Here is a 265,321-nt window from a genome sequence, read left to right as displayed (position 1 = left end):
AGCACATGCCAAGTATTTGCCTTCTCTGGTTTATTTAAAAACTTTTAGCATCCAAGCCAAGGCTCTACTTTTGAACCTTTTTAAGAGAGACTGCAACTGTGGAAACACTCCCATCGACTTAGTAAGATAAGTGTTTGACTCAAGATGAGATTCACGCTGGAGCCTCAGATTTCTCTGAAATCATTATGTGCGGGGTTGGTTCAGGACTTAATTTGTCTATGGAGCAACCAGCTCATTTTGCAACATGGTTTTCACCCTTCCACAATATATAGAAGCTCTTGAAATTGATCAGGAAGAGTTCTCCAATTCCTATTGCAGTGAAAGAATGTTTAGATTGAAACTAATTTATAGAGGCTACAGGCTGGTGCCCGAGACAGCTGTGTTTTCTCTAGGAGACCACTACATCATTCACAAATGTCACACAGCACATTTGGAACACACCAGGCTCCTTCTGTCCATAGGGAGTGGCTGCTGTTACTTAATCTGCCATCCAAGGGGATAAAACATAGATGCTTCTAATGCATAAAACATAGATGCTTCCCACTCCAGTAGGGGTGGAAAGAAGAGAGTTGATCACTTTTCATTGAACCCAGTTTTGTTTTTCTTATTTAATTTGCACATCTGAGTAAAACTACAAAGACTTTTTTATTTGGGCAAAAACATGAATTAGGAGATCTGAAACTTGAATTCTCCATGCTTTGGATTCACAAAGCCTCTTTTAAAAATTTTGAGCTTGACAAGAAAACTGAAATGTACACATGATAAAGGTAAATTTTCTTTGAATAGGTTCTTTGAAGCTTACAAACAGATCTCATTTAATACATGCACATATACATGATTTTAATTTCCAAAATTTGATAAGAAAAATGGTAACACTGTAATTATTAATTTTTTATTTATTTGATGACGAATGAATCTGGAGTTTTTTCATGTGCTTCTTGATAATTTGTATTTCTTTTTTAAAATAACAGCTTTATTGAGATATAATTTGCATACAGTACAGTTTAAAGTATATAATTCAATGATTTTCACTATCTTCACATGGTTGTGCAATCATCACCACAATCAATTTTAAAACATTTTCATCACTCCAAAAAGAAACCTCATACACATTAGCAGTCACTCTCCATCCCTACCACCTCATATCCAGTCCTTGGCAATCACTAATCTATTTTCTGACTCCATAAATTTGCCTGTTGTGGATACTTCATATGAATGGAATCATACCATATGTGCACTTCTGTGATTGGCTTCTTTCCCTTAGCGTAAGATTTTCAATGTCCATCTGCATTATAGCATGTATCAGTACTCCATTTCTTTTTATTGATGAATAATACTCCATTGTATAGATATAACACAATTTGTTCATCCATTCATCAGTTGATAGACATTTAGGTTGTTTCCACCTTTTGATTATAATAAATGATGCTGCTATAAATGTTTGTGTATAAGTTTTTTGGGGTAATTTTTCTTTTATCTTGGGTATATACCTAGCATTAGAACTGCTGGGTCGTATGGGAACTCTGTGTTTAATTACTTGAGGAACTGTCATACTGTTTTCCAAATCAACTGGCCCATTTAAAAATCTCATCAGCAGTTTATGAGGACTTCAACTTCTCCACATCCTTGCCGATACTTGTTATTATCTGTCTTTTCATTACAGCCATCCTAGAGGGTGTGAAGTAGAATCACATTGTGATTTTGATTTGCATTTCCCTGATAGCTAATGGTGTTCAGCATCTTTTTCATGTGCTTATTGGCCATTTGTATATCTTCTTTGGAGAAATGTCTATTCAGATCCTATGCCCATTTTTAAACTGGGTTATTTTTCTTTTAATATTGAGTTGTAAAATTTCTTTAAATATTCTGGATACAAGTCCTTTATCACATATATGATTTGCAAATATTTTTCTTTCATTCTGTGGATTGTCTTTTTACTTTCTTGATGGTGTCCATTGCAGGACAAAATTGTTTAATTTTTATGAAGTTCAATTCATCTATTTTATCTTTTGTCACTTGTGATTTTGGTGTCATATCTAAGAAACAATTGCCTAATCCAAGGTCAAAAGATTTACAGCTATGTTTTTTTCTAAGAGTTTTATAGTTCCAGGTCTTAAAATTTGGTGTTTGATCCATTTTGAGTTAATTTTTACATATCTTGTGGGCAATTTGTCTTTCTTATTTTGTAAATTGCCTTTTGTGTCCCATGTTTACTTTTCCAAGTTTTTTCCTCGTATATTTTTAAATGCTCTTTGTATTATATTTTTGTCATTTATGTTACAGATATTTTTCACATTTTATTTTCAAGGATGATGAGAAAACCAAGGTTCTGAAAAATCTTCAGAGACTTCTTCAAAATCACATGGCTAATGCAGCTGTTATTAAAGTCTAAGTCTTTTGATTCTATACCTCATGCTCTCCAACTGAAAAGTCCTGACACAGTATAATCAATTTTACAGTTTGTACACAGTATGTCATTAACAATAGCCTAGCTCAATAGAGCTCAAGGTAAACTACAGAGGTAGTCAAGATTAGTGATCACAAACTACATCCAAAGTACTCAGAATTTAAAGCAAAATCACCAGCATCAAGCCCAAGGATTGGAATGTCCCATGCCAAAGTCAGAACCCTGGACAGCTCAGTATGAGCATTAGCCAAAAACCAGTTTTCTTCTAACTTTAGACTGTAATCACTGCAACCCCAGATTAGTGGTTGACTCATACATTATGGGGTTAGTTCCAATTTAAGGGGTTCTGGCCTTATTAATATGATCCCAACCTCTCTTGGTGAAGAGGGTCATACCATCTTCCAAGAGTCTGTAGTCTTGTCAGATGACATACCTTCATCTTTGGGCCTGAAAAATATGTTAGAAAATCCTAGGTCCCAGGGGTTTCTTTGGGGCTAGCCTGGTCTGAGGAGAAAATGTTTTCTTTCTTGCAGCTCTTTATCCATCAGGATGCCTTTTCATCAAATTTAGGGACTAAGCAGGAAATCCGCTATAAGTGGGGACCTAAAAGAGAACTTGGCAGAAGCTTAAGTTTATATGAGAATGCCAAGGGAATTAAGGGGAATACTGAGGTAAAAGGGCTCTGAGCCAGGCTGTATTTTTAATTCCATGTACACCATAATATATGTTTGACCACTGGTGTCACAGAGCAGATAGGACTACACAAACTCTGTGGCTTGTATGCCTTATGAACTGTCCCGTCGTTGGTCATTTATCTCACTGATCTCTATTTGGTTACAGGTGTAAAGCAGTGATAAATCAAGATAAACCTATCATAACCGGAAAAATAACCTACGTGAAGGTCCTGATGATAGTAGAAGGTTCCAAACAGAAGTCCTTAACATGAAGATGGTGCAGGATATCTACACATAGTCAGTAAAGAGAAATACTTGTTTCACTTGATTAAATAAGCAAAATAGAGAACATAAACAATTGTTCTGCAGAAACATCTAGATGATACTCTGGAATAATGTTATTCTTCAACAGAATCATGGCTTCCTGTACAACTTTACTTTGGAGACTTTAGAAAGATCTTACTACCAAATGTTGCTCCTACTCTAGCTTGTCAATGGTGTTGGAAATTCAACATTTTGACTTTTTAATATTGGAAGGTCAGTACTGCTGTAAATGGTAGCATCCCCCCATAAGGTAACTCAGTATTAATATCTTATAGTGGATTATCAGATAACTTTACTAAGCTGAGCTTAGATTTTGGTAAGAAAAAGAGAAGAGCCAGCACTTCACACTGCCCAAGCAGGACAGCATGCGGGATTGCAACTGCAGGTCTTAGGAGTCAGAGGAAGATGCTAAACTTCCCCAGGGATAAATATATTTCAGCAAATTATGGACATGTTCAACAATCCTTGCAGATTGTAATAGTGTAGCAGAAATTATCTCTACAATTGTGAAAATGTTTATAATGGTCCATCAACTTGCCATTAGACCATTTGGGACACACAGCCTTGTAGATCATCATAGAAGGGGAAAAGGGAAGAAAGAGTGTAGAATTCTCATCTGTTCCAAAATACCTCATACTGAAAGTTTCACTTATCACTTCTTATAGAATATTGGTCAAAACGGGTCATAAGTCCCAAGTCTAATGCAAAGGATACTGGGAAATGTAAGGAAGTACATCGAATATTTGGTGAGTCTTACAAACTTTGTTCAAACATTTGTACCAGACACTTTGGGAATACAAAGATGAATCAGCTTTTCAAGATGTTTATAATCAAACCATGGAGATAATAAAATGTGCCTGTGAATAATCAAAATCCAAAGTAGAAGTTGATAAGCACTAGGAAACAGGCTCAGATAAAGTGTTATGGTAAATTACTGCCATCTGGAGATATCAAGAAAAGCTTTATGGAAAGAGAGCTATTTGAGCGAGGCTTTGGAAGTTGTAGGATCTGTATATGAGGAGCTGATGAATAGAGATCATTCTGATCTAAGGAACAGCAAGGGCATGGAAGAGAGCAATTATAGGGCACTTACAGAGAAGAGTGACTAAGTACATTTTTCTAGAGCAAAAGGTAGGTAAAGTGGGAAATAAAAATAGAAAAATTGGTTGGGATCAGATTGTGAAGGACCTAGAAAGCCAGGTTAGGGTGTTTGGATTTGTTTTTAAAATAAGAGTTTTAAAGAGACATAAATAGATGTCATTCAGGAAAAGACAGCAGTAATTAAAATGGATTTTAGGGGAAGAAAACTAATGATAAGGAGGCCGGGTAGCAGGCTATTAAAGTTGTTTTGATGAAGAGCACTAAGAAAGAGGAAATAATAATATAAATGGGGGGACAAATATTAGAAATATTTCAATCAACTGAATTTGGTACCTGACTGAATGTAGGAAGAGTAAAAGTTGATCCAAAAAATTTGGGGGACAGATAATTTATAAATGTCATTAATGGAAACTTAAAAACACAGGAAGAGAAGCTGGTTGTAGAATAACTCTTTAATGTTTGGCCATGCAGAATTTAATGTGCAGATAAAACGCTTAGGTGAAGGTATCTAGCTGGCTCCTAGAATATGAAAAGGAGGTCAAGGTCAAAGCTGGTGATTGAGATTAGGAGTCACCTAGGTAGAGAGAATAATCCAAGTCATAATGTTGGATGAGTCTGCCAGGGGAGACAGTATATTGAGATCTGAGAAGCCAGCCAAGAGCACATCCTTAAGAAATATATATTTATTTGAATTCAAAGAAGAAGAAAGAATATCCACAGAGATGGGGGAGCACACCCAAGGGAGGAGTTTCAAGTGTGAACACCTTCAACAATGTTTAATCCCACAGAGAGCCTGATGATGATGATGACTGAATTGGCCATTGAATTTGGCCACTGAATTTGGCCACTAGGAGGGACAGGGAAGAAAGGTGATACTTGCTTAAAGAAGTAAAGGGATTAAAGGAAAATGTGGGCTTTTAGAAAAGGACAGGAAAACATATAAGCTAAGGGGGAGAATACAGTGGAGAGGGGAAAACTGTAGATTCAAGGACAGGAAATAATTGATGAAGTCAATGGATTAAGATGGAATCAGCACCTGCTTCTCCTCGCCTGCCATACCTATCGCCCCAAAAGAAGCAAGTACCCATCCCTTCTTTTTGTCTTTGCCTATGTATTAAACCATTTCATACGGAGCTACCACAACGTCACTTTCTGGTCTGCTCCTGCTTTCCTTGGATCCTGACCACTTCCCTGGAGCCTTGAAGGCTCTCCTTGCAGCAGATGCTTGATACTTACCTCTGATACATTGACCTCCCTCTCGGTCCACAACTCACAATCACTTCTAGATTTTTGTTAGCTCCCATCTAGCCTAGGAAAAAACCCTACCCAATCTAGTCTCTCCATAGGACCCCACACCTGGTACAAGCCCTTGAGGGCAAGGATTAAATTTAGAATGTAGGAAACTTAATTCTTTTTCAGAGATAGAAGAAAGAGAACACAAGGCAGGTGAACACTGAGAAAAAGTTCAAGCTGGTGATGAGGGAGATTCACATCAGATGGTTACATGTAAGGCAGAGTCATCTGCAAAGCATGAAGGTGGCAACAGCAGGGTTTCAGCAGAAGAAAAATTGCATGTAAGCCTAGTATTTGTAATTTGTATTGCTTTTTCCAATTGACTTTCATTATAATTTTACAATACATTTTTTCTCAGATCTGCTAGACTCTAATTCTTCAAATGGAGAATACTAAAATTATCAAAGGGATTTCTGACTACTCTTTATCAAAGGCTTTCTAATATGATCTTTCTCTGGAAGGTAATATTGTCAAATGAATAATAGACTTGAACTTTCATCAAAGCATTTTAAGGTATGCTTAAGGTATTTTATTTCTAAAATTTCTTCAGTAACTCCAATAGTTATCCCACTTAGTACAAATCATTATCCAAAACAAACAGAAAAACAAACAAAGAAAACCATCTGAGACTGACTTTCCAGATGGACAGTATTGGACTGATTAGGGATTCTGAAGTCAGGTAGGATTTGAATATCTATTGCATCACTTACTAGCAGTATAGTATAGCAAGAAAGAACAAAAGGGCATTGTGGTATCAGACTTCCTGGGTCCAAATTGTGACTATCCAACCTACTCAACTCAGGGAAATAACTTAACTCCCCCAAAGCCTCGGCTTCTGATATCTGTAATAATAATAAAAGTACAGTCATAATGTAGACCTCATAAGACTACTGTGAAGTTTGCATAAGGTGGGTCATACATTTAGGGTTAAGAGCATGAGCTCTGTGTCATGTGGCTTGAATTTGGATACCAGCTCTGCCATGGTCTAGCTGTGAGACCTTAGGTAAGCTACTCTCTGTGCTTCAGCTTCCTCATCTGGAAAATCAGAATAATAGTATGTCCTCCACAGGACTGTTGTGAAGATTAAATGACATGATAATATAAAAGACTTAGCATAGTGTCTGATGTATAGTGAGTTCTTTTTTTTTTAATTTATTTATTTTTTGGCTGCATTGGGTCTTTGTGGCTGCGCGCGGGCTTTCTCTAGTTGCAGCGAATTGAAGCTACTCTTCGTTGTGGTGCGCAGGCTTCTCACTGTGGTGGCTTCTCTTGTTGCAGAGGACGGGCTCTAGGCATGCAGGCTTTAGTAGTTGTGGCACACGGGCTCAGTAATTGTGGCTTGCAGGCTCCAGAGCACAGGCTCAGTAGTTGTGGCGCACAGCCTTAGTTGCTCCGCAGCAATGTGGGATCTTCTGGGACCAGGGCTCGAACCCGTGTCCCCTGCATTGGCAGGCAGATTCTTAACCACTGTGCTACCAGGGAAGCCCCTATAGTGAGTTCTTAATAAACACTATCTATTATTTTGTATTTAGCGCAATGCCTGACATATAGTCAGCACTCAATAAATGGTTCTAAATTATTCTAAAGGGAAAGCTCTTAATGCCTCTTCAAGACACTTTGATCCCATAATAAATACTGGTTTACCTAAAGCCTAATTGACAATGCTAGCATTCCAACTACCATTAATGGGATGCATTTTCACAAAATGTAGAAAGCTGGGCTTCTGAAAACTAAATTACCCTAGAAATAAGGGTACATTAAACACTGCACCTGAGCAGGACACATGTAAAGCACAAACAGCTGCAAGATATTAGGTAGGTGCTCCGACGTGAACAAAAAAGCAAAATAATTGCAAGCTGAAGAAACATCATAAAAATCAATGGATGCAGAGCCACAGGCAATGATGCCCCTGCTTTGTTACAAAATGCTAAGATACAGCAGTGCTGAGCTGACCAGCTGGATCCACTGCCAGGAGTGCTGCTGTGAAACTACATTGAAAAGACTGCAGCTCAATATCAAAAAAACAAACAACACAATCAAAAATGGGCAGAAGACCTAAATAGACATTTCTCCAAAGAAGATATACAGATTGCCAACAAACACATGAAAGAATGCTCAACATCATTAATCATTAGAGAAATGCAAATCAAAACTACATTATGATATCATCTCACACCAGTCAGAATGGCCCTCATCAAAAAATCTACAAACCATAAATGCTGGAGAGGGTGTGGAGAAAAGGGAACCCTCTTGCACTGTTGGTAGGAATGTAAATTGGTGCAGCTACTATGGAGAACAGTATGGAGGTCCCTTAAAAAGCTAAAAATAGAACTACCATATGACCCAGCAATGCCACTACTGGGCATATACCCTGAGAAAACCATAATTCAAAAAGATACGTGTACCACAACGTTCATTGCGTCACTATTTACAATAGTCAGGACACAGAAGCAACCTAAGTGTCCATCGACAGATGAATGGATAAAGAAGATGTGGCACATATATACAATGGAATATTACTCAGCCATAAAAAGAAATGAAATTGAGTTATTTGTAGTGAGGTGGATGGACCTAGAGTCTGTTATACAGAGTGAAGTAAGTCAGAAAGAGAAAAACAAATACCGTGTGCTAACGCATATATATGGAATCTAAAAAACAAAAAAGAAAATGGTCATGAAGAACCTAGGGGCAAGACGGGAATAAAGACGCAGACCTACTAGAGAATGGACTTGAGGACATGGGGAGGGGGAAGGGTAAGGTGGGAAAAAGTGAGAGAGTGGCATGGACATACATACACTACCAAATATAAAATGGATAGCTAGTGGGAAGCAGCCGCATAGCACAGGGAGATCAGCTGGGTGCTTTGTGACCACCGAGAGGGGTGGGATACGGAGGGTGGGAGGGAGGGAGATGCAAGAGGGAAGAGATATGGGGATAAATGTATATGTATAGCTGATTCACTTTGTTATAAAGCAGAATCTAACACACCATTGTAAAGCAATTATACTCCAATAAAGATGTTTAAAAATAAATAAATAAAATCAGTAGTAAAAAAAAAAAAACTGATATATGTTGACCAAAAGTTATTTCAGTCCTGTAAAAATGAACTTCTTCCTATATGTTGTGTTAAACAGGGAATCACTGAGTTCTTGGGATGTCTTTTTGCTCACTGATTTATATGCACATTTTATAGAAGTGACTAGCATAAAGTAGATAATACATTTGGGCTAAATAAATGAATGAAGTGTGAAGAGTCCCACTAGAAGAAGAGACATTGGGGATCCTTTAGACTAAGCAGGGCCATCACCTGCAAGGGACACTACTCTATATGATTCCTGAGATATCTACCCAGGGTCTCCACCAGATACCTCCAGATGCTATGATTTCCTGGGTTCTGGCTTTGATGCACATTTTCCTTCTGGAGGTGAAGTAGCTGAGACTTCAGCTTTCCATCTCTGCTTGTCCTGGTCTTTCCCTCACATATGGCTTCCCTTCTGAGAACTCAGCCTTCCCTAGTTTCACTTCAGCCTCTTTTCACCTTGCAAGTCTCCACTCACTTCCCAGATGAAGCAGAGTCCCTAGCTTCCCACTCCTTGGCTTTCTGTTCTCTATGTCTGTCACCCATGGGATAGAGGCCTTTGTGCAGCTGTGGCCCCTGCAGGCTCTAAAATTAACCTCTTGCGTTCTGTCAGTCCTTGCCTATTCTGCCCATTAACCCCTAAGACACATAGAGGAATACTACCCCCACCCCACAGCCATGTAAAAGGTCACAACATTCCTAAATATTTCAAAGACTGAAGTCCATTGCACTTTTCCCTTGTTTCTCCTATAATTTTCTCCCTCAGCCTTCCAAATAAATTTGAAAGAAACAGAAGACTCTGTCCAAACTCTTGGCATGGCTCTAGCTTTAGCTAAAATCTTTGACCTGTAGACTTCAGCACAGATACCTTGAAATTTGGGCTTCCTCATAAATCACCAGGAGGGATAGAGATTCAAATCTCCAGTGATAATAAATACAGTCTCCTTCTCTGCTGCTATGGAGAATACACAGCTTAACTGGGGTGGATTTTGAAGGATGCCTAAAGATGATGGCTGAGTCTGGAAGCTTCAGTGGCAGTAGCAGAGCCATAGCTTAGTTTTTCCTAAATTACTCATTTAAATTAGCTCGCTCAGTTTGGATTGGAATAAAGCCACTCTAGATAATGAGTTTAAGGAAGGTCTGAATAGTCAGTCCATTTGGGCTACCTAAGAGGATATAGTTGTGATTCTGTCCAGATTACTGTGCCTACTGATTGAAGCTGATTCAATGCCCCTTAAATACCAGCTCAGATGTGTCTGTAATTTTTTTCAAACTTGGTGGCCTTCTCAGGCACCATCTTAAACTGATACACTTAGGCTACACTCACTCCAGCTTTCTCTTCCTCTTTGAATTTGGGCAGGCAAGCCACTATGCCATTTACAAGCCCCCACTGGAGAGAGGGAGTGGAAGAATCCAGCTCTGGGCAATGAGGCCCCTACCAAAGGATGAATTTCATCAGGGAGCAACCCCAGCACCTTTATCGATCATTCTACAGTTCCTCAACAAGTTCTACCAACCTAAGAAGTTCTGGGAACTATACACTTTGACTGATAACTAAGGACCACATTTACTTCTACCCAATATTTCCCCAAATGTTACCATACTTCAAAAATTCCACAGAGCTCCATGCCCATCGCATTTTATGTGAATGGCATTCCCAGGAGCCAAACACTTCAGCAGACTTCATTGCCTCACTGGAATTGAAATGGTGAGAGACCAACCTTGAGAACTATCTCTTCATGATAACTACTCTGTTTCTCTAACAGACTGTAATCCTGAGTGTAATATGTATCCCACTTTTTCCTAGGTTTCAAAATTTGTGGTCTGCCTCAAAGCTGGCATTTTGCTCCCCTAACAAGGTCTATGGTTTTCCTGGACTCTGTCCAAAAACCAGCAGCCAAGCAAAGTGTTCCTGAGATATGCAGAGAATATCAAAACTTCCAGTACACTTATAGTACCATGGAAGCTACCACCCTGGTGCTGGGAGTCCCACTTCTGATGGGGAATGTTCATCCCTCTGAGAATACAGACTCAAGGATTCTGAGACTTCCTTCCAACCAGTCTGACAGTGCCCCAGCTGAGGAACACCATTCTTTACATGTTGGATTGGGGTGCAGTCATATTCTGGATGATTGTTTTCACAATTCGAGGGAGTTCTGGCCCATTCTCTCATATGACCCTGAATTGCTGCTGGCAACTCTGGCTCTTTGATGAAATGAATCAACCCAAATATGAGACTGTAAAGGTCAATTCTCTAGAATCATCTTCCCTCAAGACATTCCCTGACATGCATGATTGGGGCAGGCCACCAAGCTCCAACAGTTGGTAGTACTTTTGGGGTTTGTGGGATATGACAGGAGAGATGTGGGAGAGATATACAAACATATCTTCTTCCATATTTCTTCATCCTGACTTCCAAGCTTACCAAACTGCTTAAGGAAAATAAGCCAAGCATCATTAAAGGCCCAAAAGACATTTAAAAAACACAAAGATGGTCCATCCTGCATCTATTCTAGTACACCCAGACTATCAGGGTCTTTCCTCTCCCCAAGCATATTGTTCTGAACATACCATGGAGGAATATTTCTCAAAGTATGTTCTAGAGACCAACTACATCAGAATCACTTGATATTCTTGCTTAAGATGCTTATTCCTGGGCCCTATCCCAGACCTACTGAATTAGATTCACTGGAAATAAGCACCTGAAATTATTCTTATATCCACTAAAACTTGAAAATTACAGCTGTGGAAGCATCTTTCCTAACTCAGCCCTGACTCAGCATTTTCACAAATTTATTACGCAAATTTCCCACTCCCTATCCCTTGCCCATCTAACCACCCAAAATTATATGATATGGGAGAAGAAGCCCTTAAGAACCAAAGCACAGAAAGCCTGAGAGTATTATTTGGAAGAGGGCCATGTTTCCAATAAGGACAAAAACAGGTTGTTACAACCGAGAACAGCATCCAATTGTCCAAAGATTAAGCAAAAGGTCCATTCATTTGTTCTAAATCTCTCCTGGTGCAGAAGACAGAATTTATAAGTTCAGGCTCAGCTGGACTGAGATGATCATCAGGGATGAGGATTCATCTTTATCTCTCGGACAGAAATTCTCCCTGTAATGGGTGAAATGACCATTGGCAGATCATAACATCCATCCCACTAACTTAGTCCAGCCAGGAGCAATAAAACCATCTTTGCTGATAGCTCTGAGGAAAGTGCCCTGGGGAGGACTTCCATCACCTTGATTTGGGGTGATATGTGAGGTCCTTTAGAAAGAGGGCTAGTTATAATGTAGGGCAGGATGACCAACTTGTCCCAGTTTGCCTGGAATTCTTCCAGTTTTAAAGCTGAGAGTCTATATACTAGGGAATCCCCTCAGTTCCAGGCAAACCTGGAAGATTGATCACCCTAGGTGGGTCAGCCATTTTTCTATTTGGAATGAGTTCTCCACAGGAAAAAGCAGTTCTGTTACAAAAGAAAGGGGGAAGAGGGGCTGAAGCAGGTGAAAATATTCACTTCACCCAGGCCAGGTCCATCTTGTGCCTGGGTGGAAGCATGGTAAAAGCCCCGAATTCGCCCCCCTTCTCTACGGCAACACTGGGGCAGGTTGTCTTTCAGATCAGGCTGGGGCTGTGTGACTGGCCCAGGCCATCACCTCAAAGGGTGTCATCCCTCACTAAGCTCAACCAGGACCTGACTTCTATCTCCCAAGATTCTCTGCACCCTCTCTAGGTCCTTGGTCCTAGTTCCTGGCCTTGATCTGACTCTCCACTCTAGTAGCATGGCACCTTGCTCTTCGGCTTTCATCCCTGGGTTAACCCTGGTTTCTGGCTTCTGTGTCTCTGTATTTGTTGTAACTAATCTGCACACTCCTCTGATGCCATCGCTGCATCTTGCTTGCATTTGGCTTGACGTTCTTTCAGTAGGGTCTTAGCAGTCCATCTGCAGCTAAGGTTTGCCAAAGCCTCCCAACTCATGCAGTTCACCACTGCCCCCACCTGTTTTCAGGTGGAATTCAACGTGGCTGCCCATCAAAATCTGTCCCAAACTGTAAATTTAATCCTTATAGTCACAGCTATTAGTTCTCTGACTTCACACACACACACACACACACACACACACACACACACACACACCCTCTGATCCTTACAATTCTGCAGTGCAGGCACTTTTTCCCATTTCACAGATGAGTACACTAAGGCTTAGAGGCTTAGAGGAGTGAAGTAACTGGCCCACATTCACAAAGCCAGTCAGTTCTGAAGTTAGAATTCAAAACCTTGAGCTGACTCTATTAGGCAATATGACAGTGGTAACTAGTTGAAACAAAGATCACAAATGACAACTTCTGAAGACTATTTTTTAAAGTTCTGCTCCATGTGTATATCTATCCTTATATTACTGGCACTCAGCAGTGTCAAACACGTGGAATTTTTCAGAATTTAAAAACTAATCTCTACCTCTACAACTTATATAGTAAAGAGGTTATTTTAAAATGTATCTTAAGATTGTCTGAAGAGAACAAAAACACTAGCTTGAAAAGATATATGGACCCCCAGATTCATTGCAGCATTATTTACAAGAGCCAAGATATGGAAACAACCGAAGTGCCCACTGATAGATGAATGGATAAAGAAAAATGTGAGATATATATATATATATATATATATATATATATATACACACATATGTAAAACTCAGCCATGAAAAAGAATAAAATCTTACCATTTGTGACAACATGGATTGACCTTGAGGCATTATGCAGAGTGAAATAAGTCAGACAGAGAGAGACAAATACTGTATGATCTCAGTTACATATGGAATCAAAAACAAACAACAACAAAAGAAAACCAAGCTCACAGATACAGAGAACAGATTGGTGGTTGCCAGAGGTGGAGGTTGGGGGTAGGTTTGATGAAAGGGTAAATGGAGTCAAAAGATACACACTTCCAGTTATAAAATAAATAAGTCATGAGGAATTAATGTGCAGCATGACAACTATAGTTAATAGTGCTGTATTGCATATTTGAAAGTTGCTAAAAGAGTAAATTTTAAAAGTTCTCATCAAAAGAAAAAAAATCTGTAACTAAGTATGGTGATGGATATCAACTAGACTTACTGTGGTGATCATTTCACAATACATACAAATATCAAATCATTACATTGTACACCTGAGACTAATATAATGTTGTATGTCAATTATACTTCAAATAAAAAAAAAGACTTTTCTGATGATAATATATGTGATATTTTAAATATTGTAAAAACATTAATTTTACACGTTTGTTTCACTTTTTTACTATGGCTAATAGAACATTTAAAATTACATATATGCATATGAGATTAAGAGATACAAAGTACTATGTATGAAATAGATAAGCAAAAAGGATATATTGCACAGCACAGGGAAATATAGCCATTATTTTGTAATAACTTTAAATGGAGTATAATCTACAAAAATATTGAATCACTATGTTGTGCAAAAACTAATATAATATTGTAAATCAACTATACTTCAATAATAAATAAATAAGTAAATCATTAAATCAATCAATCAATCAATATTTTTAAAATAAAATTACATATATGGCCCACATTTTGTTTCTACTGAACAGGGTTGATCTAGAATACAAACTTTTTAATATGGGGGTCAGTAGCTGTCTTCACTGAAGATGAAAACAGACAAAAAAAGGTAGAGTCTATAGAATTTCAGGTTTAGGTCAGGCTTGGAGATAAACATTCTGTCAATAGGGATTTTTTAAAATTAAACTGAAAGATTGCTAACATATCTTTTAAATAAAGAGTATCTGGGGCGATTTTTTTTTTTTTTTTTTTTTTTTTTTGCGGTACGCGGGCCTCTCACTGCTGTGGCCTGTCCCGTTGTGGAGCTCAGGCTCCGAACGCGCAAGCTCAGCGGCCATGGCTCACGGGCCCAGCCGCTTCGTGGCATGTGGGATCTTCCTGGACTGGGGCATGAACCCGTATCCCCTGCATCGGCAGGCGGACTCTCAACCACTGTGCCACCAGGGAAGCCCTGGGACGATTTTTTAATGTGACTCTGTTTTAAGACAAAAGGTGAATTAAATGGCCAAGGTCTCATAAGCACACAAATTTTAAAACTCTGATAACTCTGATACAAAATGCACTATCTTAGGTAAATTTCTTCAGTATATGTATAAATACATATACACAAATGAAAATACATATGAGACATTAACATTATATATGTATTAGCTTTTACCATATGTTACTAATGTTTTCAAGGGCATGAATGGCTTATTTTTGAGGTCCTGGATTTGATTTAAGAGGGTCATTTAAAGTTAATTATAATCTAATGTTCAGCTTGGTATTCATCTTGTATATGCACAATTAAAATTCTGCTTCTATTCAGGTGTTGTGTTTGCAGGTTGGATCATATAATGATCATTCTGGCATAGCTAGCAAAATGGTGCTGGCTACCACTAGGAATTGTCTCAGAGTTCTCTGTATTTAATAACAGTGTTACATCTTTTTCCAAGATCTCTTGTCAAGTGAACAGATGTGTACTTTAGCCATGGTTTGTAAAGCAAATCAAGTGTTTCTATGTAGGCTGGCTCTAATTTCCACAGATACTGTCATCTTTGTGTACATGTGGCTAAGAAGTAAGCCTGTAGTAACAGTATAGCAAACTTTCACTTTCCCGAAATTGAAAAAGAGTTCCTTATTCTGAATAATGGAATACTCTGTTTTTTTCAGTGTCAATATTCATTTTAAATCACAAACATTTGGATTACACAAAAGTACACTTAACCCAAACTATAGAATTAGGCTTTAGAAAGCAAATAAATAATACCTCTTTCTTTCCTTCCCAAGCTTGGAACCAACTGGGAAATAGACATGAGACAGATAACTGGTGATTAAAATATCAGCTTTAATACTGGAAAAGTCATTGGGAGAATCGTTGTGTATCTGTATAGAAAGGCTCACTAGCATCCCCTATTCCCACTAGATTTTGCTAGAGTGCACTCGAGGGAAAATTTGGGTCTATTCAGGCGATTCACTTAGGCAAAATTGCTGCCTCCCACTAATCTGGGGGCACCAACAGATGAAATCAGGAGCAAATCTCCTGTAGTAGATTGGGAGTGGGGAAGGGGGGTGGGGTCTCACATTTGCTCTCTTAACTTCTCAAATATTTTACTGTAAAATACTACAGATGGAAAAGAAATGAGGATAAATCTATACAAAGTCAAAGCAGCCCTAGTTTGGTGTATGTGGGTGTAATGCTTACCTACACATTGTGATATAAAGGTTGTGGGGACAGCCACTCTCTCTACAGTGCACATCTGCTGGTTTTGCCTTCCCAGCATTCAACATTCTAGTAAGAACACCTCAATTTTTCCTCAAGTATCAACTCTCTTCTTACAGTATACCTGATATTCTGGTGGACATGACCCCACCCCTCAGCCCAGGCCAATCAGAGCATTCCAGTTGAGCATATGACCCAAGTTAGGCCAATCAGGCTTGAATACCAGAACTTGTGTTGAAACTAGTAGGAAAAAGACCCCCTCTTTCCATTAGGGTCCTTAAGCTGGCAGATGGCACTATGTGGAGATGCTCCTCTCTGAAAATGAAGCTGATTAAAATAGATCAGAGTCATGGAGAAACTGAGTCCAGATATTTTCATTTGAATGAATCCTGGATGTGTAGCTTTCCCTAAACCTATTCCTACCCCTGGACATTTGACCTGTTGCTTGTGAAGGTCAATTTTTTTCAATTTTCTTAAACATTTGAATTGGATTTTCTTCACTTAACATCAAAAAGATTCCAGGTTAATAAACTCCCTTGCCAAAAAAATTTTTTTTCCAGAAACCTAAAATTGTGCCACAAGAGGAATCTTTTCCTGGGAGAAGTATTATACTATCAATTCTTAGTGTTAACTATCATCTTAGTGTTAATTTTTTTACCAGTTTTTTTGAGAAAGGACACTGGGATAATGGACATTTTTATCAAGGATGCTTGTATTTTTTCTAAGGAAAATAAAGAGATAAAGAAGCTAATTTCTTCATCATCGAATCAGCTTCTAGTTAGAGCTTGATAATTAGCTAGGGTATCTCAACATGACTGATTACTAACAGCATCTGGAAAAGTTTTTAAAACACAAATTTGTGAACCTTACTCTAAACCTACTGAATGGTATTCTCTGGGATATGTCCTTAGAATCTTAAAAACATTCTACAAGTGATTCTAATTATCAGATAGGTTTGCAAACAATAGGTTTGCAGTCTATTTTGTTTTAGACTAAGGTGGTGGTTCTTTAGCCTAGTGGTATTCATTCATTCATTTATTCATTCAGGCATTATTTTTAGGTTTCTACTTTGTTATTATCTACAGAAATGCAAGGATGAATGAGATGTAGTCCTGACTCATAAAGATCACAGTCTGGTTGAAGAGACTCACCATAGATAAATGTGCTATATCTATAATGGAAGCATGAACCAAAACCTGGGTGCAAGTTGGGAAGAGAGAACAGCTTACTCTGCTGGGGCATTGAGTTAAGGTGTTGAAAGGGATTTGTAGGATAAGATAGGCAGGAAGGGGAAAAAAGCATTTGAGGCCTAGGAACTAGTAGGTACAAAAGGGTAATGTGGTACAAGGCCTTGCAATACTCTGGAAATAAGTTTGGTGTGGATGGAGGAATTGCTGCCAAGTGGGGTGTGGGGTTGAGGAAGCAAGAGGTAATTTGAGCTTGTATTTTATGAAGTGCTAAAAATTTGGGATTTTCTTGTGTGGCCCCACTGGTATTCATAATCCATAGATCCTACCACTCTTAACCCCTTACCTTCTTCATGAAGTCACTTCCTTCCACATCCAGCTTAAATTCCAAGGTCAATCACTATTAACCTTCCTGTGAATACACTCTCAAGCTATCCGCGCTCTTTCACTTTGCTGCATATATCTGGCCAAATTCAACTCTTCTTATCTTCCATGCTAGCAGCCACACAGCTGACTGTGGATGGAGGAAAATCACAACCATACTGACAAGTATCACTTACACTCCTGATCACTAAACTCATAAGAAAGTAATGCTGTTAGGCAATCATACGCTGTTGCCCTAGTCCACTCATTCACCTGGATCATTACATCGTACTTTTTCATCTCTCATCAAACCTCAGCATCTTTCCAAATTCTTACTCTCAGATGACCTTCTTTCTACTTCACTGAGAAAACTGAAACCATGAAAAGAAGGCTGGCTTCTACACACCTCTACCACCATATATACCTACCCACCTGCTTCTGTACGAATCCACTGTACCTGATCTCCTGTCCAAGCTCTTAGCTAGGGCTAACCCTGTGACCTGTGTGCACCCACCTTCTCTCAACTCCTCAAGGATGTTGCTGCAACAATTCTCCCTCTATCTCCTGGATACATTTTGGTCCCCACTGGATCATTCTAATTAGCATAAAAGCATGCTGTTATTCTCCCAACTTGAAAAATATCTTCATTGACCCTACTTCTCCTCTAGCTTATGCCCCCATTTCTCTTCTTCCTTTTATAGCAAAACTCTTTGAAAGAGTTTTCTGTAATACTCATGTTCTCCAATTTCTCTCCTTCCATTCTTCTTGAACCCACTCCTTAGAAACTGTCCATCTTCCTTGACCTATCATTACTCAATTTTCTTCATTTGGCTCTAGAACACCATACTTTCCTGGTTTTCCTCCCACTTTTTTGGCTAAGATTCTTAGTCTTTGGTGGTTCTTTCTCATCTCTCTTAACTTAAGTATCCAAGTGTCCCACAGCTTAATCTTTCAACCTCTTCTCTTTTCTACCCACACCTACTCTTTTGGACATTTAATCCAGTCTAATGACTTTAAATATCATCTTTAGGCTGATGAAATTTGTATTTCCAGCCTGGATCTCTCTCCTGGACTCCAGACTCATAAGTCCAACTTCTTACTTAGCTTCTCTACTTACATTTCTAATAGGAATCTTCAACCTAAAATATCCAAGTCTATGCTTTAATATCCTCCCACCCCTAAATCCTGTTTCATTTGCAGCTTTCCCTTTTCAGAAAATGCCATGTCTTTTCTACAACTGCTCAGGTCAAAGCCTTGGAATCATCCTCTCATTTTTTTCACACCCCACATCCAATCCTGTATAGTCTTCCCCAGACATCATGATTCATGCCTTGCCTCCTTCCAGTCATTACTCAGATATCATCTACTGACAGTGGCCTTCCCTGGACATCCAATTTGAAATTGCATAAACACAAACACACACACTTCTTATCTCCTTTCTCTTCTTTACTTTTCTTCTTAGCACTTATCTCTAGCTAACCTGCTATACATTTTATTTATTTGTCTTTTCTCCATTAGAATGCAAGCTACATAAAGATAGATATTTTAACCTATTTTGTTCACTAACTGTATCTCTAGTGTCTAGAAGAGTGCTTGGCTCACAGTGGAAGTTCAATAAATATTTGCTGAGTTAATGAATGCACAAATGAACACACATGTAAAGGATGATGCATGGGAGGTCTATTAAAGCATGACTTTATCAGATCTGTTTTTTAAGACCATAACCGTGGAGGTAATGAGGAAGATAGGCTAGTGGGCAAAGATTAGTGGCTGGAAAATAATTTAGGGGCTATTGATAAAAAAAAATTTTGTACCCTGAACTAAGGCAGTAGTGTTAGAAATAGAGAGAAGGAGATGAGCTGGACCAACTGGGGCAGGAATTAGGAAAGAAAATGGGATGGTCAAAGTGTATATAGGGATGTTAGTATGAGTTAACTTGCCTCATACCTGAGGTGGGGCAGAAAAGTCTGGCTACACTCTTCTTGCCTCTGCCTGTCTCAAACTCGGTTCTGCTCTCAACTCTAATCTTATTTCTGGCTCTTTTATTAAGTTCTGCTTTGGATCCCTTCCTGTATGTATAACTTTGGGCAAGATACTTTCCCCTTCCTAAAAGTACCTGTAATTATTTCCTAGAGCTGCTATAACAAATTACCACAAACTGGGTGGTTTAAAGCGGAAACTTATTCTCTCACAGCTCTGAAGGCTAGAAGTCTGCAATCAAGGTGTGGGCAAGGTCATGCTCTCTCTGAAGGTTCTCAGGAAGAGTCCTTCTTTGCCTCTTCCTGGGTTCTGGTGTGTGCTAGCTATCCTTGGCATTCCTTGGCTTGCAGGTGCATGACCGTAATCTCTGCTTCTGTCTTCACATGATTTTCTCTCTGTGTCTGTGTCTTCACATGGCATCCTTATAAGGACACAGTCACTGGATTTAGGGGCTACTCTAATCCAGTATGACTGCATCTTAATTAATTACATCTGTGAAGAACCTAAATCTAAATAATGTCATATTGTGAGGTTCCACATGGACTTGAATTTTGGAGAGACACCACTATCTTCCAGAGAAAGGAGGTGGACATTTAGGGTAAACTATCATTATCAATTTGTGTTTTATAAATCACAATCTTCATCTTGGAATTTCCTGTAAGTTTGCAGATGAAAAAAATTATTTGCTAACTCTTGCTTTCCCAAAGAAAGTGAAGGAGGGATAGGATTCTATGGGTGTGTTCTAGAGGCCTAATACACCAAAGTGATCAAAATAAGAGACTGTTCATATAAAGCCCTTGGCATATTACTTGGTATTCATACATTCCACAAATCTTTCTTGAGCACTTGCTATGTGACAGCCACTAAAGTAGATGCTGGGAACACAACGGGAAATGAGAGAGATGCGATTCCTGCCCTCACAGAGCTCAAAGCGTAGTGGTGGAGGCAGACATTAAACATTCAGCAAAGATATAGGTGTAAGAGTAAATACAAATCCAAAAAGAAAAAGAAATTAATTTTCCCTGGTATAAAAATGGTAAAGAGACTCTTCTCTCCTCCTTTTCTTTCAGAGCATTTCTTTAGAGTACTTGTAATTGCGAATTCTTTCTTTGTCCCTTTTAAAAACCTAAGCCTCTTGCCAACTTTATAACCCAGAAATGTCTTTCTCAAGGACCTTGGAGCCATCTTTTTGAAATGGAATCATCAAGGAAGATAGTGTCAGAGAAAACCAGAGCCAGACAGAAATTAAAGTGGTGAAGGTAAATTTCATGCAGGAACTATTGTAATAGGGGAAGAGAGACATGAGTATGAAGCTCCATTCTGAATACAACAAGGACAAGTGGGGACTTACAGCCAAGGAGCAAGGTAAAGAGGGGTCAGTGGATAAAAAAAAATTGCCAAGAGGAAACATCAAGGATAAGGGGGTTTCTGGCCAAAAGAACTTAATAGAATTATTAAGGAAGGCAGGATGGTAAGGTATTGGGGGGAGGGGAAGTGTGGAGGGAGGAATTTGATCAGATAATCATGGTTGGGAGATTTTTCCCCTATTACAAATGAGAACTCGGGTTAGTGAATGTGCTGGCTGTCCCCTGACCTTCTATTTAATACGACCTGTGTTTTTGGTCCTCCCCGACCTTTGCCTTTGCAGTATATTATTTTTTTTAACATCTTTATTGAAGTATAATTGCTTTACAATGCTGTGTTCGTTTCTGCTGCGTAACAAAGTGAATCAGCTATATGTATACATATATTCCCATATCCCCTCCCTGTTGCATCTCCCTCCCATCCTCCCTATCTCACCCCTCTAGGTGGTCATAAAGCACAGAGCTGTGTTATGTAGCTGCTTCCCACTAGCTATCTATTTTACAGTTGGTAGTGTATATATGTCCATGCTACTCTCTCACTTCGTCCCAGCTTACCCTTCCCCGTCCCCGTGTCCTCAAGTCCATTCTCTATGTCACGTCCTCTTGTTTAAGGCCTAGTTATCATTTGAGAACATGTATGGGATGGGTTGTATCTGCTTGGCTATATAAAAGGGTTAGGTTTCTTTCTGTCTTCCATCTTTTCAGGGGATTGCCTGTGATATGAATCATATTCTGGTTTAACGTTTATTCAGTAATAAAATTGCTTTCTTTTCCTTCTACCTTTGTGGAGAGGTTTTCTGGGTAGCCAGGAGATTTTGGTCTTAATTATATTTCCCCAAAAAGGGGAATGAGAATTGTCAAGCACTACTGGTGGGAGGGAAATCTGGAACAGCCATTCTGGAAAGTTATCAGATGATATCTAGTGAAGTATATGTTTGCCTTTTGCCCAATAATTCTATTCCTGGCATATACCCCAGAGAAAATGTCCTTAAGAAAACAATTTCAAGGCTGTTCAATACCCTATTGTTTATTGTAGTCAAAATAGGTGCCCATCACTAGGGGAACAAATGAAAGATAAAACATGGTAGATATATATTATGGAATAATGTGCATAATACAGAAACAATGAACTACATGAACATACAGAAACAAGGATAGATCCTAAAATAGCACTGAATGAAAGAGAATCAAAATACAATTTATAGCACAATAACTTATTTTTTTCAAAGAAATTAACTTTTATTTGAAAGGAGACTACCCTTCCCCTCACTATTTCTAAGGACTCTATACAATAGCCTACTTAAACCATTTCCCCAATACCAAAATTTCTAACAGCAAAGCATACAACTGCTCTAAATAATAAGGCTTGTCCTTCACTGATTAAACTTCAAAAATTTCAACACAAAAATCAAACTTTACGTTTTTAAGTTTTAACAAATGTATTTTAAATACAACATGTTTTGTAGGAGTCCACAAGCTTTTCATCTCTAAAAAAACGACATAATTTTTAGGGTTCAAAAATTCCATTCTTCCAAAGAAATGACCAAGTGTTTTCTTCTATAGCTTCAAACTTTCTACACTCAATTATTTGATTGCTCCATGCCACCCCAGACAAACCTGACATGACTGAACTACTTTATGTTACTAACTTCCCCAAAAGAAAGTTAAAAAAGGAGTTTGTAGTAAATGCAGCTCTCTAATACCATGTCTAATACAATATCTAACACAAAAGAAGCTTTAGAAAGATCATTTCTTTCTTCATTCGATTAGGCAGGAGTTAATTTTCTGTAAAAGCAACAAACAAACAAAAAACCATTTACAAAAGCATAACACTAGGGGTTCCTGTTTTACTCAAGATGTTTAACTACTCAAAATGACAACAATTACATCTTTAAGAATATAATAAAAGGGGTGAAAACAGCAATACAATCGACAAAGTGTAGATGCTAAATAAACCAAAGATGTTTTTAAGGGTTCTTTTTAAGGAGTAGGAAGGATTAGAAGCTTGGAGAAATCCAGAATTAAACAAAAAAAGAGAAAGGGGAAAAAAAAAAAAGAAAAAGATGTCCTCAACAGCAGCCACTCTGTTTATCAATAGCGTTTTGGGCTGTAGGAACAAGATCTTTATTGTGATCTGTATCGACTATAGTAAGGAGAAGGTGATCTTCTTCTGTACCAGTAATCATCATCTTCATATCTGTCGTACCCACGATCATATCCTCTATCATAGTAAGAATCTCGACGTCTGCCACCTCCTCCACCTCCACCTCCATCTCCACCGCCTCCACCACCACTGTGAGTTGGTCTGCCCATGTATATGCCTGGTGTGGGTGTGTGCACTCTCTTGGTGATAGAATAATCTACACGAATTCTTCTACCATCCAGCTCCATTCCATTTTCCCTTTCCATAGCCTCCTTTGAGTCATCTATTCTCTCAAAATAAACAAAAGCAAATCCTTGTGATCGTCCAGTTCACTGGTCATAAACCACATTGACACCACTCAATGGTCCATATCAAGAAAATACTTCGCGAAGATCTTTCTCTGTCGTGTACAAACTGAGGCCAAACACTCCTAGACAAGTGTTGGGATCTGGATTTGCCCTGCTGCCTGTATGTCTTCTCTGGTTAGACATTGGAGAATGACTTCGGCTCCTGCGACGCCGGTATTCTAGTGTATAGGACCTACTTTGAGATTGTCTTCTATGAGAGTGAGAATGGGATCTGGATCAAGTGTAACGTCTATGAGAATGCCTCCTTGACCTCGACCTGGATTTTAATCTTGATCGAGAATGGGATTGAGAGTGTTTGGAAACTCTTGATGGACTATGAGATCCTGACCTGCTCTCTGATTTTACATGAGCAGGAGTTCCCGTTGGAGATTTTGACTGAGAGCGAGGCTCTCTGCCCTCGAAGTTGTTCTCTCTACATCACTCATGTTGGCCAGGCACTCCCCAGAACTAAATAAGAGACAGGTCTCGGCTTGAGGGCCGATGGCCTAATCAACCAGCTGACTGGACCGTGGGGAGGAGGAAAGAGTTGGCAACAACAGCCGCTCCACTCCACTCCCACTCGGTCGCAGGCTCTGGCAAAAATCCACAGTAACTTTTTATAAATAAAAAATACAGACACACAAAACAGTACTGCCTGTTTTTCAAAGATAGATGCACAACTCAAGGTTTATAAGAAACATCAAATGTATGCCTATTATTGGGATGGGGGTGGGACTGGATATAAAATAAAACAAGGGCCTTATATAGACAAATGTCGATAATGTGCTGTGATCTGAGGAATACAATCAACTTTCTGAGCCTCAGGTATAATAAATAAATAAAAGACACAAAAGAAAGGAGGTAGAGGAAAGAATTCTCCCACACAAAGAACTGGTCAGCTCTCTAGCGAATTAAGACTACCATCCCTTCTTAAATTCACTATCCTTCAATTTGCTACCATAAAGCTAAATACAAATAGAATTAGGAAGGTAAAATAAGGAGGTTATGTTGTCTGAAGTGGAGTATCTTTTTACAATTCCGTTCTGGCTGCCTTTTAAGAAAAGCTTGTGCATTAATTATATGTCAACAAATCATGGACAAAGATTATTTAACATTTTTAGATAGACTCATTAGAAATAGCATTCTGTTGGTCTAATTAAAGTTTTATTTCAGGATAATTCCTACCTTTTAATTGAATAATATATATTTATTGCCAGACATGAGTAATAAGAGGACCCCTGCTGATGACTTTATATGCACCACAAAATTATCTCTTCCGCTGCCAAAGTAAACCCTAAGTTGTGCTGCCTTCGTGTTTTCACGATATATCAAATTTAAACATGTGACAGCAAATTTTCACAGATAATCTAATAAAATCATTAACTGGAAAGTACTCATTTGCATAAGGATCAAATGTCAACAAGAATATAAAAATTAAATTAGCATTTGAAATCTCCAGACTTTTGGTTCTCTGGAATTAAACTTGAAGACATTACAAACCCAAATTGTAATTAGATGTCTCCACTGTTGTCTACCAATAAGAATAGGGCTTTGGGGGAAATCAATTTAACCATCTATTCAAAAGATTTTAATAAAGAAAGATTTTCTTATTTAGGTCTATAGTCATCTCTATTTTGTTTAAGTAATTCCTCTTTAATTCAGGTGGTGACACGGTAAGTGTGCCATAATCAGTGGTAAGATAGCTTCCCAATTGTTTTCAGGTTCAAGATACCTTTATCCATAAATAAAGTAGATTTAAATTTATATGTTTTGGCCTTTGTCTAGGAGTATGAACAGACTGATGAATGAAATGAAGTCTTATTTCACTTAGAATGTTTTACTTTGCTTGACTTTTAGTGGCTTCTACTTCTGTTGTTTCTGGTACAGACACATAAAACCATATCATAAAGAAGCTTTAAAATAAGAAAAGGAGATTAACAAGAATGGTCACTGATTCTGTATGCTTTCTCTGGTTTTAACTGTAATCACCTTTTGCTCCAAATACCATCTAGAACACGCTAACAGGCAATTCTTCCTTTAAGAATTACTAGGACAAGGGCTTTAGTTTGGCAACTCACCAATGGTTATCAGTCTACAGCTATACAGGAACTCTGACTCAGTTGCTGACCAAATCCTTGAGCTTTACCTAAAAATAACATTCTTAAAATTACTCATTTATATAATATAACGAAAACTGTGTTAGCTTTCTCCTAGTCCTTTACTGGTTAGGAAAGTCACAATAAAAATTTCTAACAATATCAAAGTAGATAATCTCTATACTTTTATGCAAGAGTTGCATCTCCCAAAATGAGAAGCTTGATGTAGATAATTCACCTAATTGATTTCTGATCCAATTTCTTAATTTAATTTAAAAGTTTAAATTTCTAAACTATTGTTATCTAGCTTTTACACTCTAAGATGAAAATTTACCCAGACAGGTCATCTTGTTCAACTAGATTTTCAGAAAAGTTAATAGTAAAAGTACAAATATGAATCAGATTTTTCTGGTCCTTTTTTTAAACCCTTAAACCATAAATATTTTAATTAATTTTTAACTAATTAATGACAGAAACTGAAATTTCTGTGAAATAAAAAAATGTACAGGTAAAATTATTTTTTCTTTTTCTATGTTTATGTATGTTTATAAACAGTCAATATTACAGATAAAATATTTGAAATGAAAATATATTTAAAAATCTGCACTCATATTTTTCATGAGAAAGCAGTTTTAAACTATAGTCTATTGAATGAGGCAGCCATCTGGTGACGGAAAAGAGCACTACAGACACTATCTTGCATGAACTGAACGTCATAAATATTCTACACAAATCAACTTAACCTCAAAAAATATAGTAGTGCTCTCCAACAGAAATATAATAGAAATCACATATGTAATTTAAAATTTCCTAATCGCCGCTTTTAAAAAGTAAAAAGAAACAGTAATTTTAATAAGGCATTTTTATTTAAACCAATATATCAAAACACATTATCATTTCAACATGTAATCAATACATATTTTTTTATGCTAGGTCTTCAAAATACCATGTGTGTTTCACAGCACAACTCAATTCGGACTAGCCACATTTCACGTGGCTGTGGCTAGTGGCTGCCATGTGGGACAGCGCAGATCTAGAAAATGAAACGAGACCTGCAGTTACTTTGATTTGCCTAAGTTCATTCATTTCTCAGCCCCTCTGCCCACTCTTTTAAAAGTTCTTTCCTTTCCCTCTTTAAATTTTATCTTGTAAAATTTTTTGGCCTCCTGTACACTTTGGAATACATAAACGGCCCTCAAAAGTCTGTCGACGAACGACAAGAAGACCCTTGGAGGTCCTATGTCTTCTCTGAAGGGCACCAGGGCGTTACGTAGGCCTGCGCTGTCCTTCCATTCGGCTCGCTCTGCGCTCAGCGGCTTCGGGCTGCAGTCAGCTACACTCCTGGAGGGCGGTGGTGGCGGGCCGCAGGACCAAGAGCGCGCGGGGGGCATCAGGGCCTGTTCCGACCATCTGGCCGCCTTGACATCACAGCATCGTGTCTTCGGGGTTCAAGTCCAGCGAGGCTCCGGGCTTCCAATGAAGGTCAAAGATTTTCAGTAGGAAAGAGCCGGGACTGGAAGAGGCAACGACTAAGTCCCCGCCATAAGTCGTCGCTTCCCGTCCGGGCCTCTGATCCGGCGAAGGTGAGTGAAAAGCTACCTGCAGGGATCAAATGATCCGCAGCTCGGGAAGCTCCCCACCCTTTCCCAGGAGCACCAGCAGGGTCTTCCGGGTGGACCCCGACCTCTGCTGATTGGTTGGAGCTTGCCACCACGTGATCCAGAAACGAGTCGGCCACCGCTTTCCCCGCCCCTTTCTCCCCCTCCCCACCCAGAGGTAGCGGGAGGCGGAGGGCGGGTTTCCTAGGCAACCGCAGCGGGGTAGTGTGTACACACCAGGCCCCACGGTAGAGAGGGTGTCGTGCCTGCTGCTGCAAGACAGGGATTAAGAAGTGGGAGTGGACTCTGTTCTGTCTCGGATTGCCCCGGAATCCATCCTCTCTCTGGGATAAGGTGAGTGACTATCCCCTGGTGGCCTTTGGGAGTACCTCACCTGTAGGCAGGTCCCAGGAGTCTCTGCTCCCCTCTCCTCTCTCTGGCTACGCTGGGAGGAAGACAAGAGAGAAGCAACGTTGAGGTCAAAAGACCCCTGTAACGGTGCAGTGGCGATCATGATAATGAGAGACAGTGACATGACTTTATCTGAGGCCGTCACGGTTGCCAGAGCAAAGCTGAAGAGGAGGAGGAGGAGGAGGAGAGGGAGGGTGGCCCACAGCCGCCTGTGCAGCCTTTACTGAGGGAACGAACTGCTCCTTGGACACACTTGATACTGCTCACCTAGAGCTGGAAGGGCGTTTTTTTGCCCATCAGTAATAATGGATGGATTCTGATCCATTTGTACCCAATTAATTTTTAACTAATTAATGACAGAAACTGAAATTTCTGTGAAACAAAAAAATGTACAGGTAAAATTATTTTTTCTTTTTCTATGTTTATGTATGTTTATAAACAGTCAATATTACAGATAAAATATTTGAAATGAAAATATATTTTAAAATCTGCACTCATATTTTTCATGAGAAAGCAGTTTTACTTGACCATACAGGGCTTCTAGTTTGTAGAAAAGAAATTTGATTTTCTCACAATGACACCCTCCCCAGCTCTCATGGCAGACAAAAACATTACTCTTTGTACTCTATTGTTCTACTCTGATTGGTCATGTACAGAAAGTATTTAAGTTATATCATATAGGACCCTGTGGCATGACAATTAATTCAAACCATTCAACAAATTTTTATCAAACACCAAGCATGTGTCAGGCACTGTGGTAGGTTCTTTGTCCCTGCCTTCAGTGAACATGTAACCTGTCAAGGAGGAAAGACCTGGAAGCATCACAATACAGTGGAACAGGTGTTGTATATAGGGCATATGCTGGCTTTAATTGGAGTCATGAGGAAAAGAATGATTATAATACTATCAGAGAGAATTAAAGTCTTCACAGAGAAGACCCTTGATTTAAATCTTTAAGGGTGGAGTATGCCGTAAAGTCAAGGGACAGTTAGGGAGGGGGAACAGCATGTGCCAAGAACAGAAATACCCCATGCCATTCAGAGAACTATAGTTGTGGCCAGAGCCTGGGTTGTTCGTGGGAGTTTGTGGTTGATGAGCTTGAGAGGTAGACAGGAGTTAGAGTTTGGAGACTATGAATACCTTCCAAGAGGAGCAGCGTGAGTGGATTTCCCTTTCAGGAGGTTGCTGTCACAGTAGAGTAGAGGATCGATTGGCAGGAAGTGGGACTATAGGGAAAGCATTGGTTAAGTTGAAGTGATGAGAGCCTGAATCAAAGCAGAGGCAATTGGATAGAGGGGAGGAAAAAAAAACAACAACAACGTGATAGACATTTAAGAGGTATATGCAGAAAGATTTAATGAGTGAGCAAAAGTGGGGGAAAGAATAAAAGAGTGGTTGAGCATAAGTTCCAGGCTTCTGACTTGGATGATTAAAAGAATGGTGTCACTTACCAAGAGAAAACATGCATTAGGAGAAGCAGGCTGGCTGGAAAATATAGAGTTCAGTTTTGAACATACTGAGTTTGAGACACATTCAGGTGGAGCTTTCCATGTGTGTAGTTGGGTGTTGCACAGAAAAGAGGAAGATAAAAATTAGTAATTCTTCAGCAAGAAGGAAACTATTAATCAGAAAATTAAGTTTTACATAACAAATAGAGAGACGCCAAGGAGAAAAAGTCACACCAAAGCAGAAAAAGAGCCATCAGCATCATCAGATTCGATGACAGGGTCAAATTGAGAGCTGAAACATGTCTAGTGTCTTTGGCAATTAGATTATTGTTGACCTGGAAAAAGAAACTGCAGTGGCCTGAGGTGTCCTCACTGAGACTGCAGTAAACTGAGAACTGAATAGAGGTACTGAAGTATTGCTAATGACTACATATCTTTTGTAATGTTTCCTAATGCTATAATATGGTACTAATGACTTATATCTAAAAGTTTTCCTGTAAAGGGGTCTAAAATCAGCTGTTCATTGAACACAGGATAGGAGAGCTTTTTTTTAAAGATAGTAATGACCTAACATTCATATATGGAGAGAAAAGAGACCCTAGAGAAAGGAAGAGGGGAATAAATGAAAAGAAGGAAAATTTGACAGACCAAAGTTCTGAAAGAGACTGAAGAGGATGGGATGAGTACACAGGAAAAGGGATTCATTTTGGGGAAGAGAAAGAATACTTTTACTAAGACAGGAATCAGAAAGTGAAAGAAATACAGTTGACCCTTGAACTGATTAACTGGGGGTTAATCCATGTATAACTTAGAGTCGGCCCTCTTATCCTTCGTTTCTCCTTATCCTCGGATTCAAAAGGCATGGACCTTGTAGTTTGCAGTATTTACTGTGGAAAAATATCTGCATATAAGTGGGTCTGTGCAGTTCAAACCTGCATTGTTCAAGAGTCAATTGTATATTTTAAGAGGTGTGGGAATTTAAGGAGTGTATATCTGATGGTGTCACTGTTCTCTGTGAAAATGGGGACAAGATCATCTGCTGAGAGAGAGAACTTGAGAAGAGTGGTGAAAGTTTAGAATAGTCCAGACGTTGTGAATCCCAGATCTGTATCTCTAGTCCTACTCCCTAGGAGAGGAAGTTGAAGAGGAAAATATAAAATGTCTGTTGTTGGATTCAACTCAAGTTAGAGACCATACATTTGCAGTGATTTCAACTCACATGACCAACTGGCCATGTGAAATCTTCCAGCAGCACTCCAAAGCAGAGAGCACAGGTGACTAGATCAACCCAAGGTTTGAGATTGGAAGCGTGAAAGCTATAGAAACTCCTGGTAGCTCCTGGCTCCCTGGAGAAACTAGAGAAGATCTGTAGTTTCTTAGATGGGCAGGCCCTGAAAAGAGCTTTCCCAAGGCGCAGAAGAGTGGGTACAAGCTGGGCATCAGGACACTCACCTCTTGATGGAATCAGAAACTGGAAGCCTTGGGACCACTTGTGACTGGAGAAAACATACAAGACTTGTAAATACCAGGAAGGCCCATAATTATGCATAATTAATTACGCACAATCACATAATTCAGATGTAGTTATGCAAATTATAGAATTTGGGGGTTTTAAGTTAAATTTTGTTTTGCTAATTAACTATTGAATTACAACAAGGTTTTTCCTAAATGAGGGCATTGGTGAAGGGAGGATAAGGTGAAGTGAAAGAAAAGGTTGGTACCCCAAATATGCATAGTAGTCTTCTTGAATAAATGGAGAGTTATATCTTGTTCTAGAGGAAGACTCAATACTGTAAAGATGGAAGTTCTCCCTAAATTAATTTTTACAATCGCATCTCAGTCAAAATCCCAAGTGAATTTTTAAAAACTAAATGCAAAATAATCATAAGTCTTATTTGGAAAAATAAATATGAAAGAATAACTGGAAATTTCCAAAAAAGAAAATGAGATAGAAATTTACAACATGAATCACAGTAATCAATACAGGATAATACTGTAGGAATACATAGAGCTAAGGGAAAGCAGATTAGAAAGTCCAAAATTAGGCTCAAGTATATGTGATAATTTAGTGAATAATGAAGGGAGCAGTTAATTTCTTCTGTAATAGGTATCTTGGACATGGACTAGAAAACTTGGATGGCTGTTTGTTGACTTTGAGGGTGTTAAAGGCAGGTTTTATCCCTTGTGTGGTGGTGGGCAGACAGACTTTTCCTTTGGTGCTCACAGACATTAAACCAGAATGTAGGGGCTTCTCTTCTGATAAGAAGAGGTACTACAAAGCCCTCCTTTACTTGGGGTGCCATCCAAGTAAACCTAAGGAGGGAAGACTGTGGCCTGCATCTCTGTATGGGCCTCTGATGGATTATCTAAATTCCTTCAGGTTGTTCCTTGCTACATGCTCCCTTGCCTGGCCACTCCTATGCTGTAATATCTGGGGGTTGTCCAAGAATGGGGTAAAGAGACAGTTGCCAATTGGAAGCAGGGAAGGAATGATCAATATTACTTTTAATATAGATCCATCATCTAATCACTGCTCACCATCCTCACTACTACCACCCTATTCCAGCTGCCATCCTCTCTCACGTTATTATAACTGCCCCTTGACTGATCTCCTTGCTTCTCCCTTCAACCCCTACAGTCCATTTTCAACAGAATAGCTAGGGCGATCCTTTCTGAAACCTAAGACAGCTTGTGTTATTCTTTCTTTCAAAATCTTCATACAGCTTTCCATCTTACTCATAATGAAATCCAAAATCCTCATAAAAGCCTACAGGATAGCACATGATCTGACCCCACAGAACCTCTCTGACCCCACATCCTACTGGTCTCCATCTCCCTCACTGTGCTCCAGCTACATCATCTCACTTGCTATTCTACAAACATGTCAAGTATACTTTCACCCATTTTTTTTTTGCATTTTCTTTTCCCCATGCTTTGATGCTTTTCCCCAAGATTCCTCATAGCCCGTACTGCCTCATTTTCCACAGTTCTTTGCCCAGATTCCACATTATCAAAGAGGTCTTCTCTTTTCTCCCATATCTATTATTCTCTAACTGGTAGATATTAGTCCTCAATGCATAAATGAATGAATGAGTGAATGAACAGAGATTCCATTGTATGAGGATAACTTTCTGGGTGTACTTTTCTTTGTGGTGCTAGCTGGGATCCCTTCCTCAGCATAGTGGAGCAATGTCCCCAGTTTACAAAGCCTGAGTACAAATATAGGTTGTAAATATTACCCTGATACAGATCTCAAAATCCTTTGATTTGGACTCTTTGGATGGCCCACAGCCACTTTCTTCCCAATCACTGCTGCTCTGAGTTTGGGGAATTTTTTTTTTTCTTTTTTTTGTGGTACGCGGGCCTCTCACTGTTGTGGCCTCTCCCATTGCGGAGCACAGGCTCCGGACGCGCAGGCTCAGCGGCCATAGCTCATGAGCCCAGCCACTCCGCGGCATGTGGGATCCTCCCGGACCGGGGCATGAACCTGTGTCCCCTGCATCAGCAGGTGGATTCTCAACCACTGCGCCACCAGGGAAGCCCTGGGGAATTTTAAAGGATAGTTTTGTAAAATTTCTTCCTCTGGTACCTTGAATTTTGGGCTGGTCTGTACTGATGGGCTTTTTCTCTCAGTCTGATGCCATCTGCTTTATCTTCATTCAAAAGACCTTTCTCAACATCTCTGGCCATCAGTGCTCTTTTGCTAGCACTGCTACACATTCCTTTCTTATTTTCCTAGTTCCCTAGTCATTCCAGCGAGATTTGAGCAGAGAAGGTAGGTAAATACATGGCCTCAAGTCACCATCTTTTTTTTCTTAAAATTTTAATTTACATGTACACCTGCACATGTATAAAGTTTTGCATAAATGATTAAAAGTGAGCATATAAATACTTTAAAAATAAACATTTATGTAAAATTTCATAACATGTATGTAGAAACCACACAAATCTTAGGTATCTAATTTTATTCTCTCGAAGTAAATGCATTCCATTAGCACCTAGATCAAAAAATTTATCTTCATCAGCACTCCAGAACCTATCTTTTGCCTCCTCCTAGTCAATCAGCCCTGAAAGGTAATGACTATCTTGACTTCTAATACCATAGATTAGTTTCCAGATTTTATATGAATGGAGTCATGCAGTATGAACTCATTGTGTTTGTGTCTTCGTTTGTTCAATATTGTGTTTGTGAGAATCATCCATGTTATGTACACCAATAGTTTCTTTCTCATTCTACTCCTAGGTATAAACCCCAAAGAAAACTGTACCTATGTCCTGCATAATAAAAATGTCCAGGGAAACACTATTCAGCTCCAAACTGGAGACAGTCCAAATGTCTACTAACAGTAGAATGAATAAGTAAATGGTTATATATTCATATTATACAATACTAAACATGCTTTTTTAAAGTGTAGGGTTTTTTTTTCCTTTTTACCTAGATCCATCTCCATGCAACCTCTCATGCTTATTATAACCACACCAGCTTTCACCTATATCCAAGGTAACTCATGTTAACAACTTAGTATGTATCTTTACATATTTTCTCCTTACATATGCATAATCATAAACACACATACATATCTCTATTCTACATCTATACACACATGTATGTACACACATATCTGTGGAGGAGTTATTATCGTAAAAGGTAGAATCACAATAAACAAATAAATACAATTTCTACATATTGCTTTGTCATGTCCTCATATTAAAACCAGGATTCCTATATTTTTAAAATAGTATATGTCTGGAATAATATAATGAATATATTAAAAATTATGAAAAATTAGGTTAAATTTTATTGAAGCTACTTAGGTATTTAGTAGTTCATACCATCTAAAATGAGGAAGTTGACTAATTCATTTTAATAAACATTTATTACCATGCCTATGGTATGTCATTAAGCCCTGAAAATTCTTTTCTTTGCTAACTATACTTAGAGAACTGTATTCAGTTTGGAACACCATAGTATAATAGGATGAATGAACTGGAACTGGTTCAAGGGAGAAAACAGGGCTCTTTCTAGTGAGAGAACTAAAAGACATGAACTGAGGGCAAGGTGAACATATAGATGAGAGATGACTATGTTCTTCAAGTATTAAAGGGTCATAGTGTGAAAGAAAAATTATGCTTGTTTTATTTGAACCCAGGAGGTAAAATGACAGTGAATGGGGAGGAGTTATGGAGAGAGAGAATTAAATTCAGAATAAAAAATAACTGTCTAAGAGAAAACTTCATAGATGGAATGGACTGTCTTGGGGTCCAGACATCCTTGGTAATGTACTGTTGGGAAATGTCAAGCCACAGGTGAGTAATTCCACCTAAGTAACTTTAAGGCTCCTTTAAATGATATGGCATGACTCTAGTACTTATTTCAACTTTTCCTTTTCCTTAACAGTTATATTATTATAACCTTCATTTTTAATGGAAGATGATTGAATGTGAAAACCTAAACCAAGAAGACATAATTAAAGAACTGGTGAGTCAAAGCCAGGTTTCTTTTCAACTACATTTGTAAGAATATTAAATGGAACATTTCTACACTCCTTTCTGGAGCTTATCTAGAGATTTCTTCTACACCATGATCTTTGGAAATAGAGAAATATCATATATATGACACAACTTTTCTTCTTGTGAGTGAAAAATGACATCAGTGAAACTGGCCGTTTATAATTTCTAATGGCAAAAATAAGTTTTTATCTTTTTTTTTTCATTTTAACATCTTTATTGGAGTATAATTGCTTTACAGTGGTATGTTAGTTTCAGCTTCACAACAAAATGAATCAGTTATATATATACATATGTTCCCATATCTCTTCCCGCTTGCATCTCCCTCCCTCCCACCCTCCCTATCCCACCCCTCCAGGTGGTCACAAAGCACCAAGCTGATCTCCCTGTGCTATGCGGCTGCTTCCCACTAGCTATCTACCTTACGTTTGGTAGTGTATATATGTCCATGCCTCTCTCTCGCTTTGTCACAGTTTACCCTTACCCCTCCCCATATCCTCAAGTCCATTCTCTAGTAAGTCTGTGTCTTTATTCCTGTTTCACCCCTAGGTTTTTCATGACATTTTTTTTTCTTAAATTCCATATATATGTGTTAGCATACGGTATTTGTCTCTCTCTTTCTGATTTACTTCACTCTGTATGACAGACTCTAGGTCTATCCATCTCATTACAAATAGCTCAATTTCGTTTTGTTTTATGGCTGAGTAATATTCCATTGTATATATGTGCCACATCTTCTTTATCCATTCCTACGATGATGGACACTTAGGTTGTTTCCATCTCTGGGCTATTGTAAATAGAGCTGCAATGAACATTTTGGTACATGACCCTTTTTGAATTATGGTTTTCTCAGGGTATATGGCCAGTAGTGGGATTGCTGGGTCATATGGTAGTTCTATTTGTAGTTTTTTAAGGAACCTCCATACTGTTCTCCACAGTGGCTGTATCAATTTACATTCCCACCAACAGTGTAAGAGGGTTCCCTTTTCTCCACATCCTCTCCAGCATTTATTGTTTCTAGATTTTTTGATGATGGCCATTCTGACTGGTGTGAGATGATATCTCATTGTAGTTTTGATTTGCATTTCTCTAATGATTAGTGATGTTGAGCATTCTTTCATGTGTTTGTTGGCAGTCCGTATATCTTCTTTGGAGAAATGTCTATTTAGGTCTTCTGCCCATTTTTGGATTGGGTTTTTTTTTTTGTTATTAAGCTGCATGAGCTGCTTGTAAATTTTGGAGATTAATCCTTTGTCGGTTGCTTCATTTGCAAATATTTTCTCCCATTCAGAGGGTTGTCTTTTGGTCTTGTTTATGGTTTCCTTTGCTGTGCAAAAGCTTTTAAGTTTCATTAGGTCCCATTTGTTTATGTTTGTTTTTATTTCCATTTCTCTAGGAGGTGGGTCAAAAAGGACCTTGCTGTGATTTATGTCATAGAGTGTCCTGCCTATGTTTTCCTCTAAGAGTTTGATAGTTTCTGGCCTTACATTTAGGTCTTTAATCCATTTTGAGCTTATTTTTGTGTATGGTGTTTGGGAGTGATCTAATCTCATACTTTTACGTGTACCTGTCCAGTTTTCCCAGCACCACTTATTGAAGAGGCTGTCCTTTCTCCACTGTACATTCCTGCCTACTTTATCAAAGATAAGGTGACCATATGTGCGTGGGTTTATCTCTGGGCTTTCTATCCTGTTCCATTGATCTATATTTCTGTTTTAGTGCCAGTACCATACTGTCTTCATTACTGTAGCTTTGTAGTATAGTCTGAAGTCAGGAAGCCTGATACCTCCAGCTGCATTTTTCGTTCTCAAGATTGCTTTGGCTATTCGGGGTCTTTTGTGTTTCCATACAAATTGTGAAATTTTTTGTTCTAGTTCTGTGAAAAATGCCAGTGGTAGTTTGATAGGGATTGTATTGAATCTGTAGATTGCTTTGGGTAGTAGAGTCATTTTCACAATGTTGATTCTTCCAATCCAAGAACATGGTATGTCTCTCCATCTATTTGTATCATCTTTAATTTCTTTCATCAGTGTCTTATAATTTTCTGCATACAGGTCTTTTGTCTCCTTAGGTAGGTTTATTTCTAGATATTTTATTCTTTTTGTTGCAATGGTAAATAGGAGTGTTTTCTTGATTTCACTTTCAGATTTTTCATCCTTAGTGTATAGGAATGCCAGAGATTTCTGTGCATTAATTTTGTATCCTGCTACTTTACCAAATTCATTGATTAGCTCTAGTAGTTTTCTGGTAGCATATTTAGGATTCTCTATGTATAGTATCATGTCATCTGCAAACAGTGACAGCTTTACTTCTTCTTTTCCGATTTGGATTCCTTTTATTTCCTTTTCTTCTCTGATTGCTGTGGCTAAAACTTCCAAAACTGTGTTTAATAAGAGTGGTGAGAGTGGGCAACCTTGTCTTGTTCCTGATCTTAGTGGAAATGCTTTCAGTTTTTCACCATTGAGGACGATGTTGGCTGTGGGTTTGTCATATATGGCCTTTATTATGTTGAGGAAATTTCCCTCTATGCCTACTTTCTGCAGGGTTTTTATCATAAATCGGTGTTGAATTTGGTCAAAAGCTTTCTCTGCATCTATTGAGATGATCATATAGTTTTTCTCCTTCAATTTGTTAATATGGTGTATCACGTTGATTGATTTGCATATATTGAAGAATGCTTGCATTCCTGGAATAAACCCCACTTGATCATGGTGTATGATCCTTTTAATGTGCTGTTGGATTCTGTTTGCTAGTATTTTGTTGAGGATTTTTGCATCTATGTTCATCAGTGATATTGGCCTGTAGTTTTCTTTCTTTGTGACATCCTTGTCTGGTTTTGGTATCAGGATGATGGTGGCCTCGTAGAATGAGTTGGGGAGTGTTCCTCCCTCTGCTATATTTTGAAAGAGTTTGAGAAGGATAGGTGATACCTCTTCTCTAAATGTTTGATAGAATTCGCCTGTGAAGCCATCTGGTCTGGGCTTTTGCTTGTTGGAAGATTTTTAATCACAGTTTCAATTTCAGTGCTTGTGATTGGTCTGTTCATATTTTCTATTTCTTCCTGATTCAGTCTTGGCAGGTTGTGCCTTTCTAAGAATTTGTCCATTTCTTCCACGTTGTCCATTTTATTGGCATAGAGTTGCTTGTAGTAATCTCTCATGATCTTTTGCATTTCTGCAGTGTCAGTTGTTACTTCTCCTTTTTCATTTCTAATTCTATTGATTTGAGTCTTCTCCCTTTTTTTCTTGATGAGTCTCGCTAATGGTTTATCAATTTTGTTTATCCTTTCAAAGAACCAGCTTTTAGTTTTATTGATCTTTGCTATCGTTTCCTTCATTTCTTTTTCATTTATTTCTGATCTGATTTTTATGATTTCTTTCCTTCTGCTAACTTTGGGGGTTTTTTGTTCTTCTTTCTCTAATTGCTTTAGGTGCAAGGTTAAGTTGTTTATTCGAGATGTTTCCTGTTTCTTAAGGTAGGATTGTATTGCTATAAACTTCCCTCTTAGAACTGCTTTTGCTGCATCCCATAGATTTTGAGTTGTCGTGTCTCCATTGTCATTTGTATCTAGGTATTTTTTGATTTCCTCTTTGATTTCTTCAGTGATCACTTCGTTATTAAGTAGTGTATTGTTTAGCCTCCATGTGTTTGTATTTTTTACAGATCTTTTCCTGTAATTGATATCTAGTCTCATAGCGTTGTGTTCGGAGAAGATACTTGATACAATTTCAATTTTCTTAAATTTACCAAGGCTTGATTTGTGACCCAAGATATGATCTATCCTGGAGAATGTTCCATGAGCACTTGAGAAAAATGTGTATTCTGTTGTTTTTGGATGGAATGTCCTATAAATATCAATTAAGTCCATCTTGTTTAATGTATCATTTAAAGCTTGTGTTTCCTTATTTATTTTCATTTTGGATGATCTGTCCATTGGTGAAAGTGGGGTGTTAAAGTCCCCTACTATGAATGTGTTACTGTCGATTTCCCCTTTTATGGCTGTTAGTATTTGCCTTATGTATTGAGGTGCTCCTATGTTGGGTGCATAAATATTTACAATTGTTATATCTTCTTCTTGGATCGATCCCTTGATCAGTATGTAGTGTTCTTCTCTGCCTCTTCTAATAGTCTTTATTTTAAAGTCTATTTTGTCTGATATGAGAATTGCTACTCCAGCTTTCTTTTGGTTTCCATTTGCATGAAATACCTTTTTCCATCCCCTTACTTTCAGTCTGTATGTGTCTCTAGGTCTGAAGTGGGTCTCTTGTAGACAGCAAATATATGCGTCTTGTTTTTGTATCCATTCAGCCAAGCTGTGTCTTTTGGTGGGAGCATTTAGTCCATTTACATTTAAGGTAATTATCGATGTGTATGTTCCCATTCCCATTTGCTTAATTGTTTTGGGTTCGTTATTGTAGGTCTTTTCCTTCTCTTGTGTTTCTTGCCTAGAGAAGTTCCTTTAGCAGTTGTTGTAGAGCTGGTTTGGTGGTGCTGAACTGTCTCAGCTTTTGCTTGTCTGTAAAGGTTTTAATTTCTCCATTGAATCTGAATGAGATCCTTGCTGGGTAGAGTAATCTTGGTTGCAGGTTTTTCTCCTTCAACACTTTCAATATGTCCTGCCACTCCCTTCTGGCTTGCAGAGTTTCTGCTGAAAGATCAGCTGTTAACCTTATGGGGATTCCCTTGTGTGTTATTTTTCCCTTGCTGCTTTTAATATGTTTTCTTTGTATTTAATTTTTGACAGTTTGATTAATATGTGTCTTGGCGTATTTCTCCTTGGATTTATCCTGTATGGGACTCTCTGTGCTTCCTGGACTTGATTAACTATTTCCTTTCCCATATTAGGGAAGTTTTCAACTATAATCTCTTCAAATATTTTCTCAGTCCCTTTCTTTTTCTCTTCTTCTTCTGGAACCCCTATAATTCGAATGTTGGTGCGTTTAATGTTGTCCCAGAGGTCTCTGAGACTGTCTTCAGTTCTTTTCATTCTTTTTTCTTTATTCTGCTCTGCAGTAGTTATTTCCACTATTTTATCTTCCAGGTCACTTATCCGTTCTTCTGCCTCAGTTATTTTGCTATTGATCCCATCTAGAGTATTTTTCATTTCATTTATTGTGTTGTTCATCATTGTTTGTTTCATCTTTAGTTCTTCTAGGTCCTTGTTAAATGTTTCTTGCATTTTGTCTATTCTGTTTCCAAGATTTTGGATCATCTTTACTATCATTATTCTGAATTCTTTTTCAGGTAGACTGCCTATTTCCTCTTCATTTGTTAGGTCTGGTGGGTTTTTATCTTGCTCCTTCATCTGCTGTGTGTTTTTCTGTCTTTTCATTTTGCTTATCTTACTGTGTTTGGGGTTTCCTTTTTGCAGGCTGAAGGTTCGTAGTTCCTGTTGTTTTTAGTGTCTGTCCCCAGTGGCTAAGGTTGGTTCAGTGGGTTGTGTAGGCTTCCTGGTGGAGGGTACTAGTGCCTGTGTTTTGGTGGATGAGGCTGGATCTTGTCTTTCTGGTAGGCAGGTCCACGTCTGGTGGTGTGTTTTGGGGTGTCCTAGACTTATTATGATTTGGGGCAGCCTCTTTGCTAATGGGTGGGGTTGTGTTCCTGTCTTGCTAGTTGTTTGGCATAGGATGTCCAGCACTGTAGCTTGCTGGTCGTTGAGTGAAGCTGGGTGCTGGCGTTGAGATGGAGATCTCTGGGAGATTTTCGCCATTTGATATTATGTGGAGCTGGGAGGTCTCTTGTGGACCAGTGTCCTGAAGTTGGCTCTCCCACCTCAGAGGCACAGCACTAACTCCTGGCTGCAGCACCAAGAGCCTTTCATCCACACGGCTCCTTAATTTGGGATGATTCGTTGTCTATTCATGTATTCCACAGATGCAGGGTACATCAAGTTGATTGTGGAGCTTTAATCCGCTGCTTCTGAGGCTGCTGGGAGAGATTTCCCTTTCTCTTCTTTGTTCTCACAGCTTCCAGGGGCTCAGCTTTGGATTTGGCCCTGCCTGTGCGTGTAGGTCGCCGGAGGGCGTCTGTTCTTTGCTCAGACAGGACCGGGTTAAAGGAGCCGCTGATTCGGAGGCTCTGGCTCACTCAGGCCGGGGGCAGGCGGTAGGGAGGGTCACGGAGTGCGGGGCGGGCCTGCGGCGGCAGAGGCCGGCATGATGTCGCTAGCCTGAGGCGCACCGTGCGGTCTCCCGGGGGAGTTGTCCCTGGATCCCGGGACCCTGGCAGTGGCGCGCTGCACAGGCTCCCCAAAAGGGGACCTGTGTTCGTCCACAGGCTTCTTGGTGGCGGCAGCAGTGGCCTTAGCGTCTCATGTCTGTCTCTGGGGTCCGCACTTTTAGCCGCGGCTCGCGCCCGTCTCTGGAGCATCTTTAAGCAGCGCTCTTAATCCCCTCTCCTCGCGCACCAGGAAATAAAGAGGGAAGAAAAAGTCTTTTGCCTCTTCGGCAGGTCCAGACTTTTCCCCGGACTCCTTCCCGGCTAGCCGCGGTGCACTAAGGCCCTGCAGGCTGTGTTCACGTCGCCAACCCCAGTCCTCTCCCGGCGCTCCGACTGAAGCCGGAGCCTCAGCTCCCAGCCCCGCCCGCCCCGGCGGGTGAGCAGACAAGCCTCTCGGCTGGTGAGTGCCGGTCAGGTCGGCCCTGATCCTCTGTGCTGGAATCTCACCGCTTTGCCCTCCGCACCCCTGTTGCTGTGCTCTCCTCCGCAGCTCCGAAGCTCCCCCAATCCGCCACCCGCAGTCTCCGCCCGCGAAGGGGCTTCCCAGTGTGTGGACACTTTTCCTCCTTCACAGCTCCTTCCCGCTGGTGCAGGACCCGTCCCTATCTTTTTGTCTCTGTTTATTTTTTTCTTTTGCCCTAACCAGGTACGTGGGGGGTTTCTTGCCTTTTGGGAGGTCTGAGGTCTTCTGCCAGCATTCAGTAGGTGCTCTGTAGGAGTTGTTCCACGTGTAGATGTATTTCTGGTGTATCTGTGGGGAGGAAGGTGATCTCCGCGTCTTACTCTTCCGCCATCTTCCTTTATTATCTTAAACAGGTAATAATCCAATTTCTTTTTTGAAAACAGTGTTTATGCAATGGTTTATCTTATGAGATGATTGGAGAAGAAGGATCAGATACTTCAAAACTGGAAATGTTTTTCTCAGGGTACCCTCGTATACTCGGATTATCATTATTTCCTAATTTAACAAGTCTCACAATTGTTGCTCAAGATATAAAAGAAATTTCAGGACTAGAAACTTGTTTACGGCTTAAAGAACTTTGGATTGCCGAATGCTACATAGAGGTAAGTCTAAACATAACCTTACATGAAGATTATGCTAAGTCCTTTGGCTTTGGAAAAATAATTCATTGAAGTATATGCTTGAGGCATGGATCAAAACAGATAGATTCATACATGATGAATTGCAATTAAACCCTTTGCCCAGTAAAACAAAACAGAACAAAAACAGATAAATGGACAAAATATAAAAATAGATTTATACAAAGGAGAAAATAGAAATAAATAGCTAAAACATAGACACATTCTACTTTTTAATAATCAAATCAGATCAAATAATACCCAGTACTGCTAGTGAAATTGGTTTACTTTGACCCTATTGGTTGTGTGAAAATTATAACATCTATATTGAAAAGCAATATTGCAAAATGTATATGGTTATGATTATAACCATATAAAAATAGGTATCAAGTTGATTTAAAAAGAATATGAAAATTGAAAATAGTATTTAGGCAGAGGGATTGTATGATTTTTTATATTTTAGTACATTTCGCTGGGTGTTGATTTTGCAATCTATTCTGAAAATGTGATTTTTAAGGAAAATGTACTTAAAATCTACTTTATTGAAGGATTAATAGAAAAACACAAGTTAACACTATTCAGGCTCCTCTTTTTTTTTTAACAGAAAATTGAAGGTATTCAAGAATGTAGAAATTTAGAAAAACTGTACTTATATTTTAATAAAATTTCTAAAATAGAAAATTTAGAGAAATTATCCAGATTGGAGGTTCTTTGGCTGAACCACAATGCAATTAAAAATATTGAGGTAAGATAATTTCAGTGATTTATATTTAAAGTCAACTCCTGTAGAGTTTAACCACAATGTCCAAGAAATATTCATGGCTAGTTTAATTAGTTAAGAGGAACTAATGTGTATGTAGCATATTGTAACATATAGAGAACTTCGTATGCATCATTTTCTTTACTCCTCCCACCGTGTCTGGGAGGTAAGGTGTTATTTCTTCTCTGAAGGTTAAAAAAAAAAAAAAGGAGGTTTAGAGAAGTTTTGAATATAACTTGCCTAAGATTTTAAACACACTCTGTGTGATGTGTTCTTTTTGCTACTCCTCCTCCTCTTTTCCTCTCTGCTTCCCTCCCTGTTCCCTTCTCCTTCAAAAATTCTTTCCAGGTTCCAGAGAACAAAGTAGAATTCACTGAGGCACCCACTTACTTCTAAGCTTGTAAAGTAAACAGCACCTGGTGCTTGGAACACCTGGAGAACTAACCAGATTGCTCAGATGATTTATAAACATAGATTTTAATGATTTCTTCTAAATTATATATTGTCTAAAATTTTAGGGTTTGCAAACTTTGAAGAATTTAAGTGATCTCAACCTTGCTGGAAATCTAATAAGCAGCATTGGTATGTACAGTTTCATTTGGAATATGAGAGAATGTTACAATAATTTTTTGTCAATATGAAAAGTACAGTCTTGAAAAGCATTTCTAAATCTATAATTACAGGATGTGAAAATACTACCCATTGATCAGTGGTTACTAATTATACAACGTTACTGTTAGTCTCATTTATATGCAAGAAAAGATGGTCATATACAACTCAGAAATATAACAAGATATGAACAGGAGGTAAAATGAGAAATTTAACTTTTTTCTCATCTTGTTTTTTTTTAATTAAAGGTCGATGTCTTGATCCCAATGAACAACTAGAAAGATTAAACCTTTCTGGTAACCAAATATGTTCTTTCAAGGTATGTTTAAGTGGAATAATTTATTTTATTCATCAACCTGGATCATGAACCATCTTTTTGCAGAAAATGGACTAAAGAGTCCCCACTTAAAGAGTAATTTATTTTGGACTACCCAATACTCCCAGAAATTTGAGAGTTACCTGATTAAATTGGCCCTAACGATCTGACACTATTAAAACCAAACAAATAACTATTTACTTGGTCTTAGGATACCACTTTCTCTTAGTTTTTCTCCCATCTTTCTGGCTACACCTCTTTGGTTTTCTGGTTTTTCATCCTCTCCTAGCATCTAAAAAATGGATTGCCCCAAGTTAGTCCAAGATCTTTTCTCATTTCTATCTGCATTCATTATCTAATCTAATCATCTTATAACTTTAAATACCTTTATCCACTTATTACTCCTAAATTGGTATCTCTACTTTCCCTAACTCAAACTGATTTCCCCTCTACCGAACCTTTGTCTCCTGCAGCCTTCTCCATTTCTCTAAATGTCATCTCAATTCTTCTAATAACTTAAGCCAAAATCCTTGAGTCATTTTTGACTCCTCTTATTCATTCATACCCCATAACCAGTCCATCAGCAAATTCTGTTGGCTCTACCTTCAGAATATATCCAAAGTCTGACCATTTTTTACCACCTGCATCACTATTAACCTGGTTGAAGACACCATCATCTCTTTCCTGCATTATTGGAAAAAAAAAAAAAGCCTCCTAACAGTTCTCCCTGTGTTTACCCTTTCACTGCACTCAGTCTGTTCTCCACATAGAAGCCCACTCCTTTAAAAATATGTCAGATCAAATCATTTCTGCTCAAAACCCTCCCTTGGCTTCTCATCTCTTTCAAAGTAAAAGTCAGTTCTTACAATGGCCCACCAGACTCTATATAATCTAGTCTCCCCACTGTCTCTCTGACCACAGCTTCTACCACTCTCCCCTTTGTTTTCATCATTCTAGCCACCCTGGTCTCCTCACTGTTCCTTACATATATCGAGGACACATTCACCTTAGGGCCTTTGCACTTGCTGGAGTGTTCTTACCCCGTATATCTTCGTGACTCATCTCATTTCTTTCTGGATGTTATTCAAATGTTATGTTCTTGGTGACACCTTTCCTGCCTAATTAAGTAAAATAGCAATGACCCCTACTACCCTCCTCAAGTGGAAGCATTCCATTACTTTTCCCCTGTTTTATTTTTCCTATTGGCACTTACCCACAACCCTTACTTGAATACAAGCTCCATGAGTACAGGAATCTGGCTTGTTTTGTTCACTGCTATATCTACAATACTTAAAGCAGTACTTGACTTGTAATGAATCTCAATAACCATTTGTCAAGCACATAAATGAGAGAGAAAAAACAAATAAGAAGACAACGTTTATGGTATATAATGTGGGTGAAAGCATATGGCATTCATAATTCTGACAGTGTCAGACTGAAGGTACATTTTCAAACACTTCCTCTAGACAATAGGTGAGCAAATTAGCTATAGAAATAATTTTGAATTGATCAATATTAAAGTAGGCATTCTTTTACTCAGAGAAGAATATAAGACACCAAAAATCTATAGAATGAGGCAGAATGTTATAAACACCTTAAAAAGAAATTTCAATAAAATTTAATTTTATTAGTCAAATTCAAGAGGAAATATCTGATGTGAACATGGAAGGGTTGACAGAATTTCAACAGGCATTGTAGGGAGGATTTTCTACAACGCAGTGGGAAGTAGGCATTCCAAGATGAGAAGAACAATATGCAAAAAGGTGTGGAGGTAAGAAATCAGTGTTATTTGAGTAACATCAGCAGCAGAGATCAGAGGGAGCTGTGAAAGGTAAATTCAGAATGCTGTAGCAGGTAATGTTTAAGGTAACAAATGAGACATAAGCAGGAGTTACCTAGGGAAATAGCATTCCAAGCAAAGGTGTGAAGGACCTAAGTGGTGGAAAGAGTGTGGCAAATATAGAAAACTAGAAATCCTCTGTGCCTGGAACGGAATGAGGGAGAGAATCATGAGTTGAGGCTGAAGAAGATAAGTGCAGAAGGCTGGGAGGATAAGGTATCACCCTGCCAAGAAGCCATATGGAAGTTTATCTCACCCTGGCCAGCCACGGCAGCCTTGTGGTAAAGAGCAGAGGCTGCACAGGCAGAAAGATCTGTCACTTCTAGCCCTGCCACAGACTAAGGGCAGCATAATACAATGGTAACATGAAGTTGAAGTGAAATAATAAAATAAAGCTCCTAGAACAATGACTAAACACAGTAAGCACTCAATAGATATGCCATTTTATTATTATTACTATCACTTTAATGACGTTAACCTATTTCAATCTCCTCATCAAAAGGATGGGGATAAAAATAGGATTATTGTGAAGGTTCATTGTATGGCATAAAATTAAAAAGGCTCTCTATAATAATTATGGCTTCTCATAAAAACATTAACATGACTCACAGCAACCTTTATTATTCAAATATTAGGAATATTCCTGAAATATTATTATTCTGAATTTTTATGTCTACCCTTTCCAGTCACCCTAAAAAGATACTATCCTGGTGAAAGTGAGATGTGCTTTCATAGACTCCAGCGTCATCTAACTTCTGAGTGTATGTGGAGGATTCCTGCGTAAGACTTCAAAGTTCACACCCGCCATAGCCTAGACTGATGGTCAAATGCAACACAGCCACCCAGAAATCAAACAGTATCTTTACTCTTCAGCATAGTCAATGGTTTACCTTCCTTGCCCTGCAGAATTTGACCAAATAATTCTCTGCACAGCTCTATTCAGAAATCTCCTTTTTAGAGTCACCCTGATTAGTTAGTCCCACTCATGCTATGGGCCTAGCCATAGCCTTAGGTCCAGCCAGTAAGCCAAGTTATCACTTGTCCAGAGAGAGTTTGGACACACATTATCCACCTCACCCTGTCTTACTCTTAATTCTAGCAGCCTGATTTCACTACTTGCTTCCCGATTCCATTTGTATTGATACTTTATCTTCTAAATTAGTGCCTCCTGGTCCTTGCTTTGGATTTCCTTTAATTCTGATTCTGAGTCTCTTAACTAGCAGTGCATTCATTTAAGTCCAACTCTACCATAGTACCTTCCTACCCCAGGCACCACCCTAGTAATGCTATTATTGAGAAAGATGTGAGCGTGTCTTAGAGGTTGGTAGAAAGTAATAAGCATTCAATTCAATTCACATTATTTATTTAGTGCCTGCTGTGTTCTAAATGCTGAATGCTGGGAATGCAGTGTTAACAGGACACAAACCCTGTTCTCAAAGAGTTTATCTCAGGAATTGGCAAACTTTTTCTATAAAAGGCCAGAAAGAAAATATTTCAGGTTTTGTGGGCCATATATGGCCTCTGTCACACATTCTTCTTTATTTTTTCCCAACACTTTAAAAATGCAATCACCATTCTTAGCTTGTGGATTGAGGGCCAAAGCACATACAGACCCTTGGCTTATAGACTTGTGGATAATTGACAATAGGGTGTGATAAATTTTATAACAAGGGTAAGCCCCGTGGCTAAGAGAGTTCATAGGAGGAGCATCTACCCCAAGCCTGGGGGATGAAACAAGGCTCTCAAAGAAGAAGATACCTAGGTTGAGTCTTGACAAATTAAAAGGTAAAATTGGGGTGAAGTTCAGTCCATTCAAAGGCAGAAGCGTGAGTGAATGTCTAAATGGTCTGGGACATTCTGAAACTTCAAGTTGTTCAGTATGGCTAAAACATAAAATGTCAGGGTTTAAATAGAAGGGACAAGACTGAAGAGTTAAGCAAGGGCCAGATGCCAAATAAAGGAAGGTGTAAACAGTGCCTTAAACTTCAAGATAAAAGATGTTAAGGAATCACATTGGTCTGGAAGTGCATCATCAACCCCTACCCCTCCAGAGGCTGTGAGGAAAATGAGGCCCTCAGGAGAAAGCTAGCTTTCAGTTGCCCTTAATAGGCAGAAAGGGCATTTATAGAAACAAACAACAACAACAACAACAAAAACCTCAAACCAAAAAACCCTAAAAATCAGGAGTTCAGTGTTAATTATATTAAAACATAGGTGCCATAGCCTTTGGTGAGAAGAGCAGACCTGGAGGCTGAGGAAAATAGCGAGCTGTGTTCCTGGGTGGTCAGTGTGGGGAGTATGGTGAAGGAGGTAGGAGACCTACATCCTTGTTATTCCTGGGGCACGTGTTAGCAAAGGGGCTGTGCAGAGAGGGAATGGTGTCTTAAGGAATAAATGGGCTTCAGGGTTTCATGTGGAATACATCATTTAGTAAATACTCTTTGTCATTTTACATTTAAAATGTATAGTTATATAGAGTCTGCTGTTTAATTATTGTTGATCCATTTTTCATGTATTTAGCATCTTTTTCAATAGAGAATAACACTTTATGCATCTAAATACCTTTAACATATTAAAGCACATAATTAGAATGCATTACATTAAGTTATGGGTGATCTTAAGAGCTAAAATGCCTCCTTTAGAAATGGAGAGTTGCAATTAATCAATTGACCATTATTGTTGCTGTTGTTTTAGGACCTCACTAACTTAACCAGGCTGCGTCGCTTAAAGGATTTATGTCTCAATGATCCTCAGTATAAAACCAATCCAGTTTGTCTGCTGTGTAATTATTCCACACATGTGTTATATCATTTGCCTTGCCTTCAAAGACTTGACACATTTGATGTGTCAGCAAAGCAAATCAAGGAACTGGCAGATGTAAGTGCATACCTAATCAGGTGTCTGTGTCTTAAGTTTAATTAACTCCTTCTTTCTGGCTGTGTCAACATGTGGTAGGTAGTATGATCTTGTCAGTGTTGTCACCAATTCTACTTTTGCCCAGTGAACTGGATATTTCACATAGATGCATACAGATAATAACATTAGTACTAGAATCTCAATTTTGATGACAGTATTGGAAGGTAAAATAATAGAAAAACGTTTAAACTTATATAAAACTTGAAGGAAATCTGAAAAATTATCAGTGTTAAGAATAATTAAACTAATGCTATATATATGAAAATTAAGCCTAAATAAAGTAGAAATGAAACAAGTAACCTCCTCTCATTTGGAGTATTATATATCAAAATTAGAAGATACCCATGGTTGATGGTAGTATGCCAGGATTAGGTAGATTTTAATCTAATTAAAGATGGTTTGGGGTTCTCTGTAAGTATAAGTGAATCTACCCACACTGCCAAAATCTTGAAGATCTCCAAAATCTTGAAAAGGGCTTTTCCTGGGCTGTCACTGATGGTGAATCTCCCAGTAAAGGGACTACTATGCCATGGTATGAAAGGCTTTATAATTTGAGAGTAGAGTTCATAGGAATTTACCATGTTTTTTAATATTCTTCCCACATTATATTTCTACCTCTCCTTCTAGTCCATTGAGTCCCATTTGTTTATTCAGTTAACCATTCAATAAATAGTTTATGAGTGTCCAGAATGTGCCCACATGAAGCCCTCCCATCCTTTCCTTGTGGCTCATCCATCATCTCAACATAGATAAAGAATGTCTTTATCCATTTCTCTTGTATCTCTTCTCTTGGTAGCTTGAGGATTTATTCTCAAGTTCCACTGTCTCCTCTCATCTTTTCAAAACTGAGATTATCCTCTCTCCCATCCCAATCTAAGAAGTGAGCTGTCTTGTAATATTGAGCAAAAGGCTAGAGTTATTGTCTACTAGCAGATGTCCAGAGTCATTGGAGGGTCAGGGAGGAATGTCTTCTCTAACAATGTTAAATCAAAAATAATGACAAAACTTTGCAGTGACAACCATATTTTTGAAATTTCCATTATCATCTCTGTAGTTTTTCATCACACACTTTCTGAAAAGGTGAGCAGGATGAATGTGCTTCACTAAATTACTTGGCTGATTAATTTATCTAACAAATATTTAATGCCTATTACATTCGAGGCACAGTTCAAGGCACTAGAAATAGAGTGACCAAAACAGAAAAAAAAAACCCTGCTTCCTTGGAGTTTACATTTAGTGAGAGAAGACAGATAGTAAGCAGCTAAATGAGTGAAAAACTAGTATGTCAGATGGTGATAAATGCTATGGAGGAAAATGAAATAAGGGTGAAGGAAACAAGATTCTTGGTAGGGGCAGAGAAAGGGCTGTAGGCTCTTTTCTATAGAACTGTTGGGAAAGGATTTACTAAGGCAACATTTGAGCAGAGACCTGAAGGAAATAAGGGAGCAAGTTTTTCAGGGATCAGCAAGTACAAAGACCTTGAGCAGGAGCATGCCTCATATTTTAAGCACAACAAGGAGGCTAGTATGGCTGGAGCTGAGTAAGCAAAGAGGAAAGAAAGAAGAGATGAATACAGGAGTGGTGGGGGGCAGATCACGTGAGACTGAAGAATGTTGTAAGGACTTTGGCTTTTACTTTGAGTGATATGAGGCCACTGGAAAATTTTGAGAGGAGGAGGAAACAAGATGACTTATGTTTTAAAGGGATCCTTTTGGTTAATGAATTAAGAATAGAGGATTAAAGGAAAAGGTGAAAGCAGAGAGACCAGTTAGATTCCAGAAACTTGGATGAGAGATGCTGATGGTTTGATACAGGACACTGTAGAGGGGGTAGTAAAAAGTAATCAAAAGTAATTGTAGCAGTAGTTAGAAGGTAGAATGCATCTGGATTTGCTGATAGATTGAATTTGAAGTGTAGATGAAAAGGTAGAGAATAATTCCAAGCCACTAACCCAAGCAACTGAAGGAGGGAAGGAGTTGCTATTTGATGAGATGAGGAAGAGTATGGGAGGAGTAAATTTAGAAGGAAGAATCACAGCATAATGTTAAGCATATAAAGTTTGAACAATCTTTTGAATATCCAAGATGGATATATGAGACTGTTATTTAAGAGAGTTGCCTGGATTGGAGATAAAGATATGGGAATTGAAAGCAGAAGGATGATACCAAGCCGAGGACTGGATGAATCACCAAGGGAATGTTGTGGGTGGGGAAGTGTGTCACTTGGGTAGGTAAGTTCTGACTTTACTTGCCACTTGTAGGCAAAAAAAAAAAAAAAAAAAAAATCAAGAAACACCATCTGCCATTTCCTTAGTTACAGTTTTTTCTACTCAATTGCACCTGAGAAACAAGCTCTTCTTGATCAGGAATTTTTATCTGCTAATCATCACCCTAAAACAGCCTTTTTCCCCTTAACTCTTCTATGTTATGAATGCCTGATTTTTTGCAGAAGAATTTAGTAATTTCAGTTTCAGAATTTCATATTATGTGTGGAGAAGGAATTCTTTTGTCTGTTCATCAAGCCATATATTTGTTTCCATTCTATCTGTTATGCCAAATAATTCTGTTGGGATCTTGACTATCCACTTTCTACTAAATAAATCACACAACAGTGTACAAGCCTTCCAACTTAATTGAGGTACAGATTTGCCGATAGTGCCTTCATTATTTCAGGTAAGCAGTTAAAACTAGGTCACATTATAACATGCACCTGATTTGTTTATTTTCTTAGCTAGTTCTTTTGACTAATATAACTCTTGAGCACCATTTACCTGGTATATTTCTTAATGGTGGATTTAATCAATTTATCATGATAAACATTAGTAACTGCATGATCCATTGATATTAAGGAATTCAAGATAACTGGATTAGATTGACAATTTAGTAATTTGCTCAATCTAAAACAAGTTCATTTAGAGCATTCTTTTATAGATTTGGGGGAAAAAACCCATGAAATCCTATTTCTTAGCCATGCATTTAAAAAATGAATAATGTTACATTTGATTTTATTCTTTTAAATTTATTTTTTCTCTAAATTAATCAAATAGGAATAATATGTTAGCTTCAGTAGTACTGCCACATTAGCTAAATGACACTATTTTGTAAATTGAGTTCTTTCTATAGTCTCTTTATGTTGTCACTGAAAGTAAATATGCCTCACATTTAAAATATTATACACAAAGAACATCTTTGAAATTTTATGTTTTGCTTATTAAATTTAAATAGAGGATTCTGTGTAGCCATTATCATTTCAACTAATATCATTATTAGTAACTGAGCATGTAAAACTTAAAAATAATTATATAGAACATACCACACTCATATAATACCACTAATAATTACCCATAATGTTTTTTGTTTCAGCTAACCTTTTTTCTCACTTTTAGACCACAGCAATGAAAAAAATAATGTATTACAATATGCGTATAAAAACTGTTCAGAGGCATCTTAATGAAGACCTTGAAAAACTGAATGATCGAAAATGTAAATTACAGAAGTTGCCAGAAGAACGAATAAAATTATTCAGCCTTTTGAAAAAAAATGTGAGATTTAATATTGTAAAATTTCAATAGCCTTGTCTTAAGAAAACTGGCAGATAAGATACTATTATCTTTTAAATTTTATATGTATGTATACATTTATAAATATGCATACCTTTTAAAATTAATACTAAGTTTCAAGTAAGTTTGCCCTGAAAATGTTTTGATTCTAGGTACTTAACTAAGCTTCATTCTGTGCTTAGAAATCTGCAATTTAAAAAAGGTATAGGCAGGGCTTCCCTGGTGGCGCAGTGGTTGAGAGTACGCCTGCCGATTCAGGGGACGCGGGTCGTGCCCCGGTCCGGGAAGATCCCACATGCCGCAGAGCGGCTGGGCCCTTGAGCCATGGCTGCTGAGCCTGCGCGTCAGGAGCCTGTGCTCTGCAACGCGAGAGGCCACAGCAGTGAGAGGCCCGCATACCGCAAAAAAAAAAAAAAAAAGTATAGACATATTAATTTATAAAGTTTTAAAAATGCTGTGTAATTCAATATGATTCAGTGAGTTATAGAGATCTGTTAGACTTATTTCACTACATTTTTATTAGATACCAGCAGGCTGTGCTCAAAATTCATTTTCTTGTCTAAAATGCTAAAGTACTCTTTACTATTGTATGTTGTATACTATTAAAGTATAGCTTGTTATAAAGTTCCCATAATGTTGTATACTTCAATAGTTTGTGCTTTAGTAGTTATATGTGCTTTTTTAATTTAGAATAAATTGGATTTCCTTTACTAAAAGTAGACTCTGAGAAATGAAGGCTTACGTCAAAACAGAACTTTGTATGTATAAGAACTTATTGTATTAAAAAAAAGGTATAAGAAAATAATGGTTTATTCAAAAAATGGTGTTACAAAAATAGTCAAACTACTTGGGAATAGGGGACTTGGATCCTTAGTTTATACTTTACTAAAAGTAAATACAGTGGGGAAAATAGAATTAAATGTAAAAATGAAAACATAAAAAAGCAGAAGAGTATATGGATTAATATATTTAACTGATCTCAGCCTGCCAAGTAAGAAAAATACTAGAAATCACAGGGAACAGAATTTAGCTTTGATTGAAAAAAAAAAAAGTAAAACGCTTTTGTACTGAAAAGCATCATTAATGAAAATAAACAATAAATGACAGTCTGAAAAATTGTTTTCAACAAACATGAAGGACAAACATAATATCCTTAGTATAAAAGTACTCATAAGTAAAACAAGACAAAAAGGGACTTCCCTGGTGGCACAGTGGTTAACAATCCGCCTGCCAATGCAGGGGACACGGGTTCAATCCCTGGTCTGGGAAAATCCCACATGCCACGGAGCAACTAAGCCCATGAAGTCCACGTGCTTAGAGCCTGTGCTCTGCAACAAGAGAAGCCACTGTAATGAGAAGCCTGTGCACCACAATGAAGAGTAGCCCCCACTCACTGCAACTAGAGAAAGCCCACACGCACCAACGAAGACCCAATGCCGCCAAAAATAAATAAATTAATTAAAAAATTTTAAAGAAGACAAGAAAGTATATATCCAAATAGAAAAATTAAGCAAATTCCATAAACTATCTTTTTACAAAAGAAGAAATAAAAACTAATAAACATGTGAAAGAGGACCTCAATCTGATTATTAATTTCCTAATATGAAATAAGACAACAAGCAACCATTTTCACCTATAAATTTGTCATAGCCTGCCTGGTGAAGATGGGTGTGACACTATTACACCACTGATGAGAGTGTAATTGGGTCATATATATTACTAACAGCCTAAAAATGCTCATAGCCTTTGACCCAGTAAATCTACTTCTAGCACTCCATTTAAAGATTTGGATAAATATTTATATGAGAATATTCATCACTGTACTATTAATAACAACAAAAAATTGGAAACTACCTAAATGTTTAAAAAGAGAGGCAGAATTACTCATTCTTAAGATTGAATGGTATGTAGCGATTAAAAATCAATTTTTAAAAATATATTTAGTACTCTTTATGAAATGAACATGTTTAAATTCATATTATAATCAGAAAGGTATTCTTAAAACATTAACGTAATTTATTTACTTGAATGAAAAACGACAGGAAAACCAGTATATGGAAATCATTTTATATCTGCCATTTTCATGTGCAAATGGATGTATTAATATGTGAAAAATAATAGTTATAGATTATATAAACTATAGGTATTTTTATAAAATATGCTTACTTCATTTTTTTAACAGCTGTATGTAGCCATTATAGAGAAAGGAGTACAGATACTTAGCAAATTTCTATTTGTATGCACTTCTCTGTGTACAGTACAATTTATCTTGAAATCCATTCTACGATGCTGGGGTTAGGGTAAGGCAAATGAGGCACTCACCCTGGGCCCAAAGTTTAAGGGAAGGTCTAAAACCTCCATAATTAAGATAAATCATGTATTTTATTATAATATATATTTTAAAAATATTTATTTAAATTTATTTGGTTGCGCTGGTCTTAGTTGCGGCATGTGGGCTCCTTAGTTGTGGCATGTGAACTCTTAGTTGTGGCATGCATGTGGGATCTAGTTCCCTGACCAGAGATTAAACCCAGGCCCCCTGCATTGGGAGCATGGAGTCTTAACCAATACACCACCAGGGAAGTCCCTATTATAATATTTCTTAAAAATACAAATGAATGCAAAAAAAGTCCATTATGAACAACAAGAAAAAATCACAAATATCAAAATTTTAAATAACGACATTGCTGTGCTGAGCCGTATAGGAGACTGAGGCAAAGAGAAAAATGTGCACCCCTATATCCATGCTTGTGTATATTTTTTATGTTGTTTCCCAGAATACCAAAGTAGTTGAAAAATTGAAAAGTAGGAGTGATAAAAGTCACATTATTTCAAGCTTATTCTCTTTGTTCCAAAACCAGCATTTCTTATCATTTTACTTTGGCTTTATTAGAAGCTAACTCATCAATAATATTTTGAAATTTATTTCTTTGCGTTTCTTATTTTCAGTTGAGAGAACTGCCATGTCTGAAGTATTTAATTTCACTTGGTCAAGAGAAATTCGTTGACCAAACTTGTACTAAAGTTATAATCACATGCTTGCCATGTTTTTATGAAGTTTGGCTTATTTATTATCTAGATTGCTACTTTGTTAATTTAAGTTAACTAAATATTTAATAGATTCCACTGAACAATTTTGCTCTCTGGCACATTGATTTCAACAGTTGGAACGGGAACTGACTGAACTCAGAGGATCTGGCAAAGGGCACAATGATAGATCCAGTAACAATAAAGTAACTGAGCTTGAAAAATCAAAAAACTGTGAAACTGTCACAGAAGAACCAAGTCTTCAGCAGAAGATAGTGACCAAACTAAATGCCTTGAATGAAAGGCTAACATTCTGGAACAAAAAACTAGATGAGTATGTTTAATGAATTATCTCGTTGTTCAAATTTGAAACATGAGGGAAAAGAATGTTCTGGGCCACTGGTCGAGCTCAATTCTCTTCTTCAGGAATGGAAAGAATTACAGTATGAAGTAAAACACAACATGTTTTTTCAGTCCAGTTCTTAGTAGAGGTAGGCATCATTGGTTCGAAGTTAGCATATAGTTTTTTAAAGAAGCAATACTTTACTAGGAACACTGGACTTCCCCTGAGTGGCTTCTTGTCACATGACTCTAGTGTCTGCAAATTAAAAACATTAGTTTTTTTAACGTTAGTTGCTACTGGTGCAGAAAGCACATACAAAAGTTGTCTGGAATCATGTAGAAAGAAACTCAGGTTGAGTATCAACTAGAAACATAAAGCAAGAAGACTTATTAAGTACTGTGAATTTTTTTTTTAATTTACTAAGGCACTAAGTGGATAAGTTAGTTTGCCCTGTAATAATAAATAGTAACAAAATAATAACTAATATTTATTGAGTTCTTACTCTGTGCCAAGCTCTTGGCTAAGAGCTTTTCATATATTTTGCCTATAATCTTCAAAAAGCCTATTCAGGTGTAGGTACTATCAATCTTGTCATTTTTTAAGAAGTTGCAGCAGAAAAATGTTGTGACTTGTCTAAGATCTGAGAATCATAAATGGTGGAGCCAGGAGAGTCTTCTAACCTTCACTTACTCTGAGGTTAACAAAATTTGAGGTGATTTTAATTGCCAAAAACAGAATGTCTTTTACTTGGTTTAACTGTTAGCACCAAGCTTTCTTTGTTCATTGATGAAAGCCTTATATTTTAACATCAGCTTAGAAGAAACTATCATGAATTTTAATGTTGTGAATTTTAGATCATTTTAATAGCTTTATTTTTTTCTTAAATAGAATTGAAGGAATTTATCGTATTGAAGTAAAACAAAAGAAGAAAAGTCATAGTTTATTAATCCCATTTTTGTTAATTGAGTTGGAGACTGTGGGAAACATCTACTTTGAAGAAGGCACTCGATCTGATGACTGGTAAATCTTTTGATATTTAGTTATAGCTTTAAAACTAATTTTAAGTGCTTAGGATCATCAACCAAAATATCAACTTATAAAAATCTTAAAATGTCCCATTTCAAAACACTTACCATATAGAGTATTCATCCACTGAAAATTGGCAGTTACCTACTTTACCATATATACATTTCTCTGTTTATACTATTGCCATGAGCTAACTTGAAAACATCCTAATAGTATTTCTTTGCTCTTTACTTAATTTTCCTTAGCCCAAGAGCAGAATATAATTTAGAAAAGCTTATGGTCACGAATTAATTTTATGTATGTTTATACGGTTTATTTCTGGACTGAATATAGCCCTGGATTCTGAATACTGGGTGAGAGGCTAGAATAGGGAAGGAGTGGCAAAGCAGGATTGGCAACAGCAAGTTGCAAATACTGGAGGAGGCTGCCTAGTAAATTTCCTGGGGGTCCATGATCAAAGTGAAACCAGTTGTCTAGAGCTAGATAGAGTCAGGGTGCACATAGACTTATGAGTTAAAATAAGGCAGACGCTTAAAAACCAGGAATTCGGGTGAAAAGCCCATTTGGACAAAAATGGCAAAGCCACCCAAAATGGAAACAGGAAAAAGGGATCCACACTTCAGAATCAAGTCCTACTGGTAGACACAAGGAAGTGGTTGTGTTGCTTCAACTAGAGGGTACAACCCAAAAAATGATCCTAAAAAAAGAGAGCCTTGGCACAAAAATATCATAACTTTCATATTTCTGCAGTCACTTTCTCAAAATTGAGAAGCCCGTGAACAAGGAAACATGTAAAGCTATAGCATGGACTTGATATATCACCCCAGAGGATGGTTTTACTCACTGTCACTGTTGAAACAAACACGATTTTTGTGAAGTAAACTACAAAACTTACAATAACCTTTTAGAAAGAAAAATGTGTGACTGTTATCCATTACTTTAAGCCAAGCCCCCTGATTCTATTAGATGTGGCTCTAACTCACCTCTGTGAGTAAAAGCTTCTGAAGGGCCTTAGGGGTACTTTGGTGGAAAAGTCTAAGACGCTCTGCCCAAGGGACAAAGGGATCTTCTAAAATACTTTCTTTTGTATCAGTAGATCCATTTGCCCAACAGTTATCACTGTTGCTTAACCACAATATTTGATTTTTATGTACAAAGATATAAAAGGTATTCATCCCAGTCCCCATGTAAACAAGTAGAGGCCTTGATTTTTCAAGTGTTAAGAATTGAATGGTGTCTCTCTGCAGGATGTATGCATAATTCTTCAGTCTTTTATTTGTATTCACTTAACCTAAACAGAATTGCTTTTTATTATTTGTTTCTTTTTAACTTATCACAAAGTAAGCTCTTTATAAAACAAGTACATTAGTGAAAAAAACTATGTAAAAGCAAAATAACTAAAAAGCCATTTAGGTAACCGTGTCAGCCTGATAGTAATTTAGATAGCTTTGGTGGATTTTAATAAGCATTAATAATTGTTTACTTGGTTTTAATAAAAATAACCTTGATCCATTTTAAGGAGAAAATCAAATACATGTTGGCAGAATTTCAAGGACTGTTTGTTACTTTTAGCATACTACAAGCTTGGCTACCTTAGCTCTGATCGTTTATGTATATTAGGAAATAACTATTAAAGTGCTTTAAATTGCTCTGTGTGGTACATATCTAGTCATTTTATAATTTAAACACTGACTTTTCTTTAATATTTTTAAGGCCAATATTTAGCATTTAAATAAAAAGTACTGGAATAGAGCTAGAACTAAAACATAAAGGTTTTCTCTCAGAAAAGCCTATGTTTATAGTAAAAGAGCATTGCAGATTTCTAATTGTATATTGTTAAAAATTTCTTAGTGGGCTTCCCTGGTGGTGCAGTGGTTGAGAGTCCGCCTGCCGATGCAGGGGACGCGGGTTCGTGCCCCGGTCCAGGAAGATCCCACATGCCGCGGAGCAGCTAGGCCCGTGAGCCATGGCCGCTGAGCCTGCGCGTCCGGAGCCTGTGCTCCGCAACGGGAGAGGCCACAACAGTGAGAGGCCCACGTACCGCAAAAAAAAAAAAAAAAAAAAAATTTCTTAGCTTCATTTCTTTTTTGAAATTGAAGAGCTTTATTTTTCAGTTTAAAAAAGTCCTGATTTTACAGAGACTTGTCTGTTGAGTAGATTGTTGCCACTACAGCATTTTCATTATAGATCATATTATTTACCTCTGTATTGCCAACTGAGTTATATCTATTGACAACAGACAACATTTATCAACATTTATCAGATGGGGACTCCAATGCATCAAAGATGCTGTCCTTGTGCTTGAGAAGCTTTTTTAACCTGGTTATAGATACATGCATGGCATTTACAATTTAAAGAAATAACTTCAAAGTACCACAAAACAATATATAAGTGACTCTGTGAGATCCTTGGGGACAGATAGGATGTGCCTTATAAGTCATTACATCTAGCATAGGGCTGGCTGGATTCATAACTCAATAGATAACTAATTGAAGTCTCTATATCAATATATAGATATTCACTTAGTAGGTTCACTTTTGTCTATAAAATAACTTTCAGTAATTAATCTAACTTTTTATATATAAACATTTCAGGCTGTACTGTTTTAGGGAGCTACAGAAACTCAGACTTTTTGTTTTATACTGTTTTATATTTGTTTTTGATATGGTTTAAGTCAGCAAGTCAGTTAACAGTATTTATTAAATGCTTGTTTAGGATTTTGAAGTGATTTTAATAGATTATATTATGCTTCAGCCATTTAAAACCATGTGCATTCTACATTTGCTAAATGGGTGCATCATTTGTATATTAAGAACGTTTGTAGGCATCTCTCTGTGTAACTGAATATCTTAGTCAATGTGTATATCACCACTGTGGATGCTCACACATTCAGGTCTTACTGAATGAGTAGGGGCACCCAGTGACATGAGGGGCCCTCACTCTCCTAACCTCTGCAGATCTTGTTGCTTTTAGCCATTCCTTCCGTGTAACTTCACCTCTCTCTCTCTTTTTTTTTTCTTGTAGTTAGACATTTCCTATTTTCTTTTTACACTCTCCCTTGACAGTCTCTTCTACTCCTGCACTTTCAAAAATTACTTAAAGTTACAATCTCTCTCCTTTACCCCAGTCCTGAATTTCTACCTATTAGACATTTCTAGCCGAATGTCCAACTGGCAAGGCAAACTCAACACATTTAAAAGGGAACTCGGCTGTAAACTAAAAAATAGACAGTGGGGTTAGAGTCAGAAAGCCTAGGTTCAAACTCTATCTGCATAGTCTTAAAACAGTTATTTAACTCATCTGAATGTCATCTGTAAAATGAGAAAATAAAAAACTATCACAAAAGGTTACTGTTAGGATTAGACAAGGTGATGTAAAACTATTTAGTTCTTAATCTTTTTGCTTTTGTTTTCCTCTTCCTGCCCACAAACCACCCCTTCCTTCTGACTCCTCCATTCCTGTTTGTAGCACTACCACCCTCTTAGTCATAGAGGCACAACAAACACTGAAGCCATTCTTGACTCCATTCTCTTCCTCCATCTCCATATCCAATCAGCCTAAGACCCACAGGTTCTCTCCATAATGTCTCTTGCATTCGTTCTCTCCCTCTTTGTAACCAAAATCTCCTGCACATGGGCCATCATAACCTTCCTCTTAGACTATTGCTACATATAGCTGGTCCCTGCCTATGCCAAGAGCACTCTGTTAAAAACAAAACAAAAGCCTCCTGTAGCAACCTGTTATCTTCCAAATTACATTCTAACTCTTCACACTGACATTCAGTGTCCTTCACTGTATAGTCTCCAAACTACCCTAACCCCTTTTCAAACCCTTTCAGAGTCAGCTGAACTGTTCATGCCTCACTGCTCTTGGAATATATCTGGTACACCATCACATAAGTGGTTTTCTTTGTTCTACTTCCTTCACCCAGAATGCCTCGCATCCCAGGCCCTGGCTCTATCATTGCCTGTCAAAACTTACTTTATCTTCAAGGATGACATCAAAAGCCATTCCTTTGTGAGGAATTTTCTTGTCATCTCCATCAGCTATAGTCATTTCTTCTTCTTTTTGAATCTTCATAGCACTGAGTTTTATCTCTCCTATCTTATACTCTATTATAATTTTGCTTGTACTTATCCATTACTTCTTCACTTTATTGGTTTATAAACTCAGTGAAGATAGAGACTGCATCTTTTTAATCTTTGAGTCTTTTCTACTTTGTTCACTTGCTCAGCATTCATCCACTGAGCTTCTACCATAAGTCACATTCTATGCTAGGTGCTAGTGATAAAAGTCAAATAAGATATAGTTCCCTCTCTAATCAAGCCTACAATCTGCTGTAGAAGACTATGTTAATGAAATAGGGATTCATTGTACACATGGAGGATGTAGGAGAGGGCAGCTATGTGAAGATCAAAGCAGAGTGGCAAGTTACAGAAAGTATTGTGGAAGTGGGGACACTTGAGGGAGATGCTTTGATCTGAGTTTTGAAGGACTGATAGAAGTTAACTATACGAAGAATTAGAGGAAGGACTTTGCAGGCAGAGGAAACAGCATGTGAAAGGGTGTGGAAATAGTATAATATGTTTGGAGAACTCAGTAGTTCCACATGACAAGGGCCTGATCATTAAGGGTCTTGCAGGCTGGGCTGGGTAGTTTCAATTTTGCCCTTAAATCTATCAGACTGAAAGAAAGGTGTAGCAGATTTCAATATTATTTTATACAAAGTCCTACAGAGTCATTATTTCAGGTTCAGACTAAAATGTGTATACATCAGACCAGTAATGACATGCTCCCCAGTTGCATGTAGCACATATTCAACAATGCTGTGAGAAGTTATCATCCTCCATGACGTACTGATAATATTGTAAGTCTCAGTACTTCTCTATCAGCATAGGTCTGTTCTCCCTCCTCCAGCAGTATTGCAGCCTCTGAATGATGTTTTCTCATCCACGGTGTGGCCAGGTGATTGAATGAATTGCTTTACTTCTGTGACCCCAGGTAGCACAGAGCCCTTGTCCTCTCAGCACCAGGGTTCTGTATCTCCAGGGCTCTAGGAATTCCATATGAGGAAGGGATCAGCTGCTTAATTCCCAAAGAAAAGCTCTATGAAAGGATCATACTACTTGGAGTTTCCTGTGCCATTCCTGGTTCTTGCATTCCTGGGAGACCAGGCTAGAAGCTGGGAACTGTCCATTCATCACTTCCATCTATTCTCGATTACTCTCAAGGGCAATTCTCGATTACCCTTTTGTTACTTTATAACAAAAACCTTATCTACATAAAACGCCTATAGCACTAGTTTCTATCAGAGCACAATAATAATGATAATAATAACAATTAGAGTGCAAGTAATAATGAGTTTCAGTGGTTCCAGGACATGTTGTTTAGGGGTGACTTGGACTAATTTAGGCCCACCCAGGAAATGATCCCCCTATACATGACACTGTAGGTTTCCCACTGCACATGATGATCTGGTTGTTTAGCCGGACCTCTGAACTAGTTAGCATTATGCTGGATTGCAGCACTATTTCTGTCTCCTTTACCAGACTGCGAGCTCCTCTGGGATTAGTTTGGTTTGGGCAGCTCACTTTTCAACTCTTGGGGAAGAGTAACTGGGCAGTTCCTAGCTGCACTGGTTCAGTCTTTGCTAGTGAGAAAGGCGAATGCTCTAAATTAGGAGCTCAGATGTTAGTCTTAGGAAGAGACACCCCATCAGGAAGCTTACCTTTGTGATCTTAGCCCACACCCACGCTCAGGCCCTGGTTGATTATCCCAGTGAGGACCAGTCATCTCATTCAAAGGCAGATGTACCCCATATAGGAGCACTTAACTTCCTTTTCAAACTGATCCATTTTTTTCAAATTTATTTTTTATTTTTACTTCTTTTCATTAAGGTAACATTGGTTTATAACATTATATGTTTCATGTGTACAACATTATACTTCTACTTTTGTATACATTACAGTGTGCTCACCACCAAATATTTAGTTTCATCTGTCACCATACAGTTGACCCCCCCCTTAAATTTCAAATTAATCTAAATTCTGTGCTACTTTAAGACAGTGCCAGAATTATTACTGTGAGTGTGGCCAGGCAAGGGCAGCAGAGAGCAAATGAGCATTGTGTACATTTTCCTGAGATCTTCACACAGCAGGCCCCTACTTCTCCTTCAATTTTTAGCTCAAATATCTTCTCTGAACGTCTTACCCAAGACTTGTCTTAAGTAGCCCCTGCCTCTCCAAGCCTCTCTTACCCCAAGCCTCTCTTTCTTCAGAGTACTTACCAGTTTAGATTTTTTTTATGTCTTGTTTATTTTTTTGTCCAACTCCCTTGGAAGATAGGGTCCATGAGAGCAGGGACCCTGCCTCTTTCACTTCTATATCCCTAGCTATGAAGTTATTGCAATAGCCCAACTAAGAGATGATGGTGATTTTAACTAGGAAAATAGCAGCGGTAATGATTAAATAGGGTCATATTCAGGATGTATTTTAGATGTAGAATCAAACAGACTTGCTGAAGACTTGGATATTGGTGAGGAAGAGAGGAGGCAAGGTTTATTCCTGGGATTTTAACCTAAGCTACCAGTTAGGTGATGTTGCCATATACTGAGGTGGAAAACACTCAGGAGGAGCAGGTTTAAAGGCAGGTGTGTTGGGTGAGTTAAATTTGAGAGGCCTATTACATATACAAGTGAACACAGCAAGCAGGTAGTTGGATGTTCAAGAGTAGGTATATCCAGCTAAGTGGGGTAAGGGTAAAGCCTGAAAATAAAATGTTGGAATTTACTAGTATAATAAATATATATGTATATGTATTTATATATATATATAAATAATATATTTAAAATATGTATTCCCAAAGGACCAGGTGAAATCACCTAGGGATAGAGTTTATGGAAACAAGAGGAGAGCCAAAGACTGATTGCTGGGGCAATCCAACATTTAGAAGTCTGTCAGAGGAAAGAGAAGCAGCAAAGAAAAACATGAAAGAGCAGCCAGTAAGATGAAAGCCAGAAGCATGTAGTTTTACTGAAGCCAAAAAATGAAGTGTTTCAATAAAGGAGGATTGCTCCATATCTTTTAGTCAGAACAAATATATAATAATTAATGAAAGAACTATTATTTTATGTTTCAAAGTTTAGCGCCTCTTTTACTGATTGAATAAGAACCAAATCAGAGCTATACTATATGACCATTTATCTTTAGCAAAAAAAAAAAAAATATATTAGCTATTACTTTTTTCATATGTAACTTTGTGTTCTCAACATTTTAAGGAAAATCTCTTTTCTTTGCATATATTTTGTATTCCCATATAGGTTTAATTCCTGCTATGAATTAATTCTATCACGTTTTTGTACATGGGACTTCAGAACGTATGGTATTACAGGAGTGAAAGTAAAACGTGTCATCAAGGTTAACAACCGTATTCTGAGACTAAAATTTGAAGAGAAATTCCAAAAGTTTTTGGACAATGAAGATATGCATGATTCAGAGTAAGAAGTTAACTTCCATAAGGAACATTTTTACAACAGTCTGATTTTATTTTGTAAAAGAAAGTCTTTCTGTTTTAAAAGTTTACAATGTTGAAAATATCCTTGTCAGTAAATAGTTCCTTTTCATGCATCTTCCTTGACTAGGATGACCTCATAGTTTATCCACATTGGAGCTCTTTTTGAGACTGAGGAGGAGTGCAAGTTTAATAATGACACTGGAACATCCAGCGTAAATGGGAAATATCCTGGGCAAGGCATATGGTCACTTATCTACAGCTAGGCTTTTCTGAAATCAATTCTAAAACTTTTTTTGTCTTAATTATTCTTAAGGAGCTATCGACAGATGCTGGAATGCCTTTTTTATGTTTTTGATCCTGAAGTTACAGTGAAGAAAAAGCATCTGCTACAAATACTTGAAAAAGGATTCAAAGACAGTGAAACGAGCAAGGTAACATAAAATGTCATTCAGAATAATGCTTTCTTCCTAATGAATAAAACTTTGCCACTGATTAAGCGTGGTTTGATTCTCAATGCTTTCATTCATGTTAGAGCAAACTTACACTGTTTCACAAAAAAGCTTAGTGCTATCATGGAAAGTACAATTCCTCAGTATCCCAGGGGGATTGGTTCCAGGACCTCCCACAAATACCGAAATCCAAGGATGCTCAAGTCCCTTATATGAAATGGCATACTATTGGCATGTAACCTATTCACATCCTTTTGTATACTTTAAATCATCTCTAGATTACTTGTAATACCTAATACAATGTAAATGCTGTGTAAATAGTTGTAAGTACAATGTAAATTCTATGTAAATAGTTGTGGAAGCAGGGCAAATTCAAGTTTTGCTTTTTGGAACTTTCCAGAATTCTTTTTTAAAAATATTTTCAATCTACAGTTGGTTGAATCATGAATTACTTTATCTTCATTATTATCTATTTAATCTTTCTAGGCATCTTATATTTTATATTGTGATCCTTTTGTGGATGATTTTGAAATCCACTTCTTTAATCCGTTTTAAACTCATCGAGGTCTTCTCCATCTTGAAAAAATTCATTCAGTTAACACTGCTGTGCTTTCTATCATCCTATTTTTCTCTTTACTTTTACTGCCACCATTTCTTTATTCTCTACTTCATTTTCCCCACCTTGATACTGATATTGCTTTATCCTTGGTCACTCCTGAGCTCCAAAATATCCAATCAACCTTTCTCGGTCCTCCACCCATTTGACGAGGCAGCCGTAGCACACTGGTATAGAGCAGTGTTTCCTAATCCTTTTCTCATCATGGCACGCATAAAATCAAAGTATTGCTGTATTTGAATCCTGGCTTTCCTACTCACCAGCTGGGTGACTTCACCTCTCTGTGCCTGTTTCATCCATTCTGTAAAGTGAAGATAATAATAGTATCTTCTTAACAGAATGGTTAGGATTTAGTGAGATATGTGCAAAAAGGTTCTTGGATACTTGTTCATAGCATCATTATTCACAATAGCCAAAAAGTAGGAGCAACCCAAATGTCCATTAACTGATGAATGGATAAATAAAATGTGGTATATACATACAAGAGAATATTATTCAGTCATAAGAAGAAATCAAATTCTGATACATGCTACAACATGGATGAACCTTGAAAACATTATGTTAAATAAAAGAAGCCAGACACAAAGGGACAAATACTGTACGATTCCACTTACATAAGATATCTAGAATAGGCAAATTGGTAGAGACAGAAAGTAGAATAGAGGTTACCAGGGGATGGGGAGGATAGAGGGACAGAGAGTTATTGTTTAATGAGTATACAGGTTCAATTTGGGATGACGTTCTGGAAATGGATAGTGGTGATGGTTGTACAACATCGTGAATGTACTTAATGCCAATGAATTGTACACTTTAAAATGGTTAAAATGGTAGCTTTTAACCTTATGTGTTTTTTTTACCACAATAAAAAAAAAATCACAATAAAGCTTTCCAACCTCTTGGTGGAGAATAAATTGGAGGGAGTAGAAGCAATGACAGGGCCACTATACGGGGGAGGTCCTACAGCAGCTCAGGCCAGAGATGATGGTAGCTTCAGCAGGGTGGTATAGTGAGAGTGCCCTCACTGTACTTTCTGGAAGAGAAGTAGGAAGGAGATGAAGAATTGAGGAAGGTGAGTGAAGTGCTCAGGGTCATATCAGAGAATTCTGAACCATCATGGGCACAAAGGGTAGAGGAAGGATGGGGCTATTTCTGTGTGTTTTCTGCCTGCCAGACACTGTGCTAGCACTTTATCCCCTGCATCTCCTAAAGGAGATACAATATCTCTAATCCTTCCAGCAGTGCTCTACACTGCTCTGTCCAATATAGTAGGCACCACCCACATGTGACTACTGAGCATTTGAAATGTGACTGGTCAGAATTAAGGTGTGCTAAAAGTTTAAGACGTATAATACCAGTTTTTGAAGACTTAGTACAGAAAAAAAGACTATAATTTCTTATATTGATTACATATTAAAATGATAATATTTGCAAAATATTAGATTTAAAATATATTATTAAAATTTACCAAAAACGTTCTTAGACCAGTTTCTGGCACATAGAAAATTTTTTATTAAATTCACCATTATTGCTGAAACATTTGATTATGAGACTGACACGCAGCCTTCTGTGCTAAGGAGGCAGGTTATTGCTAAAACATTTGATACTTTTGATTGCTCTTTCCATTTTGAAACTCTCCTTTAGCATCCATACACTATTGTTATCCTCACATTTTTCTGATTGTCCCATCTTTGTTTCCTTTTCTTTCCCCGTCTTGCCTCTAAACAAGAAAATACCAGAAGGTTAAAGTTTACTATTCTGCCCTTCTTTCTCCACACACCATCAATTACTCTCATTGTTAAGATCTTAGAAATGGGGCAAGATAATTGGCTAGAAAAATCACTGGGTAGCACAAAGCTCAGATAAGCTAAATTTCTATGTTATGTTGTGCACACAATGAGTAAAGATTGATATTTATGTTCTGCATCATTTAAGAGACGGGATCTGATTAAAAAGATATGCTGTGTAAGCAGCTGAGAAGGAGGATTTGGCTTAGTGTGGCAGTGTCTGGTCCAGGCAGAGAGCCATGCACATAGCCTCTATCTAATGGATATTTAGTGATGTTCATGGGAAATCTGAGATTATAATTACTAGAATGTGGAATTTGTGATCAGATGAGCCACATTTTAGTATTTATTTTTCTAAATCTCTTTGAATAACAGGTTTCAATAAGAAAATAGGCAATTCAGCATTTATATAAAAGATATATTTTAGATAATTTGGCTACTAATATTAAGCTAGTAATAATTTCAAAACTCCAAGAAGTGACAAGGAGGAGTAGACCTGAGTCCAAGTCATGACTTTGCCAATTTCTGCTTCAGTCCTTGGATAGATCATATAAACTGTCTTAGGTTTTTTTTTTTTTACTGTTAAAAATAGAGATTTTTGTTTGTTTGAGAGCTGCTTTCACAGCAAGTAATATGAATATTTCTGATAAAACACTTTTAAAGAAGTAACTCTAATCACAATGCAAACTAAAATTTCCATGCATTAGCACAATGAGATGTATTTGGAAAATAATGTAGATTATTAGACCAATTATTAGACTTTTATTTATTTAAATAAGAATCTTCAGTGTAATTTCCCACAGAATTTTCTTTTTGGAATTTGCACAGTTGCTAGTGGAGTATCCTTGAAAACGTGCAAAACTATAGCTCCTGCACCACACAGAGTGGTCAGTTTTGACTCTGGCTGGTTTTACAGGAACAAATGTTGTTCTGTATTACTTTTCATAAATCTATTTGCATATAAATTTAAAATATATAAATGGTTTTATAGAATGAAGTTGCACCTGAAGGTTATCTACTTCTTTTCAGTGAGTCTGACCTGCAGTTTCCTTGTACAGACACATAAACATAAAATGATAAACCATCTTACTAAAGTTGAAGTATTGTCAATCTTGTAAAAATACTCATACTTTGTTTTTTCTTTACAGCTGCCTCTCAGAAAAGAAGCTGTTATTCTTGCTAACAGCCTAAGTATATGTGAGTGTCCCAGAATTGAATTTCTACAGCAAAAGTACAAGAATGAGAAGAAAAACTCTCTTGAGCATGAGCTCTTCAGACATGGTAATACAAGTATGCAGTGTTTCTGAACTTTTAAGTTCTAAGTATTCAAATTCATTAATTATTTGCATAATATTTTTGATACTTGGTTTTATCAACCTGGGAGGTTTTCTGAAACCCATTTTATTTAGTGTTTACCAGTGTAGTGATACATGACTTTCTGATTATTACTACTTTAGTCAGGTTGTCAACAAATATTTACTGAGTGATTATTATCAGCAACATCAATAGGATGAGACTCATTCGTTAATCATATTTAATCCATCTTATATGAAATAAACACTTTTCATAATCTGCTTTTGTTCATTAAGTTGTGTCCTAAAAATAAACTTAACATATTTATGTACATGTTATACACAAACACACACACACAATCACCATACAAACCCCAAATTCATAGGAAAGAGAAAAGAGAACTTGGCCTATTTATATGATAATCATTATATAAAGCACTCAGGAAGACAGGTCTTATTTGTCCTTAATTATCAAAATATAAGATGATAAGAAAATCTGGTTATATATCTATCTAAAGTTGGCTAAAGACAAATTGTGAAGTGTGTGGATTGCTTTAAAGTTGCCTTATAGAAGATAAATGTTTGGTATTTTAATTTAGTCACAGTTATTAGTACTTTATTTGCATCTTGAATATATGTAAATAAAAGTACATGAGTCAGTTTGTAGGACACTTCTGGGAGAGGTTCCCAGGTACCCACAGACTGGAGACAAAGACCAGCTCATCATGTCCTCTCTTGCCCCACCCTCTTCCACTTTTCATTCTTCAGTTCCACCAGTATTTATTGAATGCTTACTGGGTATTAGGCACTTGGTTGGTGATAGGGATTTAGTCAATACAGACTAGACAGTTTCTCCGTTATGGTGCTTACAAATAATAATATCCAAATAAATGTAAAATTACAATTATAATAAGAGCTACAAAGATGAAGTATTAATGCATAGTACCAAAGAATGTAAAATAAACAGAATTGATCAGGTCAGGGAGTAAGGGACATCTATTCTTTGGTCTCAACTATTCAACCTTCTAAGGACTGGGTAGTCAGAAATTTGGTTAACTGAATTCTATAAAAGTAATATTCTAGGTTCCAGACTCTAGCTCTGTTAAGATGATGCATGCTGAACTAAATTATGTGTGTTTTGCAGTCTTTCATTCAGTTAATAATAATCAGAAAATTAAGCAGATTACTGAATCTAGAAAGAACTCCTATTTGAAAAAACCACTTGCTTTTTTTCTCATCCTTCTCCATTCTCATTTAAGAAATATCCATTATAGGGACTTCCCTGGCAGTCCAGTTGTTAATACTTCACCTTCCATTGCAGAGGGTGCTGGTTCCATCCCTGGCTGGGGAGCTGAGATCCCACATGCCTTGTGGCCAACAAACCAAAGCATAAAACAGAAGCAATATTGTAACAAATTCAATAAAGACTTTAACAATAGTCCACATCAAAAAAAATCTTTAAAATAAAAAGAAATATCCATGATGTTTTTCTTGATCCTTCTGGAATATTCTTTCTAAAACAATTAGGTTCTCCCAATTTACATTTCATAACTTGTACATAGTTTTAAAAAGTCATCTGAATACTTTATGCATAGTAATTAGAAGTTGTTTCATAGGATTCAGTGACTCCTAGAGATCCTTAGGATTTAGTGAATTTCAAGGTTCCTTAATAGCTAAAGGGAAGAGAAATGTGCATCCATTCAGTAGACATATATTGAGTGCCTCTTATGATCTAAGCTATGTGCTGATGATACAGAGATGAATTTTTACCCAGTTAACAAGAACAACAAGTTTCTTAAATTAATTCATAAAAATATTGATAAATATTGTCTTCTTTCCTTCTTCCTTCTCTGTAAAGCTTTGCTTGATATAATCACAGGAATTCTCTTTTATAAACATTTTATTTATGCAACAAATATTTATTGAGCTTCTATTTTGGATCAAGCAGTGTGCTGTGTGCTTTACGGTGGCAGACAAGATAGCCAGGATCTCTACCTTTACAAAATATACAGTCAAGTCTGGGGCCAATAAGGAAGATGATATGGGAAAATTATTCAAATGAATTAGTGTTAAAACATTTTGTTTTTTCACACTAGGCATCCTCCTGATTACAAAGGTTTTCCTTGGCCAGAGTGTTCAGGCTCATGATCAGGACTCCATCAGTCAAGCCAACTACCCAATGATTAATTCAGTATTCAGTCCTCGAAAATATTCACTAAGTATGTCTGCGATGAAGATAAATCTTTTTTCATCTTTCTGAATACAAAATGTTTTCATTTAATACAGATGCTTACAGTTTAACCTCTACCTAACAAAACTTATTAACTTTTTTATAAAAACCTGTTCCTAGCTACTAATGAACTTCTATATTTCTATTTCCTATTTCAGTGACATTTATATATGTGTGCGTGTAGATATTTTATTTTGTAAAAGTTTGTTTTATGTTTTATATACACAGATATATATATATATGTATAATATATTATATGTATTTCAAAAAATAGAACCTACCCAACTTTTAACAACAAAAAAGTAATATATTTGTCAAAAACTATATGGCTAAACATTGAATAGAAAAGTGAAAAAGTATGAAAAGGGAAAGGAGATGAATATAACTAAACCCTACTAGTCTGTGTAGTGAAAGGGTGACTAGTATTTATAGAATTAAGAAATTGTCTACAGTGGTGGGAAGATATAAGAGAAAAAAACCTCAATGACATAATATTTGGAACTTACTGAGTTTGTTGTTTATTAATCTATGTAAGGGTGAAAAATATTAAATATCATTTTGAAGAGTGTTTGTTTTGCTTGTTTTTGTTTTTTATTTTACCCTAGATTCTATCATGGGACAAAGAAACTGTGATTGCAGCATTCGGCAGTACAAGTGGTTTGTCTTTGATCATGACCTTGTTTTGCCTGAATACATCGTAGAATTTGAGTATATTACAGTGGTATGAATTCATTTTTTAAAAATTTTCTTTATTTTTTTGGCTGTGGCGGGTCTTAGTTGCAGCACGCGGAATCATCGTTGAGGCATGCAGGATCTTTCGTTGTGGCACACAGGCTTCTCTCTGTGTGGCACATGGGCTCCGGGCACGAGGGCTCTGTAGCTGTGGTACGTGGGCTTAGTTGCCCCAGGCATGTGGGATCTCCGTTCCCCGACCAGGGATCGAACCCACGTCCCCAGCATTCTATGTTATGGAGACGGCTTCTTTCCTTGAACCGCATTGAACCAACCTCTGCTAGTTTCAAACTTTTCTTCTGCAGTTTCCTCACCTCTCTCAGCCTTCATAGAATTGAAGAGAGTTAGGGCCTTGGTCTGGATTAGGCTTTGGCTTAAGGGAATGTTGTGGCTGGTTTGATCTTCTGTCCAGAGCACTAAATATTTTGCCATATCAGTAATAAGCCTGTTTCACTTTCTTATCATTCATGTGTTCACTGGAATAGTACTTTTAATTTTCTTCAAGAACTTTTCCTTTGCATCCACAGCTTGGCTAACTATTTGGAGCAGGCGGCCTAGCTCTCAGCCTATCTCAGCGTTCAGCATGCCTCCTCACTAGACTTAGTCATTTCTAGCTTTTGATTTAAAATGAGAGGTATGTGACTCGTCCTTTCACGCGAACACTTAGAGGCCATTGTAAGCTTACTAACTGGCCTTATTTATTCATTTATTTATTTTTGCGGTACGCAGGCCTCCGCACTGCTGTGGCCTCTCCCGTTGCGGAGCTCAGTTTCCGGACGCACAGGCTCAGCGGCCATGGCTCACGGGCCCATCCGCTCCACGGCATGTGGGATCTTCGCGGAACGGAGCACGAACCCGTGTCGTCTGCATCGGCAGGCGGACTCTCAAACCACTGCGCCACGTAGGAAGCCCCTAACTGGCCTTATTTTAAGACTGTCTTGTCTCAGGTAATAGAGAGACCCAAAGAGTGGGAGAGAGACAGGGAAATGGCTGGTCAGTGGAGTAGTCAGAACACACACAACATTTATTAAGTTCACCATCTTATATGAGCATGGTTTGTGGCACTCCAAAACAATTACAAGAGTAACATCACAGATCACAGATCACCATAACATATATAATAATAATGAAAAAGTTTGAAATATTATGAGAATTACCAAATGTAACACAGAGACATGAAGTGAGCAAAGGCTGTTGGAAAAATAGCACCGATAGACTTGCTTGATGTCTTCAATTTGTAAAAAATGGCAATAAACCAAAACACAATAAAACAAGGTATGCCTATGTATAAATATAATATGATTATTCTTTAAAGGACTTAATTTTCAAAACAAATCATTATGACACCTAAATATTTTATCATGCAAATATATTACATGAGTAATATATAACTGTAGTCTCACTGGAAAAGATTCAAACTGTATTAAAGAATATAGAATAAACATGAAAATCTGCTTTCACCTCAATCCCACCACCACTCCCTTTCCTGAAGGCATCCACTGTTAATAGCTTTGTGGGTTTGCTTTCAACCTTTTTTTCTGTGCATTTACACATATGACAACATATACCATTTTACGTAGTAGAGTCAAGTTCTAAGTATTCTGTAAATTTTTTGCCTTTAACAATATGTTTTGGACAAATTTCACTTCAGTACACATAGGTCTATACTTCAGTCTTTTGGTGACTTCATACTATTCAGTAATACTCTGATTTATATGACTGTTCCCCTGTTGATGAAACATAGGTTGTCTCCACTTTTATTACTACTTAAAACAATATTTCAGTGAGTATCATTGCAGATGCATCTTCCATACAAATATGGAAGTTTTTCTGCAGCACATATTTGTAGAAGAATTGGCTAGTCAAAGGATATATGGATATATGTGTTTTAATTTTGATAGATTTTGCCAGTACTCTTTACAGAAGTTGAACCATTTTGTAAATTTCCAACAGTGTGTGACAGTGCTTGTTTCTTTACATCTTTACCAACACAGGTGTTATCAATCTTTTTGTTTATATCTTATGGCCAAAGAAAAGATATTTTATCCTTTCATGTGCTTATAGATTATTTACAGTTTTATGAATCACCTGTTATATCCTTTGATCATTTTCTATTGGACTCTATCTTTTTCATATTGATTGGAAAAATCTTTATATGCATTCTAGATGTTAATCCTTTATCTTTTATATATATGCAAATGTTTTCTGTCACTTGTATTTTCATTTTATTTGTAGCAAAAAAAGTATTTGTCATTTTCATTTGTAATTTACAAGTTAATTTTTAAGAGATCAGATCTCTCCATCTTTTACATTATGGATTCTGAATTTTATGTCTCACTTCATAAGGCTTATATAAATATTCTCCTTTATTTTCTTCCAATACTAATATAGGTTGTTCTAAAAATTTTAGCCTTTTTTTTTTTTGGCTGTGTTGGGTCTTAGTTGCAGTACACGGAATCTTCGTTGAGGCACGTGGGATCTTTTGTTGCGGCACACAGGCTCTTCTTTTGTTGCGGTGTGCGGGCTTCTCACTAGTTGTGGCGTGTGGGTTTTCTCTTCTCTAGTTGTGGTGTGCAGGTTTTCTCTTCTCTAGTTGTGGCGTGCGGGTTTTCTCTTCTCTAGTTGTGGTGCGCGGGCTCCAGGGAGCATGGGCTCTGTAGTTGTGGCAGGTGGCTCTCTAGTTGAGGTGTCCAGGCTCAGTAGTTGTGGTGCACGGGCTTAGCTGGCCCCACGGCATGTGGGATCTTAGTTCCCCGACCAGGGATCAAACCCACTTCCCCTGCACTGGAAGGCAGATTCTTTACCACTGGACCACCAGGGAAGTACCTAAAACTTTTAGCTTTTTAATTCTATCTAGAAATTGTTTTATTCTGTGTGAGGTTGGGGAGGTCAAATAATTTTATCCTTAAAAATGGACCAAGCATCATCTTTTTTAATCTATTTTGAAATATTAGCTATCATTAAAATTATTTTCATATATAAGTGGTCTATTTATAGATCCTTCTATTTCTGTTCCATTGATCTCTCTGTCTAATCTTGGACACCTACCACATTATTTTGGTTATTACAACCTGATGATATGTTTTGATATGTGATAGGGCAAATTCTCTTCCCCTGTCCCCACTTATATATATTTTTTTAATTCTTGGCTATTCTTGAACATTTTCCTTTCCAAATAAAATTTAGAAACAGTTTGTTAAGTTCTATTTAAAAGTCCTATTAGGATTTGATTGTGATTGTATTGAATTTAAATTTAATTTGGGGCAAACTGACTACTTTCTAGTATTGGGCCCCTCATCCAGGAACATGATAAGTTATTCCATTTACTCAAGTCCTCTCCAACATTTTCCTTTATATACGTCTTAAACATTTCTTGTTAAGTATAGTTCTGGGCATTTATATTTTATATTGTTATGAAGCGGATTGTATCAGTCAAATATGCTTTCAGCAAAAGACACAGAAATCCAAACAAACAGAAAACAGAATAACTGAAATAACAAGAAGTAGTGAGGCCAAGTCCCTGGCTGTTGTGACTGACTTCAGTGATGTCGGCAAAGACCTCCATCATCCTTCTGCTTTGCCACTTCATGAACTCTTTTAATCGGAATATTCAGTTCTTTCATCACCTCTGGGAAGTTTCTTTCTCTTAATTCCTTGATCATTTCTTCTCTTCCATTCTCTGTTAAGCCCTCTGAAACCTCTGTTTGTTAAACATTGGACATTCTGAACTGATCCTGCATGTATTTTAATTTTTTTTCTCTTGTATTTACATTTCTGTTTTTAAATTCTGTGCTCTGGAAGATGTCCTCAATATTAGCTTCCACTTGCTAATTTGATTTGCTGTCATATCCATTTGCTTTCTCAGAACGTTTATTGAATGTTTTCTATTTCACTAATTGTTTTTACTTTGACTTCAAAGCATTTACCCTATTCTTTTCTGTAGCAGCCTATTCTTTTATAGATGCTTTGTTCTCCCAGATTTTAAAAAATTCTCTTATGGGGACTTCCCTGGTGGTCCAGTGAGTAAGACTCCATGCTCCCAACACAGGAGGCCCAGGTTCGATCCCTGGTTGGGGAACTAGATCCCCCATGCCTGCTGCAACTGAGAGTTTGTGTGCCGCAACTAAAAATCCCGCATGCCGCAATGAAGATCCCGCATGCTGCAACTAGGACCCGGTGCAGCCAAAATAAATAAATAAATATAAAATGAAAAAGTAAAAAAAAATTCTCTTACGGACCATTTTGGTTTTTTCTAGACCCATTTCTGTTTGTTCATGTTGTTTTTGCCCATTCATCCACAGTTCTTATGATAATTACTTAGTTGCCTGATAATTACCTAGAGCATCCTCCTGCTATTTTACTTGTTCACTCTGAACGTCAAGTTTCTTGGGATCTGCTCTTTGAAGTGGTTATCTCCTGCGCATATTTTGGCTGCAGGTTACATTTCTGCTCCTATTTGTCTGTCAGTTCAGTCCCTTCTGATTTATATCTCACAATTTTTAGTCTTTCGTTGGTACCCTCTCCACTGTTATAAAATATTTTTAACTTGTTTTTTGCTAGTTTTAGGGAATTTTCAGCAGGAGGACACACCCATTCTTAGCCCACAGTTTTAATCTACTCTCATAGATTTCCTAATGTGATACTCATCATAGATATTACTATATAACAGGAACAAAAGTTAATTCATCTTTCCTACATAGCCTATTTCTTTTTCAAAATGATAAATACAGCAACCAAATTTTCAACATTTTTAATAAATTTTTTAGGTCAAGGCTCACTCTTTATTTTCTGCATTCAACAATGTTATCCTAGAAGAGAGCAAAAAAAATTCAGAAGGAGCAGTATTGTCCCAGGATTTGAAATTTGATGATGAAGTTATAAAAATGGATCCCAGGATCAAGCCCAGACCAAAACTTACTCGCTTGGATGATAAAACAATACTTTCCCTTGCCAAGACTAGCATTTACAGTCATATTGTGGTGAGTATTAAAATTTGGGGACATGAACCTTGAATTTGGTCAGAATCTATCGCATGAAATCTAAAGATATTAAACCACCTATCTGATGATGCCAGGCAGCATGCTGTCCATGCCAGGCATGCTTAAAAGTGCCCAGCCCTTTTCTTCTACTGATCAGTGTTGTCCAGTAGTAATATAATATGAACCACATATGTAATTTTGAATTTTCTATTAGCCACATTTTTAAAGATTTTTAAAATTAAAAGGTAAGATTAATTTTAATAATATATTATAGTTAACTCAATATATCCCGAATATTATCATTTCAACATACAGGCAATATGAAGATTCATTAACAGATAGTTTCATGCTAAGTCTCTGAAACCTGGAGCATATTTTACACTCACAGTACATCTCAGTTCACAGTTCAAGTGCTCAATAGCCCCACGTGGCTAGGGGCTATCATAGAGGACAGTGGAGGTCTAGAGGTAGCCTTGTAATTTGCAAGGAATTTCATTCCTGAATAACAAATAAACTCTCTTTAACTGATTAAGATAGTAAGTTTCAAAACAGTTTCCAGGACCAATCAACATAGAATACAGGAGTTTTATCTTTACAAAATTAATCAACAGATTTTGAGTAACTTATTGAAGCAACTTACTTTACACTGAGGAAATTCTATTGAGATATTAAGCCTCCCTCTATATCTTGACTCTCAATCTGTCCATTTCAAATCTGCTACCATTCTGTCCAAACTCCCTTTATCTCCGACCTAGACTACTTCCATAGGGCTACTACACAACTCCAGGAGGCACCATGCACATTGTATTCTGTTAATGTGCTCTTTGGATGCCATTCACTATATAACTTGACTATAACTCAATACAAGGTGTGTGTGTCTGTGTGTTGGGGGCTGGGGAGGTACATGCCTACTAGAGCTATGCAAAAGAGGCCTTGTCCTGCTTCCGCTTTAAGGCCACAACCCATTCTCCATGTTGAAGCGAGAGGAGTCTTTTCAAATAGCAAGTCTGATTTGTCACCCCTCACTACTCCTATTTGAAATGCTCAAATGATTTTCCATTGTTTTAAAAATAAAACCAGAGTCCTTAATATGGCCTATAAGGTTTTGCATGACCTGGTTCCTGGCCTGTCTATCCACACTCTTCTCATATTACCCTCCCTTTAGCAATCTGTGCTCAGCCTCCTTCTTGTTTTTTAATGTACCCTGTTTGCAGGCCACACAGAGCCTCTGCACTTGTACTGTACTCCTGCACTGTACTCCTGCATGGAATGTTCTCCCCTGACCCCGTTTCTCCTAGTTAACTCCCACACATATTTTTGATCTATACTTTAGCATTAAATCCTCTTACCTCTAGGTCTAGTTAAGAATCTAAGTAAGATTCCTTTGTCATATGCCTTCCTAAACTATAAATTCCACAAGGGCAGAGATTAGGCTGTTCTTAGTCATTTATATTCCCAGCATGAGGGCAAAAATATAAGATTGTACAGTGTACATTGAACAAAAGGGCCACACCTAAGGGGCAACTTTCAAATAAGAGTAGTATATTTACTACAACAATTTTTTGATGACTGTTGGTAAAATTTCTTTTACTAACAAAATCAGCCTATTGTAACAATTTTCTAAAAGCTGGAAAATAAAGGCATCTTGAGGTAAGGATGCCTTTTTCTAATTTACTCATAAACACTGAGTGGACTAGCATCAACTCTGCCATTATCTAGCACAATACCTAGCACACATGAGATACTCATTAGTTACTTGTTTTAAAACAGAATGTCTTGAGTGGTTCTTAACAAAGAAAGTGGGTTGTTTACTTGAACCTGCAGAAGTAGTAAACAAATTGATATTAACTGATAAATTGATAAGAATACTTAAGAAGACAAATTATTCTTACATGACGCTATCTTTCTATGCATGCACTGAAAGCTAAGGTACAGATAAAAATTCTGAAATGATTTTTATCTTGAAAGTCAATTACTTTGCTCCATCGTTACATTTCTAAATCCATTGTTTATGATGACAGTTTTTTCTCAAGTGATTGTGTGAAACAGAAAGTAAAAAATATTTTTTAAAATAATAAGTGAGGTCAACAGTTTTCAGTCTGCTTCTAAAAATATTTGAAACACTTTTTTAAGAAAGTTCATGGGATTGCGTTGGTTAAACTGTGTTAGCATCATCCACCAAATCTTCAAGTCTAGGAGACTGTCGTTACCTTAGAGGATTATTATTAGAGAGGAAGGAAAACTTCATAACATGATGGCAATATCACCACCTTTATCATAAGTGTGCAGTATACTTATTACAGGAGCAGTCTTCCAGCTGACAGCATGGAAAAATTGTTTCTGAACTATATTGTCAAGATTTCATATTTGAGTAATGAATTCTTGATAATAAAGCTTCAGTAATGAAAGGTTTAATAAATGAATGTGCTCTGATTGGACTGAGCTTATAGAACATGTATTCCTATAGATTTAAAGGGATTAAATAAAAGTTTAAAAAAAAAACAGCACCAGAAGGTAGGTCTTTTTTATTATCTTTGGTTTGTGATAAGAAACAGAGGAGAGTTAAGACTTCAGAACACCTTGGGCAGCTTGTGACCTCCACCTGACTGTATTAATTTGGTCAACACGCATAACATAAGAATGGAGGGGCTTTTTCATATTAAATTTGCCTATATTGCTTAAAAGCCAGCAAATTTTCTAGGGTTTCCAGTAAGAATACTAGATATTACAAGAAGGATATTTAGATATCACACCCTTTGTTCTCCCTTCTTTGTGCCGTTACTGTAAGAGAAACTGAGGGGAGGGTACATACCTCTTATTTTCTTTTCAGTTATCCCCACCAGGTCGAGTTTCATGAGGACATCTATAAAAATAAATAAAATATGTAGAAATAAAAAACCCAGAGTAACATAATTTTATATTCTCTTACAGCACAATTAAATACTGAAACTTAGAGTTGTCAGTTATGTCTGGCTTTTGTACTGGTTTACTCATTTAGCATTTACTGAGATTTGCTGTATTTTAGGCAATGAAATAAGTATTGGGGGTTCAATGAATAAGTTATTTTCCCTGCCCCAAGGATATTATTTCAGTGGAGGAGACAGATATGGAAACAAATACAGGAAGTTTGGAGTTGCTGGGAGAGGTCCACAGAAAGAGGTGGGTTTTTTGTGGATTTTTGAAGGATATGAGAGATTTCATTGTTTTTGTCTTCCAAGCAGAGGAAATACTTTATCTGTAAGCACATGGTTTTGAAAGATCCTGGTGTCTTCAGGGAACACTGAGGAATTTAGTGTGACTAGAACATAGGGTGTGTGACAGTGGAAGTATAGGTGTAGGTTGGAATACAAAGAAGATACATGAGGCTGTGGATGGAAGAGTAAGAGGTTATAGCCACATCGGGATGGATTTCAGAAGGCAAATTTATAAGTTTACATTCTTTTGTTTAGGGAATAGGCTCTCTGTTTTTAAAGACCCTAATTTTGATAGCTTGTGTTTAGATTTAACTGTGGTCAGACTGGTGGTATAGAAATCCAGTAGAAACTATTGTAGTAGTCCAAAGGACAAATAATAGTCTGAACTAAGGCACTGTAGTGGTGATGGTATGGAGCGGTTGATTTAAGAAACATTTCTAGAATCAAATGTATATAGAAAAGAGGGGAAATGGATGATCAACAATATCTGTTAGATGGTGAAACTCTTAATCAGGATTGAAAATATGGACTGCCAAGCAGATAAGAGAAGATGATGAATTCAATTGTGAACATGTTAAGTGTAAGTTATCTGTAGAATCTGTCATGTGTGACCTGTAAACTAGTCTGCATAAATTGGCCCTTCTTAATTTTAGCAAAGTTTTGATAACTATTTGACATTCAATTGTTTCTCCCTGCCAGGAATTTAGTTATGTCCACAGTATAATAGGGTATAAGATGGTGGTGGTAAGTGAAGAGGGTTGGGAGGTAGATACCTGATTTTATCATGATACCCATTTGTTGTGAATAAGGTGGTCAATTATATTGACATTTTCTTGTGCCACTATTTATTTTGTAGACTATGCATAAATCTTCATTTGATACCATTAACAATGGTATAGTTTAAAGAGAAAAATTATGTAGACATCAGGGTTTCCCCTAAATATAAAAATATAGTAACATTCTTTTTTTTTTTTTTTGTGGTACGCGGGCCTCTCACTGTTGTGGCTTCTCCCATTGCGGAGCACAGGCTCCGGACGCGCCGGCTCAGTGGCCATGGCTCACGGGCCCAGCTGCTCCACGGCATGTGGGATCTTCCCAGACCAGGGCACAAACCCGTGTCCGCTGCATCGGCAGGCGGACTCTCAACCACTGCGCCACCAGGGAAGCCCATAACATTCATTTTTATACAGCCCAGAATCAAATGGGCAGGGAAAATCTGGGCCAAATTCTGATGTAGAAACTGTCTTAGACACTCTCCCAATTCCTTCTTTGATGTTGTGTCTCCCACTTTAACACCCTCAGCCTTTCTTCCTTAGTCCAGTGCCCTCATATGGTTTCCTGTAATCAGGATGTATCCTTGCCATCCTTTTTCTTGCGAGGCGACCTAGCCAATACCCAAAATCTTTAGGGCCTACACTGTTCACTAGCCTGAGAAATAGGTCTGCCCTAATGAATATCACAACAAAATATTTAGCCATTTTCTAAAAAGAATTTCATGCCGATTATTGATAAACTTAGAGCAAGTGGAAGATCAAATCAAGAACCAGATGCAATGCTGCTATTAGAAACTATACCTTTTAAAATCATATTATAAAATCAGACTATACTTTCAAAATTATATTTTTTTCTCATTGGCTCTCTCTTAATGTTATTTAAATAGCTATAATTAGGATATAATCTGTCTTGTTTTTTATTTACATTTTATTTTACTTCAGAGTCTGAATCTACATGGAAACAGCTTGAGTAAATTGAGAGATCTCTCCAAGTTAACAGGACTTCGAAAACTTAATATCAGCTTTAATGAATTTACTTGTTTAGATGATATATACCACCTGGTAAGAACTGTCTTTTTGAAATTATTTAAGTAAAATAAAATTATTAATTTAATGAATAAATTATTTTTGTAATTTAGACCTCATATATACCATATTAACAGCCCAATTCAGGAACAAAACATACATAAACTATATATATAGTATGTTACTTTCTCTAAAATAGGCCTTAGATTTAGATTCTGTTTACAAACCAAATATACACCTGTGGCCATATCTGATTTCTAACTACTTGAAAATAAATGTAAAATTACTCCAGACCTGTTTTTAAAATGGCATTTATAAAGTGTCATTTCCAATTTCTTCTGCTCTTTTTTTCTCACTCTTTTTTTTTCTCCTTATTGTGAGTCTTTATTTCTTCTTCACTTTCTAGTTTACCACTTCACAGCTAATGTTGTCAAGTCTTCCCATCTGTTCATTATCCATATGGTTAGTTCTCTTTCTCTCTGCCTTGTCCTTTCTACCCTCATCACACACATAGATCTTGTTTGATTTGTGTTTGCCTTCTTATAAATCAAGGACAAATACAGTAATACACATGTACACCCACGTATGGATCTTATCTGGCTTTTGTTTTCCCTGTTATATGTCATATAACAAAAATAATTACATATGGGTTCCAGAACTCCAACCCAGCATCCCCTGTTTCCATAGGTCCCAAGTCACAGACATACATTTTCAGAATATATCATCATTCTCAGGTCTTGCTCATTCTCTATCTCCTTGCAACCATGTCAAGGCCCTTGTACTGCTACTTCTGCGACTGTGGTGAGAGTTGCTGCTTTGCTTATTGGCCTTAGATTTTAGTATTAAACCCTCTTCCTTTTTTCTTTTACTAAGCCAAAGTCCTTTTTTTTAAATTGAGGTAACATTGGTTTATGGCATTATATAAGTTTATAAAAGTGTGTACAATATTATATTTCAACTTCTGTATATACTACAGTGCTCTCACCACCAAAAGTTTAGTTTCTATGTATCACCATACAGTTGACCACCTTTACCCATTTTGCCCTCCCTCCACCCTACTTCCCCTCTGGTAATCACTACTGTGTTCCTTTTATCTATATGTTTGTTTTTATTTAGTTTGGTTTGTTCATTTATTTTGGTTTTTTTACTCCACATACAAGTGATATCATACAGTATTTGTCTTTGTCTGACTTATTTCACTTAGCATAATACCCTCCAAGTCCATCCATGTTGTTGAAAATGGCAAGATTTCATCGTTTTTATGTCTGAGTAATATTCCATTGTATATATGTACCACATCTTCTTTATCCATTCATCTGTTGATGGACAATTGGGTTGCTTCCATATCTTGGCAATTGTAAATAATGATGCTATGAACATAGGGGTGCATATTTTGAATTAGTGTTTTTTGTACTCTTCAGATAAATAGAAGTAGAAAAGCTGGATCATATGGTGGTTCTATTCTTAATTTTTGAGGAATCTCCATACTGTTTTTCATAGTGGCTGCACCAATTTACATTCTCACCAACAGTGTATGAGGGTTTACTTTTCTCCACATCCTCTTTTTAATTCTTGCCTTTTTGATAATAGCTATTCTAATAGGCATGAGGTGATATCTCGTGGTTTTGATTTGTGTTTCCCTAATAATTAGTGATGAACATCTTTTCATGCACCTGTTGGCCATCTGTATGTCTTCTTTGGAAAAAGCTCCTGTGCCCATTTTTAAAATTGGGTTGTTTGGGGTTTTTTTGTTGTTGAGGTGAACGAGTTTTTTAATATATTTTAGATATCAGCCCGTTATCAGATATATGATTTGCAAATATCTTCTCCAATTCAGTAGGTTGTCCTTTCATTTTGTTGATGGTTTCCTTTGCTGTACAGAAGCTTTATAGTTTGGTGTAGTCCCATTTGTTTATTTTTGCTTTTGTTTAGGAGACATATCTAGAAAGACATTGCTAAGACCGACATAAAAGAGCATACTGCCTATATTTCTTCTAGGAATTTTAATGGTGTTGTGAAACTGGACGGCCACATGCAAAATGGATTAAGGACTTAACTGCAAGGCCGAAGTCCTTTTTAATAGAATTCCCTTGGGTTTGGTATGCAACTGAGGAAAGAAGGTAGTTTAATAGAGGTCCCAGGACTATATATAAATTTTGGGCATTTTTGTTTAATTTTCTTCTAATGATTTGCTTGCAGTTCCAAAGGTTATAACAAGCATTATAATTTTGCTTAGGCACAGATTTAAAGACTAAACTCTTAAGTCATGCAAGGTGAGTGAGCTTAGCCAGCTGCCCAGCATGTATTTGCAATGTAGCTTTGTTGTTCTTTAATACAAAGATTTCTTTCATCATCATAGCCTCACAGCCTGCTTATTGGATGACTATTACCACAGTTATTTTACAGGTAAGGGAACTGGACAAATTTTATGCCCAAGTGGTATTTTCAAATTTTAGAACTAGTAAAGGTAGCTAGCTAGATATAGACCCCTCAGACATTAAGAATCCAGTGTATAAACATGTCTCTAAAAATGACTGTAAGGATCTTCGGATGTTCAGAGAGAGGAGATACTGTATGTAAAATAAAACACGGATACTGAAAACTACATACTACAAACAAGTGGTTTAGTAAATTATTATAAGGTGAACATGCTTGTTAACTAGCGTCCAGGTCAAGAAATAAAACTTTGCCACCTACAGCATAAACCCCTTCTATATGCCCCATTCCTTCAAGAAATCATTATCCTGACTGCTAATAGTTATCCTCTCCCTGCTCTTTTCCCCCTATAGTTCCATCACCCCAAATGTGTATCCCTAGCACAGAAATTTGGTTTTCCCTTTTTTTTTTAATGTACTGTATTTTTAAAGTCTCTTTTAAGTTTCCCTTCTATCCCCTTCTGCTCCCCACTGTTTATCTGTAGAAATACTTGGACCTTCAAAACCAGAGTTTACCACAGTCCAGACCCTGCCAATTTGCTTACCTATGATATACCCTACATGCCCTCCACCCTCCAGATTTCCTACAAATTGGCAACTGGATCCAGAGATTGGATCAGACTCTGGTTCCATTCCTCTGGCGAGACTACAGGGACACATAATGTCTAGTTGTCTCACTTTTCTGATTCTAGGAGCCATTATTAATGCCTGTATCTTTTAATTCATTGGAGATTACAAAATAGCAACATTCTTATTCTAGAATTTCTTTTTCATTTATTAATTGGAACACTTTTACATAGAGACGTTTCCCCTTATCTATTATTTGGATACCCAGTAGGACTATTCATATAGAAAATGCAGAATAGATGTTTATTTGCTTTTATTTACCAACTTTGAAGATAATGAATTAGTTCCTTACGAATTCCCAAAGATAAGCAATACTTTTTTAGTTTTAATATCATTAGGAATGCAAGGACTTAAACATATTTGATGATATTCAATTTACTGCAATTACTATCATGATTGAAGCTCAAATTTTCTCATCCTTAGCCAGTGGAAGCATCATAAGGTTAGCTCCTTTTGCCATGACCCTAGTAGTCTGTGATAGCTTCTTTGCCACCTGGTATGAAAGATGTTCCATACACATTTTATGTATTTTTCTGTTGCAGACATGGGATCAACTATTTCTTCAAGGAGCCCTGGTTTCTTTTAGAGAAGTGGTATTTAAGGGCCACAATCTGGGTTGGTCATTGTTTCTAGGTCTTTCCATTGGACAGAATTTGTTGTGGAGGAGGGGTGTGTGTGTGTGTGTGTGTGTGTGTGTGTGTGTGTGTGTGTGTGTGGTATATGTGCAAGTAAAACTAACCTCATGAATTTATATTGATGCTTCCAATTCGAATTTAAGACTGCAAATCATTTAACTTAACCTTTCTCTGTTACTTACATCTATATCTTTTTTTCCCACACCAATAATCCTGATTCTCAGGGATACAAGGTGATAGTATTAGGATATTTAATAATCACTCATTTGTTTTATCCCCTATTACACACACAAAAGTCTCAGAATGATAGCGCTAATACTCTCATCAACATGTTACTGGAAAGATTTTTTTAAAATTTTGTGTATGTTCTTTTCATTCTTCTCTATTTTAAAAAATAATTAAAATTATCATACTATATCTACTTTGTTAGAGCATGTAGCCCTTACATTCTGTACACTCTCCCTTTTAGTTCATTGGTAATTGTGTATTTAATTCTTATCACCAGTTCTTAGGGTGGTATCAAACATTTTGATTGTCTGAAGAATATTCTATTATAGATTCCTCAGGAAGGGCTTATGGAAACAGTATCCCTTCGGTTACTGAATGTTGATAATAATTTATCTATGTCCTTTATACTTGAAAGGCAGTTTTGTTAGATATAAAATCCTTGGCTCACAATTTCTTTTCTTGGGCATCTTAAATGTTATTTCATTTTCTTCTGGCATAAAGTGTTGCGGTAGAAAAGTCTGATGAGAATGTATAATTTTTTCCCTTGTAAGTCACAGGCTTCGTTGTTCCGGGTCAATATTTCGGATTCACAGTATGCTTTTCCAAAATGTAGATTAAAATCATTTTTTCTTTTATTTTTTTGAACTGGAGGTTTTTAGCAATTTTTCTGTTTCCTTTCTTTGGTTCTCTTCTTTAGGAACTCCCATTATCCATATGTTGAATCTTTACCTATCTTCACTATTTGTCACTTTCTCTTGAGTCCTTTTTATCTCTCCATTTAGATTTTAAATTGATTTGATTTTTAAAATTTTCATCTTTTTCACCTTCTATTTATCTTAAGGCATTATTTGTTGTGTTTACGTCTTTTGTCTTTGACTAGTTTAATCTTCATTTATGAAATGCTTTTATTATTTTATTTCGAATTCTTTTCTGGGTTCTTTCATCTCATTTCTGAGTTTTTCTAATCCAGATTTATGTTGTTATTTTGTGTCTTGTATCATTCTTAAATCTTTTTGCTTTTTCTGAAATAATAGGTTTATGGTTATGATATGTTTCTTGGGCATATATTTCTGGTATACTTTTATTGCCTGCAGCAATATAGCAATATTTCTCTCTCTCTGTCTTACACACACACACACACACACACACGCACGCACACAGCTTTATCTGGGATTTGACCTTAATACTTTTTTGCTGCTCATTTTCCAGTGAAATTAGTTCTTAACTTTTAAAACAAAAGTGGGGTTTGGGAAAGCTTTTCTAATTTCACAGATTTCCCTCTTCTGCTGTTTATATGTACTGTTTAAAAACTGTAGCACTTACTTTCTGAAATTTCCTGGCTCTATTCCCTTCTTCCACTTCAGTTTGAACTTTCTCTTTTATTTGCCTTTTTTGTCCTTATCCTGTTTAATTTTTATTTAGCCCAGCAGTTTCTTCTCCAAGAAAGATTCAGTTCTGTAAGGGGGCCCGGGTGGGGCAGTTTGAAGATTTGTAGGGGCTAGACTGCTCCATCCCCTTCAGACCTTTTTACTGTAGGTCCCATGCACTCACCTGGTATCAAAGAGGGCAAAACTCCTCCCACTTTCAACTGCTGTATTCAGTTGGCCCTCATACCTTCCACTGAATATTGGTTGGCTATTTTGGGGCTCTCTTATTCTCAGGTCCCTCAGAGGCTGCCCTGATGCTTCCTTCTTCCTCTCACATAGACCTGGACACCATGTAGGTCTTGTGGTTGTTGGTGGTTTATCCCCACCAACTTCTTTGAGACTTATGGGGCTACCTTGTTATGTAGCTTTGTTATAAATGTTGTCCATAGAATTTTGGTTTTATTTTTAACTCTCTTTTTATGTGGGGATTCAGAGAGATTGAACACCTATGCTGCATAGGCTCTATATTCTACAGTAATCTACTTTGTATGTGTGTTTAATATTAATTATATTTATCTCAGCATCATAAAAGGCTATGATCTAATTTAATCACTCACCTATTATTCCTATTGTCTTCTAAGTTTTTTAATTTGCCTCTCATTTTTACTATCATTTTCCTTAAGTGTGTCTCTAACATGGAGAGTTTCCATACCCATCTTGCATGCTAGGCATTAGTTATACTAGGTTGCAGAAAGCAAACATATTGTTACTATGTGTTCATCACCCTGGCCTTGCCTTGTGAGTCAAAATACCCAATCTGTGACTGTTTATATAATGAAAGACCTGGGCTTCATAAATGGTGGAAATACACTATATAGTTTTTGTAGAGTTTTTAAAAATCTAAATAAGATATCCACATAAGGTAAATTGAAAGGGCATAAGCTGTATGCCTGTCATTCACTCACCTGAACTATCAGAAAAGGAGAGTATCCAAGCAAAATGAATAGGAACAGATTTATTTTTCTCTGAAAATAGTTACACCATAGTCAGAATTGGCCAAGGAAAGACAAATATGTATGGCTATCTGCAACTTTCATAGATTATGGGCCTAATTTTTTATGGAAATAGTACTTCTGTCTTATCTTTTCCAATGAGAAATTTATTGTTAAAGTGTTTCTAATGCCTTGAGACAGCTAATCTACATTTAGAGATTGAACTATTACCCCTAAAATATTTTAAAGAGGTCTTGTGGGTTTTAATTTTTGTAAGTTGGGCTACATTGTACTGTAACTTACAAAAGATTTAAACTGAAGCACAAGAAATGTTAAAACACAAAACTCTGCTACAAAACTGAAAATATTATTCCTTGAATATTTATGGAGTGTATGGAGTCTGTTTTATATTCTGGGAATATAAAAAAGTGAAGATCCCACCCCTATTTTCAAGGAAAGAAGGCAGTTATCTTTATATGATGAATGATTCACAAATGCTAGTCTGCATGCAAGTGCCGGAATTTGGGACAAGTTTTTAACCACTTTTTGATGAAAAATAGGAGAAGATGGGCCATATAGTAAATTTTTATAAATCTAAATTAATTTAATTTAAAATACTGTTCTAAGATTATATCCTTAATACTTTTTTACTGCCAAATATCCTTTTGTTCAAGAAATTATAATCATAGTAAATTATAGGATTTATTTTTACTATGCTTACTTATGGAGATTAAAAAGTCAGTAACACTATTTGATTTCCAGAAATTTTTTAGATTTTAATGATCTGAACACTCAACTCTTGAAACCTGAGTCACTATAATAGACGCTATTCCAACAATATGAACTATGCGTTATATAAGCAGTGACTAATTCTATGGTGAATTCAAACAATTGTTTGTTTTAAACTGTAAAGAAATCAAGTTTATTTTTAATTTATAGTAATATTATTTTTATTTTAAAAAATATGTTGCAAAATATTTTCTTCAAGTACTCTTTATCTCTTTCTTGTTCTGGGTCTGAGTTCGTATATACTTTAAAAGAAAATTTTGTTTGCAACAAATAGAAGTAACAAATTAAAGTCTTAAAGACTTCTTACAAATATGTAAAATAAAGATCTGAATATATAAATGGCCAAAGATGAGAAACACAACAAACAAACAAACAAAATTTTTAAATGTCTAATATAAACACATGGAAAAGATGTGCAACTTCACTGATAATAATATAAATTAAAATAAGGTGGGTGGGTTGGTGGGTATTTAAGGAAACGAGCATTCTCAAATTCCATTGCTGGAAGAAAAAACTGGTACAAACTTCCTTAAAACTATTTGGCAACATTTATCAAGAGTCTTAACAATACAGAAATCCATAAAACCAGTAATCTTATTCCTAAAAACCTTTTCTGAAAGTATATTGGCGTCTCGGTTAAAGTATTATGACCACGGACATTTGTTGCAGTGTTGACAACAATTAGAAGCCACATAATTGTCCATAATGAAATGTTTAAAACAATACTAATAATTCACATATTAGAATACTATGCAATCATGAAAAATCATTTTTAAAAATAAATTTATTTATTTAGTTTTGGTGGCATTGGGCCTTGGTTGCTGTGCGCAGGCTTTCTCTAGTTGCGGCGAGCAGGGCCTACTCTTCATTGCAGTGCGTGGGCTTCTCACTGCAGTGGCCTCTCTTGTCATGGAGCATGGGCTCTAGGTGCATGGGCTTCTGTAGTTGTGGCATGTGGGCTCAGTAGTTGTGGCTCGTGGGCTCTAGACTGAAGGCTCAGTAGTTGTGACACATGGGCTTAGTTGCTCCACGGCATGTGGGATCTTCCCAGATCAGGGGTAGAACCCATGTCCCCCACATTGGCAGGCGGACTCTAAACCACTGTGTCACCAGGGAAGCCCCATGAAAAATCATTTTGAAGAATACTTAATGGTGTGTGAATATGTTAGAAGGGTACAAAATTCTATATAACAGAATAATATGTTTTATATAAGAAAAAATATAGGGCTTCCCTGGTGGCGCAGTTGTTGAGAGTCTGCCTGCCGATGCAGGGGACACGGGTTCGTGCCCCGGTCCTGGAGGATCCCACATGCCGCGGAGTGGCTGGGCCCATGAGCCATGGCCGCTGAGCCTGCACGTCCGGAGCCTGTGCTCTGCAATGGGAGAGGCCACAGCAGTGAGAGGCCGGCGTACCGCAAAAAAAAAAAAAAAAAAAAAATCATGTACTTCTAAAAAAGGAAATTATCGAATGGAATAGATTTAGTTTCTGCCTCTGAAGACGAAACTTTTTTAACCAGGCCATGAGTTCAATTGTATAAACTAGAAGCCTAGATATAAGAAATGTAATTCTTTGTTTGTTGGAGACAATTATCTTGCCAGTTTCTCTTTTCCTTCTCCTCCATGAAAACAAACATTGCCACTCTATGTTAAAAGGCTGAAGTGAGAATTAAGAGAAAATGACTAGGAAAATATGTACATTGATACCATTGCTGCAGTATAACTAGTGTTTGGGTTTTCTGTGAGGATTACCAAAAAAGCACGTAAAATACTTAGAGAATCAGAGAGAAAAGAACTATGTAAATACAAACCGTGATCCTTCTAGCATCACTTCTATTTGTATGTGTTGCAGGATAACCTTGAATATTTGGATGCAAGTCATAACCATGTGATAACTCTTGAGGGATTTAGAGGTCTGATGAAACTTAAGCACTTAGACTTGAGCTGGAATCAACTGAAAAAATCTGGCGATGAAATAAATATGTTATGCAAACACACCACAAGCCTTCTCACTCTGGATATTCGACATAATCCATGGCAAAAGGTATGAAACAGAAATGTTTATAAAAAAGCAAACAATCATTTTTATTTCAAAGCTGTTTTCTCACTACTATTCAAGAATAGCCAGAAATAGGCAAACTATCTTTGTCTCGCTAGAATTCCCTTAAGTATTTCATAAGTTGAATTTAGTGTAGTGATCAAGTGAATAAAATGTTACTATAAGAAAAGTCTTTAATTTCATATCAGACTTTTTTTGCAACCTCTAATAGTTTAAGAGTATTGTGGTTTTAAAAGTGTTAGATGTCACTGCCATTTGCACACCTTCAGAGAATTTTCATAGTGCAGTATAGCTCAGCATGCTAGAACCCTACTGTAATGAGGCATAGGAACTAAGAATAATAGAATACAGTGAGAGAAACATACTATTAAAGGGGGAAAAATTAACAAAAGCATGTTTACTTTTAAATTAACAATAGTATGTTTCTCTCACTGTATTCTATTATTCTTGGTTCCTATGCTTCACATTCCCTGATGAACCTGAATTATAAAGTCTTATTTATGTTCTGTTATAAAAGGAAATTTGATTGAACGCTATTCTTTCTCATCACAAAAATATGTAGATTCATGCTAAGAAATTTCAATATTCAATGATTATACTGAAGAGTATCTCCAAGTATTTAAAATAAGCCCCAAGTTTATAATTTCAAGACTATTCCTTTCCTTGCTTTTCAAAAATGTATATAGACTGTGTTCAACATTTTTAAAAGGGACTAAAGCATGATTGGTTCTTTTAAATTGGCCGTATTACGATGTTTATACTATTGTATTTCTCCTTTTTAGCTCAGTAAAATTGAAGAATATTTTTCTTTTGCCAAATCAGACTTCCTGAATGATCACAGTACAGCTATAGCCCTGTTGCCAAATTAAATGTCAGGAGCTGAAGATCTGTATTGGATCACCCATGGAGCTGACTAGCTAAATGCTGATCTAGATAAGCAGGAGGCACTGCAGTTGTTCTGTGAACACTTTCACCACAGTCACTTTTCAACAGCTTGTGGGATTTCCTCTCTCCACAAGAGTAGAACTATCCACCTTCAAACAAAAAAGATTAATTCTTAAATATAATTTAATTTCAACTATTGTTTAAAGAATTAAGCCTTTATTTTTAGACAAATATAATAAAGTAGGAGATGCATAATTTGAATTATGTGGGAAGGAACAAAGAACTCCTTTCCATGTCATAGCACATGTAATATTTTGTAAAAATTAACTTTTGGTATTTTTCCCAAGCCAGCCACATTAAGACTGAGTGTTATTGGCAGATTAAAGACTCTTACTCAGTTAGATGGAGTCCTTATTTCTGAAGAAGAAGCAACAGCAGCTAAGAAATTTATTTCTGGGACAAAGATTACTCAGGTTGGATTTTACTGTTTAATATTTCTTGTTCTATTTAGAATATACAAATAATATTTCCCATACTCTTATTTTGTTATTGAGATTTTATATTCTCTCTTAGCATGCTAATAAAAAGATCAGTCTATAACAATCATATCACTTGAATTTTTTTTCTGTTTAAATGTATCCATTTAAATACCAACTGGTTGTATGGATTCTCATCCCTGCACACTACCCCCAAAATACCTCTAGGGTAACTGTTTCTTTCCTAGTCAACCTGAACTCACCAGAGTCCTTTAGAACCTACATGAAAATAAGCAACTTTCTGTGGATAAGGTAAGCTTCGAGGCCTTGAGAAAGCATTTAGTAAATTATTTACCTAGTATTGATATTATATGTGTCTGGCTGAAAGAAAACAAAACCTATTAACTTAGGGAAGGGGAAATACCTATATTATCCAGATTAAGAACGCTACTTTGGCCAAAGTAGCTTCAACATCCTAAATATCTCCACTCTAGTTATCTAGCTATTTACTTTTTGTGGAATATTTGAATATTAATTCCTTAATGTAATGTTTAATTTTGTATCTGTTCAATGTGAAGGAAAGAAACTCTTTTGTTGATAAGAATATAATTAACTCCTGAAGAAGAGTTGGGGATTTATCCTACCAGAAATCAAAACTTACTAAAATCCTGTAAGACAATGTGGAATTGGAAGAGTTAGACAAATAGACCAATACAACAGAGTATAAAGACCCAGTGTAGACCCACACATACCTGGAAACTTGATAAATAACAGAGCTGCCTGTACAGATCAGGGAGCTAGTCAATAAAAGGCACTGGAACAAGTGCATTAAGGCTTTCACTACAAAAAGCAAAACCAAAAATGTTTTAGAAGAAAAGATCAGAGATTATCATTATAACCTTGAATGAGGGAAGAATTTATTATGCAAGAAACAAAGAGGATATACTATAAAAGGTTAGATTTGTCTATGTTAAAATTAATACATCTATTCCTCAAAGGGCAGAAAGTGAAAAGACAAGCTATATACTGGGAAAAGAAATTTGAAACACATCTGACAAAAAATATTCTTTATATATCCAAAATATATCAGGAAAAAGACAACCAATCAAACAGAAAACTGAGCAAAACATTTAAACAGACACTTCACTGGAGAGGAAATCAGAACAGCCAAACAACTTAGGAAAAGATGCTCTACCACATTAATACTCAAGAAAATAAACATTAAAACTTAAATGATCTACCAATTTATGGCCACTACTGGGGGGAAAAAAACCCTTGACAATATCAAGTTTTAGCAAAGGTTTGAAGTAAAGGTTACAATTGGTACAACCATCTTGGATAACAAATTGGCCCTATCTAGTAAAGCTAAATATATACATACCCTAAACCTAGCAAGTTATATACTCTAAAGAAACTCTTGCATATATATACCAAGAGTCATGCACAAGAATACTTATGACAGCAATGCTTATAATAGCAAAAAACTGAAATCAGCTCAATGTTCATTGATGGGAGAATTGATAAGGAAATATTATATAGCAATGACATATGAATGAACTACAGCTACAGGAAGAAGCATAGAAGAATCTCATGGATATAATACTGAGCAAAAAAGCAAGTCATAGAAGAATATAAACATATTCAATTTACATAAAATTTGAATATGTATAAGACTAATATTTTATTTATGGATATAAACATAAGTCTATAAAGAAAGAAAGTATGATAGATACAAAATTTGAGATCAATTGAATGCTTCTTAGGGAATTGATTCACTTGAGATGAGTGATGGCTTCCAAGGAGAAGGAGAGAAAAAAAGATTAGGATGGGGCACCCAGGGAGCTTCTAGGGTAGTAGGAATATTCTGGCTCTTAAACTGGTTTCATGATGGATTATATGGTGTTTGTTTTATAATAATCCTTTCACAGTTTTATAAATATTATTTTGTGGTTAAATGTCTGCTAAAACAAAAAAATGAGTGAGATATATAAAGTATATCCAGATACTGAAAACATTTTAAGGTAAAGAAAATGTCATATTTTAAAAGTATTCATTGGGCCGCTCATCTAGGAAACAATTCTTTTAACTATATATATATGGACCTCTCTGTGCTATTTCCTTTATGTGTTTTTCGTTTTATTAGTTATCTCTCTTACGGCATTCTAGTACTAAAGAGGAGAGATCACGGATTCTTAGTATATGGCCTTCTGCCAAAATTCTGACACAGATTTCAAAATTAGGACCACATTCACATCTGAGTGGAAACTGGTACTTGAAGGTAAAGACAATTTATTAAACCTAATATAAAAATTTAATTGATTTTTTTTAGTCAGCTTTGGCCTTTGTATCATAACGAGGGCATAGATAGGTAATGGGCAGAAAACTGGAAGAGCTAAATTAAAAGTAAAAAAGAAGTCAAGTCATGAGTAGTTATGTCACAGGGGCTAGAACTCAGCAGTGGTCACTACAGAACAGGAAATTTAGGATAAAGGTACACTGCAAAACCAAAGGGTAGATTCTGAGAATATATCAAAATAAACAAGAAAACTTTAAAGCTCAGAGCCAGAGACCAAGCCAAAAATTTGGATGGCAAGGTAAAAGGGATCAAGAATCCTGGCAAGAGAATGGAGGAACTGGTCAGAATTCAGCCAAGGCTAAGGGAAAAGTTATGGAGCACTAGCAGCTTCTTGCTCAAGAAGCACCCTTTTACCTCTTGCCAAAGATAGAAACCGGGCTAAGAGAATCTGACCCTTGAAAATGGAAGATATTAGTGGCATTCTTTTTATTACAGAATATACATAGATATTTAGTTGTGATGCCGGCTCTGTGATAGTCTTAGCTGACTCCACAGGGAGTTGTGAAATTAGAATGGCCCTTTAAATCTGTCCCAAGTTGGGCTGAGATGGCCAGGCCTTTCTTTCCTTTCATCATTGGATGTGGGCCAACCTGGGAAGGAGCATGACCTTGGACAAGGCAGCTCTCTGCTGCTGATGCTGTCCCTGAAGGGACTGACAGTTGAAGGCTTTCTGCCAACAGCACTTGCAGCAACTGGGACAAGTCCTTCACTGCTGGGAATCTGACTGGCACAGCTCAGTGTCTGTAATACCATATAAGTCCCTCTGAGTTATAATCTTGTCAAATTTTACTTTTCTGTAAACTAAGAGCTTTGCAATATCTTTAGTTCCTAGAGGACTTTTTATGTTACTTACCACATTTGAATTATTTCATTAGCCTTTTTATCTTATAACATTGAAGTTATTGATGTCATCCAGAAGCAACATATAATGTGAATTATTCTACAGATAACTGCCTTAAATTTAGATGGGCAACATCTTTTTGAAATCACAAATTTAGAAAAATTGGAAAATTTGAAGTGGGCATCATTCAGCAACAATAATCTCACTAAAATGGAAGGCTTGGAATCTTGTGTTAACCTGGAAGAGCTCACATTAGATGGAAACTGCATCTCAAAGATAGAAGGTAAGGTATTAGAGAATTCTAAAGTCTTAAAATATGAATGTCTAATTAACAAGAGCAAAAAGTGAATAACACTGAGGATAGAATTTCTGAAGAGGAAGGTCTTCAGAGAATTTCCAAGAAGGTTTGGAGTAGAGTATTCTAAACACCTCTTTAGTGGGATCTGTGACTGACTGCTATATATAATGAGCCCAACTAGCTGCCTTCCCTCCCCTCTCTTAACCAGTGTTTACCATCTATTACCAAACTTAGCACATTACAAACTAGTCAGTGTTCAAAATCTGTACCATTGAGTAAATAAATGAAAGAATGAGGTGTGCTTTTGAAAAAGATAAAGCAGCTCAGTTCATTTTTCAAAATATGGAATTAAGGTTACATTTGGAAATTTGAAGACTTTCAACAAAATGAACATTTTATACTGGAGGTTGAAAATCAGATGTACTATATAAACTTTTACTGGGATCCACATACAAGTACAAATTAAGCAGCTTTATTAATGCCTGCATAAGTGTACACACACACACATCATGCATACTTATCTAGGTATAATACATTTCTGGATGTGCATTTTGGTAACAAGGCTGTCCTTGTCAAGGAGAGAAGGTAGGAATTGAAAATCATGCCTGAGAAAGAGACTTAATTTACACTTTATTAGCTTTTGAATTGTTTTTAGCATGTGTGTACTACCTTTTTCATAAAATAGAAAATTTTACTTTAAAAAATTACATATGCAAAAGCAAGTATTAAAAACAGCATGTATAACATTTGTTATACTTCATTTTAATGGCTGTTAACAATAGTTTCTAAAAATTGCTTGATCATAAGAATCACTTAGGATACTTATTGAGTATATAGATCCACAGGCCTCTCCTCTGTAGATTTTAGCTAAGTAAACAGTGCGGGGGGTTGGGGGTGGGGGGGCGGAGGTGTAGGTCAGGCATCTGTGTTTACAACCATCACTAGTCTCCATTCCCATACAATAGGGTGTTAATTTTGCTATGTATGTAACAATTGAGAACCCTATTTCCTTTTTATTCCCCTCCATAAGCCTACTGAAGGGAAGACTCCTTCAACCTGTATTTTCCCTATACCCACTTTTCAAACATAGCTACCCCACTAAACTTTAACAGATATTTATCTTCTTTTTTCCAAACATAGATAGGCTTAATATGCATTTAAGGATTTTTGCTTTGATACTACATCCTAACTTGCCCTAGATTGATTTGCTTTCAGCATTTCATAGTCCCATGATAAAGGCTGGTGTGAAAGGGGTGCATGAATAAAATTTATTGAGGACTGATTATTTATTTGCCAAAAGCTATAACTGATACTTTTCAAATGCCATTCCGTTTAATTCCATAACCGTTAGAAGTAGATTTCAGTATATCCATTTCATGGATGAAGAAAATTTGTCTCAGAGGTTACATAATTTTACATAATTTACCTATGGTCCCAAATCTAGTGTGAAACCAACATTTGAAACCAGTTCTAACTACAGAGTTCTTATCTGTCAACTGCACCATCCTACCTACAGTTATAAAGTGTCTACAGCACATAATGTACATAGGGGGTTAGATTGTGGTGAGAGGAAGCATTTTCTAAAGTTCTGTCTTAGACTGCTTTCAAGCATACAAAGGTAGAATTAGGTTCTTTTTAATACAAATGATGGCACAGTAAGGAATACTTTCCAGAGTGTTGTATTCTAGTTCCTTACCCTTAATGTTTTACAATGGGGGTTGGTGATTATTTTGAGCTTTGTAAAGTAGAGCTTTATATTATTGTGATGGTGAAAACCTTAATTAATTACATAATTTAAAGGTTATTTGAAAGCTTAATTCAGTATTTCCTATACAATACCTTCCCTTAACACCTAAAAAAAATGTGTCTACTTGGAAATCCAAAATTGGAATTTAATATATTATCTAGTACACATTTTATTCTTCTTTAACAAAAGGAAAAACAATGATGGTTAATACTATAAAATCTGTAAAGCCATTTGAACTTAGAAAAAGAGAAACAGTAAAACAACCAGCCAGGTATTTTTTAAATTAACTTTTCAGTGCTGTCTGAATCTTTTCTTGAATTTGCTTATTTTTCTAGGCATTTCCAAGCTGACTAAATTAACCCGCCTCAGCATAAATAATAATCTCCTCACTGGTTTGGAAAAGCATACTTTTGATAACATGCTTCATCTTCATTCCCTTTCTCTTGAGAACAACAAAATCACTTCATTGAGTGGTTTACAAAAAGCTTTTACACTAATTGAATTATACATAGGCAATAACTATATTGCTCTCAATCAGGAGATCTACAATTTAAAGGTGACTATCTGGAGTACTAATGTTTTTGGTTTTCTAAATATTTTCTTATTTCTTTATACTATGAAAGTAATGCATGTTCACTGTACAGAATTTGGAAAATATAGAAAAATGTAAGGAAGAAAATAAAAATCAAGAAAAATGTATTTGATGTCCATTTCCTACCATTGGGACTTGCAGTGGCCTCTTTCCTTTTGCTGATACCATATTGCTAGGGCTTTATCTCCTACCAAAAACTTATGTCCATTTCCCATCTTTCCTTACTTGCAGCCTTATCCTCATTGTATTCCCCCAATACAACTACTTCTAGAGCTGCAGAGTCAACCTAATCAACAACAGCAACAAAACAAACCATTTTACATTATAGATGAGGATTAGTTTTACTCCCTCTTGTCTTAACCTCTCCCATCCATATCTACTCAGGGCCCTTCCTTCACAACAAACGTCTTATCTAATAAGGAAGCACATTTTCCCTTAAGATGAATTCTGCTACTCTCTTACAAGGCAGAAGCACTTCAGTTTTATCCCTCATCAGAAGACTGTTTTTCATTGTTTCATTTCACTGTTGTATCTGTATACACACATACTATTTAACAGATCATTATTCCATAAACAAAGTATATGTTTTAAACTTTGCTAAGTTTCTTTGCAAATCTTTATCATGGGTAATACATTTAGCACCAGCATCCAAAAAGGGATTCTGATCATATAATATAGACCACTGAAATACCGCACAAAATTAGACCTTAACAGTATGAAAGTATAATGCTTGCACTAAACAGCAGCATACTTAAAAGCACTCAAATCACTATGAAATGATAGAGTAATTTAATATTAAAATTCAAGGATGATTAAACTCTTAAGGGGAAAAAAACTTGTTAGAGTGAGATATATATGTATATCACTTTAAATGTATGTATTTTTATTACCAGGGTTTATGCAACCTGGTCATTCTAGACATGTATGGAAACATTATTGTATGGAATCAAGAAAACTACCGGTTGTTTGTAATATTTCATCTTCCAGAACTGAAAGGTCTGGATGGAATCTCAATTGTAAGTTGTTTTATTGACTCATAGCATTTGGTCCAGGCTTCATATTAATATATCCATAGGCCATAATCATTTTGAATGTTGCTTTATCACTAGTATGTTACCCAAACTTATTATGCTTATTAAAATCTAGGTCTCCAAAGCACATTTTAGATCTGGGTTTTAATTGTTTAAATTGAGGTAGTCTGGGAGGGAAGATGCTGCGTACATTTGCACCCACTGAATTCAGTGCCTAACAAATTTATGAGACAGGATAGGAGAAACTGCCCTGGACCCCTACCGTCCTCTTGGGCGTAAAAACAGCTTCCTGTTACCTGGAAAAATACAGTTGTTAAGATTTAAGAAAAACATATTTGAACCAAAAAATGGTATGTCAACATTACTAGTAAACTATACTAGTAAAAAATAACTTTTTATACTGTGTAAAAAATAACACAGAACATAGGACTGAATATGAAAGCAATATTTGGAAACTTGGATTCTATAACTAGTAAGTTCATACAGGGCTCCTGATTTCCATGTAACAGGATAAGTGCAAAACAAATGGGTGAAGAATAAAAAGGTTCCCTGTGTAACATTGCCTAGCCCCTGTCAGACAATAAAACTCATCAAATTTCTAGGAAACTGAGAGATAGTTCATGATTATTTGGGACTTTGAGGTGCTCTGAGAAAATTACTAATTCTAACCCTGATTTTTTTCAGGGCCCTTCTCAGAATGAAGAATCAAAAATATTCTCCCCCAAACACAAACAATTCTCTAGAATCTTGTATAGTGGGTTTTATTTAGGTGTTGGCTTTCATTGAGGGACGTTTTAAAAACAGTCTCATGAAACTAGTACTGTATGTGCTCCAATGGTGGTGTTGAGTATCTTATCCTTCCTATCTCTCTGTGCCCTCATTTGAAGGGCCACCTGAGAAAGTGCTTTTAGAAGTCAGTGTAGGAAAACCTTTCCCCCCTGAGGAAAAGTTATGCTGTCCTCACTGACAATGAGTATTTTTAAACTACTTTCCTTTTCACTTTGACTACCTAAAAGCTCAGGGCCACATTTATGGTTCAATGACAGAAACCCTGTAGGACTTATGGTCTATCTGTCCCTATCCCCAGTTTTGATCTATTTAACTTACATCATCCTCAGTCTTGATCTTCACTATTTATTATTTGCATTTTACTATTTGAGTATATGTTCCTCCTGTAAGCTGCCATAAATTCTTTGTGGAATGAGGTAGAATATAAATATATGAATTAATAATGGACATGAAGACTAGATTGAATAATTTAGACTTTAATTGAGAGGTAATGGGAAGGCATTGAAGATTTTTGAATTGGGGAATAACATTTTGAAAACCATATATTAGGAAATTTAACAGCAGTGTTTAAAGTGATTGATGAAAAACCACTAGGAGGCTATTAGCGTGGTCTACATGTGAGGTAATGAGAAACTGAAATAAACCAAGGGGAAGTGGTTTTAAAAATGGAGAGCTGAAAGGTAGGAGAAATACTGGGAAGAATTGACAGAACTTGGCAACCAATTAAATTTGAAGGACGAGGAAATGGAAGAATAAAAGATGTCTACAAGACTTGAGTCTATTCCACTAAGAGATATCATAACAGAAATATGATTACAGGAAGAAAAGCATTTTCAGGAATAAGATGATTAGTGTTAGACACATGAAGAAAGCTGATAAAACCAAAAGGATATAACATTGACTAAGGAAAGAGAGTAAAGAAAGTAAAGAAATCCAAGTGAGCCTTTAATACTTCCATTTAGGAAATGTAAAGAGGAAAAGAAGCCACCAAAAGTAGACACAGAGGGAAGTAGAAGAGCAATATAATCCTAGAGTGTTTGAGAGGTAAATGGACCTGGACTTTAGAAATGACATAGTCTAAATCCTTTATTTTATCAATGAGCGCAAAGAACTCCAGAGAATTTAAATGACATTCCAAGTGACATGACTTTTTAATGGTAAAGTATGGACAGCTGAGCCTCACTCTGTGCCCAAGGCTCCATGGATATATAATCATACCAGGAAGTAAGGGAGTGGTACTGGAAGTTCCAACCCTCTAATCATGGTTGCTGCCCCTGGCAACCAGCCCCCATTCTTAAGGACTTTCCAAAAGTCATCTTGTTAAGATACTCAGACTGGTTGAAAGGAGCTTGTCATAAATAGCAACACAGTCCTTTCACCTTTATGGCTCTGGACCTATTTCAGAAACCAAAAACAAAAAACCAAATATTATAATAAAAGATGCCCCTATGGCTCTTATATAGGAAATTATGAAGGTTTGAGGAGCTATGTGCCAGGAACAGTAGACAAAGACCAAATATAAGTTTCTTATTATAAATCACAATATCACAGCTCATGCTCTGGCCTTTGAACACAGATCCTTTACAGCAAAATGATCAGAAAATTCAAAATATATTGGAATATTACTGTAATCCCATTCAGTAATTATCCAGTCCATAATCATATAGAAATGTCTCTCCCAGTGAGGCCACTCAGATTTGCAGGTTTCCATTGGAGACTTTGTCAGGTTCCAAAAGCAGGAGTGGTCTCAAAACACATAGCTTAATCCTTTCTTCAGGCATCTGATATAATTGAACTGAGACAATATCATCTCTTGCTCTGAACCCCTTTTGAGGTAATATAATATTGGATTTCCTCATTACATAATCTATTTATTAATTCCTTTACCCGTAAGTGCCCTTCCCTGTTCTCTCCATTTATACCCATACTTTTCCACCTTTGGAAGGGATATTAGATTCAGCCACTGTGCTGGTCTAGTCTAGCATATACCTCCCCTCAGTCCACCCCACTTCAGATAGGACAAGGTTATATAGGTGCAAAACTAGTGGGCTATTTTTGCCACCAGGAAGTACAGATACATTCACTGTTAACCCCAGTTTTGCCAGATGGGGTGAAGGTAAAACCTACCCCCATCAGGCCGTTAGGAATCCTGACAAAAGGCTTAAAAACATAGTTTCTCGCTTAGGAATTATCCCTGTTTCCAGTATTTGTAGTTGTAGCTGTGGTCCTGTGGCCACTGCATCAGGTAGAAAAAAAATTTGAGGTGATGTGAGGAAGAATGAAAGAAAAAATATAATGGTTATACCAGCATCATCCTTCTTTCGCAAGAATTGCATAGTCATATCAGCATCCTTGCCCCATCCCCCAGATGCACCAGAAAAACAGAAGTCTATCCAGCGGGGACCCTCCTTTAGCCCCATTCATGTTCACACTGAGTATGAGCACTCTTAGGAAGGTATTTAAGCCAGCCCATCATGCTTTTATCTCCCCCCGCATTTTAGACAACCAATGTTTTAATTGCCCATTCTAGTTCTCTATTGAACTACTACTCTGAGGGGGATATCTTTCTGCCCACTGTTAGACATTATGGGCTGTTCAGTGTGTTCCTTGGTCTGAAGAAATAAGTCAACTGTCCAGATTGGTGCAATATCTTCTGTTCCAGTTCTTTTATAGCATTATGTGCATTTGCATTTACACTGGGTAAGCAAATCCCAGTCCAGAGTCAGTATCTATTCCTGTCAAGACCCATTTGTAGTCCCCCAGGGCTACCAGCCTCAGTCTGACTTGCCAGCTATATTCAGGGCCTTCCCACAGGGAAATCTGCCACATAGCCATCTGCAGTCTCTGTCTCTTTTGCTGGCAGACAGAACAGTTCTTATTGGCATTTAGTGCCTCAGAGGGTGCAAGAGGAATATGTCTAGATTCAGCCCATCTCCGCACTGCTGTAGACCCCCAATGTCCACCTATTTTATAGACCCAGGTGGCCACCTTAAGTGAGCATATGGGCATATCTGCTTGTCAATTCCAATCACCTTCCAAAATGGGAAGAGAGTTCAGATGGGCATCAATGTGTCCTACTTTAATGTACACCTCAAATTTCCATAAGGCTGTGCCCCATATGGGCATCTTTTTAATAGGTCAGTTTTCCATTGCCCTCCTGCCTGACCATATGGCCAGGCCAGGAACAGTAGATGAAGAGTTCTTATTATTATCTCAGTAACACACCAGAGGACTCACCACAGTGTCATTCCTCAGGTCCCAAGGTCCCTAGGTGGTCTGCCTTCTTCTCTGCACCTTTCAGTCTCCTATATTTATTTTATATATAATATCCAAGGGTTTAGCTGTACTTAGTAGGAAATAGGGAGAAATGAGGCTATTCCATTTTGACCTGGAACCAAAGAATTAATGTCATTTAGTCATTTGTAAGAGAGAACCTCACTTTCTAAATATCCTCATATACAGGAACCACCAGAGATTGAGTGTGCAAAAGATTTGTTTGGTGGCAGACTTACTTCTGACATGATTGCTGAACGACAAGGACATTCAAACTTCACCCAAATGCAAGAACTAAATTGGACTTCATCATCCATCAGGTACAATCATTTTATTCTATGCTATTTGATATTATAATATATAGTTATTATTATTTTTCTAAGGTTTATAATTTATACATCTTATCCAAATATAACCAGTAATTCAGAAAATCATCTACACTACTTCACAATCTCATACTAACTTTACCATCTTTGAATTGCATTAATAACTTTTATTATCACACACTATGATTAAAAATGTCATCAAGCTCTTTCTAAGACCTTATATTTCCCTTTTCTTTTACAATCAAGCTTTTAAAATTAGAACATACTAGGTTTGCTCCTCACATTGTACCACTCTAATCCAATGCTCTCTGGCTACCACTGCCACCATTCCTCTGATGCTGTTCTCATGAATGTTATCATTGTCCTCCTGTTTAATAAATCCGTTTCTCTTCTTTTTCTATTCTGCACTCTTCACAGGCAGACATCTTTAGCCATAGTTTTAATTTATGACGATGACCCCCTAATTTACCCCAAATCTAGCCTCCTAATTTGAATATTCGATTGCTCTCTAGGTAGCATCTAGGAAACAACATTCACCTGTTGTCGCCCAAGCCAAAAATCTAGAGTCCACTCTCTCTCCTTTGTCCTCCATTTTTTTGTTTGTTTGTTTGTTTGTTTTTTTGCGGTACGCGGGCCTCTCACCGCTGCGGCCTCTCCCATTGCGGAGCACAGACTCCGGACCCGTAGGTTCAGCGGCCACGGCTCATGGGCCCAGCCACTCCGTGGCACGTGGGATCCTCCCGGACCGGGGCACGAACCCACGTCCCCTGCATCGGCAGGCAGACCCCCAACCACTGTGCCACCAGGGAAGCCCTTGTCCTCCGTTTTTAATTAATCACTACATTCTATAGAGTCTGTGTCTTAAGTATGTGTCATAGTTCCCCCGTTCTTTCCATAGTCATTGCCCTTGTCCTAGGTTGGGGAATTAACTAATTTAGAAACTGTTTTTTTTTTTGTCTTATACAACCTTACCTGCAAATTCATCTATTATCCATACCGCCTTCTAAGATGCAAGTTTTATCAGATCACTTCCCTTCTCAACATTGTTCAGTGTCTTTCCACTGTCTACAGAATAAAATTTTAAATCTCTTTGTACAACATAGAAGGCCCTTCCTTTTTTATTATAGTTTTTCTGAATCCCATTTCTTGAGGACACAGACAGTGACTTTCATATTTGTTGTAGCCTTTCCAAACATATTGTCTGCACTTAGGAAACAAACTAATGAAAACATGCCAAAAAAATAAATGACTTTTAATGTATAAAGTGTATCATAATTATAACTTTAGGGGTGAGCATTTCTTTAAAGGTGTGGTAGGCTTTTGCACAGCCAAGGAAACCATCAACAAAATGAAAGGACAACTTACTGAATGTGAAAAAGTATTTGCAAATTAAATATATGACCAACAAGAAGTTAATATCCAAAATATATAAACAGATGATACAATTCAACATCAAAAAAAAAAAGCAACCAACCTGGTTAAAAATGGGCAGAAGAGATCTGAATTGACATTTCCCAAAGAAGACATACAGATAGCCAACGGGCACATGAAAAGATGCTCAACATCGTTTATCATCAGAGAAATGCAAATGAAAACCACAATGAGGGCTTCCCTGGTGGCGCAGTGGTTGAGAGTCCGCCTGCCGATGTAGGGGACACGGGTTCGTGCCCTGGTCCGGGAGGATCCCACATGCCGTGGAGCGGCTGGGCCTGTGAGCCATGGCCATTGAGCCTGCGCATCTGGAGCCTGTGCTCCACAACGGGAGAGGCCACAACAGTGAGAGGCCCGCTTACCGCAAAAAACAAACAAACAAAAAACACAATGAGATATCATCTCACACTTGTCAGAATGGCTATCATCAAAAAGACCACAAACAACAAATGTTGACGAGGATGTGGAGAAAAAGGAACTCTCATATACTGTTGGTAGGAATGTAAATTGGTACAGCCACTATGAAAAACAGTATAGTTTCTCAAAAAAACTAAAAATAGAACTACCATGTGACCCAGCAATTCCACTCCTGGGAAAAAATGAAAACACTAATTCAAAAAAGATACATGCACCCCAATGTTCATAGCAACATTATTTACAATTGCCAAGATATGGAAGAAACCTAAGTGACCATAAACAGATGAATAAAGAAGATGTGGTATATACATATAAAATGGAATAGTACTCAGCCACAAAAAAGCAGGAAATTTTGTTTTTGCTATTTGCAACAACATGGATGGACATGGAGGGTATCATGCTAAGTGAAATATGTCAGACAGAGATAGACAAATACTGTATGATATTACTTATATGTAAAAAATAAACTATGAATATAACAAAAAAGACTCACAGATATAGAGAACAAACTAGTGGTTACTAGTGGGGAGAAGGAAGGGGGTGAGACAAGATAAGGGTAGGAGATTAAGAGGTACAAACTACTATGTATAAAATAAATAAGCCACAAGGATATACTGTACAACACAGGGAATATAGCCAGTATTTTATAACAAATATAAATGGAATATAATCTTTAAAAATTGTGAATCAGTATGTTGTACACCTGAAACTTACATAATATTGTATATCAATTATACCTCAATTAAAAGAATATATAAATGAAACAAATTGGGATATATGAAAAAAAGAAGTGTTTAGAACAAGGTGATTAAGCTTTATGCTCTTCTCCCTCATAGCTCAAAGGAAGGTAAAACACTTTTAAAGCTGTGGACTAGGAATCAAGCATTCTGACCAATTACCAAAACATCCTTACAAGGTGGAATGCCATAAAAGTTTTCAGGAGATTCCACAGAAAACTCTGTTTTCAAAGAAATTACCTACTTTCTCCTTTTCTTTCCTATCCCAAACCCCTTCCTGGCATTTCAGAAATAACCTATTTCATATATATCCTCTGCAGTTTACAACCTGAAAATCTTATGGTTTACCATATCAACTTCACTATGACTTCATGAACATGTATGGAATTATAAAGAAATTGGAAATGTTTATTTTTAACATTTCTTTTATGATAGTTCTATATTTATGTGATAATAGACATGTTTTTTTAAGTCAATGAAATTGTATGTCATTTTCTTACACATGTACCCAACAAAAATGTGTATTTATCTGATCATTTGGCCCATATATTTTATTTTTTTAAACTAACTTTACTTTTTATTTATTTTTAAAAATAAATAAATTTATTTATTTATTTTTAAAAATAAATAAATAAATAATTTATTTATTTTTGGCTGCTTTGGTTCTTCGTTGCTGTGCGTGGCTTTCTCTGTTTGCAGCGAGCAGGAGCTACTCTTTGTTGCAGTGCGCGGGCTTCTCATTGTGGTGGCTTCTCTTGTTGCAGGGCAAGGGCTTTAGGTGCGTGGGCTTCAGTAGTTGTGGCACGTGGGCTCAGTAGTTGTGGCTCGTGGGCTCTGGGCGCAGGCTCAGTAGTTGTGGTGTACAGGCTTAGTTGCTCCATAGCATGTGGGATCTTCCTGGACCAGGGCTCGAACCTGTGTCCCCAGCATTGGCAGGTGGATTCTCAACCACTGCGCCACCAGGGAAGCCCTGACGCATATATTATATTAAGGCAATTCTTTTCCATAGAATTTGTCAGATCAGATCTTTTAAAAACGCCTTTGGGGTTACACATGAGAGATTCACCAATATAATTTGCCTGTTAAAATTATAACTGTATTTACTCTGTCTAAATTCAGAACTGTGGATTTGATTCCAGTTGACCAATTTAGAAATGTGTGTAATGTGAATCTACAGAACAATAATCTTACCTCATTCAGTGGATTAATCTATCTGCCTAACGTGAAGGTGAGTCACTCACAAATTTTCTTTTTTTCTTTCAAGGTTTTCAGTGCAAGTTGTAATCTTCTTTACTTTGGGCTAAAATGTATATTCATGTCATTAAAGAAGAGAAATTAATTTTCTGAAAGTATTTTTTCACCAAGAAAAAAAGCATTACTTCCCAAAGTTATTTCAGTTGATCTCAATTTTATGCGATTGTCTTATAAGCAGTGAGTCTTCCTGTCTAATAGGAGATGGGATGGAAGGCTGCCTCTGTAGTGAGTGAAGTTGGAGGATACTGTGGTTCTCAAAGCAGCCTCATTGCCTCCTGTCCTACAGCTTTGAGCCATCTACTAATGCCTTTTAAACTTAGGGAAATAACGATCTCTCCAACTAGAGTTATTTCATCTAAATAAGGCTTGGAGAAGTCAGGAGTACAGATTGAGAAAGTTGAGCAACTTTCTAGGTCTCCATTATTTTGTTTGAAATGGTGTATTTTTCAGCATGTGAGATGATAAAAAACACATTCAAAGCCAAATCCAGACAATTTAGGACATAAAAATTTGTCATTTTTAACACTAATATATTAAATTATGTTGTATAGCCAAAGATATATTTACAGCATCATTCCTATGTTAATATCTGATTAATAATGGATTCCTTCTGTAGGTCTTATGCCTCAACTATAATCATATTGAATCAATCATGCCCCGACTAAAGCCTCAGACTCACTTGACCAATAGACAACTACTCTACCAGAAAGTGCCTTCAAGTGGCTATGGGCAGCAAGGAACTTCAAAAATAAACAGGTATTATTCTTTTTTTTTACAACTATAAATAATTTTGGTTGGGAATTTAAAAAGCAGTTAGTCACATTAATGACAGCAGTACGTACATTTAGCTTATTTTAATACTTAATTTAATAGCTACATGCCAAAAATAAACTTCACAAATAAAAAGATACCAAAATACTTCTTTGTTATTGTTTTTTCCCAGCCTTCTCCATTTCATACTTATATTGTATGATAAATAAATTTCATTTTATTGCTAAGTAGTAGTCCATTATATGACAAGTTGTTTATCTTTTATCATTGATGAACATTTGGGTTGTTTCCAGTTTGAAGCTATTTTGATTAAAGTTGCTATGAAAATTTATACCCCTCCTTTATATTGGAGACTACTCAGATTTGTTTTTTAACAGCTTTACTGAAGTACAATTTACTTACCATATTCACTCATTTTAAGTGTATAATTTTTACTAAATTTATAGAATTGTGCAATTACTACCTACTGCAGTACAGTTTTAGAACATTTCCATCACACAACAGAGAGATGCCTTGTGTCTATTTGGAGTAAATTCCCTTTTGCACCTCTAGGTCCAAGATACCACTAATCTACTTTCTAGAGAGTTATGTTTTCCAGACATTTTATATAAATGGAATAATATAATATGTGGTCTTTTGCATTTGACTTCTTACACTTAGCATAATGTTTTTGAGATTCATCCATGTTATAGCATCTATTAGTTCATTCTTTTTTTATTGCTGAATATGTTGGGCATTCCATTGTCTGGATATATTCCACATCATGTTTATCTATTCACCAGTTGATAGACATTTGGACTGGTCCCACTTTGGGGTTGGTATGAATAATGATGCTATAAAGATTTGTGTAGAAGTATTTGTATGTGCTCATGTTCACATTTCTCTTGAGTAGACACCTAAGAGTGAAATTCCTGAGTCGTATGGTAATTTAATGTTTAACTTTTTAAGAAACTGCCACACTGTTTTCCAAAGTGGTTGCACCACTTTACATTACCAAAAATTTTTGAAGGTTCTAATTTCCCCACATCCACACCAACACTTGTTGTCTGTGTTTTTGATTACAACCATTCTAGTGGAGTTAAAGAAGTACCTTATTGTGGTTTTAATTTGCTTTTTTTTTTTTTTTTTTTTGCGGTATGCGGGTCTCTCACTGTTGTGGCCTCTCCCGTTGCGGAGCACAGGCTCCGGACACGCAGGCTTAGCGGCCATGGCTCACGGGCCCAGCCGCTCCGCGGCATGTGGGATGCTCCCGGACCAGGGCACGAACCCGTGTCCCCTGCATCGGCAGGCGGACTCTCAACCACTGCGCCACCAGGGAAGCCCCCATTAGCCATTATTATATCTTATTTGTGACTGTTTAAATCTTTTGCTTATTTTTCAATAATGTTGTTTGGTTTTTTATTACTGAGTTCTTTAAATATTCTGGATACAAGCCCTTTATCAAATAAATGATTTACAAGTATTTTCTCTCAATGTGTGGCTTGTCTTTTTATTTTCTTAAACAGTGTCTTTTAAAAGAATTTTAATTTTGATAAAGTCCAATTTATCAACTTTTTCTTTTACAGATTATGATTTTGTTGTTGTACCTAAGAACTCTTTGCCTAACCTAAGTTCACAAAGATTTTCTCATATGTTTTCTTCAAAAAAACTTTTTTCCTCTTACATTTAGGACTATGATCCATTTTGAGTTTATTTTTGTACACGTTGTGAGGTAAAATGTGAGGACTAAATCCATCTTTTTGCACGTGTATATTCATTTGTCCTAGCACCATTTGTTTAATATACTATCCTTTCCCCCACTGAGTTGCCTTGGTACCTTTGTTGAAAAGCAATTGACCATAAATATAAAAGTTTGTTTCTGGACTCTTAATTCTATTCCATTGATCTAGGTGTCTGTCCTTTTGCCAGTTCCAGACTGGTTTGATTACTGCAGCTTTATAAGTTTTGAAATCAGGACATGTAAGCCCGCCAACCTTGTTCCTTTAAAGATTGTTTTGGATATTCTGGGTTATTTGCATTTCCTTATAACTGTTATGATGAGATGGTTATTTTCTGGAGAAAAAAAGAAGAAAGAAAACCTGCTGGACTTTAGATAGAGATTGCATTGAATCTATTGATCAATTTTGGGACAACTACCATCTTAGTAGTAATAGTGAGTCTTCTAATCTGTGAACACAGAATATTTCTCCATTTATTTAGATCTTTAATTTATCTCAGCAATGTTTTGTAATCTTCTGTGTATACATTTTGTACTCCTTTTGTTAATTTTTTGTGAAGCATTTTATCCTTTTTTATACTATTGTGAATAGAAGTCTTAATTTCATTCTCAGTTTATTGAAGATGTATAGAAACTCAGTTGATTTTTGTATATTAATCTTTTACCCTGTAATCTTGCTGAACTCATTTATTGGTGCAATAATAATTTTTTGGTGGATTCCTAAGGATTTTCTAAATACAAGATCCTGTCATCTGAGAATAAGGACAGTTTTACTAATTCCTTTCCAATCTGAATACATTTGCTTTTTTCTTTTTCTTGCCTGATTGCACTGGCTCTTGCTTTTTATTTCAAGTAACTCTTTCTGTATTTCTTTGTTCTTTAGCATATAAAACTGTTTTTAAAGAAGAAAATGTGATTATTATATAAATTATTAAGACAGAATATTATAGTTTGATTTATTACTAAATTCATTCTTTTTCTTTTTAAACTTCAATTTATAGTAAATACATACCAAACTGTCTTTTCATGTTTATACAAACAGCTGGTTTGAAATTAAGTTTATGGGCTCAAACTTACATGTGTGTTTCAGAGATACAATGAGCAGTGAAAATTTGCCTCCAATAATGCACAGTTTAGAAGTTCTTCATCTGGGCTACAACGGAATTTGTAATCTCATTCAGCTACAGCTTAACAGACTAAGAAATTTAAAATTCCTCTTTCTTCAGGGTGAGTAGCAACACTATTCATGTATAAGTCTTTATTATTAAAAACTGATTTGATTATCATCCTGTTTTGAAAGCAAATATAAGCATCAACATTAAAACAGATTCATTGACAAAAATATTTCAGTAATCACTAATGGGTTTATCTTGGGTTATTTATATAAATAATGTAAATGTGATATTCTAGAGCTATAGAATATTGCATTCTAGCTCTGACACCAAAACACATGGCATTTTCTATGCAGCATGAATGACATAATGGGGCTAGAGTGGTCTCAGTGGAAAGGGTGAGTCCAAAATGCAGTTTAAAAGAAGTAAATATTAGTACTTAATGACTAGATATACAAGGAAAGAAAAATAGTTCAAGATGTTTGCATGCTTTTATTAAGAGATTGGGCAAAATGAGGTACTAAAGCTAGGGAAAGATTAGTTAGTGTTGTGACAACTTTCAGACATGAAAATGGAAACTTTTTCAAGTTGTAGTACTACACCACAGGTCAGAACTGGAGATGTATATTTTAGAATTATCCCAGTGGAGGTAACAGGTAAAGTCATAGCATATGTGCTTACTTAGGAAATAAGTATAGAGAAAGAATGAAAAGCCAAAAAGCGATGTGGAGACAAACCCACTACCTCTCAGCAATTCCCTTCCATACCCCACACCCAGTATTAAGAAGGGTGGAATAAGCACCAGCAAAGGAGACATTCACAAAATTTTGAAAGAAAACCAAGAAATACAAACTCTAAATGTCAGGAGAAAAGAGGGTGATTGACCTAAAGTCAAATGATAAAAAGAATGAGGCCTATGAAAAACATACTGGATGTACACAATTGGATTCAACAAAAAAGGAGACCATTGGTAACCTTCAGAGTATCAGATTTGGAAGTGTGGGAAGAGCAAAAGCCAAAGTGAAAACAATATAGAGGGAAGTGGTTGGATAGGCAGTAAAGACAACAAACAGAGGTTGGATGCTCAAGGAACTTGTCCCTGAAAAGAAGGTAAGAGATCAGAAGGTAGCTAGTGAAATTATAAGCATATTTTAAAGGTTTGTAAAGAAGGGAGTTAGGTTAAAGATACTGAACAGGAGGAGATAATTCTAAGGTCAGTCTAAAGAGGGAAGAGGGCAAAAGTTGTAGAGGAGTACACAAATGTAGGCAGTGATAAGATGACGCCATGCCATGGTCTACCAGAGAGTTAATGAACTTACATTTCACATATTGTGTTAAGTTTGCAAGATGGTGGGAAAGGTACAGTCTTTAGGGAAAGGGCAGGGTGGGGCTGTAGGGAAGCAAGTTAGAATCTTAAGGGATAAGGGTCAAATTTATCTAAAATATAACTATCTAGTTAAATAAGTGGGAATTGGGAGACCATCAAGATGGCGGAGGAGTAGGATGTGGAGATCACCTTCCTCTTCACAAATACATCAAAAATACATCTGCATGTGGAACACTCCTACAGAACACCTACTGAACGTTGGCAGAAGACCTCAACTTCCCAAGGGCAAGAAATCCCTATGTATCTGGGTGGAACAAAAGAAAAAAGTAAAAACAGAGACAAAAGAATAGGGACGGGACTTCCACATCTGGGAGGGAGCTGTGAAGGAGGAAAAGTTTCCACACAATAGGAAGCCCCTTCACTGGTGGAGACGGTAAATTGTAGACTTCAGGTTTGCTGTCTGAGACTGACTTGTTTCTGATTTTTATGCTTAGTATAGTTTTTAGCACTTGTTATCATTGGTGGATTTGTTTATTGGTTTGGTTGCTCTCTTCTTTTTTTAATTACTTTTTAATTTTTTAATTTTAATAATTTTTAAAAAGTTTTTAAATTTTAATTTAATTTAATTTTTTCTTTCTTTTTTTCTCCCTTTTCTTCTGAGCCATGTGGCTGACAGGGTCTTGATGCTCCAGCCTGATATCAGGCCTGAGCGTCTGTGGTGGGAGAGCTGAGTTAAGGACATTGGCCCACCATAGACCTCCCAGCCCCAAGTAATAACAATTGGCAAGACCTCTCCCAGAGATCTCTGTCTCAACACTAAGACCTAGCGCCACCCAATGGCTAGCAAGCTCCAGTGCTGGACACCCCATGCCAAAGCAAGACAGGAACACAATCCCACAGATTAGCAGAGAGGCTACCTAAAATCATACTGAATGCACAGACACCCCAAAAACACACCACCGGATGCAGCCCTGCCCACCAGAAAGAAAAGAGCCAGCCCAACCCACCAGAACCCAGGCACCAGTGCCCTCCACCAGGAAGCCTACACAAGCCACTGAACCAACCTTACCCACAGGGGGCAAACACCAAAAACAACAGGAATTACAAACCTGCATCCTGTGAAAAGGAGACCCTAAACACAGAGTTAATCTAAATGGAAAGATAGAAATTTGTCTGTCGGATAAGTGACCTGGAAGATAAGAACGGATAAGTGACCTGGAAGATAAAATAGTGGAAATAACTACCACAGAGCAGAAAAAACAAAAAAGAATGAGAAGAATTGAGGACAGTCTCAGAGACCTCAGGGAAAACATTAAATGCACCAACATTCGAATTATAGGGGTCCCAGAAGAAGAGAAAAAAGGGTCTGAGAAAATATTTGAAGAGATTATAGTTGAAGACTTCCCTAACATGGGAAAGGAAATAGTCAATCAAGTCCAGGAATTGCAGAGAGTCCCATACAGGATAAATCCAAGGGGAAACACACCAAGACACATATTAATCAAACTATCAAAAATTAAATACAAATAAAAAATATTAAAGGCAGCATGGGAAAAACAACAAATAACATACAAGGGAATCCCCATAAGGTTAACAGCTGATCTTTCAGCAGAAACTATGCAAGCCAGAAGGGACATGTTTAAAGTGATGAAAGGGAAAAACCTACAACCAAGATTACTCTACCCAGCAAGGATCTCATTCAGATTCAATGGAGAAATTAAAACCTTTACAGACAAGCAAAAGTGAAGAGAATTCAGCACTAACAAACCAGCTTTACAACAAATGCCTAAGGAACTTCTATAGGCAGGAGACACAAGAGAAGGAAAAGACCTACAGTAACAAACCCAAAACAATTAAGCAAATGGGAGTAGGAACATACATACTGAGAATAATCTTAAATGTAAATGGATTGAATGCTCCAACCAAAAGACGTAGACTGGCTGAATGGATACAAAAACAAGACCCATATATATGCTGTCTACAAGACACCCACTTCAGACCTAGGGACACATACAGACTGAAAGTGAGGGGATGGAAAAAGATATTCCATGCAAATGGAAATCAAAAGAAAGCTGGAGTAGCAATTCTCATATCTGACAAAATAGACTTTAAAATAAAGACTATTACAAGAGACAAGGACACTACATAATGATCTAAGGATCAATCCAACAAGAAGATATAACAATTGTAAATATTTATGCACCCAATATAGGAGCACCTCAATACATAAGGCAAATGCTAACAGCCATAAAAGGGGCCATCAACAGTAACAAAATCATAGTAGGGGACTTTAACACCCCACTTTCACCAATGGACAGATCATCCAAAATGAAAATAAATACGGAAACACAAGCTTTAAATGACACATTAGACAAGATGGACTTAATTGATATTTATAGGACATTCCACACCAGAACAGCAGATTACACTTTCTCCTCAAGTGCTCATGGAACATTCTCCAGGATAGATCATATCTTGGGCCACAAATCAAGCCTTGGTAAATTTAAGAAAATTGAAATCGTATCAAGTATCTTCTCCACCACAACGCTATGAGACTAGATATCAATTACAGGAAAGAAAATGTAAAAAATACAAACACATGGAGGCTAAACAATACACTACCAAATAATGAAGAGATCACTGAAGAAATCAAAGAGGAAATCAAAAAATACCTAGAAACAAATGACAATGAAAACACAACAACCCAAAACCTATGGGATGCATCAAAAGCAGGTCTAAGAGGGAAGTTTATAGCAATACAATCCTACATCAAGAAACAAGAAAAATCTCAAATAAACAATCTAATCTTACACCTAAAGCAATTAGAGGAAGAAGAACAAAAAAACCCCAAAGTTAGCAGAAGGAAAGAAATCATAAAGATAAGGTCAGAAATGAATAAAAAAGAAGTGAAGGACACAATAGCAAAGATCAATAAAAGTAAAAGTTGGTTCTTTTAGAAGATAAACTGAATTGATAAGCCATTAGCCAGACTCTTCAAGAAAAAAAGGGAGAAGACTCAAATCAACAGAATTAGAAATGAAAAAGGAGAAGTAACAACTGACACTGCAGAAATCAAAGAATCATGAGGGATTACTACACGGAACTGTATGCCAAAAAAATGGACAACCTGGAAGAAAGGGACAAATTCTTAGAAAAGCACAACCTTCTGAGACTGAATCAGGAAGAAATAGAAAATATAAGCAGACCAACCACAAGCACTGAAATTGAAACTGTGATTAAAAATCTTCCAACAAACATAAAGCCCAGGACCAGACTGCTTCACAGGCGAATTCTATCAGTTTGGAGAAAAGCTAACACCTATCCTTCTCAAACTCTTCCAAAATATAGCAGAGGGAGGAATGCTCCCAAACTCATTCTACAAGGTCACCATCACCCTGATGCCAAAATCAGACAAAGATGGCACAAAAAAGAAAACTAAAGACCAATATCACTCATGAACATAGATGCAAAAATCCTCAACAAAATACTAGCAAACAGAATCCAACAGCACATTAAAAGGATCATACACCATGATCAAGTGGGGGTGTATCCCAGGGATGCAAGGATTCTTCAATATATGCAAATCAATCAATGTGATACCCCATATTAACAAACTGAAGGATAAAAACCATATGATCATCTCCATAGCTGTAGAAAAAGCTTTCAACAAAATTCAACACCCATTTATGATAAAAACTCTCCAGAAAGCAGGCATAGAGGGAACTTACCTCAACATAATAAAGGCCATATATGATAAACCCACAGCCAACATCATCATCAATGGTGAAAAACTGAAACCATTTCCTCTAAAATCAGGAACAAGACAAGGATCCCACTCTCACCACTATTATTCAACATAGTTTTGGAAGTTTTAGCTACAGCAATCAGAGAATAAAAAGAAATAAAAGGAATCCAAATCAGAGAAGAAGAAGTAAAGCTGTCACTGTTTGCAGATGACATGATACTTTACAGAGAGAATCCTAAAGATGCTACCAGAAAACTAGTAAAGCTAATCAGTGAATCTGGTTAAGTAGCAGGATACAAAATTAATGCACAGAAATCTCTTGCATTCCTATACACTAATGTTGAAAAATATGAAAGAGAAATTAAGGAAACACTCCCATTTACCACTGCAACAAAAAGAATAAAATGCCTAGGAATAAATCTACCTAAGGAGACAAAAGACCTGTATGCAGAAAAGTATAAGACACTGATGAAAGGTATTAAAGATGATACCAACAGGTGGAGAGATATACCATGTTTTGAATTGGAAGAATCAACATTGTGAAAATGACTATACTACCCAAAGCTATTTACAGATTCATTGCAATCCCTATCAAACTACCAAGGGCATTTTTCACAGTACTAGAACAAAAAATTTCACAATTTGTGTGGAAAGACCCCAAATAGCCAAAGCAATCTTGAAAAAGAAAAATGGAGCTCCCTGACTTCAGCCTATACTGTAGATTTTTTGATGATGTCCATACACTACCAAATGTAAAATAACTAGCTAGTGTCTAGCCTTACATTTAGGTCTCTAATCCATTTTGATTTTATTTTTGTGTATGGTGTTAGGAAGTGTTCTAATTTCATTCTTTTACTTATAGCTGTCCAGTTTTCCCAGCACCACTTACTGAACAGGCTGTTTTTTCTCCATTCTTTATTCTTGCCTCCTTTTTCAAAGATAAGGTGACCATATGTGCATGGGTTTATCTCTGGGCTAGTGGAGCTCCCTGACTTCAGCCTATACTGTAGATTTTTTGATGATGTCCATACACTACCAAATGTAAAATAACTAGCTAGTGGGAAGCAGCTGCATCGCACAGGGTGATCAGCTTGGTGCTTTGTGACCACCTAGAGGGGTGGGATAAGGAGGGTGGGAGGGAGGTGCAAGAGAGAGGGGATATGGGGATATATGTATATATATATATCTGATTCACTTTGTTGTACAGCAGCAACTTATACTCCAATAAAGATATTAAAGAAAAATGAACTGTTAAGAAGGGAAATAAATTATATCTCATAAGTAAAAAAAATTTTTTTAATTTAGAAGTAAATAAGTGAGAGTTTTCTAACAATGGCAAATTCTACTAGTTAAATATAAGATTCCTGAAATCACATTTAGCACTGTTGTTTTGGAGTTTTCTTTCTTAAATATGTTTAGTGAACATTCTAAAATGAAAAATAGCCAAAAATATGCTACTGTAGACATTATTCAGCACTTAAAGCTATGTCACGTGATTTTTATACCACTGGACTTTATTAAAAGTGACCGTCCAAATACATGATTTCATGAAAGTAATATATTAACACAACTGAGTCATTTTTCTCAGTCTGACTTGAATAGTCTTTTTTTCATTCTTAAGTAAGGCAGTGGTAATGTTTCAAAGTCTGTGATTTAATTCCGTGAGCAATTTTATTGAAGGTTATGATGTTATCAGTTTCTCTAAGGAATAAAACAAAATAAGGTAACTTTCTCATATTTCATCAATTATGAGACACCCACTTTTTATATTTTAACATGTCTTGAAATCAGGTTGTATCTTAATTGATGGCATAACATAGTTTACCTAGCCATGTTTTTTTTCCTTAGTATACATAAAATATTGACCTATCTTAACAATCGTTGGCATCTTAAGTTCGACTAAATATGTTAAATTACAAAGAGAAGAATTCCAAGAAAGTGGGATCACATGTTCAGTAGTATATTAGTTTGCTAGGACTGCCATAACAAAGTACCACAGCCTGGGTGGCTTAAACAAAAATTTATTTCCTCACAGTTCTGGAGGCCAGAAGTCCAAGATCAAGATATCAGCAGGGTTGGTCACTTCTGAGGGCCTCTCTTCTTGGCTTATAATTGTATTCTGTATCTTCACATGGTCTTCCCTCTGTGTCCTAATCTCCTCTTCACATAAGGACACCAGTGATATTGGATTAGTGATCACCCAATGACCTCATTTAACGTTAGTTACCTCTTTAAAGACCGAAATACAGCCATGTTCTGAGGGGCTAGGGGTTAAGACTTCCACATATTAATTGGGGGGGGGGGACACAATTCAGTCCAGTAACAAAGAGGATAAATAGTGGATGAAAGAATGGCACAGAAGCAGCATTGTAAAAGGTCTAGGGTAGGCCTGGTGTTGCCACTTTTATGTCATTGAGCAAGACAGTTTCTCTGACCCTCAGTTTTCTGATCACTAAAAAAGGATAGGCTTCCCTGGTGGCGCAGTGGTTGAGAGTCTGCCTGCCGATGCTAGGGGACACGGGTTCGTGCCCCGGTCCGGGAAGATCCCACATGCCGCGGAGCGGCTGGGCCCGTGAGCCATGGCCGCTGAGCCGGTGCATCCGGAGCCTGTGCTCCGCAACGGGAGAGGCCACAACAGTGAGAGGCCCGAATATAGCAAAAAAAAAAGAAAAAAGGATAAAATTTTCCCTGTGCTATTTTAAGAATCGAATAGAAAACACACATAAAAGCATTTGGTCAACTCAAAGGTTCTCTTCTTATATAAGTTATCATTCATACTTATAAAACTATTGATTGCTACAGCTGAGAGAAATCATAGGTTATAATGAAAGGACTGAGGTTTTAATTAACGTAATAAATTCTTAATTTTTTAATGTAGTTGCAGTGCAAAAATATGTTGAGAAAGAAAGAACAGCATAATTAAGGTATATTCTTCCAACCTAACATTACAACAAATTATTTTAATAATTAGATATACCTATTTGAATACCTATTAGAATAATAATTAGAATAACCCAGTATACTCAGGAAGTGTATCTTTTTTTTTTTTTGCTTTTCTAACTACTTCCTGGTGCATTTTGGTCTTTCTTTTTAAGTTGTTTTTGTTTGTTTTTAAAATTAAATTATAGTTGATTTACAATGCTGTGTTAGTTTCTGGTGTACATCAAAGTGATTCAGTTATACATATATATAGTCTTTTTCATATTCTTTTCCATTATGACTTATTATAGGATATTGAATATAGTTCCCTGTGCTACACAGTAGGCTCTTGTTGTTTATCCATTCTATATATAATAGTTTGCAGCTGCTAGTCCCAAACTCCAGTATATATTTCCCCCACCACCTCTCCCTCTTGGCAACCACAAGTCTGTTCTCTGTCTGTAAGTCTGTTTCTGTTTTGTGGATGGGTTCATTTGTGTCATATTTTAGATTCCACATTGAAGTGATATCATATGGTATTTGTCTTTCTCTTTCTGACTTAATTTGGTTAGTATGATAATCTCTAGGTCCATACGTGTAGCTGCAAATGGCATTATCTCATTCTTTTTTATGGCTGAGTAACATTCCATTGTATCTATGTACCATATCTTCTTTATCCATTTATCTGTTGATGGACATTTAGGTTGCTTCCATGTCCTGGATATTGTAAATAGTGCTGCAGTGAACATTGGGGTGCATGCATCTTTTTGAATTGCTGGATCATATGGCAACTCTATTTTTAGTTTTTTCAGCCACCTCCATATTGTTTTGCATAGTGGCTGCACCAATTTACATTCCCACCAACAGTGTAGGAGGGTTCCCTTTTCTCCACAACCTCTCTAGCATCCCACCCCCCTAGATGGTCACAAAGCACCAAGCTGATCTCCCTGTGCTATGCGGCTGCTTCCCACTAGCTATCTATTTTACATTTGGTAGTGTATATATGTCCATGCCACTCTCTCACTTCATCCCAGCTTACCCTTCCCCCTCCCCAAGTCGTTAAGTCCACTCTTTACGTCTGCGTCTTTATTCCTGTCCTGCCCCTAGGTTCTTCAGAACCATTTTTTTAAAATTTAGATTCCATATATATGTGTGAGCGTACGGTATTTGTTTTTCTCTTTCTGACTTACTTCACTCTGTATGACAGATTCTAGGTCCATCCACCACACTACAAATAACTCAGTTTCGTTTCTTTTTATGGCTAATATTCCATTGTACATAGGTGCCACATCTTCTTTATCCATTCATCTGATGGGAATGTAAATTGATACAGCCACTATGGAGAACAGTATGGAGATTCCTTGAAAAACTAAAAATAGAAGTACCATATGACCCAGCAGTCCCACTACTGGGCATATACCCTGAGAAAACCATAACTCAAAAAGAGTCATGTACCACAATGTTCATTGCAGCACTATTTACAATAGCCAGGACATGGAAGCAACCTAAGTGTCTATAGACTTTTTAATGACAGCCATTCTGACCAGTGTGAGGTGGTACCTCATTGTAGTTTTGATTTGCATTTCTCTAATAATTAGCAATGTTGAGCATCTTTTCATATACTTCAGCCATCTGTATGTCTTCTTTGGAGAAATGTCTATTTAGGTCCTCTGCCCATTTTTTGATTGGGTTGTTTTTTTGTTATTGAGCTGTATGAGCTAGGAAGCATATCTTCTGCAGCACTTTTATACATCTACTTTTATCAGTATCAACTATTTTAGCACTTAACTGTTGAACAGACAGATTGGGTCAATTCAGTACATTTTGTGCATCATATCTTAAAGGAAAAATTTTGCCAAATATTATTTGATGATGATGCTACCTTCCTATAAATTACATTTCTGTTTCTCCTTGGAAATATGTTCTTTTTAATACTTCACTTCTTAAAGACTCATTTGATAAAAAATATTTAAATGAAGATAGATAACTTTTATTCAGTTTGGGCTCACTTAACATATCATGAATTATCTTTTTCAGGGAATGAAATCAGTCAAGTTGAAGGGCTTGACAACTTAGAATTCCTTCAGGAATTGGTAGTGGACCATAACCGCATCAGAGCCTTTAATGATAGTGCCTTTGCCAAACCAAGCTCTCTGTTGGCACTTCACCTAGAGGAAAACAGACTACGAGAGCTGAGCAAATTACAACCTTTGGTAAAACTAGAGAAACTCTTCCTAGGATATAATAAAATCCAGGTAACATTATTTATGAGATTTAAAAGACTTAACTCCTTTGAATATAAAGCTTCCAAGCACACCAATGAAAATTTTGCTAGTGTGTTATTTATCATTTATATGACATGTAAATACTCTGGGATGCAGAAATGCTCACCTTGCTGCTAGACTTATAAACCCAACCAACCCACATGCATCTACCTGCAGATCCTCTAAGAGATATTTTTTGTTCCTGACTTCTCTTGGTCCAAGCTATTTGTGCATCTCAATCCTAGACTCCCTCTGCCGCTTTAAACTTAACATACGTACTTGTTCTACCTGACATTTGAATCAATTCCTGATAATGGACTTCGACTTGGCTTTAATAATCCATCTTTCCCCACTCAAGGCTTCCTAAGCTAGCATCCTGCATTTGTTTCACCTGCTCATAATTCAGCCTGTTTCCATTAGGCCACTGCCCCAACTGAGCCTGCCCAAACTCTCTTCTGAGATAGTATGCAGATAAGAGGGTTGAAGGTATTTCTCCTAACATTTCTCTCAGTGTTTTGCTGATGATCAGTTAGCCCTCCTTTCACCAATTTTGATATTTTTGCCCATACCTCTAAGACAATCTTGAAGACAAACTGAACTGTATACTGCCCTGCAAGGGCAGGGACCATGTCTTTCTTGCCCACATTTGTATTAGTATATAGCAAAGCGTCTGGTACATAGTAGATACATGATCAATACTTGTTAGTGGCTCTTCTTGCTGGAGTTCAGGAAGCCTTTTCTGGAGTGATATAAAAGCCTGTTCAAGGCTACAAGGAAATCATGATCAGTGCCCCTTTCTACACAGCAACTAGTAAATACATATACAGAGAAAATTACATACAACTCACACATCAAGGGTCAAACAACATTCATCTGAGAAAAAGCCTGCCAAAACTGGCAATGGTTCTTCCAAAGCTTTATCCAGAAGAAATCTAAATTAGGATAATTGCTATCCTATAGGAACTCTTTCCAGTGATAGCAACTGAGGTAACACAAAGAATATGTCAAATCAGACTTACTTGAATCTGAGACCTTACCCAGTATCAAGCCTTACTAATAATTTCAAGGATACACAGGGTCTGGGGCATTCCTGTGGCTTCTCAAATTCCACTTCCAAGTGATCTAAAATAGGTCTAAATATTTTTATAGTTACTAGATGAATTGGCTAAACCCACTAGTCATCCCAAATAAGAAGAGGAGCATATCAATAACTTTGTTTTATTACTATGAACTAGCAACAACCTGAAGCTGATCTTGTTGCCTAAATTTTGTCAGCAATAGCATTTTAGAAATAACTTTGCAGAAACTAAAATGTATTTGTAAACTTTCACCAATGTTAAATAGATAATAATAAATAATCCCATCCAGTAGCAAAGGCAAGTCATTCAACTAGAGAAATAGTTTTTCAACTATATACATTACCATCAAATATATCAGTATTAAGTCCATTCAATATGACATGCTCCTTCATGGTTAAGGTTGTGTTTGATATGCACCTTTGAAATTGTTTAGACTAGATTCACCTCCTTTTCTACACATCTAGGTCAGTCCTCTTGGGAATTAACCAAATATAATCTGAGTTTTAGAATAGATCATAAGTCTTCTGAAAAAAATATGGTCTTTCCTAGTAAGCGCTGCTGTATGGCCTGTTTCCCATGTTAGCTTGTCATCTTTACCCAGTCATGTATTTGGAATCAATAGTACACAGATCTGTCTTTAATCAACAATACAGAATATTGTCAATCAAGCTCACTTCAGAAGATTCAATCATGAACTCGTTGCAATCCAACACTTACATATAATTACTTCAAATCAGCATATATTTAAAGATGTTGGGTCTAACCAAATAATAACTTACTGCTTAATTTTTTAATAGGATATGGCAGAACTGGAAAAACTTGATGGTATCTCTTCCCTCAGAGAGCTTACAGTTTATGGCAATCCAGTGAGTGTGTTATTTTTCTAATTTATTAGTTAATTTATTTTAAATATAATTTATAGTTGTATATAACTTATTTTTATATAATGTGAGAAAAGATTTAATTTTATCTGTTTCCATATGCATAAAGTTATCCAAGCACAATTTATTGACTAGCGTCTTCTTCCAACTGATTACAATATAAACTGTCATTGTCATATACAAGAGGGTCTACTTCTTGGTTCTACTTTGTATTCATTGGCCTATATGTCAATCCCTATAACATTACACTGTGTTAATCACTAAAGTTTTACATTAAGTCTTGATGTCCAGTAGAGTAAGCACCTCTAATTTTCCTTGTCTTCCACCTTCTCTTTTTTTTTCTTCACTGTCTTGGCTATCCCTGGCCCTTTACACTTCCTATGAGTTTCAGTAAACAGCTTCTCAAGTTATATGAGAATCTTGTTGATATTTTAATTGGAATTGCACTGAATTTATATATTAATTTTGGGAAAAATTTGCCACCTTTCCCGTTGGAGTCTTCGAAGGGATCAAATAAGTAGCATCCTTACTCACCTAACATTTGAACGAATTGAGAAATATGACAGTGGCAGATAGAGAGCTGAGAATATTTTGCTTAGCTTAGTGAGAAAGCCAAATGGGCCTGCTAACAGATGCCAAAAGTAAGTCATGATGACCCAGTAGCAGGAAATACTTCACTGAGGCCTTTCCACATGGGAGGAGAGCTTCTCCTGGAGGAGCAGAAGGCATTCTCCCAGCAATAAGCTCCTTCTCAAGAGGAAAGACAGGAGCTAAACATACCCAGTTTAATCTTCCCAGATTGGGACTTCCCTGGTGGCGCAGTGGTTAAGAATCTACCTGCCAATGCAGGGGACACGGGTTCGAGCCCTGGTCCAGGAAGATCCCACATGCCGCAGAGCAACTAAGCCCATGTACCACAACTACTGAAGCCCATGCACCTAGAGCCTGTGCTCCACAACAAGAGAAGCCACTGCAATGAGAAGCCCGCGCACTGCAACGAAGGGTAGCCCCCGCTCGCCACAACTAGAGAAAGCCCGTGTGCAGCAGCAAAGACCCAATGCAGCCAAAAATAAATAAAATAAATAGGGCTTCCCTGGTGGCGCAGTGGTTGAGAGTCCGCCTGCCGATGCAGGGGACACGGGTTCGTGCCCCGGTCTGGGAAGATCCCACATGCCGTGGAGCGGCTGTGCCCGTGAGCCATGGCCGCTGAGCCTGCGCGTCCGGGGCCTGTTGCTCTGCAACGGGAGAGGCCACACAGGGAGAGGCCCGCGTACCGCAAAAACAAAACAAAACAAAACAAAAAAACCCCACAACAACATAAATAAATAAATTTATTTTTAAAAAAATCTTCCCAGATTTATCAGTTAAGTCGCTCTCCTTCCCCGAGTGAAGGAGTGAAGGGACTGAGAGAGCCAGTAGTGCCACATCATAGAGAAAGAAATACAATAAGCAGTCTCCCGTAATATTTATAGCATTGAGCCTTCTCTTTCACAAACACAAATATCGCTGTGTTTATTTTATGTCCTTCAATAAAGGTTTGTGATTTTCTCCTAAAGGTTTTAATCATCTTTCGTTAGATTTATTCTGTTGTTTTTGTTTTGTTTTGTTTTGTTTTTGCGGTACGCGGGCCTCTCACTGTTGTGGCCTCTCCCATTGCGGAGTACAGGCTCTGGACGCACAGGCTCAGCGGCCATGGCTTATGGGCCTAGCCGCTCCGCGGCATGTGGGATCTTCCTGGACCGGGGCACGAACCCGTGTCCCCTGCATCGGCAGGCAGATTCTCAACCACTGTGCCACCAGGGAAGCCCTATTCTGTTGTTTTAATAGCTGTTTTAAACAATATCTTTTTATATTTTTCTAGTTGTTTGTTGCTAAAGTATAGAAATTCTGATTTTTGCATATTACTCTTTATCCAGGAAGCTTGCTGAACTCTCTTTTAAATTCTAATGGATTGTAAATTTTGTTGGATTTTCTCTGTAGACAATCATAGTATCTACAAATAATGACTCTTTCTTTCCAATCCTTATGGTTTTATTTCCTTTACTTCTGTCAGTGTGCTGACTAGGACTTCTAGTACAGTGCTGAATAGACACACTGATAGTTACTGACCTCAAAAGAATGCTTCTAAATTGTCACTATTAAATATGTTTGCTGTAGGTTATGGGTAGATAACCTTCAACATTTTAAGGCAGTTCCTTTCTAATTCCAGTTTACTACTTGTTTTTATCAGGAATGGACACTGGATTTTAACTAATTGGAAATATAGTATTTCTCTTTAATCTGTTAATATGCAAATTATATTAATAGATTCTGGTGCTAAACCATCCTTAAATTCTTGGGATGAATACTACTTGGTCATCTTTTATACTTTATTGGATTCAATTTGCTAAAATTTCATGTAGCATATATCTATGGAAATAAGTAAAATTATTCTGTAATTTTACTTTATTATACTATTCTTTTCAAGTTCATCAAGGCTGTTCTTGCCTCATAAAATTAATTGGGGAGTTCTCCCTCTTTTTCTAGTCTATGAATTAATTTATATAAAAGAAGACTTGTGTGTTCCTTGAAGGATAATTAGATCCTGTCTCTAAAACCATGTGAACTTAATATTTTTTGAAGTTAGATTTTAAACTACTTATTCAAATCCTTTAATTGATATATATTATCTAGCCATTTTCTATTAAACTGATAAGAACAGATACTACACTTGTTCTTAACAAAAAGGCAAGAAGCAATTTCTATTTATTCAAAAGTCAATATTGAGAACTTATATTTTTCAATAAAATTGTCCTTTTATCTAAATTTTAAATGCACTTCCATCATAATACTTTCATGAATTTTAAAAATCTCTACTATATCTGTGTTTTGTCACCTTTTTTATATCTAAATTTGTTGGTGTTTTTTTGCTTTTTCTCTTTTATTCTTGATGAGTCTTACTAAAGGTTTGTCTATCATATTAATCCTTCAAATAACCATATTTTGGTTTTATCAAGTGTAATTTTTCTTTTTTGTTCATTAACTTCTACCCTTTACCTTTAGTTTCTTGGAATTTACTTTTTTAAAATATTCTGGAGTAGAATGCCTAGCTCATTAATTTTTAATATTTCTTCTAAATGAATAAATTTTAGGTTACAAAATACTGCTTTAGCAATAGCCTAAAAGTTTTGATATGTTGTGTTTTTCCTGCTATTTCTTAGAATCTACTTTACAGGGACTTCCCTGGTGGTCCAGTGGTTAAGATTTTGCCCTCCAATGCAGCGGGTGTGGATTTGATCCCTGGTCAGGGAGCTAGGATCCCACATGCCTTGCAGCCACAAAACCAAAACATGAAACAGAAGCAATATTATAACAAATTCAATAGACTTTTAAAAAAAATGGTCCACATCAAAAAAAAAATCTTAGAATCTACTTTACAAAAGATTTCTTCTTTAATCTGTGAATTATTGAGGATTATGTGTGTTAATTTCAAACCTATTAGGTATTTTTAGCTATCTCGTTATTATTTATTTCTAGTGTTATTACATTTTAATCAGAAGAGACAGTCTATACATTCTTTGGTTTTATGAAACTGGCTTTGTGGCCTTGAATGTGCTCATTTTTTTAACTCAATTTACGGCTTAGAGATCCCTCTCCATTAATGTATATGTATCTACTACATTTTTAAAAAATAGTTTATTCCCCTCTGATGATAATCTTTCTTTCTTTCTTTTGTTATCACAAACAGTGCTGCATACTTCTTCTGTGTTGTCAGTACCCCAGATCATCCCTATATTCGGAGATTTGCTAAAAGTCAAGGGACTCAGCATATAGCTATACTCATGGCTAAGATTTATTACTGTGACGTAATGAGGATACACAGCCAAGTGATGAAGGAAAAACACATGGGCAGAGTCTGGAGGAATCCATGTGCAGGCTTCCTTATGCTCTTTCCCTCACATGAGGGGATCACAGTGTGCACTCTTCACACACCAACAAAAATGTAGCAACAAATGTGTTATATTTCTGCCCAGGAAATCCCATTAGACTTAATAGCATTCAAGGGTTTTTTTGGAAGCTGGTCATGTAGGTACCCTGTGCCAATCACATACCAAAATTCCAGACTCCCAGAAGGAGAGCAGGTTGAACATGAATCCTATTGTTTGTATAAGCAGTCCAGGCATAGTGAACTACCCTTATCAGTTAAGGAATGGTGGGAGAGCTTCCAAAATCCAAGTACCAAACTCTTGTCAAGAGCTCCTTGCAAACAGATCCTTCTAAAGATAACAGCCTCAAGCCTACTATGTTAACACTTTCTACACACTCTCTTATGTACTTATGCAAGTATTTTTATAGTAGGTTAATACTATGAAGTGATGGATCATATAGTTCAATAGATGTGTATTGAATTAAACTGCATAGTGTCTATGGGAAATTATCATACAAGTTTCAAACTAATTACTTATAAGTGAACTTTTATAATATAATCCTATTCATGAGTTGGGATTGCCTGTAGTTAATGAACAATATCATATACTCTAAAAAGACATTAAATCTCCAAGTGGTAGCCTTGTTTAAAAAAAAAAAAAACTTCTCATCTTCATTTGGCATAACAGGGAATTGAGGAATCTTTCAATAAGGGAATTCGTATTTATATCATTTAATACTACAAATTAGCTGTTACATGTGATCTCTGCTGTCTATGCTTCTCTATAAAGGTTAATCTTTGAAATAAAAAGTTTTTTAAGGAATGAATTGTTATTTTTAACTTTATTCAGATTTGTAGAAAAATGCTACATCGCCACGTGCTTATATTTCGACTGCCTAACTTACAGATGTTAGATGGAATCCCTGTGAATTCAGATGATAGGGCAAAAGCTGAATTTCACTTCTCTGAACCACAAGCAAAGAAAAATTTGGTAATAATTCTATTATTTACACTTTTTCTTTTAAAATACATAAATTATTAGTAGATGAACATTCTGTCATGAGTTTTTACGTAATGTTTAAACCTGATGTATGATGTTTTTCTAGATAATTTTAGTATGTATTTGGTGATTACTGTCAACAGCAGCTTGATCTGGTGAATAGAGCATATACACATAGAAGCTAGGAAAGCTCCTTATTCAAAAAACATACTTTGACATAAAGCAAATTATTTTAAACTGTGCCTCTTGTTCCATATGTCAGATAATGCTAGAAGGTAAGAAACTGTAACGTATCACTCTTATAAACAGTGACTAACAATAAAACTCTCTCCACTTAGGAGATAGAAAGGGAAGGAAGGAATAATGACCTCAAACTCTCTGGACTGTGTAGTTCATCTAACAAGGGAGGTGTGTGCCTCTTTTCTTGTATATTGGCAGAATAATTGGGCCTTTTGCCTATGAACCCTAGTAGGGTATCTGAGCATGACAGGGAAGAGGTTAGAGAGAGAAGCCACAAAAGCATATAATTTGGAAATTCTATCATTGACCACCAGGATTTTTCATAACTATCTTAAAAGACTAAATTTAACACAGAAAAGCTATGGTTTTTGAACAAAGAAGTAACACTATTAGAGCTGTGCCTTTGCAAGGTTTAAGGAAGAAGGAGCTGGAGGCAGAGAAACCAGCTAAGAGGCTTTTAGAATAATCCAAGAGAGATTATGAAAACCTGGACTAAGGTGGGGCAGTGAGAGTGTAAATGAACCTCTACTGTCAGTGAAAGCAAGAGAGCAAGGGCATTAGTCAGTGAACAAAGATTACTTTTAAAAGTTGAGTTGAAGAGGAAAGCGATAAGACTACTGTAGATGCTTTCATTTATCTCACTGGCTTACCCAACACTCTCCACTCCCTTTGTAAAACAAACTAACGAGTTCCCAGAGCACATTGAACGTTTGATACTGGTAGGCTACTCTCTAAGCTCACTTCTGCCTTCAGCAATTGATTCACATATTTATTGAGTCGGCTGTGTTTTTTCAAAAACTTATAACTTTTATTTTAAATAAACAGATACACAAGTACAAATTTTAAATTATTATTTCTATGTTTCTATGAAAGCCAAATGGGATTCTCTGTAAAGTCTGGAAAAAGGTCAATTACACAAATCACAAATAATTGATTACACATACACAAATAATATCAAATTAGGTTGGGAGGAAAAAAACCTGCAAAATAAGGAAGAAAATTATAAAAATTCAGACTAATATGTGGGAAAATTTCTTTAAATCTAGACAGTTTCTTGTATTCAAATTTTCTCCACATGTTGTTGAAGTCTTGCTACTTTAACGAAACCAAAACTGGAAATTGTAGGTAAAACCCTTAAGGGTGGATTTATCAATCAGATAAAATACCAGTCAAGGGACTCTTCCTGAAAGAAAAGGCCTTGACCCTTCATCAAAAGATGTGTGGGCACATGTACTTTTATGTTTTAAAATTTTTTTTAAGAATTATAAAAAGAATTATAGATCTAATTCTTATTATTCCCTGACTTTTTAAAATTAACCAAGGGGATTCTATTATGGGTCAAAATAGCTATAGAGACCTGTGAAACTTAGAGCTGTACAATGTTAATAAAGATTATCTAAAAAAAAAAAAGATTATCTAGATTAGGCAGAGGAAATTGGTTCATTTATGGGTTATATTTACAAATGTTTTTCTAAAAACTATGCTTTGTGAAAAAAAGCTTAGCTACTAATCTGTATAACTAAGAGACAGCACCATCTAATGTCATCTACCTAATTATTGTCACAGTCTCTAGTCTTTAAAAAGAGAATAATTAAAAGTTAGTTCAATGATTTATGCCTCCTTTCCCTTTCTCTCTTATATTCCATGAGCAAGTCACTTCTTGCTTCCAGAAGTGGAAAACTAAAGGAAACTTTAGTCTCTTATTGCTGTTGTAACAAATTACCTCAAATTTGGTGTCTTGAAACAACACAAATTTATTATCTTACAATTCTGGAGGTCGTAAGTCCAAAAAATCAGTCTTACAGAGCTAAAATCAAAAGTATCGGCAGGGCTGCATACCTTCTAGGAGAGAATTTGTTCTTTGCCTTTCAAACTTCTAGAGGCTATCTGCATTCCTTGGCTCATGGCCCTCTTCCAGCAATGGCATCACTTTGACCTCTGCTTCCATCATTACATCTTCTCTCACACTGACCCTCCCTGCCTCCCTCTTATAAGGACCCTTGTGATTGTATTGGGCCCACCTAGATAATCCAGGATATTCTCCCCATCTCAAAATCCTTAATTTAATTATGCCTGTAAAGTCCTTTTTTGCCACGTAAAGCATTCACAGGTTTTAGAGATTAGGATGTGGACATCTTGGGGGGCGGCATTATTCTGTCTATCATACCACAAATGTGAGGCCTCCAGTGAGAGACCTATACAAATTGTAACATTTGATAAATTCTATTTTAAGGTAATGTTGGCTACGTTTTAAAAATTCCATATAACTTCATAAATACTCACTAAATTCCATATAAAGAAATCACTTACAGCAACTTTAAAGATCCCAATTTCCATACATATTTTTTAATTAGTTTCATATAGCAAAAAAAATACATAAACTCAAATTGTAGTCAATGATGGATGATTATTTCACTAAAGGTTTTGCTTGTTGGCTATTCTTTTCTATTTCTCATATAGTGAACTAAGATTTTTCCAATTCTGTACTACCATGTCGTCTTCAGTGATTCTAGATACCTATTCCTGCCATTCAAATCGGTGCCGTACATAAGAATTTAATTACCTTTCCATTTACTCTATATGTAAATACTTTATTTAAAAATTGGGTTTTAAAGAATTCATCTATATATGGTTAGTAAAATAAAGGGGGTATTTGAAGTCTTTATTTCAGAGAAATCTATTTTAAGATGCAATAATAATTTTTATTTTCCTGGCCAGAAAAAAATTGAGCTATTCATTTAGCTGTTCAGAAGACACAAGAACAGAATACTTTTCAAGTTTCATCAGTTCAGTCTAATGTATTTTTCTTTGTTTTAGTTGCTGCTGTTCTTTCTTTTTAACAGCAAATAAAGAGGAAATAAATGAAATCTAAAGTTGTCCTTTAAACCAGAACATTTTGGTGCTCTTGTTTCAGAAGAAAATTTGACAATATTCTAGTTTAATGATGGGAAGAAACTCCTATGAAGGAATTAGGGAATTTGGGATCAGCTTTAGTAAAAGGCCTGATACCTTAGTGCTCATTACGAAGCTGCATTTTGGTTACGTTTACTGAAATATGAGGGAAATGGGTAATTTTACACAAATGGCAAAAGCCTGTATCTCTAAATAAATTAAAACATATATTCAGAATTCATATTTTTTAAAGTATAAACAAGGTCAGTCTTACTAAAGACAGAGCAGGCATAAATTTCTAGGGAAACCAAGAGTCTCCAGCCTAAAATACTTCTCTCCTCCATTTGCTGATTCCTGAAAATCTTTTAAAAGCCTCTTAATTCTCAACTAACATAAAATGTAAACACTGTTTAGAGAGTTAGCACACTCATTAAAAGTGATTGTTATAAGATGCTTTTCTTAGTCCCCATTTTATTTACTTGTTTGTTCTTGAAAAACTAATTAACTGCAAGACACCTGGTGAGGTAATGTGAGGAACACAAAGATGTGGAAGATACAACTCTTACCATCTAGAAATTCCTGTTCAGAAAAAAAGAAAAGATATCACAAAGGGGTAAAGGCCTAATTTTCTTAATTCTACACTTACCTCGTTAAGACTCTTTGGAATGGGGAGGTGCCATCACCCTAGACTGTTGTAATGAGTACAATGCAGTCTGAAAAAAACAGAACATAAGGTTCTGAGGGGGGTTAAGGGCCCAAAAATCTGTCTGTTTCACAGTTTTTGCCTCATACAAACTCTGAGTTTAGGGAAGCATATAATTTCTGACCTAAAAAATTTTAAGGTGATTATCAAGTGGGGCTTGTGGTAAGGCTAAGACTACTGATCTGAGTTTTTGAGATAAGGCATTCTTAACTTTTCTTTTATTATGTAGTCTATTCCTGTTACCAACTCTCCTGTGGATGGTGGATCGTTTGGCCAAGTGAAAGCTCCTCCCATAAAGATAACAAATGTAATTCGGCCTGGTGGATTTGGCCATTACTTGGGATCTGACTTCACTTTAACTCCTGAAGTTGAAGGTATTTTGACAGTTTCTGAGTGAATGTAAAAAAGCAAAAACACTTCATTTGAAACAAAAATCTCACTTTGATTTCTAATACTACTTAAAATTGCATATTTTACATTTACATTTCCTAAAATTGAATGTTTGTTCAAGTTTCATGTGACCATTCTGATTTCAAAGAATCTACAGTATTTTTTTATTTTTTTATTTTTGTGGTACGCGGGCCTCTGACTGTTGGGGCCTCTCCCGTTGCGGAGCACAGGCTCCGGACGCGCAGGCTCAGCCGCCATGGCTCACGGGCCTAGCCACTCCGCAGCACGTGGGATCTTCCCGTACCGGGGCATGAACCCGTGTCCCCTGCATCGGCAGGCGGACTCTCAACCACTGCGCCACCAGGGAAGCCCTATATAGTATTTTTTGGTTCTACTCAACTACTAATATGTTGTAACTACACATTTGCTTGCAATTTGAACTTTGTGATACTTGCACAATTGTTCTTGACATTTCTTTTCAAAGCTTTTATTACATTTTGTGTATTTCATAGCAAACGACTACTAAAACCTGTAGTACATCCTGCTAAAAGTAGAAATCAGAGGTTTAAAAATATTGGTAACAACAGACTCTTGGGGTTCAAAGGGTATCTTACAGAGAGAAGATCAAACTTCATCCTTGAAACCACAATATTATTTTATATATTCATGAAGCTATTAGTAGGGAAGTGTTTCAAGAGGTAGCTCTCTAAAGGAAGGGAGTATATTAAAAGGACAAGGCATGGAAATGTTTCGTTCTATTATATACATTTTCATTCAGACTTAGATCATGCCTTTTCTCTAATTCCAGATCTTCACTGGCTACCATTTTGGTGAAATTGGGGGTAGCTACTCTTTCCCTGAGGGCTCACCTCTTCCATTCTTTCTAACATCCCACTTTGCCTCAGACTACTGTTAGACAATAAAACTGAACATCACAATAATAATAAAATGATCTAAAAGCCTACTAAGAATATGCAATTTTTTTAAAGGAAACTCAGTTAAAAGAAATTCAACATAATTTACTCTAAGATGTTATTTTTTGTTTAACTTATTTTTCATACTTCTACCTACTTATGGCTTCAAGATTTTAATCATAGTGAGAAATTTAATGCTTTTGTCCAGTAGATAGAACTATCAGTAAAACTAGACATACCAAATTGTTATTAGCCTCCTTAATAGTACAGTGTCATCACTGTCATCTTCAGGAATGTCTTCAATATCTTTGGGGGGGGCATTAGTTCAACCCTGGATTCATTTCCATAAGTTTCTTCTCAGATATCTTTAAGATTCATTATGCAACTACTTTTTTAGGATTTTCTGGAAAAGTCCTATTTCTTTCCTATTTTCTGACTGTGTTGCCCCAATTTTTGTTTTGAAAAGTATGGTCATTTTATTGATACATTTATTATAGCACACAGCTCTGGATATTTATATTTTTAAAAATTACCGGGAGGGTGGGAGGGAGGGAGATGCAAGAGGGAAGAGATATGGGAACATATGTATATGTATAACTGATTCACTTTGTTATAAAGCAGAAACTAACACACCATTGTAAAGCAATTATACCCCAATAAAGATGTTAAAAAAAAAAAAAATTACCAAGAAGGTATCAAACTGATCCACTAGCTCAGAAAAATTTAAGCAGCATTAAGTGCTAGAAATATAGTCCAATTTTTATTTTTATTTAAAAATTTTAATTCATGTTATGAAATATGTATAGCACACAGTCAACTGAAGGACAACCAAACCTTATTAATTTATTAATGCTTTTCATTGTTTCATAATTCCTAATTTCAGACAAAAAAGACAAGAATGCAGGGATTCTAACAAGTAATCCTCAGAGCATCCATGCAGAAATAGCTTTTCAGCAACTCGGAGGGATAAATCTCTCTCCATCTCTTTTATCACATCAGAATATGGCATCTCCAAGTGCAGAAATATACCAGAGCAACCAAGATGAGGGAAGGTAAAGCTTTTCTGTGTTTTAATATCACTTGTCATCATTAAAAAAAAAAAAAAAAACTTCCCCAATTTGCTTGTCATCTATAGAAATAGGAAACTATTAATTGGGAACTACTATTATGGGAACTACTTTTAATTGTATTCTCTCCCAAGTCACTTCTAATCACTGAATATGCAAAGCAGTTCACTTACATTTTGAACAACAGATAAATTCAACTCTGAAATCACAAAGGCTGAGAATTATGTAAATTTTTCAAGCTTCTTATAGTTCCCAGTTGCCGTTCCTCCAATTTGGATCCTAGCCCTAGAGGCCAGCTGAAGGCCTAAGAACATGCTACTTCTCATTAAGAATTCACTCTGCTGCTCAACACCTGTCCACCCAGATTTCCAGTTAATACCTGTCCTCTAGCTTCTTTGTAGCCAATCTCTGCAGCGTCTATTAGAGTGACCTAGCAGCAAATCTAGCTTAAGCCTGGTTCTTGCTGTACTAACTTCCCTGCTATAATCAGTCGTGTCCCACTGAGAATATATTTAGTGAGTGTAATATACTGATACCATATTTTGGTATCAATGGTTTATCCTCATGATGACCTGATTTATAGATAGCCAAAAATAGGATATTATTCTTTCTTGTGTTGTCTTTTTGAAATTGTACACATATAAAATACAAAAATTATTTACTGCAGAATTACCTTAAGTGAGCTGATCCATTAAGAAATTGTCACCATTACTTGACTCATAAATATTTTGTTTCTGACAGAATTCCTGGCAGACACTTTCCAAGATCAAATCGAATGTAACTGCCTAAAGAGAAATGAATATATACCAAGAAACCTATTTCTGTTTAGTAGTTGTGCAAAAACTAGCAGCCAGTGTTGGTGATAAAAAATATAAGACAATCACGTTACTTATGTTACTGAAGCACTTCTGTTCCATATGAAGATACTCTCTATCACTCTTGGTGAATTTTATTTAATATCATCTTTCTTAAACTTTCTTTATGGTTATCTTAATTATTCATTTGATTTTCTATGTTAGAAAAATCATGAAATATATCATACAACAATTGAAAAGATACAAGTGGCATAAAACAAAGTTCAAAGAATCAAATGTTTAGTCCTGGGGTATTGGAAGCATTTAGTTGTAAAATCTCATTTTGGCTTCTCATATAAAGATACTAAGAAAAGGTAATTTTAGGAAATAAGCATACTTTCATTTGTAGAATATCTGTTCATTTAGGCTTACCTAAAGCTAAAGCACACATTTCTTACCAAACACAACTATTACTAAAGCAAGTTGAGTTGTGCTAGTTGAACTACAGATTAGTTTTTTAGGACTATATTTTGAAAAAAATAGCCTCAAACTGAGTCCGCCCTAAGAATTGTTTAGAGATGGAACTCATAGGCATCAATAGTACTTCCTGAAGGTAGCTATGAGTGCAACCAGCCATTCATGCTCTAAGAATAAAAGAATAGTATTTCATATACACAATTCATTGAATGTGCCCATAGTGATATAATTTTACAAACAAGTTTTAGGCTATATAATACATGTTCAAAATAAGTGGACACATTTAAAATTTGGACTCAATTATATTTTACTGGAAATAAGTTTTCTAAAATATTGACAATTACATTGTATAGTACTAGGAAAAATCATAAATCAAGTGTGGTTTTGAATTTATTTATTAAACACAGTTCTTTAAATTAATGATTAAATTGCCAATCATATTTTTATATCAATGGGCTCCAAGATTCATGAAGTATTGTTTAAATTTTTCAAGTAGTGGTTCAACGCTACATGTAATTTTCATATTATTTTATGTGTTCCTTACATGAAAATAAATTATTTTTACTAAAATATTTGTATTTTATAATCTATCTGGAAATAGTTTTAAGGATATTTTGGAAACTAATGCCAATATGTATGCAACAATTTTGTGTCTTCTTTAAATACTGTATGTTTGTAATTTAATGATGTAATATTTAAAATTTCAAACCTAATACAGATTGATTTTACCCTTCTTAATGTGTGGTTTTTAAACAACTATTACTCTAAGGTAGAAATAAGATCCTTTGTTTAAAAAGGAACCATGCAGTTCTTAAGATGTCCAGAAGATGTCTTTGTTGCCCTTTAGTTCTGACAACTGTTTTCATTACAGTGTTGTGATAAGCACCTGCTCTTCACTATTTGTTACTAACTTGACATCATTTGCTTTTTCTTTCTCTTATGATATGTATAAATGAAATGCTCAATATATGCTACTTTTATAGTAAAAAGTGTCTTTGTAAATAATAAACTGGATGGGAAAAATAAAGTAACAGGTTTTCACTGGAGAAAAATTTACAAGAGCAGAAAAGTATAAAGCAGGAAAAACATAACTTATTATTCAGCATCCACTTAACATTTGACATTTTTTTCGTGTAGCCATTTCTTCTATGTATTTTCTTCTATTCCATTTTCTTCTATGCATTTCTAATATATTTGATATCACTTGATTTTTTTGAACACATTGTTCAATTTTGAGATATTTTATTATAAAATTTTAATTCGAATTTGTTCTAGAAAGTAAATTTGTGATAATTTAATAGTAACAAACACTAAGAAGAATAATAAACGTATATAGCTTCCCTGGTGGCGCAGTGGTTGAGAGTCCGCCTGCCGATGCAGGGGACACAGGTTCGTGCTCCGGTCCGGGAAGATCCCACATGCCGCGGAGCGGCTGGGCCCGTGAGCCATGGCCGCTGAGCCTGCGCGTCCGGAGCCTGTGCTCCGCAACGGGAGAGGCCACAACAGTGGGAGGCCCGCGTACCACAAAAAATAATAATAATAATAATAATAAATAAATAAATAATAAACGTATACAGGCATTGCTAGGTGCTGTACAGAAACAGACATTGACCCAACCTTAAGAACATTTTAAATATAAATATACAATCAATACTTCCATATAAAAGCAATGAGGGGGATGATTACTAAGATAATTTGGCACAGTAGTTCTGAAGTTTTTCTGCCATGAAAGCAGATGATGATACATACTCTCCTGGACAGGTTAAGCTGTTGGTTATCTGCAGTTCTTAAAGCAGTTGCTATAACTTCATCCCCTTCCTATTCAACAAAACAAATGAAAATGTAATTGAATATGAGAGATGTTTTTACGGGTCTGCTTTAGATCTGCTCTAAAAATTTTTTTAAGTAGATCATTCACCAACTGTGAAATTTTAAATTATTCATAATACATTTCACAACCGATTGTAACAAAACAAGCAGGTAGTGCTTATTACTATAAACCACTAGTCCATATTTTACATGGTTTATCCTAATAACAAACTTATGAAATAGATGTGACATGTACTGTCTCAATTTATAGATTTAAAAACCTGGCCTTGGGCTTCCCTGGTGGCGCAGTGGTTGAGAGGCCGCCTGCTGATGCAGGGGACGCGGGTTTGTGCCCCGGTCCGGGAAGATTCCACATGCCGCAGAGCGGCTGGGTCTGTGAGCCATGGCCGCTGAGCCTGCGCGTCCGGAGCCTGTGCTCCTCAGTGGGTGAGACCACAACAGTGAGAGGTCCGCGTACCACAAAAAAAAAAAACAAAAAACTGGCCTTCAAAGGAAAAGATATCACACCAAATCCTAGATTTTTTCAACTCTAAATTCATTGTTTTGATGACTACAAATGAACTGACAGTTAATTATTCCTAATGTGCTGTTTAATCAGCTGTTGTCGAGTCCTAATGTGTGTAAAAATTGTAAACTATTCATTCTCTTTCAGTGTATTTAACTTACGGAAAATGTATAATTTCTGCAGTAAAATTAGTTCTTTGCCCCCCAGCAAATGTCATGATAAATTTATTTTGCATGCAGTCATATATGCATAATTGTATGACTTGTTTTAAATTAAAGGAGAATTCCACAAACAACCTGGAAAGCTAAAATTTAGGGCACTTTAACTATAGACAAGGAGCCTACCTTGCTGAACTGCATATAGATGATGTCAAAGTGATCTTCTGATTTCTATTTATGAAGATTGACTATAACTGTTTATTAAAACTTTATTATTTACTTGATTTCTCTACTACTGACACAAAATTAACTATGGTTGTGAACATATTTTTGCACAGAATATTTAGTGTGGATCTGTGCATGTGTGTTTGCAGGCACTCATGACTAGTTTTAAAATAGTCCTTATGTTTAAGTAACGTGTCATTTCATTATTTATTCATAAGCTATCCTATATTATGAGAAGTGTTTAATGTTTTAAAACATTAGATCTTACTGTTAGTCATGCTATAGGCGCTTAGCTTCAATTAAATGTTACATAAAAAGAAGTAAATTATTTATATTTCTATAAGAGTAGAAGAAAGCACTTACGTCTTGAGTTCTGTTGGTTATTCAATGAATCTATTATCAGTTTGTTTTGGTATAGAAACTGGCTGTTTTTTTTAAATTCCTCTGCTATAAAACTTAGAACTTTTGGACAACTCCAAGTGCTTAACTACTTCTCTTGTTCATCTCTCTGTACTTTCCTCTATTACTGAATTTTTTTTCTTTCTTTTTTTTAAATTGAAATATAGATGATGTACAATATTGTTAGTTTTAGATGTACTACATAGTGATTTGACATGATCGCCACTCTAAGTCTTGTAACCATCTGTCCCCATACAAAGTTATTAACAATATTATTGACCATATTCCTTATGCTGTATATTACATCCCTTGGCTTATTTATTTTATAACTAGAGGTTTGTACCTCTTAATCTGCTTCACCTGTTTCACCCTCCACGCCTCTCTGCCTCCCCTCTAGCAAACACCCATTCTTTGTATCTATGAATCTGTTTTTTGTTTTGTTTGTTTTGTTTTTTAGATTCCACATGTAAGTGAGATTATATGGTATTTGTCTTTGTCTGACTTACTTCACTTAGCAAAATACCCTCTACATACATCCACATTATTGAAGTATTTTTAAAGAAAAACCTGTACCAAATTGAAATTTTAGTTTGCAGTTGCCTTTCAGAACTAGGTCAGCAAAAAGTACACAGTTATTTTATCACTAATATTTTATTTCTACAAGTCTATATCTCATAAAAATATGAATTATATTATTACTCTTTTTCTTCAATTTATGAATAAAATTGCTTTGTAATCTACAGAAAAGACATTTCTCAGGCCCAATTTATGTGTTTTTTTATCTCAAATTTAGTTTTGGTGATGATTTTTCCTTATAATTAAAGTAAAATAGATAAATGATTTTATAGCAAAAACATGAAATTCTGTGACCTAAGAATAGAATAATACATTCAAAGGAACTTAGAAGGAGCTTTGAAAGTGTTAATTACCTTAAATCAAATTATTTATCATTCATGTTTAATCTATTAGGCCTTACCTTAACTATATGCTCTTTTAGATAAATCAGAAAGCAAATTCGTCAACATCATTTTCCATATAAAATATTGGTGATTCTGAAATGCTAATTTTAAAATTAGAATATTTTTCCTTATATTGTATCATTAAAAATAAGAGTATCTATTTCCATATGCTCTGAATAAAAATCCATTGGGATAACATATTTTGGTACCTTTTAAAAATTCATTTCATTTTGATCAAACAATAAAATGAAAATGGATGTGAAGTATTTTTCACAAATAGTATTCTACATTTTCTTCTAGTTTTTAATTTTATAATTCTAATGAACTTCCAAATGCTTAAAAGTATTTCATACCAACAGAGTTCCATTTTTAAACATTACAAATAGGAAAAAAGGTTAGTGATGATATTAAATAAATCATTTACAGTTTATAGTTTTGTAAACCATTATGATTACATTTATTTTTAAACAACAATATCTGTATTTTAAACAGAAAAAAATTAAGACCATGTGGTTTAAAAGCTGTAGATTTTAATCATGGACCTGCATGTTTTACATATTGCTTACTGTAAAACATTAAAATGTTTTAAATAATTTTAGTAGTTTGGCTCTACTCTTTGACTGTTTGTTTCATCTTTATTTACAGCATAACACCTTCCCTTCCCTCCCTGCCCCCAAATGTTTTACAAGTATGTTTCTCAAAGAACAACCAAAAAAGACTAATCTGTAAAAAATATATCAATAACATTTTTAAGTTTCCAATTATTTCTTATTTCATCCTACCAATTTAGCTGAAAACAGGTATTTACAAAGACTGGTAGCGTACTTTCTTATAGCCTTTCATTTTTTTATGCAGTTCTTTAAATGATTTCAATCAACCTTAATGGTGCATTTTTAGTTAAGAAAATAGAATGAGAAGTCAATTTGAGCACTCAGATGAACAAGTGTCTTCAGAAAGAATAGGCATAAATGGGTTTAGAAAACAGAGAGAACAGGAGTAAAATGTAGTGAGCAGAGCACTCAGAGAAGCCAGATACAATGGAAAGAGTAAAATACTGCAGAGCTTTTTAAGCTACATACAATTGGAACAATGGACTTGATCCAGCCATCTATGTTAAACTGTTAAAATATAGGTGAAAAGCAAGATGGAATTCTATAAAGAGTGTTGAGGAACAGTAGAATGAAGAGCTTTAAATCTAAAGAGAGTGAATGCAGTCATTCAATAGGATGGAAATGAAGTCCAAATTGGCATATTTCCCTGGTTAATTTACCTTGTGACCAACTCTGTTCAGTTTTAGGTATTAAGCCATTATTAGCAACAAAACAGTCTTTAAATTGCCACCATTGGAGTTTTTAAGCAACAACATAGTGTACATCCGTGAATTTAATGAATACATGCAACTAACAGTTGGGGACAGGGGGCGAAATTTCCCCCTCTACCCCTGAGTTCTTATAGCTGGAATAATAATAAAATTTACACACGACAGATAACAGTAGAAAAACCAGCTGAATTTTGTGCACACAGAAGATCATAAAATGATGCTCAGAGACTGACCAAAAGCAGGCAGCTTTTGTATCTTTTTACATGAAGAAAAATAAATTTGTGAGGATTTGACAGGATAAATAAACTCAGGTTTGGGTTCTTAATTAGTAAGGAATTTATGCAAAGTTTAGGCTTGGGTAGTAAATTAGTAAAGAAGTAACAAGGTTTGTTAATACAAGCTTCTAGGCCCTGAATTCCCTATGTCTTTTTGCCTCTAGGTACAGCGAGGGCACATTTCACATGGGAGGTTTATTTCCTACCTTCAGAGAGACAGAGAGGAGGGGTCAATATGTTCCTCTTGCATCAGTCGTGTTTTAAGTAACTTTAACTCAAAATAATCAATATGCCATTGAGGCATATTTTGGGGTGGTCCTAACACCACATAAACATACACAGATACATACAAGTAAAAATACAACATATAGCTCTCATATAATTGTAATAATTTAATATTATGGTCTATAGCAATCAGTACACTATATCAAACTTCCTATCCTCCAAAATCAAAAACAAAAAAAGGCTAATTTAGAGTTAATGGCAAAGGTGCAAGTGTACTATTACAAAAACTTGAAAAAGAAAGCTCATCTAGATAACACATGCAACTCACAGAATAGTATACTTTCGAATAATCAGATGACTTAAGTTTTTTAATTAGCTGGAAGTCAATCAGAACATTTGTTTTCTACATTTTGGGAAAACTTTTTTTTTTTTTTGGGAAAACTTTTATTAAATGTATTGACATACTTTCCTGTTTTAGTAAGCAGAATAAATGAAATAAAATTTTATTTTCAATGATTTATAGTGTCTCAGGTGATAGTTGTGCATGATTTACAATTTTAAAAAAATGTAGCTAAGAAAACTGTGTAGAATGTGACTGGAATTGACAATTTAACCTTGGAAGTTGCTTAAGACCAAGATTCGTGATTTTTGCTTTTGTCTTCTGGCTTGCATTTTGTGTGTGTTCCTTCAATGACTAAGATGCTTAAATAATTTTTCAAGTTAGGTGAAAGTTCTAATGTTTTTCATGTATAGTAAACTTAAGCATTACTATATTATTAAGTTTTGAATGAAGGTATTAATTATATTTATGGAAATAGATCTAAAACCTCTGTAGATAGAAACTAAATAAAACTAAAGCCCAAATATCTGTCAATGTTAACAAGTTGGGCCATTGTTAACTCTCAAAAAGAATATGAAAACGTCAGCCATATAATGTCATCCTTTAATACTTCGTTATTGAAAGTTTTAAATACCTATTCTTTTTAAGACTTACTTTTAACTAATATTGACATTATCAAGAATTTAAACAACAGCTACAACAGACTTCAGAAAGAGTGAAGATTTCCTATTACCATAGAACTGTTTTAATATACTGCTATTTCCAGACTTTTTTCCAATACATTGTCAGAAGATAAGAGTAGAAATGTATGTATTTACCACATGAGTATTTCAGTCACTTCAATATTTAGAAGAGAAATCATCATGAACAGCTATTAAAGAAAATAAAAGCCAAACTTTTTTTTTTTAAATAAATTTACTTATTTATTTATTTTTGGCTGTGTTGGGTCTTCGTTGCTGTGCGCGGGCTTTCTCTAGTTGCAGTGAGTGGGGGCTACTCTTTGTCACGGTGCGTGGGCTTCTCACTGCGGTGGCTTCTCTTGTTGCGGAGCATAGGCTCTAGGCGCATGGGCTTCAGTAGTTGTGGCTCATGGGCTCTAGAGTGCAGGTTCAGTAGTTGTGGTGCACAGGCTTAGCTGCTCCGCAGCATACGGGATCTTCCCAGACTGGGGATCGAACCCGTGTCCCCTGCATTGGCAGGTGGATTCTCAACCACTGCGCCACCAGGGAAGCCCCAAACTTACTTTTTTTTTTTTTCTTTTTTGTGGTACGTGGGCCTCTCACTGTGTGGCCTCTCCCGTTGCGGAGCACAGGCTGCGGACACGCAGGCTCAGCAGCCATGGCTCACGGGCCCAGCCGCTCTGCGGCATGCGGGATCCTCCTGGACCGGGGCACAAATCCATGTCCCCTGCATCGGCAGACGGACTCTCAACCACTGCGCCACCAGGGAAGCCCCCCGAAACTTACTTTTAAAGAGTATTATTTCCATGGAAGAAACAAACATGAAAGAAATTAGTTTTGGGTTAGGAAACACTTTTCTCTTGAAACTCAAAAACAACTTTAAAAAGTGAGTTATTTGTTTCTACTATTCAATCTTGCATAGTTTTTGATCAATTATTTTCAATTATATTCAAAAATCAATAAAGAATACAATTGTGAGACTAGATGGGGAAAAGCAAATGAAAACAAAGCAGAATATTGGTAACCAGAGTAATGTTATTCATATTTGGTTATAAAGAAGCTTGAATTCCCTTACTGGATCATAACTGTTTAAGTTATTTTGTCTTGAGATCAATTATTGACATTTACATACTGTTTTATTTCCACTGAATTTTGTAATTTTATTCATTATGTTTATGAGTCTTTTCATGATGTTTGTGGGGGAAAGAACAAAATTGATTTTTAAAAAATAATAAAATCAATCTACTCACTAGTTTAAATGAAGGTATAAGATTATGTAAAATATTTGAAACTTATGGGCTTATAAGTTTTTAAAAATTAATGCTATTCTTCTGATATAAATCCATTTATACATTTGGATATATGATTGAGCTTACTGTAGATGAATGGCCTATGTATTAAAGAAGTAAGCACATGAATAATATTATAGCAGAGAACAGAGGACACACAACTAACAAAAAGAATGATATAAATCAAAAAGTTGTCCTACTACATACTGGATCATTTCTATTTCATGACATCATACTTTTATTATCCTTTCACATTTATAAAAGATGTAAAAAAAATGAGCTACGTAGTCTCTTATCAAATCCTCAAATGATCAGACTATACTACAAAGCTACAGTAATCAAAACAGCATGGTAGGAACTTCCCTGGTGGTGCTGTGGTTGAGAATCCACCTGCCAAGGCAGGGGACACAGGTTCGAGCCCTGGTTCAGGAAGATCCCACATGCCGCAGAGAAACTAAGCCTGTGCACCACAACTATTGAGCCTGCACTCTAGAGCCTGTGAGCCACAATGACTGAGCCTGCGTGCCACCACTACTGAAGCCCGCACGCCTAGAGCCCGTGCTCTGCAACAAAGAGAAGCCACTGCAATGAGAAGCCTGCACACTGCAGTGAGGAATAGCCCTCGCTCGCTGCAACTAGAGAAAGCCCATACACAGCAACGAAGACCCAACACAGCCAAAAATTAATTAATTAATTAATTAAAAAAAAAGAAAGAAAATGAGGTCCAGAGATCACTAAAAAAAAAAAGTTAAACAGTACAGTACTGGCATAAAAACAGACACACAGATCAATGGAATAGAATAGAGAGCCCAGAAATAAACTGACACACTTATGGTCAATTAATCTACAACAACTATACAATGGAGGTAAGAATACACAATGGAGAAAAGACCATCTCTTCAATAAGTGGTGCTGGGAAAACTGGACATCTACATGTAAAACAATGAGATTAGGACATTTCCTCATATCATATAAAAAATAACAAAAAAAATCAAAATAGATTATAGACCTAAATGAAAGACCTGAAACCATAAAACTCCTAGAAGAGAACATAGGTGGAACACTCTAACATAAATCATAGCAATATTTTTTTGAATCTGTTTCCTAAGGCAAAAGAAAAGTAAAAATAAATGGGACCTAGTTAAACTTAAAAGCTCTTGCACAGCAAAGGAAACAATCAACAAAACAAAAAGACAACCTATGGAAAGAGAGGAAGTATTTGCAAGTGATATGACTGATAAGGGGTTAATATCCAAAATATACAAACAGCTCATAAAACTCATTATAAAAAAAATGAACATAATTTAAAAATGGGCCGAAGACCTGGATAGACATTTTTCCAAAGAAGACATACAGATGGCCAAAAGACACATGTAAAAATGCTCAACATTGCTAATCATCAGAGAAATGCAAATCAAAACCACAATAAGATATCACCTCACACCTGTCAAAATGGCTATCAAAAACTCTACAAATAAAAAATGTTGGTGAGGACATGGAGAAAATGGAATCCTAGTACACTGTTGGTGGGATTGCAAATTGGTGTAGCCACTATGGAAAACAGTATGGAGGTTCCTCAAAAAACTAAAAGTAGAATCACCATATGATCCAGCAATTCCACTGCTAGGTATATATCCTAAGAAAATGAAAATACTAATTTGAAAAGATATATGCACCCCAAAGTTCATAGCAGCATTATTTATAATAGCTAATATGTGGAAGCAACCTAAGTGCTCATCAAAAAATGAATGGATAAAGAAGACATGCCATATATATACACATATACATATATATTTATGTGTGTGTATATATATATATATATACGCCATACATAAATATATATGTATAGGCTGGCTGAAGATCTAGGGAGTTCTAATTCCTTGTTTCTTATATAGCTACGGGCCAAGAAGTTTTATTCTGCACAAAGACAAAGGTGAGATTAGAACCAAGAGTCAACACAGAAGTTTCTGGATCCCATCAAGAATCATACTGACCCCACAAATAGAGATAACTGAATCATCTATCTGTTTTTCTCAGCTGAAGTAGAAAACACCACAATTTAACATTTGCACACATTTTTTCCTGTATCTTTCACAAAGTGAAAGATATCTTTATCTTTCAGTCATTTCTTCAGCCTACTGATGAGAATTTCCAATCAGGTTCACATTTACAGATCTTTGTTCCTAATCAGAGTAATTTTCTCCTGCATTCAATAGACTGTGGTTTAATAAGAAATATATTTGGTCTTTCTCTCTGGTTCCTGGCATAAAGCTCCTAAAATCCTTGGAATTTCCTGAGTGGTAGGAGTTCCTTTGTCATTCATAGGAGCCCCTTTAGAGCACATCTGAGTATATACTAATGAGATTACTTAAGACTGGGGTCCTAGATAGTTTATGCTAATGGGATAACTTAGGGTGGTAACCTAGGAGAGGGTCACCAGAAAGACCATGTAATTAGAGTTGGAACTTTCAACCCCACCCCCAACCTCTGGGAAGAGGAAGGTGGTTGGGGGCTGGAGATTAAAGATCTATAAAAACTCTTGAACAATGAGAGTTTGATGAGCTTACAGGTTAGTAAACACATCCATGTGGTGGGAGGGTGATGCCACCTAGTTCTACGGGGACAGAAGCTCCTGTGCTTAGGACCCTTCTGGACCCCACTCCATGTACCTCTTCATCTGTATCCTTTATAATATCTTTCATAATAAACTGGTAAACATAAATGTTTCTCTGAGTTCTGTGAGCCACTCTAGCAAATTAATCCTGATAAGAGGGTTGTGGGAACCCTGATAAGAGGTTGTCAGAAGCACAGGTAACAACCTGAACTTGCAACTGGTGTCTAAAGTGGGGCCAGTCTTGTGAGACTGAGTCCTTACCCTGTGGGATCTGATACTATCTCCAGATAGAGAGTGTCAGAATTGAGTTAAATTTGTATTGATAGTACACCTAGTCAGTGTCTCCTGAGAGAATTGCTTGGTGGTGTGGGAAAAAAAAAACCACACTGAAATGAGTAAAGAATACTGATGACTATGCAAACACCACAGTAATAATTATTGCAGGTAAAAATCATCTATGGATTCCTAAATTAGTAGATGGTAGTATAAAGAAGATATTTGAGCAGAAGAATTTCTAAGAATTTCTCCACATGATACTTTTTAATTACAAATAGAAAAATAGTACCTTTATAGTGGAAAAACCTGGTAAACACCACTTTAAGTGATCAAAGTTAACATCACCAATGATCAGAATAATAATTCATAATAATATCATCATCATAACCATCACCAATGTCAATATCCTGATATGATGCACTAAGGGTACAACAGCATTTCTGTGATATTCTTGCCAAAAATACACAACCTGATCGTGAGAAAATGTCAGAAAAACCCAAACTAATGGACATTCTACATATAAGTGGTCAATAACTCTTCAAAAAGGTCAAGAGTATTGAATGATGAAAACTGGAGAACAGTCACAGATTGGAGGAAACTAAGGAGACATAACTAAGTGTAATATGTGGGTTCTGGATTGGGTCTTGGACAAGAAAAAGGACATTAGTGGGGAAAGCTAGTGAAAGCTGATAAAGTCTGCAGATTAGTTAAGAGTATTTATTATTGTTGACTGCTTGGTTTCAATCATCGTTCTGTTACAAAAAATGTTATGTAAAATGCTAACATTAGGGGAAGCTGGGTGAAGGGAAGTGCACTATTTTTTCAGCTTTACTATATGTTCAAAATTATTTCTTTAAAAAAAGAATTAGGAATTTGAAATGTAAATTTTGGACAATGTTCCTGACTCAAATTGTCATTTTACTGATGCTTATGTGTAGGAGCAAAACTATCAGTAAGCTCTATTACCACTGTATTTCATACATTCTTCATGAAACTGGGGATCCAGGAAGGTCTTAGGGATCTTCTGTATTTTATTTTCATATCAGAATCAACAAGTAATGTAGTTTATTTTAAAACATGCCTTCCTTTTATGAGAACTTAACTCATAATGAAGCCATCATAGTTTGAAAAAAATCAAACTAATAGGAATTTTTGGTACAGAAATTTAAGCACTCTATTCAGGCAACTGGAATAAGTATAATTATATAATAAAAATGTTATAATGTCCAAAAAACTTTTTTTATTACAAAAGAAGCACTATTTTGGCTTTTTGTTCCAAGTTTTTTACTAATTAATTGAACTAAAAATGTACAAAGTCATCCCAGAACAAAAAGCAAATTATGTCTTAGCTAGAAAGATGAGAAGTTACTTAGTGACATAGCTAAAAGAAGTGGAATTGTGGAGGAGACAACTAGTTACCTCCCAGCATCTGTTCATCATTTTCCTTTAGTAAAAGAACTCTGATTATTAGCTAGGTACAGTGCTTCCCTTGAAGCTAAGTGTGGCCATTTATTTTGGCCAATGACATACATGGGCTAGTGCTGTATGGGAACTTTCTGGAAGTCTCCTTAAAAACGAAAAGGAAAACAATGTCCCTTTCCTTCGTCCTGTGGTGTAGAATATGACAGAGGAGTTCTAGTTGGATCAGGAGGGAAAAGACCCTAAGGATGATGGCATAATAAAATGGATGGACCCACCAGCCCACGGAACTGCCATACTGATCCTGGAACACCTAAATCCAGACTTACTCTATATGGCAGAGAAATAAATTATATGTTGTTAAACCACTGTTGCTATGATTTCTCTGTTACATGAAGCTCAACCCATTCCTAACTGATACAGGAACATTATCAGAAAAGAGATGTGAAGGACTTTTATATTAAAATTTTAGCAGACAAATACAACTCAGTGATAAGTGAGAAAGACAGCAAATAAGAAATGTAGATCTTAAGAAAGAGTATAAAATGGAAGATGTAAAATGAAGGCAGCAACTGGTTCTGAATGAGTTATATTAGAAGGTCACTGCAAAGTCCTTTAGTATCAGTATAAGGGGCGGCACAGAAGAATAAACTAGAATTTGGGGCTATTAAATAAAGATGAAAAAAGAAATCATACTTAAATTCTCTAAGGTTCTAAATGATTAGAACCTTAGAGAAAATAATTATACTTCAAAATTATTTGGATAAAATTTGGCAGATTGTACTAGTCATTGGCTTTAGTTGCAAGGAAAAGAAAATTACTCTGGTTAATGTAAATAGAAAAGGAATTCATAGGATATTGAATAGCTTATACAATCACCAGGAAAACTGGAAAACCAGGGTCATAGAATGAGTAATTACCAAGGGAAGATGGGTGATCAGAACACAGCATAACACTGCTTATGACATGGATCAACTCAATTAGGGTGCCAATACCTTGCTGCTACATGGGTGCTGCTGGGCCCTGAATGGTCCTGCTGCCATGAGAATGAATTCTAACTATTCCTGCTTCTTTACTTCTCGTGTTTTACATTGAAAGCTCCAGGAAGATGGCCAAACGTAGGTTGCTTCCCAAAACTTTATGAGAGTTTTTAAAAAACGTCTGTATTTTTGAACTTCCATGGTAGGAGATGTGGCCTGCCTTTCCACTAAGGCTCCCACAGTGGCTCCCACACTGGCTCCCACAGTGGCAAACGAATGGGATTCAAACAGTGAGCACCCAAAAAGAGACAAATATGCAATACATTAAATAATTTGAAATATTTTAATGGAGTTGAACAGGAACATTGATGTTTATCTAAAAAATGTTTTAAGTTGCTTCACATCTATAAAGTGGGTATAGTAGACTATGAGAGTTGCTCTTTTTGTCAGCCCAGATAATTCCCACCTACCCTCTCTTCAGATTCCTTTGGGAAACTCCTCCTTGAACATATGAGTTACTGTTGGGGCTGCTGATCATACGGGTAGGCACACAGGACCTGAAATTGAGATACGGACACTGGGAGAGGGTTCTTTATTTCCTCTACTGTAACTGCTTAACCAGGAGGATGTGAGTCTGAAGCCTCTAGAGGTATTTGCCTGCCACTAGGAGAGAATCTATTTGAAACATAAAATAATGCAAACCAAGAGATGGAGACAGTCCTGACAGTGGTATTTGAATCTCTGGATGCAGTCTTTCCTTAAGATCTACACTTGGACTTCTCAATTACATGAGCCAATAAATCCTTCTGGGGGTTCAATTACTGTCATTTGCAACCAAAAGTGTTCTGATTTAGTATAATACATAAGATCTAGGAGATAATATTGTCTCTATTTTGAGTCCTACAATTAAAGAGTAATTTGAAAAAATACAGTTCCCTCACTTCTTACAGTGGGGGTAGGAAGGATATTTGGCCATCAGTTCATAAAATATGAAGCACTAAAAAAACAAGTTCATAAAATAGTTTTAAAACTAATGAAAATGCATCTTCTCTGAGCATCAGAGGAACTATGGCTTGGGAAAACAAAAGGTGTGAAGTTAACAATTGCTTGAAAAAGTCAAAAGCAGAAGTAAAAGGCACAGATTTAAGCTATACTACAGGAAATTCATGTTTGATGTAAGAATTTCCTAGTAGAAAATAAGTAATTGAATGTTTCATAAGATTAACTTTTTAAAAAGATAAGAATCTGGCCTGCTTGATGTGGTATAAAGCTTAAATAACATTGTAATAAAAGTGAAGGGAGGGGAACCAAGATGGTGGAGTAGAAGGACGTGCTCTCACTCTCTCTTGCGAGAACACCAGAATCACAACTAGCTGCTAGAAAATCATCGACAGGAAGACACTGGAACTCGCCAAAGAAGAGATACCCCACATCCAAAGACAAAGGAGAAGCCACAATGAGATGGTAGGAGGGGAGAAATCACAGTAAAATCAAATCCCATAACTGGTGGGTGAGTGACTCACAGACTGGAGAACACATACCACAGAAGTCCACCCACTGGAGTGAAGGTTCTGAGCCCCATGTCAGGCTTCCCAACCTGGAGGTCTGGCAATGGGAGGAGGAATTCCCAGAGAATCAGAATTTGAAGTCTAGCAGGATTTCATTGCAGGACTTCGACAGGACTGGGGGATACAGAGACTCCACTCTTGGAGGGCACACACAAACTAGAGTGTGCATCGGGACCCAGGGGAAGGAGCAGTGACCCCAGGGCAGACTGAACCAGACCTACCTGCTAGTATGGAGGGTCTCCTGCAGAGGCGGGGGGTGGCTGTGGCTCACTGAGGGGACAAGGACACTGGCAGCAGAAGTTCTGGGAAGTACTCCTTGGCGTGAGCCCTCCCAGAGTCTGCCATTAGCCCCACAAAAGAGCCCAGGTAGGCTCCAGTGTTGGGGTGCCTCAGGCCAAACGTCCAACAGGGAGGGAACCCAGCCCCACCCATCAGCAGTCAAGCGGATTACAGTTTTACTGAGCTCTGCCCACCAGAGCAACAGCCAGCTCTACCCACCACTGGTCCCTCCCATCAGGAAACTTGCACAAGCCTCTTAGATAGCCTCATCCACCAGAGAGCAAACAGCAGAAGCAAGAACTACAATCCTGCAGCCTGTGGAACAAAAACCACATTCACAGAAAGATAGACAAGATGAAAAGGCAGAGAGCAATGTATGAGATGAAGGAACAAGATAAAATCCCAGAAAAATAACTAAATGAAGTGGAGATAGACAACCTTCCAGAAAAAGAATTCAGAATAATGATAGTGAAGATGATCCAGGACCTCGGAAAAAGAATGGAGGCAAAGATCGAGAAGATGTAAGAAATGTTTAACAAAGACCTAGAAGAATTAAAGAACAAACAAACAGAGATGAATAATACAATAACTGAAATGAAAACTACACTAGAAGGAATCAATAGCAGGATAACTGATGCAGAAGAACCGATATGTGACCTGGAAGACACAATGGTGGAATTCACAGCAGCAGAACAGAATAAAGAAAAAAGAATGAAAATAAATGAAGACAGCCTAAGAGACCTCTGGGACAACATTAAATGCAACAACATTCACATTATAGGGGTCCCAGAAGGAGAAGAGAGAGAGAAAGGACCTGAGAAAATATTTGAAGAGATTACAGTGGAAAACTTCCCTAACATGGGAAAGGAAACAGCCACACAAGTCCAGGAAGGCAGAGAGTTCCATATAGGATAAACTCAAGGAGAAACACACCGAGACACATAGTAATCAAATGGGCAAAAATTAAAGACAAAGAAAAATAACTGAAAGCAGCAAAGGAAAAATGACAAATAACATACAAGGGAACTCCCATAATGTTAGCTGATTTCTCAGCAGAAACTCTACAAGCCAGAAGGGAGTGGCATGATATATTTAAAGTGATGAAAGGGAAGAACCTACAACCAAGATTACTCTACCTGGCAAGGATATCATTCAGATTCGATGGAGAAATCTAAAGCTTTACAGACAAGCAAATGCTAAGAGAATTGGGCTTCCCTGGTGGTGCAGTGGTTGAGAGTCCGCCTGCCAATGCAGGGGACACGGGTTCGTGCCCCGGTCTGGGAAGATCCCACGTGCCGTGGAGTGGCTGGGCCTGTGAGCCATGGCCGCTGAGCCTGTGCTCTGCAACGGGAGAGGCCACAACAGTGAGAGGCCCGCATACTGCCAAAAAAAAAAAAAAAAAGCTAAGAGAATTCAGCACCACCAAACCAACTCTACAACATATGCTAAAGGAACTTCTCTAAGTGGGAAACATAAGAGAAGAAAAGGACCTACAAAAACAAACCAAAAACAATTAAGAAAATGGTCATAGGAACATACATATCGATAATTACCTTAAACATGAATGGATTAAATGCTCCAACCAAAAGACACAGGCTTGCTGAATGGATACAAAAACAAGACCCATCTATATGCTGTCTACAAGAGACCCACTTCAGACCTAGGGACACAAACAGACTGAAAGTGAGGGGATGGAAAAAGATATTCCATGCAAATGGAAATCAAAAGAAAGCTGGAGTAGCAATACTCATATCAGATAAAATAGACTGTAAAATAAAGAATGTTACAAGAGACAAGGAAGGACACTACATAATGATCAAAAGATCAATCCAAGAAGAAGATATAACAATTATAAATATATATGCACCCAACGTAGGAGAACCACAATACATAAGGCAACTGCTAACAACTATAAAATGGGAAATCGACAGTAACACAATAATAGTGGGGGAATTAAACACCTCACTTACACCAATGGACAGATCATCCAAAATGAAAATAGATAAGGAAAGAGAAGCTTTAAGTGACACAATAGACCAGATAGATTTAACTGATATTTACAGGACATTCCATCCAAAAACAACAGATTACACTTTCTTCTCAAGTGCGCATGGAACATTCTCCAGGATAGATCACATCTTGGGTCACAAATCAAGCCTCAGTAAATATAAGAAAATTGAAATCATATCAAGCATCTTTTCTGACCACATCGCTATGAGATTAGAAATGCATTACAGGGAAAAAAACGTAAAAAACACAAACACATGGAGACTAAACAATATGTTACTAAATAACCAAGAGATCACTGAAGAAATCAAAGAGGAACTCAAAAAATAACTAGAGAGAAATGACAATGAAAACACCATGATCCAAAACCTATGGGATGCAGCAAAAGAGGTTCTAAGAGGGAAGTTTATAGCTATACAGGCCTACCTCAAGAAACAAGAAAAATCTCAAATAAACAATCCAACCTTACACCTAAAGGAACTAGAGAAAGAAGAACAAAAAAACCCCGAAGTTAGCAGAAGGAAAGAAATCATAAATATCAGAGCAGAAATAAATGAAATAGAAACAAAGAAAACAATAGCAAAGATCAATAAAACTAGAGCTGGTTCTTTGAGAAGATAAACAAAATTGATAAACCATTAGCCAGACTCATCAAGAAAAAGATGGAGAGGACTCAAATCAATAAAATTAGAAATGAAAAAGGAGAAGTTACAACAGACACCACAGAAATACAAAGCATACTAAGAGACTACTAAAAGCAACTCTATGCCAATAAAATGGACAAATTCTTAGAAAGGTATAACCTTCCAAGACTGAACCAGGAAGAAATAGAAAATATGAACAGACCAATCACAAGTAATAAAATTGAAACTGTGATTAAAAATCTTCCAACAGGGCTTCCCTGGTGGCGCAGTGGTTGAGCGTCCGCTTGCCGATGCAGGGGACACGGGTTCATGCCCCGGTCTGGGAAGATCCCACATGCCGTGGAGCGGCTAGGCCCGTGACCCATGGCCGCTGAGCCTGTGCATCCGGAGCTGCTGCTCCGCAACGGGAGAGGCCACAACAGTGAGATGCCCGCGTAACGCAAAAAAAAAAAAAAAAAAAAAAAAAAAAATTTCCAAAAGTCCAGGACCAGATGGCTTCACAGGTGAATTCTATCAAACATTTAGAGAACAGTTAACACCTATCCTTCTCAAACTCTTCTAAAAATTGCGGAGGAAGGAACACTCCCAAACTCATCCTATGAGGCCACCATCACCCTGATACCAAAACCAGGCAAGATACTACAAAAAAAGAAAATTATAGATCAATATCATTGATGAATATAGATGCAAAAATCCTCAACAAAATACTTGCAAACAGAATCCAACATCACATTAAAAGGATCATAAACCATGATCAAGTGGCATTTATCCGAGGGATGCAAGGATTCTTCAATATACGTAAATCAATCAATGTGATACACCATATTAAAAAATTGAAGAAGAAAAACCATATGATCATCTCAATAGATGCAGAAAACGCTTTTCACAAAATTCAACTCCCATTTATGATAAAAACTCTCCAGAAAGTGGGCATAGAGGGAACCTACCTCTACATAATAAAGGCCATATACAACGAACTCACAGCCAACATCATTCTCAATGGTGAAAAACTGAAACCGTTTCCTCTAAGATCAGGAATAAGACAAGGATGTCCACTCTCACCACTATTATTCAACATAGTTTTGGAAGTCCTAGAGAAGAAAAAGAAATAAAAGGAAAATCAGAGAAGAAAAAGAAATAAAAGGAATACAAATTGGAAAAGAAGACGTAAAACTGTCACTGTTTGCAGATGATATGATACTGTACATAAAGAATCCTAAAGATGCCACCAGGAAACTACTAGAGCTAATCAATGAATTTGGTAAAGTCACAGGATACAAAATTAATGCACAGAAATCTCTTGCATTCCAAAACACTAATGATGAAAAATCTGAAAGAGAAATTAAGGAAACTCTCCCATTTACCACTGCAACAAAAAGAATAAAATACCTAGGTATAAGCCTACCTGGGAGAAAAAAAAACCTGTAGGCAGAAAACTATAAGACACTGATGAAAGAAATTAAAGATGATACCAACAGATGGGGAGATATACCACGTTCTTGGATTGGAAGAAACAATATTGTGAAAATGACTATGCTACCCAAAGCAATTTACAGATTCAATGGAATCCCTATCAAATTACCACTGGCATTTTTTACAGAACTAGAACAAAAGTCTTAAAATTTGTATGGAGACAGAAAAAACCCCGAATAGCCAAAGCAGTCTTGAGGGAAAGAAACAGAGCTGGAGGAATCAGACTCCCTGACTTCAGACTATACTTCAAAGTACAGTAATCAAGACAATATGGTACTGGCACAAAAACAGAAACATAGATCAATGGAACAAGATAGAAAGCTCAGAGATAAACCCATGCACCTATGTTCAACTAACCTATGACAAAGGAGGCAAGGATATACAATGGAGAAAAGACAGTCTCTTCAATAAGTGGTACTGGGAAAACTGGACAGCTACATGTAAAAGAATGAAATGAAAACACTTCCTAACACCATATACAAAAATAAACTCAAAATGGATTCGAGACCTAAGTGTAAGACTGGACACTATAAAACTCTTAGAGGAAAACATAGGAAGAACACTCTTTGACATAAATCACAGCAAGATCTTTTTTGATCTACCTCCTAGAGTAATGGAAGTAAAAACAAAAATAAACAAATGGGACCTAATGAAACTTCAAAGCTTTTGCACAGCAAAGGAAACCATAAACAAGATGAAAAGACAACCCTCAGAATGGGAGAAAATATTTGCAAACAAATCAACAGACAAAGGATTAATCTCCAAAATATATAAACAGCTCATGCAGCTCAATTTTAAAAAAACAAACAACCCAATCCAAAAATGGGCAGAAGACCTAAATAGACATTTCTCCAAAGAAGACATACAGATGGCCAAGAAGCACATGAAAAGTTGCTCAACATCACTAATTATTAGAGAAATGCAAATCAAAACTACAATGAGGTATCACCTCACACCAGTTAGAATGGGCATCATCAGAAAATCTACAAACAACAAATGCTGGAGAAGGTGTGGAGAAAAGGGAACCCTCTTGCACTGTTGGTGGGAATGTAAATTGATACAGCCACTATGGAGAACAGTATGGAGGTTCCTTAAAAAACTAAAAATAGAATTACCATATGATCCAGCAATCACACTACTGGGCATATACCCAGAGAAAACCATAATTCAAAAAGACACATGCACCCAATTTTATTGCAGCATTATTTACAATAGCCAGGTCATGGAAGCAACCTAAATGCCCATCGACAAATGAATAGATAAAGAAGATGTGGTACATATATACAATGGAATATTACTCAGCCATAAAAGGAATGAAATTCGGTAATTTGTTGAGACGTGGATGGATCTAGAGACTGTCACACAGAGCGAAGTAAGTCAGAAAGAGAAAAACAAATATCGTATATTAACGCATATATGTGGAACCTAGAAAAATGGTAGAGATGAACCTCTTTGCAGGGCAGAAATTGAGACACAGATGTAGAGAAGAAACGTATGGACACCAAGGGGGGAAAGTGGTGGTGGTGGTGGTGGTGGTGGTGTGATGAATTGGGTGATTGGGATTGACATGTATACACTGATGTGTATAGAATTGATGACTAATAAGGCCCTGCTGTATAAAAAATAAAATTAAATTTAAAAAAAGAGGGAGGAGATATGGGGATATATGTATATGTATAGCTGATTCACTTTGTTATACTGCAGAAACTAACACACCATTGTAAAGCAATAAAGACGTTAAAAAATAAAATTAAATAAAATAAATAAATAAAATAAAAAATAAATAAATAAAAATGAAAAAAAACCGTGAAGGGACCCATTGTAGTCATTTCTGTCATTACCTATCAATATAATCTTAACTTCTCTGGACCCCTGTTTTCTCACCTCTTTTTTTTTTTTTTCGCGGTACGTGGGCCTCTCACTGTTGTGGCCTCTTCCATCGCGGAGCACAGGCTCCGGACGCGCAGGCTCAGCAGCCATGGCTCACAGGCCTAGCCGCTCCGCGGCATGTGGGATCTTCCTGGACTGGGGCACGAACCCATGTCCCCTGCATCGGCAGGCAGACTCTCAACCACTGCGCCACCTGGGAAGCCCTCTCACCTCTTAACACAAGCATCTCTTTCACCTCTAAAATTGTGACTGAGCATTAAAAGCTCATCTTGGTCTCACAATTACATTTCTTTAAACTACCAACATACATGCGCTAGTAGGACAGATGTCAAAATACTAATTTGAGCATAACAGAGAACAGAATTTGGGGATGTTCATTTTAAAAATTCTTTTTCCAACTGCTTTATGCATTTCATTTTTTCATTGTCTTGTACTCTTAAATCTATTAACTGGCCCTTTTTACAACTTCTGATACATATCTAGAAATCCATCCATAACTTTGTGATCATTGTAGTAAAATATAGAACATAAAATTTACCATTTTAACTTTTTTATTTTTTAATTGTGGTAAAAGATACATAAAATTTACCATCTGAACCACCTTTAATTGTACAGTCCAGTGGCATTAAGTACACTGTTGCACAGCCATCTATCTCTAGACCTCTTTTCACCTTGCAAAACTGATATTCCATTGTAATAATATTCCATCGTAAGTATATACCATATTTTGCTTATCCATTCGCCTGTCGACAGACAAGGTTTGTTTCCCCCTTTTGGATATTGTGAATAATGCTGCTATGAACATTGGTGTAAAAATATCTGTTTGAGCTTCCCTGGTGGCGCAGTGGTTGAGAGTCCGCCTGCCGATGCAGGGGACGCGGGTTCGTGCCCTGGTCCGGGAGGATCCCATATGCCGCGGAGCTGCTGGGCCCGTGAGCCGTGGCCGCTGAGCTTGCGCGTCCGGAGCCTGTGCTCCGCAGCGGGAGAGGCCACAGCAGTGAGAGGCCCGCGTACCGCAAAAAAAAAAAAAAAAAAAAAATCTGTTCAAGTCCCTGTTTTCAATTCTTTTGGTATATACCCAGAACTAGAATTTCTGAATCAAATTCCAAGTTTAATTTTTTTGAGGAACCACCATATCATTTTCCACAGCATTTGCACCATTTCATATTCTCATCAGCAGTGCATGAGGGTTCCAGCTTGGGAATACTTTTAAACATAAAAAAATTAATTATTTTTAAATAACATATAGTGCTTCCAAAACAACACTGAAATGATTGTCTAAAACACCACCATGCTAATACAACTATCATTTTCTAAAATCTAAATGCTTTCTCACTTGTATATTTTTACAGAATTATACTTTATATATTTTTTGGGTTTTTCCACATTATAAATCTAAGCATTTTCCATGATATTAGAAACCCAACGTAATTATCATTTTAATATTTGAATTATATTCAACTAAAGGGAAATATTTTCTTAATCATACCTCTGAACATTCAAATTGCTTCCACTTTTACACCATTAAAAATATGCAATAAACACATACACGTATAAATCCTTTTTCTTCTGTTGAATACTTTTCATAGGAAGGTATTAATCAGCTAAAAGATGTGCACTTTTTTACAGAGTTTTTGGTAAATATCACTAATTTTTTTTTTTAACAAAGGAATCATATAGATTTGTATTACCCCAGCACTCTCACCAGAAGGAGCTGTGATGGGAGGTACCGTTATCCTTCTTAGTATCACTAATTCTCTAACAGATTGCTTATCACCTAGCAAACACACGTTTACTAATAGAATTCATGAATGAATAAATGAGAATGCCATTTAACTGAATCCTAACTATCACTGAATCTTATTTCGTTTGCTAATTTAAGAGAACCAGTGCATTTTGGACTGGTTTAAACTATTTATTTTAACACAGTTAAAAATTTGGCCTTCAAATCAGGAGGTCCATAAAAGAATGACAATATGTAGGTCTTCTTGGCATTTACACATTTTCCTATACATTTCCAAGTGTAATATAATTCCACTCAATTATAACCTTTCTTTCTAAACATAAAATATTACTGTGGGACCACTTTCCTAACTTGCATAGTTTATGGTATTAGGTAGATACATCTCCTATTTAGCATTTATGTATAAGCAAATAAAATAGTATCAGCCATACTCTACTTATCATAACTGAAGTTTTCTTTGTTCTTTTTTCTTATGAATTTTCTATTGATTAAACTGTTGAGTCCTTTGACATTAAATGTTTCTTTTCATCTTTGTATCTGCCAAACTGACTAGCACAAAAAAAGGATCTGTACATAGTAGGTAACAATAAATATTCTGGTATATTTATTACGCTATATATTTATTTTCTATTTGATCTAATTGAGAATAATTTTAAAGAATCATGATACAAATAAAGTATATATGCATTAAAAATACACATTACAAAGATCCCCTCTTTATGTTAAAGTAGTAGAATAAAATTATCAGATAAAAACAAAGCTTTAAACTATCCTAATGTTTAATGTAGTAGTCAAGTCTTCTTCATAGATTGTAAGTTATAATGGGAATGTTACTAGAACTGTCACATTCTTCCCAAAGCAATCTTCAAGCTAATCAACATAGACAATCACTCTTTTCACTTCTATAGCAAAAGGAAAATTTTAAGCAATATCTTTTGACTGTCTTGAAAATTGCTTAGTTGGAGGCTTTATTTTAAAATGCAACAAGCCTGAAATATTAAATGTAATTTGCAATGCAGCCTAGAGAAAGAATGAAGCATTTAGTACATTTTTCCTAACTGTTTCTGGTTGCTGCCTGGGTAGCTCCAGCACTTCTCTATCTTCAAAATCACCTTTGAGGGTTTCAACATCTTTTGACCACTACTTTTAATCAAAAAGGCTAAACATAAAATAATTTGACTCTTATGTGGCAAAAATCTTAACAACACTGGCTTTGACATTTTTATTTAATTGACCTTAAACAGAGATTCCTCAGAAAGTAAACTGTTGGCACTTAGTGAATTCTGATTAAGGTGACACATTACCCGATGTTAACATTGACAGAAATCACTGTCCCAGGAAAAAGTGGTCAATACTGAAGTTAGCAGAGTTTAGCTTTCCAATGATAATCATGTTTGTTTAGGTCTGCCTGACAATAAATAAGGCTCAATCTTTTGTTAAAAGATTGTTATTTAGAAAACTCATACACCTTAAAAATTTTGCACACACAAAAATGTTATAGCCTGTCTTTATTTCCACCCATACCATGAGATGTTTAACACGAAAATAATACAAAAGCAAAAATACAGAATTAAATGGAAATTTATGAGATGTAGCCCAATCTCTTAAAAGGAGGAAAGTGAAGTCCAGAGAGTTTGACTTGTTCAATGTCAAATTATTCAGTTTCTTGCAGAGAGTGAATTATAATTCAGATCTCATTATTTCTGATTAAATATGCTTTCTATAGTTCTATGAAAATCATTGGCCTTGCCCTTCACACTAAGAGCACTGTTTTCTTAATTTTCCACTATTTTAATCTGCAATAAAGTTCCCACATCCATTTATCCAACATGGAAGAAGAAAGCAGTTGTTGAGTTCATGCTTCGATAAGGAGAGAGGAAAATACCGGTCTAGTAAATGGAGGTTATGAAAAGAAAAGTGGGCAAAGTATTTCAGAATGTTGTCAGGTAGAGCTGCTTTTATTTCTGAATAGAAGGAGTCATTCTCTTTGGGAGGAGGCAGTAATGGATGGGATGTTGGGGTTATAATCGAAAGGAGGGGAAAAACAGCTCAGTGCCCTCCTCATTGTTCTTAACGACTGTTCATTGTCTAATAAGGCAAACACTATTCACTACATGCATCAGGAGAATCAGGAGAAAAAGGAATAAATTTTATTTCCGGAAGAATCCACATCATATTCAACCTTGTATTTTTATGATGTATTATAGTTTTAAAGAAAATGTATAGTGGGGGAAAGAGACATAGATGAACAAAGGAAGTCTTTTTATAGAGTAAATGTAGGTTTTCATAGCCCAATGTTCTAGCCCAGTGTACATTTGGGCATATCAATGATACAAGAACAAGTTGCCCAGGGATACTGGATTGTAGAATTCAGAGTGTACGACTGTACTCTAATTGGGCCATTTGGCGGAGATGGGGGGAGTTTCATTTGATTTTTTCAGTAGAGAGTATGAGTATTTGTTTGGTATTACATGTGTTAGGAAGGGCATATATGCCCTTATGCCCTTAAAATAAAGCTTATCTCTAAAATTTTATTCATTATTGTTGCCAGGAGAAAAAGTTATAAGGGAAAAAATTCACAGGGAAAAAAGAATCCACAGACAAGTTTTATATAAAAACCACAAACAAAAATGATTCATTGTTTCTTTTTTTTTTTTGCGGTACATGGGCCTCTCACTGTTGTGGCCTCTCCCGTTGCGGAGCACAGGCTCCAGATGCGCAGGCTCAGAGGCCATGGCTCACGGACCTAGCCGCTCCGCAGCATGTGGGATCTTCCTGGACCGGGCCACGAACCCGTGTCCCCCTGCATCGGCAGATGGACTCTCAACCACTCTGCCACCAGGGAAGCCCTCATTGTTTCTTAACATATGGTTATTTCTACAAGTAAATGCATCTCTTTCTTGCACGCTGCTCTTTACTGGTATATACATTTTCCACTAATTACAAAGTCTTTTAGGAGGAAAATTTCTATGTAAAAACATGAATGTTACTGGCTTGAAATTTATAGACAGAGTTTTTTTAATGCAGTAGGATTAATGATTGTTCCGATATTCATTTCTATACACTGGTTTTCGTTTAAACCAAGAGCCTAAAAAGCACCTCTGGCAAATTTTTTTAAATTACTAGCATAAATTTTATTAAAAATTGTTGTGCTTTAAAATTATATTGCTAAAGACAAACCACGTATGAAAATTTTTTCCATTAATACCTAGTCATTGCTGGTTCAATAAAACAGGATTATCATGTATTTTATTTTATATGTTATATATAACAGATACTTTTGATATGTATATTTTATGTATATATGTGTATGAATACACTAATCTGTGTATATTTTACACATATACTAAAATTAGGATTTTATACCCAACATTAGAAAGAAACCCTAATAATTTTGAGAATGTATACATAAATTCAGTAAATGTTCTCATTTAGCATAAAATGAACTAACTTTAAGGATTCCTATCGATGTAACTCTGAAGTGGTCAAGATTTTAAGCAGTCTCTGATGATCAGAGCTCAAAACTTACCAGTATACCAAATGACTTATTGTAACTTTTAACTGTAATATAACACTAAAAAATAGCATTTTTCTCCCTATGAAAGCATCAATACTGTAATCATTTATTCACAGAAACTAGCAACTACATTTTTCAAATTATTTTCTGGATTACAAGTATTATTATAAAAACAAAAATCCACTGTGCCAGTTTTCTGGTTATACAGCAGCTTGGTGGAGTTTGGGGAAGGGTAGGGGGGGTGTTTTTGATTGTCAACTTATTTTTGTTGGCTATTTTACGATTTAAAGATTATAAACGCAATACATATTGATTGCTAAAAATAAATTACCAGTGTAAGAGTAAAGGTAAAAAGTAAAAGTCCCCTTCCTATAAAACCCCAGATGGGCTTCCCTAGTGGTGCAGTAGTTGAGAGTCCGCCTGCCGATGCAGGGGGACACGGATTCATGCCCCGGTCCGGGAAGATCTCACATGCCGCGGAGCGGCTAGGCCCGTGAGCCGTGGCCGCTGAGCCTGCGCGTCCGGAGCCTGTGCTCCGCAACGGGAGAGGCCACAACAGTGAGAGGCCCGCATACCGCAAAAAAAAAAACCCAAAAAAACCCCCAGTTTACCTCTTCAGAGGTTGAATTATATCATAGTTTCCTATGTGTCCATTAAAGATAAGTTTATACAAACCACGCTCATGCATACATCTAGTTTTTACATAAGATCATACTATACAAACTGTAGTGTAATTTAAAAATTTCATACTTAAGTTGGACATGCTTGCATAGCAGTACATGTAGGTGTACATCCTTTTTAAATTAATTTATTTAAAACTGTTCCCTATTTAAGAATGTTTTGCATTTTGCTATTGCAAATGTTTTAAGTACATTTTTGTACAAATATTGCTACCTACTTAGGTGAGATATCTGTAAAGGAGGGTATCTGTAAGGTATGTTTCTAGAGATGAAATTTCTCTGTCAAAGAGAATTGCATTTAAAATTTCTAGATGGAGCCAAGCTAAGTTTCAAAACGTACCTCTAAACTGCTATCCCACCAAAGCTGGTTATTGTTGATATTGTTGTTGTTATTTATATTTTTTGTATAATTTTACTTGCCAAATGTGGTTTCATATCCCCTAAATTATTTATCTGTGAGTAACCTCCAATTTTCATGTTTTTAAATATATTAACCTGAAGAGGGCATCACAATGCAAGCTCTAGGAAGTAATTCTAACCAGTGTGGACTTTTCCATTCAACAGCAATAGTATCATGAGTCTGGAGACATTATGAGAGGGTATATAAGCTTTCTTCTACCTTTAGGCAAATTACACCTAACCCTCCCCCACCGCCACATTCTTATTTAATTACAACTTCAAACAGAAATTTTATCAGGCAAACTGTTTACTGCATTTCCTTATATATTCATTCCATAGGAAAGTGAAAATAATGTTCACACAATTCTAAACAATTGGTACACTTATAAACAAAGAAGTTAGCAGGCAAATGCCAGGAAAAGGACACCAACTTGAGGTTACTAACTTCAGTTCTAGCATTAGAAATTAATGTTACTAATAATAAGACATCTTTTTCTTGGTAACATTGTCAACAGAAGAGGTTAACTGATGTTCCAAACTTAATACAGGACACTGGGGATAAAGACTATGAAATCTGCAGAGTCAACTCTTATGCCAAGTCAACTCTTATATGCCAAAATAAAGGGGAATCATTGTTATTAATTCAGATCTGCATGTAACTTAATTTTTGTAAAGAGTGAAATTGTAAATATGCCTGGGGATATTTACAGAGTTTGGTTACGCTTAAAATTTGATCTTTCAGTGAAGTTATATTCACAAACTTTTACAAAATGTAACATAACTTTAAAAAATGAAACTTCAGCCTTTTAAATACTGCAATTTAGTGATTTCCAGGCTACTAATAATTTTGTGTTCCTTTTTAAATGACTATGTAAAGTAAGTTCCAGTGGTGATAACTTTCTAAAACAATATTAATTGAACCACCTCTAGAATTAAAAATCTAATCTGTGGAGTTACTGATGTGAAATAATTAAATTTAAAAGCTACACAATAAAATTCAAATTTCTTCATCAAAATCAAAACCTGAGAAACTCTATCCTTTCACCCTACAGGAATTACTGTAAGATTTTCAGAACTGTAATTTAAAATATATTGTCTTTTATAACAAAGCTTAAAACCAATTAATGGCGAAGCTATGATTATATTATACATTATTTGTTCTACTTATGAATGTTTGTGTGGTATGAGATATTTTCTATAATAAAGGAAGCTTCAGTATGAAACTTTACAATTAACAAGTGGTCACTCCCTGTCTTTAATATCCTCATAACCCAATGTCACCCAACTCAAGTGCCTGTGAATATGCTGGAACATACTAAAATTTCTACCCATTCACTTGGCCTTTGTATACATTTACATGCATATCACGATATGTGATATAAATGCAATGAGATGAATTTCAACAAGCCATGTAAGAAATCAATCATTTTATAGTCCCTTTCGTCTTCTCTCTTGATGCTTTTCTTTGCAGCCACTAATATCCAAATCTTGGCATTCAATTCCAATATTGTGATTTCAACTTTTTTAAAAATGTAGAATACTGGGAGGGTACAGAGAGGGTAACTTTCACATAGGAGCTCCTTGGTTTCAGGGAGACTGAAAGGAGGTTCAAAGGACCCTCTTGCATCCGCTATTCCTTAAGTAACTTTAATTCAAAATAATCAATATGCCACTGTGGAATATTTTGGGGTGGCCTGCCCAGGCCCCAGTAGTTCTAACTCAGGCTTCCAGACCCCAGAGCTTCTACTCTTAACCACTCTATATTGACTTCCTAGCGGTAGCTGATGCTTCAAAGATGCTTAATGTGGTACCGTGACCCATGATGACTGAGGTTCCCCAAAAGACTGGAAAACATTAGGGATGGACCAAATACACACTTTCTCTTCACATCAAACTAGGAAAAGTCCTATCTGCAAATTGTATCGTCGAAAGCAAGTATATATGTACCTCATTGTCATGGATGGCGCCCAGGGTTTTCTTCCATATGCTTTCAACAAACTACATTTTTCCTCTAGATAGATTTATATCTTCTTTTTTTATAAGCCTTGGCTTTCTTTTGATTAATACCAAAAGGTTTTCCCCATTATGGCCTGAAAACCTAAGTGCTTAAGAACTAAGCCATCATTTTCAGTAAAGCCACAAAAGAAACAAAAAAGGGCGCATTCATAGTTTTTAGATAAGGAGATCCTTATCTAAAGACGGTCCTCAAGCCAATCAGAAGTCTCGTGTATGCAGAACTGCTAGGTTATCAATCACGTGGGAAAACTCGGGTACCTTGATATCGACAAATTGGCTTCAACGTTCCGGTACACTTACCTCTAAATCGTCAGAGACCAATTTAAAGATCTCAGGGGCCGCCTCCTGGGCTCCCAACTGGCAACTTGGAAGGTGTCCAGAACTTGGAGAAGCAATGAAACTTGGTGGAAAATGGAGGCAGTGGGTGATGGGCATGCGTTTAATTTTTAAACTAGCAAAACTGGGGACTTCGCGGGCACCCTGTAAAGATTCCCGGCCCTGAAATTAATACCACAATAATAGTCTGCCAGTTTTTTTGTTTTGTTTTGTTTTTGATGGAACACGGTAACTTTGCCTTATTTTATTAATAAACAGATACTTTAGTGGCATGTTTCACTTATGGGTATTTTGGTTCCTAGTATTTAAAATACAGTCACAAATCCAATCATGGGGGGGAAAAATGCAATAAAGGGGCGACAGCGAACACGTATATGTATGAAGTATCACTTAAAAGCATTTATTACCGTCGGTGTGTTGGGTGGTGACGGCCAAAGTGCGGCTGTGGTTAATGTACGTCGCAGAACCCTGAGCGGCTGGAGTCGCACTACGCCGGGACTCGTCAGTCGGATCACTGGGCACCTCACGCTCTAAAAATGGCGGCCGCGCCTCTATCCACCAGAGAGCACTACCCCAGAGGAACGTCACGTCACCAGGGCAACGACGCTCTTGCGTAAGGGCGCGACGCGGGTGAAAGTTCAGGGCTGACGCTGTGAACCCTGACGCTGCGAACCCTGACGCTGCGAACCCTGGCGCCGCGTCTGGGCCCAAGGCGAGGCTGGAACCCAAGCGACTCCCAAGGTTTTCGGCCATGCGAGCGTTGGCCCGGGCCTGGGAGCGGACGAAGCGCGCCTCTCCCTGCGCTCGGCCTCGCCTGGTGGGCCGGAGGCTGGACGCCCAGACGCGACCTCAGGCTAAGGGGCGGGGCGAGCGGAGCGCCCGGCCCTCCCCAGAGCACGCGAGCTCCGTTCCGCGCCGGGTGGCGCCCGCTGGAGTTGACGTTAGCCATGGAAACGGGGAGCGGGTCGAGACGTCACCGCGGTAAGCTGGTTGCCCCGGCCGCCACAGCTCTTCTGCCTCCGCGTTCGGACCGCAGGCAGCCTCCCGGCGGGAGCGCCCTATACGGGTTTACCTGCAAAAACGCAGTCCCCCGGATGCCTTCGCGTCGCCTCTTCCTTCAGGTGACTCGAGGTACGTTAGATTCCCGACACCCACCTGGGAACTTCTTGGTAGCCTTAATTTCCAAGGCTGTGCAGAGTGATTATTGCACTTTTTAAGACGTGAGATGAGCTCAGTCGCTAGAGGCATCAATCTGGTGTGATTTTAATTTTCTTTCGTAAGGCAGCGTTAGCCCGTTGAGTTTTAGCATTTTATTTCTAAGAGACACTTGCGAAATGGAAAATGGCCCTTTCAGTCTTAGTTTAGGGATGGCTTTGTTATCCCAATAAAGTTTACAAACTATGCCCCTTACTACTGTGTTCATTCTCTCTTTTATCTCCCCTTTTGCCCCATAGTGGTCAAATCATGGACCCCTGAACAGGAACAACTCTTTCCCCAGTGATCTGCATCCTCTCTCCACAGCCCGCTGTTTATCAAGGGCCAACATTTACTTCAATGAAGTCTACTCCATCAGAAGTCACTTATCAGGCCTCTGAACTGATTTTCTCTCTTATTCAGCTGTATAATATTAGGTGGATTTTTCCTTTGTTAGCTCATTTCTGCATTTAGGGCAAAGACCATCCTTTATATTATTGAGTGTCTACTACCACCTGTGCCAAATTTCCAAACCGTTATCATAGCATCCAAAGCCAGTTCACACGTTGCCATTTTAGTAATTTAACTGTTTGGGCACCTGACCATTGCTTTAAAATTTCCTACTTAAAGAGATGCCTGCTAGTTATTAACTGCCACAGAAAATACCACGTTGGGGATCTTTTCTGTTTCTTTTTCTTCTGTAAGAACTTTATTGAGATAAAAATTCACATTCCATACAATTCAATTTTAAAACATGTTCATCACTCCCAAAAGAAGCACTGTACCCTTTAGCAGTCACTCTCCCTGCCCCCAGTCCTCACTATATCCACCAGCCCAGGCATACCCTAATCTGTTTTCTGTCTTTATAGATTTGCTGGTCCTGGACAATTCATATAAATGGAATTATACAATATGTGGCCTCTTGTGATTGGCTTCTTCCACTTAGCATTCTGTTTTCAGGGTTCATTCATGTTGCGGCATGCATCAGTACTTCAATGTCATTTATAGTCTATTACTATTCTATTGTATGGATATATTACATTTTATTTCATCTGTTGATGGCCGTTTATGTTATTTCCATTTTTTGGCTATTAATAATATTTCTGCTATGAATGTTCATGTACAAATTTTTGTGTAGACTTATGTTTTCATTTCTCTTGGGTAAATACCTAGGAATGAAATTGTTAGGTCATAGGGTAACTCTATGTTTAGCCTTTTGAGGAACTGCTAGACTGTTTCCAAAGCAGCTGCAGTATTTTACATTATCACTTGAGGGTTCTGATTTCTCCATAAACTCAGCAGTACTTGTTATTGTCCGTCTTTCTGATGGCCAGTCAAGTGGATTTGAAGTGATATCTCATTGTGGTTTTGGTTTGCATTTCCCCAATGAGTAATGTTGTTGAGCATCATTTTGTGTGCTTATACTGGCCATTGGTATATTATCTTTGGAGAAATTCAGATCCTTTGCCCATTTTTAAATTATTTGTTTTTTCATTATTAAGTTGTAAGAGATTTTTCTATATTCTAGTTATAAGTCCCTTAACATATATATTTTTTGCAATAATTTTGTCCCATTCTGTGAGTTGTTTTCACTTTCTTCATGGTGAGAACCTTTTCTTTTAGACGCTTTCCCCACTTGTGTTTATGTCTTATCAAGCAGTCCTACCTGCCATGGCCATGCTGGCTTACCTAACAAAAGCTTCCTATTTTGACATTTGTAGATTTCTCTTAGGTCCACCTTCCTCGGAAAACCCTTTTTCCAAATTTGTCCTTCTATTTCTTAATTCACGAAAGAAACTTTCCTTTCATATGTCAGTAGCTTGGTGTGATTGAAAAACTCTGTATTCTTCCAGCTGACATGATGTGTTGGTTCAGTCACTTAATATCACAGGTTCTCAATTTTACTTTCTGTAAAATATATTGATTTATTTCTGGTAATTCATGTGAGTGGTAGACTTCATTTGCCTGATACTTGATTTTGAAGGAAGAGCTTATTAATCCATTTGAATTTATAATGGCTAAGATGTGTGAGGTGTGGGAAGGGTAGATTGGGTTAGGAGCAGAAGTATTACTGGCAGTGCTGCACATTTATGATGCTCTGATGTGACCTTTGGCTATTTCCTACCATCTTAGTTTTCTGTAAGTAATGGAATGCTATCAGTTCATGTTCTAGTGTTGTACATTTGGGAAGTGTGAATCATAGAACCAACAACTCATCATTCCACCTGGGAAGCTTTGCCAATACATAATCTGCAATAAATAGATCCTTTGAGCTATCTAATCACCCCTCCCATCCAGTCACAGTTTTCCCTACATACCAATTCCTGTGAATTTACAGAAAACTCTTAAATTGAAAGACCCTTCAAAATCTGGAATTTAAAAAATTACCATTTTGTATAGCCAAAGAGATGTTAACATCCTTGTTCTTTTTAGGCACTTGGGTAGATTTTCCTTTTACTGGTAAGGGAGGAGTGTGCTTACTACATAATCGATAAACTAACACACGAAATGTATTTTTCATCTTTAAGCACCAGATGTCTTTCAAAAGACTCTTCAAGAATCTAGCTGTTAATCCATGGCATAGCATTTGGTTCAGATTCCATAGAGTATTTTCATAATTACAGGGGTAACTATCTTTGCATCTGTAGATTCCTATTAGTACCCTCAACAGTTAGTACTTGGCTATCTAAAAAATACACATATGTGTTCTGGTGATGACAGATGATTTCTATCCAGAGTAACTGAGAATTAAGTTGTTTCATATTTTGCCAGATTTAGTAAAATTTGACAAGTATATTAAAACATAATAAGTTTCCTGAAAGTACAACAAAACTATAGTTGAGGTACAGTGCAGAAGTGCTCAGTAAATATGTGTGAATTCAATATCACCTCACACCTGTTAGGATAGCTGTTATAAAAAAACAAAAGATAACAAGTGTTGGGGAGGATGTGGAGAAATTGGAAGCTTCCTACTGTTGGTGGGAATACAAAATGGTACATCACACAGAAGTAGGACAGTGCTACTGAAAACAGTATGGGAATCCTCAAAAAATTAAAAATAAAACTGCCATGTGATCCAGCAATTCTGCTTCTGGGTATTTATCCAAAAGAATTGAAAGCAAGGTCTTTCAACATATTTGCACTTTCATGTTTACTGAAGCATTATTCATAATAGCCAAAAAGTGGAAGCAAACCAAATGTCCATCAGCTGATGAATGGATAAAGAAAATGTAGTATATACATAAAATGGAATATTAGTAAGCCCTGAAAAGGAAAGAAATCCTGCCATATGTGACAACATGGATGAGCCTAAGACATGGTAAATGAAATAAGACAATCATGGAAGGACAAATACTGCATGATTCCACTTACATGAGGTATCTAAAATCATCCAAGTCCTAGAAACAGGGAGTAGAATGATGTGCCAGGCACTTGGGGGAGGAATAAATGGAGAGTTGCTGTTTAACAAGTTTTAGTTATACAAGATAAATAAGTTCTAGAGATCTACTGTACAACATTGTGTTGCTAGTTAACAATACTGTATTGTACATTTGAAAATTTAAGAGGGTAGATCATATGTTAAGTGTCCTTGCCGTAAAAAAAAATCTAATGTAATAGAACAGAAAATAAATGTGTGGATTCAATGAATGAAATCAACCAACAATAAAAACAATATGCTAGATTAAAAAAAAAAAGTAACCTTTGCTAACCAAAATCAGGCAATTGCTAAAACTTCTATTTCTAGGAATTCTTTTTGCCAAATTTAGAGAACTATAAATTCAGTATAATCCCCCAAAACTGCCACTTTTTGTTATCTCTTTCTTTGTTTTAAGGGATTTTCAGTCTGATATATTGCATGGTTACTGAGTTAAAGTTTTGGTAACTAAGTACTCCTTTCTAGGTCATTGCTAAATTGATCTCTGTTTCCTACCCTTTTGGATAATGGGTAAGAAATGTGGCTCAAATTCCAAAAAAAGTAACATTTCTATGGCTATTTTGTTGGCCTGCTTTCAGAGTAGCATATGAAGAAAGCATATGGCCTAAATGATTATTGTGATGCCACCTTTATCCCTTAACTTCTCTTTTCACAGCTTTAAAATTTTTTTCCCTAAGCCTTGAGCCATTTTTCATTTTAACATGTTGGAGGTAGCAGCCATATAAATGCATCAATCTGTCTTTAACAGTCTTTCAGAGCATATGCCAAATTCTCATTCAGGGAGTTAGTTTTTGTTTTTGTTTTGTTTTTTTGTGGTACGCGGGCCTCTCACTGCTGTGGCTTCTCCCGTTGCGGAGCACAGGCTCCGGACGCGCAGGCTCAGCGGCCATGGCTCACGGACCCAGCCGCTCCGCGGCATGCGGGATCTTCCCGGACCAGGGCACGAACCCATGTCCCCTGCATCGGCAGGCGGACTCTCAACCACTGCGCCACCAGGGAAGCCCCAGGGAGTTAGTTTTAATTATTCTGATTTTATTTTTTCACGCTACTAATCCAGATTAGGACTTAGAAGATCTCTCTATAGAAATGTAACTGTCATTTCATACAAATAAAATATTTTTGAAGTATTCCAGGATCTGTAATTAAAGTTTAAGTCAAACAGTACCAATTTATCATAATTTTTGCCTAAATGAATTTACAATATCTGTCATGTAATCCTCTTTTATCCTTAAAATACTAGAAAAAACAACCTGATGTACTTGCTATCAAATTTCCATAATTTTTTTCTCGTGTACCTTTGTTCATGACATTCCTCCTTAACTGGTATATCTTTTTAACTTTACTTCACCTACCTAAATCTTTAAGGTTGTGATTGAAGCCCAGGCCGATAGTTCTGAAAGCAGTTTCCATAAAACACTGCACACATGATCTGTTATTAGATATCAAGGGAAAAATGGGTTCCAAGGACAAATAAGTTTGGAAATCTCAAATGACATATTTTAAGCAGATTTGCAGTGGTATTTTTTTTAACTTGAAGATGTCTCAGAGTCTTTAGTCTGCTGATATCCATTGTGACTCTTCAAGATTGCAATCTGGTATATAGTTTCTCAAACTTCTTTGACCACAGACACCTTTTCAAAAAACATTCTGTAGGGCAAACAATCCTGTATCCTTCAGCCTTTCTTTTTATATTCCATTAAAATAAATCGCCATCCCAGTGTCCTCCCCCATTCTCCTAAAGGCTTCTTGAGGGAACTTATACCCTTCATACTTTTTCATCTGCCCTCACTTTATTATCGCTCCTGCCTTATTTTGCCTCTTGTGTCTGCCGTTCTTCCTGTTTTTCTCTCCCAGTAAGAGCTAGTTGCTCCTTCCTGGTAATGAAGGAGATTAAAGTGTAGCATAAGACAAGGAGCAAATTAAAATTGGACTTCTGACATGTTAAAATCCTCTAGCCATTTTCTTCTCCATGGGAGAAACCCAGCCATGTTTCTCCCTCAGGCCCATCCTGCTCCAGTATTACTGGGATACTATACTGCTCTAGGCAAAATCTTCTCTGAGCCAATAGTACTATCATTAGACGCCATTATTTAGTCCATAAGAAAAATAAATGAAGATACTTTCCAAACATTTAAAAACTGGGAATAAAGAGTTTATGGGTTTACTGTTTTGAATGAGGCAGGATATGCTGGAAGAAGTTTTCAAAAACAGTAAATAACATCCAACTTCCCTTTTAACAACAATATTTAATGTTCTCCAACTTTAATCATCTTAAGCTATGCCAGTAATGTACTAAGTACATGCCTTTCTGTGCCAAGGTACAGTATTTTACTAAATATTATGGAGAACCAGAAGTATCTCAAGATTTGGCCCTTACCCACAAATAATAGCAGAGAAAAGAAAAACATTTGAAAAGATAACATGTAAAGAGGTGAACAATACAAGAAATGCCCTCTGTTGATACATGTTACAAGATGAGTACTATGAACAAGCAATGTTTTTGATACACAGATAGGAGAGAGGCATAGTTTGGTCTAAGTGCTCTGCAAAATTTTCAGTATGGATTAAACTGAATCTTGAAAGTTGACTAAGATTAGTAATTATGGAAGGAAGGAGAAGACATCCTGGGCAAAGGAAAGGGTATGAGCAGACGGCCAGAAGGCCACAGGATGTGTTTACAGGGCATGGGTTGAGAGTTCTAGAGGATATTTGGTACTTTAAAGAGGTGTCAAAATGTTATATGTAAAATACACACAAACACAGCCTAGTGAGTATGACTTTTGAAATTTTTTACACTTATACACACCGAATAACCATGTATACGGACAAGTGTGTGTACTATTTTTTTTTTTATACAAATGGGATCATCAGTGTGTTTATTGTACTTTGCAGTATATTGTGGGCATCTTTCCATGCTTCCAAATCAACAGTAGATCTTGAGAATATTCCACTGTTTGGAATCTAATCACAGAGTATTCCATCAAATGGGTGAACATTTAAACTAAATTTACAAAAGACTCAGAAGTACTAAAAGGTTAATGAATATGGGTAGTAACATACAGCTAGATAATCTAGTTTATAAGATATCTTCGATTTCTGGCTTCCTTTCCCAGCGAGCCATCTCACCTTGTTCCTCACTTGCCTCAGTGGAGAAGGAGGGGTCAGCTTTTACCTAACTCCCTGGGGAAATTTCAGGTACATCTAGATTCTTCAAAATGCTCAGGCCAGCCATCCAAGCTCAATTTCCTGTCTGATAGTATCATCCATAGATAATTGAAATCAGAATCTTTACCCACACTCATAGGAGCATGTCCTTACTTACCTATGGCTTGTACTGAACAAGCATATCAGTACAATACACTGACATCACTGACATCGGTACAGGAGATATGCTCATTCAGAGGGGAGGAAGGCAATCTTTTCATTTCCTGAGATTAAATGATCAACCATTAAGGTTCCATCTGGCCCTGTGGTTCTGTTATTTTGTGAGTACTTGCAGGGCTGTCATGTGAGTAAAAGCTATGACTTTCTATATAGAGCTAAGGCTAGTAGCTGGAAGATATAAGATGATAAACATTTACAGTATAAAGAATTTCCCAAAAGTATAGCAAGAGGTGCTCTAAGGTAGTAATTCTTAGTGATGACCAAAAAACCTTTTGTGATATCCAAAAGCTCCCTCCATGGCTGATGTTGGTTGGGTAGAAGTGACTTGCAGAAAGACTCTTCTAAACTGATAGGAAGAAAGGTTACTTTAAGATGGCTTTAAATTTTTTGTGTGTGGTAAAATACACAGAGCATAAAATTTACCATCTTGACCATTTCTAAGTGTACAGTTCAGTGATACTCAATGCATTCACATTGTTGTACAGGCATCATCACTGTCTCTCTCCGTGATTCTTTTCATCTTGTAAAACTCTATACCAATTAAACAGTAACGACCCATTCTCCTCTCCCCTCAGCCCATGGCAACCACTATTCTGCTTTCTGTCTGTGATTTTGACTACTCTAAGTACCTTGTAGATTTATATAGTATTTGTCTTATTGTGACTGGCTTATTTCACTACGCATAATGTCCTAAAGTTTCACCCATGATATAGCAATTTGCAGGATTTCCTTCCTTTTTAAGGGTGAATAATATTCCATTGTATGTATATACTAAATTTTGCTTATTTATTCATCCTTTGATGAACACTTGGTTTGCTTCCACCTTTTAATTATTGTGAATAATACTGCTGTAAACATGAGTATACAAATTATTTCTTTGAGACCCTGCTTTCAATTCTTTGTAGTATATATCAAGAAGTGGAATTCTTAGATCATATGGTAATTCAATTTTTAATGTTTTGAGGAACTACCATACTGTTTTCCACAGCAACTGTACCGTTTTACCTTCCTACCATCAGTGCACAGGGTTCCAATTTTTCCACATCCTTGGCAACACTTATTTTCTGGGGTTTTTTTTTTTGATAGTAGCTATCCTAATGAACATGAAGTGTTATCTCATTATATTTTGATTTGCAGTTCCCTAATGATTAGTGATGTTGAGCATCTTTTCATGTACTTATTGCCATTTATATATCTTCTTTAGAGGAATGTCTGTTCAAGTTCTTTGCCAGTTTTTGAATTAGATTGTTTGTGTTTCTGTTGTTGAGTTTTAGGAGGTCTTTATATATCCTGGATATTCACAACTTATTTTTTTCTCCCATTCTGTCAATTGTCTTTTCACTCCGTTGATAGTGTCTTTTGATGCACATGATTTAATTTTTGTGAAGTCCATTTTGTCTGTTTCTTTTGTTACCTGTACCTTTGGTGTCATACCCAAGAAATCATTGCCAAATCCAATATCAGAAGCTTTGTCCTATGTTTTCTTTTAAGAGTGTTGTTGTTTTAGGTCTTATACTTTAAAGCTGTTGGTCCATTTTGAGTTACCTTTTGTATATGGTGTTAGGTAAGGATCTAACTTCATCCTTTTGCATGTGGGCACCCAGTTTTCCCAGCACCATTTTTTGCAGACTGTTCTTTCCTCATTGAATGATCTTGGCACCCTTGTCAAATATTTGACTGTATATGTGAGGGTTTATTTCTGGACGCTTTATTCTATTCTATTGGTCTATATGTCTGTCCTTATGAAGATGGCTTTAAACTTAATTTTTCATTTCTAACTTAGTATATGACCCCTGAGGTAATGCTTCACTAGCTGATCTTGTTAACAGGCAACTGTTTTTCAGAAACAGGAAAAGGGAAAGTTGAAGAGAACAGAATCCATATTATTTGATCCTTAGTTTTTTATGGCCCTTAAATGAAAATAATCTAGACTAAAGCATATATGGGTCCTTTTATTATTTCATGTTTTGCTAGTTCTGGTAGATTTTGGAAACTGACAAGAGAAAGAGAGACTAAAAATTGAGGCATGAAGTGGTTTGCATGTGGTAACATAGTAATAATATGCTTAATAATAAGCATGCAATCTGACTCTTGGAGTCCTTTGGTTTCCAGTTCATTGTCCTTCCTACTGCATGTTGAGCTGCCAGTGGCTTTTTATTGAAATGCTACTATTTTAGCAGGGTTTGACTTTTTGAATTATCAGAAAAGTTTACTATAATTGTTAAGTGATGTGACTCACACTTAGTATTTCTACTTTCCACTTCTATTTCCATTTCAATTCAAAGGAATTATAGAGAATATCCTTATTTTATAGAGCAGGGGTTGGCAAACTATGGCCCACAGGCTAATCTGGCCCATAGCCTGTTTGTATATAAATACTGTAAATTTATATTGGAAGACAGCTACTAATATCCACTTATCTATGGCTGCTTTCCTGCAACAACAGCTGGGTTGAGTCATTGTAACAGAAAAATATTTACTATTTGACCCTTTATAGAAAAATTTTGCTTACCCTTGTAATAGAAAAGTTAAGAAACAAACAACAGAAGCACTCAGGGAAATGATCGGTTAAACCACTAGTAGATTTGAGTTGAGAGTACTGGCTTTTTGAACTTTCCTTTGACCTCAAAATCTGAAATTCCAAGTTTATCTAAGTTCCAGGTAAATTAATAGTGAATATGACTTTTTTCCAAATTAAAAAAAAAGTACTTAGCAACTATTTGTTTTGTGCCAAGTATGTGTCAGGCAATGGGAAGGAGCTAGAGAAGTGAAGTTACAAATCCTGCACTAGGGAACTAACTAATGGAAATATGGGATTTTTCTCCCTCATGTTTTAAGTATGATATTTTCAAATAGATTTTTTTTCTTTTTCTTAGAGACTGCTGTGTTACAGAAAAGGATGTGACTTTCAGAATAATCCTGAGTGAGAAGGATGAGTCCAGATGTGCCTCTGCTGAATGATTACAAACAGGACTTCTTTCTGAAGCGCTTTCCACAGACTGTTCTTGGAGGCCCTCGACTCAATTTAGGCTATTGTGCCCCTCCTTACATATATGTTAATCAGATTATCCTTTTTTTGATGCCATGGGTTTTGGGTGGAATAGGAACACTTTTGTACCAGTTAGGCATCCTGGAGGACTATTATACAGCAGCACTTTCAGGTGGACTAATGCTTTTCACTGCATTTGTCATCCAGTTCACAAGTTTATACGCCAGAAGCAGATGGGTGACAGTGGAAAGAATGCTGACCACAGATATCTTAGCAGAGGAAGATGAACATGAATTTACAAGTTGTGCTGGTGCTGAGACCATCAAATTTCTAATTCCTGGCAAAAAACATACAGCCAATACCGTTTTTCATTCTGTTCTTGCTGGCTTAGTGTGTGGTCTTGGAACATGGTATTTGCTTCCGAATAGAATAACCCTGCTGTATAGCAGTGCAGGAGGGACTGTTCTACTATTTTTCTTTGGATGGATGACATTGTGTATAGGAGAATATTCATTAATTGTAAACACAGCTACAGAGACTGCAACTTTCCAAACCCAGGATACTTATGAAATCACTCCTCTTATGAGACCTCTTTATATTTTTTTCTTTGTTTCTATAGATCTTGCACACAGGTAATAAGCTATCAAATACTTTATAACTTTATTTTTAAGCATACATAGTAAGAGCACTCTCCTTAGTATTAAAAAAAAAGAATCTATGAATTAAAAGTCACCAAACCATTGGGTGATAGGTTGTTTTGATGAATAATCTCATAGGACTAATCTTTGTTAAACATTCATCCTAAAGCAGTAATTAAATCTTGTTGAAGAGTAAAAAGAAAACCCTTTATAAGATAAATAAGCAAAATTTCAATCCTGTGTTTTACTTTAAATAAGGAGCTATGAATCTGTAAGATAGCCTGGGTGAAACCTGTGAAATGAGATGGAACTTTCCTGTGAAGGGAAAATAGAGAATTTATACACATAAATGTTAATGCACAGATTGAGTGGATTTAAGATGAACAGAATAACTTATTTAATTTTGTTATAGTAATTATATAGAATATTGATTTTTTTAAATCAATTTGCTATGGAAGAAAAATAGAAAATAGCAATTTTAAACAAAATTATATGATGACTTCTTTTGCTTGCCTTTTCTAAATCTGACATTTCTTTCTCTGTTCCTATAGATTGCAGCTTTCTCTATCACAGGTAGAAATGTACAGGCACCACTTTATGGACTGAGTGTTTGTACCACCCCCATTCATATATTAAATCCCTAACCCCCAACGTGGTGATATTTGGAGATGGGGTCTTTGGGAGCTAATTAGGATAATGAGGGTGGGGCCCTGCTATGATGGGATTAGTACCCTTATAGGAAGACACACTAAAGAGCCTGATTTCTCCCTCCAACATATGAAGATGAAATGAGAAGGCAGCTGTCTTCAAGCCAGAAAGAGAGTTTTCACCATACCCTGATCATGGTAGCACTCTAATCTCAGACTTCCAGACTCCAGGTCTGTGAGAAATAAATTTCTGTTGTTTAAGTCACCCGACTATGGTATTTGATTATGAGCTGGCTAAGATTTTGATACCAAGAAGATGGGTGCTCCCATAACAAATACCTAAAAGTGTAGAAGTGGCTTTGGAATTGGGTAATGGGTAGAGGCTGGAAGAGTTTTGAAGTGTGTGCTAGAAATGTGGATATTAAAGGTAATTCTGGTGAAGTCTCAAGACAGCAGTGAGAGCATGTTATTGGAAACTGGAGGAGAGGGCGATCCTAGTTATAAAGTGGCAAAGAACTTAGCTGAATCATTTTCTAATATTTTGTGAAAGGTAGAACTTGAGAGTGATACATTTGGATATATAGCCGAGGAGATTTCTAAGCAAAGTGTTGAATGAACAGCTTGATTTCTCCTGACTGCTTATAGTAAAATATAAAAGGAGAGAGAGGAATTGAAGAAGCAATTGCTAAACAAAATGGAACCAGAACTTGAAGATTTGGGAAATTTTCAGTCTATCCATACTGCAAAAAACGAGAAAGCATGTTCTGAAGGGAACACCAGGGGTGTGGCTGGACTGTCGCTCAGTGAAGAGTTTCTGGGATTATAAGAGCAGAAACACTTCCAGTTTGAACTAAAGATGTAATGGATGAAGGCTATTAAAGTTATTAAATTTGACAGGACAGGGATATTAGAGCTATTTGATGGTGAACATGGCGCTTTTCTTAAGCACCAAATGATCCGAAAAGTGATTCAGAGATTATCAGGTTTCAACAAGCTAGAAAGCCTCTTCTGGAAGCCTTGGGGCTGGTACTGCCCTGCAGAGCTCTTGGGGTGGTACCCTCACCTAGAACTTTTTGGGTGATGTTGCTGCCCTGGGGGCCTGGAGGACAGAGTATGAAACAAAAGAGGATTATTCTACAACCTTAAAATCTAATGGAATTTGCCTTGCCAGATGTTGGACTTTTTTGGGGACCTATCACCCCTTCTTTCCTGTTTCTCCCTTTTGGAATGGGAATGTCCGTCCTTTGCCGGTCCCACCACTGTGTTTTGGAAGCACAAAGCATTTCTGGTTTCACAGGTTCACAGCTGGAGAGGATTTTGCCTCAGGATGGACTTTATAGAGTTGATGCTGGAATGAGTTAAGAATTTTGTCGCTGTTGGGAAGGAATGAATGTATTTTGCATGTAAGAAGAACATGAATTTGGGAGATCAGGGTGGAATGTTACGGGCTGAATGTGTGTGTCTCTTCAAAATTCTTCTGTTGAAGCCGTAAACCCCCAATGTAGTGATATTTTGAGAGGGTCTTTGGGAGGTAATTAGGTCATCAGGGTGGCCCTAGTTCCTGATGGAATTGGTGCCCTTATAAGAAGAGACACCAGAGAGTTCCATCTCTCTCTCTTTCTCCACTATGTGAGAATACAGTGAGAAGTTGGCTCTCTGCAAGCCAGGAAGAGAGTTCTCATCCGAACCCAATCGTAATGGCACTCTGATCTCAGATTGTGAGAAATAAATTTCTATTGTTTGAGCCACCTAGTCTATGGTACTTTGTTATGGTAGCCCAAAAGAAGACAAGGCATTTAAAAATATATAGCCAGTTTGTGTACTGAAACTGACCGGATTCTTAGATTTCTGCTATTCCTTAACTCTTAACCTCTTCTAATTGTACTACATTTATGGACCAAAGAACACTGTAATACCCTTGTAGTTCTTCACCTAATCAAATATTGTAAGAGGAGAATTAATTTATGGATATTCTATTGTAATTGATTTCTTAGTACCACAACCATTTACTAACTATAAAATATATTACAATTAAAAACTTGATTTTGAAAAATTAGCAATAAAATTGAGTTTAAATGTATATGTATACATTTGACCCCTTTTGAAAGATTTATTTATAACATTCTTATTTTCAGAATATAAATTATTGAGTTACTATCTCACTGTGCCATTTCTGATATCAGAAATTACCTGCTATAAAACATCTTTGCATTTAAATGATGCCCTAGGTTCTTTTAATCTTTTTAAAAATCTCAGTTAATTTATAATTTGGTTACCTTGACTACTCATTTTTCATTTCTCAATAAAAGAGTATAAAATTTTTTTTTTACTATATTCAAGTTGGATTTAATATAGTTTTAATGTTTACAGTTTAATGATTATAAAAAGATTTTTCAACTATAAAAGAGGCAGTCCTCGAACCTATTTTTAAGAAAATATGAAGTTTATATAGAAAAATTACCTCCCATTTCAATTTTAGAAAAATTTTATCTTCTTATTAACAAAATAATAATCAAGATGTTCTTTATTCAGTAGTAGGTGTGATACTGCATATAAATACTGTATGAAATGTGTACTCTATTCGAATTTGGAGAGTTGTCAGATATGTCAAGTTGTATCTTAATATTCTTTCAGAGAATGTGAAAGTTGAAGAGACAAGCCCTACAGTGTAGTGATCTTTTCTCTTCCTGCATTCTTTAGTCTACCTAGTACAGTTGTATATTAATAATTTTAAATGACTTTTTCTATGCATTTTTATCAAAGACAAGTGTGAAACCTTCAGTGCTTAGTTCATAGACTCTCAGGAACTGTTTGAATGAATGATGCATGTTTATATCATCTTAGCCACTACATGTTAGGAACATCTTTTTCTGGGCATGTGGATCTTAGTGAGTGTACAGAATTTGAAATATTTTTATGGTTATTAGAAAAACAGTTTTTTCTTGTGGGCTTAGATTTTTTTGCTCTAGTAAATTACTGTAATGTTATCAGAAATTTTAGGATTTAAACATTTTTCTGTTATAAAAGAACCACAGTAATCATCTGTTTGATCATCCTGAGTCATACACACAGGAAAGTAATCACAATGTTTGGTTATTTCAATTATGTATTCTTATATTGTGCTATTCTTGTGTATAAACACTTTTCTGTACTATTGCTTGTTTACTTAAGAACAAAAAGAGATTGGGGGGTAAAATAGAACTTGGATAACATATTTCCTAAGTATACATTATTTTTACACAAATTATCCTTTCCTTGAATATGTTAGCAAGAGAAGTGTTGTCTTTTAAAAAAACAAAAAACAAAAAAACTGTACCTATTAGTGAAGAAGCCTTCACTAATTTATGAGACTGTGTTGAATTTTTTTTTAAAACTACACTACAGAAAGTATCCTCTAATTTAGCATCACATTGTTAACCTTGTGTTCGTTAATTCTCTCTGCTTATAAAAATTTGAAGGACATACATTATGAAGCAGAGTGCATTAGCTGGCATCGTCCTGATATCTGTGTAAGGAAGCACATTATACCATTATTATAATCATAGTTGCTATGCATTTGCTTCTCGGCTATTAACATACACTTAAGTGTATAAATATTAGTTGGCTTTCTCCTTGACTTTGATTCCTAGCAGCTCAGATATTCAAGTACAATTATTATGCTATAAGTTTTGAGATTTAGTTTTCTCTTTTGAAAGTTGTCTTTGGAACTCCATAAGTACTACAGCGTTGTTGGCTTCCAGGCAAGGTGTTTGGCTAACCTTATTCCAAAAACTTAGTAACATATTGATAATGTTTATTCCTCTGTGCTTTAAAGTTTTTGTTAAATTATTTGAAACAATTTGATAATGTTACGTTTAACTGGTAAGTGCTGTACCAAAAACCAGTTCCTCCAGTTAAGATAGAAGCCTTCACTAATTTATGAGACTGTGTTGTACAAGTTTGTGTTCTCAAATCCATACCACTGTTTATACAAAATAGAAACAATATTATATGTTTGTTAAATTCCCAGGCTAACCCAGAGACATGTTCATAACTTAATGTTGCTGACCTCTGATTTTAAATATACTGATTTCAAATTCCAGGACCTGGGAGCAAGATAGTACAGGAGAGAGTAGGAAAAAGAGAAGAGCTTACTCTCTTTGCTAGCTACTAAGATATGAACAGCAGGAAGGCTTTGGCTTTCCTAGGGTTGCTTGCAATTTTAAATTTAAAATTTTTAAACTCTATAGAATCATTGGTGGAATTGCAGCCAATGTAATTTAAAGATTTAAGGGAGAAATATTTTCGTCCTGTACTACACTTGTATACAATTGAGTACTTGCTGGTATAGAGGAAGGACAGTGGTCACAATTTATGTTTTTGATCTTTTGCAATTTGGGATTAGGACCTTCCTGTAAATATTCTTTTGTTTCAGGGCAGAGGTGGGGTATAAAGGGAGGTGTATGTGTTTTGTTTTTCCTTTAAAGATCTTCTATTTATTGTTTTGTATGATTTAAATATTTTCTTTTTATTGTAGGTTTATGGTAAATATACCAGTTCTAGAACAAATTAATCAGATTTTACACATCTTGTTTATATTTTTACCCTTTCTGTGGGCACTCGGGACCCTACCCCCACCTGATGCACTTTTCTTATGGGCAATGGAGCAGGTTTTAGAGTTTGGCCTTGGAGGCTCATCTATGTCAACCCACCTACGGTAATTATTTTAAATATTAAAGTGATATGTAATTTATTCTCAAAGAACATTTTTTCTTTTCAAGCAGATCTTTTTTTTTCCCCTCTGCAGGTTGTTAATAATGTTCATCATTTCTACTGGAACAGCTATAACATCATATTTCATTCCCAGCACTGTTGGTGTGGTTCTTTTCATGACTGGACTTGGATTCTTACTGAGTCTTAACCTAAGTGAGATTGTTTTTGGCTTCAAACACAGTGTGACCGGACACAGAGTTGGAACCAAATCTAAGGCTTTACCCAATGGTTTGGAAAAACAGTTTACTTGGAAGGAATACCTTTTCTACAGCATTGTATTAGTCTTGGCTCTCTTAGAAACTGGTTTGTTGCATCACTTTGCTGGTTTCTCACAGAATTCCAAAAACAGTCCCCAGGCTATTGTTGGCTATATTTTGATGATATTATTTATAATACTATGGATACTTAAAGAAATTCAAAGTGTCTATATATTTGGAATTTTCCGGAACCCTATCTATCCAAAGCATGTGCGGACTGTGACTTTATTCCTAGAGAAGCAAACAACGCTCATGAAGATTGGTGTTGTCAGACGGATTTTGATAAATCTAGGTAGGAAGACAAATATTAATAAACTTGTATTTTATCTAGGAAGTGTACAAAAATATTATGGAATTCCTGTATTTGTATAATGTTATACTGCATACAAGTGTTTATTCGTTTATGTTTTGGTTTATTTATTGGTTTTTTTAGCTCATTGCTTAAATGTGCTTATAAAAATACTCATAGGCCAAAATAAAATATGGTAGAAGGGGTTATTTTGCCTTCATTAAATTTGTCTCTTTTCTTGTTTGCCTTAGTGTCACCTTTTGCTATGATAGCATTTCTTTCATTGGACAGTTCCTTACAAGGACTCCACTCTGTGTCTGTCTCCATTGGATTCACAAGAGCTTTTAGAATGGTAATGCTAATATGCACTTAATAGTATTTTCCTATTCCCAAATTTAATTATGATTTTGTTTACTCTAACAGTTTACTTAGATTATCAAATTCTGCCTAATAAAGTGGTAAATTTGTGTACTGCAGGTATGGCAGAATACAGAAAATGCTTTATTGGAGACAGTCATTGTATCATCAGTGCACTTGTTGATCTCCAATACAGACATATGGTGGAACCGAAATCTGGATACAGGAATCAGACTTTTACTGGTAAATATATTTTTAACAGCTTTAATGAGATGTATTTCATGTACCATAAAATCATTCACTTAAAGTGTAAAGTTCTGCGATGTATATTCAGAACTTTGCAGCCATCACCACAATCTAATTTTAGAATATTTACAACATCCCAAAAAGAAACCTCATACACATTAATAGTCATTTCCATTATGCTCTCCATCTCATCTACTCCCTACTCCAGCCGCAGCAACCATTAATCTACTTTCTGTCTCTAAGGATTTGCCAATTCGGGACATTTCACACGAATATGATTATACAGTATGTTGTCTTTTGCATCTGGCTTCTTTCTCTTAATGTTTTCAAGATTCATCCATGTTGTAGCATGTATCAGTATTTTATTCTTTTTCATTGCTGAAAAATATTCCATTGTATGGATATATCACATTTAGTTGATTCATTCATTAAATGATACATATTTAGGTTGTCGCCACTTTTTGACTATTATGAATAATGCTGCTGTGAACATTCAAGTTTTTATATGGACATGTGAGTTCGTTTCTGTCAGGTATGTTTACCTAGGACTGGAATTTCAGTTACACACGAACTTTATGTCTTAACACTTCAAGGTATTGCCAAACATTTTTCCAAAATGATTGCACCATTTTACATTCTCACCAGCAGTGTATGAGGATTCTAATTTCTCTACATTCTCACCAACAGTTGTTATCTGACTTTTTCATTATAGCATTGTCATGGGTCTTTTCACGATTTTGATACTGCATTTCTCTGAATACTAATGATTCATCTTTACATATGTTTCTTGGCCCTATGTGTATGTTTTTGGGGAAATGTCTGTTCAACTTCTTTGCCCATTTTTACCTGGGCTACTTGACTTCTTACTGTTAAGTTTAAGAGTTCTTTATATATTCTGGATACAAGTTCCTTGACAGATATATGACAAGGAAAAGTTTTCTACCATTCTGTAGGTTGTCTTTAGCTTTCTTGATAATGTCCCTTGAAGCAAAAAAGTTTTAATTTTGATGAAATTCAATCTATCTATTTTTTTCTTTTGTTGCTTGTACTTTTGGTGTCATATCTAATAAACACTGCCTATTCAAGATCGTAAAGATTTGCTGTGTTTTCTTCTAAGAGTTTTATAGTTTTAGCTCTTACATTTGGGTCTATGATCTACTCGGAGTTAATTTTTGTATATGTTATGAGGTAGGATTCCAAATCCATTCTTTTGTATATGAATGTACAATGGTTTCAGCATAATTTATTGAAAAAGCTATTCTTCCCTCAATGACTTTTCTTGGCACCCTGCCAGAAATCAAACAAATGTAAGGGTTTATTTCTGGGCTCTTATTCTTTTTTCCATTCATCTATATGTCTATCCTTATGCCAGTACTACACTGTCTTGATTACAGTAGCTTTGTAGTAGGTTTTAAAATTGGGAAGTGTGAATGTTATGACTTTGTTTTTCTTTTTCAAGATTGTTTAGACTATTCTGGTACCTTTGTGTTACCATAGAAATATTGGTTTTGGCTTTTCAAGTTTTTCAAAAAGGCATCTGAGACTTTGATAGAGATTGCCTTAGATCTGTAGATAAAATTTGGGGAATATTGCTGAAACCGAGCAGGACCCTGTGGGGCTCCTGGGCACAAAAACCTTTCTGTGTCCCCTTCCCTGAGTTCCAAAGGGCAGGTTCAAACAGTTGCTAATCGGGGAAGGGAGAGGATGGAGAGACAAGTGAGGAGCAGTCAAGAAACAATAGTGCAGCCTTAGGAGCAGGGTCCTGGTTCCCGCTCAAGGGATACACATAACAATATCTTTGAGCTCTTCTGCAGAACTAAAACCCCCACCAAATGGAAGATGTTAACTACTTGATGAAGCACTCTTCATTCCAGAGAAGGTCACAGTTTGCCCATCATCACCTGATGCCAGATAATCTTTGGATTGAAGGAATGCAGCAAGGCACCCTGATCCTTACCAGCAACACTGCTCCCCTTGACTATAAAACTCCTCACCCCACCTCCACCACCACCACCCCCGGGTTTGGGACACACAGTTTTGAACACATTAACCCGTTGTGGCCCTCTTTGCCTGGCAAAGCAATAAAACTATTCTACTTCACCCAAAACTCTTGTCTCCGAGATTCAATTCAGTGTCGGGATACAGAGGCTAGATTTGGCTTCGTTGCTGTCTTAGAAATATTAATTCTTCCCATTCATCTACATGACATGTCTTCATGTTTATTTATAACTTCTTTATGTCAACATTGTTTTGTAGTTTTCAGTACAAGTCTTACAGTTTTATTAAATATTATTCCTAAGTATTTTATTCTTTTTGATGATACTATAAGTAGATTGTTTTCTTAATTAATTTTTTGGGTTGTTTATTGCTCAAGTATAAACTGCAGTTGATTAATGTTAATCTTATATCCTGAAACCTCACTGAAATGTTTTATTGTTTCTAATAGATTTTTAGTGGATTTCTTAGGATATTCTGTATATGAGATCATGTCATCTGCAAATTAGATATAGTTTTACTTCTTCCTTTCCATTCCTTTCCAATCTGGATGTCTTTCATTTCTTTTTCTTACCTAATTGCCCTGGCTAGAACCTCCAGTATAATGTTGAATAGAAGAGGTAAGAGTGGACATCTTAATGAGGAAAGCATTCAGTCTTTCTCCATTAAGTTGATGTCTGTCTTTTACCATTCCTGCTTCTATTCCTAGTTAAACTTTTTTATCCTGGAGGGTGTTGGATTTTGCCTCTTCTATGTCTATTGAAATAGTCATGTGGTTTTGTTTTTTTAATCTACTAACATGGTGTAATATATTGATTTTCAGTTGTTAAACCAATCTTGCATTCCTGTAATAAATCTCACGCAGTCTTGGTGTATAGTCTTGTCTTTATGTTGCAGGATTCAGTTGGCTAGTGTTTTGTTGAGAATTTTTGTCTGATGTATATATTTGTGGCTTTCTTTTCGTATCTTTCGTTTAGATATCAGAATAGCAGTGACCTCATAGAATGAGGTGGGAATTTCATATCAGTAATCTTGAATGTAGTATTCAGTATGTATCTTAAAATATTCTGTACTATGTAGTATTTTGTAGTATGGAAGCCATCTGGGCCTCAGCTTTTCTCTTTGGGTAGCTTTTAAATTGTTAATTCAGTTTCTCTACTTGTTATAGGTATATTCAGATTTTCTATTTCTTCTTGAGTTGGTTTCAGTAATTTATGTCTTTTTCTAGGAGGTTGTCAGTTTCATCTAAGTGATCTACTTTATTGGCATATCGTTGTTCATAATATTCTCTTATAATTCTTTTTATTTTGTTCTGTAAGATTGCTGGCAATGTTATCTCTTTCCTTCCTGATTTTAGTAATTTGAGTCTTCTATATATTTTTCTTGGTCAGTCTGGCTAAAGGTTTGTCAGTTTTGCTGATCTCAAAAAAAACAGCTTTTGGTTTCATTGATTTTTCTCTATTATTTTTCTATTCTCTGTTTTATTAATTTCCACTCGAATCTTTATTATTTCCTTACCTCTGCCTACTTGAGATTTAGTTGCTCTTTGTTTTCTAGTTTCCTAAGGTGGAAGATTAGGTTATTGGTTTAAGATCTTTCTGCTCTTTCATTTGTAGCTATAAATTTCCCTCTGAGGACTGGGTTTGCTGTATCACAAGTTTTGGTGTGTGTTTCATTCATCTGAAAATGTTTTCTTGTTTATCTTGTGATTTCTTATTTGACCTGTTGGTTATTTAGGAATTTGTCTTTTAATTTCCAGATTTCTTTCTACTGTTGATTTAATTCAGTTTTGATTGAAGAACATACTTTTCATGATTCATATGAATACACTTAGTATGATTTCAGTCTATTGAGGTTTGTCTTATGGTATGATGTCTGTTTTTTAATCTGTAAAATATTCTTGAAAATAAGGATAAATTAAGGATAGTTGCTTAACTGTTTACTACTGCTAGTTCTCATGACTTAACAAGCATGTAATGCAAAGCTTAATCAACCTTAAGATAGACATAGCACTGTGTTCTCTTTAGTACTACTTTTTTTTTAAGAGAGGTGAAACTTAAAAATGTAGTCTCATTTATTAATTGTGAGATTGGAGAAAATTATAACAAAGGATCTCATGTAAGGGCTATTTCCTCAAAAATATTGGAGCAGTAATAAAATTATACTGTTTTTCTTATATGATCTTGAAAATTTATGAAAGGTATTTAAGAATAAAAACTTCATTTTTATGTCTCTGCAGGTTGGTATCATGCGTGATCGTCTGATTCAATTCATCTCTAAACTGCAGTTTGCTGTGACCGTACTCTTGGCGTCATGGACAGAGAAAAAACGTAGAAAATCAACCACCACTTTATGTGTACTCAACATTGTCTTCTCTCCATTCGTGTTTGTCTTCATAGTTTTTTCTGCACTGCTCTCTTCTCCCTTACTCCCCCTCTTCACCCTTCCTTTGTTCTTGGTGGGGTTTCCTCGACCTATTCAGAGTTGGCCAGGAGTTGTGGGTACCACAGCCTGTGTGTGTGCAGATACAGTGTACTACTACCAGATGGTCCCGAGTTTGAACACTGCCCTACAGTCTGCAATGGCAGCTGGAAGTTTAGGTAAGTAAATGGGTTGTGCTTAAGAAATCCTCACAAATGCATATAAAGTACAAAAAAATGAACAGACAGAAAAACAGTCTTTTGATCCAGCAGTTATACAGATTCTAATACTTTGATGTGCAGGCAGAAAGACTAAATATGAAGAAGTATATCTCCTACTCCTTATTTTGAGGGAAATAAAGTTATAAAATAAAAATATGAAGTGAAAATTTCATTTAGGTGATTTGACAATTTTTAAAAAACATTTTCTTGACTAAAATCAAGTTATAGTCCCCCTATGAAACATGAAACACCTTATCCCAAAATTTTCATGAATTTTAATGAGTTCATGTCAAGTAGATGTAACAGCTTAGGCCCATAAAGAGTGAAAACTAGCATTATATAAATATCAGATTGAAGAGCTTAAAGGAGTCTGCTTGTATCTTATTAGTTAATGTCTAGCAACTTGTCTGACAAGGTTAGAGGGTAAGGTAACATAAAAGCTTTGGTCAGTGATCGGTAACCTCCCAAAATGAAGTGCTATATGAATATTAGCAAGATTTTTGATGAGAATGAGCTAATATTATAATTATAATTTTGTGATAATTTTATAATTTCATCATACACTAACTGTAAATTCAGCTATATTGTACTTCTCAAGGTTGGTTTTAGATAAAGTACAAGCCGATGACAATAGTGTGTTGTCTCCTACGGTATGCTTTAGCCCCTGAACTTGTTTTAGGTATGTCCAGCGACTTCCTAGCAGACTGACTCCCCTGGCAGAGAGTAGCAATTTAAAATTAGAATTTTAATGAAATGTTTATTTGGGTTGAACTTTTCTAATTATCTATTATGTGAGACAATTTAGGAAAAATTATATTTTTGTAATACAAATTTTTTATGAATAATCATTTTCCTTATAGGAAATATTCTACACTTTTAATACTTTCATACAGTTCCAATTAATTTTTATTATATAGTGCAATGCCACTTTTTAAAATGCCTGTAACGTTAAACTCACATCTGAAATAATAAATACCTTAGTAATAAGGTAGAAATTATACGTTATTATCAAATCAGTTATATTCAACCAGTAAGTGTGTTGTAAAGTATTTCCTGGGAGAAAAACAGAAAACAGTGAGATAACATTTCACACACATCTGATTGACAAAAATATAAAAAAAGTCTGACATTAACAAGTATTGGCTAGGGAGTGGGGAACAGGAACTCTCAAACCCTGTTGAAAGGGAATGTGTAAATTCATACAGCTACCTTGAAGAGTAAACTTAATAGTCTGTAGTAAAGATGTACATATCCCATGGCCTAGGAATTCCAGTTTTAAATTCCATGATCCAGTGATTGCAATTCTAGAGAAACTCTTGGACGTGTGTCTTGAGGGTCCCCAAGACCATTCCCAAATTTGATGATTTTCTAGGGGGACACATAGGACAGCATATAGTTGTGCTCATAGCTAAGATTTAGTATAGTAAAAGGATGCAGAACAAATACAGCAAAGGAAAAGTCACATGGGGTGAGAGACTGGGTGAAAGCTTCCAGGCATCCTTTCCCAGTGGAGTTACACAGAACGTGCTTAATTCCCCAGCGCCTTGTTGTGACAGTATGTGTGATATGTTGACTACTGGGGAAGTTTATTTGAGACTCAATGCCTAAGGCTTATATTGAGGGCTGGTCATGTAGGCACCCGCTGCCTACGAAATACCAAAATTTCAGGCTCCCAAAAGGAAAGCAAGTGCTCAGTATAAACTGTATTCTTTGCACAGACAGTTTAGGCACAATGCGAGACTGTTTATCAGGTAGGGTGGTGAGAGCTCTTTTGAAATACAAGTTCCCAGTCTCCAGTCAAGGGCCAACTTTGTAAGCAGGCCTTTCAACAGACAGCAGTTATTTCTGCTATGTTAACTCTTTCTACGTAACACACTGTACAAGCAGACTTGTACGAAGATAATTTATACAGCATTATTTATAATAGTGAAAAATTGGAAAACATCTGAAATGTTATCAGGGAAATGAATATTTAAATTCAGCTATATTTGTACAATGAATTCTCAGTATAGTTACAGTGAAGGAACTTTGTAGTCGATATATAATGTCTCAGAGACAATGTTGAGAGAAAAACTAAGTTTTAAGAGTATTTGTACAGTGTGGTAGATAGCATTTTATGTAAATTTTTAACACCACAAATTTATAGGCATGTATATAAAAATGTCCAAAATGTTTTAAATCATTAATGTGAAGTTGGCTTTTATATATTTAATATATTTTCCTAATATATTTAATATGTATTTAGGGTTTTACATAACAGGTTCTAATTTGTTGTTTTTCTGGAAAATATATTCTTAATTCTTATAAATTATCACCTGTAGATTTTCTCTTCCAACTGTTCCTGTAAAGAGCTTAATTTAATGCCTCCTGATATGCAATGGATAGTTGTTTGTATTCTTGACCTAAAAAGAGGGTAGAAAGAATTATTAATTAGTCCCAAGTGTGTTATTAATTTTAAAGATTCACGTGGCAAAATAAAACAAGCTTTAACAATTACTTACTTTTTTTTTCTAATTTGTTTTAGGTCTCCTCTTACCTGGGTCTCATTACTTGGGCCGTTTTCAGGATCGTTTAATATGGATAATGATTCTAGAATGTGGCTATACTTATTGCTGTATTAACATTAAGGTCAATGTGCATTTGAAACCTCTCTAGTACATGTGTAAAAATTTTGTTATGCACACATCAAAGAATTAACAGCTCACTTTGGAAGAGTATTTTTTTACTTGTGAAAACACTTAGGATTGTTAAAGTGTATTTCAGTATGCACATATTGATAGACAGACTAGTGTTGACTGTATGATAGAGCATAGTAACAAAATACACTTGCCCCTTTTTTATCCAGTCTTATTCTTTTTATCCCTATCTAGTTGAGCATCTCAAAAAGGTGACTCAGTAATATTTTCTTCACTCCTATATCATATAAGCATTCTCAACTTAATATAAAAAACTTCTTTTGACCCCACTGCCCTTACCTGCTAATACAGTTTTTCTCCTTTCAGAGCAAAATGCCTTATTAGAGTCACTTATAATCATGTCTCCAATTTCATTTCTTCCATTTTTCTCTTCAACTTACTCTAGGTTTTTGACCCTATTACCTATTACTCTAGTAAAAACCGCTGTTGTCAAGGTCTCCAGTGGCTGTGGCATTGCTAAATCCAAGGATTGATTCTCAGACCCGTTCTTGACCTGTCAGCAGAATTTGACAGAGTTCATCTCTTCACTTGTTTCACGGATTAATCCTTGACAGTCTCCTTTGATGATTCCTTCTCTTTCCTTGACCTGTTAATATCAGACTGCCCCAGTCCTTGCTGAAAACTCCATCCTCTAGTGGCTCAAATCAAAAACATTTGGGCTTTAGTCCAATGATATTTGACTCCTTGTTTACTTCTATAACGCATATCCAATCCAACAAGAAATCCTGTTGGCTCTGCCTTTAAGTCATATCCTGTATCCCACCACTTCTCACCACCCTACTTTCAGCCACCTTCATTTCTTTCCTGGATAGCTGCAATCACTTCCTAATTGGTCTCTCCGCTTCTGCCTCTGGCCCCCTACAGCCTATTATCAACCAGAATGATCTTTAAAATCTAAGTCAGATCATGTCACTTCCCTACTCAAAATTCTACAGTGAATATCTTCTTTTGTTCAGAGTAAAAGCCAAGGCCCTAAAGGGTCAGGCTCCCTATTTGGTCTCATCTGCTCCTTTAACCATCTCACCCTACTCTGGCATACTGGCTGTTCCCTCTGCCTGGAGCACTCTTCCTCAGACAGCCACACAGCTAACTCCATCACCACCTTTAAGGCTTTGCTCAAATGTCACCTTCCCAATGAGGTCTACTGTGGGCATCCTATTTAAAATTGAATACCCACTCCCATTCCTGCCTGCACTTCCAATCCTCCTTGCTTGCTTTACTTTTTCTCTATTTTCATAACACTTATACCTTCTAGCAAACTATGTAATTTACTTATTAATTTTATTGTTGATTACCTGTGTTCCTCCACTCTCTAATATAAATGTTGCAAGAGCAAGGATCTCTGTTTTTATTTGGAGAATATATCCTGAGCCCCTGGAACAGGGCCTGGCACATAGTAGGCCCTTAATAAATATTTGTTGAATGAGTAGTGAATGAATGAATAAAATTGGATAAAATTGTATAAAATTGCTGGTGACTAAAAAGCTGTTCCTTTAGTCCAGTGGTTCTCAAAATGCAGTTCTCCAGATTAGTAATTTTAACATGTCCTGGGAACTTTTTAGAAGTGGAAATTCTTAGGCCTCACCTCAGACCTACTGAATCAGAAACTCTGGGGGGGGCGGTGCCCAGCAGTCTGTGTTTTAACAAGCCTTCCAGTGATTCTGACTCACCTAAAGTTTGAGAACTACTGCTCTAGTCTAACATGTACAAGTAGGAGAAGGCAAAAAATCATGTAGAATATGGAGGACATTTTCATTGCTTAATTTAGTTCTATTTTTTTAATGGTACAGTTTTATAATACCTAATAATGTGGGTCCTTTTATTGATCTTTTATGCTCCATGAAATATATGATATAAAGATATAGTTTTTGGTGGCAGTCTTTCTTTCTTTCTTTTTCATTTTTCCGGACACAAGCTTGCTTAGATATACCATCTACTAACATTTATATAACACTTTAAATTTGACAAGACACTTTCATTACTTGCTTTTCTCTTCACAACCCTATGTGCCAGGGTTATTTTTCTTTGAAAGAGAAGCAAAAGGAATCTCAGGGGGTAAGTGACCTACTCAAGATTGTGTACTAGCATCTGGCAGAGCCATGATTTAAAAGCAGATTCTGATATCACATTCCGTGTTCTTTCCCTGGATCATAATACAACCTAACAGCATTGCCTTTTATTAAAATCACTGGTAGTTTTGTAAAGATGTATAAATAAGCAATAATTAATAATAATAGTAAACAGTGACCTGAGGTATCCTCTTCAAGTGATTCCTTCTAGTGAAGTAATCAAAATGGGTTTAAAATTTATATAAGGACATATTCATAATATTCATTCTTTCAGCATATATTTGTTGCATCCCTCATTGTGTGCCAAGTACTAGTTTAGGCACTGAGGATACAGTAGTAACCAAAAGAGAGCTGCTCTGTGGAGTTTATATTGTAGTTGGAGGAGATAGATAATAATCAAATACATAAATCTGTATTATTATTACGTTATTATAATTTTTTAACTGGAACAAAGGAATAGTTAGATAAATTATGGCATATCCATATAGTAGAATACTGCTCTCATATAAAGTAGGTTGGAAAGGATACAAAGCTAATGTGCATATTGTGTAGTTCCAATTTTGCTCCCCCCTCAAATTTGTATAATTTTTAAAAGTTTTTAACAAGTGTGATTCAACCTTGATGTACAGTCTTAAAATTATGGTCATACTCATTAAAATTGTTTTGCTCATTTCCAGTGGAATTTCTAAAATTTCTTTAAAAATATAGCATTATTTTTCATATCTGTATCCAACATCAAATATATTGTGTCATTAAGTTTGAATTAAGGTGTAGCTCTTGGGTTAAAGACTATTTTTGCATTTTACATATTTTTATTTTGAGAATCCAATCCATGAGTATTTACAAAACTAGTTACTTTTCTCTGTGTAATAAGTAATCATAAACTCAAGTATTTTCTTATTTCCTCTTTAGGGGTTAGAATTGCAAGAGACATCCTGTCATACTGCTGAAGCTCGAAGAGTTGACGAAGTTTTTGAAGGTGCCTTTGAACAAGAAGAATATGCAAGAGTATGTTCCATTAATGAACACTTTGGAAATGTCTTGACACCCTGTACTGTTTTGCCTGTGAAACTCTATTCTGATGCCAGGAATGTCCTGTCTGGAATAATTGATTCCCATGACAACTTAAAAGAATTTAAAGGTGACCTTGTTAAAGTACTTGTGTGGATACTTCTTCAGTACTGTTCCAGAAGGTCCAACATGCAGGAAAATGTTCACAAAACTGAAAATAAAGGGAAAGCATCTCTAATAATCCTTCCTCCTTTGAATACTTCACCACAAACCGAATCCCCAGAAGACACAGATAGTTTAAATTCAGAAAATTTGGATGACTGGTCTGATGATGTTTTTGGTGAAGAGCCAACTATCAAAAAAGGAAAAGAAGAAAAAGATCAGTTGAAAGTTTTGCCAGGTATAAATTTGCCTATTCCAGGATCAGTGGAATCACAGAGGGTTGGTAAACATTCTACAGGCACAGTTACTGAAAATAGTCTTTACCAAGCAGTTGCATTGGGATACCCTGCTACTGACAAAGGGAAACAAGAAGCCGTGGCATACATCCCTCTCATGGAGTTCAGTTGTTCTCATTCTCACTTGTTAAGCTTACCTGAAGAGTGGATATCTAATTGTTTGCCTAATTCCAAAGTGAAGGAGATGAGCTCATTATTTCCAGAAGACTGGTACCACTTTGTTTTAAGGCAGTTGGAATGTTTTCATTCAGAGGAAAATGCCTCAAATGTAGTGGAAGAAATTGCAAAGGACAAAGTTTTAAAAGACTTTTATGTTCATGCAGTAATGACTTGTTATTTTAGTTTGTTTGGAGTAGACAATATGATTCCTAGTCCTGGTCATATATTGAGAGTCTACAGTGGTGTTTTCCCTTGGTCTCTTGCCTTGGATTGGCTCACAGAAAAGCCAGAACTGTTCCAACTAGCCCTAAAAGCTTTCAGGTAATTCATTTTGATTACATACAAGTTGTAACATTGGCAAAAAACGTTGATTTTTTTATAACGTAGAAGGAGATGCTCTTTCATTTCTAATTTTAAAAAATAATCACTTTCCAAAAAATGAAAAATGCTTGGTATGTACTCTGATTATATCGGGAGCACACTTAAATTTGTACTTTCTTTTTATGTGGAGAACCTGTTTTTTGTATGGCTTACTGGATTGTTTTGCTTTAACTCTTATCATTTCTCCCAGATCTTTTTTTCTGAAATATGTATGATTTCAGTTCAGTGTCTTTAAAAATCTATTTCATCTATAAAGTTGATTTTAAAAATTCTAAAATTCTTTGTTTCTCCATTTTTTAGGTATACTCTGAAACTAATGATTGATAAAGCGAGTTTAGGTCCAATAGAAGACTTTAAAGAGCTGACTAACTGCCTTGAAGAATATGAAAGTGACTGGTACATTGGTTTGGTATCTGATGAAAAGTGGAAGGAAGCAATTTTACAAGAAAAACCATACTTGTTTTCTCTGGGGTATGATCCTAATATGGTAAGGTTAAAAATGTGTTCTTAAACATTTTCGTATACTAACCTTAAAGAATAGAAATCAGTTATAAAGTATTTAACCTAAGTGATAGAGATAACATTCTAGGTATAAATATATTAATTATAGTATTAAGGTATTTGTAATCATGACTTTATGGCCAATCAATCCTAGAATGACTGATTATTTACTTTGGCAAAGCTAATAGGAGCCAATAAAGAATGTTGTGTAGCTATTATGCAGTAACTGAGCTATAAGATAGTCAAGTAAATGTAATTTGCTATAGCATATTTGACTAAATGGGTTGTATTTATATGGCAAATTCAAGTGTATGAATTATTACTTTGGATTTGAATCCTAGAAGAAAAATTTGTAATTTGTAAGCAAGTCTGACTTGTGAAAATTCAGAGACTCTAAATAAGGAATGCCTTTTTTAAGATTTAGTACTTGTTCTCATTGCATTTAAAATGTCATTGAGTGTGCACAATATGAACGATTCAGTGTTATGAGCTTATTGTGGGTTCCACATGTGGTGTTACTGCACATGTGCTTCCCAATGAAAATGATGAAAGTTATTTTTTAAAAACAACCATTTAAAGTCTTTGAAATGGTCCTAAGGGCATATAGCAAATAAACATTTATTAAAGAAAATCTTCTGAAACCTAAGAACAGTTAGAGACTACATCATTTGAACCAAGACCCATTGCCTCCCAGCTCAGCAAGACAGAAACTCCACTCAGACTGGTATGGCCAAGAACACAGGGCTCCCTCTCCCCTCAGCTCCCAGTTGGAGGACTGTTTTCCCAGAAGAGGAAGGACTTCAGCATTTCTCATCTTACTCCACCTGCCTATTGTGAGGCTTGGTTCTGGGCATGTGTAATCAAGAGGTTGGAACTCCCTTCTGGCCACCCCTAACTTGTTGGATGGAGGCTTTACCTGGGCCTGGTGTCACTGACAATCGCGGGGCCTGATTCCTCTTGTCTATGGATGTTCCACAGTGGGAGTGGCAAGCCAAGAAGACCTGAGTTTACTGCTCCCCCTCTACCAAACACATGTCCTGAAGCATAGGTGTTACTCAGAAGTGCGTCATTATCTTACACCCCAGTTCCAGCGCTCTGGCTCAGAGATTCTGCCCACTGGGAGAAGCAGACCATTAAAAAAAAAAAGCTCTAGATCTCTTACCAAAGGAAGTGACTGCATTTGCACATAGTGTGGACACACTGAAGCTTAAGATGTTCCTCAAAAAACAGCGGAGGTGGTGGTGAAAGTTACTAGAGGCAATTGCTAAAATCATTAGAGGTCTCAGCTGAACTGCAGGCCAGGTAGATTAACAGAGAGAACCAGGGAAAGAAACAGTGGAGAAGAGCCCTCCTGGGGTCAAAACAAATCTCAAACACTGACCTCCAAAACTGTTCTTTCAAAGGAGCCCAAATTTAATTGGATCACTCTGGAGCAATTTAGGTCCCAGGTCATTGTTGAAAATGTAGAGCAACCAGCTGGGTGTGAGCATTTAACAAAGAAAACCTTGCCAAAACCACTGCCATCCCATCATAACTGTGGGCACTCACAAGGCTGCACTCCCTGAGGAGCAATATCAAAGACTTCACAATATTGAACGGGAGGTAGGATTAACTTCACTAAAGTCATCCAGCCATTCACTAAGCAAATATGCAAATAATAATAACAAGCCCTGGGGTGTGGGGTAGAGAGGATCAATACCCAGAATTGCTGCAGTGTTACCTAAAATGTCCAGTTTTCAACAAAAATTAGGCAATATGAAAAAAAACAGAAAAATAACAAGAAAGTCTGACCCATGTGTAGGGTGGTGGGAGGGGGGACATGACAGAAATGGCCTGTGAGATCAACGACATGTCAGGTTTAACAAAGATATCAAAGTAACCATTTTATATATATGTTCAAAGGACTGAAGGAAATTATGATTAAAGAACTAAACAAAGTGGGAAACGAAGTGCTTATAGAGGGAACCTACCTCAACATAATAAGGGCCATATATGAGAAGCCCACAGCTAACAACATACTCAGTGGTGAAGAACTGAAGGTATTTCCTCTAAGATCAGGAAAATGACAAGGTTGCCCACTCTCACCACTTGTATTCAACATAGTATTGGAAGTCCTAGCCAGATTGGAGAGGAAGAAATAAAACTGGTACTATTTGCAGATGATGTGATATTGTATATAGAAAACCCTATACTCTATAATAACAAACTATCAGAAAGAGAAATTAAGACAACAGTCCATTTACAATTGCATTAAAAGAATAAAATACCTAGGAATAAATTTTTTTTGTAATTGGAAGTTTGTACCTCTTAATCTCCTGCACCTACTTCTTTCCTCTCTCCATCCCCTTCCCCTTCTCCCTCCCCTCCGGCAACCACTTGTTTGTTTCCTATGTCTGTTTCTGTTTTTTTTTTTTAAATGTTTATTCATTTGTTTTTTTAGATTCCAAATATAAACGAAATCATATTTGTCTTTTTCTGTCTGACTTATTGCATTTAGCATAATAGCCTCTAGGTCCATCCATGTTGTCACAAATGGCAAGATTTCATTCTTTTTTATGGCTGATTAATATTCCATTGTATATATGCCACATCTTCTTCATTCATCTATTGATGGGCACTTAAGTTGCTTCCATATCTTGGCTATTATAAATAATGATGCAATGAACATAGGGGTGCACATATTTCTTTTCTTTTCTTTTTTTAAAAATTTATTTATTTTTTATTTTTGGCTGCATTGGTTCTTTGTTGCTGTGCATAGGCTTTCTCTAGTTGCAGGGGGCAAGGGATACTCTTTGTTGCGGTGCGCGGGCTTCTCATTGAGGGGGTTTCTCTTTGTTGCAGAGTATGGGCTCTAGGCACGCAGGCTTCAGTAGTTGTGGCACTCGGGCTCAGTAGTTGTGGCTCACGGGCTCTAGAGCACAGGCTCAGTAGTTGTGGCACATGGGCTTAGTTGCTCCGTGGCATGTGGGATCTTCCCCAGACCAGGGCTCGAACCCGTGTCCGCTGCATTGGTAGGTGGACTCTTAACCACTGCGCCACCAAGGAAGTCCTATACTTCTTTTAATTAGATAAATACCAAGGAGCAGAATTGGTGGATCATATGGTAGGTCTATTTTTAATTTTTTGAGGAATCTCCTTACTGTTTTTCATGGTGGCTGCACCAATTTACATTCCCACCAACAGTGCATGAGGGTTCTTTTTTCTCCACATCCTCACCAACACTTGTTATTTGTTGTTTTTTTGATAATAGCCATTCTGACAGGTGTGAGGTGATATCTCATTGTGGTTTTGATTTGCCTTGCCCTGATGATCAGTGATGTTGATCATCTTTTCATGTGCCTTTAGGCCATCTATATGTCTTCTTTGGAAAAATGTCTATTCAAGTCCTCTGCCCATTTTTAAATTGGGTTGTTTCTTTTTTTGATGTTGAGTTGTATGAGTTCTTTGTATATTTTGGACATTCATGCTTTATCAGGTATATTATTTGCAAATATATTCTGCAATTCAGTAAGTGGCCTTTTCGTTTAGTTTATAGTTTCCTTCACTGTGCAAAAGCTTTTTAGTTTGATGTAGTCCCATTTGTTTATTTTTGCTTTTGTTTCCTTTGCCTGAGGAGACATATCAAAAATATGTATTGCAAGTCTCATGTAAAATAACTTACTGCCTGTGTTTTCGTCTAGAGGTTTTATAGTTTCAGGTCTTACATTTAAGTCTTTAATCCATTTTGAATTTGTGTATGATATGCGAGAATACTCCAGTTTCATTCATTTGTATGTAGCTGTCCAGTTTTCCCAACACTGTTTATTGAAGAGGCTGTCTTTTTCCCACTGTATGTTTTTGTCCCCTTTGTCATAGATTAATCACCCACATATGTGTGGGTTCATTTCTGGGCTCTCTGTTCTGTTCCATTGGTCTATGTACTGTTTTTTTGCCAGTACCATACTTTTCATTACTGTAGCTTTGTAATATATTTTGAATTCAGAGAGTGTGATACCTGCAGCTTTGTTTCCTCTCAAGATTGTTTTGATTATTTGGGGTCTTTTGTGTTTCTATACGAATTTTAGATTATTTGTTCTAGTTATGTGGAGAATGCCATTGGTATTTTTATAGGGATTGCATTGAATCTGTAGATTACCTTGGGCAGTATGGTCATTTTAGCAATATTAATTATTCCAATCCATGAACACAGTATCTCTTTCCGTCTGTTTGTGTCATCTTCTATTTCTTTCATCAGTATCTTATAGTTTAATGAGTACAGGTCTTTTACCTCCTTAGTTAGATTTATTCCTAGGTATTTTATTCTTTTTGATGCAATTGTGAATGGGGTTGTTTTCCCAAAAGAAAGCTGGGTTAGCAATGCTTATATCAGACAAAAGAGACTTTAAAACAAGGACTGTAACAAGAGACAAAGAAGGACATTACATAATGATCAAGGGATCAATCCAACAAGACGATATAACAATTGTAAATATTATGCGCCCAACATAGAAGCACGTAAATACTTAAAGCAAATATTAACAGACATAAAGGGAGAAATTAACAGTATCACAATAACAGTAGGGGACTTTAATTACCCCACTTGCATCAATGGACAGATTCTCCAGACAGAAAATCAATAAGGAAACACTGGTGTTAAATGACACATTAAACCAGATTGACTTCATAGGTGTATACAGAACATTCCATCTGCTTTCCATCTGAAAGCAGCAGAATACACATTCTTTTCAAGTGCACATGGAACGTTTTCCAGGATAGATCACATGCTAGACCACAAAACAAGTCACAGTAAATTTAAGAAAACTGAAATCATATCAGGCATCTTTTACAACCACAACAATATGAGACTAGAAATCAATACAAGAAAAAACCTGCAAAAAACCACAAACACCTGGAGGCTAAATAATATACTGCTGAGAAACTAATGGATCACTGAATAAATCAAATAATAAATTTAAAAAATACCTAGAGACAGATGAAAATGAAAATACAATGATCCAAAATCTGTGGGACGCAGCAAAAGCAGTTCTAAGAGGGAAGTTTATAGTAATACAAGCCTACCGCAGGAAACAAGAAAAATCTCAAATAACTTAACCTTACACCTAAAGGAACTAGGAAAAGAAAAGCAAACAAAACCCAAAGTTAGAAGAAACAGAGAGAGAGAGAGAGAGAGAAACAAAGAGCAGGGCAGAAATAAATTAAATAGAGACTAAAATAATAGAAAAGATCAATGAAATTAAGAGCTGGTTTTTTGAAAAAATAAGTAAAATCCATACACCTTTTGCCAGACTCATCAAGAAAAAAAGGGAGAGGGCCCAAAATCAGTAAAATCAGAAATGAAAAAGGAGAAGTTACAACTGACACTACAGAAACAAAAAGAATCATAAGATAGTGCTGTGAGCAACTATACACCAGTAAAATGGACAACCTAGAAGAAATGGACAAATTCTAAGAAAGGTGCAGTCTCCCACAACTGAACCAGGAAGAAATAGAAAATATGAACTGACCAATTACCAGTACTGAAATTGAATCAGTAATTTTAAAACTCCCAACAAATAGAAGTCCAGGACCATAGCTTCATAGATGAATTCTACCAAACATTTAGAGAAGAGTTAACACCTATTCTTCTGAAACTATTCTAAAAACAAAGATATCACAAAAAAAGAAAACTACAGGCAGTATCACTGATGAATATAAATGCAAAAATGCTCAACAAAATACTAGCAAACTGAACCCAACAGTACATTAAAAGGATCATACACTGGGATCAAGTGGGATTTTTTCCCAGGGATGCAAGGATTTTTCAATATCCGCAAATCAATCAATGTGATACATCACATTAACAAATTAAGTAAAAAAACATATCATCTCAATAGATACAGAAAAAGATTTTGACAAAATTCAACATCCATTTATGATAAAAAATATATATATTCTCCAGAAAGTAGGGGCATAGAGGGAACATACCTCAACATAATAAAGGCCATATATGACAAACCCACAGCTAACATCATACTTAGTGGTGAAAAGCTGAAAGCATTTCCTCTAAGATCAGGAACAAGACAAGGACTTGCAGGCAAGACAATGCCCACTCTTTCCACTTTCATTCAACATAGTTTGGAAGTCCTAGCCACAGCAATCAGAGAAGAAAAAGAAAGAAAAAGAATCCACATTGGAAAGGAAGAAGTAAATCTATCACTGTTGGCTGATAACATGATACTTTACATAGAAAACCCTAAAGATGCCACCAGAAAACTACTAGAGCTCATTAGTGAATTTGGTAAAGTTGCAGGATATAAAATTAATATACAGAAATCTGTTGCATTTCTATACACACAAAAAATGAAATATCAGAAAGAAAAATTTAGGGAACAATCCCATTTACCATTGCATCAAAAAGAATAAAAACCTAGGAATAAAGCTACCTAAGGAGGCAAAAGACCTGTACTCTGAAAACTGTAAGATGCTGATGAAAGAAATTGAAGACAACACAGATGGAAAGATATACAATGTTCTTGGATTGGAAGAATCAGTATTGTTAAAATAACTGTATTAACCAAGGCAATCTACAGATTCAGTGTAATCCCTATCAAATTAACAATGGCATTTTTCACAGACCTAGAACAAATAATTTTAAAATTTGTATGGAGAAACACAGAAGACCCTGAATAGCCAAAACAATCTTGAGAAAGAAGAACGAGCTGGAGGAATTATGCTTCCTGACTTCAGACTATACTATAAAGCTTCAGTAATCAAAATAGTATGGTACTGGCACAAAAACAGACACATAGATCAATGGAACAGGATAGAAAGCTCAGAAATAAGTCCATACACTTACGGTCAATTAATCTTCGACAAAGGAGGCAAGAATATACAATGGAGAAAAGATATTCTTTTCAATAAGTGGTGCTGGGAAAGCTGGACAACTGCATATAAAAGAATGAAATTAGAAATTCTCTAACACTATATACAAAAATAAACTCAAAATGGATTAAAGACCTAAATTTAAGATCAGATACTGTGAAACTCCTAGAGGAAAACATAGGCAGAATACTTTGAGGTAAATCGCAGCAAATTTTTTGGATCTGTCTCCTAGAACAATGGAAATGAAAGGAAAATAAACAAATGGGACCTAATTAAACTTAAAAGCTTTTTCACGCAAAGAAAACCATAAACAAAACTAAAAGGCAACCTATGGTTTGGGAGAAAATGTTTGCAAAACAATGAGACCGACAGGGATTAATTTCCAAAATATGCAAACTCACACAGCTCAATATTAAAAAACCAAACAACCCAATCAAAAAATGGGCAGAAGACCTAAATAGACATTTCTCCAAAGAAGACATACAGATGGCCAACTGGCACATGAAAAGATGCTCAACACTGCTACTTTTTAGAAAAATGCAAATCAAAGCTACAGTGAGATATCACCTTACACCAGTCAAAATGGTCATCATCAAAAAGTCTACAAACAATAAATGCTGGACAGGTTGTGGAGAAAATGGAACCCTCTTACACTGTTGGTGGGAATGTAAACTGGTGCAGCTACTATGGAGAACAATATAGAAATTCCTTAATAAACTAAAACTAGAGTTACCATATGATCCAGCAATCCCACTCCTGGGCATATATCTGGAAAATACAAAAACTCTAATTCAAAAAGGTGCATGCACCCCACTGTTCATAACAGCACTATTATAATAGCCAAGACATGGAAGCAACCTAAATGTCCATCGACAGATGAATGGATAAAGAAGATGTAGTATATATTGGGTTGGCCAAAAAGTTTGTTCAGGGTTGTCTGTAAGATGTTATGGGAAAACCCAAAGGAACTTTCTGGCCAACCCAATTTACACACACACACATATATATACATACACACATACATACCTAGATATATACACACAGTGGAATATTACTTAACCATAAAAAGAATGAAATAACGCCATTTGCAGCAATATGTTTGGACCTAGAGATTATCATACTAAATGAAGTAAGTCCGACAGAGAAAGACAAGTATCATATCACTTATATGTGGAATCTAAAATAATAATACAAATGAACTTACAAAACAGAAATAGACGCACAGACATAGAAAACAAACTTATTTTTACCAAAGAGGAAAGGGGAGGAGGGATAAATTAGGAGTTTGGATTAACAGATACACACTACTATATGTAAAATAGATAAACAAAAAGGACCTACTATATCACGCAGGGAACTATATTCAATATCTTGTAATAACCTATAATGTAAAAGAATCTGAAAAAGAATATATTATATATATGTATTTATGAATATGTATAACTGAATCACTTTGCTGTACACCTGAAACTTACACAACATTGTAAATCAACTATACTTCAATTTTTTAAAAAAAATCATATGATCATCTCAATAGATGCAGAAAAAGCTTTTGACAAAATTCAACAACCATTTATGATAAAACTCTTTAACAGAGTGGGTATAAAGGGAACATACCTCAACATAATAAAGGCCATATATAAGAAGCCTACAGCTAACATCATACTCAGGGGTGAAGAGCTGAAAGTATTTCCTCTAAGATAAGGAACATGACAAGGATTTCCACTCTCACCACTTTTATTCAACATAGTATTGAAAGTCCTAGCCACAGCAACCAGAGAAGAGAAAGAAATTAAAGGAATCGAAACTGGAAAGATAGAAGTAAAACTGTCACTATTTGCAGATGATGTGATAGTATACATAGAAAATCCTAATGACACCACCAAAAAACTACTAGAACTCATACATGAATTTGGTAAAGTTGCAGTATACAAACTTAATATACAGAAATATGTTGCATTTCTACACACTAATAATGAACTATCAGAAAGGCAAGTTAGGAAGACCTAGGAGTAAATTTTTAAAAGAATGTGAAAGACACTAAAAACTATAAGGCATCAATGAAAGAAATTGAAGACACAAATAAATGGAAAGATATTCCATGCTCATGGGTTGGAAGAATTAATATTGTTAAGATGTCCATACCACCCAAAGCAGTCTACAGATGCAGTGCAACCCCTGTCAAAATTCCAATGGCATTTTTCACAGAAATAGAATAAACAATCCTAAACTTTGTATGGATCCACAGAAGATCCCAAATAGCTAAAGCAATCTTGAGAAAGAGCAAAACTGGAGGCATCATGCTTCCTGATTTCAAACTATGTTACAAAGCCATAGTAATCAAAACAGTATGGTATTGGCATAAAAACAGACACATAGGTCAATGGAACAGAATAGAGAGCCCAGAAATAAACGCACATATATATGGTCAATTAATTTATGACAAAAGAGCCAATATATGCAATGGGGGAAAGATGGTCTCTTCAATAAATGATGTTATGAAAACTGGGCCACTGTCTTAACACTATACACAAACATTAACTCAAAATGGATTAAAGACTTAAATGTAAGAGCTGAAACCATAAAACTCCTAGAGGAAAACATAGGTGGTAGCTCCTTGACATCGGTCTTGGTAATGATTTTTTTGGATTTGACAACAAAAGCAAAAATAAACAAGTGGGATTACTTCAAACTTAAAAGCTTCATTCAGGGACTTCCCTGGCAGTCCAGTGGTTAAGACTCTGCATTTCCACTGCAGGGGCACAGGTTTGATCCCTGGTTGGGGAACTAAGATCTTACATGCTGTGTGGCTCAGAAAAAAAAAAAAAAAATTAATTTAATTTAAAAATAAAAAGCTTCATTCAGCACAGCAAAGGAAATCATCAACAAAACAAAAAGACAATCTACAAAGTGGGAGAAATATTTGTAAAACATATATCTAATAAGGGGTTATTATGTTTTAAAATATATAAAGAACATATAACTCAATAGCAAAAAAAATCTGATTTTAAAATGGGCAGGGGATATGAGTAGACTGAATATGAATTTTTCCAAAGAAGATACACAGTTTGCCAACGGACATGAAAAGGTTCTCAACATCACTAATCATGAGGGAAATGCAAATCAAAACCACTATCACCTCATAACCTGTTAGAATGGCTCTTATCAAAAAGACAGGAAATAACAAGTGTTGGCTAAGATGTGGAGAAAGGGAATGTAAATTAATGCAGCCACTCTGGAAAACAATATGGATGTTCCTCAGAAAATTAAAAACAGAACTACCGTATGATCCAGCAATTTCAATTTTTAATGTTTATTCAAAGGAAATGAAAATACTAATTCAGAACCATACCTGTACCCCCATGCTCAATGCAGCATTATTTTTAATAGCGAAGTCATGGAAATAACCTGTATACCTACAGATGTATGGATAAAGAAAATACACACACACACACACACACACACACACACACACACACACACACACACAGAGGAATATTATTCATCCATAAAAATGGAAATCTTGCCATTTGTGACAAAATGGATAAACCTTAAGGGTATTATGCTAAGTGAAATAAGTCAGACAAAGATAAATATCATTTGATCTCACTTATCTGTGGGATCTAAAAAATTAAAAAGAAAAAAACCAAACTCACAGACACAGAGAAAAGATTGGTGGTTGCCAGAGGGTGGGAGTGGTTGCAATTGGTAAAGGTACAAACTTCCAGTTACAAAATAAATAAGACCTGGGGATGCAATGCACAGTGTGGTTAATAATACTGATTGTATATTGTTATATTGCTAAGAGAGTAGATCATAAAAGTTCTCATCTCAAGAAGTGACGGATGTTAATTAGACTTATTGTGATTATTTCACAATATATCCAAATATTGAATCATATTGTACACCTGAAACTAATATGTCAATTATATTTCAATTTAAAAAGGGAGGTAAAGGAAGGTATGATGACAATCTCACATCAAATAGAGAAAGAATATCAATAGAGATAGAAATTATAAAAAAGAACTAAGTGAAAAATATACTAGAGGGCTAGACCATAAATAGCATAACTTAACCCAATTTAAAAATAACAAAGGATTGTATAGACGTTTCTTCAAAGGAAATATACAAATGGAACAATAAGCACATGAAAAGATGCTCAACATCATTCATCATCAGCAAAATGCAAGTCAAAACCACAGTGACATCACTTCATAGTAGGATGTCTAAAATCAAAAAGTTAGATAATAAGCGTTGGTGAGGATATGGAGAAATTGGAACTCTGATACAGTGCTGGCAGAAATGTAAAATGGTACTACCACTTTGGAAAACATTCTGGCATTTTCTCAACTAGACATAGAGTTACCATATGATCCAGTAATTCCACTCCTATATACCCAAGATAAATGAAAACATAAATCCACATGAAAATTCAAATATAGCAGCATTATTCATAATTGCTGAAAGATGGACACACCCAACTGTCCATCAAGTGATGAATGAATAAACAAATAGTGGTATATTCATTCAATGGAATATTATTTGGCCATAAAAAGGAGTGAATTTACTTGATACATGCTACAACATGAATCAACCTTGAAAACATGCTGAATTAAAGCCAGTCACAAAAAAACACATGATTCCATTCATGTAAAATTTCCAAGACGAGGCAAATCAATACATTAGATTAGAAAATATATTAGTGGTTGCTAATGACTGGGGAAATTAAGAGGTAGGAGGATAATAGCTAAAGAGTACAAGGTTTCTTTTTGAGGTCATGAAAATATTCTGCAGTTGTGGAGATAGTTGTACATATCTGAACATACTAAAAAGTCATTGAATTATATATTTCACATCAGTAAATTATATGGAATGTGAATTATATCTCAATAAAGCCGCTTTTGAAAAGAGCCTATTGGATGATTGTTCACTGACTAGTATTTATGACTTATGCATTGCTGAGGCCAGATGAGATGAGGGAATAGAGAGGAAAGTAAAGAGAAGTGAGTGCAGTGGCTATTAGGAAATTTTTTTCTCTTGCACTTATTTGGAGAGCAATCAGATAGATGTGATTCTTGATTCTGAAGACAAGCAACTCGTGTACATTTTGATACACTACTTTCTGTTTAAGTTTGCCTAACTACAATGGAATTTTTCTCTAATTTTATAAATAAAGGCCTGAATATAATCTCTTTTCTTTTGCTTTCCCTCCCACCTCGCTTATTCTTTACAGGGAGTTTACACTGGGAGAGTACTTACCCTTCAAGAATTATTGATCCAAGTTGGGAAGTTAAATGCTGAAGCTGTTAGAGGTCAGTGGGCCAATCTTTCATGGGAATTGCTTTATGCCACCAATGATGATGAGGAACGTTATAGTATACAAGCTCATCCACTACTTTTAAGAAACCTTACAGTACAAGCGGCTGATCCTCCCCTGGGATATCCAATTTATTCTTCAAAACCTCTCCATATACATTTGTTTTAGAACCCATTTTAACTTGTATTGTGAGCAAATGAGATGTCTAGAAAATTAACAATATGATTCCTCACAACTTCACTGGACTTCTCTCTCTCTCTCCTCCCACAAGTCAGATGCCTAAGAAAAGCTAAGCTCTATAAAGTTGATTCTCTTAGGTATCTTAGTGGTTTAAAACAAGAACTTTATGTCTAACATAAAAGTTAAAATTAGTTGGCCAATATTTGTGCCCTATTGAGTGTGATAGGCTTTGGTAAATATAAAACATTTGTGTAAGATAATATAATGAATTTTTTAATGCTTTCTTAAATGTATAAGTGACTGGCCTTAGTCAACAACTATGTAATTTTTACATGCTTAAAAGATACACATATCAGTGTTTTTAAGTCAAGATAATGGATCCTACTGAAGGTTACATAATGTATATATATTTATTTGAAATATTAAATTTTATAGTATTTTCAAACTTTGTGCTATTTTATTTTAATATTTAACACGGTCTGTTTCCATGTAATCTATTCATTTTCTTTTCATATACTTCAATTCAGAAACCTTAAAAATTTTCAATAAAATCTCTTCCAAAAAAATCTTTTTTTTTCCAAGTATCCTTTTGATATGTTTGAAAGGAAAAGGTCATCCCATTCATCATGTGAATACTCACAGGATCAGCAACATTAAGGTAATCTGATTATGACTGTTAGAGGCCATTCAGTAGATCTGGCTCCTCATGCATTTCTTTTCAACTGTATATACGGCTTCTGAAGAACGACTTATCCGGTAGGACTACCAGTTACTAGTGTCTTAAGGTGTTTGAACTAAAGGCAGAAAGAGATGGGAGAAAATTTTTCATAATGTGATCAGGCTTTTATTTTCACTCTTTTGCTGCTTAGAACTTTTTACAGGTACTTATAAGGAGGATGAACAATGAATCTGCATCATTTGGGACATGAATTTCCTCTACACCTTATTTATTTCCGTCTATAGTACCCGTTATTTAATCTGTAGTAGCCTCCTGAGTAGGTAGTACAGTAATACATTCTCTTTAGTAATGATTGGAATTACTTGAAATGTACCAATTAGGTTTTTATTACTATTACTCCTTTATTAAGTGGAACAGTTCAATACAGCAGTGTTAAAGGATAGCTTTTTGGACTAATTTCAATTAATTCACGAGATTCGTGTGTTAAGTCATTTTGGCGGAAGCAATATAGTATAGTTAATAAGATAGGGTTTGGTGTTACATCTGAGTTCAGATCTCAGGCTTATGATTTATGTAACAGATTTATTAGCTGGAAAATTACATATATATACCTTTTTGTCACCTAGGGAAATTTTCTCATATCATTAAAAACACTATCAGTTTTAATGACTGTATAACATTGATAGATATGACAAATTATTAGACTGTCCCCCAAATAATGGGCATCTTAAGTTGTTTAAAGATTTTCAGTATTATAATAGTGCCAAGCCATGCTTTCCCTTTACCATGAATTTTTCTCAAACTACCACCATGTCCCTCCATTTCTTTTCATGGCCAAGTTTCCTCATCTTCATTCACTTGTCAAAACATTCCAGTCTGGATTCCATCTCTACTATCCCCCCAGATAAAGAAAGTTTTTATTAAAGTCATTGTTTACCTTCATACTGTCAAACCAACTACAGCTGGCCCTTGAACAACGTGGGTTTGAACTGTGCAGGTCCACTTGTACATGGATTTTTTTCAGTAGTAAATACTAAGATACAAAGTCGATTGAATCCACAGATAAGGAGGAACCACAGATACAGAGGGCCCACTCTAAATTATATGCAGATTAAAACCCCAGCACTATTCGAGGGTCAACTATAGTTACTTTTATATTCTCGTCTTATTTGTTCTCTAAGTAGCATTTGACACATTTGACAGCTCCTTGAATTTTTTTCTTTTGGGCTTCCCTGACACTACATTATCTTCATTTTCTTCCTGTCTCCCTGACTACTCCTTCTCAATCACCTTTGTTGCTTTTCCTTTTCCACCTGACATCTAAATTTTGGAATTTCTTAACAACTGGTTCAGGCCCCCTCTTCTTACTCTACATTTCACCACAGACAATTCTCATTCACTCCCAAGACCTAAAATATCATCAATAAGTCGATGATGTTCAAATACATGTACTCAACCTCTCTTCTTAGCACTGAACCTGTATATGTAACTATTTATCTCCGTCTCATATATTCAAAATATCTGACCTGATTGAACTTGCCCTAATACCAGCTTTTCTGACTTCTACCTTAGTACTGCCTAGGTAATTCACATGAGACATCTCACAGAGAATTAGGAAAGCTGGGCAAAATAATATTTTTAAGTCTGTTTAAAGGTATCAGAGAACCAAGAAGACAGTGAAGAATTATATCACCAACCAAGATCCAAGGCAAAATGAAACTTAAGAGACCTGAGCTCAGCATTTGAGCTGCTTTTCTTCTAAGAATATTTGCCAATTAAGGAAGAGGTGGCTGAGAAGATAACACTTTTGGCAGACTTGCTACTAAGTTAGAGGGTTAAAAAATGGAGTCCAGGGCTCTCCAAAAAAAGAGGGTGAACAAAAAAAATAGATACATTTTCAATCTTTTCAATCCCTAAAACTGGATTAAGGTGACCCTGGATTTGTAGTGTACCTAGCTAATACCCAGAGCAAATGTACATCTTCTCTGGACCTTTTAAGTTATTTTTATAATTTTTCATATTTATGTTGGACCATCTAAAATAAAGCATCTGAGGAGATAAGACAACATGAGCCAAATCCAAGAGAAACAACAGGCAATGGGTACAAACCCACAGGGGTTTATAACTGGAGGCTTTTTCCTCTTAATCCCCTTCACCTATTTTGCCCCCTACCCCACAATAATCACCCGTGTTTTCTCTGTGGCTGTGTGTCTGCTTTTTGTTTTCTTTTTTTTTTTGTGGTACGCGGGCCTCTCACTGTTGTGGCCTCTCCCGTTGCGGAGCACAGGCTCCAGACGCGCAGGCTCAGTGGCCATGGCTCACAGGCCCAGCCGCTCCGTGGCATGTGGGATCTTCCCGGACCGGGGCACGAACCCGTGTCCCCTGCATCGGCAGGCGGACTCTCAACCACTGCGCCACCAGGGAAGCCCTTGTTTTCTTTTTTTTAAATTACACATATTAGTGAGATCATGTGGTATTTTTCTTTGACATATTTCACTTAGCATAATACCCTCTAGATCCATCCATGTTGTATCAAGTGGCAAGATTTCTTTTTTTAATGGCTGAGTAATATTACATTGTACATAAATATACAACATCTTCTTTATTCATCAATGGACACATAGGTTGCTGCTGAGATTCTCAATCTTGTGTTTTATATCTTTAAATATACCAAACATAATCAAGCCTGTGTTTAATAATTCCATTATCTGGGATCCCCTGTGGACAAAATGAGCACTATCTTCTGTGCACATAAATTTAAGTATATGGAAACAGAATTGTTATAGTCATCATTTACTTTCTTCACTCATCACCGTGCTTCTAGGATATATCCATCTTGCCATGTATGCATTTATTCCATTGCTTTTACTTGCTGTACCTCATGGTATCACGCCACCATTTGCACCTTCCCCATTTCCCAAAGATAGCCACCGGGGTGGTCTCCAACTTCTCCACCAACTATTCCAGTTATTTTATGGGTGTTACCTTGTCTATAGGTAAACTGTGAACTGCTTATACATAAGAACCATGTTTTTCTTCCCCTGTTCTTCTCCCTTCTATTATGGCCTCTGCATGTTTTCTACTATAAGGTGCTAAAGATTAAAGTAAAATTAATGATAATAACTAAAATAAGAAGTTGCCAATGGAATCTTCCTGAGCTGAGTTTAACCCAGGCTTTACCCCTTATGAGCTCTGTGACCTTGGGAAAGTAACACCTACTTGCTTTGGGCATTTCTTTCTTCATCTATTAAGGTGGATAATACCACCTACCTTAGAGGGCTGTTATGAGAAATAAGTGAATTAACTAATTACAAAGCACCTCAGTACAGCAAATGACATATAATAGATTTTTAATAAATTATGGCTGCTATGAGTCCTACCTACAGCTTCAAATTCCAGTCATTTGTACCTGTCAACTCTTCCAAGAGAGTGTAAGCACCTTGGAAGCATGCCATTTCAGACACTTCTTTATATCTGCCCATTCCCCAGCACTCTGCTTCACGTAATATTCCATGCATTTATGCTAAATGGATTACTGTAATTCTTTGGTTGGCATTCTGCTAACCTAGATTTTAAGCATACATGCTAGAGTATGTTAAAATGCTCTTTAATCCAGGAATGTAGTATGTATTAATACCCTTATTGCAAGACTCCTGGCAATCTTATTTATTACACATTGAAAGGAAAGTTGTATCTATTAAGAAGTAAAATCACAAATAAGTCTTCAGTGCATAAGAAAATTGCTGTTGTTACGTTTTCCGTTTCTCTTTCCATTGGCTTGAAAAATGCAAGTACTCCTTCACTGATATTTTGTCTTCCAGATTTTAAAATAAGAGGAATCTGCATCCTATAACAGAATGACAGAAACATGAATCAGTCTCTTCTACCCCGGTTTTTGACAATTAATTCCTTCTGTTTTGAGGAGCTATATCATTATGATTCACTGTTGAGAATCCTTATAAAACCTGGGCAAATGCTTAAGTCAGAATAAAAATCATAGCCAAAATTCTAGATCTACACAAAAATATCTCTAATGGGCTTAGCATAGTTATTTCCCTGTCATTTGTTAGCATCTGACTATGCCATTTCATAAATGCTGAAATTTCTATTATTACTCTTCTGGATCAGCATGTCATACCTACACTGACTTGCCTTAATAAATACAAAGAACAGTGTCTTTAGAATTAAAATAATTGACAGACAACTTCAAAATCTTTTGTGGACTTTGAGTACATTGCTTAAAGAGTAAAACAAGGCAACTCAGTCTCTAAGAGGTGACATTTCATTTGGGAAGATATCCATTTACCACTTTCAAGAATTTGCACTAAATAAGACATAAATTATAACACAAAATTCAATGCAATTCTTTATGCCTAAAATTAATAACGATTCATCAAAACAAAGTTCCAGACATAATGTTCCTAGCTTAAGTGACAGAAACAAATTCAAGTATTATCAACAAGTACATTTAGTTTGGGATAATACTGGCATCTCTTAACTTAGATGCTTATAAACAAATTTCAATAAGGAGATGAATATATACAATACAAAATAACAGTGGGGAGGAAAGAAGCAAGGAGGAGAGAATTAAGTAAAAAAAAAAAGAGGAACAACATTTAAAAGTTTCTAGGGTTTTGTGTAAAGAATAAGGTATACTCAGAAATGGTTTTGGGAAATGAAAGGATGCCCAGTTTATCATAAAGTGATAAAGCAGTAAGACCACGTAATAAGCAATATTTTAAAGATGTCGGTAGGAAGAGAGAGGTCATTATTTTTAGCAAATGTGAGATGTAATGAAGTGCCTAGATTTACTGAGTGATGTTTATATCTTACAGTTAGGTATTCTGTAAACAAAAAAAAATCCTTCTTATGGACATTCCTGAAAGAACAGCTGCTACACTGGGACTGAAACTCTAGCCCCTAGTCCTTCTTTGCCCTCTGAAACAATTATTTCTATAATGCATTCTCTCTCTGCCATATTATTTAACTCTTTGATCTTTACTATCTGTTTGCTGAATATCCTCCTGCCATCAAAACAAAAGCATTAACAGCTAATACTTAATAATCTTAACACTCCACGGTATGTTTTAAGAGCTTTCCACATGCTAACTCATTTACTCCCCATAACAGTCCTATGACTAGGTGCTATCAGTAGTCTCCATTTTGTAGATGGGGAGACAGAGAGAGAAGTAACTTGCCGGGGGTCATGGGACGAGTATGGGGTAGAGCTGGGATTTCAACCTAGGTAGACCGGCACCAGGCTCCATGCTCTTAACCAGGATGCTGTGTCACCTCTTTAGTAGGGTGGCCTTTCCCTCTCAACTCTTATCCATCACTGGGCACAATGACACTATATCTGCTGTCCTCTAAATTTCAAACTCAGTTGTAATATTTGATGAAGCTCTACCTTCGGAACCATCCCACACTACCAAGTCCCAGTGTTGGGACTTAATGTTACCAAAACACTTATAAATGTTTTGGCCCAAAGCAAACTAGTTAGTAGAAAATGAATAGCCCCCTTCATGATTTTTTCTTTTTTTTTTTTTTTTTTTGCTGTACGCGGGCCTCTCACTGTTGCGGCCTCTCCCGTTGCGGAGAACAGGCTCCGGACGCGCAGGCTCAGCGGCCATGGCTCACGGGCCCAGCCGCTCCGCGGCATGTGGGATCTTCCCGGACCGGGGCACGAACCCGCGTCCCCTGCATCGGCAGGCGGACCCTCAACCACTGCGCCACCAGGGAAGCCCCCTTCATGATTTTTCAAGCTCTAGACATGTTAGTGCATATTGAAAGTTTTATAACCTTTAAGTCTCTTTAAGTATTTTGTTTTCTTTTGGTTTTTGCTTTTTTCACTAATTCATTTTCACCGTCCTGCAAAAAGCTGGAACAAATGTCTAACAATTTGTGATTGCTTAAATAGTGGTAGGTTATATAATGATACAAATGGTATGATCCCATTTTATAATTCTCCTTATATACAATCCCTGCTAACACTTCTAAAAGAAGGTAGTAATCACTGAAAGAAATACTTTAACAGTAAAAACCATCCACAGAAATAATGCTTCTTTGCATAATCATATCTATATGATCTATAATTTTTAGCTTAACTCATTACATATCCTGTGCTGTTTATACATTAAACTCTTTTGATGGTCACAATTTTCTCAGAAATAGTTTATAACATTCCTTACTTTTCTGGAAGAATGAGTGCTGAAAGAATGAGCGATCAGCATATTTTCCTAGACACATCTCAGATGTGCAAAGTGCTTCTGGAACAAAGTCAAAGGAACCAGCACTACGTGTAAGAGTGCATCTCTTTTAATAGTGTGGAAGTGCTTTGACGGAGGTAGGCACAGGGCTGAGGTACACCAAGTCCTGGGGAGAAATGGGAGGGGAGGCCAGGTATCAACCCAAGGAGGTGACACTTGTAGGATGTAAACTTGTAAGATGGGTTGGAGTTTGTGGGGACACATGGTAGAGAAAAAGCATTTTGGCCCATACACTAGCCAAACAGTAAGTATAGAAGAAAAAATGGCAATCCTTGATTTGATTTTACCTTGTAGAAAACTTTCTCCAAGACCAGTAGTAATTTATAGTAAACCAACAGATATGCATGGGGGAATGGAAAACTTTCTATACCTTTTGTATTTATATCATGAGGTTGGTGGAAGGTTAGTTTTCAAGCGCTAGAAGATGTCATACTTTCCTACAAGACGGATATGTATTCAGAAATGTATAAATCGGTCTTACCACACCATTCTTAAAGTTCTCAATCCTTTTCTTCCCTAATTTGTCGGTTATCCACCAGGCCCAGGTTGGCATATACTGCCACAAATATGCCATTAACAAAAAAGGCTGATCTGCGATCCAAACTTCCTTCAAATCATTGGCCATGCTGATTAACATCAGCTGCACACAACGACTGGCTGCCATCTTGTGGGACTGATCTGCATTGCTGCCTGTAGTCTAAGAAAATTTTGAAAAATTAGTGAGGGATGTGTATTTATCCAAGTTATCTCACAGAACTTTTAGGCTAGAAAGGACCCAGAAGACATCTAGTTGAGTGACTCCTTTAAAGTGGCCTCATGCCCCTTAGGAGTCCCTACAGGTACTAATGGGTGCCTAGAAGCTATTTGTAATATTTCAAAAAGCCTAATGGAATTCATACACTTAACCAGATAAGATTGTGCAGGCTAACTACAAGATAAAAGTTCTCTGCTTTTAATTAGAATTGTACCGTCTTGAAGTACTTAATGATAATTCCATGTCACTTAGTAAAAAATTTTAAATTATTAATACATACATTTAGCAAGTGAAATTCTATAAAATATGGAGTCCATGAGGATGAAATGGAGGAAGAAGATAAAAGCGGTTTCTTGGTATTGAACAAATCTGGTACTGCTACTCTAGTTAACCCACTACCATTCTACAAATAAACTGAGGCCCAGAAAGGCAGTAACTTACCTGTGCTCACACAGATCATTTAGTAGTAGCCAGTTCTATATTCCAAGTCCCTTGATTCCTATAATAGAGTGCTTATTCTATTTTACCATAGTGCCTCCGCAGAAAATGTGAAAACGTAAACTGTATATGTAAACATTTACATAGAAGCATATATCGATTTATATCTCAGTAGAAATATTAGTGGAGAAGAAGGAAAATTTCATGGCCTTTAGAGGGATTTTTGTATTAGTGAGTGATACTGGATTCTTCATGAGACATTCACTATTCATTTGATAGATCACATGTGTAATCTATGAGCTGAGGGAAGCACAGGCCTGGGTGAGGCTAACCTAAAATTAGTACAACTCAACAAGCTTTTTTCTAAGCTCCTTCACCATAATCCCTTTTTAAAATCCCAGTAAGATTTAATGTACCAAAATTCAGCCACACAGAACCTTTCAGTGTTGCTATAATTTGTGAATTGATTAAAACTGGGTTTTTTAAATACCGATAGCGCACATAATAGTGGATTACTTATTAGCAGTATCTTAGTAATTTCTTTAGCTTTTATTAAAACTGGATGCCAAAGCCCTATCAGCTAACCTTAACCATTTTCCTAATGCTGAGTTAAGTTCTGTAAAGAGTTCATAAGCAATTCTAACATGAAAACCCTGAGGCATAGTGATATGATGCCAGTGTATAACTACTAAAGCACTCAAATTATTCCCCAACTAGAAATTTTTACCTTGGTGACTTCTTCAGTTAGGGCATTCTTCACAATATTTGATTGCACAGGTCCTGGGCAAATGTTAGAAACTATTATACCTGGGTATGTAGCAAGTTCAATTCGGAGGGTATTAAAAAACCCCTAAAAGGCAAAAAAAAAAAAAAAAAACCAAGTAAAATTAAATACAGACACATATCTCATGTTTACTAATAGCATGGAATTACTTTTCTTCAACTTTTTTTTTTTCTTTTTTCTTTGCGATACACGGGCCTCTCACTGTTGTGGCCTCTCCCGTTGCGGAGCACAGGCTCCGGACGCGCAGGCTCAGCGGCCATGGCTCATGGGCCCAGCCGCTCCGCGGCATGTGGGATCTTCCCGGACCGGGGCACGAACCCGTGTCCCCTGCATCGGCAGGCGGACTCTCAACCACTGTGCCACCAGGGAAGCCCCTCTTCAACTTTTTATGAAGGACAACAGCAGCAGAAAATATGTTCTGAAATGCCTGAGTAAAGGATAGGAAATGTAATTATGCAAGATGAGGCATTTTTAAGTGTAAGACTGAAGGCAATCTAGAAGAGGCATTCTCAGCTCTTTCCAGGTATGAATGGTTCATCCCCGCATTGGCAGTGGCAGCTCGTGCCACCAGTGATTTAGCACTGAATAAGTGAGAGACTACCCCTGGAGAGTCTGATACACCCTCCCACCCAGTCGCCGCCAGCTCCCCACTCCAAAAGGGTTGCATGTTCTCCATTGAGCATCACTGAGGCTGGGTTTCTTTTTCTCCCTCAAAGTGGCCTAAAGTGCAGATGTTGGGGCAAGGGGGAGCAAGCAGGGATTAGTACTAAACCGAAACTATCATAGAGGAACAGTTCAACCGTTTCAATTACTATTTGAATAGATAATTAGTTTCAGCAAAGATTTATATTTTGGGGGTAGTAAGAGAGTACACAGCTAGTTAAAAATGTAATATGATTGCTTACTCAATGGCTTTTGTAAAAACAAGCTGGACCCTCTAGACTTAAAAGATACTGCCCATTTCTAAACCAAATAGGGAGGAAACATCTACATCCCTTCATCTCCTCTCTAAATCAGGAAATATTCCAAGACTACATTGTGATAAACTGAATTAATTGAAAAGCCTAAGCAGCTAACCCAGGGTACATTCATTTATGATCCAATAACATCAAACAGTTACCAGCCTTTAATGCTGATGCCTAACAAACAGAGGGTCTTTGAGGGTTCACGCTGTCAGAGACTAATACAGTGCCTGACTGATGGACAGGAAAAAAGGCTTCATGAATGAACTCCTGCACCCTTAACCTTCTGCCACTGTAAGCAAAAGAAGGGAGAGGACACCATGAAAGCCAATACACCAGACACGAAAACCTCTCCTTGTTTGAAATCACATCTAGTATAGTGTGTGAACCTCTGAATGACAAATAAGTTCACTCTCTAGCTTGCTGGGTATCGGGGAAGGAAATGTGCTCTTCAAAAAGAGCCTCCTGGTCTCAGTGTTCAGCTACTGGTATAACCAGAGTCTCAACCTGCCACATGGTATCAGATGATCAAATCCAATAATAAAACAGTGAGTCTTGGAGGGCAGGCCAGACAACTCATATTGTGTTTGACTGAAAGCATCCTGCATGTCTTATGAGATACTAAGTGTGAAACAGATGGGGTGGCCAACTTCCCTCATCTGCCTGCCTGAGACTTGCCCAACTGCTCTGCAGGAAGTAAATGATACCCCATTACCAAATATGAGGAAATCATCACTCCCGTATTTCATTTCATCACTCTGCAACTGTCTGCTCTTCACAGCAGAAAGAGGATCCTAAGGAACCAAAGCTTCAAATTTTCATGAAACTGATGACCATTCAACTATTGCATCTCATTATTCCAACAGTGAAACATTCTACTTAAACTGACCTTCAACAGCATTAATTATAAATCATGTCTTTCTTAATCATTCTCCTCCTACTGGCCTTACGATTTAATTTGCTCCATGTTATAGTTTAGTAACATTTCTTATCCACTCTTAAGCCAACATTAAAAATTCATTCGTTTCTAATATTCACATCTCATAAATTATGCAAGCCAAATTAAGCTTTCTCCGAGACTCTGCCTTAACTAGATTTTCTTCTTCCAATGAAATCAGAGTAAACAGAGTCAAGGCTAGTCCCAGTAGGGATATGAAACGCAGGGCGCATCATTCAGTGGGCAGCTCCTACATCTGACATGCATGTACATTTAGAAATTCAGGTAAAATAAACACCAACAACAATGGGGAAGGAAAAAGAAGTCACAGAAATGAGGAGGACAAGTACATCCTGAAATGTGTGTAGAAGAAACAAGGGGTAGACCCCAAATTTGCCAAGAAGATGTGTTAGAAACGAGGATAAGGTAAAGGGTGACATGTCAACTAGACTATACAGTTTTCAAGGGCAGGGATCATATCATATCTTATCATCTTTATACTCCCAGGACCTGTTGCAGTGCACGACACAGTGTAGGTGCTCAAGACATGTTTGCTAAATTAGGAAGAGGCATGTAAGGCTCAAGTCTTTTTTAGCATCTTCTGGGTAAGTCTTCTACCTGAGATCTCCTTGGGTCTCCCTCTGTCTCCGTACATCACTACCCAGTTCCGTTGATCTCTTGCAGTGAAGGCCATATGCCCCATATACACATTCAGGTCAGTTCTATCCGAGTTTAGTTTTGGCAGCCTTACCTGAAGAGCATGTTTGCTGGCACAATATCCAGCAGAAAGGGGTGCAGATATAACACCCAGGAGGCTAGTCACAGTAACAATTTTTCCTTGCTTCCTCTCAATCATGTGAGGCAGAACACACTTTGTCAAGGACACCGTCCCTAAGTAGTTAACCTCTATTAGCTCCTTGTAGACGTCCAGGCTGGTGTCCACACACAAAGAACGCTGGGATACTCCACCATTGTTGACCAGAATGTCAATCTAATTAAAGAAAATCAGAAAAGAGGCACTTTAGAGATGACCTGTAAATGTATTGTTGGAATTCCCAGGGATGGCTGGTTATATTGTTAACTTGATGAATCAATGGAACAGGATGGTATATTTCCAGAAGTCAGCAATAAAAAAGATAAAATGAAAATCAGAATTCACCTATGGAACTAAATTCTCAACTTAAGTGACTTTTTATGGAAAATAATGTGTCACAAAAATAATAGGCACAGTGGATTTTTAGCTTCTTTTGTTCTACATGGAGGAGTTAGTATTTGTTAAGGGAGGAAAAGTTCTAATTACATAAAGCCACAGACTCAGAGATTAAGAGGCCCAACTCATGGGCCTTCATCACACTGCATGAACCCATTTGCCTAAAGCCCTTTGAATGACAGCACCATAGATGGGAATCTCTTTTGCAGCTACTTCAAAGCAAGATTCATGCACTCAAAATGCTACTTACTTTGCCAAACTCCTGGAGAACCGCTTTGGTAGCCATTTCATGGGAACTTCTGTTAGTCAGGTCAAGGGGCAAAATGAGTATATCTTTTCCTTTCAAATTGCCGTTCTCTAAATAAAGACACTTAAAAATTAATGTGGAAGTCATGTGCTATTTACATTAACATTTAACACCCACCCTACAACCACATTTGGCAATGAACTCGTTTCTGGGTGGCCCTGTGGATGAGGTTCTCTTCAGTGACCAAGAAGAGGACTGGTGGTGATATGGCAACATATCATCGGACAAAAAGCTGGGTACACAGGAAGTAGAATTCCTCTCTTCAGCTTGAATATATACAGCCTAATATTGGAACAGACTCTGGAAGAAATCAAGATTATATTACAAACTAAAAAAAGCAAAAATTTTAGAGCAATTTCTTTAGAAGTACAGAGGTACATCTGTACAACTGTTATATGACAGGTTCACTACTTGATTTTTAAGCACATTTTTAAAAATTTTATGCTGAAAATCAATAAGTTGAGTCCTCCAGTCCCATGACACATAGAAGCTTCCTTCCAGAGGCTAAGGTTTCTAGGAGGCAAACAAGGAAAAGGATACAATCCTGAAATTTGCAACCAAGAAACAAGTTGTGCTGTAATGGCCCTTTCTATTTCTGTTCATCAAAAGAGCAACTGAAACTAATTTCCTTGAATAACCTTGAAATACAACAAGGTTGTGTTTCAATAAGAAAAACAAGTAAGTAGAGAAAACAAGAGGTGTAAAGGCTTTATGGGCAAAGGAGTAAATTGTGAAACAGTAACTGTTTTTTAAAAGAAATAGTTTGGACTAATGATCTGACAAAAGGAAACAGCCTTACTCCAGCTAAGAAATGCTGTTATGGTTCATTTCTGCCAGTGCAAGTCTCAACAGAGGAGGAGCAACTGCCGTCAAGAAGTGGCCCAGTTCAAAAACACAAGAAGCCTTTGAAAGCAATATCGTGAAAGAGGGCTTGTGGCCTTGGCAACTAACTCTGTTTCTGGGTGGTTAGTTCCATCAGCAAAGTGAAAGAAAGATTTTTAAAGAATGACAGGTAAATGACCCAAAAAATGGTCTACTGGAAAATTCAAAATTATTTCAGTGTAGATACTAAATGTCCCATGAGAAATAATAACTTTATTACTTGAGGCTGCTTTCACTGTGAACATAACTACACCAAAACCCAAACCGACAAAAACATTGTTGTCCTATATATATGAAAAATATTACCTCAAGTTGCATTTTTCAAACTTAATTCTATTCCGAGACTTCCCTAGTGGTCCAGTGATTAAGACTCCGTGCTTCCACTGCAAAGTGGCATGGGTACGATCCTTGGTCCGGGAACTAAGATCCCACATGTGTGGCATGCCCCCCCAAAAAAAATTTAACTCTATTCCTGTTTATTCCTGGTAACAAAAATCTTATACCATTTCCTATGATTTTAATATCTGATGTTTTACCAAAATGTCAATTAAATTTCTCTGGTTATATACATGTATATCATACATAAGAACCAAACTGTTCTTTCTTTAAGACAAAAATGTAAGATATTTATTTGGTCACTAAAAATCCACTAGCATTTGAGAGAATTGATGGTCACTCCCTAATGCTAAGAACCAGTGTCAAAAAAAAAGTAGAAATGTGGCAGAAAAAAAGAAGAAAAAGGCCAGGCCAGCTAACTAAGAGATGACAAAAGGAAGAGGACTTGGATCAAAGCATGTAGAGCATTTGGAAACAGAGTCCACTGCCCAGGAGAATCCCCCTCTTCTCTTTAAAATTGCCAAATTTTGACTTTGGGTTCTGATTTACTTCTAGGAAGCACTGCTGCTCTTTTAGATTTACTTACCAAGGCATCTTCTTTTCACCCTTTCCAGCTCATGCACTCTTCTGGATGACAGCACAAGAGAAACTCCTAGTTTGGACAGCTGGTAAGCCAGCTCTTCACCAATCCCACTTGATGCTCCAGTCACCCACACCACCATATCAGTCAGCTCCCATTCTATTGAAAAAGGAGTGGGGATTGAGGGGAGAAAATAAGCTATGGGTTACATCCATAAATCAAAGATTAACCAAAGGAAAAAAGTAGTTTTAAACAATATCACTGAATATGAAGACATAATGTGTGGTGCTTAAAAATTTAAATATCCTATGTTTACAGCCTTGATTGTGGTGACGGTCTCACAGGTGTATACTTATCCCCAAACTCATCCAGTTGTATACATTAAATATGGACAGTTTCTTATAATCATACCTCAATAAAGTGGTTTAAATTTTTTTTAATTAAATATCCTAAGAAAACACTTCCTACTTAGTGCTACAAATCACATTAGTAGCAGTTATCAACATGTTATTTTATGTATTCTAGACTCTTGGTGAGTTTTCCAGACTTTACTTCAAGGTATAACTCCATGGTCTGACTCTAAGACTCTATTTATCTGTATATTTGATCAAGAAAAGTAAGGGTAAGTAAATAGAAAGTATCTGGATTCACATTCTCACTTTCCTTATTCATATATGAGGGATTCAGATAAGATGATCACTAAAAGTCCCATCCAGTTTTCAATTCTATTATTCTAATTTCTTGCAAATCTGAATATACCAAGTTCTACTCTAGGGTATGGTAGAATCACCCTGGATTTTTAAAGTCATGTTTTCCCCATTTGTCAATCATAGCTGATGCCTATCAACTAAAGGTTTTTAGTGCCCCCCAAATGCCTGAGCTTTCACCTTAGAAGAATCTAGTAGTTCACCCAAGAAGAAATACATATGAGCAATGAAATGTACTCTGCTTGCCCAAGTATCATCTTGTTAAAGATTGTAAAAATGTAAAATAAAGCAATGATGAGTGGTTTATTCTGCAGTGAAAAACTTATTTGCACTGAAGCACACGATAGCCACCATCCATCTGAATTCATAGAGAGTCACTGTAGTGCAGTGTTCCTGTGTGCCTTGTTTATTAAAATGTGTTATTTATCAAAAATAGCAAACAAGGTTTTATTTAAGATAGACCTTGCTGATTTTAGATCAGAAAAGTTAAAATCAGGAAACTAGTTTACTGTTTTAGTCAAACAATTCTAAAACCTAACTGACGGGTAATCAGTACGAGCTCTGGAGACTATCGGCTCATGTTCCAGCTGTGTCACACACAGCATGAAATGCTCGCATGTGAGAACTCGGTGCCTTAATTTTCCAAACCTGGAAAACTGAATTAATAATAAAACCTCCTTCATAGGACTGTTGAGAGAAATGAGTTAAAACGTGTAAAGCACTCAGAGCAGTGTGTGACACATACTCAGTGCTTAATAAAATGTCAACTGTAATTGTTGCTAAAATTGATTAACAAATGGACTTTTTGGCAGCAAAACACATTGTATGTTGTAATTTCTCCAGCCAGGGGCAATGGGGTTACTAACTTTAATGGCTTAACGTTTTTTCATTGCTTCCTATGTGCTTAAACATATTACCTTATGAAAACCCTCACAAGGACCTTATGACACAAGAATTATCTCAGTTTTATAGAAAAGGAAACTGAGGTTTACAGAGATTAATTTACAGCACTAGACTGTAAATTTCCTTAAGGCTAGAACCCTGACTCCCTTATTCACTGCTGTGTCCTCAGTGCATCACACAGAGACTCGCATAGAGAAAGCACTCCATAAATCACTGTTGAATAAACACCCAAGAACCCTGGCAGAGCTAGGATAGGAGTCCAGGTATATCTAGCTCCAAAGCCCACACTCTGATCACTAGCCTACACTGACCACGTTTTAATAAGATCAATATCTTAGAACCCAACTATCTTAGCCATTCAAGAAAATGTCCTCTGTAAAGAGGTGTCATGTAAATAACTGAAGTAAGGACAGAAAACATCCCAAATACTGTGTCTGGGCTACAATGCTTTCCTATCATCTGATGTACTTTTTTTTTTTTTTTTTTTTTTTTTTTGGCTGCAGCTTGAAGGATCTCAGTTCCCTAACCTGGGCCACGGCAGTAAAAGCTCCAAGTCCTAACCACTAGACCACCAGGGAACTCCCACATCTGATGTACTTTTGTGGAAAGGCTCAACTGAGCAACCTTCCTGAAGGACTTTATCAGGAATAGCAGAATGTATATTCAGATAGTCATTCATTGACGACTCATTGTTCCAAAGTTCTGCAATACACAAGACTCCAAGGTGAATATAATTTGTTTGTAACTATTTACTAACTAGCGCAGAACTAATAAAGATTTCTTCATTTGTATACCAATATGCAAACATTATTTAAAGGCAACAATGAAAACCCGCAGGCTCACATTTACCTTAGTACACCTGCAGTTCTGGCACCCTTCTTCCCACTCTGGAGAAGAAAACTTTTTTATTCAGCACCAACTTTTGTTTAACAATTCAACAGAATCTGGCATACATAACTGGCCTCCCCTAAAGAGCTTCTGAAAGCAGATTCTTGGAGTTGGAAGGACACTTAGAGTTCAACCCTCAACCCAGTTTCAGAATTCTCCCCTCAGGCTGTTGACTAGGATCTACTTAATTTCCTCACAGGAAGAGTAAGCTAGTTATCTTTATCTCTGAGACACCGGTTCCTTTTTAAGGCAAGCCTAATCATTTAAGGGGTTCAGGGATTCCTTCTTATACTGATAACTTTTTAACTTCTATGGACCAGCAGCCATTGGCAGCAGTTCTGCCTTGTGGTGTCAGGAAGAATAAATCAAGCCTGTTTTGCACATGACAGTGTCTCATTTATTTGAAGACAGCTGTTATGTCCTCCCTACGTCCTTTCATCTCTTGCTTCTCTAAGGCTAAACACCTCCAATTTCTGCTACCTTCTCTCAGATGACATGGCATCCGATTTCCTCACTCTTCTGCTCATACCCTCTGCACAAGCTCCAGCTGGTCAATGTTCCTACTGAAAGGAGCCGGCCAGAGCAGGACACAGGATTCCCATGGGGTCTGGACAGTTCAGAGCAAGGTGACATGACTAAATCGCTTCCCTTGTCCCTCAGAAGGGAGGCTCCGTGAGGGCCCAGGCAGTGGCTGGCTCAGTCACTGCTGTGTCCCCAGTGCCCAGCACAGAGCCCAACACAAGCAGGTATTCAGAAGACATCTGCTGTTGTTTGCAGTTTGTTCCATCAGACACTAAACATCTCCCAGGATTGCCTAATCTTTTCTGGCACTTCACAGTTGACTCACATCGAGGTTACGGCCAACTAAAATCTGAGTCTTCCTCACATGTGCTGCTGTTGAGACTTTTCCTACTCTGGACTGGTGCCATGGATTTTTCTGCATCTACATGCAATAACTAAAATTAGTCACTCTTAAATTTCACCATGTGAGATACATGCTTGGAAATGCAGAGACTATCTCCAGAAGGATACATAAAAGGCAGGAAATGGTGGTTGCCTCCAAAGAGGCATACTGGGTGGCTGGGAGACAAGGGTGGAAGAGAGCTTTACTTGTCACCACACATCCCTTTGTATTTTTTAAATTTGCCTTATGTGAGTATATTGTCTATTTTTTAAAGTGACAAAAAGTAATAAACCTATAGAGAAGAAAAAGAGGATAATTTTTTTTTAACCTTCAAAGAGCCTACCCATCTTTGCAGGCTGAGCTGTTTTGGGAACTTGAGTCTATCTTCATGTTCCTTTAACTTTTTTTCATTATCACCTCACCCCCACCCCCAGCCCCTAAATGTCTTTTTAGTCATTTTTTCCTAATAACTCCTCCAAGACATTTTAATTTCACAGATATACTGTACATCTGTTTATGTATTTACATATATCTATCTTGCTTTATACATAAAGGGAGTTCTATAAAGTTTACTCTTCAGTCAATGCAGGTTTAAGAATGGTGAACTTTAAAAATTAAGTTAAAAGTTAAGTTAAAATTTAAAAGCTATTAACATTTAACTTTACAACTGTAAACTTACAAAAGTTATTTCGCTAAATAACTCGTAATGTATTTACTTAAATTGTAATGTATTATATTACATATGTAAATTGGCAAATTACAGCTACATAATAATAGCAAAGTAATGAAATGTATTAAAAAACCCTTCAAAACTGATACTTTTCCAGCAAAAGTAAGACACTGAAAAAACTAAATGAATTTCTTAAAAATTACCTTTAGCCACCTTAACTTTTACTTGATATGTTAAAATAACTTTTCATTTAACTAGCTGCTAGGTATTGTCAACATTTTTCCTTTTCAGCACTTGACATTATCAGTTGAATAACTTTTATAGAATAATAAAATATATTTTTATGGAATTCTCAAAGTCCAATTTAACACAAAAGCACTGAGGATCAAACACAAACATCCACAAAGCAGCCAATAGGCACATGCATTCCATCTGTTGAGATGGAGCAAATGACTAAGAGAAAGTCTACCAATCACAGCCATCTATTTACCATAGTTCTGTAGCCCTGATCTTGCACATGTGTTATGTATTTTCCATGAACTCAATGTCAGCCCTACACATGCTATACCCCCAAAAAACCCAAGAAGAAAAATGAACTACTAAGGAATAATATTTTGTTGAGTAGAGATGAGCTTTGGAGGGGCATAAAACATTGTACCATCTAAGAATTTTTTCTGTCCCCAAGAACCAATTCTCACCCCTGTGTAAGTGATATGGCTCCTCTTCCCTCCCTGGCTCCAGTTTTGGGGTTTTTTTTTTTTAAACAGTTTTAATGGAGTATAATTGCTTTACACTGTTGTGTTAGTTTCTGCAGTGCAACAAAGTGAATCAGCCATATGTATACATATATCCCCATATCCTCTCCCTCTTGAGCCTCCCTCCCACCCTCCTTATCCCACCCCTCTAGGTCATCACAAAACATTGAGCTGATCTCCCTGTGCTATGCAGCAGCTTCCCACCAGCTACCTATTTTACATTTGGTAAGGTATATATGTCAGTGCTACTCTCTCACTTCGTCCCAGCTTCCCAACCCCGCCTCGCCTCCCCACCGCCACGCCGTGTCCTACAGTCCGTTCTCTATATCTGCATCTCTATTCCTGCCCTGCCACTAGGTTCATCATTACCTTTTATTTAGATTCCATATATGTGCGTTAGCATACGGTATTTGTTTTTCTCTTTCTGACTTACTTCATTCACCCTGTATGACAGACTCTAGGTCCATCCACCTCATTACAAATAACTCACTTTCGTTCCTTTTTATGACTGAGTAACATTCCATTGTATATATGTGCCACATCTTCTTTATCCATTCATCTGTCAATGGACATTTAGGTTGCTTCCATGTCCTCCTGGCTATTGTAAATAGTGCTGCAACGAACATTGGGGTACATGTCTCTTTTTGAATTATGGTTTTCTCAGGGTATATGCCTGGCTCCATTTTTAAAGCATACTAGTTATCACTTCCAAGCAAACCTCCTCACATAATTTGGATAGTTTCATACAGGAAACTAGGTCCAGGGAAATCCCACTTCCCCCCTGGCCCTTACAGATCCAAAGCCTAGCTCTGGGTAGTCTATTGAATTTCTCTGAGCATTAGTTTCCCTATCTGGAAAATAAGCTTAAGAGTCACTGAAAAGGTGACCTGTCATGTGTGAAAAGGGCCTAGCCCAGTGCTTAGCACATAGAATGCGTTTAGTAAACGACCATCAAATATTAAGCAGGGCAAAGATAAAAGTGAGACAGGCAGAACGCCTTTTAGTATGCCAGTAATGATCTTCCTCCAGGCAAAACGCCAATCCAGTTCTTTCTATGGTTATACTTTTATCCCAGTGAGTAAGCAGGTATGTGGGTGACTCTGGATTACCTCAAATTTAATTTCGCTACTCTGAGTAGAGTGAGAAATGGCAGATAAACAACCGCACAAAGTAGCCTCAAAAGGAGTCTCCTTTACGAACGCACTTTCTCAAAGTATTGTCCTCCCACACTGCATTTGAATCCCTGGGAGCGGGGTTGAGAATTCTGAGATCTGTGGGCACCCCACAATGCTCTCTTATGCTGGCAACCAGGGAAGTCCATATGGACCAGGACAGAAGACAAAAGGCCCCGGACCCTTCCTCCCCGAACCGCAGCCCCGGGGAAAGACGCAGCCTCGCTTCCCGGAAGCTCCACGCCACCCTTCGCGAGGGACGCAAAGGCAGCGGAAATCGGACCGCACGAAGCCCGGCCTCCCACTCCGGAAAGGCGACTGTGGGTCCTCACCTGGGCGTCGCCCCTGCCACTCGGCCCACAGCAGGGTCAGGTCGCCGTCGGCCCGCAGGAAGCGTAGCAGCTGCACCACGAGAGCGAGCAGCGCGCACAGCGCCAGCAGCCAGAGCAGCAGGTTCCAGCTCATCGCGGCCGCGCGCGCCCTGCTACGTAGGACGAAAGCCGACAGACCAACAGAGCCACCGCCCTAGTCTTAAGCCGCGCGGCAGCTGTCGTGCCTCAGCGCCGCCGCCTCCGCCGCCGCCGCGCCCGCCCCCGGCCCGGGCCCGCCCAGAGAGCCGGCAGAAGGGAGGAGTGGTCAGGTGCTCCCAGACCGGCTCCCCGCCGGCCGGGAGCCGCCCCTCGGCTGCGCGCGTTGGGCGTGGGCAATGCCGGACCAGCGCCCAGCCCGGCGATCGCTGCCCAGGTTTTGCCTGCTTGTGCTCCTAATAAGGGGTTGCAGTAGGAACAGACGGCGTGGATGACTTAAGCACTTGGCGATACTCCTGTTGGTACGGTAGTTACAGCATTTATAATCTCAAGAACGATTCTTTTACAGTTGTTTTGCGGGCAAATAGTTTTCGAAGCTCAGGAGGAGCACAAATATTCCAACCTATGAATTCGACCTCCTCCTCCCCCTTCTTATCTTTCTTTCTTTAACTAGATGAACCCAACAAACCGTCAATTTGTTTCCACCCTACGCCACCCCCACCCCCTCACCGAATTAACCCAGTGGCTGAGTAAGACTGGCCCCGTGTCCACCTAAATTTGGAAAGCACCTTGAAAAGTGACCCTGGCCCCATTGCTGAATGAGAAAGTGCAGGTTGGGCAACTTGAGTCTAGTGCTAGGAGCACGGACTGGGGACTTGAGCCAACTCAGTTGGAGTCCGGGTAGCTGAGCCCTCAGTGACCCTGAGTAAATTTTTTTCTTATCTGTACCCACAAAGAATATGTAATTTTTTAAAACAAATTTATTTATTTATCTTTGGCTGCGTTGGGCCTTCTTTGCTGCGCGCGGGCTTTTCTCTGGTTGCGGTGAGCGGGGGCTACTCTTCGTTGTGGTGCGCCGGCTTCTCATTCTGGTGGTTTCTCTTATTGAGGAGCACAGGCTCTAGGCGCACGGGCTTCAGTAGTTGTGGCACGTGGGCTCTAGAGCGCAGGCTCAGTAGTTGTGGCACACGGGCTTAGTTGCTCCGTGCATGTGGGATCCTCCCGGACCAGGGCTCGAACCCATGTCCCCTGCATTGACAGGCAGATTCTTAACCACTGTGCCACCAGGGAAGCCCAAGAATATGTAATTTAAATGAGAAAAATGCCTGTGAGAGGAGCACAGTGGCTCATATGCAGTAATTATATTCATTCTTTTGTAGTTATTAGAATTAATTATTATTATTATTTATTGTTTCTATTATAATTATCATTTCTTAGACTCCAACCTGAAAGGTGAGGGCTTTATTTATAAACTCTATATTCTACACCTATAGAGTTCTCTTACACCTGAAAGCCATAAGAATGTTTACACTGTGTTGAATCAGAAATTGTTGTGATATTGTTCTGGGTTCCTGGAGGAAGATGTGCCCTACCTAGCTAAACCTTGACCCTGACTGATAGTTTATCCTCATCACAACTTGGAATAATATTGCTCAAGAGTTACCCTTATTGCCTTGTCACCTTTACAATATGGGTTTTGTTTTCCTTATGACAAATGACTTTTCAAATAAAGTGCTTAAAAATAGTTACCAGCTGGAGCTGGAACCGATCTCAGGTTCAGCTGCTCTTGCTCAGTGTTCCAAGAGACAAGGGTTGTTGAAAATAGAAAGATGCTTTATTCAGGAAGCCGGCAACCTAGGGAGATGGTGGACTAGCAACCCCCAAACCATTTCCCACTTGTCAGTTAGAGGGAAAGGGTTTTACAGGGAAAAACGGAGAAGTTTCAGGAGTGTGCAGAACAGCACAGTCAGCTCCGACAAACATCTTGAAACTGGTCATGTGGTGGTCTGGTCGGTGTCATCTTGATTGTTTTAAGTGCAGTTAATCTTCAATTCCAGGTCGATTTGTCTCCATTTCCTTGAGGCCAGTTCTTGCAAATTGTGTAAGATGGAGCAGCTTATGTCATGGCTATAGTCTAGTCATCATGCAGTTAGCTTTTTCCATATGGTAGTGGTTTTAGTATTTTGCAAAACAATTCAGGAATGTGCATCAGACACTGTTATCTACGTTCTTCAGGGAGGAACTAAAGATTCTGTGACTCTGTTGTCCTAATCATGAACTGCTTGAGCCTGCTCTTTTGCGACTCAGGGGAGGCCTCAGAGACTACAGCTTTTCTACAAACAAGAAACGGGACATGGAAGCGCTTTTGTACATGGAAGCGCTTTTGTACCTGGGAGGGCCCCGCAGGGTCCTGCTCGGTTTCACTACTACTACAGTGAACAAATTCTTTTCAAGAGTTTCCTCTGAGCCTTTTTCTCCTTCTGTAAAATGAAATGGTTGAGTTAGACTTAATGTCCCAAGCCAGACCATACCCATGGATGGGTACACTCTATTCTCCATCACAAACTCCAGCTGGGGGTGGTGGTGGTGGGGGTGTGTGTATGAAAGGGGACAGGTCTGCAGATGGCAGTTATGGGAGTGGGAGCTGGGAAGCAGGCCCAGGGCTGGGAAAAACTGGCCCAAAGAATATGATTTTTGGTCTGCCCATCCCTGGTGAGTAAGAGGTCTATGTGAGCTCTGAACATCTAAGTCTCAAAAATATGTCTTTGTCTTTTTTTTTTTTAATGGAAAAGCATTTTATTTTAAAGATAGCAGTGTGTACATGTCAGTCCCAAACTCCCAATCTATCCCTGTGTTTTTGTCTTTTAATCAGATGATTTGGTGCAGTATGAATGTCTCATTCATTCCAGGGTATGTACTTGTTGTAAATTTATGGACATTTATTAATTAACAAGCTATAATGCTTAATTTTATGTGTTGACTTGGCTAGGCCATGGTGCCCAGTTTTTGGTCAAACACTAGCCTAGATGTTGCTGTGAAGGTAATTTTTTTAGATATGATTAATATTTAAGTTGGTAGACTTTGAGTAAAGCAGACCAGCCTCCATAGGGTGGGTCTCATCCAATCAGTTAAAGGCCTTAGGTAAAAAAAGACAGAGGTCCCGAGAAGAGGGAATTCTGACTCCAGACTGCCTTTGAACTTGGGTTGCAATGTCAGCTCTTCCCTGAGTCTCCAGCCTGCAGGCCTGCCCTGCACATTTCAGACTTGCTGGCCGCCACAATTGTGTGAGTCAGCTCCTTAAAATACATCTCTCTCTCTCTGTATATGTATAGGTATAGGTATATGTGTGTGTGTGTGTGTGTGTGTGTGTGTGTGTGTGTGTGTGTGTGTGTGTGTGTGTGTGTGTATCTCCTATTGGTTCTGTTTCTATGGAGAACCCTAACTAGTACACAAGCTATAATAAAACCACACAGTCATTTCACCTCACCAGCAGTTCTTGCATTGGAAAATGAAAACAACAAATTAATGTATAAATTTCCACATCAGAAATTTTATTTTACCTGAATAGAGGCATAATTCATTTTGGAATTCAAGTATATGTCTAAAGATTTAGTTACTATCATCAGAAAAAATAACTATTATAACTAACATCTTTGCAATATAAAATGTCCCCATTTGTTCTATTTACCAGTGAGAAAAATCCAGCTTCAGATCTGCCCCCTCTGGTGAAGATACTCAGCAAATTCTTTTCATAAATAGTGTCCATTAGGGTTGCCTCTTCCCATTTTGCACAGAATTTACCTTAAAACTTGGAGCCAAAGTGCTCAAAGCAAATGAAAGACAGATGAACAAATGAAGGGACTCTTCTGAGGCCAGTGGGGCATAAGAGGCAGAGCAGTGGAAATCTGGCCTCTCCTGAATCAGTCCATTCATGAGCTGACAAATTTTAACCACTGAAATATAACATTCCACTAATTTTTTTAAAAACTTATTCAAACATAAGCTGCATTATTTCCTCTCTGAACAGAGCAACTTAAACAATTGCCAAGAGACAAGGAGAGAATCATTGTCACTTCAGACCCTATGCCATTCCCATTTGGAAAGAGCAGTGGCTTCTCCTTTCCTCACGTCTCAGTATATTTTTATGAGGTCAGGACAGCACTGATGAGTGTGGCCATCACTTAAGTCCCCACGAGCCAAGGCAGTGGTCCCTCAGTTAGGACAGGGGCTTTTCACAATTAGAGAAAAAAGACTGAAACCATATACTATTGGGTTGGCCAAAAGGTTTGTTTGGTTTTTTCTGTAAGATGACTCTAGCAGCGCTTAGTTGTCTTTAACTTCATTCGAAACAATTTTGTTATATTGTGACAGCTGTCATATCAGCGTGCATTTTTAAAAAAACATCAAAATTGGTGAATTTTTGTGTAGCCATTTTAATATTGAAGAAAAACAACATTTTCAGCATATTATGCTTTATTATTTCAAGAAAGGTAAAAACGCAACTGAAACGCAAAAAAAGATTTGTGCAGTGTATGGAGAAGGTGCTGTGACTGATCAAACATGTCAAAGGTGGTTTGCGAAGTTTCGTGCTGGAGATTTCTCGCTGGTTGATGCTCCACAGTCGGGTAGAGCAGTTGAAGTTGATACGATCAAATCAAGACATTAATTGAGAACAGTCAACATTATACCACGCGGGAGATAGCCGACATACTCAAAATACCCAAATCAAGCATTGAAAACCATTTGCACCAGCTTGGTTATGTTCATCGCTTTGATATTTGGGTTCCACATAAGTTAAGTAAAAAACCTTCTTGTCCGTATTTCTGCATGCAATTCTCTACTTAAACGTTATGAAAACGTTCTGTTTTTGTTCAAAAAAAATGTGATGGGCAATGAAAAGTGGATACTGTACAATAATGTGGAACGGAAGAGATCATGGGGCAGGCTGAATTAACCACCACGAACCACACCAAAGGCCAGTCTTGATCCAAAGAAAGTGATGTTGTGTATATGGTGGGATTGGAAGGGAGTCCACTATTATGAGCGCCTTCCAGAAAACCGAATGATTAGTTCAACCAAGTACTGCTCCCAGTTAGACCAACTGAAAGCAGCACTCAATGAAAAGCATCCAGAATTAGTCAACAGAAAACGCATAATCTTCCATCAGGATAACGCAAGACTGCATGTTTCTTTGGTGACCAGGCAAAAACTGTTAGAGCTTGGCTGGGAAGTTCTGATTCATCCAACGTATTCACCAGACATTACACCTTCGGATTTCCATTTATTTCAGTCTTTACGAAATTCTCCTAATGGAAAAACTTTCAATTCCCTGGAATACTGTAAAAGGCACCTGGAACAGTTCTTTGCTCAGAAAGATAAAAAGTTTGGGGAAGATGGAATCATGATGAAGTTGCCTGAAAAATGGCAGAAGGTAGTGGAACAAAAGAGTGAATATGTTGTTCAGTAAAGTTCCTGGTGAAAATGAAAAATGTGTCTTTTATTTTTACTTCAAAACTGAAGGAACTTTTTGGCCAACCCAATATATTTCAGCACCTTACAACACGATTCTACAAACACACAAACTTACTCTCATCAAAAGTTTCCATTTTGGCAAATAAATCCTAGTTTGGTGCTAAATCATCCCCCTACCTAAGCCATGATTCACATCCTAAATTTCACAATACAGTGAAAACAGAAAGTAATCAAAACACCACTCTAATTCACAAAACATTAAGATACTATTCTTGATTAATTTCCACTAGAAATATGCTTCAAAGCATTTAATTGCTTCCTCCTAAACACCTACATATGTTAGACAAGCATCAACAGCAGCAACTTTCTTATTCGTAAGCATTTAAAAGCAAAAATGTTTCAATCCACAAGCCTCATGGGGGCCCAGGTAGCATGCAGAGAAACGAGGTCATAGTTGATGACAATATATAGTCAGATGGAGAATGTTCTAGGCATTGATGCAACAGAACTTCCATTCTAACTCCTGCAATACCTTGTATGCTCTGACATCTAAGGCTATTCTTTGGCAGAAGCCAAATATAACTTTATAACAGTCATGAAAGTGAGATAGCGGCTTCCTTCCTCAATGTTTTATTTTCCAGTTATGAAACTTCCTTTTCTTTCGTCTTCAAAAGTTTTTGAAGAATGTTGCTTGCAATAATTAAATTTCCTTAAACGGCTCTTCTTTGTCTCTTTCCAATCCCATTGCAAACCTCCACCAACCCCTGCCCACTCCCATCCTTCTCTAGAAAGTTTTTTCTGGCTGTCTGGAGCGATATCACCTCCTCCCTAGTCTTACCTCTTTTTACAATTACTTCTGATTGGAACTATTTGTGATATCTCTAATTATGTTTAGGGCTAATATATTATTGCTTCAATGAAACTTTAAGCTCCTTGAAATAAAGTAGCAAAGCTAATGTTTCTTTTGAAGGGTCTGCAATATTTAGCTTAGTGTAAATATAACAAACGGTAAGCCCCAAATTGAATTAAATTCTCCTTTCTTTGAAAGTTAAACCTCCATGAAGCTCTCAGCTCAAGTTGATTATTAGAATGAGAGTTCCTAGAATTTAATAATTCAAACTTCTCCTAGTGTCATTAAAATGCTTTGAATAAAGTCCCAAGCAAGGGCTTTTGTATAATCTGTAACCTTAGTTTTTAATTCCAGCTGTGATAGAATGATACCCCACGTTCCCTCCTTTTAGTAATGGTCACTTTTGATGTATGGGCTCAGGACCGATCAAAGTAGATCAGCCAAGATGTAAGCAGTGGTGTATAAGAAAATTGTCACCTTCCATAATAAAAGCATATATTAAAAATAACTTAGAAAATCCAGATCCTCCAAGATTGGCAGTATCTGGGGGAAGAAAAAAGAAAGACCCTGTGCGTGGAAACAGAGACTGAGGAGGTCTGGAGAGAGAATATTCTCTCTCAAGAACAAGAAGGGGTTTGTGGCTTTTGCTTGCAGACATGTTTACAACCCCTGGGTACTTTTGGAAATCTGTTGGACGTGCTTGGTTTTCATAGTGCCTGGTGGCCAAGGGCCAGGTGTGCTAAATATCTGTGCAGCATGTAAAGACATACCCAATAAAGAATTGTCTGGCCCAAAATGCCCACAGTGCCTGTCCAGAAATACTGCATCCTGGCCATGGTGGAGAGAGGCTTCGTGGTCTATCCCCTGCTTAAGGGAAGGATTCCTCCATACCCTGTGCATCTCCTGGGCCATACTGCATGTACAAGCATTCGGGTTACTGTTTAGTATCCTGATATTCTGCAGGCAGACAACATCTTACCTGAAGGGTCTTGCATCTCTTATAGAAGTTGCTTCCTTCTCTTTGATAATCTCATGGGATTCCTCAATAGGAACATCTCACTGCACTGCTGGCCACATGTTGTTCTGCATATCATTGCATTTCTTTAGATTAGCTGATTTCAAGATTATCTTGAGTCTCTTAAACATGAAAAGTTCACCATATGATTCCCTCTCTCTGTTTCCCTGTCTCTCTCATTGAATGCCTCATTTCAAACTTCCTTTTACATATCTCAGTAAATCATTTAGTCAGTGGTGCTGGTTACTCAAATCTACACTTGTGGTAAAATTGTGTAAAATTAAACATGCATGCCTGAGCGCGCACGCGCGCCCACGTAAAGCTGGCAAAATCTGAATAAGTTCTGTGGATTGTGCCAATATCAATTTGCTGGCTCTATCATTGTTCTGAAATTATATAAAATGTTACCATTTTACATAATGGGGAAAACGGGGTAAAGGGTAAACAGAACCTCTCTCTGTTTCATTTGTTCAACTTCCTATTAATCTATAATCATTTTAAAGTAGGAATATTTTGTTATAACGTGCTTGCTCTAAAGTAGTGTTATTTGAAAGTAGACTTGGATTAATTATAAATTCTAGGGCAACTACTTTAAAAAGTTAACAAAAAAGAAATATAATTTATATGCTAATACAGGAGAGCGTATTAGGCAGTTCTTCAGAGAAACAGAGCCAATAAGATGTGTGTGTGTGTGTGTGTGTGTGTGTGGAAATTTATTATGGGAATTGGTTCATGCAATCATGGAGACTGAGAAGTCCCATGATCTGCCATCTGCCAACTGGAGAACCATGAAAGCCAGTGGTGTAATTCAGTCTTAGCCAGAGGCCTGAAAACCAGAAAAGCTGGTGGTATAAGTCCCCATCCAAGTCCAAATGCCCAAAAGCACTGATATCTGAGATCTGGAGAAGATGGATGTTCCAGCTCAAGCAGAGAGCAAATATACCCTTCCTCTGCTTTTTTGTTCCATTCAGGCCTTCAACAGATTGGATGATGCCCACCTGTATTGGTGAGGGTGATCTTCTTTACTCAGTCTACTTATTCAAATGCAGTCTCCCAGAAACACCCTTACAGACACACTCAGAAATAATGTTTTATCAGCTATCTGGGCATCCCTTTAGCCCACTCAAATTACCACATAAAATTAACCATCACAGAGAGAAAATAGACTCATATAAAATACTCAGTTAAAAACCACAAAAGGCAGAAAAAGTGTGGAAGACAAAATTAGGAACAAAGAACAAAGGCAATAAATAGAGCAATAAACAATAACAAATACGGTGGATATTAGTCCAATTATATCAATAAGCACTTTGAATGTCAGTGGTCTAAAAACAAAAATTAAAAGGCACAGATTGTCAGAGTAGATCAAAAAACAATACACAGTTAAATGTTATCTATAAGAAACTCACTTTAGGGCTTCCCTGGTGGCACAGTGTTTAAGAATCCGCCTGCCAATGCAGGAGACACGGGTTCGAGCCCTGTTCCGGGAAGACCCCACATGCCACGGAGCAACTAAGCCCGTGTGCCACAACTACTGAGCCTGCACTCTAGAGCCCGCGAGCCACAACTGCTGAAGCCCGCGTGCCTAGAGCCCGTGCTCCACAACAAGAGAAGCCACCACAATGAGAAGCCCGCGCACCGCAACAAAGAGTAGCCCCCACTTGCCACAACTAGAGAAAGCCTGCACACAGCAAAGAAGACCCAAATCAGCCAAAAATTAAAATAATTAATTAATTTTTTTTAAAAAAGAAACACTTTAAATTTAAACTGAAGAAATCAAAGAGGAAATCAAAAAATACCTAGAAAAAAATGACAATGAAAACACAATGACCCAAAACCTATGGGATGCAGTGAAAGCAGTTCTAGGAGGGAAGTTTATAGCAATACAATCCTACCTCAAGAAACAAGAAACATCTCAAATAAACAACCTAACCTTACACCTAAAGCAATTAGAGAAAGAAGAACAAAAATCCCCAGTTAGGAGAAGGAAAGAAATCATAAAGATCAGATCAGAAATAAATGAAAAAGAAATGAAGAAAACAATAGCAAAGATCAATAAAACTGAAATCTGGTTCTTTGAGAAGATAAACAAAATTGATAAACCAGTAGCCAGACTCATCAAGAAAAAAAGGGAGAAGACTCAAATCAATAGAATTGGAAATGAAAAAGAAGTAACAACTGACAGTCAAGAAATACAAAGAATCATGAGAGATTACTACAAGCAACTATATGCCAATAAAGTGGACAACCTGGAAGAAATGGACAAATTCTTAGAAAAGCACAACCTTCTGAGACTGAACCAGGAAGGAATAGAAAATATAAACAGACCAATCACAAGCACTGAAATTGAAACTGTGATTAAAACTCTTCCAACAAACAAAAGCCCAGGACCAGACGGCTTCACAGACAAATTCTATCAAACATTTAGAGAAGAGCTAACACCTATCCTTCTCAAATGCTTCCAAAATATAGCAGAGGGAGGAACACTCCCAAACTCATTCTACGAGGCCACCATCACCTTGATAGCAAAACCAGACAAAGATGTCAGAAAAAAAGAAAACTATAGGCCAATATCACTGATGAACACAGATGCAAAAATCCTCAACAAAATACTAGCAACCGGAATCCAACAGTACATTAAAAGGATCACACACCATGATCAAGTGAGGTTTATCCCAGGAATATAAGGATTCTTCAGTATACACAAATCAATCAACGTTATACACCATATTAACAAATTGAAGGATAAAAACCATATGATCATCTCAATAGATGCAGAAAAAGCTTTTGAAAAATTCAACACCGATTTATGATAAAAACTCTTCAGAAAGAAGGCAGAGAGGGAACTTACCTCAACATAATAAAGGCCATATATGACAAACCCACAGCCAACATCATTCTCAATGATGAAAAACTGAAACCATTTCCTCTAAAATCAGGAACAAGACAAGGATCCCACTCTCACCATTATTAGTCAACATAGTTTTGGAAGGTTTAGCCACAGCAATCAGAGAAGCAAAAGAAATAAAAGTAATCCAAATCAGGAAAGAAGAAGTAAAGCTGTCACTGTTTGCAGATGACGTGATCCTATACATGGAGAATCCTAAAGATGCTACCAGAAAGCTACTAGAGTTAATCAGTGAATTTGGTAAAGTAGCAGGATAAAAAGTTAATGCACAGAAATTGCTTGAATTCTTATACAATAACAATGAAAAATCTGAAAGAGAAATTAAGGAAACACTCCCATTTACCACTGCAACAAAAAGAATAAAATAGCTAGGAATAAACCCACCTAAGGAGACAAAAGACTTATTTGCAGAACACTATAAAACACTGATGAAAGAAATTAAAGACGATACAGACAGATGGAGAGATATACCATGTTCTTGGATTGGAAGAATCAACATTGTGAAAATGACTATGCTACCCAAAACAATCTACAGATTCAATGCAATCCCTGTCAAACTACCAAGGGCATTTTTCACACAACCAGAACAAATAATTTCACAATTTGTATGGAAACACAAAAGACCCCAAATAGCCAAAGCAATCTTGAGAAAGAAAAACAGAGCTGGAGGAATCAGGCTCCCTGACTTTAGACTGTACTACAAAGCTATAATAATCAAGACAGTATGGTACTGGCACAAAAACAGAAATATAGATCAATGGTACAAGATAGAAAGCCCAGAGATAAACCCATGCACATATGGTCACCTTATCTTTGATAAAGGAGGCAAGAATATTCAATGGAGAAAAGACAGCCTCTTTAATAAGTGGTGCTGGGAAAACTGGACAGCTACATGTAAAGGAATGAAATTAGAACACACCCTAACACCATACACAAAAATAAACTCAAAATGGATTAAAGCCTATATGTAAGGCCAGACGCTATAAAAGTCTTAGAGGAAAACATAGGCAGAACACTCTTTGACATAAATCACAGCAAGATCCTTTTTGACCCACTTCCTAGAGTAATGGAAATAAAAACAAAAATATACAACTGGGACCTAATGAAAATTAAAAGCTTTTGCACAGCAAAGGAAACCATAAACAAGATGAAAAGACAACCCTCAGAGTGGGAGAAAATATTTGCAAATGAAGCAACAGACAAAGGATTAATATCCAAAATATACAAGCAGTTCATGCAGCTCAATATCAAAAAAAAAACCCAACCCAATCCAAAAATGGGTGGAAGACCTAAATAGACATTTCTCCAAAGAAGATATACAGGTTGCCAAGAAAGACATGAAAGGATACTCAACATCACTAATCATTAGAGAAATGCAAATCAAAACTACAATGAGGTATCACCTCACACAGGTCAGAATGGCCATCATTAAAAAATCTACAAACAATAAATGCTGGAGAGGGTGTGGAGATAGAGAACCCTCTTCCACTGTTGGTGGGAATGTAAATTGATACAGCCACTATGGAGAACAGTCTGGAGGCTCCTTAGAAAACTACAAATAGAACTACCATATGACCCAGCAATCCCACTGCTGGGCCTATACCCTGAGAAAACCATAATTCAAAAAGAGTCATGTACCACAATGTTCATTGCAGCACTATTTACAATAGCCAGGACATGGAAGCAACCTAGGTGTCCACTGGCAGATGAATGGATAAAGAAGATGTGGCACATATATACAATGGAATATTAGTCAGCCATAAAAAGAAATGAAAGTGAGTTATTTGCCGTGAGGTGGATGGACCTAGAGTCTGTCATACAGAGTGGAGTAAGTCAGAAAGAGAAAAGCAAATACAGTATGCTAACTCATATATATGGAATCTAAAAAAAAAAATTGGTTCTGATGAACCTAGGGGCAGGACAGGAATTAAGACACAGACGTAGAGAATGGACTTGAGGACATGGGGAGGGGGAAGGGTAAGCTGGGACGGAGTGAGAGAGTGGCATGGACATATATACACTACCAAACGTAAAATAGATAGCTAGTGGGAAGCAGCCACATAGCACAGGGAGATCAGCTTGGTGCTTTGTGACCACCTAGAGGGGTGGGATAGGGAGTGTAGGAGGGAGACACAAGAGGGAGGCGATATGAGGATATGTATATATATATAGCTGATTCACTTTGTTATACAGCAGAAACTAACACAACATTGTAAATTATACTCCAATAAAGATGTTAAAAAAAAAAACCACATTAACTCGAATAAGTTAGGAAAATGGCACCACCATTTTCATTGCAGCATTGCCAACACATGGAAGCAATCTAAGTGTCCATTAATGGATGAGTAGGTAAAGAAAATGTGAAATATATATATAGTGGAATACAATGGATCATTATTCATCTATAGAGAAAAGGGAAATCCTGCCATTTGCAACCATATGGATGAAAGAAAATTAAGGACATTATGCTAAGTGAAATTAGTCAGATAGAGAAAGACAGTGCATGATCTCACTTATATGTGCAATGTAAAATAAAAAGAAACAAAAAACAAACTCATAGATACAGAGAACAGACTGGAGGTTGCCAGAGGCAGGGGGTAGGGGTGAGCGAAATGAGTGAAGATAGTCAAAAGTACTTATAAGATAAATAAGTCATGCAGATGCAATGTACAGTATGGTGACTATAGTTAGTAATACTGCATTGTATATTTGTAAGTTGCTATAGAGTAGATCTTTAAAGCTCTTATCACAAGAAGAAATATTGTAACTGTAGTGATGGATGTTAACTAGACTTTAGTGGTGATCATTTTGCAATATATACAAATATCAAATCATTAAGTTATTCACCTGAAACTAATATAATGTTACATGTCAATTATATCTCAATTTGTAAAAATATGATGAAGTACTAATTCAAAAAAAAAGATGTCTCTCACCCATAGTCGGGTGTCCCCAAAAAGGAGATTCACGTGGACCTGCAAAGCAGAGTGTCAGCAACAACCACAACTCATCTGCCCTAATCTTTTGCCTCTGCTCCAACTTGTCCTTAAATGATTTTGCAGAATGAATTGTGGAAATCTCACTGCTTCCACCCACCATTGCAAGAACATCAAGTTTGGTGTCCAGGCTTCTGTTTCCAAGGTTTCTGTCTGTAGGTTGCAAGACTGTCCCCGTTTTCCTGAAGAAGGAAGGAAAGCATCTTCTTCCTCCCCCATGCCTTATGTACTATTCTCTGTGCTCAGTCTCACAAAGCTAGTGTAAGTCTACCAGATCCTATCAGCATCAAACCCTTCTCTCCATGGGAGCTGCAAACCAGCCTGTGGACCAGTTAAGGAGAGCAGGCACCACTGATATGCTGAATCATTTCCCCAGCACAAGTCCCCAACCAGAGTCTATGAAGGGACACTGATGGGGGCTGGGACTTGAGTCGTGGGGGAACGTGGAGTCTACATTACCTTAGTCTAGGTTTAGCAGTCAGAAATGTACCTTTTCATCGGTACTTGGGTTGAGGTAGCACCAAAACCTAGGTGTTCAGAGACTAAAGCTGATGACCACACTTCTTCTTTCCAACAAAGGCACTTTTGCTGAATTCAAAGGATCTCAGGTAAAACTACCTATTGTCTATCAGGGGGTTCCTTTAAAGTAAACAAAAGGGGGTGAGGGGCTTTCATTACTAAATTTTGCATCTTCTATGGAAGGCATCCATGAATAAGTCAGCACCGCCCTCTACTGGATAATCTTTGTTTACTACTCAATTGTGTCCAAGGTGATTTAAATAGAATCTTTGATTTTTTTTTTTTTTTCTGAATTTCAGTGAAAGCTGCATGGAAACTAAGACATCCGAGCTGTCTGGATATTCCTCCATGCCTATTAGTATGGTCAAATAATATGTTCCTCAAAAAGGAGGCTTCCCTGGGACGAAGTGAGAGAGTAACATGTTGGTGGGAATGTAAATTGATACAGCCACTATGGAGAACAGTCTGGAGGCTCCTTAAAAAACTACAAATAGAACTACCATATGATCCAGCAATCCCACTCCTGGGCATATACCCTGAGAAAACCATAATTCAAAAAGATACATGCCCTCCAATGTTCACTGCAGCCCTGTTTACGATAGCCAGGACATGGAAGCAACCTAGGTGTCCATTGACAAATGAATGGATAAAGAAGATGTGGCATATACATACAATGGAATATTACTCAGCCATAAAAAGAAATGAAAGTGAGTTACTTGCTGTGAGGTGGATGGACCTAGAGTCTGTCATACAGAGTGAAGTAAGTCAGAAAGAGAAAAACAAATACAGTATGCTAACTCATATATATGGAATCTAAAAAGAAAAATTGGTTCTGATGAACCTAGGGGCAGGACAGGAATTAAGACACAGACGTAGAGACATATATATACTACCAAATGTAAAATAGATAGCTAGTGGCAGCCATATAGCACAGGGAGATCAGGTCGGTGCTTTGTGTCCACCTAGAGGGGTGGGACAGGGAGGGGGGAAGGGAGACGCAAGAGGGAGAAGATATGGGGATGTATGTATAGCTGATTCACTTTGTTATACAGCAGAAACTAACACACCATTGTAAAGCAATTATACTCCTATAAAGATTTAAAAAAAAAAAGGAGGAGGCTTCCTTTTCTAATTTTTAGAATTTCAGGTTTAAAAAATGAATTCCAATGCATTAACAACAAAGAGAAAGAGTCAGAGAGGCAGAAAGACAGAGGTAGAGATGAGGGAAAGAAACAGGGAGAGACCGGGAGAAAGAGACAGATAGCCAGAGAAGGAGAGCCAGTTCTCATCAGAGTAAATGGGTACTGGTTTCCTACTTTGGCAACCTCAAAAATAAACTCAAGTAAATGCTTTCTTTGTGACATCACCAGCTGCAGTTCTTACAATGTGTATGCTAATTCTAGCTCATGAGATAAACTTTTTATCTTCTTGAGACAAAATTTAAGCTGTAAGCCTGGTCAACTATAATGATTGGTTCTCCTGCTGCGAAAAAGTTATGCTTTGATAGAATTGTTGTTGGTTGAGAGTCAGCCAGCAAACTGCTGTATCCAACATAGTAACAGCATGAAAACCAACTGATATCTAGCCCAAATTCAGACTTACAAGAAAAAAAATAGTAATTAAAAGATACTACTACATGAATAGCTCTTGCAAGGAAAAAAAAAAGGAAAAGCCAATGTAAATTACACTATGTGCCATAAATTGTCCCGACAAGAACACCTGGATGCAGCCATAATAAGACAAAATGCAAATTCAGAATAAACCATCATTTCTGGGTTAAAAATCCTAAACCAGACTCTCCAACCCTGACCTCCATCATCTCTCCAGGATCCTGGAAGGATCATGGGCTTTAGCATAAACAACCTGGATTCAAATTCCAGCTCTGCCATTGTGTGGCTTTGGGAAAGACCTTGTTTTCCTTATCTGCAAGGCGGAAATAATAAGACATAAATCACAGAGTCTGAGGAAAGTTCAATGAAATAAAGCATGTAAATCACTTAGTATCTGGCATATATTAGGTTTTCAACAAAACTCTGGTGTTCTCTTTTCCCTTTCCTCCAAATTCTTATAGCTACCTGGTTACTAGACAACTCCAGGTGACACACAGGTCATCAATTCTAAGCAACATGTCTAAGATTCGTCTCCCTTTACAACCTCTTTCCTAATTACTGCCACCGTTACTCACCTAGTTGTCCAAGCCAGACACCTCAACATCACCCTAGATGCCATCCTCCTGCTTACCTCCATGTGTCTAAAAAACTCCTCTGTCGGGCTTCCCTGGTGGCGCGGTGGTTGAGAGTCCGCCTGCCGATGCAGGGGACACGGGTTCATGCCCCGGTCTGGGAAGATCCCACATGCCGCTGAGCGACTGGGCCCGTGAGCCATGGCTGCTGAGCCTGCGCGTCTGGAGCCTGTGCTCCGCAACGGGAGAGGCCACAACAGTGAGAGACCCACATACCGCAAAACAAACAAACAAAAACTCCTCTGCCTTCATGACTCACTAGATGTTCCTCTCCTGGGAAGAACCTAGATTTCCCTGGTCCTCTCAGGCTGAGTTAAGTTCTCAATCTGGTCCCATGTTCCCAAGGCACCCCAAAGATATGTCTATTAGAGAACTGGTTATACCATTTTGTGACTTGTTTCTCTTTCCCACTGGGCTGTGAGTACTTTTAGAGCAGAGATTGTCTTGTTCAAAAATTTACCCGCAAGTTCTAACATCGTACTTGCCACATGAGGATACTGAAAAACATTTGTGGAATAAATGAATAGAGGTAAGGATTAATGAATATGTTCTTGGAGTTTCCAAAATGGTACTCTCACCTCTTTCCTTTATGGGGCAACAGAGTTAGGAGTCAGATGGAGAATGACATCGGAACCCACAAGCCAGGATCAGGCTTCCTGTTCCTCCCCCGAAGTTTAGATCTGACCTTGTCTGACCTGGAAGTCAGACAAGGTCTGCTGAGCAGCCATCATCCCACAGGGGAAGTGGCCACCTGCCTTACGCCTATCACATGTAGAGTAGAGAGAGGCCTGCCTCTGGAAGCTCGTCCATGGGCCTTGACCCAGGTGTGCTTACCCACAGAATCAAGGGCAGAGGGAAATGCGTGCTTTTTGCAGGGAAGCCAGTTATAAAAATGAGAATGCTCTTTTTTAAGTTTTTATTTTTGGCTGTGTTGGGTCTTTGTTGCTACACGTGGGCTTTCTCTAGTTGCAGCAAGTGGGGGCTACTCTTCTTTTTGGTGTGTGGGCTTCTCGTTGCGGTGGCTTCTCTTGTTGCTGAGCACGGACTCTAGGCGCACAGGCTTAGTAGTTGTGGCTCGCAGGCTGTAGAGCGCAGACTCAGTAGTTGTGGCGCATGGGCTTAGTTGCTCCGTGGCATGTGGGGTCTTCCCGGACCAGGGCTCGAACCCGTGTCCTCTGCATTGGCAGGCGGATTCTTAACCACTGCGCCACCAGGGAAGTCCCGAGAATGCATGTTTTAGTGCAAGTTGTTCTCTGCATGGGGTGCCAGCTGAGGGGCAGGAGGGGGCTGAAATCCAGCTCACACTCTGCTAGCCAAGATGGGCACACCAGTTTGAGTCTGTGTTGAACAAAAGTACCATTTGCTTGTCAAGCCCTGTGTTTAAAGGGCTGTGTCCATCCAGAGAGGGACCTTTGTCTCATTTGTACAAAAGCTCCATGTGAACTCATGGGGCTCTACTACATATGCTTTCCTCAAATCTCGCCAATCAGATGAGTCTTTCCCCCTTCCCTGGAGAAGAATTCAACAGATGGAAGAAAGGATGGAAACTCCCTTCCCCTTGCTTGCAAAATGGTGGATGTTTCATTTTTTATGAGCTAGGAGAAGAAAGGAAGAGTTCTTCTTAAGAAAAATAGGTGGGGAGAAGAAAATTAGCATTAAGTGAACATCTATTATGTGCCAGGTACTGGAGCACATGATTTGGTTAAATCATTTCATATCATTCAAACAAGTCTGTAAAAATTGGTATCTTCAGATGAGTATACTGAGGATTAGAGCTGCGAAGACCACACATCCAAAAGCAATGACACTGGCTCCAAAGCCCATCATCTTACCCCACCCCGTGATACTTCGTCCTCTTCAGACAGAGATCTTACTAGTAGTGACTTATTCTTTAGTAGTTCCAGGAGCTAAAGAGCATGAAGTTGAACAATGCAAGCACCACTGTTTTCCCAGTGACCTGAAACAAGAAATACCATCAAGGCAGCACCCAGTTTTCAAACAGGTACATTTTAAAAGTTCATTCTAAGACTAGGACTTAGCAAATACTTGTTCTAAATTATAAATGAGGGTTAGGTTCTTGGACTAGCTTACAGAACTGCTTTTAGTGTGGTTTGGAACCTTAAGCTCTGAAATAGAGCTTCTCTGATCCTCTGTGAACAAGGAGTCCTGCCGGGCACCCTTGCGAGCTGGTAAGCTCCAAGATGGACGGACTAGTTATGTATAAAGGAGGTTTGTAAGGCAAGCAGCATAAAATGAAGGGCCTAAGTAAAAAGTCCTACAAATAATGTTTTGAACATCTCTATTGCAGGGTTTCTCCATCCCAGCACTATCAACATTTTAGACCAGATAATTCTTTGTTGTAGGAAACTGTCCAGGGCATTGTAGGATATTTAGCAGCATCTCTGGCTTCGACCCGCTAGATGCCAGTAACAACATCCCACCGCCAGTTTTCTGTTTATAGCCAAGGAAATGTCCCCTGAGGGACCAAAATCGCTCTCCACTGAGGCTTTGGAATGCAATGGTCTCTGAACAATGGCTTACAGCCACTTCAGTCCTCTGCAGCTCTCAAAGGCCAGAAACCCAGGCTTCTGTGGATAAACTATGAATACACAAAAACACATAACATTTTTAAGCGAAAAACACAGTTTTGAGGGTAGTGAAAGATTATTTGCAATACCTTTTAAGACTGAATACCTTTAAAGATCTAGGTATTTTAATACCCTAGAAAGATTTATTACCATTTTCTTAAATAAGGGATGATTGAAAATTGCTTTCCAGTTTCAAATAAAATATACTGCTCCTCAGAACAGTCTAAGACATTTTAGGTGAATTATGATACATTTGTTTTCAGGTGCTGATTTGGCATCAACAATGGGCCTTTTCTTTGGCTGTAAACAGAAAAATGTGGGTGTGGACATAATGAAGCAATTGTATGGTTGGAAATAGTGAATAACTCACATCCCTCATAGAGAGAGGGTCATGCTACCTTCACAGCACAGGCCAAGAAAATTCCCATGATACTCAGCCACAGAGAAGAGTTTCAGATTCCACAAAATACTTTGAGTTCCCTACTGTTTTCTACCATCCGACTATTCTCTGCTTTCAAAGGAGCAAAAAGTAAAGTTTCCTTCACAGGCCATCATGCTAATGCCCAACTGCCCCCTGGGGGAGTTCAGCCTCTCTTTTATATGAAAATTAGAATTCTTATCTGATCAACATCAAAATCTCCATTCAAAGATGAATACAGAGGCAGTGAGTTGCTGTAGCTCTCTGAAGGTTACACAAAGCAGAGGAAAGAATCAAATTCCAGGATTTATGTCTCCTGAGTCCTCTGTAGACATTATTGTATATTCTCCACTTGGGAGCTGAATCCTGGGAGCTAGCTGTTACCATTAACCTGACCTCTCCTCGTCCGCATCCCCTACCACCAAAGCTCTCAAAGAGAGCTGAAAACATGCATAGTTTGTATATGAGCAGAGTGGAATGGTTAAAAGTGGGGAGTTTGGAGCTAGATCTGCCACTTACTGGCTCGTGAGGACCCTTGGTACCCTCACCTCAGCCTCTGTGTTTCCTTATCTATCCAACTGAGATAATAAAAATGCCTACTTCTTAAGGTGGTTATGAGATACAAATGAGCTAATATTTGTAAAGTGCATAGAATAGTGTCTAACATCGAGCGAGTGCTATGAAAGTATTTGTTAAACAAAATTATAAAATAGATAAAACAACATGAGGCTTTGGTCCCATTATTGCAATCAAACAACGCCCTAGGGGAAAAATTCAGAAGTAAGCTTTTTGTCTTTCCTACCCACAATTCCTTCTTTCAATCCCTTCTTCTTTTTTCTATGTTCATCTTTAGCCCCCTTTCAAGGTTCCTACCAGGGTGTTAGCAGATCACAACTGGTAATGTTTTAAGGTGCCTGGATAAGCTTCTTCTAGAGGGTACTTTGAATTCCACAGAGACTCTGAAAGGCTGAGAAAGTCACCAGAGCTTAAAGAAATGAATCTCCAACACTGACACATCACTGAGGAGTTGTATTTTCAGGTGGGGGTACACTTCCTGTACCTGGTCTCACACTCCTGATGCTGGCCCTGGGGAGAATGGTAATGTAAGTTAATAGTTTTGAGCTTAAAAATTAAATTAAAAAAATAAGCGGCCTCAAATTTCTGTATTCCAGCCTATGGCAATTGTGGTACTCTCTTGAAATGAGTCATCCTAAGCCCAAGTTAGAAGCAAACATAAGTTTCCAGATGTCAAAAAATTGTTTATTTTTTACTAAATAAAAAAGCGAGCAAGATGGAGTGTCGTTTTTAATACTGCTTATTTTTACTAGCAGTTAATGTTTACTCACTTCTGATTTTCCGAAGATGATCCCCTTGTAAGCTGTAGCCTAAATGCATTTAAATTACCTTTGAATATCCCAAGCACTCCTTACTACCATGGAAACAGAACCAAGGATATGCAGGATTACTCCTCTGGGGCATAATTTGGTGCTTTAGATACTTTTGATTGGTTGCTTACTCCTCTGCTACCCCTTCTCTGAAATGCAGTCTTGTCGGTTGGATTTATTTTATTATCCATGGGAACACACAATTCACCAAGTAGTGGAAAGAGCCATTCATCCGTCAAAGTCCTTCCAGAGACGTTCCCAATCATGGGCAGCATTAGCTAGGGCAAATCCATATGTGTCAGAAAACATAGGCAGATCTAATCCAGAAAGATTTAGGCATTTGTCCAGTGGTCTATGAGGTAAGCTGCACCTTTTGTACTTTCATGGTAGAGGAGAAAATCATGTCCTAGAGCACCCAAAGAATGCTGCGCAATTCCCTGGCCGTTGAGAATGTGATTTGGCAGTTGTACAATTCTATATAAGGGGCATATGAGGTAATAATAGTAAGCGACCAGAATGGAGAAAGGGACAATTCCTGACTCTGTTGATAAAGTATTTATAACCTTAATAAAATAACTGGGCTGTTTTCCCCCATATGTAAAATGGCTGCTTACAGAGTGTAGAATTAGAGCTTGGGTTCATCTTGAGGTCAATGTTTGTAAACTAATGATCCTTTGGGTGAAAGATTAGACATAAAGAACAAATATTATTTCCTTTGTTTCATCAGTCCATAATGAAAACGGGAGAAAAATGTCAAGGTCAAGTCTGTCTGTCTGGTTCAGAAAATATCACCTGAGACATGATGAGAATCCATCTCAGCCACTTAAGCGCACAATGTTCTCATGCCTCCTAGAATAATTAGATCCATGAAATGTGCAAAGGCTTAAAACAAATATTTGTGATGTTTGGATTCTTTTTTTCTTCTCTTCTTAGAGTTACTTGGAATTCTCTGGACATTTATCAAGAGACGAGCTGCTCATTAGAATAAATATCTTGGCAATAAAAGGGCACAAAGGCCAAATAAGCTGAGCCTACCTAACCTTTGCCCTGCATAGAAATGAGTGTGACATTTAGATGCTGAGAGATGAAAACACTGACCTGTAAGGTTAATCTCTATCGCATATAAAAGTTCCTCTACATCCATGAGAAATATATTAATAAATATATTCACAGGTGTTTCTAAAAGATGAAGAAGGTGGACTGATAGTTTATGTGAGTGGATATAAAAATAGTATACAGAAACTTGAAAGAAAATTTAATTAGTAATCAGATAAATGAAAAAAGAACTATTTTTTAACTGGTTAGCAAAAGCAACTTAATCATCTAATGCTGGCAGTTATGGAAGGTGAGGCAGACACATATTCATATTATGTCTGTGGCCACCAGCATCTTTTGAACAATCTTTTTATATTTGAGGAAGTTGTCAAGATTTGAGGAACAATCTTTTTATATTTGAGGAAGATTTACCTCTTAAGGGAAAATACAGAACTCATTTTCCCAAGCTCCTTTGCAACAGGGATATAGACTTGTAACTTACAAATACATCCCGTTAAGAATTTGGTATAGAAGAGGGAAACAGGAGGAAGCAGATGATGCACAGAATTCCTTTTCTGATGGAGATGACAGCAGAGGTGTGCAGCTTTGGAGAGAGCAGAGTTTCTATCATCAACCAGTACCCAGACTCAGCAGGTGAGCTGCAGTGTTGTCTCCTGATGACAACAACAGAATCTTCTCTGGAACTGTCCCATAGTGTGGTGTAGGCATTCTTCATGGCTGTGGAGCCTCCAAGACATATTCTCTGGACCTCTGGAAGGGCCAATAATTCTTTAGTTTGCAACTAAAGACTTTGATTAATATAGTACACACATTCATACATCCTCCATGCAAATATAAATTGCAACACCACTTCTGTAAAGTGCTGTAGTATTATATATCAAGATCCAGAAAAAACATTCATCTCTGACTCATTAACCCTCTTCTAAGAATTTATGCTAGAGAAATAGCCCAAAGGAAGGAAAATGGCCCTATGAATGGGCATGATTTAAAATTTCTAGGGATTAGGAACAACCTGAAGGCTCACCAACAGGGGAACAATTAAATCAGTTATGGTATACCCTTGGTAGTCAGTAGAATCTCAGCATTTCTGCATGATAAGTGTTTGAGATACATAATTTTGTTGGAGGGAAGTTGGGGGCTTAAAGCTGCATTTCAACAGAGCGCATGCTCTTTTTACTTGGGCTAAATATTTATTCGAGGCTTTTTGTGGGGAATGAAGAATGGAATTGGGGGGCACTAAAACCTGCCCCAGCTATGCTCCAGAGCTGCCACTATTGGCAGTATATTGCACAGTGAATAAAATAATTATTAGGAAGTTTATATAGCAAGGTAGGAAAAAAATGCTCATGGTATCTTGTGAAGGGAATAGAGCAAAGCACAAAATTATGTTGTGACTACAGTAGTGCAAAAAAATGATAATAGTAAATTAGGCCAGGTCTGGAAGGAAAGAACAGAAAGACAGTATGATTTGCTGAGTGGCAGAATTGTCAATAAATATTTTGTTCTTGTTTTCTGCTAATGTCATTTAATGCAACAAATATTTTTATGCTTTACAAAATTATCTAAAGTGTTCAAAATTATATCTTTTCTTTGGCAGTGTGTCCATGATATTGTGGCAATATGGCCACCTCCTCAGGTTGACTTTGACACCTATTGTCTTTTGGTGGAGTTAAACTCAATCTGGGCTCTGGGTAACCTGGCTACTTTTGACATGCATGGATCCATGGGAGCAAAGGAAAAAAGCATTACTCTATGAAATCACCAGCCACATAGGCCTTTCCATCAGAACTCTAAAAATATAACTGCTCACATGGAGTTATGGGGACTGCTGGGAGAGTAAATTGGCAGACCTCTTTGGCATTATCTACTAAAGTCAGAGATATCCTTACACTGTGACCCAGAAATTCTACTCCTAGGTATTTACCCTGGAGAAACTATTGGCACATTTGCATCAGTAAATATGTGCAAGAATCTTTATAGTTTATGTTCCTATTCACCAAAAACTGAAAAAAAAGTCAATGTTCATCAACAGTAGAATGAATAAAAAATGGGACAATGAATGTATACAAACTACATTTAGACTCAACCAAATGAATAAAGCTAATAAACATAACGATGAATGAAAGAAGCAAGATATATGGTAAGACTTCATTCACAAAGAATTTTAAAGTAGGCAAAATTAAACTATGCTACTTAGGGATGCATACAAAATTGGTAAAACTACAAAGTAAAGTAAGGAAATAATGAATTCAAATGTCAAGATAGTAGTTACCTCTGGGGAGGGAGAAGGAGTTGTGTTTGGAAAGGGGCACACTGGGGCTTCTGGGATGGCAATGTTCTTCCTTGATTAATGGTGTTTTGCAGATTTTCACTCCATAATTTCACATTAAACAGTGGTACGTTTGTGTTTTACACTCTGTGTACACGATAGTTCATGTTTTGAAAAAAAGAAAGAGAGCAAACTCTAGTGTGTCAGGGGTGTCTGTCAGGGCTGAGGAGGTTGAGAAGGCACCTCTTCTAGAAACAGAAACCACTTTCATTTCATTGAAGTAGAGGTTGAAGGGTGGAGAAGTTAGTCGAGACCTTGATTAATGAAATGGAGCCACCTCCAGGATCTGGTTATCCAGGAGCATGGCTCAGAAACACTACTTAATGAATAAATGTAAGCTTTTGAATTCCGCAAACAAGGTATTAGATAGACCACCAGGAATTATGCATTTATTTGGAAGGCTCCAAACAGTGGAAATGAGAGCCCTCTGCAGGTCCTGAAGGTTGATGCCCCAGGAGAAGGAGTCCTCTTTTAGTTCATGCCACTGCCGTCTCCGGACAACAGAGAAGTTGAGGTTGCAGCTTCTTGATCTGAATTAGGGTTATCCATTGCTGTCATGAAGAGTCATGAACACAGGCATGTGTTCTAACTGGCCAATCCCCATAGGGCTTTGTGGCCCATGAAAGTGCTCTGAGATGAACGGGAAAACATCTCAGGGACTGCTAGCCTGGAGACAGGATTCCAACAATTTTAAATGGAACCTAGAATGATGGAGTAGTAAGCAGTAGGGAGTTGTCACTACATTTTGCCATGACCAATGTGGACACCTGACTCACTGCCCTCATTATAAATTGTTGCCCTGGAAGATTTAAGGGAAGCTTATTAAGCCTTCCTCAAAGTGACTTGGAAAGCAAATACTTAGCAATTTATTTGTTGATTGGTCAGCATCAACTGGATGGTCTGCCCTAAGCTAAACAATCGGCCAAGAACCCCAAGTTTGTATCGATTACCTGTGTATTTGAAATCGATCATTTAAAGCGCAAGACGTGAGGGATCTTCAAGATGGAGGAGGTGTAAGACAGAGATCACCTTCCTCCCCACGAATACATCAAAAATACATCTACATGTGGAAGAACTTCTACAGACCACCTACTGAATGCTGGCAAAAGACCTCAGGCCTCCCAAAAGGCAAGAAAATCCCCCACGTACCTGGGTAGGGCAAAAGAAAAAACAGACAAAAGAACTGCACCTCTGGGAGGGAGCTGTGAAGGAGGAAAAGTTTCCACGCACTAGGAAGCCCTCGGCAGGTGGGGGCTGGGAGCTGAGGCTCAGGCTTTGGAGGTCAGATTCCAGGGAGAGGACTGGGGTTGACTGCATGAACACAGCCTGAAGGGAGCTAGTACGCCACAGCTAGCCGGGAGGGAGTCTGGTAAAAAGTCTGGACCTGGGCTTCCCTGGTGGCGCAGTGGTTGAGAGTCCGCCTGCCGATGCAGGGGACATGGGTTCGTGCCCCGGTCCGGGAAGATCCCACATGCCGCGGAGCGGCTGGGCCCGTGAGCCATGGCCGCTGAGCCTGCGTGTCCGGAGCCTGTGCTCCACACGGGAGAGGCCACAACAGTGAGAGGCCCGTGTACCACAAAAAAAAAAAAAAAAAAAAAAAGTCTGGACCTGCCTAAGAGGCAAGAGCCCATTGTTTCGGGGTGTGCGAGGAGAGGGGATTGCTTTCCCTTGTGCCCACAGAAGGCAGAGCAACACCTGAAGCTCCAGAGACAGGCGCAAGCTGTGGCTATCAGCTCAGACCTCAGAGATGGGCATGAAACGCTAATGCTGCTGCTGCCACCAAGAATCCTGTGTGCAAGTGCAGGTCACTATCCACACCCCCCTCCCAGGAGCCTGTGCAGCCCACCTCTGCCAGGGTCCCATGATCCAGAGACAACTTCCCTGGGAGAACACACGGTGAACCTCAGGCTGGTGCAACGTCACATTAGCCTCTGCTGCTGCAGGCTCGCTCCGCATTCCAGTTATGACTACCATACCCCTCCCTCCCCCACCCCGCCTGAGTGAGCAAGAGCACCCTAATCAGCCGTGGCTTTACGCCCCTGCTGTCTGGGTGGGGAAGAGATGCCTGAGGGTGACCTACACACAGAGGTGTGGCCAACCAAACCTGAACCTCAGGAGCTGTGCGAAGAAAGAAGAGAAAGGGAAATTTCTCTAGGCAGCCTCAGGAGCAGCGGATTAAATCCCCACAATCAACTTGATGTACCCTGCATCTGTGGAATACCTGAATAGACAACGAATCGTCCCAAAATTGAGGCGGTGGACTTTGGGAGCAATGGTAGATTTGGGGTTTGCTGTTTGTGACTGATTAGTTTCTGATTTTTATGTTAATCTTAGTTTAGTTTTTAGCACTTGTTACCATTGGTGGATTGGTTTATTGGTTTGGTTGTTCTCTTCTTTTTTCCTTTTTTAAAATTATTTTATTTAATACTTTTTTAAAATTAAAAAAAAATTTTTAATAGATCTTTTTTGGAATATAATTGCCTCACAATACTGTTAGTTTCTGTTGCACAACAAAGTGAATCAGCCATATGCATACACATGTCCCCATGTCCCCTCCTTCTTGAGCCTCCCTCCCATCCTCCCTATCCCACCTCTCTAGGTCATCACAAAGCACCAAGCTGATCTTCCTCTGCTATGCTGCTGCTTCCCACCAGCCAACTATTTTACATTCGGTAGTATATATATGTTGATGCTACTCTCACTTCACCCCAGCTTCACCCTCCCACCCCATGTCCTCAAGTCCATTTTCTATGTCTACCTCTTTATTCCTGCCCTGCAACTAGGTTCATGAGAACCTTTTTTTTTTTTAGATTCCATATATATGTGTTAGCATACGGTATTTGTTTTTCTCTGACTTACTTTACTCTGTATCACAGACTCTAGGTCCATCCACCTCATTAAAAATAACTCAGTTTCATGTCTTTTTATGGCTGAGTAATATTCCACTGTATAAGTGTGCCACATCTTTATCCATTCATCTGTTGATGGATACCTAGGTTGCTTCCATGTTCTGGCTATCGTTGATAGTGCTGTATTGAACATTGTGGTACATGTCTCTTTTAGAATTATGGTTTTCTCAGGGTATATGCCCAGTAGTTGGATTGCTGTGTCATATGGTAGTTCTATTTTCAGTTGTTAAAGGAACCTCCATACTGTTTTCCATAGTGATTGTATCAATTTACATTCCCACCAACAGTGCAGGAGGGTTCCCTGTTCACCACATTCTTTCCAGCATTTATTGTTTCTAGATTTTTTTTTTTTTTTTTTTGCGATACATGGGCCTCTCACTGTTGTGGCCTCTCCCATTGCGGAGCACAGGCTCCAGATGCACAAGCTCAGTGGCCATGGCTCACAGGCCCAGCCGCTCCACAGCATGTGGGATCTTCCTGGACTGGGGCACAAATCTGTGTCCCCTACATCAGCAGGCGGACTCTCAACCACTGCGCCACCAGGGAAGCCCCGTTTCTAGATTTTTTGATAATAGCCATTCTGACTGGTGTGAGGTTGATTTGCATTTCTCTAATAATTAGTGATGTTGAGCATATTTTCATGTGCCTCTTGGCCATCTGTATGTCTTCCTTGGTGAAATGTCTATTTAGGTCTTCTGCCCATTTTTTACTGGATTGTTTGTTTTTTGGATATTGAGCTCCATGAGCTGTTTGTATAGTTTGGAGATTAATCCTTTCCTGTTGTTTCATTTACAAATATTTTCACCCATTCTGAGGGTTGTCTTCTTGTCTTGCTTATGGTTTCCTTTGTTGTGTAAAAGCTTTTAAGTTTAATTAAGTCCCATTTGTTTATTTTTGTTTTTATTTCTGTTACTCTAGGAGGTGGGTCAAAAAAGATCTTGCTGTGGTTTATGTCAAAGAGTGTTTTTCCTATGTTTTCCTCTAAGGGTTTTATAGTGTCTGGTCTTACATTTATGTCTTTAATCCATTTGGAGTTTATTTTTGTGTATGGTGTTAGGGAGTGTTCTAATTTCATTCTTTTACATTGTAGCTGTCCAGTTTTCCCAGCACCACTTATTGAAGAGGCTGTCTTTTCTCCATTGTATGTTCTTGCCTCCTTTGTCATAAATTAGGTGCCCATATGTGCGTGGATTTATCTCTGGGCTTTCTATCCTGTTCCATTGATCTATATTTCTGTTTCTGTGCCAGTACCATACTGTCTTGATTAGTGTAGCTTCATGGTATAGTTTGAACTTGGGAAGCCTGATTCCTCCAACTCTGTTTTTCTTTCTCAAGATTGCTTTGTCTATTTGGGGTCTTTTGTGTTTCCATACGAATTGTAAGATTTTTTGTTCTAATTCTGTGAAGAATGCCATTGGTAGTTTGATAGGGATTGCATTGAATCTGTAGATTGCTTTGGGTTGTATAGTCATTTTCACAATATTGATTCTTCCAATCCAAGAACATGGTATATTTCTCCATCTGTTTATGTCATCTTTGATTTCTTTCATCAGTGTTTTATAGTTTCCTGAGTAGAAGTCTTTTGCCTCCTTAGACAGGTTTATTCCTAGGTATTTTATTATTTTTGTTGCAATGGTAAATGGGAGTGTTTCCTTAAATTCTCTTTCTGATTTTTCGTTATTGGTGTATAGGAATGCCAGAGATTTCTGTGCATCAATTTTGTGTCCTGCAACCTTACCAAATTCATTGGTTACTTCTAGTAGTTTTCTGGTGGCATGTTTAGGATTTTCTATGTACAGTATCATGTCATCAGCAAACAGTGACAGTTTTACTTCTTCTTTTCCAATTTGGATTCTTTTTATTTATTTTCCTTCTCTGATTGCTGTGACTAGGACTTCCAAAACTATGTTGAATAAGAGTGGTGAGAGTAGACATCCTTGTCTTTTTCCTGATCTTAGTGGAAATGCTTTCTTTTTTCACCATTGACTATGATGCTTGCTGTAGGTTTGTCATATATGGCCTTCATTATGTTGAGGTAAGTTCCCTCTATGCCTACTCTGGGGAGTTTTTATCATAAATTGGTGTTGAATTTTGTCAAAAGCTTTTTCTGCATCTATTGAGATGATCATATGGTTTTTATCCTTCATTTTGTTAATATGGTGTATCACATTGACTGATTTGTGCATATTAAAGAATCCTTGTATTCCTGGCATAAACCCCACTTGATCATGGTGTATGATCCTTTTAATGTGCTGTTGGATTCTGTTTGCTAGTATTTTGTTGAGGATTTTTTGCATCTATGTTCATCAGTGATACTTGCTATAATTTTCTTTTTTTGTGATCTTTTTCTGGTTTGGGTATCAGAGTGATGGTGGTTTTGTAGAATGAATTTGGGAGTGTTTTTCCCTCTGCAATTTTTTGGAAGAGTTTGAAAAGGATGGGTGTTAGCTCTTCTCTATGTGTTTGATAGAATTCACCTGTGAAGCCATCTGGTCCTGGACTTTTGTTGCTGGAAGATTTTTTTTTTTTTTTTTTTGCAGTACGCGGGCCTCTCACTGTTGTGGCCTTTCCCGTTGCGGAGCACAGGCTCCGGACGCACAGGCTCAGTGGCCATGGCTCACAGGCACAGCCGCTCCACGGCATGTGGGATCTTCCCAGACTGGGGCATGAACCCGTGTCCCCTGCATCGGCAGGCAGACTCTCAACCACTGCGCCACCAGGGAAGCCCTTTGCTGGAAGATTTTTAATTATGGTTTCAATTTCATTATGTGTGATAGGTCTGTTTATATTTTCTAATTCTTCCTGGTTCTGCCTTGGAAAATTGTACCTTTCCAAGAATTTGTCCATTTCTTCGTGGTTGTCCATTTTATTGGCATATAGTTGTTTGTAGTAGTCTCTTATAATCCTTTGTATTTCTGCAGTGTCATTTGGGATTTCTCCTTTTTCATTTCTAATTCTATTGATTTGAGTCTTCTCTCTTTTTTTCTTGATGAGTCTGGCTAAGGGTTTATCAATTTTGTTTATGTTATCAAAGAACCAGATTTTAGTTTTATTGATTTTTACTACTGTTTTCTTCATTTCTATTTCATTTATTTCTGCTCTGAACTTTATGATTTCTTTCCTTCTACTGACTTTGGGTTTTCTTTGTTCTTCTTTCTCGAGTTGTTTTAGGCATAGGGTTAGATTGTTTATTTGAGATTTTTGTTGTTTCTTAAGGTGAGATTGTATTGCTATAAACTTCCCTCTTAGAACTGCTTTCACTGCATCCCATATGTTTTGGGTCATTGTGTTTTCATTGTCATTTGTTTCTATGTAGTTTTTAATTTCTTTTTTGATTTCTTCAGTGATCTCTTTGTTATTTAGTAGCATACTGTATAGCCTCCATGTGTTTTACAGTTTTTTTCCTGTAATTGGTTTCCAATCTCATAGCATTGTGGTCGGAAAAGATGCTTGATACGATTTCAATTTTCTTAAATTTTCCGAGGCTTCATTTGTGACCCAAGATGTGATCTATCCTGGAGAATGTTCCATGTGCACTTGAGAAGAAAGTGTATTCTGCCACTTTGGGGTAGAATGTTCTATAAATATCAATTAGATATTTCCTGTCTATTGTGTAATTTAAAGCTTTGCTTCCTTATTTATTTTCTCTGTGGATGATCTGTCCATTGGTGAAAATGGGGTGTTAAAGTCCACTACTATTTTTGTGTTACTGTCAGTTTCTCCTTTCATGGTTGTTAGCATTTGCCTTATGTATTGAGGTGCTGGGTGCTTAAACATTTATAATTGTTATATCTTCTTCTTGGATTGATCCTTTGATCATTATGTATTGTCCCTCCTTACCTCTTGTAACAGTTTTTATTTTAAAGTCTATATGATCAGATACTAGTATTGCTACTCCAGTTTTCTTTTGATTTCCATTTGCATGGAATATCTTTTTCCATCCCTTCACTTTCAGTCTGTATGTGTCCCTACACCGACCCACCCTGAAGTGGGTCTCTTGTAGACAGCATATATATGGGTCTTGTTTTTGTATCCATTCAGCCAGTCTGTGTCTTTTGGTTGGGGCATTTAATCCATTTACATTCAAGGTTATTAACGATATGTATGTTCCTATTACCATTTTCTTAATTGTTTTGGATTTGTTTCTGTGGGTCTTTTCCTTCTCTTGTGTTTCCCACTTAGAGAAGTTTCTTTACCATTTGTTGTAAAGCTGGTTTGGTGGTGCTGAATTCTCTTAGCTTTTGTTTGTCTGAAAAACTTTTGAATTTTCCATTGAATCTGAATGAGATCCTTGCTGGGTAGAGTAATCTTGTTTGTAGGATTTTCTCTTTCATCACCTTAAGTATATCCTGCCACTCCCTTCTGGCCTGCAGAGTTTCCGCTGAAAAATCAGCTGATAACCTATGGGGATTCCTTTGTATGTTATTTTTTGTTTTTCCCTTGCTGCTTTTAATATTTTTTCTTTGAATTTAATTTTTGTTAGTTTGATTAATACGTGTCTTGTTGTGTTTTTCCTAGGGTTTATCCTGTATGGGATTCTCTGTGCTTCCTGGACTTGATTGACTATTTTCATTCCCATATTAGGGAAGTTTTCAACTATAATCTCCTCAAATATTTTCTCTTCTTCTTCTGGGGACTCCTATAATTCGAATGTTGGTGCATTTATTGTTGTCCGAGAAGTCTCTGAGACTGTCCTCAATTCTTTTCATTCTTTTTTCTTTATTCTGGTCCTTGGCAGTTTTTTCCACCATTTTAACTTATTTGTTATTCTTCCTCAGTTATTCTGTTATTGATTCCTTCTAGTGTATTTTTCATTTCTGTTACTATGCTGTTCATCTCTGTTTGTTTGTTCTTTAGTTCTTCTAGATCTTTGTTAAACATTTCTTATATTTTCTCAATCCATGCCTCCATTCTATATCTGAGATTCTGGATCATCTTTACTATAATTACTCTGAATGCTTTTTCAGGTAGATTGCCTATTTCATCTTCATTTATTTGGTCTTGTAGGTTTTTACCTTGCTCCTTCATCTGTGACATGTTTTTTACTATCTCATTTTATTTTTTATGAGTGGGAGTCTGTTCCTGTCTTACTGGTTGTTTGGCCTGAGGCTTCCAACAGTGGAGTTTGTAGGCTATTTGGTAGAGCTGTGTCTTAGTGCTGAGATGAGGAACTCTGTGAGAACTCACTCTGCTGAATATTCCCTGGGGTCTGAGGTTCTCTGTTAGTCCAGTGGTTCAGACTCAGAGCTCCCACCACAGGAGCTTTGGCCCAACCCCAGGCTCGTGAGCCAAGATCCCGCAAGCCGCATGAGGTGCAAAAAAAAAAAAAAAAAAAGAGAACATTAACAAAGTAAAATATAAAATTAGACTAGGAAGCTAACAGATATGTTAGGAAGAATATAAAAATTAAAATATAGATGAGTCAACAACCGGAAGGTACATCAATACCACAGTAGTAAAAAAGAGGAGGAGGGAAAAGAAAAGGAAAAAAAAAAGGTAAGGGCAAAAGGCCTTGGCTGCGGGGGGCAGGGCCTAAGCAAGGGTGAAGTTTGGGTGGTGGGCGGGGCCAATGCTCAGGACCCACAGGGATGGAAAAGGCCCTGGGGGATGTAGGGGGTGGGGCTCAGGCTCAAGGAAAAGATGGGGCCCAGGCGTGCCCTCCACCCCTGGTCTCAGAGGGCAGGGGACCCCACCTGGGAGGCCAGCAGGTTTCCTGGACTCGAGTGGGTGGGACACACGCCCTCCTCTCTTCTCCTGCTCCTCTGGTCTGGGAGGGCCCCTCTCACCTGCCTCTCCTAATCTCCCCAGCCTCCCTCCTATGCCCCCAAGGACCCACACGGAGGGGACTTTGGAGGGCAGGGGATTGGCCTCGGAGCTCAGCAGGCTCCCCGTGCCTGAGTGGGTGGGGCAATTGCCCTCCACTCCTCTTCCGCTCCTCCCTGAGGGCCCCTCCCGACTGCCTCTGCTGATCTCCCTGGCCTCAGGGGTGCCAATCCTGTCTAGCCTCCACTTCTCCTCCTCCCTCAGTCTCCCTACATCCTACCAGTTCACTTTAGAGTTCCTCTGTTCTCCTTGGGTTCTGAGTCGGCCACCAGCAGCCAGAAGGCGCCCTAGATGTGGGGAGATGCTAACTCCGTATCTTCTCATACCGCCATCTTGACTCCTCCTTAATTTTATTTATTAAAAAAATTTTTTAGTTTTTCTTTCTTTTTTCTCCTTCTTCTTCTGAGCCGTGTGGCTGACAGGGTCTTGGTGCTCTGGCCTGATGTCAGGCCTGGGCCTCTGAAGTGGGAGAGCCAAGTTCAGGACATTGGACCACCAGACACCTCCTGGCCCCACATATTATCAATTGGCAAGAGCTCTCCCAGAGATCTCCATCTCAATGCTAAGATCCAGCTACCCAACAGCCAGCAAGCTCCACTGCTGGATGCCCCATGCCAAACAATTAGCAAAACAGGAAAACAACCCCACCCATTAGCAGAGAGGCTGTCTAAAATCATAATAGGTCCACAGACACCCCAAAACACACAACCTGATGTGGCCCTGCCCACCAGAAAGGCAAGATCCAGCCTCACCCACCAGAACATAGGCACCAGTCCCCTCCACCGGGAAGCGTACACAAGCCACTGAACCAACCTCACCCACTAGGGGCAGACACCAAAAGAAACGGGAACTATGAAACAGCAGCCTGCGAAAAGACCCCAAACAAAGTAAGTTAAGCAAAATGAGAAGACAGAGAAACACACAGCAGATGAAGGAGCAAGGCAAAAATCCACCAGACGTAACAAATGAAGAAGAAATAGGCAGTCTACCTGAAAAACAATGTAGAGTAATCATAGTGAAGATGATACAAAATCTTGAAAATATAATGGAGAAAATTTAAGAAAAACGATTAGCAAGGTACTAGAAGAACTAAAGAGGAAACAAACAATGATGAACAAAACAATAAATGAAATTAAAAATTCTCTAGAAGGAATCAATAGCAGAATAACTGAGTCAGAAGAACGGATAAGTGACCTGGAAGATAAAAGAGTGGAAATAACTACCAAGAGCAGAAAAAAGAATGAAAAGAATTGAGGACAATCTCAGAAACTTCTGGGACAACGTTAAATGCACCAACATTAGAATTATAGGGGTCCCAGAAGAAGAAGAGGAAAAGAAAGGGACTGAGAAAATACTTGAAGAGATTATAGTTGAAAACATCCCTAACATGGGAAAGGAAATAGTCAAGCAAGTCCAGGAAGCACAGAGAATCCCATACAGGATAAATCCAAGGAGAAACATGCCAAGACATATATTAATCAAATTATCAGAAATTAAATACAAAGAAAATATATTAAAAGCAGCAAGGGAAAAGCAACAGAAAACACACAAGGGAATCTCTGTAAGGTTAACAGCTTATCTTTCAACAGAAACTCTGCAAGCAAGAAGGGACTGGCAGGACATATTTAAAGTGATGAAGGAGAAAAACCTGCAACCAAGATTACTCTACCCAGCAAGGATCTCATTCAGATTCAATGGAGAAATTAAAACCTTTACAGACAAGCAAAAGTTAAGAGAGTTCAGCACCACCAAACCAGCTTTACAACAAATGCTGAAGGAACTTTTCTAGGCAAGAAACACAAGTGAAGGAAAAGCCCTACAGTAACAAATGCAAAACAATTAAGAAAATGGTAATAGGAACATACATATCAATAATTACCTTAAATGTAAATGGATTAAATGCTCCAAACAAAAGACATAGACTGGCTGAATGGATACAAAAACAAGACCTGTATATATGCTGTCTGCAAGAGACCCACTTCAGACCTAGTGATACATACAGACTGAAAGTGAAGGGATGGAAAAAGATATTCCATGCAAATGGAAATCAAAAGAAAGCTGGAGTAGCAATTCTCATATCAGATAAAATAGACATTAAAATAAAGACTATTACAAGAGACAAAGAAGAACACTACATAATGATCAAGGGATCGATCCAAGAAGAACATATAACAATTGTAAATATTTATGCACTCAGCATAGGAGCACTTCAATACATAAGGCAAGTGCTAACAGCCATAAAAGGGGAAATTGACAGTAACACAATCATAGTAGGGGACTTTAACACCCCACTTTCACCAATGGACAGATCATCCAAAATGAAAATAAATAAGGAAACACAAGCTTTAAATGATACATTACACAAGATGGACTTAATTGATATTTATAGGATGTTCCATCCAAAAACAACAGAATACACTTTCTTCTCAAGTGTTCATGGAACATTCTCCAGGATAGATCATATCATGGGTCACAAATCAAGCCTTAGTAAATTTAAGAGAATTGAAATCGTATCAAGTATCTTTTCCGACCACAATGCTATGAGACTAGATATCAATTACAGGAAAGTTTCTGTAAAAAATACAAACACGTGAAGGCTAAACAATATACTACTAAATAACAAAGAGATCACTGAAGAAATCAAAGAGGAAATAAAAAAATACCTAGAAACAAATGACAATGAAAACACGATGACCCAAAACCTATGGGATGCCGCAAAAGCAGTTCTAAGAGGGAATTTTATAGCAATACAATCCTACTTCAAGAAACAAGAAACATCTCAAATAAACAACCTAACCTTACACCTAAAGCAATTAGAGAAAGAAGATCAAAAAACCTCAAAGTTAGCAGAAGGAAAGAAATCATAAAGATCAGATCAGAAATAAATGAAAAAGAAGTGAAGGACAGAATAGCAAAGAACAATAAACCTAAAAGCTTGTTCTTTGAGAAGATAAACAAAATTGATAAACCATTAGCAATACTCATCAAGAAAACAGGGAGAAGACTCAAATCAACAGAATTAGAAATGAAAAAGAAGTAACAACTGACACTGCAGAAATACAAAGAATCATGTGGGATTACTACTACACGCAACTGTATGCCAATAAAATGGACAACCTGGAACAAATGGACACATTCTTAGAAAAGCGCAACCTTCCGAGACTGAACCAGGAAGAAAGAGACAATATAAGTAGACCAACCACAAGCACTGAAATTGAAACTGTGATTAAAAATCTTCCAACAAACAAAGGCCCAGGACCAGATGGCTTCACAGGCGAATTCTATCAAACATTTAGAGAAGAGCTAACACTTATCCTTCTCAAACTCTTCGAAAATATAGCAGAGGGAGGAACACTCCCAAACTCATTCTACGAGGCCACCATTACCCTGATACCAAAACCAGACAAAGATGTCACACAAAAAGAAAACTGCAAGCCAATATCACTGATGAACATAGATGCAAAAATCCTCAACAAAATACTAGCAAACAGAATCCAACAGCACATTAAAATATCATACAGCATGATCAAGTGGGGTTTATTCCAGGAATGCAAGGATTCTTCAATATACGCACAAAATCAATGTGATACACCACATTAACAAATTGAAGGATGAAAACCATATGATCATCTCAATAGATGCAGAAAAAGCTTTAGACAAAATTTAACACCCATTTATGATAAAAACTCTCCAGAAAGTGGGCATAGAGGGAACTTACCTCAACATAATAAAGGTCATATATGACAAACCCACAGCCAACATCATTCTCAATGGTGAAAAATTGAAACCATTTCCTCTAAGATCAGGAACAAGACAAGGTTCCCCAGTCTCACCACTATTATTCAACATAGTTTTGGAAGTTTTAGCACAGGAGTCAGACAAGAAAAAGAAATAAAAGTAATCCAAATCGGAAAAGAAGAAGTAAAACTGTCACCGTTTTCATGTGACGTTATACCATACATAGAGGATCCTAAAGATGCTACCAGAAAACTATTAGAGCTAATCAATGAATTTGGTAAAGTAGCAGGATACAAAATTAATGAACAGAAATCTCTTGCATTCCTATACACTAATGAAAAAATTCTGAAAGAATTGAAAAAAATACCTAGGAATAAACTTACCTAAGGAGACAAAAGACCTGTATGCAGAAAACCGTAAAACACTGTTGAAAGAAATTAAAGATGATACAAACAGATGGAGAGATATACCATGTTCTTGGAGTGGAAGAATCAACATTGTGAAGATGACTATACTACCCAAAGCAATCTGCAGATTCAATGCAATCCCTATCAAACTACCACTGGTATTTTTCACAGAACTAGAACAAAAAATTTCACAATTTGTATGGACACAGAAAAGACCCTGAATAGCCACAACAATCTTGAGAACGAAAAATGGAGCTGGAGGAATCAGGCTCCCTGACTTCAGACTATACTACAAAGCTACAGTAATCAAGACAGTATGGTACTGGCACAGAAACAGAAATATAGATCAATGGAACAGGGTAGAAAGCCCAGAGATAAACCCATGCACATATGGTCACCTTATCTTTGATAAAGGAGGCAAGAATATTCAATGGAGAAAAGACAGCCTCTTCAATAAGTGGTGCTGGGAAAACTGGACAGCTACATGTAAAAGAATGAAATTAGAACATTTCCTAATACCGTACACAAAAATAAACTCAAAATATATTAAAGAACTAAATGTAAGGCCAGACACCATAAAACTCTTAAAGGAAAACATAGGCAGAACTCTCTATGACATAAATCACAGCAAGATCCTTTTTGACCCACCTCCTAGAGAAATGGAAATTAAAACAAAAATAAACGTAATGAAATTTTAAAACCTTTGCAGAGTAATGGAAACCATAAACAAGACGTAAAGACACCCCTCAGAATGGGAGAAAATATTTGCAAATGAAGCAACTGACAAATGATTAATCTCCAAAATATACAAGCAGCTCATGCAGCTCCATATCAGAAAAACAAACAACCCAATCCAAAAATGGGCAGAAACCATCAAAAAATCTACAAACAATAAATGCTGGAGAGGGTGTGGAGGAAAGGGAACCCTCTTGAACTGTTGGTGGGAACGTAAATTGATACAGTCACTATGGAGGACAGTATGGAGGTTCCTTAAAAAGCTAAAAATAGAACTACCATACAACCCAGCAATCCCACTACTGGGCAT

At 37.1% G+C, this 265,321-nt stretch overlaps 3 protein-coding genes, 1 long non-coding RNA gene and 2 pseudogenes across 8 annotated transcripts; 2 read left to right on the top strand and 4 right to left on the bottom strand.

Moving 5' to 3' along the window:
* Positions 1 to 23,149: 23,149 nt before the first annotated feature.
* LOC132529903 (transformer-2 protein homolog alpha-like) lies at positions 23,150 to 23,917 on the bottom strand (annotated as a pseudogene).
* A 2,574-nt stretch (positions 23,918 to 26,491) lies between these two features.
* Positions 26,492 to 165,261, bottom strand: LOC132529898 (uncharacterized). The gene is made up of 4 exons (XR_009543610.1): positions 165,128 to 165,261; positions 78,711 to 78,761; positions 30,554 to 30,597; positions 26,492 to 26,677 (listed from the first exon to the last, which is right to left on the bottom strand). It is a non-coding gene; the product is annotated as an uncharacterized LOC132529898 (long non-coding RNA).
* On the top strand, positions 34,533 to 134,182 carry LRRC9 (leucine rich repeat containing 9). Its single transcript, XM_060166976.1, has 32 exons — positions 34,533 to 34,580; positions 41,675 to 41,893; positions 42,513 to 42,653; positions 43,187 to 43,250; positions 43,526 to 43,596; positions 48,128 to 48,310; positions 51,735 to 51,890; positions 55,073 to 55,269; positions 56,167 to 56,298; positions 63,623 to 63,799; positions 64,130 to 64,247; positions 67,814 to 67,946; positions 70,054 to 70,176; positions 70,793 to 70,908; positions 75,686 to 75,898; positions 80,808 to 80,927; positions 89,814 to 90,005; positions 91,253 to 91,378; positions 93,525 to 93,659; positions 94,684 to 94,861; positions 96,959 to 97,179; positions 98,109 to 98,231; positions 102,498 to 102,628; positions 106,339 to 106,447; positions 107,090 to 107,229; positions 110,052 to 110,188; positions 120,102 to 120,319; positions 122,205 to 122,273; positions 127,046 to 127,186; positions 131,260 to 131,404; positions 133,218 to 133,386; positions 134,143 to 134,182. Exons 1-32 carry the CDS (start codon positions 34,533 to 34,535, stop codon positions 134,180 to 134,182), a joined length of 4,485 nt encoding a protein of 1,494 aa, XP_060022959.1.
* LOC132504898 (U2 spliceosomal RNA) lies at positions 124,930 to 125,027 on the bottom strand (annotated as a pseudogene).
* Positions 165,262 to 165,374: 113 nt separating the features above from the next.
* On the top strand, positions 165,375 to 207,602 carry PCNX4 (pecanex 4). Of its 4 annotated transcripts, none has more exons than XM_060141907.1 (11): positions 165,375 to 165,851; positions 175,611 to 176,355; positions 181,525 to 181,704; positions 181,795 to 182,309; positions 182,558 to 182,658; positions 182,784 to 182,906; positions 187,144 to 187,504; positions 190,071 to 190,174; positions 193,224 to 194,260; positions 194,621 to 194,807; positions 206,916 to 207,602. In XM_060141907.1, exons 2-11 carry the CDS (start codon positions 175,667 to 175,669, stop codon positions 207,165 to 207,167), a joined length of 3,549 nt encoding a protein of 1,182 aa, XP_059997890.1. In that variant the 5' UTR covers positions 165,375 to 165,851; positions 175,611 to 175,666; the 3' UTR covers positions 207,168 to 207,602. The 4 variants fall into 4 exon arrangements, with proteins under 4 accessions (XP_059997890.1, XP_059997894.1, XP_059997901.1 ...); XM_060141918.1 differs by lacking the exon at positions 165,375 to 165,851 and adding an exon at positions 176,913 to 177,239 and having other exon boundaries at positions 176,246 to 176,355; XM_060141911.1 differs by lacking the exon at positions 181,525 to 181,704.
* Positions 207,603 to 211,191: 3,589 nt separating this feature from the next.
* DHRS7 (dehydrogenase/reductase 7) lies at positions 211,192 to 227,960 on the bottom strand. Of its 2 annotated transcripts, XR_009539150.1 has the most exons (8): positions 227,646 to 227,960; positions 221,321 to 221,473; positions 219,460 to 219,566; positions 218,751 to 218,990; positions 216,044 to 216,166; positions 214,606 to 214,821; positions 214,047 to 214,230; positions 211,192 to 211,705 (listed from the first exon to the last, which is right to left on the bottom strand). XR_009539150.1 is itself a non-coding variant. In XM_060141928.1 (7 exons), exons 1-7 carry the CDS (start codon positions 227,776 to 227,778, stop codon positions 211,658 to 211,660), a joined length of 1,020 nt encoding a protein of 339 aa, XP_059997911.1. In that variant the 5' UTR covers positions 227,779 to 227,937; the 3' UTR covers positions 211,192 to 211,657. The 2 variants fall into 2 exon arrangements, 1 of the variants encoding a protein (XP_059997911.1); XM_060141928.1 differs by lacking the exon at positions 214,047 to 214,230 and having other exon boundaries at positions 227,646 to 227,937.
* Positions 227,961 to 265,321: the final 37,361 nt, after the last annotated feature.

Source organism: Lagenorhynchus albirostris, chromosome 1 (assembly GCF_949774975.1).
Source record: "Lagenorhynchus albirostris chromosome 1, mLagAlb1.1, whole genome shotgun sequence".
NCBI classification, from domain to species: domain Eukaryota; kingdom Metazoa; phylum Chordata; class Mammalia; order Artiodactyla; family Delphinidae; genus Lagenorhynchus; species Lagenorhynchus albirostris.
The sequence above is the reverse complement of the archived record's forward strand: the minus strand, read 5'-3'. Positions and strand labels throughout refer to the sequence as shown.

What these genes read in the sequence shown, in the direction of transcription:
- LRRC9 (XM_060166976.1), top strand. Translation starts at nt 34,533, where the DNA reads ATGATTGAATGTGAAAACCTAAACCAAGAAGACATAATTAAAGAACTG. An exon ending in TTGCCGAATGCTACATAGAG is followed by an intron (nt 41,894 to 42,512) that starts GTAAGTCTAAAC and finishes TTTTTTTAACAG; the next exon opens with AAAATTGAAGGTATTCAAGA. An exon ending in GACATAATCCATGGCAAAAG is followed by an intron (nt 90,006 to 91,252) that starts GTATGAAACAGA and finishes ATTTTTCCCAAG; the next exon opens with CCAGCCACATTAAGACTGAG.
- PCNX4 (XM_060141907.1), top strand. Translation starts at nt 175,667, where the DNA reads ATGAGTCCAGATGTGCCTCTGCTGAATGATTACAAACAGGACTTCTTT. An exon ending in CAGGAATCAGACTTTTACTG is followed by an intron (nt 182,907 to 187,143) that starts GTAAATATATTT and finishes ATGTCTCTGCAG; the next exon opens with GTTGGTATCATGCGTGATCG. An exon ending in ATTGCTGTATTAACATTAAG is followed by an intron (nt 190,175 to 193,223) that starts GTCAATGTGCAT and finishes TTTCCTCTTTAG; the next exon opens with GGGTTAGAATTGCAAGAGAC.
- DHRS7 (XM_060141928.1), bottom strand. Translation starts at nt 227,778, where the DNA reads ATGAGCTGGAACCTGCTGCTCTGGCTGCTGGCGCTGTGCGCGCTGCTC. An exon ending in CCAGCAAACATGCTCTTCAG is followed by an intron (nt 216,167 to 218,750) that starts GTAAGGCTGCCA and finishes TTTGCCTTTTAG; the next exon opens with GGGTTTTTTAATACCCTCCG. An exon ending in TAACTGAAGAAGTCACCAAG is followed by an intron (nt 214,822 to 216,043) that starts GTAAAAATTTCT and finishes AAATTTTCTTAG; the next exon opens with ACTACAGGCAGCAATGCAGA.